The 222,426-nt window shown below is 39.4% G+C and overlaps 3 protein-coding genes across 4 annotated transcripts; 1 reads left to right on the top strand and 2 right to left on the bottom strand.

The window, feature by feature from the left end:
* The first annotated feature begins 12,778 nt into the window (after positions 1 to 12,778).
* Positions 12,779 to 37,450, top strand: RELL1 (RELT like 1). Its single transcript, XM_064449277.1, has 7 exons — positions 12,779 to 12,980; positions 24,816 to 25,049; positions 26,831 to 26,902; positions 28,190 to 28,247; positions 30,845 to 31,084; positions 31,914 to 32,101; positions 34,898 to 37,450. Exons 1-6 carry the CDS (start codon positions 12,893 to 12,895, stop codon positions 32,092 to 32,094), a joined length of 873 nt encoding a protein of 290 aa, XP_064305347.1. The 5' UTR covers positions 12,779 to 12,892; the 3' UTR covers positions 32,095 to 32,101; positions 34,898 to 37,450.
* Positions 37,451 to 47,130: 9,680 nt separating this feature from the next.
* On the bottom strand, positions 47,131 to 90,457 carry C4H4orf19 (chromosome 4 C4orf19 homolog). Of its 2 annotated transcripts, XM_064449276.1 has the most exons (6): positions 90,264 to 90,457; positions 71,786 to 71,835; positions 69,212 to 69,302; positions 66,367 to 66,421; positions 50,419 to 50,466; positions 47,131 to 49,326 (listed from the first exon to the last, which is right to left on the bottom strand). In XM_064449276.1, exons 5-6 carry the CDS (start codon positions 50,448 to 50,450, stop codon positions 48,375 to 48,377), a joined length of 984 nt encoding a protein of 327 aa, XP_064305346.1. In that variant the 5' UTR covers positions 50,451 to 50,466; positions 66,367 to 66,421; positions 69,212 to 69,302; positions 71,786 to 71,835; positions 90,264 to 90,457; the 3' UTR covers positions 47,131 to 48,374. The 2 variants fall into 2 exon arrangements, with proteins under 2 accessions (XP_064305346.1, XP_009507246.1); XM_009508951.2 differs by lacking the exons at positions 69,212 to 69,302; positions 71,786 to 71,835; positions 90,264 to 90,457 and having other exon boundaries at positions 66,367 to 66,912.
* A 5,596-nt stretch (positions 90,458 to 96,053) lies between these two features.
* Positions 96,054 to 154,820, bottom strand: NWD2 (NACHT and WD repeat domain containing 2). Its single transcript, XM_064449275.1, has 7 exons — positions 153,663 to 154,820; positions 131,395 to 131,483; positions 126,438 to 126,554; positions 106,053 to 106,256; positions 104,222 to 104,366; positions 103,331 to 103,920; positions 96,054 to 101,715 (listed from the first exon to the last, which is right to left on the bottom strand). The coding sequence occupies exons 1-7, from the start codon at positions 153,811 to 153,813 to the stop codon at positions 97,780 to 97,782; spliced, it is 5,232 nt and encodes a 1,743-aa protein (XP_064305345.1). The 5' UTR covers positions 153,814 to 154,820; the 3' UTR covers positions 96,054 to 97,779.
* Between the last annotated feature and the right edge of the window lie 67,606 nt (positions 154,821 to 222,426).

The raw sequence follows: 222,426 nt of genomic DNA, 5'->3' as shown, positions 1-222,426 counted from the left end.
CTTATGAGCTATTTAGGATCTCTCTGGGTTGCTGTGATGGCTTAAATGTTCCCAGCAGGTCAGCCAGTACTGAGGAACCAAATACAATGTCAACATCGCTGTTAAACACATGGAGAAGTTTTAACTGTCAAAGAAAGGAAGATGCATTGACCATAGCACAAACAAGCAAACTAAAAAACCGTCTCCATCATTATTTGGAATATTTACAGGTTATCTGACCAGACAGACTAATATAAACATACAAAAGTCAGAAAACAGAAAAAGAGGAAAGACAAAAGGACTGAATGAGACAAAATACCAGGTCTCAGTAGGGCAGTTCTCCACAGAATTATTTACTATATATGGGTTTTCTGGTAATCATCCACTGGAAGTATTACAGCCCTTTTAACACAGAAACAGTCAGCAATATTGCTTTTACTTATCTGTACAATGGGGGGGGAAAACCCAAGAATGCACAAAGGAGCAAAGGTAATCCCTCTCCCCACCATACTCACCACCCTAAATTAACCTGAAACACTACTATCTCCCCTTGAATAGGCTTGCAACCAGCTATCTGCATGACACCAAAGGATCACATGCCAATGTTTCCTCAGCTGATTAAACCACAAGCTCTTGGCGTGGCTATATTGGAGCTGGTAACCTTTTCGGCTGTTAAAATAGATCTGTGTTCCTATTTTAAGGTGCAGAGCTCCTTGCTCTGCAATGCTCAGCTGAACTGATCTTGACACCTAGCCTTATTTATGTGCTGCCTGCTTTAGGAAGCAGCTGCGGACTTTGTGACTAGAAAGTGCATCAGAGTCAGATGTCCTCTGCAAGAGTCAGAGCTTTGTCAGGCTCCTTCAAAAGTCACAACCTAAACCAGTTAGTGGTTTTATGAAGAGACAAACATGCAGTTGGCATCTCCCCTCCTTTGCTGAAGCAGAATGTCCTATTTCAGAAAACCCTTGATTTCACTCAGTCTCTCCCAACTTTTGTTCTCATCCATTCTCATGGGCTCCCTCAAACACTGTAATGTTGCTTCCACATCAGCTTTAGCAATGATGACCACTGACAGTGTGCCAATTAATCAGCTTATGCTCCCCTTCCTGTTACTCTGATCACATCTCTATTCTTTTTCCAGCTCTGATACTATCAGCAGCCCCATAAGAACCAGCAAAAATTATCTGTATAATTTGTCTCCTAACAGCAAAATATAATTCAAACTATTGTTTACTCTTCTGCTAGACTTCTGCTGCTTTTCGGTTATAAATCGCATGAAAGGCAGAGTAAAAAGCTGTGTTACTTTTAACCACAAATGTGAATCTACGGCAAACACCACTTCACTAGCATCTTAGACTCTAACTGATGCTCCAGTTGCTCTGAGCTGCCCAAGGGGCCAGTTCTCCTCCTACATCCAAGCCCTCCTGCAACCCATGGCAACCAGTCTGGCAGAAAGACAGGAGGAAGAGCTGAGAGGGAAGCAGCATAAAGTACTAACACTAAATTGACAGGCTGTTACTATGTGATGGCATTTTCTCTCACCAGATCTTACACCACTATTTGAGTTAGACTTTTGTTTTGAAAAGGGGTATTTAGTATTTCAAAGGTGAAAAAAATCCTCTTGTCAGAGTTCCTTACAGTGGGGAGTTAAGGAAAGGATCTGACCTTACACAGCAGCACTGTTTTGATTTGGCTCACACACTAGTGGGGTATATGGACAAACACCACTGGAAAAAATGCCTTTGATTTTTTTCAGTCAAAATATTTTGAACTGAACGAATGTGAAAATATTCAACAGGACATTATTACCTTCACCATAGGATGTCAGTAGCTGAGACAAGATTACATTTTATAAACATCAGGTGGAAATCCTGATTATGGCTACTATTTGTAGTGTGCTATCACCAGAAGGAAATATTTGGAGATACGAGGCCTTTTGTTGACTTAACACTCTTGAGGGATGGTATGGAATAATTTAGGTGTTTACTTCAGGAGGCTGAAAAAAGGTCAAATGAATCCTTAGAAAAAAACTCCCTAGCACCGTCTACTACTTACATGTTCCCTGTGAAGTGATTTAAGAATCTATGATTTTTACCTAACATAATTCTAGGCAATAATATTTCTCTATAATATATTATACTTTATACATGTGATAGAGATATATATATTATATATCATACAGATATTATAGAGAGATATAAAATATTATATCTGCCTAGGCACTAATATAACTCCAGGCAATTACTTTCCTGAGGAAGGCTGGGTTAAATATCGTTCCTGCAACAATGACCAGACAAGTGTTTGGTGTATGTAGTGATTCACACAAAAAATATCCTTTATAAGTCTGTCCTCATCTTAACGTATTAATATTATTTGCATATTCTGAGATAATGCTTTGCAAGTCTAGGCTGGTTATAAAGCAATTTTGCCTCTATGCTTTCATTCCCGCCTGCCCCTTTCCATTAGAAAATACTGTCAGGAAGAAACTGGTTTGCTTTATACCAAAGCTGGGATTTTCCTGAAAATAAAAAGTAAAACCACTTTATAAAAAAAAAATTGACTTAACATAAAGTTGAATATTTCATTGAAACTCTTAGTAAGGAAAAATGAATTATAAACTATGGAGAGGTTTCTTTTCTTCTTTCCCAGTAGTCCTGCATTTGCTATATACTCCCAGAATACTGAAAGTACATATCGTGGCAGGGTGTTAATTAATCAAACTACGCAATGTTTTGAGACTTAAGACACTGTTTTAAGCATAAAAAATGTCTTCAAATAATCATTGAGGTAGCAGGAAAAAAAGACAACTACTCTATATCCTTGTGATTAGGACACAAGATACTGCTGTCTAGTTTCTGCTGCTCTGGACATTTGGCTGGTTGTACGAAGCAGAACAGCATCCACAATTGAGAAAAAGAGCAGCCAACCTCAGCTTCCACAACCCTTTGATTGTGGAACCAAGCAGGACCTATGGATTTAAGTCATTTCAGATCCAGAAGGAAATCAAACAACTTGTCCAAATCCAGAAGGAAGGCTAACACACTGGGCTTTTTGATTAGAAAGTGTCTCCTACCTCTGCAAACATGTGGACCTGATCCCACCTCTTGTAGTATTTTTTATCTGTCATCATACTTCAACAAGTTTGACTGCATTTAATAAACAGTTTGGGAATATCTGAAATCATATATTTTAAAGAACTTAGTATTCACTCCTGCCCTCCCCAACATCACCCTAACCAAAAAAACCTAATGTGCTAAGATTTGATATGTACGGGCATGTCCTAACCAAAAACCCTATTCAACAACAAGATGATTTTAATATTAATATAATTATCACACACCTATTAAAATCCTGTAAAAGATATTTATCTCAACTCCTGTGGCAAGGATAGGTGATACAGCAGAGTAACCAGGACAATTAACAAGACCATGTGCTCTGCACAAAACATGGAAGATTATCTACTACTGTTCAAGAGCACAGCCTACTTGTTTCTTTATAAAAAAACCCACACGACCTTCTGGTAACAAAATTCTTGTTTAAGCAGAATTTGTGTTGAAGTTAATAAGTACAGTTTTTCAAAGTATGTCACTCAAGAAAAGGAGAGCTCTACAATGGTCTTAATTTAACCAGGGCAGGCCCAGGTTTGTGACATTCAGTGAAAGCCACCAGGATCATTCTTCACACTACAAGATCCTCTTCAACAAACATAGCACCAGAGTCCATTTTGCTTACTGAGCCTTCTCCTTTTTCCCAGAGTGACTCTCAGCGCTCCTGCTGGCCTTTGGCACTAGTTGTTTTCTGATCACACCTTTTTCTATCCCCAGTGAAAATTCTAATTAATTTAAAGCAAGCAGAACAGAAGATTAGTCTATAGATAATACATTTTTTGAGGGGAAAAAAAATTGGACTTCTCAGAATTACAGATTTTACCTTTTTAAAGCTGTCACAAACACTGACTGTTCATGAGCTGGTAAACCAAAAAATATTCTGACTTAGCCACACTTCAGATCTCAGCTTTGTCCTGATATAAACAAGAAAAATCTGTTAAATCCTCGTAAGTCCTCATAGACAGAGAACATTATTTTCTGACCAGCTCTAGGAAGCTGCTCCTTCCATTGAGAAGTTTTCCCCAGACTCTCAGACACCTACCTCTCCTACCCCATCCATCCCTTGATTCCCTCTCGCTCTTCAAAACTGAATCAACTCCTGAATCAACTGTGCTTCAGATCCGGATTCCCAGGTAGTTGATGCAACAAGGACTTCTCAGTACAATGAAAACTTTGTGCGTCAGAAATCAGCTAGGATTTCACTCACCCTTCTCATCTCAGTCCCTGACAATAAACTATTCTGCCTCTACCTGAGAAACAGTTACTGCAAGATGGTATCTTGGTCTGAAGATTACGGCGCAGCTGGGCTTACAGAAGACAAGCTAAGGAGCTGCAGAGATCCCCAATACTCATACTTAGGAAATCACAAACATTTTCTGCCAGAAAAGAACAAAAATAATACCTAGCAAGTTACATTTAATAAGCTTCCACACTACCGTATCTATCGTATATCTTGCTGTATTCCAGCTTTTATATTTTTCTAACTTTATTTGTGTACAACTGCTTTTAAGTGTTCTCTGGCTCTAAATGATTGGTGACCTACCAGGGGTTTTACATATAAATAGAAACAGTGTTGTGAATACAATGGACTGGAATTCAAATCAAACCTCTTCCTTCTCCATACAGTTTTTCAGTCTGTGGGTGCCTTCTTATCTGAAGAGTTGAACTTAAAAAGCAATGGAAATAAACAGGTCTAACAAGATTTGAAGTTTGTCTCGACAGATCTGTTCTTGACTGAGTTTTAAACCAAACTCTTTGCATGTGAACTTGGTGAGTCATATCTGCACGAAGCAGAGTGTGCTTCTGAAATCTTGGAGGAAATAAAGGCTGTCCTCCACACACTAAGACTTTAAATTGGAATTTAGCAATTACTTACTTGGCTCTGGACTTTTACCCATATTATCTATTCATGTTTAAGGAGATTAAAGGTGGTAGCTAATAGTTCAGTCAACCAACATAAGAAGTCTAACCATATCAGGCTAACACATCACTTTCCAGATTTTCATCCTATGAAAATGTATGAGGAACAGTTACTGCAGTAATGTGATTTATATTTTTCTTTAGTAATTCCAGTTGCAGTATTATTTTGAAGGAATGTTCTATTCCACCTGCACAGCCAGCATGCTAAAATTAAAGCAGGGATTTTTATGAGGTCAGCCTCTAAGCTAATAATTAAAGCATTTAAGTCCTTTGCTAGAGGTCTCTTGGAGGCCTACATAATTTTTTTCTTCCAGGAAATTAAATTCATAATTCCTAGAATTAAATTCTAAATTTTCTGGAAAATACTATTTATGATTGACTAAGAACTGAGAAAGCAGCTTCTGAGCTGAGGATTAAGAAACCCTCAAAAGTAGCTAGGCAGCATACAGTGAAGCATATATGTTGCTGACAGGCCAGGACCATAAATCTTGAGGTGTGAATGCCAAACAGATATATTTATATTGTATCTCCTTACTAGTTTACTGGCATTGCATTCTCATAGCCTGGTTTTTGTTATTAATACAATCTTCAGCAGGTTATTTTTCTGAGCGTTCTACAATAAAGCTGCATGTGGCATAATCTATACAAATTACTGCTTTTTAGCTACTTTTTTTACTGCTATGTCAGATCGGTATGGAAAAAAATATTCAAAATGTACATTAGCTCTTTATACATTTTATAAAAATGCAGTTACAAAGCTACTTTTTGAAGAGTCCATGGTAGCATGTTTGCCATTACTAGTCACTTCTTATTGGGATTTAACTGCTGTCTCTCATTGGAACAGCTCTGAAGACAGAGGGCTGCTTTGGAAGGATTGGTCTATAAAAAAAGCCAGAAAAGGGGGAGAGCCACACAGTCCATTTCTACTGAAGAACAAATCTCGTTGTCGCATTTGGGCAAACTTTTACTTTGGAAACGATTAATATTTATCCAAAATACTTTGTTACTCTCCTTTTCAAATAAATTTAGTACTGTCATATTACAGAACAGGTAGTTTGTTACTGATGATCAAATCTCAGAAGCTAGGGAGACTTGCTTCAATTCTTATCCGAAATTTTGAAAGTTAAAAATCCATCAACTTGAAAGAAATCCAGCTTTCAGTTATTCTGTTTTCCTAACGGGAACACAGAGAATAGAGAAGATGGATAACAAATATCCTTGAGCTGGCTGGATAAAATAAATCAAAAGAATTTGGTTAATTAGAAGATCCAAGCTTTTCCGTTTGCACTGATCTTCTTACTAGCTCTGGGAATTGGGAAACATCTGCGATGCAACACACTGCAAGCCTGCCCTAGGCAGAAGATGGGGAGGGACTCTGCTCAGAAGTACTTTCTGCCCTGCTTTACACAGCCAGAAAAAAAAGTGGTTCCAGATTCCCATGTACATGTCTCCATGCATCCTTCCTGCTTCCCTCATTGCTGAAATGCAAAAGCGACCTTTCTCAGTTACTTTGCTACTTTCATTTATGGATGCTGCCCAGATGGTTAGAGATGAATCAGAATAGTAACTGAATATTTATACTTCTAACTGCTTTTCTATGTACATGTATAGCTTTAGGCATGCAGAGTTGGTACATGCTATTTGTAGTGAGGCCACTAGAAAACAATTCTTCCATGCTTAGTGACTTCACACAATACTACTGGGCTTTCTTAGTTTTTCACCCACCAGTGGAATTCCCCAATAAGTACTTGCCCAGCTGTGACAAATAAAACTCCATCAGATTAATTAATAATAATGTAAGAATGGGGAATGGGAACCAGTAGATTTTGGTTTCATTGCTGTAGACCTTTGCCTCGCTTTTAATTTACTTAAAATAAGCATTGCAATATAAAACTTTAATATAGTATTTACATGCTGATTTTTACTCACTGCTATGTGAAAATTACTTAACAACTGTGCCAGCATAAAAACCAGGAAAAAGCTGCCATCTGCAGAGATGTGGTCTACTTAGTGCTACTTCAGTTTCTGCCTCTACCACAAACCAAGCAAGCCACCCTGTACATTGTATATTCATAATATGGTTCTCCACAACTTTCAAAACCACTAGTCTTCTTTCACAACTCCTTTCAGCGTAGGATGGGCTTTGATGTTTCCCTGTAGTCCTCTTGTCCAGCTTAGAAGCTGCTTTGGTACTTGCTCAAGATCCTCTCTTTTCCCTATGTTCCAAGAAGCTGATCTAATGACATGCAAGTCCTTATATTCCACCTAAGCCCAAAGCTGTCAATTAACTTAGGAGGCACCTGAGCTTCCTAAGAGCCGTAGCATAGCCTTTAAAGTTTCCTAGGTGTTGAAGGCACATGTGTTTTGATGTTTAGGACCTAGCTAATACCAACTCATGCCTAAACCCAATCAGAATCCAGAACATCAACATTCCTCTCCTTCAGTCCCCTGAGGAGAGCTCTATCTACCAAGCATTCTCTTCATTCCCTACCATGATTGCTATAATGCTAAGGGCTGGCATCCTGGAGGGATGTGCTAGGCTCCAATTCTTGCTTTCAATATTTTTTTTGCAATCCACATGCAGATGATTGTAATGTATTGGCTCTGTCCGTGGGACAGCATCTATAACCTTACTCTCTTCTTCTCAGGCAAGTGGCGTAACTACTTGGCTCCAGAATCAAGTCCAGGTTTTTTGTGTTCTCTCTGGCCCACAGAAATGGATTTTAACCCCATCAGTGGGATCCATCACAAACAAAGGGGAGACAGTCCTGACCAAACCAAAAATCTGGTGCTTAAACTATTTCCTTGAAAGGGGCAGCCACAAACCTGACTACACAGGTACAAATAAAACTGAAACTGAATTCCTGCTTACAAAGAAAGTCCTGTAACTTAGCTGATTATTGCATTAGAGGGAGAGTATCATGAAAAAGACAGGGACAGAAAGAGAGAGAGCAGGAGATTGCTTCTAGAAAAACACTACCCTTATAGCTTAGTTTCTTTACTGATATTTTCTCAACCTGATAGGCTGAAATATTGTAAAAATGGGCAATTTTTCAGGTATAAAGTTTAGAATTTTAGAGCAGAACTGTGTTTTCTTTATAGCTCTGTTAAGCTTTAGAGATTTATTTTTCTGTGTAAGGCAATAACTTTCAGAAATACATTTCTTTTCATCACCAGAAACAGCTGCATACTAGGCAAAGTGAAAAGTAGTAATTAGGAGTTTAGCTTTTAAATAGTTTTCTGGGAGTGTTGCTTACAACTTTTTCTTGACTAAAGGTTTGACGAATATAGCTGCTTTGAGTTAGAGGTATCGTTTCCAAGTGTTGTGGTTTGGCTCCAGAAGACAACTAACTACCACTCAGCCAAAACCAGTACGCCAAGGTAGGTTATACTGTCTGGGCCATGTATTTGATTTTATTTTTAATATATAATTTGCCATAAACAAATACACAAGGTTTCCTAGTCTTCTAATTGTAGACACACATACTAAAAAGTGGTCTCAGTCCTACAAAGTTTTGTAATAGCTGTTTTATGAATGAGGAATTGAGGTTATTAATACATAAAAAGAAGCCTGTCAGAAAACCAATAATTAAACTTGAGTTTTATAAGTACTTAATATCTTACTCATTAAATTGTTTTGCTTCTTCCTCATCATCCCAGCTCCTGAAGTTAGTATTTTTTGACACATCTAATTATTATTTTCCTCATTTTGATCTGTAAAGTTAACCACTGTCAGGTGAGTTCCTGCTACCAAAGAGTGCTTCTTTGATGTATATGAGTGTTTTCAATACTGCTGGTATTTGGATGCAGCTTTAAAATGTTTTGGAAGTATTCCTGCCTTGAATGTATAGATAATACATACCAAGAATGCTTTTAGAAAGAACCCTTAGAAAACAAAGAACCTCATGTCTTAATTGTGATTCCAGTAATAAATAAAACTGAGCAATTAAATGATGTGGGAATATGCACCATTTAAATTTCAAAGGGAATGTCATGTGTTCAAGCTTTACTAGCACTAGCATTGGTGAGCTTTACACCGAGGTATTTGTGCATACATGTAATAACGGGGGTTTTATACATATATACATATATTAAAAAATTGTGGAATTAGCATCCTGCTCAATGATTTTAAAGTTCAGTATAAAGTATCTCATTAAGTTATACAAAAGGGCTTGATGATGTGACATTTCCAATGTGGCTTGCTTTCTTTTGAAGTTTAAGACCATGTCATTTAATGGGTTTCTGTCTCCTACTTACTGCTGCCAACATTTTTCCTTTCTGTAACTTTTACAAATGAGGATGGCTCATTGTCTGGCCTGTTCAGGCATTCCTACCAACAAAAATGAAATCCAGAAAAAATCTTCCAATAAAGCAAGCCAACAATGAAAGAACAAAGGTGATTTAGGTAATTTAATTAATTACTAGGACATCCTCCGAATAATATGTAAGTTAATGTGTGATTCAAGATAAAATAAAAGAGAAAAATCCAAGAAAAAGCTACCTGCCTCTTATTTATAAAGGTCAAGAAAAGGCATAATATTTTCCAGATTTGCAGTAACAACAGTGAGGACTTCCAAGGGAAACGCAGAAATACATAGTAATACATATGAAAAGAGGCAGAACTTAAACTCTCCAAAGTGCATGCAAAAACTAAGTACAATAAGATAATTACATTTGGTCTTGAGATGAAAGATCAAGAATTAGTAGTGGGTAAAGCCAAAGACTACTTGAAGAAGAAAATTCCTTGGCTGGTTTGCATTAGAGAAATTGCTTACATGTTTCCGAACTCGCTGCATTCTCTAGTAATAAGAACAAACTGAAGATACATTTTAGAAATCTTGAGGAAACAACTGACATAGCTTGGGTCAATTAAACCTTACTGTAACTTTGTTTTGAGTCTGTTAAGGAAACTTTACAATTTATAGTGCTTTGAGTGAGGTTTATTATTCTGCATAAAAGCTGGCAGGTGGTTTCCCAGATCTTCTAGTGGTAAAGCTGACTTAACAGTTCCCCTGTGCCCAGGGGTGTTTGTTCAGTGGGTGAAGAGGGGCAGGAAGTTACTGGCCTCAGAAATTGTGCCAATTCACTGCTTGTGGGCTGTGTTGTAAACCCTGATTAGTTCTCTGATAGTTTTGGGTTTTTTTTAAAGACAAAGCACAATCTTTCTGAAGTCAGAGGGAGTCACTGAGACAAAGCTTGTCTCTGGAGAGCTTGTTTCAGAGTCAGATTTGGTTCAGAAATCCTGCTGAATTTTGCAGTTACCTGTGCGTTGGGAACCACAGTGCTACACTTAACCAAAGACAAAAGGAGGATTCCGCCTCTCCCTGAGCCTGTCTCCTTTATGACACTGAGTGCAGTTGACACAGAACCGCACCCTCAAAAAAAGAATAAGTAAAAATTTAAGAGACAGAGGCAACTGAGGCGAGCAGCAGTACCTTCTGTAGGAAACTTGAGAGGAAGAAAGACTTGTTTTTGTAAGTGCAGAGAACTGTCTCCTGCTGCTTGACTTCCTCTTCTGTTGAAAAGGACAGCTCTGCTTATTCCTTGTTAGCTTTCTTTGCTAATGAATACATAAGTCTCCCAACAATTCTTCCAATAAGAAGAAATCTGAGATTTTATGCTCTTGGTTATCTACTTGACTGAGAAGAGGTATCTCCAATTATAAACATTATATTCATTAAATTCCTGAACTCCTTCTGGCTGAGCGTTTGATGATACACAAGTTACACTTGCAAAAAAAAAAAAAAATAAATCAGCAATCCCTACTTATTCTGCTTATGTACTCTATTCTGTAACTTCAGTTTTCCCTTTCTTTTTAATCGGGCTTTAACATTTAATTTTATTATCTACATCATAAGTGCTTCTGATGACTTACATCATCTGTTCTCAGGACTGCCGTATGGCCTTTCCTCTTTGGATGCTGCTAATGAGCAAATAGCAGTCAAACTCAGCTAAAGGATTTCAGAATTTGCTTCTATCAGGACTCAACTTTGAATTGTGAAAGGAATTGTAAAATCAGGGTACTAACAGATGCTAAAAATGGAAATGTAAACAAGTATCTGAATAATCAATAGTGCTCCGTCACTAGACTCAGAAAATGCTTATTCTCTGGAAAGGCCTTTGTTCCTCGTGCCCAAAAGGATTAAAAGACAGCTTTTTTACTTTTTGCTTGTCAACACATTTATCTCAGATACTAAATAATCCTGATCTTTTCGTATGTATATCTCTGAAAATAATTTTATAAAAAATAGTGGCTACAGTTTGTACCATGAATACAGCTGTCAGTCAAGCCCAGAGGAAAAGGGTTAAAACTTTTGTTATTTCCAGAGCGCTTTATCTTTTCGAAGTACACAAATGGTACTGATGCACTATTTTTGAAGGACATAATTTTCTGCATATTTTCTTTAACAGAAAATAAGACTGGGGGCATGGGGCAGGGGGAAGAGATGTCAGATGGGCTGATTGTCCCAAACAAGAATCTAGCTGCGGATAGCTCTGATCAGTGGCTGATAAGGATATTTCTGAACACATTATTGGTACTAGATAAAAGAATCATTCAAGAATTTCATAGTTATTATTTCATATTTCATATTCTTTCATAGCCTTCATAGTTATTGCACTAGTGTTTCTTAAATTAATGGGATTTTTTGCTTAGGTGATTAAAATTAGTAAAAGCAAGTAAAACTATTTAGAATAATTTAGAGTAATATATTTGGAACTAAAGGGAAGCTGTAATTGTCTCTGGCTTGATATGAGAATATGACTTAGTTTTGTTTCATGTCAGTAGAAAAGTCCCGTTGAGGATGCCTAAATACATAGCGGGCCAAGGTCTAAGCACAAGAGTTAGTTTACCAGAGTGCAAATGTAATCTGGAGTTTAACTGTGAAGAATTAAGGCCACTGTGATACATCTGAGGCCTCATGGATGCGAAGAGGTAGTAGGGTGAGTGCGAGCAATGTCCTCATGTGGCAAAGGACAGCTAACGCAGGGTCATACTTACTTTCTGAACACTTGCGAGTCCCGGTGCGAATGCTGCAGTGTGGTAGCGACTTCCACAAGGCCCTGCAGCCCCTTGGGGGAAGGACACTGCCCTGCCCTTACGCTAAGCAGCTTCAATGCAGCTCTGATAACACACGGGCTCCTCTCAGGTGCAGGGGGGAGCCTCTGGTACCATACCTCCTTGGCCCTCGTGCCACGTTATGGGCCGGCAGCAAGGAAGCTCCCGGCACGGTGAGCACGGCCACCGGGGAGGCAGTGACAGACGGGCCTTCTCAGGCCACAGCTGAAACCCGCTGGTCTCAAGGGAAACACACCTGAACCTGCCAAGACGAGAGGCCCCGGGCAAACCCAGGAGGGTGGCACGGCACCCCCGCTGCTCGGGCGCCATTCTGGTGCTCGGGCTCCATTCCGGCACACGACAAGCAAGCGCGGTGAGGAGTCAGCTCACCCTGCCCGGTGCCCCGCCTCCGCCTGGCCTCCCGGCTGCACCCCAGCGTTGTGCTGCCCGGGCTGAGGGGCCTGCTGAGGCTCGGACACCCACGCCTGGGAGCTGCAATGTTAAACTGCTTCTGAGGGTAGGGGACAACCTCGGACACGTCCTCACAGGCGCGCGTAAGAAAGGCCTTCCCCCTTTTTCAAAGCCAGGCCAGAGCGCCCTGCGTGTCGCCATCCCGCGGCACGGCCCCGGATCCCCCACGCAGCCTCGAGCACGGCCCGCCGCCCCCGCTTCGGGAGGGCGGGACACCGAGGCAGCGCCCCGGCCTGGCAGCTCCGCGCAGGCGCCGTGCGGGCAGGGCGCGCCCCGCCGCCGGTGGGCCGGGCCGGGCCAGGCCGGGCGGCGGCAGCGCGGCCGCCAACGCGGAGGCAGGGCGGGTGAGGCGCCGGGTATGGCTCCGGCAGTGACGGGCGGGATGCCGCCGGGCGCTCCCTCGCTGGGCCCGACGGTGGCATGGCTGAGCAACCGCTCCGCTCTCGGTGGGTCGCCGCGGCCTCGGTTCTTGGTTGCGGGCAGTGGCTCCCTCGGAGGGAAAGCTTCAAGCCGGGACCCCTCGCTCCCCGCACCGCGGTGGGGCCGAAGCGGGTAACTGGGGGGTCCCTGGCTTTCGGGGCCCTCCGCCGCGGCCCCTGGCGGGGAGCGGGAGGGGGCACATCCCCCCCCTCCGCCCTGCCCCCTGGGCAGCCCGGGGCCGGCGGGGGAGCGGGCTGGGGGAGGGGGAGGCCCCGCGGCCGAGGTTCCCCCGCCTGTCAGCCGGGCAGTCCCCGGCGGCGCTGAGGGGGCGCCGGGGCGGGAGCGGGGGGTCCCGGGCGCCGCTCGGGCGGGCTGGGAGGGGGAAACGGTGCTCTCCGTGATACCCGTGCCGCTGCTTGTAGCCGTGAAACGGTTCTTCGTGTCGCGACAGCCCCCGCCCCGCGCTGTTCGGTCTTGCGGAAAAAAAGAAAACACCCTAACGAGCTGTACAAACTCGAGCGTGGCAACTCCTCCCTAGCTGATTTCATTTTGGCTGGAATCGGGTGGCTCGCAAGGTAGAAATGCACCGAAGGATTGCTTCTGCTTTGCTGTCTGGCTGTCGTGAGCTGAAACTTGGCTTAGCGTTCAGGCTCTGGAAATGGAGTTGACCGCAACCCCTGACATCTCTGAGGATCGCTCGCACACGCACGAGCACCAGAGGAAGTTAGTTTTAAATGACATTGTCTTTGTTTATATCTAACCCCAAATGTTACGGTACTAGTAATCTCAAATTGAAACTGATATTGTTGTCTGTGTAGACTGAAGTGCCTTTTTTTTGGCTGTTGTCGGTGCTTCTCACACATCTGTGCTTTAAGCCGATGCTCGTTTTTACCTGGCGTGACTTTCAACTTGATCAGCTTTCTTACCTTTGGGTGGTACGTCATTCGTAAGGGTGTTCCGGCTTGTTTGAGAGTAAGCTCCAAACTTCGTGGAAACAGTTAATGTGGGCGTACTTATTAGCATAAAAATATGCAATAAGTGTTTCTAGTCTTTCTATACTTTTGTACATCTGTAATATTTACTTGGTGCAGGCCAGCTTGCTCAGAAAGGAGTGAGGTGTATCTACTGTGCACTCCTTGTTTTCTGAAAGCAAGAGGAAAGCTTGTCATCTAGCCCATCCCTCTCTTCAGGAGAGTGGAAAGAAATACTAGCCACAACTGGGGCCTGTGAAAAGGTGCTCAAATTCTAGCATTATCAGACTTTTTTTTTTCTTCCCCCAGCTAAGTGATTTCACTGAAAGAGTTTAAGCATTTTGAATTTGAAATTTATGTTGACTAGTAGAAAGTGCTCTCTGCGACCCTAATTATTTTTTTTCCTGGTTTTGTAGGCTGAGGTAAGAGGATGAGAGGAATTGTGGATTTTTCTTGATCATTGCCATCTTTTTTTCCCCCTCTTTTCTCAGTTTTTAGTGTAAAATATTTTTTAACAGATAAATTAATTTGCTCTTTGGTGGTTGTTAGTTTGACATATTACTGCATGTCTGTACATGTTGAGATTATTATACAGTTTACCCACTGCTGGCATCTGGGAGGGAGTATAAACAGATGTTTTAGTAAACCAAAGGATGTGTATACATAGGCTTGTACTTGCTTTTTACAAATGTTTATATTCAGGATTGCTTTACTGAGCTTGAAGGCAGTTATGCTGAAGGACTGTTAGTCTGCCATATGCACTGGTAGGATTTAATGATAGCATTAGTCTGGTATATCTAGATTAATAGGCTTGTACTTAACGAAAGCTAAAAGTTGGCAAGTCTAGCAGGAAATGTGAAAGCTGTGAAAGAATCTTCTCCTTTCTCTGAGTTTGCCAGGTGCTTTCTGTTGGCTTATCTGCTATATCTTTGAACAGGAGATATACTGGTTTTGCTTAAAATTGATTTTTGACTCATCTAAACTAGCGTGGATGTTAGTTTGCGTGAATACATTGATACAGTGTGTTTGGCAGTGTTGATTTAATGCTGCTTGCTAGATGCTGCTTGCACTTGTAAATTTACCTGTGATACGGAACACTTTTAAATATCTAGTGTGTCCAGGAAGGACTTTATTTTATTTTTAAACAGCCAGACTGGTGAAGTGTGCTTTATTAAGTGTGTGTGATAGCTGCATGCAGTGAATATTTTACTTGAAAACTAGATTTTTGAGGAAAAAATTTCCAACAAAAATGCAAGGCATCAGTTCTATGTATTTTCAGTAGGATCTGTGTGCTGCTCAAGTAGTGACCAAAGCAATTACACCATAAGCACTGCAATTTTAACGCTGCTAAACAGTGAAACATTAGCTTTTTGTTTCTATATGTTTCCACAGCATTATCAACAGCATGTTGTGTCACAGACGAGGAATGGACTGAGACTTTTTCACTGCCCTTCATATTGCATTTTTTCCCTTTCTCAACAGGACAAAACTGCTCTGGATATACTCTTCATTGTTTTTCTTATTGAATTCTTAATAACGTGAGAAGCCTTCATGGTATAATTGTTTGGACTGACTGGGTGACCGACAAGATAGATTATTAGGTTGGTCTACCTTTTTGGTTCCTAGCAAGCTCTGTCTGGGAGTGTAGAAGTTCCAATGGTTTAAAATTGTTGAGGGTTACATGCATTATACAGTAAAGCTTTTAGCAGTAGTTTGCTGTTAATAGGACCTATCCTTACATAGGAGATAGCTCCTCTCTAAATACCGCCCCCCTTCCCCCCAGGCTTACAGCGAATCCCACCTCAAACTTTATGTAGTCACCTTGCTGAGAGTGTTGATAGGGTGTGAAATTCAGAAATAAATAGGGATTAGGAAAGAAATCAGGGCAGAGACTTCTCTCTCAGTTCAGAGTAGAAAGCTCTCTTTCCAGGCCTACTGCAAAATTTGCCCACAGTCAGTTTTTGTGGTGACTTCCGTGGGCCAAAGGCTCGGTGTCTAATTTAAGGGCTCTTAGCAGGCTCCAGCTTGAGGTACTAAGACTTGCACTTTCATGGTTTTGAATACAATGTTGGGTAGTAAGGATGCTGTTAGGTATGATGTTCAGGTAGGTCATCCCTGAGACTTGCTGCATGCATCTTAATGTTAGTGTTCTCAAAGTAGGTGCAGTTAGAATGAGCTTTAAAGAAACATGGCTGATTCTTCTGCTCACTTTTTTGAGATACTGCTTTTGACGAATGTTATGAAGGCTTTGAGGTCTGTTCTTACCAGCAAACCTTAAACAACCTTGCTTAACCTCTAAGGCAGTTGGCAGTACTGTTACTAGTTGTCAGTATGTTCTTTCATCATGTGGCTTCCTTTTTCTCATCAGACTTCCTGCTTATTTCACTTCTGGTTGTAGGTTCTGATTACTCCAAGGAAGCCAGAAGTTAAGCAGAATTCACAAACTTGTTAAATGTTCCGCTTTGATGATAGGTGTTTTTCCTTTGTTACTTAGTTTATGAATATTCCCTAAAGTACAATTCCCTGGAACAATAGATGAAGCAAATGGTAGGCAATGGGGGTTTTTTTCACTTAAGAGGTTTTTTTTCCTTCTAGAAAATGAACTTTTTTTTTTAACCTGTTCTTTGCTGCCTTTTCTAGTTTGCCTGGACCCTTCTGCAGCTACCACCTTGCCAGTAAGGCAGAGAAACCCAAACGTTTCCTAAATATCTTTGTGTGCATCTGTTTTGGGCAGTGATATAGTTTGAATTGTGATTGAAATAAGTTATTTCATCTGCTTAGTTATGTAAAGGCAATTTGACTGTAGTGTCCAGAATAGATAAATACTATTTAAATCTGATAACTCTTAAAAAGTACACTTAATGTGAAGTCGTAGCAAACTGTTCTGGCTAAACTTACTAATATGAAAATAACTTAAAAGCCTGTATTAAATCAGTACATAATTACCCTCAGAGTTCTAACCAAATTCACTGCTAAGCACGTGAATTAAGAATCTTACAAATGAAACTAAACTTTGATAACAGAAACCTCTACTGCAGCTCTAGTAGAATGCTTTATTTTATGTCTACATAAGTAGAATGTACTGAATGAGAATAAACAGCTGATTTAGAGCTTTCTTTTAAGAAAACACCACTTCTGAAATGCCAAGGGACATAAGCTGGCCATTTTTGGCATTTAATTAATTTCACTAAAACTCCATTATCTTAGTAAGTTTTTAAAAATAAAGTTACGTTTTCTTAGGTTCTTGAGAGTGAGGCATTTAGTGTGTATTTAGGAAACTGATCTAGTGAACAAGTTTTGGGTTTTATTTTTATGCCTGAATTTAATAGTGTGTAATTTAAAATTAAAAAGTTTTACTTTAAGTGATACTGAAAATGAATGCTTTAAATGAAAATGTACGTCTGTCCGTCCATCCATCCATCCGTCCATCCAACCATCTTAGTTGTCCGGCCTGGAGGTAGGAAGTGTCCTTGTGGTTTAATGCAGTTCAAAGTGTACTTGCCTTAGAGCCAGGAGAGGATGAAGCACTAGGTATGATCATCAGGTGCCTTTCCTTGCAGGGTGAACTGAGGTTGCAGCTGCCTGACCATTTCTTCTTGTGGTGCTGCCAGCTTGAGCAGTCGTTTGCTTATGCACTGTAAGCAGTGAGTAGATCCATGAGGTGAATTGAACTAGAAGTGATCCAGGTATGAAAGAAGGAAAAAGAAGAAGAAAAAAAACCAAAAAAGAGACAAAAAACCTCACCCAAATAAACCATATTCTGTCTAAATTGTTTTGAACATTAAGTGATCGCTTTTTCCACAGATGAGTGAGCTGGCACATTAATGGATGGGGTGGGGGGGAGGGAAATCAGAATCATGGAATGGTAGGTGTTGGAAGGGACCTCTGGAGATCATCTTGTCCAACCCCCCTGCTTGAGCAGGGACATCTAGAGCAGGGGGCACAGGAACACATCCAGGTGGGTTTTGAATGTCTCCAGGGAAGGAGACTCCACAACCTCCCTGGGCAGCCTGTTCCACTGCTCTGTCACCCTCACAGGAAAGAAATTTCTTCTCATCTGAGTTCCAACTTGTGCCCAATGCCCCTTGTACTGTCATTGGGCACCACTGGAAAGAGTCCAGTCCCATCGTCCTGACACCCACCCTTTAGATATTTATAGGTATTTATGAAATCCCCCCTCAGTCTTCTCTTTTCCAGGCTGAACAAACCCAGGTTGCTCAGCCTTTCCTCATAAGGGAGCTGCTCCAGTCCCCTGAACGTTTTGGTAGCTCTCCGCTGGACTTGCTTGAGCAGTTCCCTGTCCTCCTTAAACTGGGGGGCCCAAAACTGGACATAGTACTCAAATGCATAAGCTGATGTTGCTACTGAGGCATGTTTTCCAGCTATGGTTAGCTGAGGTGCTTGAGCATATCATATGCTATATGAAAGGAGGTTGTAGCGAGGCGGGGCTTGGTCTCTTCTCCCTAGTAACGAGCAATAGGACAAGAGGAAATGGCCTCAGGCTGTGCCAGGGGAAGTTTAGGTTGGACATTAGGAAAAACTTCTTCACCGAAAGGGTTGTCAGGCATTGGAACAGGCTGCCCAGGGAGGTGGTAGAGTCTCCATCCCTGGAGGTATTTAAAAGAAGGGTAGATGTGGTGCTTGAGGATATGGTTTAGTGGTGGACTTCGCAGTGATAGGTTAGCGTTTGGACTCAATGATCTTAAGGGTCTTTTCCAACCTTAACGATTTTATGATTCTATCTGAATATTTAATTTGTCCTGTACTTAAAATAGGTCATACATTGATCATATTTAATTTCTTTAAATACTAATTAACATTAAGGCTAACAATAGTTTGTTTTTATATACTGTGAAATTGATAGCTACTTTTCATGCCTGAAAGCAGGAAATACAGTCATGTAACTCCTTGAACTTTATGAAAAAGGTAGTGAAAATGGGCATACTTAGTTTTAGCAGGTAGACTGCTAGAACAATCAAATTAATAGAATGTAAACAAAGTTATTTAAAAAGCATGCCACAAGAAATAAATGGCATGGGTGTAATGGGCAGAATCCAGAGTAACCAAATAGGGCTCATCATTAGTAGAGAAGATTACATCATTGTTTATGGGCTACTTTTTGTAAATTAAAGAGTACAAAACCAACTGGAATGTGCTTGAAGTAATCAGCTAGATGTAGATTATGCTTAAGTTTAGTATAGGAGATATAGAAAAACAAATATAATGCATTATTTTAACCATGAGTTTTATATTGCTTATAAAATAGCTAAACAGGTTTGATCTTTGTTACAAAAGGGATTTATTTTTCAAGATTCTCAGTTGTTCTTTGAGCAATATTAAATACTTCTAGAGTTCTCTTATCTGCTTTATGAAAAGTTTGAGAATTGTCTACTTAGATCAATATTAAAGGCAAAGCTTTGAGATAACTGAGGCTCATATTGGGGAGGTCTTAGTGATCATGTCAAGTATGAAATCTTTTCAAGTACACACAGCTGAAACCAAGGAAAGAGTAATTTGGTAACTCAGTGCATGCAGGATCTGATATTGTGGTAGTAGATATTAAAGGAGGAGTTGTTCGGACTCTCCATTTGCAGTGAGAAGGAAGACAGGTGTGGAGGGCAAGCTGTTACCTTTGTAGGATCTTTAGCTGTGCTTGGCAGATAGTTGTCCAGGTACAGTTAACCCTGCTTTTTGACATTGGGATGAAGGGGGATGACCTCTCTAAGGTGCTCCCATCTCTTTTTTCTGTGAATTTACAAAACTTTAAAGGGAAAGAAAGTTTGTTACAGAGCAATACCTTTGCTTACATGGTCTGCTCCAGCTTCCTTCTTATCATGGCCTTCAAGACATTGTAGTCTTGGAATACTTTTGTGGTCAAACGTTATTTTACTGATATGGAGGGAATACAGTGTTTAAATATAATATTAATGAATATATCTAGGCATGTAAAAATCGAAATTTAGTGAAGGATGAAATATTTTTTCATTAACTTGCTAACTTTTTTCCTCCTATATTTTGTTTCCTAAAGGTGCTGTAAAACTTTAAGTCATTGCTGAGATGTAAGAACAGTATCTGTATGTTAGAGAAGTAATGATTAGAACCAGTGTAAAAGACTTGTCTGTGGTTGACTGTACTTATATTTTACTTTTTAGGTAAGGATTAAGTAAGGGCAGACAATATTCAAGTTCAATACCAAAGATATATTCCTTTTTAAGCAAACAAGAGTACATGGGATCTGCATTAGTGGTGTGAATACAATCTGTGACCTGCAGCTTAAGCTTCACTGTAAGCATGCTGAATATTGCTCCTAAATCTTTTTATTTAGGTCATATCTTCAAGTAATTTTGATATGTAGGCTGATATACAATGACAGGTATATAAAAATGCCAGGACAGCAAAACACTGAAGCAAATGAATTTCTGTATGAATAGAGTTGAGTCAAGGAAGATTGCTGTGGCCTGAACTTGTCCTTAAAAACTGTTGTGAAGCAACATCATACATCAGGAGAATGAGGTAGACTATCAGTAGTCTGTTAATAAGCATAGTATGCCTCTCTGGAAGAGGAGTAGGGAACATAGAATGAATTATGTAGCTATGACTTGGGACATAAAACATATTCCTCATTAGCTAGGCAACCCTTGTTTTTGCATTATGTCATAACTGCTGAGATTTTTGGGGGCAGACTTGATATCTGTAGGGTGTTTGACTATAAGTAGAGCAAAGTATTCAGCTTTCATTAGGTTATACAGCACCAAGTATTTGACCCAGCTAATCAATTTCTTCTGGTATATTTTTCATTTGCTTTTGGTGAATTTTTACATCTTTGAATAAAAAATGAATGGCATCAAGCAGTTTATGGACTTTGTGTAAATGATGTATTTATATAGGTATATTATTGATTTAATGTTTTACTAGTAATAAGCAAAAGACAAGCAACTTTGCACAGTATCTTGTTGAATTTTAATGGGAGAATTAGATTTTTGGGTATCTAAGGACAACTGAAGAAAATCACATTGGCTTATCTGTATAGGCTGGTATGTCAGAGTATCTATGTTTGTTAATGCACTTTTAAATGGAAAAAAATACTTTATGCTTTCCTGCCTAGTTCAGAAGCTCTTTAAATCTCAGTCCAATTAGTGGACTAATCTATGCTATGGAGTATTTGGTTGATAAATTATGAGGTTTTTCAACATCCTTCTGTCCTGAAAAAGGGTGCCAGTATAGGCACAGTTCTGGCATTTTTTTCCTTAATTTTAACTTGTATAGATTGCATCTATCCAGTTTGTCTGGATTGTCGTTACCTTTTGACTGCTGATTAGATTGTAGCTGATGAGATTTTCTCATTGGTGTTTCAGGTGTCAGTCTACAAGTAGATGATGTAGGTAGAAAAAGAATCAGAAAACAAAGAAACTCAAGCCATGGTTCTTACCATGCAAGCATTTACAGGTGATATATATTAGGGGATATATGGGAATATCAACCTCAGTAGTTTGATGGTTTGCTTTTTTGGATGGTGGGGATGGTATTTAGTGATTGCTTAGCAACCTGAAAATGCGATGTAACTCTGTTGCTGGAATTGACTGTAAACTTGAGATTGGCCGAGGTTTATACAGAATTCTTTTCTTATTTGCTGTGAACATTTTATGATATTTGGGATCTGTTTTTCCCAATTCCTTTGTATAATTATTTTCTTCTGTTGATTGCATGCAGCTTTGTGAATCAGCTTTGTATTTTAAACTGTATTTATTTTCAGTGGCTGTGTCAAGCTGATGGGGGTTTCAAGTTGATGATTTAAAAATAATTATGTAGGACATCAGACTTTTTTTTTACATGTAATTAATCTTCCTGCCCTTCTTTTTGGAGCATACTCTGAGACTATGGCTCCATGTTACTACAATTACTTTAGGAAAGCTTGTTCTAGATGTATTAATCTATCCTTGCTCTTAGCTGCTTATTCCTCTGCTTCAGCTTACTCAGTCTCTTGATTGTCTTGACAGGGCAGTTTGCCAAACCACAGGCTGTACCAACTGAAGACTTTCTGAGGCATTTGTTCTTAAACACTGGTCATCTTGGTAATCCAGTTTAAAACTGTTTTCAGGGCTACAGTCTGTCAGGAGCACAGCCAGTAGGCTGGCAGAGGGCTGAAGGAACCTCTTAAAGGCACTTTGCATCTGGAGAAATTGTAATGCAACACAGCTTGGAGAGTCTGAAGCATGAGACTTTAGCCATGCAATAAGGCCCACTTGCTCTCTCAGTTTGAAGTAGGAATTACCTACTACAGTTATGGAGAAAATACTAAGGGATGTTATTTGTTTGGGCAATGCATGCCTCTCTTGCCACACAGAGGTAGAAACCCTAAAAAGTTGAGTGGGATTCATTTCATGGCACTTAGACCCGTTGACTTGTGAGTGGCTAATGTCTTAAAAACAGTGCAGTAGGTCTTTCCCATTCATTCTTAAAACAGATTATGTGCAGCAAATCCAAAGGGTCTGCCTATTTTTGTCTTGTTTGTGAACACGAAGGGTGCTTGTTAATACCCTTCTGAGCTCATGCTGTATACTGTTTAAGTTGAATTTCTTAGGTTCTGAGATGTAGTAGTCATCCGAATAATAATTCTCTGGTGTGATGGCTTTTCTGATGCATGGGAAGTAAAATAAGCTACTTGGTAATTAAGTGGGGGACTTTGTAGCTGTTGCTATGCAATGAGTTAGCAAACATCAAAAAAACACCCCACTTTTATTTTGGTATGTTAAAACATGAATTATAAATTCTTCAAAAGCAAATAAACTGTATGTAAGATCAACTTTCTCAGTTACATTGTTGTGTCCATTACCCTTTCCTGCCTTTTGTTTCCTTGTAGTGTAAAAAATTGCAGTCTTAAATTGTATATATTGTTCAGTTGTCCTATCAAGCATAAGTTAAAGCTTCTAGAGGTTACTTATCTAGTAAATTCTGCATACAATTATCTGTAGGATTGCTGGCCTCTCTTAAACGTAAATAGCTTTCTCTTTTAGTTTTGGGAGTAAGCTAGACCATCTGGCTTTGTCCAAAGCAAACATCCTGAGATTTTGTTTTAACATTTAGCATTGTGATCTGTTTAGTTGTTTGCATTTCTTTCCATTTTCTGCATTTCTACTATTGTCTAGAAAATTAGAGAAATGCTTAACACGTATTTTTTCTTTTTGCTAATTGGGGTTTTATCAATTGTTATTTTAAAGAAGTTCCAGTGTTTTTTCACTTTGAGCAGGTCTTGTGTGTTACTACTGAACTGGCAATTCAAGACTGTTCCAAAAAATTCAGAAATACTTCAAAAATAAAAGGTTTAGTGTTTTGATATAAAGAAAACTAAGGTAAACACCTAACTGCAGTTCTGAAATTTTTTTCTTAGCTGAAATCTTACTGGTATTTTTCAAATACAACTTAGTTATACAGCCAGTGGAGTAGAGGTGTTTGTGGAACGATGTCTTTCAGCAAATTTCTGGAGGCTTCCGTATTTTTTTTAAAGCAAGTGATTTGATTGTTCTAGACATTTCTGTTGTGTAAGTGTCACTGTCATGTAAATGTTTTTCTGATGTGTCTTCACTCCTTCAACCAGTTTGATTATTGGAACCATTCTGAATTGCCTTGTCCATTTCAGTACCAGTAGATGGAAGATATCTTGAAATAGTGTTAGTGGTTTTTTTTTAATTGGTGGTCTCTGTTGTTCTTTCCTACTCCAAAAAACTGTTTTCAGCTGAAGTGGAGGAGAAGAATAGAGGGTAGAAATGCAGGACTACTCTTGCATGTTGGAAGAATAATATTAAAATCTTAATTATATGACATGGGGAGTGTGTATGAACTCTAGGGGCTCAGAGGAATTTTGAGTATGCAGCATGTATTTTTGGGTTTAGCTGAACAGTTGAACTTCTATAATTTTATTTTTGATATATGAGAAGGTACTGAAATTTTAATTTTAATGTGTATATTGGCCACAAAAGTGGGCAAATATTAAAACAGGTTGCCTAGAATGGAGCTTACCTGAGCAACCTTATCTAATCAGAGATGCTTTTAGCAGTCTTTGGACTAATAAACTTTAGAGGTAGATTCTAAGGTAAATTTTCTATACTTTTGGTAGTTCAAAAGCCTGATCTATAACATGAAATACGCATCTGTTAAATTCAGAGCTTAACTGAAACAAAAATGCTTAATTGTGAGTATAGAGTTAATGTGTGTCTATGCTGCATCTTAAATCCTTTGCAAATAAAGAGAAAAGCCTCTTTCCCATCCTATTTCAAGTTTAAATACAAAATGGTTTGCAAATCTTAAAGAAGCAAACAATGACCCCACCTTACGCTGATGAGTACAGCATAAATGTTAGTTCTTTCGTGCTGTGAAATCCTGCTATTAAGAAAAAAATCAAGGCTATTTTTCTCACCCCCAATACTTTTTGTTTGCAAGGATCAACACTAAATCCTGTACCTACTCTCATATTAGGGAAGAATCCACATTTTTTTAGCAAGTTTGCATGAACTTAGGACTGGAGGAATGGTATGGCATTTTCCTCACTGATGGGAACAAGGAGCAATGGTGGTGGTGTTCTGTGAAATATGTGAGCCCTCTTGTTGAGATTACAAGCCTACTAGGCTAGAGTACTGTTTGTTTTTTACTGTTACATTGAAGAAATATGTGGGGATTATGTATGTTAGATATTTTGTAATTGTTTTATGAAGAGGGAATATCTACTGTTATGGGTGTGAGTTCTCAGCCAGTAGAGTATGTGTCGCCTGTTCCAGTCATCGTAGATGGTACGTCACATTGATGCTATGGAGATTTGGTCATGCTTGTTCTTTTCTAAATGCTTTGAGGTGGTTTACAGTGTATAGTAATAACTGCATTTATTCATTTACATAGATAATGGGGAGTTTCACCAGGTTTTGGCAAGCTATGGCTTACAGACAACTACTTCGACAACTAAAACTGATGGCAAGGCTGATCACCTGGAGTATACTGCCTTTGCATTGGTTCCTGTTTTCTTCATCATGGGTCTCTTGGGGATTCTCATCTGTCATGTCCTTAAGAAAAAAGGATATCGTTGTACAACAGAGGCTGAAGAAGTAGAAGAAGAAAAACTTGATGAGAAAATAGGTAATAAACAAGTCTAATAAGCAACATCCTATTTCTGTACATTGCTACTACTATGGAATAATTTCTTGTGATACTTCTGTCATTTCTTTGTCTATATTTGGCATCAAAACAATATTAAGAAATATTTTTATTACCATTATGTTGGTTGGGTTTCGATTCTTGCCAGTCAGAATAGGAGTGTTCCAATTTCCCATGCAAGTCTTCTAACATCAATTAAGAGCTTACAGAAGGATCCGAGTATCCAGTATGTTTGCCGCTGTACACTGCAATTGGAGTCACAAGATTGCTTTTTGCATTCCACATGCTGTTAGCAACAAAGTAGTATTATCCATAATTCTGTGTAAGGAGTGACAAAAAGCTGCTGTTCAAAGCAGTGTTATAGTTTTATGTTTAGCAATCTTAATTTGTTCCTGTTGTGCTGTCATTCTCATCTCCTCTCTCATAAAACTGAGCCTTTGGTCTGACTATCTACGTTCTGTTTTATCTAATGTGTGCTGCTTATTTTTTCTTAAAGATACTTTTGTTTCTGTTCTAATGTTTGTTCGTTTGTGCTCTGTTTTTATGGGTCCTTATTCCCATCTACTCTTACTTGAGGGCGAAAAAACCAAAACATGAAAAGAGTGTTATCACTTGGGAAGGGCTATAGTAACTCAGCATAACATATGTCTAAGCAAATACTAGGGCCAAGTCACCTGTAAATACTTTGGGCCTCCTCCTTTCTCCCAAATAATTACTGTCAGAAGGTTCATAGTAAGTGCAAATTACGGTGGCTCTGTGGTAAGGGTTGAGCCGTGTGGTGCAGCAATGATGTGTCAGTATGTTCTTAAGCAGTTACTGCCTGGGGCATGTACGGAGTGGGATCTGATCTGTTAGTTCACGTGAGTGGTAATGAAAGGGTGACAGCTTTTAGGTCTTAGTTTGGGAAAGTAGCTGTGTCTACGTTGCATTGCGAAGTTGCAGGTATTAGGATGAAAATGAAGCGCGGGTACAGAGATGGGGAAGCCCTTAATTTACTACTTAAAGACAAATTTAGGGTCTCACCTATCAAACTTGTCTCAGTCCTGTGATTATTTACTTATTTTTTAAAATAAAGCTAGTTATAACAATTTTTAGGAAAGGGCAGAGCTGTGCCTCTTCATTGTTCTGTTTCTTTCCCTGATCTTTCTAGGCCTCCTGAGGTTATTCTGGGGAGGCTTCCAGTATTGTTAATGGGTGCAATCAATTCAAGAAGTATTAAGTATAGCCTTGAGGTTTCTTTCTTAAATCCCTTGCTCCTGTAATCATATGAGAATATTTTAAAATTTAAAAAATCAAATGTTATGTCCTTGTAGATGTGGTGAAAAGCTTAAATTGAATCCCTCTCACACTAGAAGCTGATAATACCTATTTTAAAATAGTGACCTGAGACAGTTTAATGATTTTGGTTTTTTTCCTCCCTATTGCTTAGAAATACTGCTGTCTTGTCTCCTCCTTACTAGCTAGAGAAGGAATTTTGATGTATGCTTGTGAAAACATTGAGATTATTCAAGTCTTAGATTAAAACATTAAAGCAAATGTGTAGATTCCTTCGACTTGTGTATTTTTTCCTGAATAAGGACTAAAAAGTCTTACCTAGGCTTTTCCTCCGAAGTGACAATAGATCTTGTGCGTTTTTTTATGTAACCTCTTCTGCTGTTTGTTTGGGTTTTGTTTTGGCTTGGTTTTTTTTGTATTTACTTTGTTTTAAAATAATAATTCATTCAGAAGGCCAAGATATTGACAACATTTATTTCCTTGTACAGAAATGAATGAAACATTACATGAGAATAGCGACACTGTGGGACAAATTGTTAACTACATTATGAAAAATGAAGGTATAGTATTGTGATACTGAAGTTATGAGCTTTGAAAAAATGTATTTGTTCTAGAACACCATCACAGATACTCTGAAGTATGGAATGTTTATGTATTTTCATCTAATAACCTTTTTGTACATGCTTAACTCTTTGAGATTGCCTACAGAAGACAATAACTTCAAACACAGTAGGGAAGTTTTTCACTTACCTATAAATTATTTTGTATGGTAAACCTGGTTCATACATTTCTTTATATTTTAACTATTTGGGTGTTTGATTTTTTTTTTTGTTCATCCTTTTGGTTAGTTTGTGAACTAAAAACTCAAGGTTGATTTCTTAATGGTAATGTTTAAAGCATGTGAAATTTTTGTTTTGACCAGATTAAACTTTTTGTCTTGAAATGATTCTTGCAGCTGTTGTGTGATGAAAGGCTTGTGCATAACTGAGACAGTAGGGTAGATTAGCACTAATGTTGAATTTTGGACATGGTATCTTTGCATGCTCTATGTGCAAAGTAAAGGATAAGAAGAAATGACTGAAAAAATAAAACCACCGTTAAGCAGCCTGTTGAATGCTTGATTAGTTCGGAGCTTATTCACCCAGTAGAAGAAACATTTATGAGACCACTTATTTTTGTAGTAGAAGAACCTTTAGCCTTTTAATTTTACGCTTGTATAAATTGACGTTCTCCTAAGCATTGAACTGTCTTTGAGTTACTTGTGAATGAAGACTAGTTCTCTGGAAAAGTTGTATTTTTGGGTTTGAGTGTGGAGTTTTTTGGTTGGTTGGTCTTCTTCCGTAATAACAGGGCTTTGAGCTTGTGTATTTTCCCTCGAGGTTGGGTTTAGGTACTCCTTGTGTTTTTTAGAATATGTGAACAATCAGTAGTTCTTGGCTGAAAATTAATTTGCATTTTGTCAGGCTCACTTAAACCAGCGTTTTTAATCTGAAAATGCTTCATACATGTGAGGTGATGATAATGCTGTGGTGAAATGGATGTTTTAAAATTTTCAGAGATCTTGTTTGGGAGTGTTGCGCAGGCCGCTACCTTATAGAACTTGTACAGGGGCAGAGCTTTAAGTGCAACATGAACTGTAATTTTAGTAGTTCATGTTAAGAAAGTCCCATAGAATTATATTAACCTTTTTCTGCATAACTTTCTCTCATGCCTTTTTGGAGATATCCGTAATGCGGTCATCTTTTTCTTAAATGAAGTTTCTCTGAGGACCTTTAATTTTGCTGTTTGTTTTTTTTCTAAAGTTAGAGCTGTGCACTTTTGAAGAGTTCTATTTATTCTCATTGCAGCAAATGCTGATGTGTTAAAGGCCATGGTAGCAGATAGCGGTGTCTTTGAACCTGAAAGGTAATTACTCATCTTGTTAATGCATGTTTGCTGAGGCAACTAAAAATGTGCCCTTCCAAATGATTTTATTTCCTGAGCACTTTTAAGACTACGTTACTTCCTTGAGTTATCAGCTAAAAAGGTGATACTTTGATTTCCTTGTGGTGTCTCTGAGTCACTAAATTTTAATGTATGTCCTGGGTTAGTAACTGGCTCTTCTGGTTATGTGTTCTAGGCCTGTGATATGTATTTATTGCTTTTTGGGCTAAGATTGACAAAGGTTCCACATACCCATTTACTTTAGGCAGAAGTTACAAGTTGGCTGAGTCCAAAGCTACTCTAAGTTGAAAGGACAGAAGCAGCCCTCGTTTCATTTGTATGGATGCTAACTTAAAATAGACATCTACTTCTATGTCTCGTTCTGGTTTACTTTTTTCTTTATAATTGTGAAAAAGTATATTAGCTGACCTACCTGTTATTTTTTAACTACACACCTATTTAGAGAATTATGTGAGAAAGTAGTTCAGCCCTTGAGTTGCCGATGCATCATTTATGTACACATGTAAGTACTTTTACACAAGTACCTTTAAACTCTATCTGTACTACTCTGCATTCTTTCCATATGTAACCCTGTGTTCATATTCAAGGCAGAGCAGACAGAGCTTCAAGTAGTAGTGTCACTAATAAAAGAAGTGGGAGTGTGTAGTTTTAGCAAAAGATTCGAGTATGCAACCATTTATCACCCGTTTTAAGTGAGAGGCTTAGTTATTGAAGGAAAAAATTGAACTTATAAAAGGAGTTCTCAAGTATAGGAATTATTTTTAAACTTTTATGGTGCAGCAGAAATATTTGAATTTCAATTCAGTCTTGTTGCGTAGGTGTGTGGTGTTATTTTGGGAGTTTTAGACTATTGTTTCAGCAGTAAATTAAAATACAAAAAGTCAGTGGAAGGGAAAAATGATAGTTTGCTCTTGCATTGTTTCTGACAGATACTCCCTAAAGCTTCAGTAATTCAAGTGCAAATCCACTGTTTCTAAGTTTGGTGCACTATGAAATGCTTCCTAAGGATAGGAATAGTAATGGCTAAGTAATATCTGCACTTCTGCTACTTAAAGCCATTAGTTTCCTGTCTTTGCTTCAGATGTTGAATGGATTTCATTTCCCTTAATAGCATTCTCCTTATTTGTTTGAAGACCATTAAATGTCTCCTGTCAATATTTTTGATATGAAAATAAGCATCCCAGTAACTTCAGTCTTTTACGTCATGTTTTATTTCTTTAATTTGTTCTTTCTGTTCTCCTTTGGAGTCTCTTCAGTGTGTTAGTATTTTTCTTGAAATAACATTTCTAAAACTGGATGGAATGATCAGCTGAGGCATGATTAATGCTGAGTAATGTAACTTTAGGTTCACAAGTTATACTCCTGTTATTTTCACTCTGAAATTTGTCCATTTTAAGCAACAACATCGTAATGATTCATGTTCAGCTTGTGATCTTCACCACCTTTTCTGAAGAATGATAATCTGGCTAGCTGCTTTTTAATCTGCGTTTGTAAAGTATTTCTGCTTAAGCACAGAAATTTGTGTTGTCCTTATTGCAGTACATGCAGTATTTTTAATAAGATTTATGTATGTGTGAATGAGTCTTTCACACACATACTCTCCTCTGATCACCTTCATTTCTCATCTTGTCCTCTGCAGTTGCTACGGGTGACCCAAAGTTTATGGGTACTTTAGCTATTCTTCTATTCTATTACCCAAGAACTATTTAAAACAGTGAATATCCTCTAGGACCAGAATAACCACATTTAATATGTCTTTCCAGTTTCGTAGTAAGCTACTGATATATACCTTTCTGGTATGGTGTGTCTATTTTTTTCTTAAAACAAGGTGTGGTACCTTATGCTACAGCGTAATTTCACCTTTAATGTACTGAGCTCTATCTTGCTTTAGGAGAATGTGTTGCACAACTGTCAAAATTGATGCTGAAGTACAAAAAAGTACGTCTTCTGCTATCTAGCTTTCTGCTTTTCTGCTTTAGAAGAAAATTAGATTGATTTGAATAGATGTTCTCAATAAATGTTTTTTGATGGTTGTACTGCTTTGTCTTTCTAGGTATTTTTTTAAAAAAATATTTTTCTGAAGTTTAAGCTAATCGATTCTTTTTCTCTTCATGGTAGACATTTTAATTTTGCCTCTTTGCAATATTGTGGGACTATGCTCTTCTGTGAATTCTTAGAGATACTGTAACAATTCTGAAGTACTTTTGATAGTTCTCCAAGTGTGAATTTAATCAGCTAATTAGATATCTTCATCAGTATAAGTTCATGTAGCCTGTTCTCTTATCTTCTTTTAGCCTGATTTCTTTTTCATTTCCTTGCCCTTTGTGTTAGCTACCTTAACCACATGACTGCAGCTGAATTCACTTATTGAAGTGATTTTAACTGCAAAAATATGGTATCAGAAGGAACCTTAAACCAGACATCCTCACAAATAAATGGTCCCTGAAAAAACTAGCTAGTCACGAAACATAACTGAAGGTTTTATTTTATCCTTCTTTTTTGTTAACAGATAGGATTTTATAGTAAACATTACATTTCCTTTATATGTTCTCCTACAGCCCTTTATCTCCTACCTCTTCTGGGAGTCCAACGAGTCCAGGGTCTCCTTTGTCACCTGGTGCTGTTCCATTTAAACACAGCTGCAAAGGCCATCACTTTCATACTGTTGGAGGAGTAGTAGAAAAGGATGTTTGTACTCGTTGTAGCCACAAACGATGGCACCTTATAAAGCCAGCTCACAAGCCTAAAGAGCACAGAAGAAGTCGTCTTGGAGAAGTTACAGTCCTTTCTGTGGGAAGGTAAGACTTAGGTCATTTTATTGGATAGTTGTCTTGAGGATGCTACAGTGGCCCTTGTTGGATCAGATATCCATTGATTCTAGCGTCAGTGATTGTTTTTTTTGTAACCCTGGTACTATTAGACTGAAGTTTTTTCTGGAAGAAGTGAATGTGCTTGCTTGGTTGTTTTTTTAGAACTATGTAAATAGATGGGGATTTACTGTGGGTATAAATCCAAAGCTATTTCTCTGTTGATACTGGCGAAAAAGAAACACTAATAAATTCCTGTTTCTGAATTAGAAATTTCTCAAGTGTGAGCTGTAGAAACCACTTCATTATGTCTTGTTATGTTTAACTCGTAGCTAATCTTGTAGTTGTCTTAGAAAATTACTGCTCTAAGTAGTAGTATACAATCTGTGGATTCTGCTTTAAAACATAATTTCCTAAGAAAGTGTGATTCAGCAGTAGTGAGTATTAAAAGTACATGTAGGTAACAGGAAGGAAGATGGCTCTGAAGTTTATGCACCCCAGGATACCATTGGCCGCCTTGGCCACAAGGGCACATTGCTGGCTCATGGTCAACTTATTGCCCACCAGCACTCCTAGGTCCTTCTCAACAGAGCTGCTTTCCAGCAGGTCAGCCCCCAGCGTGTACTGGTGCATGGGGTTGTTCCTCCCCAGGTGCAGGACCTTGCACTTGCTTTTGTTGAATTTCATCAACCTACTGGGTGAGTGTCTGCTCTGATGTCTGGGTCTTGGAACCTGAAAACCTGTCTGTACACTGGGTGCTGAGAATGATCTAACTAATCTCTGGGGAAATAAAACTGAACCTTTCTTTTGTCTACCTCAGATTTAGAGTCACAAAAGTGGAGCACAAATCGAATTCTAAAGAACGGAAAAGCTTGATGTCTGTTACTGGTGTGGAGAGTGTCAATGGTGATATGCCTGCCACGCCTGTGAAACAGGAAGCCAGAGAAGCACCTGCCACGCCTGTGAAACAGGAGATGCAAGAGAGGAGAAGCTCAGAGTAAACTGCAGGTATCAAACATTGGGAACTCATGTTGAAAGTGGTATGTTTTGAAGTAAGTGAAGGTAAATCAGTAAAGAGAAATGAAGTTGAAATTGTATTAGTTCTGCGTGAAGACTCATCTTTCACATTCAAAAGTTCCTAGAGAAGTCTGCAAAAATTATATTTGATCACTCGGTTAATGATAAATTGGTGAAGGCTAAATTATCCACCAAATTATTACCTAATTTTTTTATTTAGACTTTGTAATTAAAGTAGATGTTGAAATAACTACTTTGTGGAGGTGGCATCAGTGGTCCAAGAAATAAAACATCTGCATATTAATTTTTGGCAATAAATGATGGTTCAGACTTAGCGGCAATGTGATTACCCGAAAGAAACAAATGCTGCTGACAGCTGCATCACTGGAATAACTACAGTGCTTCTTCCATTGTTTATTCATTAAGAAAGCATTCTGTAATTTTATCAATTTAGTAAGGAAGACACAGAGAGTTGGTATGCAATGGGATACTTCCAGCCTTTACTGGCAGCACAGGTATGACTGTTGAATTAAGCAGAGTGTATTTGTCTGGACTCTGCCTCGTCACTAAATCATACCCAATTTTTTGGAAGAAAGACTTAGAGGTGTGGTATGCTTCCAAATGTTTAAAAAGCTACGGAGGGTAGTGGAGTAAATTGTTCTTTTTGTTCAGTGGGTAAGAAGGTAAATAGTAGGCTAATTGGCAAGGAGGTGGAGTTCATGTTTCAAAAATTAAGAATCTGGAATAAGCTGTCGAGTCTCTATTGCTGGACATTTTAAAGACCAGACTGCACAAATTCTTGTCAAAGCCAGTGTAAATACAGCTGGCCCTGCCTTGGAGGTAGGCGATAGACTGTAAGGACGATTGGGTTTTTTGTTTTGCTTCTTGTTCTGTGGCAAATTTTGGCAAATCACAGCTTTCTAATGGCTGCTGTCTCATTGCTGCTCTGTAATCTGTGAAGGAGCTACAGAGGTGCGTGAAAGACAAGCTTTACTCTAATTCTCTGATTCTGATGTATGTCCTGGTGCTCAGGGGCTTTTTTGTTGGTGTGGGTTTTTTCCTTTCTTCCCTTTTTAAAAATTAGCTAAACACGATAGGAGATAACATCTACCTTCACTGGCTGCATTGGCATTTTCATGCCCAGCTAATTGTTTTGTTACTCCTGTGACTATTTTTTTTTTTCTTTTCTTATCCCTAATGGTAGCATGATCAGACTGTTCATAATACAATTTTTGACTTAAAGGAAGACTAGTTATCATCTCTTAGAAACAGAAAGAAAAGGGCATAAATGAAAATGAAGTTAATTCCAGTGCACTTTGACTAAAAAAAAAAAGAAGAAAAAATAACTTCTGAAATAACTCTAAAAATGTTTTGTGGTCCAGCTTTCTAATTCGTTCTTCCTTCTCCTAAACAAGAAGGCTGTTTTCTGCAAATACCTGAAAGTTATTCTCTAAATCTTAACCACTACTATAATCTAAAAATATGCTGTTCTCTAGAGAGATATGATAGTACAGCTATAAAAAAATGAAATGTCCGTCTATGGCAGCTTTTTATTGTAGAACCTCCCTTAGGATTAAAGTATTGCCCTTTCTGAAAACACATGTTCTAATAGTAGAGAAATGGCTCAGTGGAATCTCTTACAAAGGTCTCTCCAGTCCAACAGAACAATTTTGTAAATCATCTGGGAAACTAGCCAGGCCAGTTTGTGTGCTACAAAAAATAAACAGATCTTGCTTGAAGATAATGGTATTGTTCCCTAGCATGGTTCTAGATCAGTTTTTGTCCACTGCTATCAAAAGTTGTTCACCTATAAACAGGTAGTAGTTAGAACTTTACTTCAATTACTTATTTCAGACTTGTAATAAATGATTACAGCTTAATTTACTGAAACTGAACAGATAAGCAGCATTTGACTTTTGTGCCTCTAGTCAATAAATCATGATGAAAAGCATATAGTTTTGGAGAATTTGGCTCAGATCTTCAGATGCAGAAGAAGAAAGCAGACACAAATGTATGTTTAACTGCTTCCAGAAAACGTTCTGGCATTTGGAGGCAGTAGATCTGTGCTTTGTGGGCTGACCCTAACTGCTGTTACTGAGAGTTCCTGACTGAAATGGGATTTCTGAGTTGGGCAGTACCTGAATGATGTAATATTGCTGATTGCTTGTGTTCTCTGCTACTTTTGAGTTCAGGATTTTTTTGCCCTAAACGGAGACATTCTTAGTATTTTCTTGATGTGACCTCTACAGTGTTTCAGCTTATCCTAGTGTCTTGCTGGCTGTGTCATTTGAAGTTGTAGCATGTCTTCTCCATGTCTCCAAGGTCCATGTTCTCAGCAGACTCCATTTCATCAGTTACGTTTATCTAAAATATGCTTAGTGGCACATAAAAAAGTAGTTAATATACAGCTGATAGCTGAAGGCAAAATTTTGAGTTGAGCTCTTGCACATCCATTGTAAGCTACTGAGTAAACAAGAACTTGAGGTACTGGTGCCCTGAAGCTATGTAACATTTTCCATTCCTGGTATCCTTTTCAAAGTTGTGCATGCTTTGCACTGTGATGTAATTTGTCAGTTTGTCCATCCTTTTCATAAGTACCAGCTGAATTTTTAGTTCCTCTCCTTTAGGATTTCACATGCTAAACTTGCAATGCACAGCAACCACTTAATGCAATTGTGGCATTTTTTTCCATTTCAGAACATCTGCTAACTTTTTAATTGCCATGTTCATCCTAAAACGAATTTTGCTACTTAGGCTTATTTTTAGAATTGTTTTCTTCTCTTGCAGGTGGAACTTTTAGAAGTTTGTCTGCTAGCACTTTGGAGAAAACTGAAAACTCCCAAGAGATGCATACTATTTAAGGAAATGTATTTATGGCACTGTAGCATTTTACAAGTTCTGTGATGGCATCCATGCAAGGTTGAACACTTAATGGTTCTTTCACTAGTAAAATCAGTAAGATTTAGACACTCAAATACTGTTGAGCTGTGTGGACCTCATACCAAATGTTAGGCTTCGTCTTGGAAAGAAAAAATACAAGTTTTTCAACAGGAAAGGAAAAGGCCTTATCAACTAATGTTACTCTTTTTGCACTTAGGCAAGACTTTTTAATGACCTCAATAGCACAAGTAATATGATTACCCAATGGATAAACTGTGTTCACCCCTCTGGTCTGTCTGGATTTTTCTCCTCTGTTCTTCCCCTCCAGAATTGACAAGTGTTTGCTGAAGATAAAAACCATCCTCTGGAAGGTGAAAATATTCTTGTAATCAAACTACTAGTAGCCAAGCAAAACATACAAGGAAATAATTGTCAGCCAAAATCTACATGTGTGCCTTTAGTACATAAGCCCTCAGACTCTGTGAAGGGTACTTCATAGTACAGAATGGTTCAGCTATATGTAGACGTTAATTTAAATTTTTGTCCTCCCCCTCCTTACCTCCCTCTTACTACTTAACATAGGCTGAAGAGCGTCTTTTTCTATGCAGTTGGGTGAGGTCTTGGGAAGGTTACTTTCCTTAAGGGTGCTTGTTCTCCTGTTTTCTTGTAACTACACACTCGTATTTGAAGAACACCTAATAGTTTTGCCTTTCTTTTTGTTTTACCCATAGGTTCCTTATTAAGTTAAGGCAACTTATTTCAGCCATTAGATAAGGAACGGAATATTTGGCATTAAAAATTTGTAGACTATTTACTAAAGTACTTCAGAGTGGCTTTATTGGACTGAGGGTAGCTGTTTTAATTGGCACCAAAATCTTAAGCCAATGTGAGTTAAGCGAGTATTTTAAGTGTGACTTGCTGCCAAAAATGCCAGCTTTGGTTTTGTGATGTTAATTCTTTTTGTCTACTTACAATCTCTGTTTTGTCCTGTTACTTGTTTTTGGGAGGGAATACTTCGCAATACTTCAGCAAAATTTGCTGCATAATAGAAACTGAAAAATAACATTTTTTTCTGAGTGCCTGAGTATATAAGCTCTAACGTAATGCATTTTAGTAGAGATTGCAGTATATTCTGAGAACTATAAAGTAACTTATTCTGCTTGATGAACTCAGTGAAAATCAGTGTTTGTTTTGAAATTGATTTTTTTTTTACATTAATACTTTCAATCCTTTTAGTCCAAGTGCTCTAAAGTGTTTCTCCTTCAGGTCTGAGAATCAGGTTTTTTCATCAGTTTATGTAGTGTTAACAATCAATGTGTACAAAGATGGAAATTATTCTTCTTGCTTATTTATTAAATACTCCCACCTTTTGTCAGGAAACATCAAGTTTATTTCACTCTTGCTGAAAGGATGTTCTGTTGATGGTCTTCCTTTTACTTGTATCCATGAGATACTGACTGGACCTATAAATAAGTACTTTTCACTGATGCTATGTTTGCCAAAAAGAAAACCCCAAACCCACCACCCACCAAATCTCTGAAAAGCATAAATGGTTTATCATTCCTTTAATAATGGATATTTTTAGAGATTATTGGCCATCCTTGAGAACCAAAAGTAACTGTTTGGCCAGGACTGGAACTTCAGTGTTTATCATCCCTGCTTCCATTAATTTAAACCTGGCTTAAGAAATCTCTTCCATATATAACATAAACACCAAGATTATCTTACAGGCATAAATTTAATATTCTTGAATTTTTTTCTTCTTCAATCTCCACTTGATTATTTGTATGAAGTGCTAATATTTCTAGAAGAATTTAATTAGTATTGGTTAGAGTAGTTAGCTTTCAGTTTCCAAGAAATTGAGAGCTATGAGTATAAAATGTTACTGGAAAAAGGGAGTATTGGGCAAAACAAGCAGCTTCAAATAATCTTCAGAAAAGAGATACAGTTATAGACTGTCCCAAAAGCTTAAAAAAAAAAAGGGGGGTGGAATGGATTTTGATAGTACTGTGTTTTTATACATGATGATAGGTTAGAACTGCAAGTAAATTTGCCAAAAAGATGGAAGAAAATTTAAACAGAATAAACAGAAATATGTATTTTTTTACTTAATTTAAAAGTAGTTTTTATTTTGATTCAATTGGAAATATGTAGAATAAAAGAAATGAAAATGTGTTGAATATGTAAAATATTGTTTACCTGTATAAAATACTTCTAAGGTATTACAAGACCTGGTATATGCAAGGATTTAATTTGTGCATTGTTACTTCAATAAGAGGCTTTAGAAACTGTTGCCTGTTTCATTGCATTTAGCACTACACTCTGCTGTTTTGTATGGATATGGATATTGCCATATTAGTCTGCCTTTCTTAAATTTGCATATCAGATGTAATTTTAACAAAGTAGTTTATATACAACTTTTGTACTACCAAGCAGTAAATAAAAAATACTGATTCTTAAGCTTGCTTGTGACTTCTTAAGCCTGCATCCATTGCGTGAAATTTAATCTTTGCACAGTCTTAATGTATAATGCAGTCTATTTGCGTCTTAAGTTTGTGTTTATGGAGGTAGCGAGAAGGTTAGGCTGTTGTGTGGTGTGCTTCAGTGCAGTTTTGTTTTATTGAGAAAGGTCAATGGCAAATACTACTTTACTTCCATATTTTATATGGGAAAGAAGAAAAATCTGTACTTTAATCCAAGCTGGTATACGATTAAAGAGTTTTTACCTTTAAAGTATCAAGACTTCTAACTTCCTATTATATTTGACATTGAGATTTAAAAAAATAGTTATCTTTATTCTCAATTGTTTTCATAAGGTATGGAATGAAAAATTACAAATGACAGGAAGCTCTTTGCAGTTGCTTCCTCTCAGCCTGTGTCCCCTTGCGATACTACAATGCTTAATTTGTTACGTTATGTTCTCACATATGACTATGGTCTGTAAATGGCATTAAAAATGAGTTTTCCTGTATGAATTGTGTGAAGGAGTCTCAAAGCATGTTGTTGTGGCTAGCTGAGATGGAATTATCAGTGTGCCAGCCTGTTTGCAGGTTTTTTTGTTCTTTATTTCAGTGTTCCTAGCTGTATCATACACGGTCTGTTTTGAGGTCTATAATTTTAAAGGTTTGTATACAGCTGTGGTTTATATTCAGAATTAAAAAAAAAATCCCTCCAAGGCCAACATTTTTGAAGATAATTGAGACAGTGCTGGTCACGAAGCTTCTGGAAATTGAACACACTTCCTGATTCTCATTTTCAGTGATTTTTTTTTTTATTCCTTTCTTCTTCTACATAACAAAATAATCTGAGACTAATATATTACACTACTTTTTGTTCCCTTAGCATGTTTTCCCTTGTCTCCTTTTCCTTGACTTTCTAATGCTTTGAGATTATACTGAAGTTAAAACTCAATGCATATATAACCATATCAACAAGCTTTGATGCCAAAAAGCTAAGGATAGAAGATTGTAAATTTGCGTATACAGTTTTTATTAGATAGTGTGTGCATATATTGAAATACAAGAGGATTGCTATATTAAAGTTCGAGAAATTCTATTATAACTGGCCTGACAGAGTACTCAAAAGAAATGTGAAGATTCTTTTCCAGGTGGAATTTTTTTTTTACATGGATAATACTTCTGTTATTTTTTTCTCAATACAGACACTTTATTTTTTTAGTAGAGCATTATGCCAAAATTCAGGATCCTACCTCATGCTGCTGTAGCAACACAGATGAGGGAGCTACTTCTACCTTTAATAAAATCTGATTTTACTTGTAAAGAGCACAGAGCACATGTGCAGCATATTTTTGAAAGATGGTAAGGATTAAAGCATTTCTTTTCTGAATCCCTTTATGAACAACCTCAGTTGAAAGGCATGCCCTGGTGTACTTGGTAGCTCATTGCCAATTTCTTTGTGAACTGTCTCCCTATTTTTCACAGGTACAGAAACCTTGCCAAAATTGGTACCTTATATGATCCCTGTACTCAGAAGTGTTTTGTGTATTAGTTGTGTAAAGTCAGTGTTATTTCAGCCAGCTGGTTTCGTTTAAAAAGATGATGTGAAAGCACAAGTGGTTTTGTAGGTACTTCAAGTCTATGGGTAGATGTTGCACCTATGCACTTTCTCTAGAAATGAACCCAGGGTTCCATATTCCTGAAGTGTGTGTGTGTGCACAGCTCGGAGTGGGGAGCTCTCCTGAGCCTGCTGGAGAGATGTGGTGGCCTATGGTGCTGGGTAGCAGGGCCAAACTGGAAGACATGGGAGGAGAGATATGGGTACTAAAAGCATGATAGGAAAAGACAGAGAAAAGGGTGTCAGATAAGTTTATTTGGGTTTGGGTTATGGGGCTTGTTGTTTGGTGCTGGTTCCCCCCCCCCCCCAAAGGAATTGAGCTTGTACTTACTGCATACTAACACAAAATGATGTGGGTTAAAAAGTGCCTTTTTCTGAGATTATTCATTTCTTTGAGACATATAGTCTGTTCTGGGTTGGTAATGCTGAAATCATCTACTGAGTTGGAACATGAGACTGTTTGTCTTAAGGAATTAAGTTTCCTTAATATATGTTGAGTACTCCCACCTGTGCCCTGGACGTAGTTTGCCGTGCAAATCAATTTGTGTCTATTAAACTAGGGTTTCTGTGCACTTTGGGCCTGTTTTTTCCTTTTTCCTGCTGAGTGTGTAATACTACTGCTAATGAATAAACAGGAAGACAGAGTGCTCAAGCCTTGATCTAATATTAATGAACAACATGTAAGACTTGGCTAGATAATGATGGATTTAGATTCAGTTTTTGTCTCAGTGTTTTTGAAGTCCTGTATGTGGGAATTTTGTTTGAGGGAATTTGCACTTAGGCTCAAAGTACTGGCAGATGCTGGATGCAATTTCCATTTCTCTTCTTGTTTTCTGTATTCTTGTTGATTTTTTTTTTTTCCCCTTTCCAGTTGTAGGGGTGTGTGATAAGGGGCTGCTGGTCTGTTTACTCTTGCTGTAATTTGATTGTGTCTCTTGTTCTGGATATACCATTTCTTCTCTCTGCACCACCTGTGGCAGGGCTGGCTGGTTTTTTAACTGCTGCTGCACAGAGCTGCAAGGCACCCAGCCAGCCCCGCGGCTGCGTTCGTGGCAGGTTAAGACCGTCTGGTGAGGCAAAACCAGTAAAAGGCTATGTAAGGCTGGGGCAAGATGATGAAAAGGAAGTTGAGCAGTTTGAGAAAGTAGGAGTCTGTTCCTGTAACTCTCAGAGAAAAGAAGGCAGGAGAGACGCCAGGCCCGTAACACTGGAAGCGCGAAGATGGCGGAAGCCTGTGAAGAGACATACCAACAAGGTCTGAAAGCTGCCTGTGTTGTTGAAGTAAGTAACCTCTGAATTATCTGTGACTGGGGGGGATAAGTGGGTTGGTAGTATATTTTGCTAGTAAGTTTAGATGAGATACCAAGTACCTGTGATATGGATGGGCATTAGTCCAGATCTTGCTATGTGGGTACTGCTTGGCCGTCTTTCTAGACATGGAGCCAGGCTTGTTTTGTCTTGGTCTGTGTAAAGTCTTCGCAGAGTAGGCCTATTACATCTTAATTGAAATGGCTCCTCTTAAATTTTATCTGTGCAACCCCTAGTGTTGTAGAGATGTGATGGCATTAAGTGTAGCTGTAACATATCTGTCTCCACAGAAGAGGATGTATTGGCAAATGTATTTTTCTATCAGTACAACTGCTCGCTTTTATATATCTATAAACCCTCTGATTTCTCCCTACCCTCCCCACTTTCCTTGTTAGCTGTCATTTCCTCATCTATGTTCAGTTAGTCATCCCAGTCCTGTTTCTTCTGGACTGCAGAGTTGTTCAGTGTGCAGTGGTGATAGACCAGAGGCACCTGTGCTTGTACTGCGAGGTTGTGTTGATGGTCTTGAAATGGTCTTGGGGAGTAGGCAGCATTTGATTCAGTAAACTTCTCGTGGCTGTCAGCATGCAGCAAGGCAGCCATTTTGCTGTTGCAAAACAGCAACACGCCAAATTAACTAAAAAACCTAGCTAATGCTTGCTGGCAGTGATGGCAGAGGGGCAGGTATGGAGAGGAGGCAGCAACAGGAGTATGAAGGACTTAGAAGATGGGAGGAAGACTGAAAAATAGTAGTGATAGTAAGGGCAGCAGCAGTGTGGGACAAACTCCTGTCTCTTCTTGTCCTAAAAAATTGGCTGTTGCTCCATGGGTGTCAGTATGTATCCGGCTAGATACCCAGGTAATACAGTGTGATTTTTGCATTGAAAAAGATAGTGTTTTTAAATTAGTGTAGGAAAATAGTATTTAACTGCTGGTCTTCAGTATCTTGATTTACAGTCAAAATAATTATCCTTTAAAAGCAGCAATCTTAGGAGACTGTTAAATTCAAATACCCATAATATTTCCCCAATCTTATTTTTCGAGGATTCCTCATACCTGCATGTGTTTACCCATATATACACGTGCAAAGACAGAGACAGGAATGTGATGTTTTCTGTCAGCTGCGAGCAGGTTTTGCGTAGAGCAGCTGAAATATGTATTTACTGACAGCAGAGGGAGCTATTGAAGCTTTTATTGATAATTCAAAAACCTTTTGGAATGTATCAGTTTTTAAAAAACTAAAAAAAAAAAAAAATTAAAAAGCCCTAGTTTAATCGGAGATCTGAAGTGCCTCAGTGTTTCTCAGCAATAGCATTTTGCTGCCTTGGGAGTGAGTGTCCCGGTCTGTTGTGCCCCGGGAAAGGAAAGGGCGAGGTGGGCACAAAGAGGGTGACCTGGAAGTAGCTGCTGCAGTTATTAGAAGGAATGCCGTATGTTTGTCCCTAAGCTGAACTTTTAATCAAAGCAGTGAGGAAGGACAGGATCTGTGTGGCGTATGTCAAAACAATAGCGGTGTGTATCAGCTGCTGATTAATGCTTATGCATGACTCTGGAAAAGTAATTGCCGGGCAGGGTGGAATATGTGTATTACTTTGTAGGGCTTTTGATAATTTGTCTTGATTTTGATTAATGTTGGATCTTTAGTACAGTTCTTTGCAGATGCTAACTGAATGAGTTTTGTATGCAAGTCTGCATAAACAGGAGATTAATCATTAAAAATTAACAATAACCAAAATCAGACAATGACATTGTTCTGGCAAAGTATGCCGTATGTTTGTTAGATTAACCCCTGTGTCACTTTTATCTACCAAACTGAAATTTGTGATGTTAAAAATCTGTAATATTTCCTCAGTTCTGGAGATGGATTGTGGAGAAACTCATACCACTTTTGGCCACAGCAAAGTCTCTTCATATAATAATCTTGTATTGGAAATATGGAAATTTGCATGGATTTTTTGTTTCCTGAAGATTTTGTGAAAGAAGTAGCCTGAGGAAAATCCCGAAGTTCATTTGGTATCATCTTGCTTCTGGAAGAGGTTCTCAAATGAGAAATAAAGGAAAGTAAAACTTTATTTAGGTATCAACCTTTAGACATGAGATGAAAACAACTTAGCTTATTCATTCTTGGCCGGATGCCTACAGTTTGTCCTCAAATACTTAAACAGTTCATTCATACATTCATTTTGCTCTGTAGTCATCTTGTCTTTGTCACTTACCATCCTTTCCTTTTGGGTAAGTCTAGCTAGGTTATTAGCTATAACTTGGTACACCTCCACATGTTAAGAGCAAGGCATAGCATGTGTGATCAGGTTATTGAAAACCTGGCTGTGCCTGAGGTTCAGGTGAGTAGCAGAGGGTGTCGGCTTGCTCCTTTCTGCTTCTGTACCCTTATAAAAATCAGGCTACTCTCTGGCTCAGAACATAGAAGGGAGCTCAATGAGCAAATTAAACTGCGGTCTCCATGTGACATGGTTGTATTGTGGAGTCGGTTCAGTATTTAAGTCATCTGCAACCTGACATAGTGTTGGGATGCTGTATTTCCTGAAAGACTTATTTTATTCTGAAACAAAACATAAAAAACGTTTTTCAGTTGGTAGTATACAGTAATTGAATTATGAAGTACAGCAAAAACCTGTTAAGTCCTGTTTAATCTATAATATTTTCGAACAAGATTCAGAGCGGGGAATGGTGTAACCTCCATAGTTTTGTTCATGATGGTTGTGAGATGACTGCTTGGGATCTGTACTTTAGCAATCAGATTAAAAACAAAATCAAGACAGCCATTATCCTTCCTGCTTCACTGAGAGAAGCCAATTCTCTGAATTAAATTGAACAAGGGAGTAGTACTGCTTTCCTCTGACTAAAGGAGGAAGAGGTGGGGAGTGGGGGAGTAAGTCTGTTTAATAAAGTTGTATTGTGAAGTTGGATTAAACAATGTTATCAAAATTAAAATTGTATTTAACAGTAAAAATTTTAAAAAGTTGTGACTGCTTATGTTAAGCCATAATATTTCTATAATGTATTTCAGTCTCTCATAGAATCCAGGATGCACATTTAGCTTCTTCCAAAATTTCAACAGCTCATTGTTTGAAGTGGAAAAAGTTCCAAAGCAGGTGGGATAGGGTTTGCAGAAATGGTCAGTCTGTACTAGTATTGTTTGTAGGTGCAGGCTATGTTTCCTGTTCTCTGTTTATCCAACTGGTTCAGTTCAAGGATGGCCTGATCTGAAGTTTAGAAAATGATTGTGAGCATTCAAAATGAAGGTAAGGTTAAAAACAAGCTTCCCTGAGATGCCAAGTGAAATTGTTAATGGAGAAGGTAGTCCTGAGGCTGAGGTCTCTAGCTCTGTATTTGAAGGCATGAAACTTGGAAAGCCTGGCCTGGACAGTAGTTGAGGAATTTCTGTTTTGATTTCATGATGGTAAGAACAACTGTCTCTGCTACGGGCAGTACATGTTGGAAAGACCAGTGAAAAGGTCTTAATCCGATTCTAATGATTACTCATAAACATTGTATGGCTGGAAGGACACAGTGTCTGAAATAATTATGTTGATTTAACTTCCTTTTAAAAGTAAATTAGTTCTTAATGTGGAAAGACTGATAAACATGCTGAATACATGAGAAAGTAAATTTAAGTGATGCTTGCACAACTTAGATTCCAGTTTCCATCTACATGCAAGGAGAGAGATGGCAAGTCAAGATAAATAATTTACTAATCTTCATTGTTTCGGTGTAATTAAAATGTACTAATACAGGCATTGGAATAAATGTGTGAAATACCATATATACGGGCCTTAATAAAATTTGAGATATTCTGTCCTCATTTAGCAAAATGTGTTACATCGGCAAGAATTAATCTTTTGGAAAATCAAGTCACGTTTAGGAAATTGAAATTACAAATGCAACATAAGGTCAAGATTCATTTTTTTTAAAGTCTGTTACTTGTTTCATGATTTAAATGATGATAAAAATGGTATTTTTAGATTACTTTAAAGCAATCAAGTCTGAAGTATCTTTTAGGAAATAATAGACTTTCTATTTCTGGATTTTATTTTTTAAATGGGAGGTCTCCATAGCAACACTTGCCCAGCCAATTGCCTTTGTTCTTTAAAAGAAGAAAAGAAGTCTGAGTGGAATTTATCTATTTCCAGGTTCCTGCTTTCTTGTTAGGGCTTTGTTTGCTGAATTAAAGGCTTCTGTAGGATCAGATTTCAGGTTCTTCTGTTGCTCTGTAAACAAACTTCTCCCATAGTGTTTTCTCTAGGAAATAATTAACTTCTGTGAGTTGGGTGGACTGGGCTGTCTTCCACTGCTGTTGTCATATCTGGAACCTCTACGGTGATCTGAATTTTTTCATAATCTAGTGGTGACCCACTGCTAAATGATAAGGTACTAAGCTTGCTCTTCCTCAGTGTCTCTTGCATATATACAGAAGGATTACAGTTTCCCTTTAAGCTTTGTTAATAGCTTTAAAGAATAACAAGTTAAACATGAGCTTCCAAGATGCAAAATCGCTCCTAGAAATACAAGCTGTTACAATAGTTTCCCATCCTGATGCTGTTCTTTATTGCTACACATGTCTTCACACTCACTTATATAGAATTACATCAAATGTAGAAACATTAAGAATAGATACTGGCCAACCAGCTACTCCATTAATTCCTTTAGTATCAAAGGAAAACTGAACCATTTAAGCTCTACTTCATTAACTGAGTTGTGTGAATATAGGAAACTTAATTGATTGGTATCTGAAATTTATGGTGTTTGGGGTAAAGAGGAAGAGGTGTCTTAAAAGATGTGTAGTATTTGAGAGAAGCCTTAAAATACACAGTTTCTCTTGACTCCAGTAACTTTTTTTTTTTTCCTGTGACTTTGTTTCCCAAGATGTTAAATTTTACTCTCACAATTGTCTGGGCAAAATGGATTGTTCAAACTGGCATTGTTTGTGTTTCTTTGCATCAACATCTGAGCGAACTGAATAAGATTTGGTTCTCACATAATTATTTAAAAGTTGATCTTTATGGAGAAAATTGTGATATTTAAAAATTATATATGAAAATTTATTATCTTGTACATTCATTGTGAAAAGTGTATTGCAGTCTAAGAAATGGTTAAGAATTCTTGACATTCTGGTGACATGGTAGAGCTGAAGGGAAATAAACACATATATAAGTATAAAAACCATCTATATATTTAAAAAACCCAAAACCCGAAAAATCCTGCACAGAGCACATAGCAGAGAAGAGAAGTCTGAATGCTGGCGATACCTCATAGGTTTATTTTATGGAAGCTTTCCATATCATGCAGATTTGAGGTATGCATGTGCCTGACTTCTTTTTGTTTTGTATGTGTTTGTTTTTCGTGGTTTTTTTTTTTGGTTGGTTTTTGTTTTGTTTTTAAGAAAAGTATTGACCAGTTATTTCTGATGCAGTGAATGTGCTTGCTTTACACTGGCTTTGCCTTTCTTATATTTAAGATAATGAAAACTTGGGCTACAAGAAATGCCATGTTTGTGGCCGAGCTGATCTCTTGCAGAGGGTTTAAGGCCGGTGGCCCACGATTGCAGGCAGTTGCCTGTAGAAGGGATGCCTGGTTTAGAGTGTGCAGGGCACTGGTTGGGGTTGAGCAGCTGCTTTCCTCTAGTGCATTTTAATTCTTGGGGAGCAGACGAAAACTTGCTGTGATTTGCACTTAAAGTTCAGGTTGGAGTTCAGGTTAGAAAAATCTGATCGAGTGAATATTGAAAAATCGGATAGATTTCCTGGGGTATTTGTTGCATTTCTTTCTTTAACTTTTTTTATTTAAATCCTTTTTCATGGTCAGTGTCATGGTGCAGCAGGGGCTGGCGGCTCCCTGGGTCTGGGACTTGGGAAAGGGTGGAGGCTCCCCTGGGGCCAGCAGGCCTGGGCCTGGCAGGCAGGGCCTGTCCCACCACCCCAGCCAGGGAGCGGGGCTGGGTGGGGGGCACCAGGGCTGCCCCAGATCAGGGCATCGGGTACCTCCCAGGGCCGGGCTGAGGCTCAGCCAGGTGGTCGGCCTGCAGGTAAGCCCAGCTCAGTGAGGCCTGTGGCCAGGCAGGGATGTGGGGAGCTTGGGAAGGGTCTGATGGCCCTGAGGGGAGCCCCAGGGTGTGGGCAGGGCCCATCAGGCCTGGTGATGCCCTCAGGACCCTCAGAATATAAAAGCAGACATATGCTATGTCCTGTCATAACCATAACTAGTTATATGCAATGTGCAAGTAGTCTTGCACAAATATGCACATAAAACTTGTACGCACTTACGAAAATGCTTAGAAGGGTCTATTAAAGTACAAAAGTTGTAGAGAAATCAAGAGTTCATGATACTTTAAAAATATAAAAAGCTTTTTTATTTTACATATACAATGTGGTGACTTTCATCTGTAGCTGAATATAGTTCTCTTGAAGCTGGGACTTCAGGTTTGGGGTTTTTTTTTAATTGCTCCTAGGGATATCATTAATGTTTTGAGAAATTGAAATCTTGATTTGGGCTTACAGTATTTGGGGGAAAAGAGGGAATCTGCATTTGAACAGAAATAACTTAAATATCTACCCGTTACATAAACCCCACCTCCTAATATTCTGATCCTTTTGTGTGTTAATGGTTAGACTAGGGTTCAGCGTATACTGTTGGCAAATACACAGTTGGTGGTTTTCATACCTCTAACGAAGGATATATCTTGTAGTACTTGTTATACAATCAGAATATGCATAAAGCACAAAAGCCACCAGATGATCTTTCATAGGATTAAAAAATTTATTAAGAGTTTATAACAGACTCAGAAACCACAAAATGTCAATATAAATGTCAAGCACTTTCTGTTTCAACCATTAAGATTCTACTTTTGATGAAATGGCAGCACCAAGTTGGTCCATCTCCTTTGCTTCCTGCAAGAACAGTTAACATACTAGTCTGAAGATGAGAGAAAGGGTAAACACTCCAGGAATACAGCTCTGATATTTTCAGATCTTATGCTTAATTCAACTTGGAAGCTCAATCCCTTTCCTGCTGTAAGTTTAAGGACTGCAGCAGAGGCAGGGATGGGTCTGCACTGGCTCTTGCTGTTTTTTATATAAACAAAACACATCCTGCTGGGGAAGTTTGAGACAAAACCTGTTTGCAAACTGTATTGTTAAGGCAAGTGATGTGTGCCTGGAAAATTCAGCAGAGTTGAGAGGTCTCAGACTGTAGTTTTACAACAGTTTTAATCCATCCTAACTGGTAGGACTGAGTTTTGATCCCTTTCCAGCACCTCTGATAATGTGTGTGCAGTTCTCCTATGAGCTACTTCAGCTGATTAAACCAACAGAAAGTTACCCACTCTTAGATTTGGCTAGGCTTCTGCTGTTTAAATGAACTGAAGTAGGTCACTTGGGGTATCAAACAAAGTCCAGGGGAGGGGTAAGGGAAGAGGTGAGGTCAGCTGCACATGCACATACTTAAGTTTAAGCAGCAATTGAACCATAACTGCAGTGAAGTGCAAGCCAAGCTGTCTTCCCTATTTCATACTTCATTAGATCATAGAACTTTGGGTTGGTTTTATTTTTTTGTCCTAACATGATGAAAATCTGTGGTTTTAAACTCTATGGCTTCTATAGTTCTGTTTTAAATAATGGAAGTGATCTGAACCTGGAACATGCAGTGTGTGCAGACCCTCTTGAGGGTCAAAACCAAAGGAAATGTTTGCATGAGCCCAGGTGAGGTGGGTATACAGCAGAATATCCTGTGTGGCAGAAATGATGCTTTGTCTTTCTGGTTGGCCCAGAGAAGAGTGTTAGTATTACCATTAACCAAGGGGCACTTCTGTACATTGGGCAGTAGAAACTAAAAGGCTGTATAAAACACCTGAAGGGACATAGTTTTAGTCCCAGCTCCTTTTATATATGCTGTTTATAACAGCTGTCCACATGTGCTGTGCATGTGTTCATATAGATCCAGAAATAAAATCTGGATCTTACCCAGTGTATTAAAAAGAAACCTTCATCTAGTACTCGTCTTCATCTTCCAGGTCTTCCCCTGCAGTTGCAGCATCCAGTGCAGCCAGAGCTGCTGCTACTTCTGCATCTTCCTCCTCAATTTCTCCCTTGATGCCTGTGTGGTCAGGGCGTGTGGGTGCCTGTGCTACTTTGGTAACAGCCACGGCAGCAATAACACCAGGAGTGCTCTCACTCAAACTTGCAGAGTCAGGTTTAAAAGGTTCAATACTGCTCTCCTTGATAGATGAAGGTGGGGTTACACAAAAGTCCTGGTCCTGTGTTGCTGAAGGCCGGGTGTTTTGGTCTGGATGTGCACAGTTGACTGAAAAGCTATCTTTTTCCACATAATTCCTGGTCTCATCGCCATTTTGAGGATAATCAATATCTGGTAGTTGTATGGCATTGTTTTGTGTCTCCAGTATTGCACCTCCTTTGAGAAAGATGCTATCATCTTCAGACTGGGAAGTCTCATCTTGAATATTGTTTGGCTTTTTGCAGGCTGCCTTCCTCTGCCTGCCTGCCTCCAGGTCAAGGTCCTGTCCAGACCCATATAATTTGGTATAAAAGTCTCTGTTGCTGGCTGAAGGAGACTCCACTGACTGGCTGGAGGGTCCCTGTTCACTGGCTTCTTTCCCTGGGTTTGTGTTGGGACTGAGCATGGGGTGCACTCCAGTGCAGGAGTTACCACCATTGACTGCAACATCAAGCTTTGCAACACGCTTCACAAGGCTATCATCTTGAAAATCATGGCCTCTGTGGTTCCAGAGAGTTTCTTTTGTACTATTTACCTGGGGTTTATTTTCTGTTCTGTTTAGCTCATCCTTCTGGAGTTCATTTATGTGTTCTTGAATTTCACTATTCTCTTTGAATTTGGATTTATAGCTTCCTTGCTCATTGTGTTGGTAGCTGTTCACTTCATGAATGCATCCAGATTGTACTTCTTCTGAATCAAAAATATAGCTGGAGAAAGGAAAATTTGTAGAGGAAATGTTAATTATGCTGTTAATCAATATAACTAGAAAAAGGGTTAAGTTTAATTTTTAAGCTGGAGATCTTGAGGAACTAGTGTGACTAAGCTTTACCTGGGGTCCTGAGAATGAGCTCAACTGAAAGGAATGCTGAACTGTGCTGTAGGCTGCTGTCCCTTGGGACTGACCGTAACTAACCCCTGTAGTGAGATTCACCAGGAGCATAAGGAGGATGTCAGAGAACCTTGTGCTGGTTGTTGCATGTTCCCAGCCTTTTTTTTTTTTTTTCCTTCTGGGGAGTAGGTTAGCCAATGAGTAGTCACCACATTAATTAATATCCTTATGTAGTTGCTAAAATGTCTCCTTTTTTTTTTTCCCTGGTGTTCTTCCTTTCAAGTCTTTTTTGTTTCTCTTTATTTTTGTCCCCTTTTTCCTTTCTTAATTTCTTTTCTCTTGCTCCCAACTTTTCCTTGACTTATTTCTTTCAGAGCCTCTCTTCTCATTACCTCCCTTCTTTCTCTCATAGCACCACTTTTCCCACTTCCTTACCTGTTCTGGAGATGTGGCTAAGGGAAGGAGTAACCATCAAGTGGGGCTGAAGTGCTGTCTTTCTAAAACCAGCTAGTCTCCCTCTCCAGGGAGACTTTTAATGTGGAAATTGTTCCCACAACTAACTACATTTAAAAGTGATGATGGAGGCAAGGACCTGTAGTTCATTTTCATTGCTTAGGGGAGAGAGAGAGAGAGGATTTGACAGAAGTCTGTGCTCCTCATTCTACTGAATGGAGAGAAAGTCATGCCACCTAAATGAGAAGAAGCTTTGCTAAAGATGGTTTTTCAGTGCCACGCAACTTTTCTGTGGGTTAGGAATTATAGAAATGGGCTTCAATTACAGTAAATCAAAAGGACTTTCACAGGAAATCAGTATGCCTGTGCTCTGGCGTGACTTTAAAGACATTGTAAACTTTGGGAAAACTCCAACCTTGTAAACAGGCTTAATTTAAGCAACAGGTGTCGGGGAGCACAGTCACGTGTTTTAATGCATTTCTTTTATTCAGTCTAAGCAACTCTTGTTCTGATGTACCTTTGTATCATTTTGCAGCACCTGCACCCCATCTGGATTTTCTTTAATCTGAAAAGAGAGAAGGAAGGCAAGGGAGAGGGGAAAGTGAGTAAAGCATTATGAAATTAATATATGGGCAATTACATTGAAAATGATGCTCATGTTTAGAAGGGTTTTATTAGCTAAAAAGATGCCTATGCAAGAACAGATGCAGTACAGTTCAAGATCTTTCTAGGTTGCTGTCTTCCATTGGCAGTGGCCTTTAGTTGGGGAAAAATCTGGGGAAGAATTTAACAGTTCTTGAACAGATAGTGGTGTTCTCCCAGACTATTTTCCTAAGCAGTTTTCTGATTTGGAGACTGTGAAGTCAGAGAGTAGTGGTTTTTTTTTTTTTTGTTGGGTTGGGGGTTTGTGTTTGGTGGTTGGGGTTTTTTTTGAGTGGTTTCTTTTGTTTGGTTTGTGGGGTTTTTTGGCAGCTATTGATGGACTTCTCTTCCATGAATTTATCCAATTGTTTTCTGAACTCCAGTAAGCTGTTAGGATCTACAGCATCCTTTACTTGGGAGTTTTACAGGCCAGCCCTGCCTGTGTGAATAAGCACCTGCTTTTGTTTTACTTGAATCTGGTTCTTACTAGCAGTATTTGATTATTTGATGCCTTCTAGTTCTTCTATTAGAGCAGTGAGCATCATGTCCTATTGTCACTATAGTATGGGTCCTGTATTGTCCTTTCAGTTCTGATATGCACTCTGAAGAATCCTCATCTTTCTAAATGTTACCCATACTGACATTGTTTTGTGCCTATAGGTTGTCCTTGTGGTGGTTCTCTATGCCTTTTGCATTTCAACATCCTTCTTATGTGAGGTGTGGGAACCACAAATGCAGAGTTCTTTAAGGGGCGGGGAACCACAGATTTATTCTTTCTTAATAATTCCTGTCCCCACTCAATTGCCTCTGTGACAGCTACTGAGCACTGAGGTGACATTTTTGTGGACTATCTCTTAGACAAAAACATATTGCTGGGATTGGCACTTTATTATATGCAGTGTGTTGCACTGGCTTTTTACTATGATAAATTCTTCAGAATTTGTCTAGAGCTAGCAGAGTGTTTGCATTTTGGTACATCTCCATATTGCAAGCTTTCTGTGTATGTGTGTCATTGCCTGACCCAGGATGATGCTAAATCTATCTATTACATGGTTCATATGCCAAAGTCTTTTATTATGGGAAGAAATAGTTTGCTAGTTTGGACCCTTGAGAACCTTTATGTTCTGAACCTGAAGTGAAGACAGAGATCTGAACATTCTAAAATCCTAGAAAAAAACCATTATTCTCTATGGGTTGGGGCTTTCTTATTTCAAGTTAATCAAGTCAGGACAGGTTGTTAATATGTTTTGTCCATCATATTCAGGCTCTTTCTTCTTCTCTTGAGATGTTCTACAACCTTACATACTTTTGCCACTGCCTAAGGACAGCAGCCCATAAAACAGAAATTGATGACGCAAGGACAGGGTATTTTCTAGAGTGATTTATTCACAAAACACCAAGGGAGAGTAGTATTGATTTGTTCTTACCAGGCATGGCCTGAACTGTACACCAGTAATTATGCTAGCAGAAATTACAAACAAAACTCAGTATGGATTTATCATCTCACTTTTTCCCCTTGAAAATCTGACTTCCTCTGGTGTTAGCACTGAACAAAATGCCTGATGTCAACTCCCTTATTCCTAGACCCACGAAGGGCCTACAGCCATTCAGCAGCTGGTTTTAGCTAGGGTGTAGCTGCTCCTACCTATGCTTTTTGTCTTTGTCTGCATGTGGAGCAGAAATTTCTATCAGGCTTCTAACAGCCAGCTTGTTGTAGCTCAGTGCCTGTTGGGATGGCTTGTGAGCCAGCTGCTTTGCTTCCTTTGTCTTGGTGCTGCTTCTGTATCTTCCTTAAATGCATTTTTCCTTCTGCATTTCTGCTGATCTTGTGCTACGTGTCGTTGTCCTGCACCCCTCAACATCACAGCAGGAATTCTGACAGGGTTTTTCATCTGAAGAGGATGCAATAACTGGTGAGGCGGTCATGTGTACAGACCCTCCTTATATGCAATTGCTCTGCAGTACAAAGGCATTTGGACAGTTTTGACTTGATATGGGGCTTACTCGAGCTGGCTGGTGTAGTCATCCTTTCCAGCCAAACAGGAATTCTTAATACAATTTGCTTTGATCATGTTAAAAGCTGAATGAGCTATAGCCCTTCTTTAGGTTAAGACTGATTTGAAGCTAATTCAGTTGAGCTAAGCCCTGTGTGGATGCTTTTTTTTGGTTTGACTGACATCTCTAGTTTTAGCTTAAACCTGCATCTAAACTGAAGGAACAAAAGCTGCATAAAGTTGACCAGCTGTTGATAGATCCAACCTTCAAGTCTCAATGGTTGGCAGGTTACCATATGTTAGATAAGTCACTGTGTGGTCTCTGTTCATGGGAAAGGCAATGTAACTTGGCTTATGTTAAGCCTCTTTCTCTACAAACTCTTACCATGCCTCATGTTTGCTATGGGTAAGAGTATGCAAATATTATTTCAGCTCTGCTAAATCATGATAACTTCAATTGCTGTCAGTTGCCATGTGAGCCTACTGAAATGCCCGCGCAGCCTTTGGCTTGGCTTTAAAATTTGTAGGTTTGGTGAAACCAGTCCTGGTTGTATGCAGACCAGTTCTGAGAACAGATATTGCTTCTAGTTGGGTGTGGACACTTCAGGTCAGGCTGCTTCTGTTTAAACTTTTATCTGACAAATTTCCTACTCACTGCTTGTACTTTTAACTTTTTGTGATTTTTAAATCTCAAAATCTTGCATAAAGGTTTTAGCCATTGGAAAGTGCTAATTGCTGTCCTTTATTCTGTTGTAAAGATGCTTGTAATCATCATAGAAGACAATTATAAATGGAAATTACTGTTGTTGTTTTCATAGGAAGCACTTTCCTGGTTGGTTTTTTTTTTTAATTACAGTTACTGTTTGAATTATCTCTGCAGCTACTGTGTTAAGCTTTTCTGCTGATTAGTTACAACTGGATCAGTCCTCTGGCATTAATGAACTTACATATGGAAAACACTTTGTATTATCTTATAAATTATTTCACATCCCTGAAATAGGAACATGGTTTTACAATGTCACTGTCTGAACACTATTGTGTGTTTTTTTTCCCCTTGCTGTTGTCTTCTGTATTCATAATAAGCTTTCAAGTCAAGTTGGCAAATAAGTGGGGGGAAAAAATTGCTTTGTAGCATGAAAAGGCATGCTTTAATCCTACTTATCTTGTTTTAGGTACCTTGGTCTAAAGACTTGTGTATGGTGTGATGTTCGTAGTTCCATTAACGGATAAGTAGTTAAATAAGCCCCTGTCTGGAGCAGTTTAAATCAAGTACAAGTCACAGACTTGCAACAAAAAAGGGTTAGAGAGCTCAAGCAATAGATAACAATATGTTCTCTGATACTGAGTTTAGAAACATTGCCTCTTTTTATGGTCAAACTTTTTTGCCTTTTCAGAAGTTTCTTCTGTTAAATATTCTGTGCTGCTAAATTGTTTGGATAATTTCAGATGCACATGATGTGGTGTGGAATGTTCCCTTGCAGAACACTTTCAAGGCTAGTTCTCCCCGCCCCCACAAAAATACTACCTCTCTAAAGCAGCAGTAAGATGCTTGGCCTTAACATTTAGATCCTCAGAATTCAGATCAAATTGCCATTAATCCTAGACATCACTGTTTCTCAACCATGAAATTCCTGAAGGCCTGTAAATTTCTGTCTCTGGTTATTAATTATGCAGTCCCTTAATCCTGAACAATAACACAACATCTGCCATTAAAACTCTACTAAAATGTTAAGTACAGACTTTTTTTAAACATGCACTGGAACACTTGGAGCATTTACAGGAGGGAGGTAGAGCTGTTCAGGTGAGAGGAATGAGGGAGGCCTAGAATTAAATTTTTTACTCTGCTTAATTTTGAACTTTCAATATTCCAGCTTTGAGTAGCTGATGAATCATGTGGCCAGCAAGATTAGAGAAGTGATCGTGCCCTGGTACTTGGCACTGGTGAGGCCGCACCTTGAATACTGTGTTCAGTTGTGGGCCCCTCACTATAAGAAAGACATTGAGGTTCTGGAGTGTGTCCAGATCAGGGCAATGAAGCTGGTGAAGGCTCTGGAGAACAAGTCTGATGAGGAGCAGCTGAGGGAACTGGGGTGGTTTAGCCTGGAGAAGAGGAGGCTGAGGGGAGACCTTATCTCTCTCTACAATTACCTGAAAGGAGGTTGTAGCGATGTGGGGGTCGGTCTCTTCTCCCTAGTAACTAGTGATAGGACAAGAGGAAATGGCCTCAAGTTGTGCCAGGGGTGGTTTAGATTGGATATTTGGAAAATTTCTTTCCGAAAGGGTTGTTAAGTGTTGGAACAGGCTGCCTGGGGAAGTGTCTGAGTCACCATCCCTGGAGGTATTTAAACAGGTGTAGATGTGTTGCTCAGGGACATGGTTTAGTGGTGGACTTGGCAGAGTTATGCTTAAAGTTGGACTCGGTGATTGTAAAGGTCTCTTCCAACCTAAATGATTCTATGATTCCACTCTGTGCATCTTCTAAAGTGTCTCTGAGGTTGAGCTTGCAGCAGTTTCTACAAAATAATTAGATTCTTGCAGAATGCGAGAGTAGGATAGTCTTGTGGTTTGCATATTCAGTGCCAGTGCTTGCTTCAGTTAGTTATGATACTTTTCAGTGAAGAAGTTGGAAGAGGCCCAGCTCTGTGTGTGTTTCCTCCAGCCACCCCAGCAGACATTTAGTTGACCATGCAAAATAGAGTCTAGATATGATGTCCTTGCAATGTATTAAATGAATGTCACAGAGAGACCAGGAAGACCTGATGTCATGAAAGAGTGACTTTCTTCCTTTAAAGGAAAGGAAGAGCGACTATTTTAAAACCAGTTGGGGAAAAATCCTACTATGGTTATTAAGGAAGTAGTAATTAGACTTAATTTGAGGAGAGCAATAGACCAATCCTATGGTAAAACAAATGCTGAAAAAGTGGAGACTAGTGGCACCTGCTAAGAGAATGAAATGGGGCTTTCCTTAAAGCGTGAGACCTTGCTGAGGATAACAAAATAGTGTCTGATTCCAAAAATGTATTACAAGCCAGTGTGCTTTAAGAGAACTCTGCTTTATCAGATTTGAGAAACACTACATATCTGATTGTAAATTATGTAATAACATAGCTTCTATTGTCTGTTTAAACTGTAGCTGTATTATGAATAAACAAATGGCAAACGAAAGGTAATGTCATGAAAAGGGAAGGACAAACATTTTGGAGAAATTAAAATGGTTTGACAACTTTTCTTGATATTTTTGGAAGCTTACATAGAAACAGAAAAAGGCCAATCTCATTTTTATTCATAGTGTGATTTTTCTTCTGTCTTGATTGTTTGTTTTGGTTTTTTTTAACCTTTCCAGAAGCAGAGACAGAAAGGTGAGGGGAGAGCATACTAAAATAGCTTTCCTAGTAGGTCTCAAATTGATAAGCTCTGACTTGGTGGCTTTTGATCTGGGTCGTTATTTTTATAAGCCAGTTGGGTTTTTTGTTTGTTTGGGTTTTCCACATGCATACCCCCTGGTGCTTTAAGCTTTTGTTATTTCTTTGGCTTTCATCTCTCCTCCATCCTTTCCCACTCTACATTAGAAAATGAGGAGTTTTCTTCCTCTGTGTGTGTGTTATCTGGGCTGCTGAGCCTGCATGATGCATCTTCCAGGGCCTGGGACACCTCTCTCTGCTCACTTTTTCCAGTAGAGGCACCTTTCAGACTAGACCCTGCCAGTATCTTCACCATCTTCCCTTCTGTCCTTTGCATTCCTCAGTGAAACCTGCCCATTCTCAGGGTACTGGCCTGAGCCTACCAGTCTCTTTGCAAAGGTCACAAACCCTCAGTCATCAAAAATAAACCTGGCTGCCTCACTACTAATACACAGTTTACTTAGTGGGGTCTTTTTACTAGTGAGGTCTCGTATAGATGCCAAATGCTAACCAGCTAGGAGATACAGTCACAGAAGCTAATGTGGAAAGAGAAGGCATCTGCAGAGAAATATGTACAGAGGGAATATAAAGAATGTGGAGTGGGAATAACCTTAGAGAGCTCTGGCACTTGGCAAGCTTCTCCTAGTGGGAGGTGCAGTTTGCCGTCTGTGCTGAGTAGGCATTCACACCTTGGAAGATTTCAGAGGCTGCCCTCAGCATGTGCCAAGGTCTGAGAATGGGTCAGGTGTGTCTAGGTTGGAGGAAGAAAGTACAATGTGTTACTGAGGGGTAGAAGCAGAGGAACAATTTATCTGGATGACAGATAATATAAAAGAAGCACAACAACTATGTTTAGAAATTCAGAGAACTAGTAAACATACAGTAGAAAAAACATCAGCCTGTGGTAGAGGGAGAGAGGATAACGGGGAAAAGGTGGTAAAGGAGGAAAGAGCAGGGATATAATATCACTAGCCATGCACTGTGCAGGCTCATCACTACTTCTGGGTGAGTATAATCTGTAAGAACTTTTTCACTTTGCTTAAAATACAGAGAACTTTTCAAATCCTGGTTTTGTTTTTTTTTCTGACCTTAGTCACTATTCTGAGGCCAGAGGACCTTCAAAGGGGGGGTGGGTGGGTGTGTGGAAACAAAACAAAACAGAAAAACACAAACAAACCACCTGTTCTGGGCCCAGGATCCTTTCCTGCTAATGCTCCGTGGAGACTACCACCACTGATGAAACCTTTGGAGCTGACAGATAAATGTCTTCTGAAAACAAATTATTTTACCACAAAACTCCAGATCAGCTCTACTCTTGTACCTGAAAGTTACAGTCCAATTTGGCTGGAACAGTCATATTTAGCGTATAGGTGACAGTGAAAAAATTGTGAAAAATAAAACCATATAGAATGTCTGACCTTTTCCAGTGAGTGTCTAGAGCCTTTGGCAACTCCCGTTTTAGCATAGTTGTCACAGAGGCAACAATTTGATAACTAGTCTATGCTTAACTCTGCATTAAGACCAATAGTTAAAGCTGGACTGAAATCTGTCTACGTTTCTTTTTTCTGACTGATTCTTAGCTTGGAAATTTGTTTTATAAGTGCTTCAGGGAACAACTGAATTGTCATATATAATCTAAAATAAATGAACTAACCTTAACAAATACCGTAATATGCTCCCTTATAGGAAGTGGGTCCTATCCCATGGGTTCTTTCTGTCTGTTTTTCTGTACCTGAATTGACTTCAGTCTTTGTTCACACTTTCTTAAAGTGCAGCACTGAAGTGTCGTTTCTATGCTTCAGCTGTCATGCAGTCCAGCCTTAGAATACCTGGCTGTGTCACCCCACTGATGGAGTATGACCTGTGGACTGGCTCTGACTTGCCCTGCTGTCTGCATTGCTCTGCAAGAGAAGGGAACTATGCAAATGTTTTTCCTGATGCAGCTTGGTTTACCCTCCTATATTGAGAGAGTCAGGCTCTATATTTGGCAACAAGGAGTGTCAGAGTATCCGCCAGAAAGAGCCGTATGCCATCCTGCTAGCACAAAGCTATTGCCAAGGTTATCATTGCCTGTCCTTCCCCTCATTACTCTTCCCCCTCAAATGTGGTCCTTTCATTTATTTTACAAAGCTAGGGAGTTGCACAGGTTTAGCAGCCACTTTTATTCTCCACTGAGGCTTTATTTCCCCACTGAATGGTTTGCATGCATCTCTACTACAGCTAACTGTGAAGATAAAAGAAGCTGACACAGAGGGACCCATCAAAGACTCATAAAACTCCTTTAGCCACAGCACAACTACAGTGGTGACCTATGGCAGTCAGCTTTAGCTGTTTGACTCCCATTGCCACTCTCTGCTTGTTCATTTTCAAACTGGATCCCCTGTTTTTCACAGACAAGTGTCATCATTGCATGAATGCAAATAATCCTTACACTATCTTCACTTGTTGAGAATATTTATGTATTTTTTTTAAAGATGTTCTTCCCCTTTTTTCTTCCCGGCCAGGCTGAATTGAGCCCATGGTTTGTACATTGTTTGAGGTAATGGCCTGATTCTTTGTGCTTCTGTGTCTGAAGTGTCAAACTTTTGGGTGATATTACAGACTGGCACTGTGTACAGAAAATGGCTGTTTGTTTCAGTGAGGGAAGAATTTGATGTATTCTGCATGCTATTCAAGGCATGAAGCTTGGGGTTGGTTTTTTTGTGTAGGGACTTAGGGGTATAATTTAGGTTTCTTCCCAGTGAAGTGATGAAACTGATTTACACTCATAGTTTTTTCAGGGGAGAAAAGTGGCTTTAACTAGGACAGGTATCAAAACCTAGAGATTCTCATGCCTCAGAAGCATGTGTTTCTTGTTATCTGGAAATTTATAGGACTCGCTCAGTTCTAGCTTCATAAAGTTTGATGCTTTGTATTCTGACATGGAGTAGTTCTTTTGCTACCAAGGAATTAGCTCTGATATCACATGGTTTTGCTTCAGCAATACATGGTAGGATAACAGAATCCTTAAATGAGAAAGGTAGGTGAGTGGTCATAGCAACGGGAAAGGCAAACCAAGTGACACAAACAGAATTGTTTCTAATTAGCTTACTCCCATGCTTTTCAGATTACAGAGCAAATTGATTTATTATCAAACACCTAAATAACAAACACTGTGCTTGACCAATGAACCATCAATACAGCATCAGCTAATCACCAAACTATGGCCTACTCTTCAAATAACCAGTGGGAGTAATGTTATCATGATTTGAACCCCTATCTGCATGGCGTCATGTGAAAATGTATGCATGTGCTAAGTGTTTATCCAGGAAGTTTGCAATAATAATAATTTGACAAAGATTTACACTTACTCTGCTCTTTGTCCCAGGATCACAATATTAGCAGTCAATGGTAATTACTGTGTACATGAAATAGTACAAACTGCATGTAATAACTTCGGATTATTCACAACAGCATCCAAGGGAGCATGCAGTCTCCTAGCTGAGGTGTGTCTACTGTGCAGGAGTCAGTCATGTCCTCTAATTGTGGGTGTGTGCTGTGGCATTTCTCAATGCTGGGGAAGAGCACCCTTCCAGGGTGATATCCGGCTACAACCTGATGAGAAGTGACTCTGGCAGTCAGGATGCTCAGAGTAATGGAAATGTCTGCTTACATTCATATTCTCACTCAAAAAGCTGAGGTCAGGTTTAGCCTGATTTTGCTGATACTAGAAAAATATGTGCTAATTATCTTGCATATGTGTAGTTGTAATACCAAGTGACTCTACTGATGTAGTTGGCAATGGCAATACCTGCTGGTTGTTACATGCCAGTGTCAATACTTTACCCGGAGTGGGGAGCATCTGAGTTAATGCAAATGCAACATCAGAAACTTCTCCCCTTCTTTACAGCTGCTGTCTCCCCAGGCATCTAGCTATGTTTTTATCAGATCCTGATGGTACTTCTAGTCCCACCTTGCCCCTTCACCCTCTTGCTTTTTCATGCAGCTGTTTTGCATCAAACTAAGATGCAGTGGCAGGCAGATCTCAAGGCAGGGAAGCTTGAGTGTTGCCATTCTGCTTTAGCACACCTGCGCTTGTTTGCAGGTGTGCTGGTGGAAGGGGAAGGTAATGAAAAGTAGATGCTATCAGTTTTACAGAAGGTGTTTTGAGTTGTAACTGTTAGTTATTGCCTAAGCTGATCTTAAAAAATAAAAGTAATAATATGCATAGCTATGTTAAGTCCTACTAGCTCCTCCTCTTCCAAAACAGTAAGGTCAGCCAGACCTTCCACTGACCTGAAGTGGTTTCCTGACAGTATTAGTCAGTATATGAGGTCCCAGGTTTTTTATTCTCATCATAACTTCCTATTTCCACTCTGCCAATGTTTTTTATTTTAAAGTCATTCCTATATTATTTCATTCAGTGACTTATCCGTCTGGTAGCTGTAGGCTTTTTTATAAACACCTCTGAGAAAGTAAGGCCAGCTCACAGGAAAGGTGGACCTTTTTGTGAGGCCCTTATAACTGCAGTAGAGTGCCCTAGCGGGCACATGGGCTACAACTTAGAGGTGATCTGAACATGTCCTTTTCTCCTGTTACGCTCTTTGCAATTGATTTTAAATATTTATAAGATACTTAAGAGGAAATGCATTTCCTCTGACAAGTTCCTCATCGCTCACAGCACTAGGTTGCAGAACATTTCCCTGCCCCCATTATTTACCGTACAAAATGTTTGTTTTATTTTTGATGATTAAAAGGAAGAGTGGGCAAAGGGTAAAACTCTCACAATCATTAGCCGGTTTGCACAAAGGAAAAACAAATATCGCTTGTAGCATAAAACCACTCATTTCCTCTTCAGCCAAGCTTATTCCCTGCATCTGGTCTTCCCAAACTTACATCACTGTCTGGTGTTTAAGTTACTAAAGTGTACATTTCCTGTCTTTTAAAATTGTTAATCCTATAGAATATAATAGTTTGTATTCTAGTGGGGCCTGAAACCCCAAATCAGGTTTAGGTCCATATTGTGCAGAGGCAAACATAGAAATGTGCTCCTTCCCAAGGGATGCATGGTCTAAATGTGTGGCAAGGCAAAAAATGGGTATGATAAGCAGATGGTCATGTACGTGTGAAAGATGCAATCATCAGAGAAACTATATTTGATTCAGTAATTGTGTTAGGCTGGGCCCAAGTGGGTATCTGTGTTTGGGAACACAGCTGGAGCCTCAAAATAGCTATAGCCAAATTTTATGTAACAAAGAGGGACTGTGTCTGAGATCTCATTTCTCTTGGTAGGTTAAAGCGTCTCTTTGCAACCTTGTGTGACTTTGCACTTTGGAGAATGGATTCTTGGGTTCCAACCCTTGGTCTGAAAAACCTTGGTTGCATCAAATGTCTCTTTAAAACACTTCAATAGAAAGAGCCCAGTGGCAGGCTTTAGCGGCCTTCCTCACAGCATGCCATCAAGGATGTGACTTCGGCAGCTGTGAGACATGGCTTTGAGGCTGAGGGTCAACCTGAACCAGGGCTTTTAATTTATGAGGGAATTTTCTAACCCTTTGAATACTAGGTAAAATAATCACCATTTTCCCTGTGGTTTTGACTGGGATTTGCTGTGGCTACTGCGTTTTAGGGTGAACATTGTGCTCTGAGTCTGTGAAATGTGGCCTTAATGCACCTGCCAGGCTTTGGAGCCTCAGCAATGCCGTGTGGTTTCAGGCCACAGGAAATCTGGTATAGTCACACTCTAGGGCAAGGGGTTCATAAGGTCCCAGTAGACTTGGCTGGGTATCCATCTGAAGTGCCTTGTTCCTCCTGGCTTAGACGCATGTAGATATTTGATTATAAATCCTTGCTCTTAACTTGGACTCCATGTTCTATCATGTATTTGCCTGGACAGCCTTTCCTGATTCTAAATACAAATAGTCTGTTTATTTTACAATTCCCAGAGGAGCTTGGCAGGAGATACTTTGTTGAGACCTGTTAAGATGGTTGGAGCTCTGGTATTGTCTATCAAAACAGCTTTAATCAGCTAGACACCTGGGTGGAAATGCAGTCTCTGTGAATTTCCAGAGAGTGCTATGGATTTCAGTTTTGGGCTTGAGCACTTAAAATTCATCAAAGTGTGACCAGGATGCTAGAAGTATTAGAGTGAGCCCAAATAATAGAGGAGTTGGAATAAGAAATCCAGTCAAATTCCCTATTTTCCTGATTCTATGTAAAAGGCTGTATCCTCACCAGCTGATATGCATCTATGGGGTATACAATAGACTGACGTGGGCTTAGGGAAATGGAAGCTTGAATAGGGTCTGAGGACATGTCATACACATGGATAACTTTAATTTTTTCTGCTAGCTAGGCATTACACTGCAGAGAGTCTGGGTCTCACTGGCATAGCAGTGGTATGGGTAGAAACGGAGCATTGGCAGCTGATTTGTGACTTTCCTCCCTGAGTCCAGCAGAGACTTCATGTGTGTCATGTATATGATGAAGTGAATCTTTTCAAGAGAAAAACGTAATTTGCCTCATTTGTCCAGTCTCGCAGGACAGCTTCATTTCAGTTAGAGGAAGCAGCTTATTATTTTTATGCCATAATCTTTGTGATAAATGATGTGGCAGGTTAGGTTATAAGGTTGTATTTCTATGTTCATGTACCTCTCCTTGGGTATCCGTACACATATATGTACAGATAAATAAAAAGGTCTTAAAGAGGGAATAGGTCCATGGTAGTCCGAGCAGTTTTCTCTTCTTGTTGGTAAAATTGTCTCATTATTTGCTCCCTAGCTTTGGAAACACAACTACTGAAGTCATGGTTATGGATTTCAAAGGGTCATTGCTCTTGTGACTCAGGGACTTCCCAAGGGAGTAGCAGGAAGACAACATGCAGAAAACTTTTTTGACTTGGTTACATGAGGCTGCAGAAAGAACAGTGCATGGCGATGAATGTATGCCATACATGTCCGAGTTAGTTTTTTATGTTTATTTCAGAATATGAGGTGGCTTATAAAGGTGTTGCAGTAAAAATAAAAACTAATTTGGAAATTCTGTTCCATGTTCACATCATTTTAGTGTAGCTATTAAAAGCTGTTATTTGCTGCTAATAATTTCAGAAATATTTGAATACTCCAAAATACTCCTCTGTTCTCTGTCATCTCATATGGTTCCTATTCTTTACCCTCACACAAGGCTGCTTCCTGGTTCTTGCTAGAAATAACTGTACTGTGAGGTGCTACCTAATGCCTGTCCTAGGTATTTCCCCGTGTCCTATTAGCTGGAGGATCAAACCTGTGTGAACTGCTCTATCCTGCTTCAGTGATATTCTATAATTTCAGCCCTGTTCAATGGCCTGGTCTGAGCATCCTGAAGACCATGAGCCTTTTACACTGGGTGCATCCATATCCTTTGTGCCTACTTGAGAAACAATTATACACTGAAAACAGTGGAGACATTTTGGTTTACTTGGAAGAAAAAAAACCCAACCAAACAAAAAAAAAAAACAACACAAAAAACCTGAAACCAACCAAACAAAAAACCCCAACAAAACCCAACCCAAACCAAAACCAAAACTTGATGTGTCCCTCCATTGACTAATTTCTCAGCAGTTGTCTATTTCACTGGAAACAGAGGTTTTCATATGTATGTTATTGTTCTTTACACTTTCTTTTTTCCTAATGGTTGAACTGTTTCTCCTGGCATAAAAACTACATACAATTCCAAATCTGGTGGTTTGTTTGGGTTTTTTCTCCATTAGGTGTCTCAGACCTAGTTTTAAAATATTAAGGAAGTGAGAAAAACCTAAATGTCTTGTGGTAACTTTCTTACAGATGCTTCTAGTTCTGTCTGTAGGGCTAGCTAAAGAAGTGAGATTTCAACCTTTGGATGAAAGATGAGGTAACAAAGAAGGACTTCATAACTTCACAGGACTTGATAAATTTAGGTCTCAAAAAGTAGAGGGAGGGGATACAAGCATGCTGCTTCATCCGTCAATACATTAAAAGCTTTGGTAAATTTTCAGGACTGAGAAAACTCAAGAGTTGCTGAGAGGTCAAAGTCATCTGTTAAAGATAGCAGTAGTTGAAAGACGTTGCTGTCCCTGGTGAAAGATCAGATTGAAATTTTAGCTGAATTTGAGGAAGGGCAGATGCTGAGGTCAGAAAGGTACATTTGCAGAAAACAACAGTATGTCAGGGTCTGCGGTTGCATCTAGCCCTTGACAGATTTACTTTTGGCTTTGTCCCTTTTTGGCTGTGTGTGAGATGCTGCTGAGCAATCTGATGAATTAGAGTGCCTAATAAGGCATGGCTGCAGGAACTCAATACCTATGTGTGACTTAAACTCAGGTACTGACCTGAAAATTGGGGTATTGCTAGTCACTGAGGTCACTGGTTTGGTAGTCACTAAGATACTGTAGCAAAGCAAGATCCACATGGCAACGTGAATACAAAGCAGATTCTCTTCTGGCCATGATGTGGCCTTAGCTTCTTGCATCCTCACCAGAGGGGACTGGGAGAATGCAAATAAGGACAGAATCTGCCTTTCAGAATATTTATTACTCTGGGGCTGAATGAGCCAGAAACTGCACAGTTTGATATTTCTTTGCAGTTCTGACAGGAAAGCAAACAAATCTTTTGACTTGAATTTTGTGTGCCAGCACAACTGGCTATGGAGCTGCTTGTTTTCTGTCTTCTGGCTCAGGATTCACTCTTCCTTAGACTTCCATTTGCAGAATCAGCTGAAGACTACGAGCCTCCTTAAACATAGAAGTATTTTCTAGATGTGGATTGTTTCTCAACTGAGTATACTTATATATAATATGAATATATTTTTGTAGGCTCCTGGAATAATTTTATTTTTATTTTATCAGTTCTATGGATGGTATCGGTAAGAAATTCTACTTAAGACATTAGGAAAATGGAAATTATCAGACAATGAGCACGAAGGCTATAGCCTACTGCCACAGGATGAAGTCTGTGAGAAAAGCTTGGCAAGCCAGACTGGTTCCACCTATGTTATGTGATTATGCCTTGTACACTGTCACATAGCTGCCACTAGCTCGCAACTCAGCAGCACACTGTACACTGCTGTGAAATTAAGCTCTTCGTTGATCCTTCATCTTCTGGATCTGTTGCCTCTTGTATTTGCCTGTGGGTTCTGTGCAGCAGCAAAAACAATTTATTGGCCTTCTGCAGCAATTTGGGGGCTATAGATAGCAGAACCTTTTAAAAAATGCTGTTGAAAGACTGAATCTTTAGGTGATCTGGGAAACACTTTGAACAGAGGAAAATGGGAAAGGAGAGAAGGTGGAGACCTCATATAATTTAGATGTTGTAAAATTCTTGTAAGTTAAAATAAGAAAATAATAAAATCTATGAAAACAACAATTAAGTGTAAGTAATTTAACTCATGGAACTGTGGCATTCTAGTTTATTGAAAACTTCCTTAGTTTGCACATCAGTTTTGTGGATAGGCTCAGTGATCCTTTGCTTCTTTTTCTTCCCCCCACTTGAATTTTTTGAAGTGGGCATGAAGAGATGCTGCTGGAGGTTAACAGGCCTTTATCCTTTAAGTATGCCATACCTTTTTACTTAGATGTGCAGTAGTCTGAAAGATGTCTGTGGAGATTGTTTCGAATAGGTATTGGAATTTTTTGTGTATATGCCTTTAGGCAGGATTGAGGGCAGGGGTGGATATGTGGTCTCAGCTGTGGTATTCAACTGTAGCTTTGTGTCCCCAAAAATCATCTTGCCCTGAATATTTCAAATGCTTCTGATTTGTGTATTTCGTCTGAAATATTGCTTGTGGCAGGTACTGTGGTGGCAGTGTACTGCTTAGAACATCAGCCTCTCTTAATAAAAAGAAAAAACCAACCAAACAACAAATGGATCAAGGAGCTTTCTCAAAATTGTCAGGATATTGCATTGACCATTTAATGGAATAGCCTGAAGCTCTTTGTAAGGGAACTATTAGAAGACAGCATGCTTTTCCTCTCCGCCAAATCAATCCTTATGTTTTCCAATTTGTTCTCCTTCCCCAAATACCCCTCTTTCTTTCCCCCATTGCCTTAGCTTGTTTTTCCTGTACCATTTGCCTGCAATTCCCACATTTTCTCTTTCCATTTTCACCTGTGTTAATTGACTTAGGATGAGTCAACTTTGTATTCCTGTATTTCTTCTTTACAGTGTCATTTTCTAAACTTCAGAGTGGAGACTGGCAAGCTTTTATTTGTTACAACCAAAATATTAGGGGTTGGAAAGAAACAAATTTCAGAACCTGTTCTGTAACGAGTTCTCATAGCAGCAAAGCATTTTCATTAGAAAATATGGTGGAGTACCACAGAGAGAAAACCAATCCAGTAATGTTCTCTGTTGTGGAGCGCTGAGGTTACAATAGTGAATGGCCAGTAAGTTTTAAACCTATACAAGGAGAATTTAAAAAAAAAAAAAAAAATCCTACCTTTCAGATTGTACTCCATCGACTGCTTGAAAGGTTTGGTTTAAATGTCTTGATCCTACAATAGTAAAACAACACTTTGCAAGTGGTTTCTTCGTGTGCCCACACAAGTAAGAAGGATACTCTGACGTGTAGGCTGTCTGCTGCAAACAATGTGGAAATATAGCAACATTCTCTTCAGGCCATTGTGAATTTTTAATTTAGACAATGCTCAAACAAATCACTTGAGTAATATGCTCATCCCCTTGAGCTGAACTGGAATGCTAACCTGCTTAAAGTGAGCATGAGCTTGCCTGCTACAGTGGATTAGGACTCATGTGAAGTGTTTATACTTTAAACAACAATAAAATGAGAAAATTTTCAAATATGCAGTATTACGGGATTTTTTCTTTTGCTTTGCTGGGAACCAGGATATTTATAGTATCAGCTAAAACTTTACCTTTACTGTATGCCTGTCAGAACTTTCTCCTTCAGGTTTCCACAAACTTTGAAACTTAAGAAATGCTTCTGGCATTGCAATAATATTCTAGGTATCAGTTAAGCTCTTGTTCTTTCAGATATGTATGCTCCAGGCTACATGGAAAATTCAGCAAAATGTTTTCTGTTAAGAATTTACAGAGACAGATAAATTAATGAGATACTGATAGAATTAGAATGAAACAATGTGGATACTTTTCTCCTTTAAAAATATTACTATTTTCTGTATTTCTTGTAGTGAATGGAATGTGGGCCTATGCCCATGTGGATCTGTGTGTGCACACAAACCTGTATGGAATATTAATCACCAAGTCAAGCTCATTTGTGTGAAATGGGTCATGTGTTTTGCTGTGGATTTTAGAATTTGGGCCATGTGCTTCCTTTCGTTCTTGGCATCTGTCTGCTTGAGTGACAGTAACTTGAAAAATATCAGTGCAGCTTACATTATAAGCCACAAATCCAGATAGAGTTGTGCTTGTACCATTTTTGAAACTTCTAAGGCTTTCCTTGTAAGAGAGTGAGGTTTTTACTGGCCTTGAGATCCCTTTCAGCAAAACTGTCCTAGGATCTAAGCCAAGACAGTTAATTCCTGAATTCAGCATCTGTAGGTAATGGGGCTGGGGACGGGACAGTACTAGGCAATTTCGTGGTCATTGCTGTTGCTGCTGGTTTTGCTATGCTGTCTTTGCATACATATTCCTTGCGATTATACATTTCAGAATTTGAGTAAAGTTCTCACAAAATTTCACTGCTAGCTTTCAGGTTTGAAAGTACCCTTGGCTGTATAGGTGGTTTCATGGTTGCTGTTGGCTTACAAAGTCAAAAACACAAGTGCATATTGTCTGACCCATAGGTGATATTTAGAAGATTTTTCTATTAAAAGCTTGAAATATGACTGAAAACTAAATGCAAATTGAGGTAGGTCAGGTATCTGATGTGACTCATGGCTAAGGAGAGCCAGGGAACTCTTGATTCATTGTGTTGCTACGTTGCCCTAGAGCAAATCACTTAACTTGCATGCTGCCATTTTGTATCCTTCTTGGAGCTTAATGTTTGTGCACCGCTTTGGAGATTTAGAGCCCTATTCAAACTTATTACGCTGTTGCAAAGGGTTGAGAATGTTTCTGTGCATCTGTTAAAGGTGCTATCAGTACTTTAGGTGGAGTAAATAATAAAGCTTATGAAGAATGAGTCATTGTGTGTTCCTATTTTTATGCAACCTTTTGCTGGCGTCATCATGTGTCTCTTTTTTGCCTTAATTCTAATCTTTATGATATAGCTGCCATTACTAATCACCAAGTAGATTCTTCCATTTAATTTTTGTTCCAATCTCTAGTTACTCTTAGTGTAATGCTGTCTTGATGCCCTTATTTGTTTTGTGTAAGCCATGGCCTAAACATTTATGCATACGATGAAAGTAAAATGAAAAACAAAATCCGTGGTCTCTTGCCACATGTTGAAAGAATGCAGATTTTAGTTAACAAATGCAAGCCTTACAGTGCATTCTTATCTCCTGTGAATTGCTGTTGTCTGTTAAACAAATTTTGAAGTAGTAGGTAGCTATAGGGTTTTCCTTTAATTTCTAATTGGGTTTTGTTTGTTTATTTTAAATCCTCTACAAAATATGTTTCTATAATTCCCCAGAAATTTAAGATGAAAATGCCAAAAAGGAGATTTGATGGGAGTCATAGCTGTTGGTAAGTTATGAGCTTACCAATTATATCATGTCAAGTGATAACTGATTTCACTGTGAACTTCTGTCTGATGCATGTGTCTGGCTTTTGACCCAAAAGTAGGGTGTATTTTTTCTTTAAGGAAAAAGAAAAGCAATGAATTAGTGAAACTGTTTGCCTATAATGTTAAAATGAGTGCCAAAAACTCAGTCTCAAATGCTGGATATTTAACAGAAGAACATTTGCAGAAGCTGGCTTGCAATTGAACCAATAGTTCATTTTTCTCTGTGTCAGACAGGATCAGGCATAAACCATTCTATATTTATACTTAAACTTGAGTTAAAAATATCCTCTTTTCATTGTACTTGGAACTTTTTCCTCTTCTGCTTGGAGATAGTTTGCAACATAACTGTAAGTCCTGCAAATTACACTCAGACATCTTAAATACTCTTTTTACCATCATCTTTGCTTAGCAGCATCCCTTTGTAGATATTCTAGGAAACTTAATACTTGTCTGGTGTGTAAAACAGTGTTCATAAAACAAGGAATGTTGCCACATCCTGTTCGCTTATGTTGTTTAATACTTTTTATATTACTCTTTGAGACAGAAAATGGAGCCTTACATACCCAGTCACTTCAACTCATTGCACAACACAACTCCATTAGACCTGAGACCCGATCCTTGGAATATGGCTTACCATGTTGGTGTAGATCGTTAAAGCAAGTGTATAGTATCTACATGCTTGTCATGGATCCAAGTAGCAAGCAGTTTCCACATTCTAAAATAGCCTGGAATTTAAACAAAATCATTAGGCTCTCAGAAGCTTCTATTTGCATTTTCTATTTCATTTAGTTGCTGAAAAACATCCTATCTCAAAGTCATATAGTCAAAATCTAAATGCCATACCCTAAGCGTGCTTTGGCACAGACCCTGGATATGCTTCACATCCTGGGTGTGTTTAGTGCTGGACAAAATTAACCTCTTGAACACTGAGCAGTTATTTCCGTATTTACCTTCTAGTGCTGCTCTTGAATCCCTTTCTAGGTTTTTGCTTTCTAAAGTTGTATCCGTCCTCTGCTCGGAGCATGCATGGGGTATGGCATTCTCTGGACAGTTGTCCCTCCGATCCGCCTATTGCTCTGCTCCATTAGGAGCTCCCACCCTGAAGATTTCAAGCACCATACACGGTTTTTCTGTTGTATAATGTTGTGTGAAGTCAGCCAGCACTTTCTGTAAGAAAAGAGCCTCCCTCACCCTAAGGATCAAAGAGAACTAATGTGTGTTTTACTCAAACAATACAGGGCTTAACTCTTTCTTTCCCGAATTCATAACTTGGTCTTCCAAGCTGATCTGAAGATCAGTTGCTTGTAGACATTACTTGTTGATCAAAGTATTAGGACTCTGTGCTGTCCCCAGCAGTTTCAGAAAATGTTCAGCTATCAACAGTGGTTTTAATTTATGCCCTGAGGTTTGTGTTTCCCTCACAGTTTCCTTCCCTTCTCTGATAGCCTTGGCCCTGCCCAATGTGTGCTTTTGTGTTACTGTTGAAATACTTTCTCTGCTGCAAACTCTGTTGTCCAATAGCTTTTCTGGGGTCTTTTTGATTGGTTCAACTCTTCATCTCAATTCAAATTTCAGTGGAACAAACCTCTGATTTCCATGCATTCTTTGTGTTTCTGACCATGTGTTTCACTATAATTGTTTACATATGGTTGTATTGATGTGTTCTTTGCGCAAGACAAGCTAAGATGTGTTTTGTATGTGGGATACTGTATAAAATGTAGGCCCATTGTATGTTGATGGTAAAACTGTGATTGACCTTGCTAGGAGTGGAATCAAAGCCATTAAGATTTTGTTGCAAGGTCATGGAAGGGAGAAGTTTTGTGAACTCAAAGCTGAATTTGAAAATCCTAAATTGGTTCTATGAATGCTTGGAGTGACGAAAGAATCTTTCAACTGTAGAACTGCACGCTTCTCCCCTAGGCTTTGTAGGGATGAGGAGAAGTAAAAACGTAGGTAACTGTAGCAGTGTTGGTTTATTGGGGGAATTGAGGAGGAAGAGAAATGGATAGTCACTTTTTGTTATGAAAAGCACCCAGGAGATATAATCCTGTTGATGATAGTTATTCTTTAATCTTTCTTGACTTCAAAAAGGTTTTCAAGAATTCTTACGTATTTATCAGTATGCTAGTTCTTGAACTCTGTCATTATCCTCCTTCTCAATATCAAACTTGTCACTAACAGCATGAAGAACATAAGCAGGTAACTGAGATACCATGCACCAGTTAACACTTGAATGAACACTGTTTAACAATTCTTTGAGATCTGACCACTCTCCCTGATTTATGGAGAGCCTGATCAGTAACACAGGCACAGGTTGTTTTCTGAGTGGTAAAAACAAGCTGACAAAAGGAGAGATCTTGATCCACAGCTGAAAATAGGCAGTTCCTAGATGCATGGTCTGAACTTCCAGTTCCCACCTGTGTGAGTTGGGTTTTGCTCATTTTGTCATAAATTGAAAATATCATAAACTGCTTATTTGTTGGACTGTAAGAAGTGGTATATTCAAATATGTACAAGAGATTTCTGGAGAATTACCAACTTTTCATTAGCTGAGGCAGTTTAGGATAGTGCTATTTGTTTAGTTGATCTTGCAGTCTATTATCATGTGCCCATTTGTGTACAGGTTCTTAGCTGTACTTGTCTTTTAGTGAGGCCCCTTTGGGTCACCAGCAGAAAGAGATATTTTTATGTTCTGTTTGTTTCACTGCTTTTGTAGACCATGCTGGTTACTATTTCTTTCTGGCAACTGGTGACTGTGAGGTGTTTCAGGTGGTAGTATCCTTATTCCTAGCAGGTTTTTTGCTGCCTGCGCTATGAATCACAACAAAATAAATTTGTCTTATGTTTTATGAAGTGTCGTGCAGAATCATAAAATAATCAATTGAAAGGAACCTCCAGAGTTCATCTGGCCCAACCTTCCACTCTGTAGAGGTCAATATAGGTCTACAGTATGGTATGAAACATATAACCCTCAGCTTTAGCTCATTAATGCATGGGAAGCTTTGATCTTTATTGGCAGTGTCTGCAACAGCAGAGTATGGTTCTGCTGGGCAGGTGATGCAGTGACAATATACTCTATGTTTGTATAGTTCTTCATTAGTAAATATCTCCCAGAAGCCTAGGGTGAAGGTTCAGCATCCAAAATCTTCCACTTCTATAAGAGTTTCCTGTTCTTAGCTTGGGTGTTAAATGTGTTCTGATTGCTTACCTCCAGATTTCAGCCCAAAATGTTAGCAATCTGTCTCCTGTTTAAAGAACCTAGAAGAAGAAAAGAACATACTGGTGCATTGCTGTATATTGCTATTTGCATATATCGTTATGTGCTGTGGCAATACAGAGACATTTATCTTCCCTCTAGAAGGTGGTATTGCTGGCAATTCCCCTGGGTCTGTTAGAGTTGCAGTAGATGACATTGTTCCTCAGGTACCACTTTCTCATTTTAAAGTTTTAATTGTCAGTACAAGTAAAATGACTAGGTAAGAAATGTCTTATGAGTGGGACATTTTACAGCTTCATCGTGCAAGCTGCTTGGGCACCAAGATGTTCAGATACCCAATTGCTGTAGATGCTATTCAGCCAGCATGGAGAAACCATGACAGTCTGACAGAAAGTACTCTGCATGGAGCAGCTTCCTTTTCTTTCTTTGAAGATGAGGACATACAGCCTTTTGTATGATCAGGGTCTGAGAAATCAACCTACCCAGATGCTTAAAAATTAGTTAAAGGGAGGGAGTGAGCAAAACCAGCTCCTGGTTCCTGCAGCTGTCAGTGCTCATAAATCAGCTCTGTTTTGACTTTTGCAGCAGGACAAGAGCATGAATTTAATTAATGGGTTTGACTTGCTCTGGAAACGCACAGTTAGAGAAATCACCCTACGTACACCTTTCGCAAATGTTGTAAACATACAAATGTTATTGTGTATTTACTCATTAATGTTTTCCAGCATCATTGTGCGAGATATAGTTGAATGCCTCAGGCAGGTGGCAAACCAATGACTGCAATAAATCCTTGTTCTTTGGACACCCAGGTCAGAGCTACAAAGGAGCAGCAGGTTAGCTCCTGGTTTCTTGGTTCCACCTGAGTTCTGCTCAACAAAGGCATTAATAATGGCTGCAACAGACAACTTTAGGGAGAAGTTATAATATGAAAAAAAAATCAAGTAGATTTATCCTGCCACTCTGTTTTAAAAAAAAGACAAAAAGCTTATTCTTTTTAAAACTCTTCCTGCAATGGATCGTCAGGAATATCTCTGCATTGTTTGGTTTTTCTTGTAGTTTTAATTCTGCCTTAATATGTGTAAAGAGACACAGAAACTGTCAGGCTGGATCAGACCCCAGTGCAGTGCTGTAGTCAGCGTCAGATACCTCAGAAGAAATTTTACACACACCCTGCAGGGAGCAGCTTTTACATCACATCAAACATGGCTTAAGTCTCCAAGTTTGAAGACTTACATTCTCCAAAAACTTTTAACTTTTTAAAACTTACATTTGATTTTGTCGTGTTCACTGTTGTGAGGCTGGATAGTGTTCGTTGTTTTCCGTAGAAACCTCATTACACTTCCCCTTGCTAACAAATTCATGGATAGCAGTTGCCCAGACTAGTTATGCTGGAGGAATAATTTTGTTTGCTCCATTCTGAACTAGTCCCTATTTTGATCTGATTGAATCTTCTCTGGTATTTATATAACAAGATGGTTACACTTTCCCTCTAGTCTACAATGCAGTGTAGGATTTTGCTGTCTAGACAGATAAAGGAACTTTGAAAAATGTATACTGAGAAATGCAGTTGTTTTGGTTTTTTAGCAGAAAGTTATTCAGAGCATCATTTGGGCTCTTCTACATGGACGGGTCTCTTTGGTTAGCATGGATGTCTGAGATGTGGACTTAATCTTTATGTAAAGAAAATTGGAAAACAGTGGTTCTTTTTTTTTTCAAACACTGAAAACCAAGCTTGAAAATACTGAAAAAAAATGGTTGAATGTTGCTTTATATCCCCTGTGTTGCCTACAGGTGTGAGAGCATCCTGGAAACTTTAGGTGCAGAATGGCATCCAGCCTCCTTTGATTGCTTGAACCCTGTGATGTTGTACTAAAAGTGTCAGTTCTAGGGTTTCTGTTGGGTTTTTTGTCTGTTGTTGCTTAGGTCCTGCCCCAAAACTCTATCTATCTGGGGATTCGAGGAGAATTGGGCCTCTAAATTTCAGAAGAACATTACCAGACCTGTGGTGAGTGCATTTATGAATATTTATCTGGAACTTAAGATTCAGAGTTAAAAGTGCAAGCTGCTGCACATTTTAATCAGGCAAAATCCTCAGACCTCTCTTTCTTTCCCTGTCATACTCATATCCTGACAAGATCCATGATCCTTGGTTTTTAAAAACTTATGTCAAAACAAGAACATCCGTAACAAATTTCAGTCAAAAAATGCTTGTTTTTTTCCAAGTTTAAATATTTAAACAGACTTATAATTGTACTGGCCAGACACTGACATCGGTAATTCTGGGAACTGTTCTCAAAGAATGCCAGATGCTGGGCAACTGGTGCGCTAGGTCTTTGTGCTTGTTATAAGAGAATATTTTTTTTATTATTTAACTGTAGAATAAATATTTTAGCTTTCTCATCTATATATAACAGCTTTAATCAAAAGACCTTAATAATTTCTTAAATTATTATTAAAGCTATATCTGGCAGCATTTTATGATGTAAAAAATCTTCATCAGCCTAATTTCATCCGCACAACTTCCTGTAAAGGTTGTGTTGCACACTGTGGGGTCTGAAGTAGGGATGGCTGAAAAAGTAAGTCATTGTCCCCAGCTACTTGCTTAGGACCTGGCTCTGTAAGCAGTATTCTCAGACACCCAGTCATCTCCCAGTCTCTGACCACTTTCAGGCAGTTGTGACAAAGAAACATAACTTAGCTACAAAAATTATGAAGGTTTCTGATGGGTGTAATGCACTGTCACAAGCTCATAAGATCTTCCGTCAGCAAAGAGCCATGGGGAGCCTCCTATAGAGATGGGATTTCCTTCCATTCACGTTTTCGAGGATGTGAGAATGGATGGCATTAAATCATGGGCTGTAATTTAGACAGTGAGAAGGTTGCAGACTGATTCAGTAAGTGGAAAAATCCCTTGGGGAAACACATTATGTCTATAATCCTGTCAGATTAGAGAGTCAGTCAAAAAACTTATATAAATGGCTAAATAGTAAAGATTGTGCTAATAGAAGTAAGAAATGTATTTTGCTGAAGGCTACAGAAGTTGGAACTTTGAGGAATGGTATTTCTTTTTTTTTTCAAGTAGATGTAGTAGCACAATGTTCTGAGCTATAATTAGTTGACCATGACTCTTCTATTGCAACATTTGAAATAATTGTTATTACGTAGATTTGTGGTTGAAAGAATCCCAATATGCTTAGTATTCACTTATATATTTGGATAACATATGCGGCCTTTAAGGCCCTCCCTTCAGAGCAGGACTTGTTCATAATTCCGTGAATATTACACAGACACAGTTAAAGAATGAACCGATGTGGAATAGAGGTGCTTCAGATGACATTTTGAATATTCAGTGCCAGTAAACACAGGCTTGGGAGCAGGTTTTCCCCGTCACTTTTGTTATGTGCATATATATTATTTATATATATATATATTTCTGCTTGCTGTGGTTAGTGTGTAGAAAGCCCTACGTTATCCAAGTTAGTTTTTACCAGTGTATATTCTTCTAGTTAGAAAGATAAATGAGTCATGGTGGCTGCTGCTGCTTTTCTCCTGCCTTTGGTAGAAATGGATGGACCCTCATTTTGTAGTTGGCATACATTTATGTAGCTCATCTTACATCAGTAATCAATGTAACCAATATATGCTGAAAATGACACATATATTTGTTTTGTAATTTGTCATTAAATACTTGCACCCACAGCATGAACACCCCTGCCACATCTAGGGGATGGGGACTGCAGTCCAGAGAGTTTGGCTGACAGCTTCTGGGCATCTCTCCCAGAGCACCTAGTGCTAAAGAGCCAAGGCTGGAGCTGGCATCAGAGATGAGTGCTTTTCAGTGAAAAAAAAGTGAAAAGCTTTACTGCTTTTCCTGAAGTTGCTCAGCTTGTGTGGGGGAGGTGTAAAGCTGTCCCCAAAGGCCAGAAATCCCCATTGCCAAAGTAGTCAACACCTCTACCCTTTTCTCCTTTTGCTTTCTCTGCAGACAGCGTGCTGCGTAAAACAGGCCAAGCCCAGACTGCAGTAGGGTAGCTCCTGTGGGTGAGAAACTTAGGCATTTTTGATAAGCCTCAGTTTGCACACATAAGGCCCTAAAAGGCACATAAAATCCTGCTGAAGTTAGCCTCTCCTGGTCCATTTGAAAGTTCTAGCTTTAATGCTAGCAATATTTTCATCCTCCAGCTAAACAAAAGGTCAGGAGGATGTGTCAGCAGTGAGTCCTCTGAATAAAGCAGGCAGTAGCAAAGACGAAGATTTTGAAAGTCCTCTGAGCAAAGCAGGCAGTAATGGAGATGATTTTGAAAATGAAAACATTTCCCTAATGTGGTCTCTAACGCCCTTCCAAAGTGGGTAGCAAAGGTGTTTTTCAGACAAGCTACTGCAATTCAATTATCCTGACCTAATTTTTATTTCTTCTCTGTCTGCTACAGATTTCCACACTGATAAAATTTAACTTTCTTAAGATTATGTTATGGCCTGGGTGGGACTTGGGTTATAGCACCATTAACTGACGGAGTTTAAATACAGAAAATATTCCCTGAATGGCTGTCTTGTCTGTGTATGCTTGTCTGAGCTAAGAAAACTGAAAAACAACTTTATTGATTTGGGCAGATATAACTTTTTAGAAGGAAAGTAAACGCTGTTGCAGCCCAAGCAAATGCTACTGGCTATGACTTATGCAGTTTATATACTTTTTTAATTAGAAGAAGTGGAGGTTATAGACCCAATCTTCTACATTTATATCATTATCTTTGTGCTGACTGCTCACAGTGACATATTAAATGGCACAGAACTCACTAAACACCTATAAACTCAGTCGTGTGCATCACATCTCTCAGTTAGCAGAACTGGTTATGCATTTAGAGCAGTTTTATCTAGAAATAGAAATTCTTACTGGGCATTTCTTCAGCAGCATCCATTTTCTTTATTTAACTTAATTAAAAGCTGCTTTAAAATGCATTGACGACATCAACATTTGGATGAGATTAGGGAGTGATTGTTCTAGGTTCCAAGCCTTTGAAATAAATAAAAGTTCTTTTTGAAGCATGAAGTAACTTTTTCCTTGCAACCTACTCCTTAATTTAAAATTGCTAATCCTATAAGACTGACAGTCCAGGCATCTACTTGAGACTGAAGCCTTGTTTGCACACAGAAATGGCACTGTTGTGAAGCAAGAGTAAATTAATCAAGATAAACCAGTTTTAAATCAGCACATCATTCTTACGTACAAAATTGCATCAGTTTAAGTATGCCAGCACAACACTTTTTTTTAAGAACTGCATGTGTAGTACACAATGGTCTTTCCTTGAGCTTCTCTGAGCAATGATTTTGCAGCTGAAGCAGTGCCACTGCAGCATTTAATACAGGCTAGATTCTCACATCTCCTGTGCCAAGGGACCCCTGCAGTGCCTTGGTGTGAGACTGGCTTCCTTGGGGTCTGTCAGGTGTTGGTATTTACTTGCAATCTGCATATGCAGGATTGAAACCAAAGGGATAGTTTTAAATAGTGGGAGACATCCTCACTGTTCAGTCTTTGACTTCATCTGTAAAGCAGGTCTCAGATTCAGGTATTCATTTTTCTGTTGTAGGTTGAATTTAACGAACTGGCATGATCTCTATGTATTCCTGGGATTTTAAGCAGACAATGCAAAGGTTACTGTTAATCAGTATTCATTTTGATTTTACACTAACAAACGCTGTGTATCACATATTGAATGAGATTTATTTCAATTTTGGAGTTGCTGAGAATGGTTAAATCTGTAGCCAAGACTTCCTTTTTCTGCAGTGTAATCAGATATGACTGATATCAGTCCTTCAGTCATGTGACTTGATTCTTAAAATGGATGGTGCCCCAGCTTTGTCAAAACATAGTTTTTAATGTTAAAAGAAGTTAAAATCTTGGACTGCCATTATGCATCCCAAAGCCAATATTGACTCGGTGCTTTCCTTCTACAAATCACCTTTAATTGAGGGCCTAAGTGATCTATGGGAACTAAAAATTAGTATTATCCCCAATAATAAGGACTTTTTTCCCCCTCAGCTGTTTAAGTTGTTTCTCAGGTCCTAGTGCCAGGAATGCCTGTGTGGACTGGGGACACCGGAGCCCATAAGGGTCTGTGCTGTCCCTTGCACTGCAGTGTTCTAGGTCTTTTGCTGTGGTAATTCACCATACACGCTTCCCAACATTTTGACATCTAGAGATATTCATGTTTATTGTATATATTTTTTTCAAACAGCATGTGGTAATAAGGATGAATAAGGAATGGTAAATCTGGTTTACGGAAGCCACAAAAAATGTAGCTTTGTTCTGGTTGAGAAAACACACATTTTTGTTTGTGGTTTCTTTTTAAAATTTTCTGTGAAAAGACCATTTCCCCCTTAACCTTACAGTATGATCTTTGTGGTGGTCCTTCCCTATTTGAGAGAGCTCTGGGGTTCTTGTACCCCTGGAAAAACAGGCGGGCTTAGTTTTTGTGCTCCTTGTCAGGCTACCAGTTTGATTTCCAAAGAACTGAGCTTCTTTCCCGTTTGGATCACAGTGCTGGTAAGATGAGGTGGTGAAGTGACAGGAAAGTGGTTGAGCTGCTGATGGAGACCCAGATAGCTGCTAGGTTCTATCAAATCCTGCCTTGTTCATGTCAGAAAGACACAAGAATTTGTTTCAGCTGGGATGGACTGGCAAATATGCATAAAAATGTAGTTGGTGCTTTCCTAACCCTTCTACTATCTGATCAAGTTTCAGTCTACACAGGTCATTGTGATGAGGTGAGGAAGGAGTCTGAAGGAATAAGATATTTTGGTCCTTTACATAAAAGAAGGCTTTTTCACACTGTGGTATCTGGCATATTACCTCTTGAAATCCTTTAAATGTATCAAGCTCATATTTTTATTTTCCCTGTAGCAAAACTTTCTCCCAGCAAACATGACATATGAATGACTTGTGGTGTAGTTTCCTGTCACAACTAAATTTCTGTGATGCTGAACTGCTGCCAAGAGACAGCCCTTTTCTCTCCTATTCCTTGTCCTGTGCTGTATGTATTTGAAGGAAAAAAGTGAATTTGAAGATTCACAATGAAAAAGTCCTGGAAAAAAACCCAGTCTGCTGTGGCTAGAGCTTAATCTGAGTCCCTAAGGTGAGAGCCTGTGAACCAGAGACCTTGACACCTGCTGAAGCCATTGCATTGTCCTAAGACAGCTGGAGTTGAGGGTGCCTCCAAGGTGTTCCTTTCAGCACTAGCTCTGAGCACAGCATCTGGTGGCCCCCAGCAATGGGGTGGGAGAAGTTTTCCCCAGAGGTGAGAGGACGCAAAGGCAGCTCTCTGCTGATTTCCTCCTTTCTTTCTCTAACAAAGCAGTCTCCTTAATCAGGTAGTATTTAATAGCCAGAAACCAACAAGGGAGTTTGCAAAACAAGCCTGCTGTTCAATTTGCAATGCCTGTACTGTTGTGACATTGTCTTAAAATGCCAGCCCTGCTGCAGCCTGTGCAGCGAGAGGGGAGTGGAAACGCATCACTATTGTTGCCTCTGGAAAGATATACATTGTGCATAATGTTGTATAACAGAAACAAAGCTTGGCTAGCTCAAGCTATTTTGAAGGATCTCCTGATATTTTATATTTTTTTCATTTATTACTTATTATTACTTTTTCAGATAGCAGAAAGTTTTGCAGACATGAAAGTGTGGAACCTTGGGAACTCAGGCTTAGGGAAAGGATGTCTCTATTGGCAAAGCCTGAAAAGAAGGAAACAGGTGGCAAACATTAATATTAGGGCAATTAGCTTTGTAGTTTGGGTGCAGCAATGACTGGGGAGGACAGCTTTGTGACTGAGGCCTGACTAACACCCAGCAACCTGTTTGTGGCTTTCCTGCTGGTGCTGCCTGCCTGTGCTCTTCATTGCCACAGCGGCGGGTGGGCTGCAGGAGTGGTCTGTGGGACACAGCTCCAGCCCAGCTCCAGCAGCAGTCAAGTGCCACACCATGGCAGAACAACTCACAATGGCCTTACCTAGCTGTGTGGGATATTAGTGCCTATTATATATAAGATTTTGCCCCACAAAATCTGTGTAGCTGTCTCAAGTCCTGTTACTGGCCTGATGGAGCATGCTTGTGGCAGGTACCCTTCTGTCTGAGCAAGGCAGCTTGACAGACGTTGTCCAAAGCAACTCAAGGTTCACAAAACTGGTGTTTCCTTGATCTTGAAGAGTACCTGCTGCTGTGAGCAAGCTCTGAGCCCATCTCATGCACATGGCAGACACCAGAACCCACTGCTGTCAAAGCCATGTGAGGCTGTGGCCACCACATGTTGTGTAATAACCTACTGATGTCACCTATCACTTGGGATTTCAGGTACCTGGGGTTAAGCGCCTCCTAAATCCAAAAGGATTAAAACCCAGAGCATTTATTTCTCAAGGATGGTGTATTCTTTACTAATAAGCAAGATGGGATTGGGTTATGCTTCCTTATTCTTCTTAAAGTAGGCAGGTACCCAAAGTCTGGATCTAGTCTGGAACTGTCTAGTTAATCTGTACTTGTTTACATAGGGTATGTCTTACTAGATGTCTCTGTGACAGCTGCAGCAATGATGGCTTTATTGCTTCTGGTGCCTGTAGATGCTGCTGTAACACAAACAAGGAAATACTGCAAAAACCTGAAGGTAACTCAGAGGCAAAGCACCTACAGCCTCTTTATATAGGGAAATCCTGCAGGAAGGGAGGGGGCAAAAGCCCTGAAGCATAATGGGAGCTAGGTAACTGAAGGCTGTGAATAACAAACACCTCAGATTCTTCCAGGCATCTCACCTGAATACTTCAAAAAGGCCATTCATGGAAAGCTTTGTGGCAATCAATTGCAATCTTTGTTTCCATAGAGAGATCTTCAGACCTCCTGAAAAGCAAAAGAAATGCCAGGAGAAAGAAGAAAGGTGAAGCCCAGGCTCTGTTTCAGGCATACCTTTGTTACCAAGTCTTTCAAAAGGGCTCGTTGACACAGTGCTAAGTCTTGTTTGTGTTGCTTTTTGCTGGCCTAGAAATAGTGCTTCTTAGCGGGAGAAAAGTGTATTGGCTCAGTGGGGAGAAGATTTTCTCATATCAGGCTTTTCCAGGCTTTATGGTGCTCTAGTCTTCATTTTCTACATAAGTGTGTTATTTTTTCCATGGGAGGAAAGTAGCAAAAGATCTCTCTGTGTGGGAAGGTGGCATGGGAGGAGGGTGAAACAAGTTCTCCAAACTGGCTTGTTTCAAATACCACCCTAGAGAGAGACTCTGCAGACTTTTTGGAGACTGGGCTCCATGTGGTAGGTGGGAGGGGATTTCTGTGCTATTGATTAATTCCAAATCGCGTGGGATTTCCTTGGCATAAATGAATGGGATCTTTGACAATCTAAGCTTAATTTTCCTTCTGTCAAATGAGCTGCGAGAGTTGTGTGATGAGGAAGTTTCAGAGTTGAAGGACCCCTGAATCTGCAGGGCTTGATGGAGTTATCCTTTCCATTTGCTTGGGAGAGGGAGCATGGCTTTTTCTGGGCAGTAGTATATTTACTCACATAATTTCTTTTGCAAAGTTTCCAGCAGCCTCATTCAAGAAACCCTGTATATCTCCTGGAGCACAAAGGGCTTTTAATCATATCTTTGGATATTATGCTCCTTTTTGGGTATGACATGGAGATGAGGAAAACCAAAACAACCTGAATAAAGTTCAAATCCTGCAGACTAACACTAGAGACTTGCACAGATTGGGAAACAGGAGGCCGAACCCAGAAAACAGGTGGCTCTTGATGGACTCGGTTCTTGGGTTAGGGGATTTGTGCCAGTATCTAGGTGAGCTGTTCAAGTGCGTTAGCAATGCACTGTGCAGTGAGCTCTGTACAGAATAATATTGCAGGCTGTAGGAATGTGAGATAAAGTAGAATTGAAAAAAAATCTGTTTTACTGAACAAAGAAATCACAGTCTATGATTAACTTTTTCATGTCAAGTGTAGAACATACAAATCTAGGCTCTTTCATGGCATGTTACTGAAAAAAAAAAAAAAGGCCCCGTAGCACAGAGAGCATACCACTACTGGATTACCTGCCTTAAATGTACTTTAGAGTTTAGAGAAATTCAGTCAGGTTCACTTTATCCTAACAAATACTCATTTAATGCAGCTGTTACAGCAGTGCAAACCACAGATTTGCAACAAGCCATGCTTCTGGGGCTCATCTCAGATACTGGCCTTATGAACCAATTTTTTGCAGATTTGTCTTTTTGCATCAAGCTGGAATGATACAGAGAATGGAAAATAATTTCATAAGGTTAGAAGAATCAATGGTTTACAGACTCAATAATGGTGTGACAAAGGTGATTTTTACATGTTTGGCAGCTTAACAGGTTAAGGCAACCCAACAGGTTTGTGGGGAAAACATGAAACTTTAGCTCCTCGAAAGGAAAATGGAACCCACAGGGAAAGGTGTCAATGTCGATTTCATTGTTTCAAATGAAATTCATGGTTTCAGGAAAAAAAATGTATTTTGTGTGGCTGGCAGACTGGAAAATCTTTTGGGAAGATTTCAAGTTACAACTGGATCTTCAAAATGGAATGTAAACAGAAAGAAAAAAAATACTGAAACCTGTTTATAAATAGCTTGTGTTTGCAAGAGTTACATCCTTGGTTTGTTACTGCTAGCCCAAAGTGAATCCTACACAGAGAGGTTGATGTGACCCACAAAGTACATGCTATAAATTAATCATTCAGCCAAAACATATATTTTCCTGGGAAGACTGAAAGAGAACACCATGAATTTAACTCACCCTCCTGCCCAAATTAATGGCTGCTAGCAGGTCTGAAAATCAGAAGGCTGTGCATGGGGCATAGTGTTTGGGCTAAGGCATATATAGAAGAATGGTGTGGAAGAAGTAAATGTAAAGCCTGGAGAACAATACACTTAATGCAAATGGGTCAGTGGGTTTGAAAGAAAAATTTGACTTTGCCCATCATAAAAACCAACCAACTAAACCTCAAACTTTTCTTACCCAGTTGTCCTGTATGGGAACAGCGGTAAAAACAATTTTAACATTTTCATCATGATTTCTTATCCTTGTTGCTTTTTAATGGGATCATAAGATGAAATCCAGATAAGTAATGTAGCTTGTGTTGGGAGACCTGAAGATCTTTTCTCCAGCAGAAGAATTTGACATGTTGTGGGAGCAAGGTTGGTTTATTTTGTGAGCAAAATGGTGATATTGTTAGTTATGTCAGATATTGGTGGTCCAAAGTTTGGATGAATGCCTAGCATGTAGGGGCAGCAAATATTTAGAATCTGGTATTTCAGTGAATGGTAAGGCTATGGTGTGCCTGGCTCAAGCAGTGATTTCTCAGATGATCTTGTAGCCTGTAAGTAGAACTGCTTAGACCCAGTCAGCTATGGGGATGTTTGAGAAGGATCAAATACACACACTAAAAAAAGGAACCCTTCTAAAACAGTATAAGCAATATAAATCAGTTTCTTTCTCAGGTTATATCTGTAATAGCTTTCAGATCAGACATAGCCCGAAAGAGATTAATATACCTGATGCATTTCTTTTTCCTTCACCCTTATTTTGGGGTGGTGTCTTTTCTCCCAGTTTCATTGCTCAAGGTGCTCCCCCTACATGGTACTGCTTCTACATAACAAGTGTGGGAAACATACTAGGATGCATTTTTTACTTCATTGTTCCTGAACATTTCACATAAAGAATGGTCAGCAAAGAGTAGAAAAGCAGAGGGCCATAGTTACAAGGTACTGTGAAAATGGATAACAAACCTTTTAAAACGGAAAAATACAGAAAACAGTAAGTCACACACAAAAATCTTCAAGAAAAGACCCTGATACAATAGCTTAATAAAGACCCCTTTATGTGATGTGACTTTTTCCTCTTACATGAGTTCTTTTTGACTCAAAGGGTTTTTCTTTTCTTTTAAATACAGCACTTAGATTAATGTGTAAAGCATAGAGATAATTTAATCTAGAGCTGTTCAGAATGCCTGTGAACTTTTCCATTTGGTTATTTTAAACCAATTTCCTTCACAGACATTGCACGATGGTGGGTGGCTAAGGGAATGATTAAACACAATGATTTTGTGAACAAGAGTAAAGAGTTTTTATGTTATAATTACAATAATTATTTCTCAGCACAGGGCAGATCCAAAGTATTGACCACTGCATTAAAAAGGTCTAAATGTGGCTAAGATATGGTAATGGTGAGATAGCAGTGAAATATAGCTGCATTTCTGTCATATTATTGAATTGCTTATCTTGATTGTATTTGCAACCTTTTTCAGCCTCTCAGTAGAAGAATACTTGAAAGCTATAGAAAAGTATTCATTGCCTTAAAAGACATAGTGTTGTGTGGCATCGAGCCAGATTAATAATCCTTTTTTTCTTTCTCATTTTTTCTTTTTCTTTTAATCCTGTGCAAAAAGAATGGGCTGTATTCACCAAAATTATCAATGAAATTTGCATGATTAAGTCTGACTTGTGGGACAGTGTTTCAGCAGTGGAGTAGCTCATTATGCTGTACACTAACAACAGGCTGACATTTCCAGCAGAATTCTTTGTCCAAAGAGTTTGTGCCATGGCTATAAACAGTGTGTCTCAGGTAGCTCTATTGTAAAGCAAATACCTGCTGCTTGTATGTTAGAACTTTATTTATTGCCAGTCTAACATATTTCCCCATGACAAGACATTTATTGACACCTGGTTGGATTTTTAAAGAGTGTTAGTCTCTAGAAGCAGATTTGGCATTTAATGCATTTGGGAGACTTGGATTCAAATTCTGCCTCCTGCAGGACTGATTTAGCTCCTTGCTTCTCAAACCTGGCCTTCCCCCACGTGCAAAATGTGGGTAACAATATGTGCTTTGAGCTAAATAGGTGCTTTCTCACTCTCTCCAGGAGGAAAGTCCAGCTGCATTGATTTCAGTGGTGCCACTGTAAAGCTTTATCATGGAAGGATGGCAGAGAAATGAAACAAAGCTAAGGCTGTAGTTTTCATGAAAACTTGGTACTGGTATTGGTCGTGAAAGCAGCAAGCTGGCCTTCCTCTAGCATCTAGCTCTTTGCCCTTGGCTTTGCTCTGTTTTGTTAAACCGCCTTTGGGGTTTTTTGATCATCTGTGCATTAGCAAATCCATATGTTTGTACTTTATATAAACATAAAGTGAATAGAAGTGCTTTTATAGAAGGTAACTAATTGGATAATTGCACTGGGATAATTGCACTGAGCATTAGTTTTTAGTGTATCTTGGTAAATACAGACTAGCCTTTTACCAATCTGTGTGCATTCATCCAAAGCAATGGAAAATATTAAAGAGAGAAGTTAAGGACAGAAATTGGATGCTGCACAAGGCTGTAGCTTCTCAGGCCCCTGGAGGCCTTCAGTTTAGGGCTGATGACCGTAGCTTTTATTTCATTTACATTGCAAATGAAATCTTGTGGCATTTTTGGTCTTTATCCACGTTTGTCTCTGAAACAGTGCCTGGCAGTTGAATCTGTATCTTTGCTGCACAGACATTGCCTATTCATTACTAATGTTCAGTGGAGTCTTACATGTACTCTGACAACAGAAATGCAGGGCTGATATCAAGACGTGCAACATCTGCTGAATTCACATGGGGAAGGGGAATATAAAAACAAACACACAAAGGGCACAGCTACTGAGATGGTAAATATTGTTTTTTCCATGCCACACCCAAACCAAAAATAGAGACAGAGGGGCCCTTAACAAAGCTTTATTCAGGTTCCTGACAGTTGACAGTAACTGCTTGTTTTCCACTGAGCTGTAAGTGAACAAGACTGCCAGCTTACTTCAAAAGCATGGATTTGCCTGAGACTTATGCTTCTTTTACTATAAGTAGATCAGTAGTGGATGAGAAGAATAGCTCCATGGAAATTAGTAGTGTTAAAATCATGCAAATGCTATCGCTATCAAGTTTGCACACTATAAGAGGAGTAAGAGCTGATAAATTTTTTGGAGGGAAAGAAACTGCCCTTAGCATGGAGCGGTGTGGATTTGCTAGCTGGGCAAGAGGAGCAGCAGGCAAGGGAGCCCAGAGACTGGCTCCAGGCAGCAGCCCCGGAGCTGGGAGGAGCCCTGGCATGGCAAGCCTTGGGGAGGGCCCCCCTGCACCAGCGCACTGTAGGAGGGAGCACACAGTCCAGAAGGGAGAGGAGGAAATTGTTGGGCAGCTGTGTCAGGGCATAGGTGGTGCTTTCTGCATCATAGGCTGTTGCACAAAGCTCAAGTGCTTAATAAGGTAGATAAAGCTGGACACTCCCAAATCTACCGTTGATAAAACAGTGTTGCAAAGTGTCTGTAGGATGAAGGGGCAAGTGAGTGTAATAAGTAACAGGTCAGTGAATAAATAGATTCCTTGCAATAAATACAATGAGGAGGATAGGTGGTCAGGGAGAAACAGACCCACAGCCTGAGAAGTCCTGAGGACTGTGGGAATGTGGCTCTTTACGCCTCCCTGTCTCTCCTGCCTTAAGCTGCCTTTGGAGACTCTGCACTGGAGTCTGTCCTAAGAGGACATTAATGGCAGCCTGCCTGGGCAAAGTGCACAGTTAAAGTCAGCTGCACCTGTCCTGAGCCCAGGAGGCTGGCCAGAAGCGAAATAATCTGTTTTGATGCAGTGTGGAGAGCTTCTGTCCAGCACAGGCAAACCTGTGCTGCTGCCACACTGTCATTTCTTCTGGCAGCAGTGTGCTGGGCACAGCTTGCATTGAGCTATTCCTTTTTGTCCTGGCCTTTGTTGACAGCGTGGGGATTTTATGCTATTCCCACTGGAGCCAGTATGGAAAGTTCCCAGGATGGACTTCAGTTTGAAAGGGTTGTCCATCATTGGGTGTGTGCTCTTCTTGACATGGGATACTCTTGTCCTTCTTACTCAGCTCTTTCAGAAAAGCATTGGACTTTGTTTACATGAAATGAGACAATTAGCTGTTCCTTAATAGAAATGCATTACTATATTAAATAGTTGGGAAATGATGCAAAAAGCTGAGCCAGGCCCAGTTGGTAACACCAAAAAAAGTAAGCCCCAAGAAGATGGCTTACTCCTTGCTGTCCCAAATGGAAAAGTAACTTACGTGAATTAATAATAGAATATTCAACCAGAAATATTCTTCTAACCAGAAAGCATGTGTGGCTTTGCAGCAAACATGTGGTTAAAGTGAAAAAAAAAGGAAGTTAAAACAACTTGTATAAAAACTGCAGACAGAAAAACATCACACAAAAAAGAAAACTTGGGCCTTTTTTCCCTGCTTCCTGCTGCAAGTGATTAAAAGTTTAGTTTCCAAACAATGTACTCAGCTCTTAATATAATTTTAAAGTTCCCCCATATGTCTAAGTGAAAGTGACTCAGAGGAGAGCTCACAGGAAAATTGCTGCCTTCCCCCCAATAATCCCTTTTGACCTTTCTACCAGAACTAATTTTTTTTGCCCATTTGGATATCAAACTTTCAATAAGTAAAACTACATCCAGTTTTATGCCGATTCTCCTTAGCAACACATCCTGCTTGCCCGCGCTCTTCTTCTGTAGCTCAGCAAAAATAAACGATTTCCATGCATCATTGCTTGGACATGAAGTGTTGATGTTACTTCTCTAGCACAAGCAGATGCTAAATGAGGTGCTTCTGGTTAAGGAGTGGAGATTTGGCCTCCTGCTCAGCGTTAGCCATGCCCTTCCCGTGACAACTTTGTTGTGTGGGAATCATGGACATGCTCTGCTGACAGGTGACCACATATATTTGTCAGATAAACAGGGTCTGAAGGCAGAATTATAAGTTCCAAACAAATGTTTGTTACCTGACTACATTTCATCATGTTTCAATGGGTTGTGTGTTATGTCCGCCTGACCCCAAGTCTTTTGTGAAACCGTATCAGTGGAAGATGTAGAAAATGCTGAGGCTGTGTTTAGCTGGATACTGTGCAAACATAGTAAAAGACGGTCTCTTCCTGAAAGATGTAAAGAAAGGCTTTCTTTGGCTTTCATTCGGTAAAGCCTGAGAGCAAATACTTTAAGTTTGTTTCCTTGAGATCAGATACTAACAACCGTGTAGTTAGAGAAGGGCCTCAGCACTTAAATGTTTACCTTGCTCAGTAATCACTTTCAAGCGGGCTTTCCAAGGTAGCCACAGTTCCCTTCAATTGCAGGGTTTGCTCTGTCTTCCCACTGACCTAGAGCTGCACAAAACTCATCAGGTTGATGATTTTCTGTATTAGCCTTAACTCTGGCACAAATGTCCTAAGATTTGCAAGCCTTTTGGAAGATCTGGACTGGCTTTTGACCAATACTTGGCTTAGCTCTGATTTTGGGGTGAAAACTATTTCAAACTTCTGGTGGTGTTTTGATTTTTATTTGCTTGATTTACCTCAAGATCTGAGTGAAAAAACCTTTCTTGGGTTTCCAGTAACCTCAGTTTCCAAGAAGCTCTTTCTTGCCCTTGTTTATGAGCAGGAAGTATTTGATTTGTGTGTCCTCCTCATGGGGCAACACTGCTTTAGACTCCATATTGATATGACAAAGCAAGAGAATACGTTGGATTATTTAATCAGGAAAAAAATAATAATTAAACCAGTGTAAATTCCTGTCATGAATATAAAATTGTGGGTATAAAGGACAACTGAACTGCTGGAGTGCTAGACGGCAAATGCCTCATTTGTATCCTTTTCTTTAGGAAAGGAGTTACTGCTCCCTCTAATTCAAGGGCTCCTCTGTCTTTCTGGGCACAGAGTAACTTTAGTGTTTGTCCTACCTTCCACCCAGAAAAAATACTTTGCCTAATTAACTTTCAACAGATCTAACTACAGAGCTACTAAGTGCTGGTTTACCATAACACACCCAATTTGTACAAACATTTCTTAAAAGGGAGTGGCCATGGCAGGCTGTTCCGAGCGTGTCCGGTGCGACGCTCTTCCTCAGTGAAAGCCTGTGTAATGGGATGGTGGTTTATCTGGGAGCTGCTGTGTTCCCCTCACTCCCCTGAGTTTTAAATTTAGCTTAGCAAATAAGCACTTTATCTACAAGAGTTTCTACATAGATTTTTGTAAATAATTTAAGTTCAGAGGTCAGTTATAGTAAATTTAGAACAGTTCTTTTAAAGTGTTAAAAAGATGTTTTGGTGTCTCAGACTGACCATACTAGGCCATACTAGGATCTTGGTTCTCCTCAACATTAGATCTACAAAGTTTCGAGATGGTCACCCAGAAAGTGAATGACAATATTAAATTTTTGAAGCACTACAGGTAAACTTGATTGGGATCAAATTTTCTCAAATTTATTTTAAGTACTGGTAATGATAAAGCACTTTGAAAAAAAAAAAAAAAAAAGTTGAGAGTTTATCTGAAGCAAGGTGCTCTAGGTATTATTTTCCGCTTTTTAGTGTCCCCTAGTGTTATATGCGAAGAAGAAAAAGAGATCGATTTTATAGAATAAACTGAGGAAAAAAAATCATTGCTTGCAATCACTGCCCAACCGTCGCAGCAGTAAAACAATAAACACCGCTTGCTGCTTTTGTGCAGCTGAGAGTCCCCAGGGGGTGGAAATCTTGTGATGCACTAGAGATCTTCTAGTAAATACAGGTTCTGTAGTTTTATAGAATGTCGCTCTAACTAAATTCCTATAAAGGGATTAAAATGCTGAGTATTTAGAATGCTGTCTGAAAACAATTACAGTTTAAAGAAAAACTGTGATGAGAACAAGATCTTAGTGATAAAAATGCTAATACTGTACCCTGGAAAAATCCTTCAGCACAAGTAAAAAAATGAACTGTAGTATTGCCAGTAATTGTCAGTGAAACTTTATCTCTCCATGTGAAAATGGATATGCTTTAACATCATTTAAGTTCTCAGTTAACTGGATTTTAACTGACTTTCCTCCTACTCCCTATTTTGTAAATTTTTCTCCTTTTATGGAGCAGTGAAATACCCTCCTCATCTGCCTTTCATTTGCTTTTGTAAGATTTTTTTTTTTTTTGAATGCACCAAAATCTAGGAGGGGAAATCAGAAAGTGAGTAAGTTCAGTAAGGAAGCCACATCTGTTAAAATACTCTGACTGAAGTGACTGAAACAATGTGCAATTCATAGTATAAGTAAAGTCAGAAGAGTTCTAAATCCTTCCGTGTCAGACATCAAAGACACATTAACTCCCTCTTTGACCCCCATACTCTAACATAAATATTTCAATAACTAAGAAATCCTTGAAAAATTATTTTTTTAATGATTTGGTTTAAAAAGATTGTCTTGCTTGGATTTCTGCTGAGCCAACTGTGTTTCTGAGAATAAAAACAATACTGACTCTGCAACAGGTGGAACAAGTGAGATCAGGTATTTTCAGGATGAAACTATTAGACTATTTTGAAAGCTAAAAAAGGAAGAGAGTGCAAAATATGCCCTGTAAACAGTTTCTCTTGAAAGCACAACATTACAAGTTTAAAGGAAGAAGAAATTTTCCTACCTGTAGCTTTGGTGCGGATCAGGAAGTGTAGCTTTTTTCTGATTACAATCTTCCATGGCTTAGCTTGGCTTCTGCATTTGAATGTTAAATATATAAGAATGCCTTGTTTAGCTTGGGAGTTTGCATGACCTCTTAATGAGACACTGTAGTTAGTGTCATTGGGTATTAAGGCATCATGTGACTGTAGATGAAAATAAAATCCTTTAAAGTTTGCATTTAATACTTCCTAGAATCTGTAACCCTTTACCTGCAAGCTGGATAAAGAACTCATAGAGCTCACTGTTTTCTGGTCAGGGTTAGAAAAAAGAGAAGAGGAAGAACACGTGCCAAGTAATTCCTTTTCCTCTGGGACACTTGCTTACAACGACCACAACAAAGTCTGAGCCCGTCAGTGTATGAATGATGTCATTTGCATATTCTTAAAATTAAATCTCCCCATGTTACAAACAGCGCTGGAAGGATTTGGCAGCAAGTTCATCTGTTAAATCAGGTAGTTTTGCCTAGCAATGATATTTAATCCCTGCTGTTTTGGGTGATGCTCTATGGAGAAACCCTGCTCTAAGGTGTATTTGCAGGCATTGAATCACGTTTACCTGTGAAAGTTGCCAGCTTTCCTGGAATCATTTTGGTTTGGGTGTGGTGTTTCCAAAAGTGCTATGAAAGGTGGTCTGCTGCCATGATCCGGTTAGGAGAGTGTTCCCTGTACAGGAGGAAAGATTTAACTTAGGCAATACCTGCAAGCAGCTGGGTCAGGTGTTTCCCAGCTGTAATCTTTAATGTATATTGCTGTACCTGGAAACTCTAAAAAATAAACCCCAAACCCTCATGAAAAGAACTGGCACAAGCACTGCATCACCTAACTACGTGTGTCACAGCCAAGGGTGTCCAAAGCAGCGCTAACAGACCCTACTCGATAGTTCTTTGGAAATGTTCTACTAAATCCTTTGTTTGTGGTGTTAAGCCTCACGGAAGCAGTTATATGAGGTTCAGCTGCCGTACGAGTAGGTGTGCCCTTCTCACCCTGAGTAATGGTGGATTTAGGGTTGCCTCCCTGCCTGGCAGGGGTTGTATCCTTGCCTTCCCCGTGTAAGGGGTGTGCTGGCGTCCTGCTTGCCTTTCTCATGCCAGGTATCCTCCTAAAATCTCACTTCAGCAGCGGGCTGGGTTTGCCCTGTCGTGCTCCCCCTCGTATGTGCTGCAGTGGGCTAAAGATGAGACTGTCAAACTCATTTCAGCGGTGGGCTAGGAGCAGGTGGGTCCCTGCTCCGGGGAGCAGAGGCTCGGCTGCGCCACCTAGCCCCAGCCTCCCTCCACCCAGCCATGCACCCGAGCCCCAGACGGATGCCAGCAACAAATTAATAAAAGCTGCTTTGGATATGCTTATTTTAAGCAGAGAGCTATGTCATAACGTAAAGGCCAAATATCATTTATAGTCTGTGAGCTAGGGAACTGCAAAGCTCTACAACAGCTCTTTGGCACGTTTTTCTTTCTTTTTTTTTTTTTTTTTTAATTCCTGCAAGCTTTTAGTGTTAGCTGAAAATGAACTTTGAAAGCCAGGAAATGTCTTATTACAAAACCTTTGCTAAACTCTCCCAAAGGCTCTTTGGTGAGTAAGTAAAGAATTGTCAGCCTAACATCTAACATATCCCCAAGTTGTTGGAGAAGGTGAGGAAGGCAGAAGGTGCAAACTGCTAGGGGCCATCTCTGCAGCATGGAGTGTGATGCTGTGCACAGCATGTGCTGCGTACCCAGCCTACAGCCCTGGCAGGCTGCAGCCAGCCCCTGTGGGGTAAAATACCCCTGGTGGTATTTTACCATTACCCTCATGGCGGTTGGGCTAATGAGCTGAGCTAACAGGCTGAGAAATACCCCAGTTGAAAAGCTGTGTTGTAGGCCAGGAGGCCACTGGAAGCAACTTGGGAAGGCTGCCTCCCCCTTTCTCCTGATACTTAGTCTCCGCATCAGCCTCATGAGACCCTTTTCATACCTATTTCTACCATATTTCTGGCATTCCAGAGACTATTCATTCTTGTGGTTCTTGAACCCACACCCAGTGTTTCTGCAGTAGTAGAGAAGTTCTGCCCCAGCCCCTGCAGTCCCGATCGTGCTGTGCTCTTGTAGCACTGCTCCTGAAACCTGATGTTTTCTATGAGTATGTGCAAACTGCTGGGATCTTTTCAGGCTGATAGTTTGTCAGGTTTTCACAGACATGTCCTGCGTGAAATGATCACTTGTCTCACCAATCCATAGCCCTTGTTCAAAAACATAGGTGTGACAATAGTTTTTTCAAAGGAAAAGTAGTTGAGACATTCAGCCTGCAGAAATCCTCTTTTTCCTCTAATCTCATTCTTGTACCTTAGCCGACTATTTTGGCTGAGGTTTTCTGGGGAATATTCCTGCTGAGATAGAAGTCTGCCTTGAAAAATTATAGTCCAAAAGGTTAACTTTGTAACTTCAGATATTATCGTCAACATGATCTTAGTGAGAAGTGCCAGGCAATTTATTTAACAGGCAATAGAGTAATGGAGAAAAACGGCAGCAAACCATCCTGTTGCTTTTGGGATGTTCTGTTTTCATCTGTGCGACAGCTTGTCTGGATTTTTGCTTCATCCCTCACCTTGCAAGTATGTGTATTTCACTTTAAATATGCAGAGCAGACCTATCTTAGTCTAGAAGCTTTCTCACATGGACTGAAATGCACGTGGAATCAGAGCTCTCATATGAAAACAGGGAGATGATTTTATTTCTCTGTTATATGCTACATAAAAGTAAGATCCATGCTGGTGTGGCAGCATTGTGTCATGAAATCTGTGACAGCAGAAACATGTGAACATGCCTTAAATCTGATTTTGTATGTTCCCTGCTGAGGCTGGAGAGGGGACCCATGTGCTGCCAAAAGGGCAGGCGCTGCAGGTGAAGAGTGTACCATGGCTGGGAAGACATCAGGGGCTTTGCTGGGTTGGGATGGGAGCATCACCTACCCTGGCGAGCAGCAGCAACGTGGGCCTGGGATGCAGTGGAGGCAGGGAGAAGAGCTTGCTAGGGGCCAATTTTAAGTCACTTTGGGAATGACTTGTGGTTTTAAGGGCACATTCTGCTGGACTAGACATCTTGGGGAAATGTTCCCTCATATTCTTCTGGTTATTTGCCTATGTTTTCAAGTGAATTTAGCACTGTGTAGGTGGTCCTTGACAGTGAAAGTCCCTTTTTCACAAAAGGGTGGTGGTGCAAACTGTCCCTTCTGGAGAAGCACATTATAAAATGCCTCATCTGGTCCTGGGAAGGATCATGATGACTATTCCTTCAGCCTTTGGCCCCCCTGTTGAAACTGAGAACTGAGACTGTGATTACAACCCACACTGAGAGCATCACTTCACGTCACGTAAGTCAGAAGACTACCTCCTAAATGCAAGGAAGGGCGGTTAGTGACCAGGCTGGAAAGGTAAACCACGGGGAAAAAAACGTAGCTCATTACTCTCCCTTCAGTGATGTGGCGTTCCAGGAAGAGATACTTCAACAGGGTACAAGAACTTTGAAGTAGATCATATTTGTAGCATAAATGCTTGATGATTCTTAATAACAAATCCTTGATAAGCAAAACTATCGAAAGGCCCTAGTCCACATTTGGATGATTACATAATTAATTTTATGGTTACATTAAAAAAATAATGTATGAAAAAGTAAGATGTCTTTGGTTCTGTAAGAAATAAAAATAGATTTCAGAATTGTGTCCTTTTGCAGTCTTAGTATTTATGTTAAAACAGGTATTTTTTAATCCTTAATCAACAAAAAACAATGCAGATTGTTGCTAATAGCCTAATGGTAATGACCCAAAGGGCCCATTTTATGATTTATTTATACAGATACACCTAAGAAGTTTTTGACAAAGGACAAAATCTCAGGATTTTAGGCTGGTTTGGACTGAAATAGTCCCCTCTGCATATGAAAGCCATTTTAGTGATGGACTTTTGCTTTAAATTCCCATTGCTAGATGGCTAGAACTTCTGTTTCCACAGGTTTATGAACAGGGCTTGAGTATGCAGCATGGAGAACCACTGAAACCTGAATGCCTTTTCTAGGCTACATGTTAACTCACATTTTGATGTTATCTGATATTAATGTGAAAAAAGTCGAATGGCCACAGGCTGTATGAAATGAAGTCATGGGCTGTGCATTCCCCAGCTGTGGTGCAAAGGAAATGACTGATAAAAATATTTTTTCTAGCTGACCTCTGGCTTACCTTTGTCTGCCAAAGAATTTCCGGCTAATTCCCCTCTAAAGCTTTCTTGCAGCTACAGCCTGTTCCTAGAATCTTCTGTGTCAGAAAATATGGACCCCATCTGAGCCTGCTTATTGATGCACTTTAGATAAAGAATAAATGGAAGCTTTGTTCTAGATATGCAAATAGTGCTCCTTAAAAGAAGGTAAATTGCTCTCTTCCTATGTAGGGGTAGAAGAGCACTTGGCATTTGCATGGCTCATTATTAGAGAAACTCCTTTGTCACTGTACCACTGCATAGACATACTTGGGGACAGATTTCTGAGGGGTTACGGAGCGCTCACTCTTGCAGTAGCAGCCTAATGCCATTCAGAAACCTGTGTCTGCTGTTTAGGCTCAGTGTGAGGAGTCTGACCCCTGAGAAATATGTTCAGAAAGCTGAATGAGATAGTTTACCTTTTAAGACATAAACTATGAGGAGGGACAAGACTTAATCAGCATCCTTCAGTGAGATTAGGAACCCAATGCTTGGCTGAAGTGCTTAAGTGGATCAGAACTCATGTTCATGTGCGTCTTTCTCGTTGTTTTAGAGTTAAGAAAAATAGTAGTGCTGCCCCACTCTTGCAGTCCTTGGTTAGAACATAACAGACTAATACTCAAAGCAGGACAAGAACACCCATGCCTTTTTATATAAAGCATCACTGCTTTCATGTGTCAGTCTGTTCCTTTGACCAACTAGACGAGGCCTAAAATCAACTCCCTCTTTGACCCAAGATGAAGGGAAAACTGCTCTCACTTTTGGGCCGATCCTGTTTCATGGGGGACTACCTCCTGCCCCAGGAAGCCGTGCCACTGTGCAGAAGACCACAAAGTTCATTGAGCCAGAAAACAAGAGGAGCAAGTCTGGGTACTCTTATCAATAAGCCACTCAGCTGAGCTGGGACCAGCTGAGCTCTGGTAGTGCTTCCCAAAAAGGAAGAACATTTCTCTGCTTCTGTTTTGCTTTGTTTCTGTTATACTCCTTCACTGCTCAAAGTCAGTCACTCTCCTGGCAGAGAGGAGATGTATTTTTACTCTTCCAATATAATGAAGGAACTAACTTTCCAAAATCATGCAGGTTATGCACAAGGAATTTAAAGCTGAAATGTGTGTGTCATGCCCAGTGTTTCAAAGAAGGTGGAAGTTGCTTACCTTCAGGACAGGATCCTGGGAGATGTGGATCCCACAGTACCTTCCTGTAGCTTCAAAGGTCTGAAGGGGAGTGGGATTTCAGGTGCCCACCTCTTCTCTGAGCTTTCTACTGGGTAGATTACACAAGCCTTTGTGTCTGCTGACTTGCACGCTGGCAGTATGCAATCTAGTTATAAGTGGCATCTAAGCATGGATTTTTTGTGTGTGTGTGAATTTCATTGGGGTTTGAATGCCTGATTTAGTTAACTGAAGTGTGAAAAAACTGGAATTTTTCCTTACAAATATATCCCTTAAAATTGTTTAAATACAGGCTAATGGGAGCTGCAAATGCCTTGTGCCCCTTGGCCAGAATTTCCCTAAAATTAAGGGACACACACAAATCTGTTTCCTTAGTTTATTAGTACAAACAATGCATACACAAGACTGTATATTGTTTGAAGACTGCAATAGATTTCTAATTTAACAACTCGGTAACAAAATTTAACTAAATTTGACATTTATGAAAATATAAATCTCTGATTGGGTAGATTTTCCCAACAATACAAAGTTTACATAAAAACATTCAATATGATCTATTAGTTGCAAACAAGTTAGGAAAAATCATTCAAGTCACTTAATATACTATACTGGCTTGTACATTGAACATTCACACACTACATTAAGTTCTAGCTTAGCATTCATTTCTGGGAAATTTGTGGCATGGAGTTCTGATTTTAAAAATAAAATTGTTTTGTTTAAATGATTTGAAAAAAATTCAGGTGTGCCAACTTTAAGATATCTAAGGAGGGAAAAATCTTCTTATTCTTTCAAATGTTGTCCAGTGTTTTTTTTTAATTGGGCAAAATGTGATTTTTTTTTTTTAAAGCATTTGTCATTATTTCACAATTTCTGCCTTGAAACTGGTAAAACTGTACAAAAGGCTCAGAACAGTTCTAAAGCAGAAAGTAAAGCTTGTAAGTATGTGGAAGTAAGAAAAATCCATTACAAATTGGACCAGTAAAGAACCTTTGGACAGCCTTTACATTTAGTGGAGTATTTCAGCACATATACAAGCAGTCCCAGAGTGTTTGGTCATCTGATCTGTATTTACCATGGGAAAGAACAGAAATCATAGTAAGGCAAATGTTATCAGGATAAATACATGGCATGTCTGAAAACTTTGTGTTGAGATTACTTTGGAGACATAGGAGATACTTTAGACTTGCTTACAACAAAATGGATAGCAACCTTTTAACATAAAGAAATTAATGTGTTTAACTGTTCATCTGTAACACCCTTTCTCTTTAAAAAAGTTTTCATTATGACCTGTACTAATACACACTGTGAAGACGAAAAAATTCCCCAAACTAAAAAATAAACCCCCAAACCCTATACTCCTTTTATGACCTAGGTTTTTATCATTTTTATCACAATACAGAAACCTGAAATCCCTGCATGCAATTAAAAAAAAAATAATCTTTCAGTCCATTCATTGAGGTGAACAAATACTTATCAGCCCACACATTGACATGTTTGCAGCTGATGGCACCTACTCCTTTCAACCCAAAGATTAATCCCAATTAAAAAAAAGTAGGTATTTTTTAAATGATGATGGAATGTATCAAGTGTTCCAGGTTGGCAGGTGACATCTTGTCATTGCACCATCAAGCAGAAAAACACATTTTTGCAAGTGGGTATAAAGTTGGCTGTTAGCTATAGACCCATCTAGGTGACTCGGTATATAAAATAGTGGTCTGGCTCTTCTCACCAATCATGTGGACCTTTAGTTCTAGTTAAAAGAGTTTGTCAATCCCAGATAAGATCACCTAACTTCTGTAATAGCATAACAATTTTTATAGTATTGCTAGAAATTTTTAATCAAGGCCCTGGTGAAATCCTGGACTGAACCTTGTATTCCGAAATTTAAAAAACCCTGCAGGCCATTTGTTTTATGTTTGCTTTTTTTTGTTTACATAAATGTAAGAATATTTGTTGAGGAAAAACCAGCTGGTCTGCCCTCTGCTGTTTCTGTCTGTCTTCCAAGAAATGCACTGATTTTTACGTGAATTCAGAATATAGATCTATGCATGTATACTATTATTCAGATAAGCTAGTCCAGACGGTTACTCAGTTGTCAGCAGCAAAACTGTGTCCTCTGCAATCTATGGCTGAGCACACTTTCTCATAACAGTAGTTGTGTTTTTTGGTTGGTGTTGCTTCACTCACCTCAGGCTCTGTAACTGTAATGGGGCTGTCCCTTGCAAACACTTCCGTTGATTCCCTCCAAATGCAGTCTGCAGTTACTTTGAAGCTATAATTGTGACATTTTGGCCTAATCACTTGTGTTGTGTTGTTGAAAATCTGACGGCTGTTTGAAGTAGCAATTTTGATTTTCAGTGCAGCGTCGACTCGATCCACTACAGTGTAAGTACCTATACTTCCATCATCAAATCCAATAATAATATTTAAATGTCTCTGTGAGAGTGCAAGAAAAGTGGGAGTTTTATAAAGAGAACAGGCACCGATGTTTTTGCCATCCGCTAGCCTCATTACTATTAAACTAGAGACCGCACCATTGTCATCATCTTCTTCACTGCGAAAACAGATGTACACAAGATAGCGGCCATCCCGAGACAGCCTCTGCCGCCAGATGACACCTGGAGCGTGAACCACGCGAAGTTTTCCACTGTATAAATCAAGCACATTAATGTTCTCATCACCACGGGTTATAATTCCTAGCTTCCCATTTGGGGATGTTTCAAAGTCTTCCAAATTTTTTAAGAAATTGGTAGGCAACTGTACACGTCTGCAGATTACTTCCTCTGTTAGGCTCCAGATGTTCACAGTTTCAGTAGATGTTATGAATACTATAATATCCGGGCAGTCTGGTATCAGCTTAATATCCACAATGCTTGCACCATCATCGCAGCAAAACTTCTTGGTTATACTGCCTGTCCAGAGACTCACTGCCAACACTTTATTCTTTGCCATTCCGACTACGAATGTATTTGCAGTTGTTATAAATGCATTCTGTAAGGCAACTAAAATATTGCAAACCCTATGTCCTGTAGCCAGTCGCCAAACTCTGGATGCATTTTGTTCGCAGAGAGAGACTACAAATTGATCGTTATGAGTAATCATTAGCTCTGAGATTTTTTGTCCATTAATGCGAAAGACATTTTCACCACTAACAGTGTGCCATACATACTGGCTGCATTTATCATCTGATGTAACCATTATCTCTCCAGAAGAGGTCAGCACACAGTTTTCAACAATGCCTTCATGCTTGAACACAGCTTCAATAAATCCAGTGCTGAAGTTCCACTTATGGACAGAATCTGATCCATCCAATGTGTATATTAATTCACCTCTGGCTGGCAACACCAGTCTTTGGATCGGCTTGCCAGATTTGTCAATATTGGACATAGCAGTTATGATGTCTATATCCCAAATAGAAAGGACACCACTGGTAGATAAGGATAGCAGCACGTTATGATGATTTGATTTAATTAGCCTGACTATAGTTCCTGAGATTTCCTGTAAGCTTGCCATACACTGTCCCGTATCTCTTCTCCACACAAAAATGGCTGAGGTATTTTCCATTGAAGCAATTATACAGTTGCCATTTTTGGACAACACGGCAGATATAAAGCGCTCATTGTGTTTAGCTCTAAACTTTTCAGCCACCTTCCACACATGAGTGTCAAGAAGTTCAATGCTGAGAGCCTTACAAATTAAAATTGCACTTTGGTCTTCAGAAAGCTCTATGCTGACAACTTCACTGTCTTCTCTCCTGCAGTCAAAGTCATCTGTAAGCTGGGGATTCGCGATTTCCTCGGTATTCCAAACAGAGAGGCTACCCTCATTGTCCACCATCACCATTTCTTGGGCTGTGTCCAGAATGAGAAGGAATTTCACAAATCCACCAGAAAATTCAGAGGTCACGGTGGCCAGCTTCTCTCCGCTGCCCAAGTGAAAAATGGTCGCAGTGTTCAAGTACTGTCCGCAGAACGCATAAACCCCATCTGGAGAACACTGCACACAGGTCACTTCATACCAGCAGTGAAAGTGATAGAGAGGCCAACCGTAAAGCAGATCTATTACAGTAACGTCTTTGCTGGCCTCCAGCCAAGCAAGCGCATGGTTGACTGATAATGTAAACCCATTTATAAAACTGGGCCCCCCCCCAATTCCACAATGTTTTGACCCCTTAATTTCCACCTCAGACAGAAGACAGGAATTTATGTTATCGTATATCAAAAGAGTGTTTTTTGTTGTAGCCACTACAAGATACTTTTCATCACTAGTAAGCTTCATCCCTAAGATAACAGATGGAGCTGTCGTAATCTGCCTTAGTAACTGGCGGGTCTCTACATCCCAAGTGCTGATGGAGCCATTTTCTAAAGCAGCAATAACTGTGCTGGGATTAAAAGTAGGCAAAATCTCAGTGACATGCATGCAGCTGGATGACAGCGGCAGGCGCTCGGGGCTGTAAGTTACATCCATGGAGGAATGCAAAGGGACGATAGAGCAGTACTTGGGTCCATCTTTGTCACATTCTAAGAGGAGATGTCTGAGTTTGGGCAATGAACTTACTACTGGGAGAAGCCTCTGCTGCAATTCAGCAGAGAGAGAACCTGGGTATTTTACTACTTTGAACTTTATACTGCGGAGGGTACTAGCCAGAAATTTCAGCTCCTTTTCTTGCGAATAGGTGTAAGCTAGTTCTATGTCAGAAAGTGCTTTATCGAACTGCCCTATTCTAATCATGGTATACAGCCAGCTGAAGTTCATAATAACTCCATACAGAAGATCATCTGTTCTTCCACATCTTGTCAAGTGATGAATAAGCTCTGTCATTTTTCTGTGATTGATAAAAAAGATATCAGGCTCTAATGGATTGCACTGAAAGACCCATGGCTGATCAGGTGCCTGCCTGTCAAAAGCAGTCTGATCCATGTAGTGCTTTTCATCCTCGTTCAGGCCTCTACTGTCATGGTCAGGACAACCATTCAGATATTGGTCATTGCTGTAAAAAGGTTTTCTTCGTCCACCTGACCAAACACCAAGAAAATACTCTGCCATGACTGTGTGCATTTCATGTAAATCATCTTCATTGTGCAGGTACAATTTCTGGGCAATTAGTTGCAAGTGCCTATTTGCCCAAAGAAGCAGCGTTACATTTTTCACCTGTCGCTCTATCAAGTACCCCTGTAAGCCCTCCTTAAGCCTCGCAATGTATATATATGGAATTCTCAGTGGGTTACTTTCTCTGACGCTCTCACTCAGCTCGTACATAACGGTGTTGTCAAGGGCTAAAATATCTTCCAGTTCCATTTCACTCAGGCCAGATTTGGACATAGTGATGTAGCCAAGTGCTCTTGACAATAGTCTTGACCCACACTTGTTTTCCAGTGACCAAAACAACTGCTCTATGCTTTCATGGACAGTGACACGGAGGGAGGACTCATCCACATCTTTGTGAGATCTCCAGTTCCTGACCTCTCCGAAGGTTAAGTTCACAAACATAGGCAGTGTGCACTTGGAGAATGCTTCATTGACATAGATTTGTTGCCCTGATGTTACTTTTCTTTTAACTCGCAGCAGCTGATGTTTCAGTACTTGGCTACACATCTTTCTGTCCCTTGCAGTCAATTCAATGTAGTTGTCTTCTTCATGAATAAGGCACCTCAGTTTTTGCAGGATCCCATGCTTGTTTGGCAGTGTTGACAAAATTATCCGTACTGAACGAGGAAGGTGAATGGGAAGCCACCAGAGCTTCCTACCATCATCACTATCTGTTAGCTGTTCTAGGGCATCGAATATTATCACCAGAGGCCTGTGAAATGAAGACTCATTCAAGAGGTTGATGAACAAGTCCCGAAGGTCATGAATCTTTTTTGGGTAACTTTGTACGAGGCAACGATAGTTGACTGCTAATTGTTCACAAATGCTTTGAAGTATATTCTTCAGATCTGTACTTGTTTCAGTGGATCCCAAAAACCTTATAACTACCACAGGGTCAGAATCTGGTCCCATCTCTTCTTGCAACCAGGAATAGGACTAGAATATAGAGCATAATTTAGTTAATATCTAAATGAAACACAGTAACAGAGTTTATAAACAGTGATTGCCTATATATAAACATTTAAAAATGTTAGCGGTTGAATGGAAATGCTTTCACAGGCAGAGTTCAAGCCTGGTTTGATTTATGTGCACTGAATGAAATTCATATCATATGTCATCTTTATTTAGCACAGGTAATATCCCAAAACAAGAAAACTCAGATCCACAAAGAGGCTTACGTCTAAGGGGACATAAGTAGAATGCAGTCTATAAATCCCAGTGTACTCTGCAAAATCTGTGTCTCACTTCCGAAAGTCAGTAGGTAGATTCTCGTATTAATAAACTTCCTTAGACACTAAGCAATGTCATCCTTGGCCAGGCAGACCAGCTTGCCACCTAAACTCGTTTAACATTGATTCCCAGCTGAGTATAACTGCATACCCTGACGGTTTTGGAGGACAGGGATCAGAGTACAGATTACCCTTTACTAGCCCGTTACCTTTATTCCTGGACCACAGAAGCATGCTCTGTCTTGGTGTGCCTGTGACTTTTGCTCTTACACACTGCCACAGGGGGTAAAAAGTATCTCTTGCTGTTCTTTTGGTTAGCATACTCTAAGCAAGTGAGGAATGTGGCTTTAAATCCTCTCAGTCTGTGCAGGCTAACACACTCACTTCTCTTACTTGCTAAGCCTTCTCACCTCGCTTTAAGTTATTGTAGAATATTTTAACAGAAAAGTGTAACCAGAGTCTCTAGGTTTACTTATGTACTCAGATCTGAAATGAGATCTTGAGTTGCAAATCTCAATTTCATATACGCAACTAATGTGAATCTATAGGAAGCCACATTTGGGAAAGATGCAGACTTTTCAACATTATTGTTCCCTTCTCCATTTCCTTCTGGCTGAAATGGCTGTTTCCCAGCCCACTGTGCTAAATTCTCTGAGCACCCTGCAGGGAACTCAAAGTTGTGACTCCCGGCTGGAGAATTAGGCTTAGAGATGCCAGCCTCATCTTTTTCTGCATCTGGTCCTGCCTTGCACAAAGTGTTTCACTCATCTCCCTGTAGTACACAGCTCAATGACTTAAACAGCATATGTCAGATAAATGAGTACAGGTATTTTTGCAGGTTATTACAGATAGATTTGTAGCAAGTGTATTTGTAGCCAGTGTATGAGACTAATTCTGGAATAATTTCTGATGTGAACATAAGATGGCCTGACTTGGAAAGACATGCTGTATTTGTGAATAAGACTAAAAACAGCATCTGATGTTTAGATGGCTCCAGATTCATAGGACCTCAGTGGAAAAAGAGGGAAAGAGATCCTTCTAAAATACGTGTTGTTAATTCAAAAATATAATGATTCCTATTAGGTTTTTAAGAGCTCTGATAAAGTATTTTTGTTTTGGCTAAGCACATGATGCAGAGACATCATTAAAAGATAAGTCTTTTTCTGAATACGTGTACAATAATATGCAGAATATACTTTTAATTTGTTTTATTTTATATATTGAGGGCTGATATCAGATCTGTTGACAAAAGGAAGAATGAAAACTAAGATGGCCCTTACATACCAATGCTCCTAACATCACCATATTATGTATTTATTTACCTTCTTTGCCACTTCGGCTAGTAAGAGAGTCTTCCCTGTGCATGGTCCTCCATATATGATAAGAGGGTTAATGTGTCCTGTTTTGCTAGGTAGAACGTACTTGTGAACTATGTTTAATGCCTCACATCTATATTCATAAAAAGTGGAGTACGTTTTACATAGCGATGAGTGTTGAAGAACTTCATCGTACAGCAAGTCTGTCTCGGTGTCAAAATTCTGCTGCACTGTTGCTTGGATGATATCAATCATGTCTTCATAGAACTGTTTACCAAGTCCTTCAATGTAATGGTTCTCCACTTCTTGGGAGTAGCCCAGTTTCATGTCACAGTGGGTGACGGATGTGTACACTCTCAGATTGGATGATGCAACGATGGTAGGAATGAATTCATCCCTGAGCTTGATCAGTTTCTCATGGGCTTCAGGATCTCGTAGAAACTTCCCAGCTGTATGTACCACATCCATGTATTTTCCCATCTCTGGAATTTTAACGAAACGCTCAATGTTGGCAATTTTCCGAATGTAGCAAACACACTTCTTTAGGAAAGCTGGTGTTTGTTTACCCAAGGCAAAATCAAGTTCATCTTCAATAGCTGAGGATGAAAAGAGAACACAGAGTCTCTGTTATCTTTTCTTTATAAACAGTTCAAGAAGATCCCCCACTTCCAACATGCAGACTCTTAAATGATTGCCTGTTTTCTGTAAAAAACAGAAAAAGCACAGAAAAATTGCTGTGTGCTTTCGTATAGGTTTTGGTCTCAAGCAAGCACAATGAACATTTTTTTCTCTTCAGTTATGTCAGAAATGCCAACAGAAATATATTTTCATGTTTGTGGAAAGGTTGATAGAGAAGGTAATAAATGAATATATAGGAATAGTTAGTCTGAACTTTACCAGAGGAAAGATATCTCTTTGCTTGGCTGTGTTTCATTTTTCCTTTCTCATACAGCAATTTCACAGCAGTCTTAAAAATCTTCTTAATCTCTTCTGATATATCTTGCCACTTGTTCTCATTCATAGAGTTTGAAGAAGATTCCATCTTTTAAAAATATCCATAGTTAAACAGTAGCTGTAATACACACATCTACAACTTCAGAAAGTAAAAGTCTAATATTCAGTAGTCATAAATAACACGGTGACTGAGAAACACATACACTAAAAATAAATGAGTTCAACTTTTTATACTGCAGATAATCATACTGTATTCAATTGTAGAATTATAAAAGTTAGTTACTTTGAGTATTTCCTGACTCCTACTGTAGACAGCTAATAAAATATTTTTTAAGTATAAGACCAATAACACCTTGATAGAAAGTGGGTTTTGAGAACCAAACCTGAAATAATGATAATAACGCAGCAGTAATACTGCTAAAATTATCACTTGTTTAATGAGAAGTATTATTATTATTATTAACAACAACAATAATAATAAACTTGGATCTCAAAACTGAAAATGAGCTTCCTGGTACCTGTAATTAAGCACCTTATATGAGCTACCATATTTGAAAAACATGGGATTATATCTGACATTACTTTTGTTCATTCATTGCTGTAGTAACAGTAATCTTACTGTCATCAGAGGGTCTCTAACGTAAACTTATTAATCCTTTCAGATGGTTTCTCTCAGCTGCCACGATGGAGGTTTTTCTGAGGCAGCTGAGAATCACTGCTGCATCACTTATTGCAGATGAAGTGTTTAAGGGGTCTCCAGTTTTCCTGGAGGGTGTAATAGGAAAAAGAAGATCCTCCAGTATAAGCTTGCTGGCAACTCTTTATTGACATGTTCAGAGCTGTGTATCCTTTATTACTTCCTGTGAGCTTATGAGATGTAAATCTATGTTAGCTTAAAGTTATGAACATCAGCTTACTTACTCCTGTGTATCAGTAGCTTGAGGAAACGTACAAAGTGTTAACAACAAAAAAGCCAAGCTTTATTGAAAGGAATACTGTGGGCATTAGCAAAACAATGCAAAGTTGCAAAACTTGCTTTCTCCCTTGTGATCAATACTTCAGAATTGGCCACATTATAGTGTCTTCAACTTGTTAAAACTCTGTGTCTGTTTTTCATGTTTTCAATGTTTTTTTCATGCAACAGAGAAAACATTCTGCTACACAAAAATTAAATGCAGTATAATGCTTTAATTTCATTTTCTTGTATAATACAGTATGCACTGAAAATTAAGTGAATACTCTGTTAAGGACTTCCCTTTTTGTACACTGAAATCTCTCCTTGGGTATATAGGATGTGTAGGAGGGTAGAACTGAGCCTGGGTAATATACAGTTTTTATTGTCATCAACTAAAGACAAATGCTCGTTTTAAAAATGGTAATCAGCAGTGTTCAAAAAATCTTCTGTTAGTATACAGTTAATAAGTTAAAAGCACGACATCTGTCTCAGGACAGCACTAAGTACTTGTTTGACTGTTAAAGAGCTTTCATGTGTGGTGATAGAAGGAAAACATGTCTTTCCTCTGCTAATCCTGTTCACTGAAATCTAGCAAAAGCATAATATCAGGGCAGGAGAGCCTTAGCTCCCTATTCCAACATCGGGGAAGGGAAATCTGTACAACAGTCCCACTAGCCCCAACAGGTCGTGAATGACTACCAGAGCCACTTGCTCTGGCTGTTATCAGAGAGCGCATCAATACAGGACTCATGACCCTGGGGACTGTCCACCACTGTAATTGATAGAGAAGGATTTTGAATGGAGGTGACTATGATTTACCGTGTTCTGGTAGTTCTTCAGCATTTCAGATTTTGGTCTGAGGTAATACGCTGGTGGCACTGCATTCTCATCCCTGCAGTACCACTCTTCTAAAATCCGTGTCTCTAGCTTGGCCTCTACAGCAGCATCCAGGATCATTTCAAATTCTGCTGACTCAACTTCCCCTGGTATTCGGATGTTCCCATACTTCTCTCCCAATAGGCCCTGTGTATTTGCAGGAAAGTAGGGATTAAATTTTTCTTTTTAATTATGCAAAATCCGTCCTCAGAATCTGAATTTCATAAAAATCAGTGTGGTAATAGTTTAATGACTTTGAAATTACTAAGAAGGGAAACAGATACAGTGTAAGATGAAGTACTGTGGAGGGTACTGTACTGAGCTGCATCCTACTATGATAACTTGGTAAAATTTCAAGTAGATGCATTGTCTTTCTTATTATTAACTGGTAATAAAAATACTAAAGTATTCAAAAGAATAAATTAAAAAATACCCAAATACTTTCTTAGCACAGTATTGACTCATGTATTATTGATTCCCATTAGTCACAGTTTGGCATTAATTTCACATGCAAAAGCAAATGTGGAAATCCTTTTCTCTGGACTTGGGATAACGATGCATCTCTGGATTGTTTACCTCTGCTTTTATTCTTAGTTTCCACAGTAATGGAACAGAAGACTGATGTTATGTACAGCTCATATGGGTATTATTAAAAATGTGGTTTATACCAGCAATACCAAGGATCAATGTGGCAGAACCACAAGCTGCTTTGCTGTCTCATATTCCGTGTTGCAAAAATGTTCAATGTCTTTGCTCCAGTAGCTGTCCCCTCAATGAACAGTGGAGCAAGGAAAGACAGTTTTGATCAAATACCAAAGAGAAACAGAAATTATAGTTCTTAAATACACATATTTTGTATACAGGCAAAGGTTTGTGGAAGTCAGTTCTTAAACTGTGGCATAGGAGATTTTTCACCTTCAAAACTGAGGATTAAAATATTGGTTGAGATGCTCTGAATAAATTTTTATAATTTTATTTCTTTAGTTTGCTGTCAATAAATAATTTATAAAAAAGGATTGGGAAAAACTTTATAGAAGATAGAGTTGCAGGACATTCCTGCATTCTTTTGACAAAATTTTTCAAATTTGTGGTCATCAGCTTAGTTCTGCATTCAAATCTTGGTTCACAGAAATCAGTGAGAACTCTCACTTCCTTTAAAGTAGGATTTTTTATTTCTTTCCTCATTTAAATGTAGTCAGTAAAGATTTTGAGTTAATGAGGAGTACTTAATGTGGAGAGGAACCAACAGTATCAGCATCTTGATTTCAATCAGAGAGATCTCTTAGTAATGTTAATGCAAAACAGTAGTACCCTAAAAATATAAATGACCTCTTTGTAAATAATAAAAGCCTAAATATTCATTATTTTTAAAGCACTCATCATAATGAGCTGTGTTAAACTTTTCCAGCTGTAACTAATCCCTGAAAATCAATAACCGATGATGATGAAGGGTGCTTCACTGATGATAAAAGCTTGAATCTGCAGACCCCTTTTCTGAATCCAGTTGTGTTGGCAAAAGGTACTCAAACAGCTTATCATGCTAGATGCTGTAGCCTCAGAGCAGAGACATCAGAGAAGTGCATGTGAACACCTCCTAACCTTTTTCAGGCAAACCCATCTCAGTTAGCTCAGACCACAGTTCACATTGCGTAAACTATCCTGACTGATTTTTGCCTGGAGCAGGTTAGGAAGAGCTCACATAAACTACAGTGCTGGCTCTGATGGCAAGCGGTTGGCATCCTCCATCAGAGGAGTAGTGACAAAGAGCTGGTGGGCAGGACAAGTCAATGTCTGTCCACTGCTTAGGAGAAATGAAGGAATGTAAGAATTGTGATAGTTCATATAGTCCAGGTTTCAGTCTCTGACAAGTCCCAGCACCCAAGTCCTTCAAGAAGCCACTCCAGTAGAGAGGCACTGAGGGAAAGATGGGTTTGCCTGGCTGCCCATTCACATCCCACACCAGCTTCATTCACGGTGCACATCAAGGAGTCAGGAGAAAGGAACAAATGTGTTCATTAACTAGAATTAAATAATAATTTTATGATCCAGTATTTTTACTATGTGAATTTATTTTTTCTATGTGATCATTCTAACTAGTAGCTCCCTTCATAGAGAGAGCTACATTGCTTCACATAATGAGATAACCAGGGAAAATTTTGAAGTTTTACCCTTCTGTTCTATTCATAGAGCCCTATAATTTTGGAATTCTGAAGCTGCAGAGGTTAAACAAAATATAATATTATTTTCCCTGTTTGTTTGAGTGAGGTTAATAACTCATATCCTGCTGAATTGCAAGCCTTTGCACATTCAGACTGATGGAGAAATGTCATAAATTTCTCTCAGAGGAGCTTTGCTATGCAAATTTTGCAATTACATTGTATAGCAATTATTGCTTGAAATTCATTAGGCTACAGTTTTTCTGAATTTAAGTCCAGTAGATTCAATAGATGGTTGCCCAAGCAAAGATCAATAGCTGGGCCCTTCATTAACAATACTAAAATGTCAACATTAAAATGTCTGGTTTTAATGTACTGCATTTAATCAACTAAATTTGTTTTGGAATTATTCTGTGTACTTTTCTGCTTCTCTGGTACAGTTTGTGCTGTTCTCTCTCCACTGTACTATAGGTAAATAACGAAAGGCAGTACTTTAAAATTAAAAGAGGGATTTTTTTTCTTGTATCTTTTCCCTCATTGCAACAGACATTATGTAAATAATCCTGTATTAGGGATCATCTTCCTGGCTACTACAGCAAAACACAATTAAAAGGAACTTTGCCGCGATCAGAATACTAGAATCACTGTGGATGACTGCATCATGAGCTTTTAAGGAAAATGGAGGCCTATGCAAACACTATTTGAAAGCCTTCAAATTTTTTAAAATCAGATGTTAAACAGTAGGGGACATACATGTATCATGGTATACTTTGGTGCTATAGATGGCATTGCTAGTATTTTGCTAGATGCCTAGCATTACCTGAGGGAAGAACAGACATACATAGAAGAGGAATCACACAGACAAGAGTGACCTCCATCTGGGATGATGGCAGCAAGCATCCATAAAGCTTAATAAACAACAAAATAAGCCTTGTATAATTTTGCTTTGAGGTATTTATTCTCTTCTTGTTTGGTTGTGGTTTATGGAAAAGTTTTAAGGTTAATCTTAAAAGATAACACATGTATAGTACTAGGAAGAAAAGGAATGAGGATGTGTGGAGGAAAGGGAAGTCTGAGCAAGGTGACTGCACTGCAAGGTGAAAACTCAGTCTAGCTTGTTATGGATGACATCTAGTGTTTAGGAGAGCCTGAAGCTAACAGCTATACCAAGAAAAGAGCACATCAGTTGAACACCACGTAAGGATCTAAATGTGCTAAAACATTTCGTTTTAGAACTTAAAAAGTCGACCATGGCAAAAAGGTGGCTGCAGAGATTATACCAGCACCAACTGCCACAGATTTTTCCCCTAAGGACTGCTCAGGGAGCAGCAGGCAGCACAGTGCTGACCAGTCTTCTGTAACTGTGCCCACTGCACTCCAGAAAACTATTGTATGGATTGTAGTAGAAGTCCTTCATATAAGCTGCATGCGTTGGCCAGGCCCAGAGCACACCTCTGAAACTTGGCTGTGTTTAACTCAGGATTACTGCTTCACATGGCCAATGTGAGCAAGGACTCCATGTTTTAGCCAAAACTTAGGCCTTTCTGCAATTAAAGAAAAGTTAAAGAGCCACTGAACAGAGATTCTGAGGACACCTGTGGCACCTACTTGGTGAACATGTGCATTTAGGAAGGCAATTAGATGAGTTAGTTTCTTTGATATTCTAATACAGTAGAATTGACAAGTAAACAAAGAAATAGAAATAGGAACAGAATAGGGAATAAAAAGAACTGGAATGAAGAAGAAAATTGATGACACAAGTAGAACCAGCAAATTGTAAATACCCTGTTTAGCAGGTCTATCATTTAGAGCAGGGCAATCCCAGGCACTGCACTGCAGCTGTGTTCCTCTTAGTCTCCCAACAGAAGTTGGCTGAGGTTCTGGTATTAGTACCTGACTCTTTGTAGCCATTTGAAAAATATTCTGGTAAAAATTTTTATGTGGTAGGAAATTCTTCATGGAGTCATGGTTTCACTGGCCATTTAACTGAGGTATTGAAAGACAACTTATTTTAATTTTTTCTGGGGAGGACAAAAGTAACTGACACTTTTTTTCTAAAGGATTGTGATATCACACCCAGTGCTGGAAGCAGGAGGCACACTGAGTAAATGCAGCTGATCTCTACTGAGACTGATGCTCAAATGCTGGGTTACATCACATAAACATACCAGGTTCCTGGGGAACAGTTCTTCACCTAAACAAGCCTTCCTCTAGATGCACTGCATGTTTCCATTGACAGTGGTCACTAGTGAAAAAAAAAACCCAAAAGGCTAAGGACTATAAACAGACTATATGTGTTTGCTGGAATCTTAATAAACTATTTGTTTGTAAGGCTACAAGACAGCCTTAGGATGGGTGCATTTGCATGCACAGGATGTGAAAATTGCATCTTCCCATGTTTAGACAGGAAAGTGAGGCTTGTATCTCCTAGCTGGTACCAGGGAACAGCCACCTTCCCTCCACTCTTTTGGTGTCACTATGGTTAAATTTATATCTGGCAGCGTAAGTGTAGTCTATCAGGGTACCACAAAAATACTGGAGCCTTTAGAGGCCTAAATGAGAAGCTCTGAATTGCACTTTTCCTCCAGGGGCTTCAGTGTCTGAACTGCATCCATGCCAGAGGCTTGTAGCAGCCTCTGGAAATATCTGCCCCCCCCTCCATATTCCCCATACATTCAAGTAAACGCAAATTTCTTACTAGAAAAATGAAGAAAAATGAAGCAATTGAATTAAAAGAAAATATAATTTCTCACAATCTTCATGTTTCATACTAAGTCTGCAAATAAGAATACTGTTATTTCAGACCTTTATGAAAAATATCACAGTACTCTGCAGTAATAACCTAAAACTTCATTTTGTGGTAACAACATTGCAGCATTTTGATGATTAGTAGAGGAACTTATTTTTAAAAGGAACAGTAATGTTTACACTATGTTCAGAACCAAGAGACAGTTTTATATGCAGACTTGTGAATCAAAATCTCCCACCTGGTGAGTCATTTTCCTTTAATAGTAAAACAACAAATTAAAGATTCATTAGTCTGAAGGTGATTGAAATGTTTGAAGCTACCAGGCTGGCAAACATGTATAAAACCCTCAGCAACCATTTGTATCTAACAAAACTTCATAGAATTAACACAGACCAACCTCAGCAGTAGTCTTGTTAGCTTTGTTGAGCCTGAGGCTGAAGTTACTATTAAATGAAGTTTAAAAAATTACTGTTTAGATCCAGATGGGAAATATTTTTCCCTCTGATCTTCTTGTGTGGAAAGATATTAAAATTATAGGCACAGTCACAACAATAACCGAAAGGAGGAAACTATCCAGATTTGGATTTGATCTTGATACGATGGATTCATAGTTTGTGCCATGTGATAAGTTCAGACATCATCACTAAAATGTTTGTGAACCCTAACACCTTCCTTTTATTAATACAGAATAAGTTGAAAATTTAAATATATTTAATTCCAACTAAATATTTAGTGGTAATTTTAATAAAAACAAGCTGTCGAATAACAGCAAGATATTAATTACTGATTGGTTTCTTTAATCTGTGGTGTTTTTTTTTTAATTATATGTTAATATCTGCAAACCAAGTAATTTGAAAAGTCAGATTTGTAATGTTTTGTGAGGTGATTTCAGGTACTTGTCAACTTAAGAGCAACAATTTTTTTGCCGTTTTGCCAACAAAGAAAGCTTCGGATTAATTGAAAATACAGTTTTGTAGCCAGTGAATGATCTGATCCAATGATCTTTTGCTGGGCTTCATGGGATCAGTCCTACCACTTCTACTTCTTGGTCTTTGTGAAGTTCCACATGTGACACTGAAGCGCATACATATGTCCTCTCTGCCTCTTTTCAGAGCAGTCCTGCATTGCCAACTTTTTGAAGAGTAAGCATACAAGAAATCATCTTTGAGGGAATTAAATCTAACCACAACTGATTTTTTAACCTCAGATACCTCTGTGTGTCCAGAACTAAGCACCTCTTAAACAATTTGTTTTTGCAAGATCCATGGGTGATTATTATTGTTCCCTTTCAACAGAGGAAGTAGGTGCAGGGAATTAAGCCTAGGCAGGGCTTCAGAGCTGTAACAGGTATGCAGTGATTAGCTATAACTGGGTAGTGGAAGTTGTTCCTCATTCTCAACCCTGTCCTTCTTACTGAAACTGATCACCACTAAAGGAGGAAAGCTTTGCCCGCTCATGAATTAGGTCTTGAGTGACTCACATTTCAGCCTGCTAAATTAATGTAAGCTTAAACTGAGCTCATTTATTCGAAGTAGAACAGCTCCATTAGGAGAAAGAGAGTATCTCACATTACTGAAGATACAGTGAATGCTTCATGCTCTGGACTGAAAATTGCCTTGCAGGCACTCACCATCGTACTCAGGTGCCACTGTGATGCACCATGTAGGGACTTAGGTGCTGTTGAAATGCCTTGGGATGTTATGGTGTTCATCTGTTGTCAAGAGGGAAATGCTGCTCCCACCGATGTCCCGGAGGTGTCTTTCTACCATCCTCAAGGGAACTGTGGATTGCAGTCTGGCAGAAACTTGTGCCACACCTCACCAGGAGGCCCCAGGCAGAAAACCGATGAGTAGCAGGCTGTAGCTAGTGGGTCACAATCTAAAGCAAGGCAGGTAATGAGGGAGCTCACCTGTGGAGCAAGAGGCTTGTTTCAAAATCTCTCCTGAATGGGGAGAAGGACAAGTCTGTGGTCGCCAGGTATGTACCCTACTTATCAGGCTTCAGGGCATCAGTGATGCCCAGAACAGTAGTGTGTCAAAGCTCCTGCTAGCACAGCTCCTCTCTGTATATGAAATTGCATAGCTTTGTATAAGTAACTGAACATTAGTTGTAGCAGGAACACAAACCTTATCTTTGCACAGGCTGCATTAGTGCCCTAATCAAGGGCTACAAAGTCAGTCCTCTGGATCCCCATCTGTCCTGTGGTCACTTGCTCTTTACTGCCTTATGTGAATCCTGGGGTTAGAGATCTAACTCCCTGCTTCCTCAGCCTGCTCTTCTAGGCTTTCTTCCTCTTGTAGTTAAATCTTTCTTATGAAATTAAAACTTTTTTTCCTCTTATAGCCATACATTTCAGTCAAATAACCATTTTATTCAGAGAAATGTGGTTTTTGCACTACTGCTTATGGTGATGTTAATATATCTATTAACTGATAAGAAAGTATGTTACTCAGTAATACATCAGACTGCTATAGACAAAAGACATAAAGAAAAACACAAGTGAAAGACTGACATATCCATTTAACTTCAATTTTAGAAGACCTCAAATTTCTTATGTTTTGTCTAAAAAGCATACTTAGCTGCTAATACCCATCAATGTCTTTCAATTTACATATATATATACTCGTTTGAATTGAAGTCAGAATCACTTCAGCATAGCTACAAGAAATGCTCCATTGTTTTCAAACCTTACTTTTTATATGCATACTGGCTACATTCTACATCCGGTCTTTCATATTGAATTTGGATGTGCTAACACAGTACATTTGCATGTGCAAACCTGCCTAGGCGGCAAGTTCAAGTCAGGAAAGGCATGCAGAATTTGTAACACCCAGGTGTGTTTACCCTCCTGGTCTGCAGAAATGTGGGCTTAACTGACATGAGCAATTGACACAAGCAAATATACTGGTAAATCGTGTCTTCAAAATCTGGAACAAATGGTCAAGACACCAATTTTTAAAGACTTTGTATTTAACATCCCATTCAAAGAAATTTAGTACAACAATAGGTCTTTTTGGTTTGTTGACAGTAAATTGTAACTCTATGACAATAGTATCCTATAGGAATTACTTATGTGATATAAGATGTTCAGGTGCAACCAGAGACATTTTGGGGAACACCCCCACCCCCACCCCACCCCCAACAAAATAACAGGATTAGCTGGAACCTTGTTTCTGAAAGATAAATATGATTTGAATTGAAACTGAGAATTTACTACCAGAAACAAACAGAAAGTAACATCCTATATTTTATTTTATTCCTTAAGGCAAAAGTAGCCAATTCTTCTCAAACTCAAAGCAAACATACTAATGGATAAACAACAGTGAATCATCTGAACTGAAACTAGGAAAGTATATTTAATTAAATTTACTTTCAATGCACTAATGATTTCAGTAAGAAGGAAAACAAAGATATTAATTGAAAATCCTGATGGAGTATATATGTTACCTGCTTGTTAGGGTAAACGCCAAGCCACTAAACTGAACTGAAGTAAACAAATGAAACCAAGATGGAGAAAGCTGTAGTAATGCAATTCATCTAAACCAAGTTTTAGGAAGCTGGAGTCCCAGAGTAGCTAGTACCCAAGAGTTGTCTTGAAAATAGCTGCTTCTACTCCCTTTTTTTCCCTTCTAGCTGCAATGTGGTACAGTGTGAGGACCTCCTGATACATGCACAGAGAATATTCTTCAATTAAGTACATCTGACTGCTTTTCTTGCCTATTCATGGTAGTGATCAAAGGACAAAAGTTATGTTGCATTGGAATGAAGTCTCCCAAAAATACTTACATTAGAAATCAAAAATAGGAAAAAAAGGCCAAAAAGGTGGTGACCTGTGATTTCTAGGATTTACAGGTCAAAGTACCTTCAGAACAGCATTTTCCTTCTACTGCCAACAGCTGTAAGGCAGTGCAATTTAGCAGACAGAACATCAGTGCTGGTGCAGAATTCCACTTTTGCTTCATCTCAGTATGGAAACTGGTAACTTCCTGATGCTTTTGCCACTGCCTCAGATTGCCTATCTATAAAATGAGGCTAATGACAGCTTGCAAAATAAGCATTTCTATTCTGAGTGTTGATATGCAAAGGATTTTGTGTATTTGTGTTGATTTACACTGTTTATCCTGTTTAGTTTTTAAAGGAAAAATGATACTATAGAGCAGTATCAAACATTTTCATTTGATTTTTTCTCCATACCTAGGTGGTAATAATAGTGCCCATATCTCAGCCCTTCAGCTGAAGCTTATGGGTAAATAGACTTAGTTTTAGAATTTCAGCTGACTATACAGAACATAAGAAATATAATTTTTAATTGAAATATTGAAGTGTTTAGAAAACTAAAGCACAATAAAGACATTTCTGTGCTGAGAAATAGATTTTTTCCACCTGCCTGGATATGCATTTATGTTCCTTGGCTTGAGAAACGTTGCTGTGCATTGTTTCAGACAGCCATGCCCTAATTCCTCTCTTCCTTTTTGTCTGGAGGCACTACAGAAGCACACCGTGGGGCTACAGGTATTTCAGAAACTTGAGGCAGGTATTGGTTTCAGCTCCATGAAAAACAAAAAAGGGAAAGAAAACTGACTGGAAGTGGGGCTGGAAGGATGAGATGCAAGCACTGAAGTCTTTTCCTGTGAATAATGTCCCTGACATAAGCTGTAAGAAGAAAATGGTGGTGGAGTTACTTGATGCTGAACCTGTCTTTCAGAAGATTAAAGAGAGCAACCAAATGCTGCTGTAAATGAACGAATTTGCTCAACTCTGAACTTCACCCACAGTGCAATATTTTTAAATCTCAAAGCCTTTTCCCTAGTGGTAGGGAGATACCAAACAATGATGAGTAATTTCTCACGACACAGTGGGTAGGAGCTACCAGTCCATCGTACTGAGTGAATGTGCTTCCTCGGAAGAAATTAATGACCTACTTCCCTGATACACTCTGCTTTGTCAGAACTCTCCCTTCTCCTGGCTGTGAAAGTATCAATGGTCTTCATCCTCCATGCTTTTTCTCCTGTCTTCTACATGAACATGAACCACTGGCTTAATTCATTTTGTTGCCTTTTCCTTCACCGTTTGTCATAGCTGCGTCTCTGATCTCCCTGCGCATGGGTGTGGGTGAGAAAATCAGTCAAAAACAATGAAATTAGTGAAGAGGTCTGAGAATAAAGGCAGGGTAGAAGAAGGGCTGGAGAAGACTTTGCCTACCTCTGGCTACAGATTTGAGCTGCTCACTCACTCTGATTCCCCTCCAAACAATTGTATCATTCTCACTTTTCTCTGTTTTTGAAATTGGCTGGGAGATTTCCTGACAGGCATGTATATTTTTCCTTTCACATAAAGCTCAGGACCTTGCAGGTAACTCCTATTGCAGTCCCAATTCCTGTCAAGTCTCTGACAGGTCCTGTAACATTTTATAACAGTGGAGCTGGGTAGAAAAACAAACTACAAGGGCTAGGTTTAATAAAAGACCTTAGCACCCAGCCCAGACTGGAGTCAATAACCTTGTCAGTGGAAATCACTACCCTTCCTACAGGGAGTGGGAAACATACCTTTCCTGGAAACAGCAAGGAGATCAATCTTGTCTTTTAAAGGAGGGCATGATGGTATAACCTCCCCTGCTTTGTAAAATAATCACAACACTCAGCCAAGCAGGGAGGAACTGTGAAAGGGTTCAAAATCCTGTCTTGCATCTCATAGGTGAAGGCTGTCTAATAGAGAAAAGCTTCTCCTACTGTTGCTGTTTAATGTGCCTTACAGGCACCACGGAGCCAGAATGCAAGAAGATACTCTGAGCCTAACAAACAGTATAGTCAGCTGGGAGGAGAGGGCACTGGTTTCTGGACACCAACCCCAGGAGTTAAAAACTAGGACTCCTGCATCCTTACTGACCTCCTTGATATGCTTCATCTGCAAGAAAGGGTGCTGCCTCAAGCTGCACCCAGGCACCCTTTAAAAAGAAGGGGCCATATCTTTGTTTTCTGGGAAATACGGTCTTGCTAGTGTTTATCAGAAGGGCTGTTTCATTTCTAAATTCCTATTTTGGGATGGTACTTAAGTGATAAATGATAAGCCAAAGAGTTTAGATTAAGGTAATGTTGAGCATAGCAAGAAGAGATGAATTACGCACCTAAGGGATTAACAGAGAGGCATCCAGTCTGTAGTCACCACCAAAGTTGCAGCAACTGAGGAGGGGTTTTTAGGACAGCAAAACCTATCCAAGTCCTACTGTAAGCACATACACACCCTGGAAATTGGAAATAGACCTATATATTTATACTTTTCTGTAACATCATTAAGCTTTCTCAGTAATAAAAATGCCACTATGAAGGTATTAGAAAGAGTTACTTAATGAGGATTATCAGAGGCAAAAATCACTGGTGGTAAAGGGAGTTTTTAACACCCCTCCCAACTTTAGGAAAACTGAAGCTAGTTGTAATGTCATATGAGATTTCGCTTCAAATTTCTTTTGCTGTTCTATTTCCCCTTCTTATTAGAGCTAAACATATTGGTATTCACTGAGTCTACAAATTAAAATCTAATTTTACAATTAAATGTCAAGAAAATGATTTTACAACTTGCATAGAACAATACAGTCCCCATGAGCCTGATATGACCCATGACTGTGTAGTGTGTAGTGAAGCACCTAAAACACAATTAATAAACATCTTTTGCAGGGATATAAAATAAATGAAGGCCCAAAGGCAAATTTTTAGTATAAGGGACATTAGCTCTAGCAGATTATAATGCCACCTCTCTAAAGTACCCAGAATTTAGTGTTTAGCACAAAACACAAACGAGTAGCATAATGTAACATCAAATCTACTTTGCAAGTACATGTAGAATGGCCTATTTAATTATTTTGACTAGTTCCTGGATTTGGATGACTTTTATTTGATTTTTCTATCCTTATGTACCAATTGTAATGAAACATTATTTTCTCCAAGCCAGCTGGCATAGGTTTCAGGGCTTGTTATTTGGGACAGTTCATGGATGGTACTCCCTGAACAGATACTTTATCAATCTAGTTCTTCAAAGATGAAAAGAAATTATTAGATAATTCCTTGCATGAGAAGAGACACATATAGGAAGAGTATAATTTTCCTTCCCCAACAATGCTGCTGTATGATGGCCCAGTAAACTTAAGACTGATGTGGAACTATCAGTCCTTTCTGTATATTCTTAGATTTATTTGCATGTGTTTCCTACTTTTCACATGCTTGGAGGGGAAGAACCGTTTCTTCTGGTTTATTAAAATACTGTAAATTTGTAGGATTTGTCCTTCCTAGCTAGAAAGGACAGTAGCATGGTTGCAGGATGAAAGGGATCTAATTCCTGTGAAAGGAACTAATAATCTAAACTGTAATAACAGCTAAGGAGAGAAAGAAAAATGTGAAAGGGATCTTCAGAAAAGCTGAGCTGAGGAAAAAAGACTAAAGCAAGCACCATGATAATAGCGATTAAAGCTTTCCTTGGTTTCATAAACCGCACCCCTTACACACTTGACAAAGATTGCAGCTGATGAAGAATAGCAATACTTAAAGTATTCAGAGTGTCAACAATGTTTACAGTTAATTCACAACACCAAACATTACAGTGAGAATGCTAACCCTAATAATTTATATGAAATATAAATCCATCTTTTCATAAAGCCACCTTCAGAACTGCCACATTTCGAAAACTATTGTTCTTCAATACTACTCAGTATTAGTTTTCCAATTAAAATATAGATTAAAAAATCACCTTTATAAATCCCCTTAGTCTTCACTTGCCATACCTTTTTCAAGAATGGAACAGATTAAAGTAAAACCTTACCTATAGTAGCTTTCTACTGGGATATCTTCAGGCCTTTTCTAACACTAATTTTTAACTAAAAGGTAATCAATCAGACCTAAAATTAAGGGTAAGTATACAAGCACTAAATACTAAATACTGCCTGAAGGCAACAGGTCAAGTCCTTAGCTAAATGTTTAAAAATTCTGCAGCATATCCTGATGGGAAATTAATGAAATATAGCAAAGAACATCAGGACATGACATTTCTCTCAATAAAAACACTATCTTGCCTATGCCATGCAATGGCATGGCTGAAAGGCAGAGTATATACTCTGCAAAAGCGTGTGGCCAGGCAATGCGCTGTTTTTCCAGCCATGAGTAGCACTACTATTCTGAACTCTTTTTAAACAGTTTCAAGCATTAATGTGATTTCTATACCATGCAAAATAGTTAACAAGAAAAGAACATGTGGTTTACTCATAATAATTGCAGTCTCCATAGCATTCTAAGAAAGCATTCTCCATTTTTTCAAGGTGGAATGGAATAAAGTTACTCTGTGAGGTTTTTCAGTATGAAAGAAAGCAACATATGATAATTAGCTGGTACATGCTAACAGAACAGTAACTCCAAAAATAGCACCTTGAACTAAAAGCAAATATCTTAAGAGAAAAGAGGCAATACCTTATTGATGCATACCAGTATTGCTATGATGAACACTGATACTGTCTCTTACTTTTGTATATTAGTATCTTTCATTGAACAAAAAAGGATCTTGTGGAATTATACATTCTGATCATCTTAAAAAATCAGACCCAGCTACTGCTAGCTGGATTTAGCAATAATTAGACTGAAAATTGAACCAGTTACTTTGTAGGTAGGTGTTTGTTTCTGTCTCTGTTATTGGAGAACCAAGGGATCCCTGAAGTGAATCTCTGTATTTGAGAAAAGGGAAGGTGTATACCACAGGTAGAAGCAATAGCATTAAGAGTTCTCTTTGAACTTACCAACTGCCTGAATACTGTAAAGTATGCTCTGTCTTCACACAGAAATAGAATTTCAAGGTTTAGGGTTCCTCCCCTCCCTTCCCCCATTTCTGCAGAATATCCAATGTTGGCCTTCCGATCTACAATTTCATTTGTAGAACAGACCATTACATCTAGCCGATTACAATATCACCTCAGGAGATGGTTTGGTAAAGCTCTTGAGGGTCAAGAGAAAATAAATCTCATAAATCTCATGCAGCCTATTTCTTCCTCTACACATTATACATAGGATGATGGAAATTTGAGTTCATGTTAATCTTTTTCTCACTAATATGGTCATTTATATAAATATAATACTTAACTTTCCTGGAAGGCAGCACCAAAAATTCTATAATGTCAAGAAAAAGAAATACAGTGACATAGCAGAAAATATGTACAGTCTTCTGACTGGAGGCTGAAAATGCAAGCTATTTTAAGACTACATCAAAATCCATGCAGTTTCTATGATCCATGGAAAAGCTGCCTGATGAATCTTGTAGCTATTTTCAATTGAATATGTTTAAAAAATGGGTAAGCATTTTTAGACCCTAGATTTTAGATTTAGAGATTCAGAGATGATTCACAGGAAAATACACTCCCAGCCCTAAAGCAGATCAAGGAACTCACAATAGCTTAATCATATAATATCACCCCATGCTTGAATCCACTCTGTATGCGTGTTGTTCAGAGACAACATGGAAAGGGATATATACCCTTTGCCTCTTAGTCTGGAGGCTGTGAAAGAAGACCAAGGCTTGCTGAGGCGAAAGCTGCATACTATGCCTTTAAAATGTAATCACTTTTACTGTTTTGAAGGATTTAAGAAAATATACAAAGCTCTACTTTGACATTCACAGAAAATCCTTCCTGTTGGCCAAGTCCATCTAAAACAGGATTAGTGTCCACAGATGTATACTTCACTTCAGATTAATGCCAACAAGTCCTATGGAGCCATTTCTGATATGCTGTATGACCCCACACCCCCTGAAGTTAGAGGGAGTTCTTACTTGGATGGGTTTTGAATCAGATGCAGAGAAGAAAATTCATAGTTTGATATTTGTTTCTTGAAATATACTTTATTGGGAGAGGTAGGCTGTTGTGCTACAGCTGGTTCCAGCTATTTCTCCTCATTCACTTAAAAACTATATGTAGAACTGCTTCCTTGAAGAAAATTAAATTCTGAAATGTACAAAGCACATGTAACTTCTGCTGAATCTCCAAAGAGCACTTGGTGCTTAGCATTCCCCCTAAACTGGCTGTTTTGCTGTAGACCCATTTCACTGACTTTAGCCTCCCTAACTTAAAATGTGTGGCAATTTTCCCAGGAGAGCAAAAGAAAAATGTAACTAACTCAGGTGTTCCAGAACCTGTATATATCCGGTTTTCACATTAGGAATAAAACCTAAAGTAACACCAGAACTGAAATGGGAGTTGAGGAGATTGAGCAGACCTGCAGTAATATAATTTGGAATTTTCTCTGAGCTGGAATGCACTCAGAATTAATTATCAACCATTTGTACTAAGCAAAAAGAACCAAGTAGCAGTGTACTTCATGGAATGATTAAAGCAAGCATTGTACTGCAGGAACAAAAAGATCCAGAGACGTAAAAACCATTTCCCTCTCAATTTACCATATTTCGTCTTTAATTTCAGGGTGATTTAAGGACATGCCAAATATTGTAAATTGTTAATATTCTTTTAATATCCTGCTGGAATTCCAATTTTATAATGCTAGGGGTTTTTTAATAGTTCATTAATGCTGAAATGAACAACAAGCTGTCAATAATTTGAGAGGGGTAATGTAAATTACAATGTCTGTTCAGAGTAGGTAGAAAATGTTTTTACGATTGTTTGGGCCAGACAATTTGAATGATGGGTGGGGAGAATCTCTTAGGTATGTACAAATCCAAACATATTTAGTTGAACAAACCATTTCAGGCGACAAACTAACATTTCATTTCCATTTCTTCCTTTCATTTTACAATTTTTCAGAATGTAGTCATGCAAGAACAGCAGTTCAGGCAGGACTCTGTGGTACTGCACTGACGGAAGAGAGCACCCACATGTTATAACTTGCAGCGTGTGTTTGAAGAGGAGTGCAGAGCAGCCTGCCAGTTCTGTCATCTGTACTAGGCCATCATCAACAGCAGGTTAGTACTGGAGTATTAGTTAGGGACCCCCGACAGAAGGGCAGTAAACTTATTCTGCAAATAATCACTATAGATTAATGATACCCTAAATAGCTCAAGGACTTAACTGATATCAAGTACTGTTAATGGAGAAACAGTCATGCAGAAGATGACTCACATATTACTGGAGGTACCTATATCTTTCTATTAGTTGTTAAAGGTGTTGAGACTAGAACCGTAACAGATGAATCCTGTTCATGATCAGTACTAGTCGGTTTTGACTCTAACAGTCTAACAGTAAACTGACTTTTATTGTCCCTCTACCATCCTGTCTGTATTGTCATCTCTTATGAATTTACCAGGAAACATAACCCAACAAAAATGTAAAGGTGCCAGTGATGCACTGAATATATTTTGTCTTTGGTATCGTTATGCAATGCAGAGTTCAAGCAGTTCACAATTTAATAAGTATACTGCATTTCAATGTCCCCATGTAGATTCCAGAGACAACCAGTATGATTTCTGCACAAAATTTGTACGAGAAGGATTTTTCCCACAAAAATAGTTATTTTCCCCTCATAAATATATGTTGATAAATTATTCTATAGATCAAAAATAGCATGGTATGTATTTATCTACAGTAAAGGCTATGAGTTTTTAAATGATCATGTATAATAGGCACTGATTTTACACAGCAAAAAAACAACCAAACAAAAAAAACCCAACGTAACCAAAAACCAAACAGCTCCCCTCTCCCTTAATTGGACCAAGTGTTGATAGTGCTCAGGCACTAGGTACATTCCCAAAGACAGTGTCACAGGAAATGAATTACCCATTTTTTTTCAGAACTGTTTCCTCCTTTGTGTTTATGAATATGTGTTTGTTTGGATTTTGTTGCTTTGTATCTGAAGAAAAGCTCAGGACTTCCAACTTAGGCACTGCACTAATTTAAGAACTGATTTCATTTTCTCTCCATCTGATACCACAATGCAGGCACAAAGTGCCATAAAGAAACACTTTCTAAAATCAGCCCGTACCTGCTAGTTAATTCTGGATAGAATCACAAAATCACAGAATGGCAGGGGTTGGAAGGGACCTCTGGAGATCATCTCGTCCAACCCCCCTGCTTCAGCAGGGACACCTGGGGCAGGGGGCACAGGAAAGTGTCCAGCTGGGTTTTCAATATTTCCAGAGAAGGAGACTCAGAATAGTCCAATTTAACCCCAGATCTGTGTCTGAATTAAAAAAGCGGTAACTGAAAAGTACAAAAAATACTCAGCTGATTGCAAGTGGCACAATTTATAGAACTTTCTCAAGAAATGGGAAGTTGCCCGAAGCCTGCAGTGCCAAAGTCAGTTTTTAATTATGTTACTATAAATTAAAACTAATTATGCTTGTTGGTGTAGAATCGTCTTCAATTTGTGTTGTAAATGAAATAAATCCCATCTCACTAAGGTACAACAGAACAAAAAACAAATGAGCATCAAGAGATTTCTGTAGTTTTGCCAGTCTAATCATTGGGAGAGCTATTACTTTGGCCTGTACTTGGAAAACCTGGAATAAATATTGAAGTTGTTGGCTCACTGCAACTTCTTTGCTAACTGTTCTGTTCTGTTTAAAATTTCTGATTTGGCTTGATTTCTTTCCTTAGTAGCAATATCAGGCAGGCAGTTCTTAACAGCTTCAAAATTCTGAGCTGCTAAAATATGCAGCAGTAGTACATGATGAAATTTCCTTCACTGTCAGAGATTTTAGAACATCCATGTTTAAGGACACTGGGTGTTGCTACGGGGAAAACGCTATGCTTTTCTGTTCCAACTCTGTTCTTTCATCAAAGGCAAGATAAAAAGTAGAAAAATAAACCCAGAAAACTAAATTTAGTCTTGTAAGATGGAAGCTACCCAAACTCTCCAGAGATCTGGGCCAGTGTTTGCTTGTAAAAAACAGTGTCATGACAGCATCAAACCCAGCCCAGACTCAGTACTCCAGGCACTGAGCTCTTTACAGTCAAGCTCTGAGGATAGCCTTTGTTTCCCAAGGCTCTGAAGCTAAATAACAGTAAGGCAAGCAGGTGAATCAAACGGAGCCAGCGAGGTGGTTGTAAGTGCGTGATAAAAGTACAGAACAACACATGCTACAGCTTGCTCTTTGTCTAATCTTTGGCATGAAGTGATTTCTGGCCTTCACGGCAGGCAGTGTTTTGTATCCCTTCCATCCCCATGGGATTCTGTGGTTTCAGTTTGCTAAATCTTTAAAATTCTTCCCTTAAAAAAGAAAAATCAAGGACTTACAGGTTTTTTTCAGAACTCTTCTCTGCCTTATTTTGACAAGTCTAAGGATTATTCACTTAGCTACGTTTAGGTATAGAGGAGAAACCTACCTTTTCTAAATTTTTGTTTTATCAAATAGATTATAGAGAAGAAAATTTGGAATAGCAAGGGCATGGTCTTAAAATTGTTTTCCATTGAAGTCTAACATCAAAACACAGGTTAGTAAATTGGAACTTAAGCTGTCAAAGGAGCGTGGCAGGTGTCTAATGTCTGAGTGACAAGCACTTCCACCACCCTTCCAGGTGCAATGAATAAGAGACTATGGAGAGGGCAGTCACTAGTATATCAGTAGTAAGCAGAAGCAATGGTTTTTTCACTTTCAGACCAGTCCTTGAAAACTTGTAATAAAGAGGAGGATTAGGCATGTTTACTTGAAAACATTCAGGCTGATGGATAGATACTGGAATGAGTCTGTATTTTGCCCTGCATGCTCTGGTACTTCTACAGCACTAGAATGAAACCGGTACTGAATTTATCTAATGTAGGCAGGATATCTGTTTCTTTCTCTGCAAGCACTTTGTCTTAAAATGTTGGTTGTCTTCTTAAACACAACTGGAGAATTTCATAGAGGTTAATTTAACTTGAGACTTATCCTCTGCGGTCCTACAACTTGCATAGAAAAGTGATTGTCATACATCCCCCATTTATTTCTCACAAAGATGGAGCCTCAAGACAGCTGATAATTAAATATGTTTTTTTCTCATTAAAACGAGAATTAAGTATGTTTTGGAATGACATCAATATTTATCTTTCAGAGAAGTATCCTTGACCATAGCAAATCCTACTCATAGTAGCTGGTTTTGTACTTACACTGAAGTTGCCCTTGCACATAGTACTTCTCATATGCAAAATAAACACCCATTCTTCCCAAATCATCTTATCTTTTGTTTTGATGCTTTAATAGATGCTGTTAAGTATGCAGTATAGACCACTGAATAGCCAATCTCGTTAGAGAGATTCTCTATCTAGATCTACCCAGGAAGTTAAAGAACAGCCTTACACTTCACAGATAAAGAGGATAGGCTACCCGCTAAGCAGCTGGGAAAAGGCATTTATCAAACATCACGTATTTTTTGTCTGTGCATTGAAAACTAATAGAATCAGCATACCATGCACTAAACTGGTCTTTAAATATTTTTAAAGTTAACTGTGTTAATTTTAAAACATGGTAAAAATCTTTCTAAGCACAGAAGAAACAGAAAAAAAAATCACTACTCTTAATTGTATATTTAATATAAGATCAGTGACAGCAAAATCAATGGTATATGATTCATTGGAAGGGGGAAAAGCATACCTGGCAGGACTTTATATATACAGTGTACTCCCAATGCCTTTCAGCTATCAGAACCCTACACAATGTTTGGCATGACTTCATAAATTCATACTGCTTCAGCTGTAAAAGCTGCGAGGAGCAGCTGAAGACTGTTGAGCTTGATGTCAAACAACAGGTTCATCTACAGAAAAAGACCTTTCTGACATGAAAATAAGTATGTAAAGCTTTATAAACCACTCCGGTAAAAGTGGATCAGTCTCTCCTTTAGGCCTAATAGGAAAAGCCAGTGAAGAGCTATCTTTTTTGCCAGCTTTATTGACTCTTGAAGAATCCTAAAAGCAACACTTGTCTGGCAGCAGTAAAGAGAAGGCAGAGGGTAGGAAAAATAGAAAGATGCAGAGCCTCCTCAGGCTGTCACCGAGCTCCAGTCTTTTCACACTCTAATACCTGGCACCCTACCTTGTCCTGGGTTTACGACACAAAACAGCAAAATGCAGAAGATAGCTCTTCACTGCTGCTGTGCTCTTGTAAGTCAGTCCTTCTAGGCCAGCTAGTAATGCATTGTGTGAGAAGTGCCAAGAATTAATTAATGGTGGCCTCCTTAAACAAGTAGTCCATCCTTCTGCTGTGATAGTAGTATAGTCATACCTTGTAGTTTCTAAACCCATCTTGCTATAGGGACTAATCATGAAAGATCCTTCTTTCCTCTTCACTAATACTGTGTAATCACTGTTAATCTACAGTGCTGTATAGGGAAACATTTGGATGCAGCATAGCAAATGTACAGTGAGGAGTATCAAATATTTTAGAAAGAAGAAAAGATTTGTTACTGAATCATGCATGTTAGGATAGGTAACATTATATTTTTGTTGTAAAGTAAAACATTATTTTTATACCCACAACAAAACATGGACCTGCAGAACTTTTCAAGCAATCTTCTAACAGCTTCATACGAGTCTTCTGCAGCTCAGGACTGTCCCATTCATCTGCTTCAACTCCCCAGTATAAGTCTATTACCTGGAAAATAGTACGCAACATTGCTACTTTATCATACGCCCTTTCTAACTGTCAAATTAAAAATTAGCTTTGTCACATTTTGTGTACTGTTAAGCATTGCTCTGCAGTGCAGGAAAAGGCAGTGAGGTCTATATCCAGTCCTTACACAGACTGGCAGGGTTTCCTTAGGTAAATGACAGTTCAAGCCTCTTATTTTCCCTCCCAGATAGTCCCTCCTGGGACAGTCTCTCATTTCATATTCGTTTTTTTTTTTCAGAGATTAGCATGACAAGATCTTGATTTGATGTAGTCTTTATTTGCTACTAGATTGCATATAATGGATAGGTAAGAATAATTCAAAAGCATTGATAAAATCTTGGCTCCATGGAAATTAATGGGAGTTTTGCTGTGGATCAGTCAAGACCACGGCTTGACACCCTGTGTCAATTGTATCCACAGGACATAAACTCATCCTGTGCCTGTGGGTAAAAAAAAAAAGAATATGTGCTGTTCTGTAATATCGCACTTCCTTTGTTAGCTGGTCTTTGTTACTTTTGGAGCAGAGATGGTATAGATAGGCAATGGCAGACAGCTTGCTGTCCAGGCTTTCACGTGTAGTGACAGACTCAGTTTTGTGGTGGTAATCAGTTGCGAACAAACTCCTGGAAGAAACTGGAATATGGATGTTAAATTTATTTGAAGAAATTAAGTGATGAAGTGTGATTTCACCACACATTTTAACTAACAGGCTGAATTCTTACTGTTTTTATAAGAATTTAAAAGAATAGGGGTCATATGTATGCATTTCTTTTGGAATAAAACTTACGGTACATGCTACTACTCTCTCATTTAAGCTACTATTGCTTGTTAATATAATGTATGTAACTTGAATAAAAAAGTCCAAATGGGCAGGTAAAAAAAAAGAATCAAAATTGTATTAAGGCATCAATATATTACAATATTGTTTATTGTAGTATTATTTGTACTGTGGAAGCACTCTGCTGTTTCCGTAAGAAACAGAATCACAAAAGTAGCTGTTGTCTAAACAGATTATAAAAACAATCTGAAGACCTAATACAAGAACTAATAATGGGTTGATGTATTCTCCAGTTTACAGCTGGTTAATCTCCTTGGAAAATTTCTCATAACAGTAAATGCTAAGATTTAAGACCTAATCCTAGAAGTATTTTTGCCCATGTTTAATTTCACTACCAACAGTCTCGTTGGTTATTTCTGCTAGAGAAGTTTGGGATGTGTGTCAGTGTTTGCTGGAGTAGGCACACTGTTGCCAAACACAAGAGGTAATCTACAGTCTGACTGATGATGAGTGAAATAGCCCAATGTATAGAATGCATTGTAGCTTACACTGCCAAGAAAATACACTTAATGTCTTTATTTTTTACATAAACTCTGTTCCAAAATTTTGCTGGAACAAGCAGCCCGTGTTTTACAAAACTACATCTCAAACAGCCCTCCTATTTCCCTCATTTGTACTGATTCCTTCCCTGTCCTTTTTTTCTTTTAGTCTCATTAGGAAAAAGCATTCCCTTCTTCCTCTCTCCCTTCTGTTATTTATCTATACAACTTCATTATTGAACTTCACATTGTATTCAGCTGATTACTTGAAGGATGTATGACAGAGCTTAAGTATTCTGGTCATAGAATTAGAGCATCTTAGCATACAGTCAAAAATATTTGAATTACCAGCTGAATGAATTTACTGTGCTGCTCAAGTTCATCTGAAACATAAAAGCCATTTCTATTTTAATTAACTCTTCAGAAATCACGTTAATTCTGTAAACGTGAAGAGGAAGCTCTCTGGAATAGCAGATATTGTAGACGCTCAGTGGCTGCCTTCTGTGTGTTGTGTTACGTTACAGATTATTTTTATGGGGAAACACAATTTTGGCACATAGTATCTTAATGTGTTATAATTTTGTCCTGCAAGAGGAAATATTTTAGCCATCAAACCTCTGAAGACACCGAGAATTTAAAAATGAGGGGCTTATTGGTTTTTCTTTATGCTAACTAAAATAAATGGGATTTACAAAATTAAAGAAATGGTACAACAAGACAACTCTATCTGTAACAAGTTTTTACTTACACTTGGAAAAACTGGGTGACAAACACCCACTCTAACTTTCAGTAAGGCTGCCAAGGTGAGATGACAACCAGCTCCGTGCGAGAGCTACTTACACGCACTGGACTGACAGTGGTCTACTTCAGTCCCACACTAGCCACTTAATGGGGACTTTTCATTCACAATTTAGTGTTTCCTTTTGCTTATTTTAGCTTTTGTCCCGCCAATCTTACAGTTTCACAGATTTTTCTATGGAAATGAAATAATTTTATCTTTATCTCTTCCAAGTGCTTGAAAAAAAACTAAAAAATTTAATGCAAAATTCCACTTTTCTTCTAGCATATATCACACAGTGAAAATGATTTGAAACAGTTAATTGTTCCCTAGAAGAAAAGACTATGCTGCTAATTAACTATGGTTAATTATCCTCCAAAAATCTTCTATTACAACTACTTTCTTTAACATCTCTGTCCTCCTCTAAAAAAAATATTGTATTTCAGGTACCATGCGCTCTGGAAGTCTTTTTCTCAGCTTACTTGCTTTCTGTCTTGACCAGTACCTGTTTTTTCAGAAATATTTTCTGATTCAATGGAAAAGGAAGTCCATTGAGCAAACAAATTCATAGAGTGATTGAATATATTCAGTTCTGCTTCCACACACATGGTGGTTATGTTCCCGAACAGCTCCCACCAATGCGACGACGCCTGACAGAACTCATGCTTTGCAACAACTGAAACACTTATCAGTGCAGCCAGATGACTCAGCGGAAGCTGGAGCAAGGAATGCACTCAAATGCATTGCATTTGGGTCGTGACTTACCAGGAGGAGGTCACCTTCAGGACACCCTATATTAGAGTGCATTTGTGGAAGCCACATGCAAGGTAGTTCTTGTTTGGTCAGTAGAATATTACATATCAGGATGAAAGTTATGTGTTCTGCTCTGTACAGGGAAATATAAGTTTATCCCTGTATCTGAAAAGTAGAGAATACTTTCCTGACACCACTGCACTGAAAACTGCAGCCTTGATTTTGGATGCTAACCTAAGAAACTGAGCGTATCAAGAATGGAAGGGCAAAAAAAAAAAAAGTTTTGATAAAGTCTACCTCAGAGCCTCCTCCAAAATGCTTTACTACCTTCCCTGGGTAATTTTTTGTACAAGTTTTCCTACCTTGCTTCCACAGAAATGTGACAGCTTTCTAGCTGTTTTCAGAAATGTGTCAGTGGAGCTGTCTCTCAGACCTCATATCACATAAGGATGCTCCTGGTGTTGAAACTATATAATAAAATAATTTGCTTCCATGAATATCAATTAGGGTAAACTTAATTATTCCTCCCCTAGAGACTATATTACAATCCATTTGAAGAAAGACATGTTTCCTCTCACAAAGAATTCAGTGGATTCTGATCTACTTGGAAGAGACATTTCCCTCCTGCCACTGAGATGTCTCCTCAAAGATGTCTGAGAAATAAGGAGTTTATATTTTCCATTAATATCACATGGTAATAACAGGAGAAAAATGCTCTATTATTTAAATATCTTTTGCTATTCCTTGCATGTACCACTGCAGCTGGGACTTCCCAATCAGCTGATGAGCTAGGACCTTCAGATAAAATTCTTTTATAGCCATAATCAAAAATCACTCCGGAATTTACCACCATGCAGATTCAGCAACTCCACTGTGACTCAGGGAATTAAAACCAAATATCCTAATTTAAGAACTTGTTATTTTGATTAAAAACCAGCTGCATCAAGAATAATACACTGGGAGGAACAGGATGTTGCATAAAAGGCATTAGCTGTTTCCAAGTAAGCTACGCTCTGGAGAGCTGAGTTTTTGGGGTCACTAAGATGGGAGGTTAATACTAGTATGCGAGGAAGGCTTGAGGATGTAGAACTAGAATTTTTTTAAAATTGAACAACTTTTTTACAACATCACAAGCTGTATTTGTTTCTCTCAGAAGAGAGCCAGTTCCAGGCCTGATGGGACTTTATTGGATGGCTTTACTGGACTGTGAATTAGGATATATCTCATTTAAAAGTACCAGTGACTTTAACTGTGATGCCAAACTCGTGGGTTTTAAGACAAATGCAACTGTATTTATTACCAGTTGGCTCTTACCAAAGATGTGGATGGGTCTATGTCTTCCATAATGCAAAGGAAAACATGAACTGACTGAAGCAATGGGAATTTTACAATTGACATTAAAGGAAGTAAATTCCATAGTATATAATCACAATAGAAATGTTCCACATCCAATTCATTGTGGTAATCAGTTTCAATATTCACCTGGTTAAATTATTTTCCACATTACAGTGGAAGACAAACCTGTAGTTAGAGTACATACAACTATTATGTGAATATACAGATGGTGCTACTTCAATGATTACATGAAATTAAAAATAGGTTGCATTAACTTAAGTACGGCTTCTAGAAGTACAACATGCTAATTCAGATGTAACATTATTTCTTCTTAAATACTCTGAATATCTAAAATAGAGGTGGTTTCACTAAGTTTCTAATGTGAGTCATCAGTTTATTGCCATACTGCTTGTACCACCAGTGCAATGTTGCATTGTAAAACTGTGATTTTCATCTATTCAGAATTTACCTCAATTCTGCCTGTAAATTAATTTAGGTACATCAGTTCAGTACAATTAACATATGAAATAATTTTTTTGCAATTTTCTCTTTTAACAATGATATTTTAAAATGTTATCTGTTTTAAATAGAGTTAATTTCAAGAAAAAGGAACACAAGATTCAACACAACAAAACCTACCTGAAATTCCAGCCCATAGTTTTCCCTGCAGAATTCTCTCAGCTTAGGATATACGTGTTCTCTTAGGGCGCTCCTTTCTGCTATTGTATCTGTGTTGGGGAAAAAGATGTTACTAACAATATTTATATGTACTCTGCTCTTCTACTCAGAGATATAGATTTATCACATAAAAAAGAGCCCTTAACACCCTCCCGCCACATCCGTAATGAAAATCGAGCGCTAGGATTTAATCTCCAAACTGTGTTGTATAAACACATAAATGTGTTTGTATATGCAACATTAGGCTTCATACACATCTTAATATTACGACATATTTCAATACAGCACAGCTGAATTAATTTTGTAATTCAGCAGTCAGAATTTCTTTATCAGTTTGCCTCCTATTTAATTTTCAGGAAGCTGAATTTTATGAATTAGAAACACCATTGAACAAAGAGATATACCAAAGTTGAAATAGATCTCTATACTTAGAAATAACTCAATAACATTAATTAGTGACATTGTGTCAAACACTATAACTTTCTTCACCATCTTTAATCTGATAGTCTCTTAAAAGGAAGAAAGCTGTTAATAGCATTATTTATGGTATCTTTTGGTCCAGGTGACTCCTGCTATCATACTAAATGCGCAGTTCTGACATCATGCTTTTCTCACCATGCAAAATGACATGTGTTTTGATAACAAAGTACAATATGGCAATGATGCCAAAATTATTATTAAGTTCTGTCTGTCCAAGTTAGCCTGAACACATTTATATAAACCATATGACTCAAGAAACACACTGTCAAATTTGAAGTAAATTTGGTTAGTAATGAATCTTGCACAGATTTATTGTCTCTCCCAGTAAGACTAAGATATGTGATGGATTTTGCTAGGTCTAGATTGTGATCAGTGTCAACTGAGTTAAGACACAGAGGGATGATGCTGTTGCTGAGTTACTTTCAAAAATAACACAACTGTTGTAAACTACTAGATCTGAGCACCACATGATGAAAAATAAAAAATAGGAGTGATGGAAAACCTCTACTGCAGTTACAGCAATATTTGTATAACTGCACTGAAACAAAACAATATGTTAAAACTGATTTAATAATCCCCATATTACTGTAAACCAGATATGTGTGCAAATCTAACAATGTTTTGTTTATCAGTCCCAGCTGATATATCTAAGTCAGAGGCCTGTTCATACAATCATGGTCACAGATCTATATTCTTTCTTATTTTGACAATTCGAGTATGAAATATGTAATTTAATTCATTACATCAAAATCTTAATATCCTTCTTAATATTTAAATATACTTTTGAAATACTGAATAAATGTGTGCTATAATTACCATTTATCTTTATAAACAGAAAACAATCCAGAACACCTCCAAAGAAACTATTTCATATGAAATCTGCATCAAGGCTCACTTAGTCCACTTAATCTAAATTACCACAGTCCTTGCCTCACAAACTTTTGATGGGGAAAAAAGTCAAAGGTGTAGTAGTTTTCATAAAATGTCCTCTCTAAGTGCAACAATATTATGTATTTATGATTTCATGTTTTAAAATATGCTAACTATGCTAATGTTGTCTGAAGACAAAGAACGGTCCAGAAGCATTAGTCAAGTCCTTGCTCCATTGCAAACTTTCTATTTGACTGTGGGCAAGCAACTCAAGGCAAGATCCTAAATCTGCAGTGCACAGTTTTTACATATCTGATTTGAACACTGCAAATAAGACAGACCGTGCTCTGGGTTATGTTCAGAGGACTGTGGTCTCACTCCCTCTCTCAGGCACTGAAGAGGCTGTACCAGGAGTGCTGTGTCCAGCTCTGGGTGCCCCAAATCAGGAGGATGGGGAGGAATCTGGAGAGGCTACTGAGATGATCAGGGGCCAAGAGCACCTGGCCTACAAGGGGAGACTGAGGGATCTGGGCTTCTTTAGTCTGGCAAAGAGTGTAAGGGGAACCTGACTGCAGCTTACAACTTCTTCTAAGGCACTTACAGAGATAATGGAGCCAGCCTCTTTGCGGCAGTGTCAGACAGTACAACAAAATGACAACATACTAGAGCTTGGGAAGTTCAGGCTGGACACTAGGAGAAGCTCCTCCGTCCTTGGAGCTCTTTAAGACTCAACTAGACAAGCTCGTGGTTGACCAAGTTACTACTGGTAGCATTTCAAGAGGGAGGTTAGCCCAGATGACCTCCTGAGTTCCCCTTGCAACTGACAGCGATCCTCCTGTCTTTTCAAAGAACCTGCAGGTTTGCCTTAGTCATCCAAGCCGCTCATAGAGTGCCTAGGAAGACTTTTGCATGGGCCAGGGGGAGCAGAACTAGAGTAAAATAGCTGGTGCCAAGGACCCATGCCATATGTATCTCAGGGGATTTTCCTTTGGATTGGGCTCAACCCCCGCAAACATTTGGAGTGCATTAGGTGAGATCTTGTTTTTCACCCAAAAGGAACACAGCTCACGCACATGAAGACTGCTCTGTTATGATGTGAGTCAAAGTATATTAGATAGTGATGATAAAGAGATCCCCCTCAGAAACGTTCTTCAGATACGGATGAATACAGACGCATCCTACAAATACTTAGGAATGGCGTACAAAAAACAACACACACAGCCCAGAGCTGCCTCGGTACCTAAGGAACAGAGAGACAGATGAGCTGCTCCCACCTTAGGATCCACCAGCATTAATTTTCTCTCATACTTCAATGCCTAAGTCAATCTTTTCTTGCAGAACGTAGCACACAGCTAATATGACTAATTAGCCGGAGAGCTGCACTGTGCCAATGCAGCAGTATTATTTTGGCTCCAAAACAACTTTTCTCAGTGCCAGCTTGGAGTCACTGTACTGCACAGTGTTGCTGTACCTTGTGATAAAAGCTACCTGCATACTTCACTTCATTTGAAATAATTCAATTTTTGGTTGTTTTTTTTTTTAACATTCACAGTATCTGAGGCCCTTAGGTCAGTTAGTGATAGAAGACTGAGCTAAAACAAACTGATTCTTGCCTCTCTGAACTGAAATTAATAATGACTACAGCTTTGATATTAAGGAAACAACAATTCACAGTTACTTAAATGATCAATGTGACAGAGGACAGAACAGTCTTACTAGGGAACTAAAACAGGTGAAGTTGCAGGAACAAAAAAAATGTTGGAAAAGGCCAGAAGTTAAATGATAGAAGGGAAATATATTTTCTGAGGTGTACAACAGATAAACCCATCTTCTGCTGCTTTCCATTTATGCCCACAGGACTTACCCTGCAGAACACCACTGGCTCTACTTTTAGAACATGGTGCTGTTCCCTGCAGCGTAACTTGCAAGTCTTGCTCAGAAAATGAAACAACACACTGCAAAAGTAGTGCTATATTTCTAATACATTATAAATGAAATAGGAAGAGCTAAAACACTCCTTCAACTAGAACGGTGTTCTGGATAAGACGCTCGGCACCCCCATCCTGTATTTTTATTCTCACCTCCAAATACAATGGAATGTTCTTATCTAATTGGAATTTGAGCCTGGTGCTTATATTAATGAATTTTTAAAATTCCTGTAGTTGTAATAAGTTGCGAAACTTTAAGGAAACAGAAGTGCATACAGTTAAGATGAACTACAGAAATTAGTATGGATGGCAGGTAAGCTGGTTTAATTAAATAAAATCTAACCTGATTTACAGTGACAGCAAATCTGTGAAGCTGGCAGATCCTAACAACAAAAATGTCACACAGGCAAAATCCACCTTCCAGACTGCTGCTACAGATGAATGGATTAACTAAATAACATTCTTCTAGCAGCCAAAATGAGACAGTAGCTGTTAGGTGAGCTTTATACACCTCCTAATGTTAATTCTGATACTCTGAAATCCAAATCATAGTCCACAATAAAATGTGGGAATGAAACTACATCTGCAAAAACATTAAGACAAGACTTTAAAAAGCCCCAACCCGAAATTAATCTCCAATATTTAAATCAAACCAAAAAGTAACCCTGTCTTGGGAGAGACAGTGACTTGCTGAACGCTTATATTTCTTGCAAGTGCTAACTTGTGCAGATGGTTGCCTCCTGAGCCAGCCCATAACCACACCATCCTGCCTACCCCTACACTTTGAACTTGCTGAGAATGCCATCGCAGCCCTCCCTCTCTCCGTGCATCCCCAGAGTAAGGATGAGGACAAAACTGAATTAGCCAGGCATGCGTTCATGGTCTTTCTGCCAAATAATAGGGAATTGCTATTTAAACACGACTGTTTGTGTGAGGTGTGATTTCAGACCGCGTGTAGCTCAGTCAAATCACTGCCAATTTTCATTAGAGTACTCCAAGGTGCCGCTTCTCAGCGTGAACTATTTCCATGCCAAAGCCTGACCTTCAAACGCAAGCTGTTCTACTATTAAAGTCACTTATTTTATTTTTAATAGGGAAAGTATATTTTACCTTCTTGTGTTAGTAAACAGACGATGTGTATTTACAAACAGTTGCCAAACATTAATCTCTAGGATAAAATAGGTCATGGAAAATAGCCTAGTTGAAGAAAATTTCAAAACGTAGATGCAGGCGAACAGAACGAGTTAACATGGAAGCCCAATGGAAATTGCCCATTTTAAAGCACCAGTTATTCTGCCCTAAGACCAAACAGTTTTTCTTCTTGCTGTGGTCGTACTGGTCTGAATTCAACCACAGTGATAGGAATGGCTGTTTCGCATGCATGGACTGCAGTCACATGATGACCCTTATTCAACCAAGGCTCAACACAGCTGAACAGGGAGGCTGCTCAGCCCCATCCTGTTATTGTGTCTTGCACAGAGGGTGCCAATGTGGGGAGAGTGGGTCCCACTCGACCGCCCTCAAAGGTGCAGTGCATTCAAGCTGAAAGTCTGTCCAGAGAAACAGAACCCATGAGTAATCCTACCCAAGCATGACGCAACAGGTTGAGGCCCTCAAGCAGGGGAAAGTCCTAAGTAGGGAGGGCGTTTCAACTGCTACAGTTTGACTGACAAGAGGAACACAGCATTACGCAGTGTGAGGGAGCTGGTAGGAAAATTGTTGACTGACGCGACAGGTTGAGGCAGGCAGCTGAACCTGGAAGGACCAAGGCAGAAAAAGAAAAAGAAGAAAAAAGCTGCCCTTGCAGCTGTTCAAGGTACCACAGAAATGAACGTCATACGGGGCCACAGAGCTGCCTGCAGGTTTCATCTCCAGCCCATCACCCAGGAAAGAGCAGGTCCTTGTATGCACAGAAGAAACAATTTGTGTATCACCTCCCTGTCCTTGGTGTTCCCATGCTTTGCAGTGGGTCAGGACAGAAGCTTGCTGGGGACCTTGACCTCACCTCTTTCACAGACTGCTTCTCTCCTAGCTTAGTCTCCTGCACAAATGCACAAAGATATGTTTATTATCACGTAATGTTACAAGTCGTCCGTACAACTGTGGAGGTCTGGGGCCCAGGATGAGCAGAGAACATCATCTAATCTAGCCCTGAATGGATATCCACTAAGATACCCAGCTATTTGCTCCTCTAAGTATTCTAAATCCTTAGATTTGCTGGATGGATAGGACAGATTCTTGCCATAGGATTTTTTTAATGCATTGTAATATTAAAAAATGTGGGTATTTTATAGCCATTGTCTACTAACTGCAGTGAGAATTTCTGTACTTGAATCATCTATGGATATGATGCAGATAAGGTTAAAAATTACTTATCAGCAATACCAAGTAAGGAAGTGGCTGCCAAACCTCTTAATGCTAGTACATTCCCATCATGTAGGACTATTCAACTGAATTATTCCTTTTAAACTGTCTTTTTACTAATAATGCACAATAGCATTGTATATTACCCCTGATACTAAAAGCTTTGAATACCAGTAGGTAACAAATGTCCCTAAATATTATGGAAAGCTTGTCTCTGAAAATAATACCATAATAATAAGTCATTTGCATTTCTACTGTGCCTTTTATCTGAGAATCTCAGAGCACTTTGCAAGCAATGAATTTGAATCATATAGCTTGTAAGAGAGGGAAAAATTACTTGAGCTACCTAGTACCCTTGCCTTCCTAGAAAATGAACTCCATAGACTCTGTTGTCATTTCCTTCCCTTGGGAATTCTGTGTGTAGAGACACCCAAGACTCTTTTTAGGGCCTGGGTCACTTCTTCTGGTGTGCCCTCCCCAGACAACACTGCTGACCTTCAGGTCTCTACTGGCTCTCTAAGAAGGCAGCTGAAAAACTGGACAGCCTGAAGGCCATTCATTAATGAAACTAAAACTGAGAACTGACTGCAAACCTCCAAATAAATTCTGACTAGCCAAATACTGCAACATTACTGTGATGTACACATCTGCTTGTCCCCGCCCCCTGCGTGACAGTGGGAGCTCTCTTGTGGGATGTGCAGAAAGTGTGCGCGACTCCGCTGGCCTAAGGAGGACCTAGACTGCAGTCCTTCAGCTCAGAGGTTAGCGCTCCAGCCACCAGGATATTGCACAATAACACTGGTGCCATGTCCCTCTCCTCCACCATCTCAGTTCTTAAAAAAATAAATACAGCAACAGCGGGCTGAGCATTTGAGCCCAAAGGAATGGCGGCTTGGCATGAAAATCAGAAGAAGTAACAGAAAATAACATTAAAATAGTAAGTAATCCTGAAACGTGTCTCTCAATTGTGAAAAATGACAGTATGTGACTACAAATTTGTGGTCTACACCAGGACATTTAAACAAACACATTTTCAGAACAAAAGACCTAAATATCCGAGGCAGGATTAAAAATGTAGGGCATAATTATAAGCCTGAAACTTCTAGATGCAGCAATTAAGCTTCATTTTCAGCCCAAAATCAAACAATATCCGATTTAAAATGAGGTGTAGTTTTAAAACTTATTTTGCCGAAATTTTCCCTACTGTCAGTCGGTAAGATGACAAATTTAAAACAACACATATAGAATATGTATTTATTGTTTTCTTGATTATATATAATGCTTAATAGCTGGCCACATTTCCCATTGATATCTTACTTATAAAATACCCTGTATCTTGATGGTTAATATGATTAAGCAGTGCCACCTATTGGCTTAACAATAACACCCAGCTGTCAATTTATATACGTAAAAAAATGAGAGAACTAGTAAAATCAAAGGGGTCAAGACCTGTGTTAAAATACAGAATTTTGGGGAAATATCAGTGTGGAACTAACATGACTGAAGGGAAACGCAGCTCCTATATCTAAATATCAAAAGATTTTTGAGTATTCACATGACTGTGTTCCCAACTTAAAACAAATGTTGGTTTCTGAGAATTATTATGCATACAACATGCTTACATGAAACAAATTTGAATTCTGATCTGAAGGTGGGTGAAGTTAATGGAAAGATCTGTTAATCTCAGTGGATCTTAAATGAAGTTTTACATTTGTGGCATGTACTGAAACCCAGTATCTTTTGATGCCTTACTGACTTCCACCGGTTTGGATGAAATCCTCTAATCCTCAAATAAATTAATAAATAAAAACCTACTGCATACTCATTAAATCTAGTGGGTATGGTATGAGTGAGGACTCTGAAGCAGAATTTTCTCTCATAATATATCTTAATAACTAACCTCACATTACCCCTTGGGAACACAGCACCCTCATAGGTAGATGTTCTTAAAGAAAAATGAAGAGTTAAGTTGATCTGGAATCCTTTCCCCATCCTGCAGATGGTCTCTAGATAGCAGCCTGGGTGCCTAGGGGTCCTTGCATCCCTCAGCTACCATTTGTGGCAAACACCAATGCATCTGCATGCAAATGCCAAGGCACAGTGGGAGCTTCAGCAGCCCCATGGGTTGAAGGCAGAATCTCTGCAGGGGGAGAATTTTGCCTTCTGCAAACTGCACAAGCGGGAGAATTCAACAAAATCGGATTCTTTCATTTAGTAAAGCAAACTAGGAAAAGCTTGTTGTGGTTTAACCCAGCAGGCAGCTAAACACCACACAGCCATTTGCTCACTCCCCACTGCAGTGCCATGGGGGAGAGAATTGGAGAAAAAAAGTAAAATTTGTGGGGTGAGATAAAGACAGGTTAATAGGACAGAAAAGGAAGGGAAAATAGTAATAATGGTAGAAGAATATGCAAAACTAGTGATGCACAATGCAATTGCTCACACCCTCCGACCAATGCCCAGCCCATTCCTGAGCAGTGGTCCCCATCCCCTAGCTAACTCCCCCAGTTTATATACTGAGCATGATGTTACATGGTATGGAATATCCCTTTGGCCAGTTTGGATCAGCTGTCCAGGCTGTGTTCCCTTCCAGCTTCTCACTGGCAGGGCATGAGAAGCTGAGAAGTCCTTGACTAGTGTAAGCACTGCTTATCAATAACTAAAACATCAGTGTGTTATCAACATTATTCTCATCCTAAATCCAAAACACAGCACTATACCAGCTACTAGGAAGCAAATTAACTCTATCCCAGTTGAAACCAGGACAAGGTCTTGAAAACATGACAATTTACAAACAATTATTGTCATACAGTTGAATGATGTGACATGAGAAACTGAAGACACAGGACATTTAGAGATACCAAAATTAAGTCTGAAAATTATCTCTGCAGAACACCAAAGCTTATTACAACTAAGTACTGGAAAACAGCAAAGCCTGCAAGGACAAGAATTTGCAACTATAATAAAAATTAACGTGAAAGAAAAACTTCTTATGAAATCTAAAAGAGGACTTCAGAGCGAGCTCTGCAAAAACGCCTGCCAGTGCAGTAACAAAGATACATGCAAAAATCCTACTAATTCATCTAGAGGTGTCAACTCACACTTCAAAAAAACATGGAATTACCTAGAAAGCAGAAAAGAAGCTGTACAACACTGGAAAATGTTTTTAACAATTAAGTTGAGCGTACTGCAGTAGCTTTACTATTTTTTTTCTGACATTACTAGACCAAAGAGAAACAATCAGGGTACGTTACTAAAGCACTTGAGGTAATGGGGCAGTGGCAATCAATACAGCAACAGGATGTCACAGACATTTTGTCTCCTGACTGGATTGCAGATTCAAGTGCTGGAAGTAAACAAAGTAGTATGTTTTAGGCTTTGAGAAGGCATAAAGTGGAGGTGAGCCATGAAAAAACCATGAGAAAGCAAGGCTCATAAAAGCACACACGTATTTCACAGTACAGCCACTGCAGGCCTATTAAATACAACTCATTCTGAAGCAATTCAAGCAAACACTTCTATGTGACTTTACATCTGGCAGCACTGCAAAGCTATGGAAGAGCTCTGCAAGCACTGTTAGCTCTCCGTTAAAGTTGTCCCTCCCTTCTCTAAACTTTCTATTTCAGTTCACAAGTCACAAAGTTCTAATCCAGGCCATATTCTCCCTTAAGTTTGGTGGAGCATGGCCATGGTTTGGGTCACTACAAAACTGCTGAAGTCAGTCGGGCCAGCTGGGAAAGTATGACTGATAAACGTAGCCTACTGTATGGGCTTCAAGTGGAACATGTTATGACTCTTACACCAGAAGATGAGAAAGTCTTGAACCTGAGACTTGTGGCTGTGCAAAGACACCCACAGAAGAAGGGAGAGGCGCTGCTTGCTATCAGTGCAGTAAATCTGCATCAATAAAGTAGGAGTTTGCTTTGCAACAGACTTTTTTTCTTGATGCTAAATGGAGAGGACGATTAAGTAACATCACTGCACAGTCAGAATAGTACTTGGCTGCTGTAGAAACAGTTACCAAAGATGAAGAAACTAAATGACAATCCTGGCAAAGGAGAGCGGCTGCATGAGGGCATTAAGCCCAGAACAACAGGACTGCGTGAGGGAGGGATGCCAGAAACTCAACCACGCCTTGCCTAAATACGAGAATCTCAACTGATTTCGTACCGGACTATTTCATAATCCAACAGACAGCTTTTACCTACCTATAACCACCCACTTACAGGCACTGCGGTACAACAGTTTTTAAAACTGAGAATTCCAGGTGGGGTCTGCACTAGAAGTCATTGAGCATGACCAAATAATTCACAAAACTGGCTTGTTTTGATGGGTTACGTAATGTCTGAGAGGAAAACAGTGATTGACATGCGAAGGAAGAGTGATTTATCTTACCTCCATTCTCCCTTACCCTTTCCAATTCTAATGATTCACCTAAGCATTATTTTCAGTGAAGATAATATAATCTGGTTGAAAAGGCTATTTTAAAATAAAATTTCAAATGTATCTGTTTTTATGAGAAAAATATTTTTGTGATGACTTGATTTTACTATATTTTGTTTTCCTGTTCCAGATTTTATTAATTTCTTCTGCTTGCTAACCATATTTAGTTAATGATAGATATTAAGGTAATAGTAAATTTGTAGTGTAACAATCTTGAGTTAGTAATTGAAAAAGGACAATACATACTCTAATCACTTTCTCCATTTGAGAAGCAGATGTATTTGAAACAACTACGTGCAATTTTCCACTAATACATTTCACAAGTGTGATACAGGACATAATATTTGAAGAACTTCCAGACTGGCATACCAATTCAGTCAATCGGAGCCTGAACTACAGACTGTCTTCCAAATTAGTACTTTCAAATTACGTTAGCCATCTTCCCCAACTCTTTGCTCTTATTTTCACAATAATGATACCCAAATAGCTACAATGACCTTTAAAGGAGGGTAAAGGTCTTCTGCGATGCTGTATTCTCAACGGCAGTGTAGAAGATGGCTGAAAGTGTGGACTTGACTTCATATCCACTTCTTGTACTGCCAGACACTAGCAGTCCTTCTCAATGCCTGCGAAGATATTTGTCCCTTGGTCACAGAATATCTAAAAACATCGGCAAGACATCTTCTACACCTACATACTGCTAAACACAACTGAATCCACAACTGGGGATCTAATTTCTTTTATTTGAAATAATTTTGAATCTACATAATCACTATGAGGAGATGACCGTGGTATTAACACTGGAACAATATAGCAGAAATGGAATTGCTTGGTAGCATTATGTAGTTGATTATATGGTTGATTATAGAAAGTATAAAACAGAAAATTGATAATTAGAACAGGTGGAGTGTAAGGAGAGCATTTGCATTTTTAGCTCTTTTCTAAAGAAAGGAGGAATATATGATGATCTGTGTGTCTTCCACATCTTCTGTTCTCTTTTGAAAAATATTAACTCATGATTGACATTAAAGAAATCTGACAGAATTATATTAATCTCAAATATAGTGACTATCCTATATGAGAATAAGTCCGCAGGTAAATAAGAGAAATCCTGTAAATGAGCCTCCTCCTGCCATTCATAAATAAACCATCAAAGTAAAAGCTGTAACACGAGCTATTAGACGCTTCAGAAATGCCTTATTTGCAGGAAAGCTTCACCTGAAACAAGCACTGCTCTGCAGGACATGCATACATGGTAAAATAATCTGTATGGGAGTTTAGTGCTTTATATTATACATCTTTTCTTGGGTGCATAGATCGGCTTCCTGGCATGCTAAAAGGATGAAGAGGCAGAAACTAGATTTGAGACATTTATGAATAATGACATAGACCAGTTACTGAAACTCATTCTACACAAGGAAATTTTCAGGGAATTTTTTTGCCTTTGGTAGTTTCTCTTGACTAATGAGTTTATTTTGTGTCCGTACAGTAGTGGTACAGAAGACAGTGCAGCAGTATGCTGTACAGTCTATTTTCCTATGTATTTTCCTAACTGGTCTGGAGACAGCTCATGAAGAGCTAGACTACCTTCTGTCAGGAATGGCACAGGTATGTTTGACCCTGCTTCAGGCAGGAGGACAGACCCAAAGGCCTCAGGAGGTCCCTTCCAGCGCCCTGGTCTGTGATTTGCACAACACTAAATAGCTGCCTAATGAAATAACTGCCTGCGGTCCCTTGGACATCTGTTATGGCCACATATTTCTGGTTTAAATGAAGTGTCATTGAACTCAATGGCACTCATTTTGCTCACAGCAAATTGCTTAATTCTTGATAATCCCATGTTGTAAATTACTTGCATTTCGAAGTAAATCATCATACAAACTTTGCTAGTGTCTTGATATACCAAATTATGGACCACATACACAAGAATGCTTCAATAACTTGCTTCAAGAGCATTGCATAATTCTTCATCACATTTAAATTTAATTATTGGATTCCACAATAAATATATAAGTAAATCAAGACCATTATCAAACCATAATATAATTTCACCATTTTCCTAACATTTACCAGTAACAATTCCTAAAAAGAGGATCAACACCTACTGCTCACTGGTCTCAGTATCTGAGCTATCAGAAATATTATAGGGTGGAAAATGAAGAAGAAATATAGGCATTTTCTTCAGAACAAATTACTCTCTTGCCAGAACAGTACAGGCTATGAATCTAGCCAGCAGGATTATTATTAAGTAAGAAAATATTTTTCCTCTGATCTCCTTTTCTAGAAATTGCGGGGCCATTATTAAACAACAGTAAGTACAAAAAACCAAAGATTAAGTCCTTTTTAAGAAAATCACTTATAAAGCAGTCATACATGATTTATGTTATGTTTGATTATGACAGTAAAGCAAGATCCTCTAGATGTGTCATGATGGCATAGGCAGATGTGGAAAATCCTTGGTAATAAAATAACCCTTAGAGTCCTGCATGACACACTGGACTCCTTTAGATTAAACTCCGTACTTTAGGCTCCTTAGATTATTGTACACTGTCATTTCCTTATTTATTTATTATTATGGCTCCATTTTAATAAACTCATGGAAATAAAGACATTCAGATAACTAGGACTTCAGTTAACCTCTCTTTCTATATACTGATAGACAAAAATGAATCGTTACAATGATGGTTTTGGATAGTTACTCTTTTAGGGACATCTGCTTTTAGGTACCCTTGTTCCACAGGTATTTCCACTTTTGGTTTCTGAGATCTCTTCTTTGATGAATACGCATGGTCTTGTTCATACAAAATTCCCACTGAAGTTAGTAGGATTTTTCACCTCACTGGGCAATAATCTATCTCGAGACTTGGAAAGGCTGTTACAAGTACCAAAACTACTGACTAAATAGCAAAGCAACTAGACAAATTAATGGAAGCAAAGGACCTCACAGATTATTAAACACAAAGATACAGTCCTTATCATTTTGTCCCTGTTGTGATCTCTTGTTCTTCCATCATGCATCTGAAACCGCCAGGATCACAGGAAGAGTCCTGGGCTCCTTTGATCTAACTCACTATGTCCGATCTTACTGCATTTGCTTCTCGTTTATCTTCTACAGAATAGCCGATGTGCCTAACTCTACAAATATGGATAACTCTTCTAATCTAAAACTATTAAACCCACATAGTTATTCAGTGGTTCTCAATCATTTAAAAGTAATCTTAATCTAATAAAAACCAGTCAGTGAGATCGCTTGTGAATAAACATTGAGTGTAAACTCAGGCAGCGTCAGGGATTCTGTTACAAATATTCTGAAGTGCCAGTCATTTCTTCCTACATCGCATGGTCAAGTATCAATCTTGTACAACACAAATAAACAATACTAACAGACAATATATATTGAAACCACTATGCTAAAAACAGGTTTTCGGAGGGTTTGCACAAGCCATTTATTTTGCCAATGATTTTTAACTTTGAACTTTTATATATGCTTCTGAACGTCTCTTTTGTACTTTTATCGAGTCTGTAGCTTGTAAGAAATGCAAATGCTCTTTAGTAATACGAACACATCAAAGGTCCTAGCCTTCAGAAAAGCCCGCAAATAGCAAACACTTCAGTTGGGGAGCTCTCCGAAACTAAGGCTGTCCAGATAGAGCTCTTAGTCATTAATTCTCACTTCATCTTAATGTTTTGTAAAACATTACTAATTAGAGACTCTAAATAACAATTTTACAAATAATGTTGCTATGTATCACACATACACTATAATAGCTACATGTCGCACTACCTGATTCAGATAACAGAGTTGGAGGATAAAGCTGGTGATTTATAAAGCGTACGTGAGACTGTGAAGGTTCTCAATTGCTAGTAGAGTGATATGGACACTATTAATAAACATTTTTGAATGTTTAATCATTATCAGACACGTTACTGTACTGCAGCTGTGCCACCCCAAGCAAACGCTAGGAGCAGGTTGTACAAGACTGTTTTTCAGGCTCTGACAATTTGAAATCTGATCTGTTCAGCTATTTGATCAGTCCCAACAACTGATACTTAACAACAGCATGACTCTGGATTAAGCCCAGTGTGGAAGTCCTGCCATTTGCTAGTCTTTCCAGCTTCTGGCACCAAGTGTACTTTGAACAGCCAGATAAATCTAGTCTGTCAAGATGACCTTTTTTACTTGGCATCCAGATTCTGTACAATAATGACTGTGGTTGGCCAGGCATAAGGTCTGTCCAGCACAGCATCTTGTCTCCAACAATGGGCATTAGCAGATGCTTACAGAGCGAGTTTAAGACCAGGTCAAAGGCAGAGGCAGGCATGTAATTATGGTGGTGATGGGGTGGCTTACTAGAGCTGCATGTGGTACACCTCCTCCTTGCCTGACACAGCAGCGTGGACATGGTGCTCTGCACTGACTTGGGGCTCCCTCCTTGTTACCTTGCTACACTCCCTGCTTTCAGATACCTGTGATTTAGCCTTACTCCCCTTTTCGCTAGAGATTTTGGAAGTAAAACCCTCTCTCTCATACAAAACCTAAATTAATAAGAGTAGCATCAGGCCAGTGGAGTTATTTTAGAGTTGCACTGGCACAACCATGATTAGATTGGGTTCTCTCTCTGTTATATCCTTCTTTAATTGAAATTCCCGTAAGGGGATAAAGCAGTTGTCTTGAACAGCACTGCCTGTATTAAAACCTGCCAGATTTCTCTGTATTCCATACACACGACTATCTATGACTACATCATATTTATATCTACTGCCTTCAATATATTAAAACATTAACTTACTGGTAGCTAAATATTACTGATGTATTATTATTGCGGCCTGAAAGGATATCACAAAATGCTCTTTCAGCAGATGAAAATTCAAAGAAATTTCATTTGTTTGAGATGAAAAAACTTGCTGCTCAGGCACTGACCTCAAATCTTGTATTAGAAGTTCAGTAACTCCTTGATCTAAAGTTTTCTTTCCATAATAAATATTTTAAAATTCTCCAAACAAAACTTAAGTCTAATGTAGGATTTTCTCGTGTGTTTACACATCTGTTAACACATGCATATGACTACATAGTCATGTAAGTTTCTTAAAAGGAGTTCTTTCACTGCATAAGCTTGGAGATAGGATGCCAAATTATGTACCCTCTGCATTACACTGTTCTTACGCAATTAGAGAAATCCCACCACAGAATACATGTGGTCTCCTTGAAACACAGCCTCTAAAATCCTCATTAGTTTGCTGCACAGCAGACTGTTGCTCAGCTGAGAGGCCAACCCACTGCCCTTGATCAGGCAGGAAAGAAGCTCCCCTGTGTTGTCAGGGCACTGTAACGCTCCCTGCACGGCGCTGCCTCTCTTCAAGCTGGGTCTCATACCTTGGTCAGGGAACAATTCACAATAAGGACTTGATTCAATGCTGCTGCTGTCCATCATCTAACATATTACCTGAGAAATTAATATTACATGGAATTTGCACAAGTGTTTCATGGTCCCTCACTGTACTTAGAAACTGTCAAATGTACACGGTCCACAAGCTCCTCTTTGTCACTGAAAGGATGACCACGCTGCACAAGAATGAGGCATGCTCGTGTCCTACGCACATCTTGACTGATCTGTATTTCTAGTTTAGTAAAAAGATGCATGCATATATATGTTTGTATATACACACCTACTAGACTACCAGTTAAGCATGCAAATACATCTGAAGAAATAAAGCAATATTTGCAAAGTTAGAAAGGAAGCAAAGAAATTGTAGGTTCTGCTCTGTTTCAATATTATTTCTTCAATGCTAAGAAAAACAGTCATAAAACCTAAGATGCAGGTGCATACAACCCTGAATGTTTACAAGTTTACTTGTGGATAAAATCTAAACTGCTCTGTAAAGCTTTTACAATAGCATTTAACAGGACGTAGGCTGTTCTTCAGTAATGCTACAATTACAACCTTGAGTGATGCCCTTTGAACATAACCAGTTCTTACACAGGGTATTAACAGCACGTTTGAAAATCATCTATGATAGTGTAGCTTCGGTTTTATACATCCACTTATACAATGTAATAGTTTATACTATTTTCTGTAATTTGTGTATATGTGTGCATGTGTGTATATGCATTATAGACACATATACAAAAATATAGAAAAATTCAATTTTAATAATTTTTATTAAATTAAAAAAGAACCGTCATGCAGTTAAAAATTTTAAGTGCCATTTTTTAAGTAATGCGGTAAATACCTAATCCAAACTTTTGGAGATGATAATTCCAGATGCTGCTTAGTAGGAAGGTGACTGGCTTTCAGGCGATTTTGCTTATTTCTGAATATCAAGAAGAAAGAACAAAACCAACAAACTAAGTAGCTGCTGTTTACTGAAAAAAACCCCACACCTCTTGATCTTAGTCTTGCTCCCCAAGTGCACATCCTACCTTCTGAGTACACGAATGAAAAATTTTGTGAATATTAAACAAAACTCAATGTTTCCACTTCCATATTTGGTACATTCTGAGCAAATCCTTAGCCCAGTCCCCAAGCAAGGAACCCACAGAAAGAACAGGGGGACATGAAGAGCAGTTATTTTCATACAGTTCATCAACAGTTTCTCAAGTTTGTCTGTCCGGCAGAATAAACTTCAACCCAATTCAGTCTCCACCCTAGCTTAAAATGATAATTTCCTCTAACAGGAACAAAGACTGGAAGATCTGCTCAGCAAAAAATCATCTCGTACTGGTTCTGCTTGAGATCTACCAGCCCGGCCTTGCCAGCAGTTAAAAGTTATAACCTACAAGAGACTTCGTCATACGGTCTCACGGAGAGTCAGATCTTGCTTTCTGCTCAACCACACCAGTAACATTTGTTCTGTGGCACAAGAGGAAAGACAGAAAACTTCACATAGCAGCAGAAATACTGAAAATGGCAGGCTTCTTTGCAGCCTAATAAACTGTAGGTATCTCTGACCTCTGGGCCTCCTGAAATAAGACATATTTCAAATTAAGGCCCACACCAAACCCAGGTACTTGAACCATGTTGCTCTCCCAAACTGAGATACTCAATTTTATCTCTAAAAATATTGAACTTTTTTTTTTCCCCCAAGTGTAGCTTGGTTTGTAGCTCTTAAACACTACAGTGATGTGCGTCACATACAACCATAAATAGGCACAAAGTTAGGTAACCAGAAGTAACACTTAGCATAAAAAAAGTCCTGGAGTTATTTGTCTCCACATCTCCGCAACACCTCCCTTGCAATTTCATACAGTTGAACATCTGTGTTTTCCTTCAGCTAAGGAATAAATTCCACCCAGATTATATAAAATTGTCTTTAGAAAAAGATCCTCAGGCACCGTATCCAAGTAGGGACACCATATGGGATTTTGGGGCTGGCCAAAATGGACTATTGTTAACTAAGCATTATTCTGACTTCTGAGTATTTTTCCACCTTAACATTTCCTCAATTATATCTTTCTTAAGAGAAACAATGTTTCAGGTATTTCAGGCAAAAATAGTGTAATACACCTGGAATATGCTAAGAATCAAAAGTTATACCTTTGTCTTATCACATATCGCAACACCTTTGTAGTTAAAGCAATCATAATTCTTCATCTGCTATGAGTTATTCACCCTCATATTCAGTAGCACTAAACTACAAATGCACATAACATTTTTTTCTTTCAGATGTACATCAACATGCATAAAAAGACACATAATCCCTCCCAAGCAGCCTACAACAATAGGTCCAAACAAAAACATTAGTAAGACCCATTTCTGCAATCATTATTTATAGGAATAATCCTTACCTAGTCAACAAACTAACTGCAGGTGAGGATTTTGGTTTCAGTATCATGGGAAAACATGTAAATTGGGCACCTAACATTTATGCTTTATTAGAAGCAAGTCTTTTTTCACATTAATACAATGTTCTGGATGATGCGTGTCAATGGAAACTAAGCTGAACAATTGTATAATGACTCAAGAAAACTCAAACTCATTCAATAGGGTAAGACAAGGAAACCTCACTCGGGCAGTCTATGGGGAAGCTGGTGAAGCTCTAAATTTACAGGTTAGTTTTATTCCGTGCTTGCACAATGGAGGCACTTAAGTGGTGGTAGAATCAGTAGTATCTTCTGTTAGGATTAAGATCTTCATTTTACATTTCTACATGTACACATAGGACTGCATATTTAAGCTCGCCAATCATGTCAAAACTAGTACCGGTTAGGTTTTTTTATAAGTAGTTGGTTTTCTAGTTTTAAAAAATGGGTACTTGAGGCACAGAAACCATGAGGAACATAACTCTTCAGTCTTAAAAAGGGCTGTTAAAACAATGCTTGTTCATGATCTCATCATAATTGTTTCTGTTTGTAAAACAGAAATGTTTTGAATGGCTATGAAATGGCTAAAAAATATTAACTGTCAAGGCCCAGTGAAAAGCAATGCTGTGTTGGAACTTAGGAGGTACGCAGAGGCACTGCACATAGGAGAGCGGGTGGCGTGCAGCTGATCCAATGGGTGGAAAAGGGAGCATCCTTACCATGCGAAGTGTTAAAAGCAACCCTGTTTACACTTTGAGATAAGAGTGGCTAACACCACCTATGTCAGGACACACTCAGATGCTATATAAAGGTATTATCATCCTGTCTTCAATGGAACCACCTCTGTGTAGCATTTGGCTTTATACATATCTCTCTTTGATGCATTCAGTTTTCTCTGCTAAATTACAGGCATGAAAGGCACCTTCACAACCAAAACTTAAAGAGCTCAGAGTAAGAAATTCTCCATGTCTTAACTAACTGAAGCAATAACAAGACCTTAATTCACACTAGCAAAGGGCTAACTTCCCCACTTTCAGAAGAGCCAAGAGAATTTAAAATTATCAGAGTTTTGACCGTATTTTCCAATTCACAGGATTTCATTTCAAGACAAATTCCTAACTCCGGTTAAGGCATCAGTTTCAACCAGGGCTTGTAACACTGCCTTGTATCACCACATAATTTCTTGAAATAGTGGACTTTGCAACTCAAATAATTTTCTGCCTGAAGTAGTGATGAGAATCACTGGAATGTTCTGAACCTATATAGGGCTGATGTCACAGCTCCATATAAGGGCACCATATGGAAGTTTATACTTGTTGTATTTAATAAGAACTGTATGTTAATGGAAGGCATCTCTACAGGCACTATTGAGTAGCAGAGAAACTGTCATTAACTGATTGCTGTTACAGTCCACAAATTTCTACATCTCACAGTAAAAGCACTTATTACAATCAGGCAAATATAACACACCACTTTGGAGCAATAAAAATATCTTGAGAAAACCAATAACTTATTTAAAGCAAAATCTTCAACCTCTCTTAGCCAAAACACGTTTAAAATACGTCTGACTGCTTATATCTGCTGAAATGAGAGAAGAGACTTATTTCTCTTCAAATAATAAAGCAACTTCAGTGTTTCTGAAGATCCAATAATCTTCAGTGATATGAACATTGATTAATTGATACCAACAATCTGAACAAGCCAATACTGTTGACTACTAGGGGAACATACAGTTTCACTAAGCTACAAAATCTCCTCTGGAACACCAGAGACTGGAAAATGAAGCAATTTTGTTCCTGTTACCCATGCTCATCGTCGCCACTTATTTTTCTTTTCAGGGACTTCTGTTTCAGAAATTTTACCAACAATCATTTTCTTAGTTGCATAATAAAACCATAATATATTTCAGTCATACTAAAGTATGTTTGTAAAGAACAGACCCAACACTGATTCACCGGAGTTCTCCAATATCTATTTACTAAACTGATAAATTTAAAGAAAAATACTTTTAAGATTGTACACTGTAAGTTGTCGAAAAAGTTTTCTTGTGACTGCTAGGAGGATTAAGCCCTAAACTTCTCTGGCACCACAGTTCTGATATGCAGAGCGCAGCTGGGGCACATTCACTTCCACTGGGGCTTTGGGGACTCCGAACCCCCTTCAGGGACGCTCAGCACCAAGAACGGGTACGAAGTGTAATGATATGCTGAAAATTAACAAGAAAGGCCTTAGTCATGCAAATACACGCTGTGGCTTGGGGCTTAAATATGCTACATAGTGTACCAAGTTGGAAGAGTTTAACCTTTTTTTTTCCAGAACTCTTGCATTGTGAACTCTTCTAGCTATTTTGCAAACAGCTTTTTTATTTCTAAGTACTTTACTAGCTGATATCTAAATCCCATTGTGAGCTACTTTTTCTTGTTTATTGATATGTTCTTTTTGTAAGGTCACATGCAGTTAGTAATACTTCCATGTCAGTGATACCACTTGTAAGTAGTCACGGTTGTTTCTCATCATTTAGAGTCCCTAAGCATCCACATAAGTGGCTTTTGTTGGTAATCAAAATCTGTAACCACTCTGACATTTGTGTCCCATACTATCATTTCTGAAAGCAGGAGCAATGCTGCAGATGACATTTTGGACATGAGAAGCGTTCATCATAGTGAACATATGAGGCTACAACGAAGCTCATATAAATAATCCTAAACCGACTGAATTATTTTCTTCCTCTTCGCATTTATTTAAGGCTGAAATTTTGAAATGACAATGCAAGGGTAAAATCCTGCTAATGGATATATATGGCTTCAAAGCCCAACTTTTAGATTGAGTTTGGTGGTTTGGGTTTGGGTTTTTGGGGAATTTTTTTAAATTTTATTTTAGTAAATATCTAGCTAACATACTGAGCTATCCTGATGATAAATGCCATTCACATCAAATACGGAGGTGTCAGTAGCTCCACAGTTAAAGCAGTGCTGGCAGAAATCCATTTCTAACGAATAACTTACCTTCTAAAAACCCTCACCAATTTTCTTTCAGAGCCAAATAAACATTATTTCGATTATTGTTATTTACGTCTTTGCTTAGATTGCAGCAACAAACTGCAAGCATTTTCATGCCCTCCTTAACGAACGGCATCTTTTCCAACAAACAGGGATGTTGGATGCAAGAGCTGAGAGCTTCCTCGTGTCGAGAGCAACTCGGAAGACCTGGAGGTGTGGGAATTCTTCAAGGCAGCACTATGCCCACTTTTTCTGCTTGCGAGCGCTATTTCTCATACTCATGTAAGTATTGGTGCCAAGACAATTTTCAGTTCAAAATTCAAACTCTTTAGTCATTTCAGGCATGATTTTCAGATCTCTGATGTTTGCATAAAAGGTGACAGTATTGTTGAATTAGAAGTGTTGGGGGGGAGGTGGTGGGTGGTGGTGTGAAAGAGAATTGTGAATACAGTGGGCTCATTTTGACAGAAAAGAAATGTCAGAGGTGCGAACGCTTAATTTATTATTTCCGTGCTTCAAGTGGGAATATGCTTCAGCAACTTAAATCTTACGAGTGGGAATGCCACCTCCTGAATGTATGCAAATTCCTCGTATCAAAGGGTAATTTTAAAAATAGGCTTTACGTAGCAGGATGCCTAATTAGTTCAGACACCGACTATGTGATCCCGGCGTTATTAAGATAAAATCGCAGGTTTCAGTGCACGCTTCCTTGGAAGCACGGTGTGACCGGGATCAAAGGGACACATTTGCCGTAGCCTCAGCCGGCGGAAACCTGCTTTCACCGTGCTACGAATCAATCGGAAACTCTATTAACGAGCCTCCCCAGGGGAGCTCCACACCGCATCCCCCCGGAAAAGCTTCCGCCTCGCTAGAAGGCAACCCGTTTCCACGCCCGAGACCCCCGCGTACCCTGTGCCCGCAAAAAAGAGAGACACCCCGCCACCACCACCCCAGTGCCTTTCAGCGTGTCATTTACACGCATAAAACTTCACGAGCGGAGTACATCGCCGCCTCCGAACCCCCGCCACCCGGCACGGCGAGCCGCCCAATGCGCTGCCACACGCCTCGCCCCGCCACCCCACGCCACCCCATCCCACGGCCGCCTCGCCCCGCGCCCCACGCCGCCCGCCACGCCACGCCACGCCAGGCTGCCCTGCGGGGCCCTGAGGCCCCGGAGCCCCCCGCCCTGGCGGCCCCGGGGCCGGTGTCGGCCGCCCCGCGGACCCCAGAGCGAGGCCTCCCGCGTGCGGCGGGGAGCGGCGGGGCCGGGGAGCGGCGCGGGCGCTGCGGGCGGCAGGGGGAGCTGCGGGGCGGGCGGCGGGGAGCGGCGGGGCCGCGGGTTACCTTCGGGGTTGGCGCTGATGAAGACGCGGACGCTCCTGCCGCTCGGCACCAGGTGGGACGGCAGCGCCGAGAGGTTGCCGGAGAACGCCGCCCGCCGCAGCGCCGCGTCCCGCGGGCAGGGCAGCCTGCCGCCCGCCCCGGCCGGCCACATCCCGCCGCGCTGCAGGGCGGTCCCGGCGGGCCCCCGCCGGGCCCCGGCTCAGGGCAGACCCCGCACCGCCGCGGCGGCAGCGGCAGCGGCGCTCGCCACCGGCTCGCCGGCAGCGGCCATGCGGACCCTCCGGCTGCCCGGGGCCGCCGCCCGCCTCCTCGGCGGCTGGGGCTGGGGCCGGGGCCGCCGCCCGGCGCCGGAGCGCGGGGGGAGGTGAGGAGGCGAGGCGGCGGCCGGCCCCCGCGGCGGGGGGGGCGCGGGAACAAAGTTTGCGGCGGAGCGGTGCCGGGCGCGGCGGCAGGACGGCGGCAGCCTGCCCCCCCCACAGCCCAGCGCCGCCCGCCCGGGGCCCCCGGCCGCCGCCGAGAGCAGCGGGAGGCCGGGCGCCGGGACGAGCCGCTGCGCGGCCGGGCCGGCGGGTCTCTCGTGTTCCCCCTCCGCCCACGAGGGTTCGCGGCGTCCAAGGCAGGGTCGTCTCCGGCAAAGGCTGACGGCGCCTTCCCTCCTCCTTCCTCCGAGCGTGTCACGGCCCCGGCGTCGGATTTTTATAGGAAGACTGCTGCCGGCTCATCCTTTGGGCTCTGGAGAGTTCAGAGCCCTTCTTGGGTTTTGTTCTGTAATCGCCTGCACAGGAGTCCCACCTGCTCAGATACAAGAGATGCTCTTGCTGCTTTTTTCTTTTTTCCTTTTTTTTTAATCAGTTATTTATTTATCGGAATAAATGAAAAGCCCCGGTTTGAAGAATGAAAGAGGCAGGAAGCAGCGAGACGAGCAGCCGGCGGGATGCGGTCCCTTTGCAGCAGTCAGTGGCGGGGCATCCCGTCGGGCAGCGCCCATGAAATATTCAGGAGGGCGGCGGGGTCGGGCGGGGGCGGCCGGTCGGTGCCCGTCGGAGGGCGGCGGCGCGGCGCGGCGCGGAGCGGTGCGGTGCGGTGCGGTGCGGAGCGGAGCGACGGCCCCAGCCCCAGCGGGCGGCGGGCCTTGGGCGAGCCGCAGAGTTTAGAAACCTCCCCGGGAGGGGCGGGCAGGCGGGCAGGGACCTGGCAGCAAAGCGGAGGGGAGGGGCTGGGGGGCAGGGGAGGGGGAAGGGGGGAGCTCCGGGGCCTCGGTTAGCCCGGTGCGGCTGTTGGCCGTGGGAGCGCCTTCCTGCGCGGGGGCTTCGGCAGAGGGGCTTGCAGGTGCTTCTGCATGCCTGAACGGCTGGAGAGAAGAGTCTTCGATGCGGGTGGTGTCTATATAGGCAATTTCATCCGCTCTATCTGACACAAAGCCGGCTTGTGTATTTACACATATTAAATATATAATATGTATACTGTCTATAAAGCAACCTTACTGTGTATTTACACAGAGCGTTTAGGAGCCGGGCTTCCCGGCCCGCCGCCCTCTCGGTGCCCGCTCGCTTCCCGCTGCGGCCCGGCCGGACGAGCCGCCCGCGGGGGCCGGCGCTGGCAGCAGCGGCGGGGGGCGGCTGAGGTGGCTTCCCGGGAGGTAACGCCACTGAAGTAGGCAGAAGCAAGCTGCTCAGCGCTCTTTCAGAAGCAAAGGGGACAGCCAGATGGGTTCCTTAAGTGTCGCTGAGCTGGTGTTTGGTTTTTTATCCTGTTTTCTTAAAGAAATAAGGCATATGCAAAATTGCATCCTATGTGTATTTGCATCTGAGTATACGGGAGTAATTTTGCTGCTGTTTGCTTGCTGTTGCTTTATTAGTTCTGTACACCATAAATTTTGGGTCTATTTCAACCAAATGAAATAGAGGGGCAACTTTTAAGATATTAATTCTCAAAAAGATAACATTCCTGTAGGTTCTGTGAACGTAGCTGGGCAGGGGAGTGTGCTTACCTGAAAGAGGAAAAATATGCAGCTTACATTACAACTATTAATATTGGAATGTCAACACTGGACAAAGAGGTTGTGTCACTGTGTTGGGAACTGAATGCCTAGGAATTGGAAAATCCTCCTTTCAATCAAAATGTATATTCCTTTAGGATTCTGTAGTGTCCAATAAGGAGCAAATCTCACTTGAAGCCTTTCATGGTAGACATGCATATTCCTCTTCTTTGTGGATTCTCTGATACTCCATTTAAGACAAGCCTGAAGCTTTGTAATAATTTGGTTAAAAAGATCTGACAGTCACGAGATGCAATTCCATAGGAAATGAGGCTTCATATATGTCACTGCTTACAAAACTATTGGTTTTATCTGCACTTCACATACCCTTTGTATGGCCAACGTGCTTAGAGGTGCCTTTTTCTGGCTTGTGTCATGAACAGGTAATTTATGTTACAGAGAGCTGAAAAGCAGCTCCTTGTGGCTGCAGACAGTTAATGAATGCACAAAGGAAATGATTTATAGCATAGGCTGAATTACGTCTTACGCACTTTGCTGGGACTGACTCTCAGCAGGGCGATCTCCTTTGCTTCTCCAGGATAAAGTACTAGGCAGTCCTTAAATATGAATGTGCTTGTGGAAGCAGCTCCTGGGAAGCATGCAGAGACTCTTACTTCATGTTGCTGCTGCCTTAATATTATCATCAACAAATTTCTCAGACAGCTTCGTTGGATGATGAGGCTCATTGACCTACCCCTTTTCCATGCCAGTCATAATGCAGTGGTTTTTTTAAGACTCTTTTTGGCAGTCATATTTACTAAGTTGAAAACTTGAGTTTGCCTCATTTGCATTATTTTGGAATTTTGTCTTTGACAGCATTGACAACAACATCAGCTTTTAACTGAATATAGCGTCTCTACAAACCCAGGCTGAATGAAACGGGACCAGTTTTATCATCTCCAACTGTTCACCCTGTCTGTTTGCTGTCTGGGTGTTACTGCTCTTTCGGCAGGGATAGTTGCATTGCATATGAAGCAGGTAGTCCGTGCAGCTTGCAGACTCCCAGTATTTCTATTTTGATCTGTAAACTGGATTGCCTTTATGCATGACTCAGCTTCCTGTCGCGGTAGCTGCCATGTCTGCGAAAGCCGAAGTGGACAGATGCCTCAGAGTGGTAATCTCTTCAGCTGTCCAGCTTCAATCTGTCTGCATTTGGGGCTCAACATCCTCAGATTCAGCGCCTGTGAATATGTAATGCTGGGAACGAAGTACAACGAGGCTGAAATGGAGACTGTAAAGACATGATTACAGAGAAACTAATTGATTGCTTTACCTAAGACTTTATCAGTATGAAAGCAGTCTGGGTTAACTTAGTTGGAGATTAGTTGGTCGCTTTTCTTAAATAAAAAAAAAAAAGTTTTGTTAATTCAACAAAAAGAAAAAGAATATAAAATAACGTTATGTAAACTGGATACAAATCATGAAGAGGGTACTGCTGTGTTCATTCCAAAAAATACATCAAAATTATCCTGTTTCATATTGAATAACAGATTTTGTAAATTTAAATTTCGCAGAATGTACTACTTCAGAAGTGATATTTTAGAATCAGTCTCCATATTTGAGTCCCAAACTAGTTACGTGGAAGTTGCCTGAGCAGAGATTCTCCTCCTGTAGAAAGGATTGCAGAGCATTGCCTGAAGGCATGATCCCCAAACTTTCACACTGACTTCACTGTACTTGGAACAGATCTTTACTGTCTGTCATTAAAGTTAATGCAAGAAGTATCCTTGTGCTGAACAGGAATAAAAACATCTACCATTCGATCTGTAATTCTGCAAGTGACTTCATACAAACATGGCTAGTAGCTTGATGCTGAAAAACTATCAATCAGCAAAGTAGCAGTGAATCTTTACTCATATGTATTCACTATATATTTTTCCCCTTTTATCTGAATGTTTCTTGGTTATTCTGGCCTCATTTGCTCCAAGTTCAGATGTATTTAAATAAAGCTACAGAATACATCCCTTGGTAAAACACATGAGTTAACCCAAGTTATTCCTGATGACCTGATCCTGATGTACTTCAGAGAGAGTAGTGCTTTACTTCTTGAGCAGTCCCACCACAGGAAATGGTAAGACACTGGAAGTATGAAGTACAGCTCAGTGGTCCTGATCCAAACCCATGGAGACCAATAAAAAAAATGCAGCAAGTTATTTGGCTTAAACCCAGTGTGAGTAAGGGTTTGCAGTTTACACACAGCTTTCTGAGACATGTAATTCTGAGTTTGGTTTTGTAGAAAAGTGAGCATTACAGGTGAATTAATATATAGAGAGATCAGCTCTAATAATCTGAAGAGCTTGGGAAGTAACTTGAGTGATATGCAATAGGCAGTGTTGTGGTACAAACCTAACTAGGAGAAACAAATTTATTCTGTCTGCAAGCTAAATATCTGTCCTTGTTCATATGTGCTTTAATACTTTAATACATGTTGTGAGGTGTGCAAAAGTGCTCAGTACTGGTTTGATTTCAGTCTCTCTTCAATCAGTGGAGACATGCTCAGTAACTTTGTTGAAGCAAAGGCATACCTATAGTTAGCACTTTTGGAAATCCTATACCAAGTATGTGATGGGGTCATAATAGCTGAAGGGGCTTTTTTATATCTTTCAAGTGAAGTGTTTTGCCCTGCACTAAAATACAGCCACTGAGGTGTGACCTGGGTACTTAAAATACCCATCAGTTCTCATTAGATGTTTAGAGCCTGGTTTTGCCAAGGGCTGCACGTTCAGCTTTCCTATTGTCTTCTTTCTAAAAGGGTAACTATTTGCAGCAGTTGGGAAGGTGGAGCTTAAGATCAGGTCAAAAATCAAAATTTAAGGGTCAGCAAAATGACCAGTATCTCCCCTTTCACATAGAAGCTAAAAAACTCCGGTGTGGAGTTACACCTTCTGATTGAACCACTTAAAGCTGAGTGGTTTTTTTGCAGCTCCCTAGCAAGCTGGCCCAGTTTTAGGAGCAGGCGAAGCAGGCAGTTGCCTAGAGCGACAGACGAAAGGAGGCAATAAAATCACATTTCAAGCAAGAAGGAGACCCTGTGACTCTGTGCCTGTTTCTGCCTGTTTAATGAGGACTCGGTGCATCCCCCAGGCATCATTCTCCCCAAGCTGCTGAGGTGCTGAGACTGAGCAAGCTTCTTACCACAGGAACTGTGGCCACGGTCGTGTTGTTTGAAAAACCCATCTATTTGTTCTTGTCTCTGCTTCAGCTTGCTGCTTCTGAAACTGAAGGGAGAAACTTTCTGTGCTCCTTCTCTGCTCCTTTTTCTTCACAGTACTGTATTGCTTTTGCTGGGGTGGTTGGATTGGCAGGAGAGCAGGGGCAGATGTGCTGAGACTAGAGATCTCACAGAATTCATGCTTCACTAAAAAAAACCCTGTTATTATTATCCTTGCAAATTAGGAATGACAGGCTTCCTAGACTTACTGAGTTTATGTCAAGAAACTGATTGCAAGAAGTAAGAGATATCTTAGGAAATCTTACACTAGATTCCTGTAAGGACCTTTTACAGCCTTTTCAGGGTTCAGTTAACTCTACTTTATGTAGACTTCCACTTTCCATCCAGTTTTGAGTGCTAAAAATATTTGTTTCCTTCCTTTTTTTCCCCCAACTCACTGCTTGTGCTCTGACACCTCTAGGCTTTTGGGATGAGTCTCTTCCATGCTGTGAATAGGTTGCTGTATCAGGCTTTGCCAATAGATAGACTCAACAGTAGCCTTCGGGCTCACTGATGACGTGGCTACAGCCTGTAACAGAGAACCTGTCCAGCGTGACGGTCATTTTCCTCTACTGCTCTTCAGTAGAGCAAAAAAGTACTGCCACTTGGAGCAGCAGAGTTTGTGAGCTGACTGCAAGGTCTGAGAGGTGATGCTGTAGTGGTTCGCATAAGGTTCACAGGTCTATTGTGTCATCCAAAGGCATTCACTGAAAGCATTGGTAGGTCAGCCTTCACCACACATCAATATCCTTAACAGTAAGGTAGGAAATGTATATGGATTACAAAAAAAGACAATCCAGTCTCATCATAAGTAATAAGAAATTAGAAGTATATTACATTTCATTAGTCTTGGCAACTTGAGTAAATCACTGCGTCACATCAAGAGGAGATTTATGGGAGGCAGGTTATCCCACATTGGCCCACTGGCATATTCCTACACTTTTTCTGAAACACCTGTGTTACTACGTCCAAAAGGGGATGCTAAATTTTGGTTGCATAAAACAAGGACAAGTTTGAGTTTCTGTGTTTTTTAGTCCAGGAATACAGTTTCCCTGTGGGTGAGCCTGTAATGAAATTCTGGTAACTTCTCCATGTTCTCTGCGCAGTTTAATAATAAAGTTTTCTGTTTTGCTATTTTGCTTTTGAGTATGAAGTAATGGAATATGTGGTAAGTTTTCAGACCACATCACTTTCACAAGTGCTAAGGAAGGGACTCCAACCTGGAATAAGATTTCCAAATACAGAGACATAAGAACAACCCTGTTTTTCAGTAGCTGCCAAGCGATGTAATTATGCACCTGTACAATATACAGATTAATTTATATTTCAAGGAAAACAGGGAAGATAATACCTCCAAGCTTGTTAGATTTATACCTTAGTAAGCACAGCGGTACTTCATTCTCACCTCCAAGTCCCAGCCTTATTTGACAGCTGGAGTTGGCACAAGGAATTCTACTTTATCCTAAAAACAGTGCACCACCAGGAATCTGCCTTAGCCTCTGGAATGACAATGGTCTGGAAATGGAAGAGGTCTGCATGTTCATTTTATTTTTTCTTTCTTTTCTTCTTTTTGAGCTTCTTTAGAAATTTTCTGTTTTCTTTGAAACCTAGCAAGGCAAACAGACTTTTCTCTTAAAATGTTTTAAGTGGCTACACCATATCTTTATTTTTATCTCATGTCACACTTGATTGAAAGGTTCTTCGCAGCTAGAATAACATGATGAAGGCATGGAAATTATTTTTGCCTTAGTTTCTACTAGAAGTTTGAAAGAAACCTGTTTATTCATACAGAATTAATGTTCTCTTGCACACATACACAGATGTACGCTCTCCAAGGATAGGTGCATACACACATGTACACACACACTCAAAAGACAAACAAGGATGTATGGGTTGCTAAATACAGGGAGTATGCAATAGTAAGGTTTCAAAATTAGTAATTCAAATTTGCCTATACAGCTTTACATTTCACTCTGCTGCACATATACATCATACTGATCTTTAATTAACTGACCCAGTACTCTATTTCACCATTCCTTGACATAACTCAGTGCAGAAAAGAGGGATGTGGTGTTCACCTAATGAACAGTATTCAGCTGTTGGTCAGGGTGCATTTGGTGGAATACTTGCAGCTCACTGTTCAGACCCTGTTAGAGGACAGAAGCAGTCGTCTTCTCTTGAGGTCTTCCACATAATTTCCCAAGCCAGTAAGTATATAAGCACTTCCAAAATCTGAGTAACACCTGAGCCAGAGAAGGTTTCATTACTGGAGCATACTTATTCCACTAAAGCACAGGAAAATTAACTCCTAAAGGATCTGTTAATTTTGAATGCCTTCTCTGAGATACCAAGGACTGTGTTTTTTTCAGAGTAACTGGTATTAGACACTAAGTACCAGACACAATTTTTATCAGCTTCAGCTGTAGCTGTGTTCAGCATTTTTGTGTTTTAACCTTCAGACTTCCAAGTCAAATGCCCAGAAAATTAAGAACCTACAACCTGAAAAATTTAAATTACTTAATTAGCATCCTAGGGAATCTGTGGTGGAAGCCAGGGTAGAATGCAATTCCCTCCCTCTCTGGAGCAACATGCATAATTTTCCTAGCCATGAAATGAACTTGTTTGTTTGTTTGTTTTGGTTTGTGTTCCCCCCCCCAGTAATTCCTTGCCTCATTCCTGCCCCTCCTAACCTCAGCTGAAAATAAATCAACAGTCTGCTTTGTTTTACAGGCCCGCATCATCCTTAAAGGTTACCCATAGTTACAACAACATAGGCAAAATATGCTCCCATATGTTTTTAACTTATTCAGTAAGCTGTAATTTCCCTCCTCAGCCTACCATCACAGTCTTCCCACATGCATAGTCTGCTTCTCTAGGGACCTTATCCTACTTCACCCTCCACTTCTTTACTCCATTCAGCTTGTCTTACCCAGTCCTTTTACCCTTTTCCCAGATTCTTGTCCAATGTGTCTGTCTCTCCATTGCGCACCATCTTTTCCCTCTTCTAGCTACTGGTCCTAGCCTCCCATTACACTCTTTTTTGTGCAATCTCAGTCTCTCTCTTTTTTTTCCATCTTGTCCTCATCTGTTTGGCCAACCACTCACTCTTGGCTCTTCTGTCCCTGTGCTTTCTAGGGATCATGAATTTGCATAGCTGTTTTGAGCTCCCCATCTGACTTCAGTCCTCCCTTTCCCCTCTGCCTGCGCTGCTCCCTCCCATCCCCAGGGGTCTGGGGTGGCCCCTGCCCATGCTGCCCCCTGACAGACACTTCTCCTAGGACAGTGAAATGGAGCTGTAGTCTTTAAAAATGTACGCTGGTAGTGGTGACAAGCATGGTGAAGTTCCATATGGTAAGAACATTTGAGATGGACCTAAAGGCTTTTGGGTCTAGAAGGTGCGTGCTTATGGCAGCAAAGATGATACACGTTGCACTCCCTCTGAGGAAATGCAATCCAAATACAAACCAGAAAGTAAAGGAGGAGGGACAGAAGGCTGAGACGTTTCTCTGTGAGCGTGTCCAAGTTTCTGTGCTGCTACTTTTGCATAGATTGTTATGGCAAGTAGTCTTGGAATCGTGTTTGAAACAGCAATTATGGAGAGGCTGAGCCTAGTGAGTATGTACATGGCTGCAGCAGAGTTAAGAGAGGGCCATCTGCTGTGCAGGATTTTATGAGTGTTTTCTTCTTCTAAGTGAACTGCACCTGCTGCACATGTGGCAAGTGGATTTTAAATAGACAAGTCAAAATATTCATGCTGCAAGGTAGCTGATGAATAAAGCTTAACAATCTGATTATATGTGTGTGTGTGTGTGTATTCATTTATTTGTGCACATCACATGGAAAATAAAATCGCTACTCTCTGATGTGTTTGTACTAACAGAAAATGAAGCCATTTACACTCCACTGTTAATGTGATTTTATGGGATTTATTGACATGGCAAGTTTATTTTAGACACATGAAGACCCAGAGGAGTGGGATTATGATAGCAGCATTAATTTGCCTTCTTAGCGCTAAGAAAGAAAAAAACCCAAACAACTTGCTAAGCTTTGTTTTACCTGCAGGGGTTCTGAAAAAGCAGCTGTCACTTTTTTTAGTCGTATTTAGTATATGCCATCATTTTTCATCTTGCTCGTGAATTGATACTGCAGCTATGCTGGGGGAAAAGGAAGCTCTCCACCTGCTCCAAGTCTAGAACAAAGTACTTAATCTTGGAGACAAGCACTGAGAGCAAAAGGGAGTTGCTCTGCATGAATCTGGTTGTTCTGCCACAGAAAGGATGACAGTGGATTTCTGTCTCTAGTCTACTGTTGCTAATACTGATTTCTGTAAGTTGATGGAGCATGGAGTACCTTATTACCAAATGCCATCACAGACATGTTTTGCAACCGTTGCTGTGCCACAGTTGTACAGTGCTGTGCTGTGAAGTGTTATGAAGGCCCTTAGGCAGCCTCAGTGTAAAAAAATTCGCTGAAGAACCATGAAGACAGCTATCATCATCCAAGGATGAATTTTAATTTGAAATAATCTTTCTCCCCAAATAAAAGCTGTCATTTGGGTCATTGCTTCTGTAAAATGTTTTGTGGTTTGTTTTTTTTTTTTTAACCAGAAGCAAGAATAGTTTAGCTCTACTCTTTGCAGTTAATTATATTTGGTAAGCCATTCAAATAATTCAGTAAGTCTGCTTTATGACTTGTGCATTTTTTATTGTAAAGAATGGCATCAGAGTCTGCCCTTTCATCAGTGTAGGTATGTATAAGCCAGCAGATCTAAAAATGTTTCAAAGCTCCCGGCTATGGAGTCGTATTGAAGGTCCCTGTTAGGGTGAGACCATGTACAAGCCCCTCTGGTGCACTGTTTTTCTCCTGAAGAAAATCTGCATCTCTGGGCTAGATGGGAGCAGCAGTAGGCGCCATACAGAGAGACAAGTGCCCTGACACTGCTGCTTACTCCAGGCACCAGCCTCTGACTCTCTTTGCCGAGTATTCTGCAAGCAGGTAAGCGGGCTGAACGTCTGAGTGAGTATTTCCTATTGGCTGAGCTGCCTGATGGGTGCAGTCACTCCTTTTTTAGTTTTCCTGTGTAAGAGAGTTGGCGGCTGGTCTTCCAAGAGACACGGTTTTCTTTTGTTTGTCTGGATGCCAACGGAGACCAGTTGGATGGCTTTAAATCTTTTATAAAAACAACTTTGCTTTAAGGTGTCCAACTACCCACAAAACCCCCTAAAAATAATAAATTCCCTCTTGTTCAGAAATAGAGCAGTTCTCCCACTAGGAGTGCATGAACTTGCTTTATTGGCTTCTTTGTGGCCCTCTTCTATTGAGAGAAGTGAGGCCTGGCAATGCTAAGTGAGAGTTCAGGCACATTTGGGGAACCGAACCCCAAATTCTTGAGTCTCAATTGAAGGAACTGAAACTCAAGGTTAGTTCTTAGTCTTTTTCTGTTAAAAAAAAAAGAGTGAAAGCAACTGAGAGCATTTTATCACTCCCCCCCAAATTAATTTGCTCATGAAAGCACATAAAAAGCATGCAGGCTGAGGAAAAGTGCCTTCCTTCGAGGACGTGAGTACTGTTGATTTCAGTAGGAGACAAGAGCACAGCTGGAGATGGGATGAAGCCCTCTGCTTCCTGCCAGGTTATAACTTGCTTGTGCACACACAGTTAAACAAATTGCTAAATCTGAGTCAGGAACATGATTCCCTACAGGACAAGTGGGTTAGGACTGTTGCCTTTTTTTGCTACCCACTGTTATGGGTGGCCTGATCAAGCAGTCATTGAGCATATTCGCCCCACAAATTCTCATGCCTACAGTAATTTTGTGTCTTTGTAGCACTGTACAAAGTATGCAGGCTTCAGTTTGTTGCTGGGTGTTGAAGAATCTGTTATGGAGTGTAATAGTATGTAATTAAGTAAAATGGATTTCCTTTTAGGTTTTCTTTGGCCCAAAATAAATGTTATTTATTCTGTTCAACTCACTGAGAGAATTGTCTACTGAATGAGACATGGTCAGAGTGTCAGGAGACTTGGAATTAACTCCCAGGCCTGTCAAAGTTTCATGTGCAATAACTAAGCAAGTCAATTAGGACTAGCTCTGCGGAGAAATTTAAGGATATAACTCCAGGTGATCACAATCCTTCTTTGGCTGCTGCGGAATCCTTAGTTCTATAATTGCTAATTTAGGTCACTCAGCCTTATGGCTTCTGAGAACCCCTTTCCTCAGAAAATGATTTTTCCCACAGATGTTCAGGGCCAGGGAGTCAAAGCTGGGGCTGAGGACTGAATAGCTTTAGCAGTAAGCTTTTATACATCATTTCCTCATTTGTAAGCTGTGAGGGAGCCAAGGTACAAGCTGTAATATCTCCTTGTCTCACAGGGATGCTGGAAACATTAGAGATCATGAGGAAAACGTAAGCATGAGAGACTCCAGGTACTATTGGATGTCCTTATAGGTTTCAGTGGTTGTGATCCTTAAAAAGGAAGAATTTAATTTAGAAAACTGAAATAATGTAATTTACTAAGTCAGAGTTTGGCCAGGACAGTGGACTTAAATCTACTGCTCTTGACAGGATTGCTTTTGGTACTCTTGTAATGCAAGTGCTTAAGACGTCATTTAGCTTTTCACCTGGAAAATAGCATTTCGATCCACATCCTGTGCTAAATTCATCCCATGGTATTGAATCAGTGAGAACAGATAGGCATTACAAGTTACCATGGCACCTCCTTGGCTATTTCCACTTCATGGTTCCCTTGAGGAGCAATGTCTCTTATGCAAGTACTGATTTTTTCATGACACTGCTTCCTGGGACAGTGTGACTGTATTAAGTGTTCCTTTTTCTATTTTTGTTTTCAGATATAACACCAAAAGTGAGCTTCTTCAGACTGAGCATTTTTCTTTGAAGACACAAACTTCATGTGTGAAACATTATGAGCTCAAACCAGGTGCTGAGGCTATTTGCATTGCTGGGTCTGTTCGCCTCTGTAGAGCTGCTTGGCAAGTCATGTGGCCACAGCCTGGTGGTATTTCAGGGAGCCAGCAGCACAGAGGCTCCTTGGCATAGGGGTGGCCTGTATTTAGGAATGAATTAAAGTTTCATTCTTCATACTAAGGGTGTCACAGAGGTTGCTTGCTGCTCTCCAGAGGAGATGGGCAGCTGAGCTGTTCAGAAGATAAAAGCTCGCTGCCAAATAATCTGTTGAACAAGTAACTGGCTGTGCCTTCAGAGTGCAACGATACCGTGACTGTTCAGAGAAAACAGCACTGAAAGTGTCTGACAAAGGTAAAGTCTTACAGACTTTAATCTCACAAGCTTATTACTCGCAAACTTAATAAGGTATCACAGTGAAATGCATAAAGCTCTTTACTTCTGTACTCTTAAGGGCTTTTGTGACATTTTGCAACAATATAGAAATAGGTGGCACCTTACAGCTATTACGTTTCACAGTCTTCCTGTGCTTTCAGGAGGCGCTAAGGTGGTCAATGGAGATATTTTTTCTCTTAGTTGTAAAACACTCATTTTATGCATATTCCAGGTAAACAGGAGTAGGTTTAATTAACTGTAATTTTCTTAACTGTGAATTAATTGGCTGTCATACCTATGCTATAATTTAATTAATGTCTTAATGGATACTTACATTAATATTTTTTGGTCCTATCTGCCCTGCTTTCCCTTGCAAATAAACATCCATGTTATAGTTAAGAAGTTAGTGGATGCCGAGGAACAGAATTGCCTTTTCTTCTGCGGTGCAGATTGATTTTGAAACCCAGAAGTGACAGCAGTGGAAGGGCAGGCACCACTAATTTACAGGGAAGTGCACCCATATTCAGTTTGGGTTGAAGTGCACTTTTAAGATGTCTCTCCCAGTTGTCCCCACTTATTGGGTTTTGGCTAGCATCATACAGTAGCCTTGGAGTGCATGAACTGGATTCTTTTCAGGTGATACTAAACTGAAAGACAAGCTGTGGCATTCAGCCCATGGGGCCAGACTGGAGATAATCTGAAGTAAAATATCGAAACCTAAAATGTGTGTGCTGTTGGTGTCAAAACCTCTGCATCAACAGTTTTACTCTGCAGAGTGGTCGACACTACTTGCTAATGTAGACCTAGCTAAAAGGTAGCACAAGCTAGAGTCTTTTTCTGTTGGTAATTTCCAGAAAACAGGGAACAGAAAATATCCCTCATCTATGTAAAGACAGACCTCAGGATTTGTATTTTTTCAGTAGTCAGAAAAGGAATAGCATTCTTGTGCGTTATTACTGATTATTTAAATAGCATCATTTGAACTCCTGCGCAATTGAAAGATCAGAAATAAGGATGCCAGGAAATAGTTTAACCAGCTGCTCCAGTTTCTCTCTACTGCTAGATAATCAGTTTTTGATGGAAAATGTGGCCAATGTATTGTCTCCTTTATAGTCAGAACCTTTCACTTCTTTAATTTTAGTTTCTCCTGTTTCATTGTTCTGAAAAAATGAAATCACTTGTCATGAAACTTAAGTAAAGATGCTTCAAATCAGCCCAGCCATGTGAATTGGCTGCTTACAGCTGTGATAAACATACTATGTAAGGAGGACTACACTACATGCTACACCAGCACATAAACACACCTGTATACACACACAGGGCTGGTCCAAACTGATTAGCAACATCCATTTCAATGTAGCTAGTACATTTAAAGCCACAAGTAACAGACATTTCTCAGGCCATTTCTTATAAGACAATAATTAACTATTATGGCAAGTATTTAATAACATTTGATAACATTTAATAACATATTGTTATAATACTGTGACAATTATAAAATGTAATACTCTATATATATTAATATATTGCAGTGAATAAAGTCAGTGTTTATCCTTATAAATGGCAAATGTTTTTCCCTGGAAAGTTTTTCACAAAACTTTCAGTTCTTACATTCTGTAACAGGGTGTCCATAATAGAATGAACTGGAGAAAGCATATACATATACAGCATAGTCTGTTTATTTAATTTCTAATGAGACAAGGGAGAGCATGTTCCTTTGTTCTAAACCAACCAACTTTTCATTGGCTTCAAAGCATTTTGGCGACATAGATTCAGCTCTTTTGATTCCTTCCATCTGGCTCACTTCCACCAGCCGGGGCTGATGTCTGTCTCTGGCGGGATGTACTGCAACTCAAGGAGGATTTTACTCAAATGGCCATTTCTTCACAGAACATGTTCTTTTCTCCAAAATCCTCTATTTTTGGACCCTGCAAGAAAGGATCGGAGTGAGACATACTATGAATTATTTATTGGAGTGACTGGGTCAGGCATGTGGCAATAGTTTATTCTAAGTGCAAAGCAGCGTGCAGTGAATAGAAGCAGTTTTATGTGATTTTCTGCTTACAGTGGCTTTTCAGTCTCTAAGAACCAAAATTGAGAGTATATACTGAAGTGGAAGCTGGAGTGTTTTCCTATTTTCTGAGCTGGTATGAGCTTTATGTGTCTTTAAAGCACAAGGCTTGGGAAATGCTCTTGGTCTGTGGTATCGTGGCTCGGGACAGCCAAGCATTCAGCTGTGCTTGCCGTTTCCAGAGGGGCACACAGCTGAGGAACAGAAAGACCTCCTAGGAAAACAAGTGGGAAGTCCAAGCGTTCAGGGAAGAGGGCCTGGACTGGGAACCTCCTTGTGGACTTGCAGAGCAAGATCCTGGCTGTGGTCTGTAAGAGGGCTGTCTGGGCAAAGACAACAGAGGCCTAAGGGTATGTACTGCTGGGAGGGTTCCTGGGAAATAGTGAAGCAGGTCAGGTTTGCCACTGGAAGAGATGGCTTGCCATTGATTTAATAGGCTGTCTCCAGTACTACATGAATAACATAATACTGTTCTCCTGATATCCATCTGGAGGTGGTGGCAGAGAAGGACTCCTAAGTTTTAACAGAGGCGATAAAGCTTGACATGACAGGAAAAAGGGACCCCTGGAATACGGACTTCCTGGGAACAGCCGCTTTGCTCTGCTTGTCTAGAATGTTAATTATTCCTTGGAAAAAAGGGAAAACATATTTGAAGACAGTGTAAATCAAAGTAGCACGTAGCTGTCATTTATTTGTCAGGAAAAAAAAGAAAGGTCTATTTTTGTTCTTGAGCGATCTTTTCACTTCCCTTCTTTTAAAGCACAATGACAGTTAATGATTAATAGACACAGTCTGCAGTGCTGCCAGCAGGAAGTCAGCCTAAATGTGGAGGAAGTCTAAATAATTGAAGGGAAAAAGTGACAGAGGCAGCCATTAGTTCTTCCGGAAAAGAAAGTCTCATTGCCTGGCTCTTTGCCTGAATAAAAGGGAAAATTTACCATCTGAGTAGTGCAGTCTGTAGACTTCATGATGCACTTCCCTTCAGGGCAAAAGAAACAAAAGGGCTCTGTTTCTAAATTGGTAAAAATTGATGTAAACCCCCCTCATTTTTAATTGCATTACAACACATTAGCAGGCTTGCAACATAACCAGCTTGTCAGAAATAACTGGGCAGCATTCCAGAAAAAAAGCCTGAATACCCTATAGCAGCAGGAATGACGTTGCACTGGGCAGTCACCGTCACGGAGTGACTCTCCTCCACGAACATCCCAGCGGTCACGGGAGACCCTGTATACTTGCAATGTAGGTCAGTAATTTTTAGGGCTGAGCAAATCAGAGTGGCAAATGTTGATGAGAAAACTAGCTCCAGTCTTGCCAAACTGGGTGTTTAAAAAACAGAAGTATCCAAAATAAACAAACGTTTTTCAAAGAGCAAGCTTTAACTTGCTTGCTGAACTGTCTGTTCTGGAGCTCTGAGTCATGGAGATAAGTAGAGAATATTATTTCCGATTCTTATCAGAATAAGAGGATGCTTTCCAGCATTTTTTGAACAAACTGTGGACTACTGTCTCATCTGAAACTTTGCATAATGTAGTTTCCTTTAATATCTAGGCATAATTTGACAAATGTAATATCACAGGCCCTCCTGTCTTCTACAGAAAGTTTTCTAGAGCCTGATTAGTCCTTTTTGCGCAAGCAATAACAATAAGGCAATTGTTAAATGTGTTCATTTAACTGGTGATGTAAAATGAGAGGGTGGTACCAGTAGCTACATTCAGCCCTTGACAGCATTGCATCCTGGACAATGCGATCCGTACCTTTGAGGTGACTACAGTAGCAGCCATACTCTGTGCAATGAGAGAGAGGTATGTCATGCCTCTCCCGCAGTGTGACAGCTGAGCTTTCTGTCAGCTGTGGCATTCTGGGAAAAAGCTGTGGGAGTATGTGTAAGGAGAATCATTCAGCAAAGTAAACTTGAAATCCTTGACCGTGGTAGGATTTCTTGAAGAATTTGTGTCTGCTACTATCCTGCCCTCTTGATAAGGTCTTGGGGCTAGTTCTAGGGTGCTGCTTGCATTAACTGATTGTCCCACTTCTGTGTGACTTTTCTAAGAAGAGGAGGGTACTGTACTGCTCACAGCTTTCTGCTTTTGAAGGAATGTGTAGAATCTATCTAAATTAGATAGACTCAGTGCAGTTGTGCTAGCCAGGTAGGTGACTGCATAACACCTTGGTCGTGGGGAGGACTCTGCTAAACACTGCAGAGATTTCAGAAGTAGTTTGTTGCACACGTAAAGTCTACCATAATTCAAGCTGCCTAAAAAGAAATCTTTTTTCCTCTAGCATTTTTCATGGTGTCTGTCGTTTGCAGGTGGCAATGAGGTAACACCTTTTCACCTTGAGATTCTCACTCTTGAACCATTTAATTAGGATCTTGATGCATGTGCTGTGTGGAGAATAAGAAATGGAATTAATTTTTAACACTTTTTCATGCAGTAACTCCTGAAAGTTTTTTTAAAAAATCTGTAAAAGTACAAGGAGATCTGCCAAACATAAGCTTATACTTAATATCCTGGTGAAGAGGATTTTGCTGTTGCACAACTTATTTCTACACTAGCATTTGACTGTTTACACACGCTCACTATGCTTTCATCAAACAGAACGTTTATGACTTGGTGTAACATTAAGCGGCTGTCCACAACCGAAGCTGTGTGTCTGTTTGAAGTAGAATCATGGAATCTGTTTGAAGTATTACAGAAAGGTACTGAAACAACATAAAGGAGGGTAGTAGGGGCTAGTGCCCTTTTCAAGGCATTTTTAAATGAAGGGGAACAACAAATGTATTTTTGATTTGTTTCCTAGAGGAAACACACAGAGTCCAAATGGTAGTAATACTAGGAACAACGAAGAGAGAAGCTGGAGTTAAGGGACTTTATTGAGAGCAGAAAATAGTAATGGTTCCTTGGGTGTCAATGATAAGGAAAGGTACCAAAAGAGAGAAAAAGTAGAAGTAAGGTAACAAGCAAAGTCAAGCAAGAGAATGCTTTGGAGGAGGAATGAGGCTGTGGCTGTGGCAGCAGAAAGACGGCTGAATGCACAGGAATAGGAGGAGCTCCAGACTCGGAAGCATTTAGCCGCATTACAGGCAACTCTTATGTATGAATGAAAGTCAATGATATATTCTGTTGCTTATTTAAATGTGAAACAGTTATAATAGTATTTCCTGGGGGCATTTGGCCTGCAGAGACTCAGGATGTAGCAGCTACCTTCCCACAGTGACAGTCAGCGTAAAAAACTGCAGAGAGGCTGTGTCCTGATTCCACCACTATTTCCCATCTGGTAAAGCTGAGATGATTTTCCCTTCCCTGTTTAACAACCTTGCAGCAAAAGGCGGCTGCAGTCAGGTACCAGAGTGATGTGTTAGGGAAGGGTCTCAGAGAGTTCTTACAGGAGGATGTAACACAGCTCAAAGGATGGAAAGACAAGAGCCTGAAGGCTTATTCTGAGACCATCCAGGTATTAAAGATGGGGCACATCTAGTCCTGATGGGGGGTGAGCTGGAGACTTCCATTTCATTGGGTTTTCTGAAGCAAAACTTGTGTTTACGGTGATCTTAGAGGAAGTGGAAGATAATTATTTCTTTGGAGCAACAATTTTTATGTGGACAGTTTGTATATTTAAGCTGTTGACAGCAGTTCTAATGCTGTTCCTAATATAGCTAAATTACAGAATAGAGACTTCATTTTTATTCATCAAATAGCACATTGTAAGTCTGCAGTGATTCTGAGTGAGACTGGGGAAAAAAAAATCAACATTTTATGTGTATGACCTGTTTTGATTGCTACATCTGTCATGTTTCTCCTCTAATCCTGATTTTTCTTTCCACTATTTTAATATCTTTGAGTTTGATAAATTATTTCTAAACATAGAAATGATGAAAGCTACAAGAACTGGCTGTAAGACTGCTTAGATATTGCACTTTGTGAGGATGGTTTTCATTAAAACTGCACCATGTTTACAAAATACTCAGAAGCTGATTTATTATGTCTCCTGGGCACTCTGCGCTTCTCAGTGGATAATTTCCTGAGCTCCTGTGACTTCTGGAATTCTGCTCTCATTTTGGCACATGAGAAATTGGTGTACCAATCAGCTTGCTTAAGCTGATGAGAAAGTCTGTGTTAGAGGAAGGTACTACCAGATTTCAAATCCCAGACTAATATTTTATACCCACATTTTAAACAGGTCAGTGCTCAGCTGGATCATCATAGTAATTTTAATTTGACTTCCTCACATGAAGCTGACTAAAGTAATATTTTCAGTGCATTGATATCCTTAGTGTTCTGTTCTCTTGTGCTTTACTGAGGTAGGAAAGGTGCTGCAGGTGCCTTCTACATTCATTTTTCAGTTGGCTTGCAAAGGAGTTTAATCAGTTTTTATTCACTGAAGAGTATCTCCATCTAAAGAGTTCACTTTCTGACAGAAAGGTCAATGAAATCATAAGGGAACCATCAAAGTTTCCATTCCACATCCATGCTGTAAAGTGTAAAGGCACTCCTGTCTTCTAGCAAGAATATCCTCAACATTTCTCAGAAGAAAAGGACAGTCTTTTTCTCTGTTCAAGGGAAACACCTAACTTTCAAGCTTTCCTCTGTAGATTCAGAAAAGTAGGCATAACTGTAGGCTTTTCTGAAGGTCAGGTGCTCATAAACAGGTATGCAGGTGTGGATTAGTTGTTAATAAGCAAACACACTGGTGAAGGCTGGGTCCTTACCCTCTGTAAGTATATGATGATGGGAATATTTTTCAGTTAAGAACTGGACCAGAACCATTTTGGGTTTGAAATATTTCAAGTAATTTTTTTAAACATTCATATATTTTCAAAATTAAATATGCTTGCTATCCACCCTGAAATTGTGGACCTTGAAAGAGCTGTGCTCCTGGCTTTGGGAAGGTCCTGGAGACAGGCACACCTGGACCATCAAGAGCTCTTCGTTCCACTAGGTTCCATGTCCTAGAGCTCTCAGTCAGCATTTGGCAAAAGCTTGCAAACCTGAGATATTTTTAATAAAACAGTTTGTGTTCCGCACATTGACATGTTCTGACAAGCATTCATCAGAACATTTCCAGCGAGTTTAATTCCTGAGGAACAGGAGCCGCAAGATTTCACCAAGCAATCCTACAATAGGATATATTTGGGTCAAACTGCAGCATGCATATTCAGTGCTAAATTAATATCCTCTCTGCTATTGTTAGTCCAGTTGAAGCTTGAGAGAAGCTGATATTAAAAATTACAGAGCAGTGGCTAAAACGACCAGAGAAGTGGTAGTATGTCATGTAATTATCTTGATACTTGAGGAGGCACTGTTACTACCGACCCATGTTATATATGTTAAGTATATATAGAAAGCCATTGTACTATGACTTTGGACTGATGTAGGTGCTTTTGTCTAGTCAGAATTAAATGCAAGTTTTATGAGGAAAATAACCTTGAAATGTCTAACAAAAAATATTCAGAATGTTCAAATAATCAGAATACAGCCTATGAACAAGGATGATTCTCTCTTGAATTAATTACAAATGATGTGGGCAATAACTGAAACATGTTTTCTTGAGGTACCTAAAATCAGATTTTTTAAAAATACTTTTATAGTAGATAGCTGTAGGTTTTCTAAAGAATTAAGCTTAAGTTCCATATTGTGTTATCACTGCCATATGGATTATCTTTGCCTCACCCACCTAGACACCACAAATTGTTGGTGACAACATCCGTAGCTCCTGCTCTGATTCTGTGCTAGATTATTTTAAAATAGAGATAGCGGTGTTTCAGAATTGCTGTCTGTAGATGTGATTCTGATGTGGGAGCACAGCCTGACATAATAGCATAGCTACTTTACTACATTGCTAGAAGGATAAGATTTTAAACACCTGTTCAGATATGAGTGATACATTTACTTCTCAGATCTCTACACTGAAAACTCATTTTGCTCTGAAGATAAAAGTAGTTCCTCCTGCCAAATCCCTGAAAACCCTCATTTCCACCCAGGAACCTGCTGACCCCTCAGAAGCAATCTTTTCCTCCCAAACTCAAATCAGCTGGTTCCAGAAGGAACAGGTCCAAGCACCAGAGCAAGTTTTTGAAGAAGGTGGTTGGACTAAAACTACATACATGGTCTAGTTGCCACTCTTTAAAATTGCCCCTAATATATCAATCTGTTTAGAAAAGATACTTACAGAGTAGTTGTAACCTGCCTGTGTGGGGAAAAAAGTTTTCAAGCTTTTTATGAGATGCCAGCCCTGTTAGGCGGTTATAGAACAGGATGGAAAAGGTTTATTTAGTACCCAAAGAGCAAGGCACAAATACGATGGAGGCCAACTGCTAGGTGAAAAACAGTCTCAACTTGATCTCAACTTAGATTTTATACTATGCAACATATTTTTCATTGTGGGCTTGGATGACTCCAAGTCTAGTACGTGGTAACGCTGTGTGCTCTGATAAGTGCATATGAATATGGAGCTGTGATATAGATAATGCTCAGAAGCCAGTTATGGGTAAGAGCACATAATGTGTAGACGAATGAAAGCATGTTTCTTGAACTTACACCGGAATAAGCTCTGCATGTAGTAGGCCAGACCAAGTCATGTATAAATAATATGAGAATTCCTGCTAGGGAGGTATTCAGTTTGTAGAAGTAACTCATTGTCCTGGTTTCAGCTGGGATAGAGTTAAATTTCTTCGTAGTAGCTAGTATGGGGCTATGTTTTGGAGTTTTGCTGGAAACAGCGGTGATAATGTGGAGATGTTTTAGTTGTTGCTAAGTAGCGCTTACACTGGTCAAGGACTTTTTCAGCTCCCCATGCTCTGCCGGGTGCACAAGAAGTTGGGAGGGGACACAGCCGGGACAGCTGGCCCAAACTGGCCAATGGGATATTCCATACCATATGATGTCATGCTCAGTATATAAAGCTGGGGGAAGAAGAAGGGGGGGGGGGTAGTTGGAAGTTGGAGTAATGGTGTTTGTTTTCCTAGGTAACTGTTATGTGTGATGGAGCCCTGCTTTCCTGGAGATGGCTGAGCACCTGCCTGCCCATGGGAAGTAGTGAGTGAATTCCTTGTTTTGCTTTGCTTCTGCATGCAGTTTCTGCTTTACCTATTAAACTGTCTTTATCTCAACCCATGAGTTACCTCACTTTTACTCTTCTGATTCTCTCCCCTGTCCCACCAGGGGGGAGTGAGCGAGCAGCTGTGTGGTGCTTGGTTGCTGACTGGGGCTAAACCATGACACTCATACAAGTCCAGAAAGCAGAATTTAAGAGGCTACAAGAATGTTTCATTCTCTCCTAGGAATATCTTTGCTGTTATAAAATCAAACTCTTCATGCTGACACTTGAGCTTCTCTCTGATTCTGTACTCTAAATGCAATTTGACTGAGGATTTTGTTTAGAAGTCAGAAAGCTCTGCAGAAGATGAAAAAAAAAAACATTTGCAAGTTAGATATTGTTAAGCCAGATCGTGCTGTGCAGACCTTCTGTGAAAAATTAGCTCCAGAACTTACTGTGCTGCTTACATAGAGCCTGTAGTAAAAAGCAAAATTATTTGCACTATGAGCAGATTAATTCATTTCCTATTCGGCAGGACATGCCTATAGTGGGGGTAATTCCTCAATGTCAGTTTAACAACAGTATTTATATCTGTCTGTACACCTCTTCTGAGATAGAGCTGATAACCCATCCCATTAAAGGCTTAAATACTTCTTTGACACCAAAACATTTTTCTTTATTCCATAAATATCTGGTGGCACTTATTCTAAACTGAAGAGAAGTGGGATGTACTGCCTAGCATGACAGCAAGCTCTGAACTAGAAGCCAATGAGCAATGTCAAAGCGTGCCTTTTTCAAAGCAATTATTTTGATAAAACTTTCTTTAATACATTCTGTAGGCCTATAAAAAGACCTGTCAACATTGCAGGTGCCTGGTGTACGTTTTTCATTACTATGGCTGGCTTTAACAGATATAATGGGTAATTTTACAAATTTTATTTCAGAAACTTTCAGCAGTGCTGGTCCCAGGAGAACAATGAATATAATGCCATGTAGTACAAGCACTTCTCTGAGCATTTATCCACCCACCATTTCTGTATTGACCCAAATCCCCAGCTGCACTGACCTCTGCAGGAACTGGGCCTTTAGGATTACCTGAAAGGGAATTAAAGACAAACCAGGAACTGAGTGTCCACTTAGCTATGGCTCTTCTGAAGAGAACCTGTGGGACTCAGCTGACCTTCTTTTGAGAGGCTCTCATTAATTTCAGTGGATGTTCGTTCAAAGTTTTAAAGTACCTCATCTCTTTCTCCTCCCAAAATTGGACCAAGCCTTGTTCCTCTCCTCTGCCCCAGTATCCCAAAACCCGGAGAAGTAGTGCAGATGGGCAAACTGGCCTCCTCGGTGTTTCTTGGGATGGGTTTTGTCCAGTCAGGAAAAGGCACTTGTGTCTCAGGCTTCTTAAGATAAAATATGAAGTGTCAGTAAAAGTAGCATCATTGTGGTAATTGTGTTTACATGCTAATAAAGGTGTTGTGCACTTGCTTCATATTAAAATAGAGTTTAATTTTATTTGGTCTTCTCATTTTAATTTGATAGTATTAGAGGAATAAATGTGTCAGTTCTTCATCAAGCAGAAATGCAAGAGAAACAAAGTTAAATGACATTTGCATGCACTGACTTTGTAGTTATCTCATAGGATTTTACCCACAGAAAAAATATGTGGATTATATCACTGTCGGATTGCTGTCCTATGTAAGGCGTGAGGACAAACTGGATCAAGGTAATGTATGTAAAATACAAGACAAACGTTATTTCAAATGCATGATGATATTTATTGAGACCTTGCAGAGTCATCATTAGATTTAATTCAATATAAAGGTCTTCGAAAGGAACAGCAACAGCAGCAACTCTTGCAATGCTGCTATTGCTGCTTTGGGCATTTTATCAATATTAAAAAACTTCTGTGAGAGCAGCAGAACTATTGCCAAGGAAGAGAAAAAGCTGGAGTACTCAAATTGTGGCATTGAAACAGAATAAAATAAATTGAAATGGGCATTTTTTACAAAGCAATCTTACATTTCAGCTGGGGGGGAGGAAAGTGTTAACATGTTATCAGTATACGCTAAGCATGCTATATAAAAGTAATTTTAACTTGTCATCTATTAAAGGTTAGTAGTAGAGCAGAGTGAAGGGGGATTTACCAGACTTCACATTAGAGATTGCTTAAGTCTGAAATACTTCCTTTATCTGATCTATTTGACACACTATGTAAACAAAATGTATGGGTGGTGTTTTAATGTTATTCACTGTGTATCATCTCTTTAGAATATAAGATATCACCTCAGCTGGTGTTACTGTTTGACAGTCTAGATATATTTCTGAACGGAAACTCATGAAGCTCATTTCTCTTGGAAATTCTGTAATCTTGGCCTTAGTGGCAGACTCTATATAATTTTAGGTGTGTTTTTTATAACACCAACGTACATTAACACATACACTAGTATGACATTAAGGATCTGTTACTGACTGCATACTTTCAAATGGATGAATGTGAACTCAGTACATATGGCGTGTCATTTTCCAGCAGACAAGCCAATTTTTGTGCTACTTAATTCACCAAGAGGTGGCAGGCTTCACTCAGTTCCCTCCAGACTTGTCCTCTTACGTAGGTTGGCCAGTTGTGTATCTGGCATTGACAAGCACATACAACGGTTGGATGTCTAGAGAGGTATCCTCAGGCTGTCTCAACACTGTTGGTATTTTTTATTATTGATTTGATAATAAAATAACTGGAAAAAGACAAAATGCGTACAAAATTAAGTTAGTTTTGAAGAAGACTGAGCACTACTTCGCCTCTGCTGCCATTCCCAGTCCCTTCTGAAATCAGGATTGGAAGGTTTGCTCTGTTCTCCATTGGTTTCCAGGAGAAATGTTCGTCTGCTTCTCACTGGAAGTTCTGGACAGTGATAGGTACTTGATGCATTTGTAACAACATGCACACGAAATATTATTAAAAACAGATTAATGTGCTCTTGTGTTCTTACATATTCATTATTTTTAATGCAGTTAAAGTTATCAGAAAACACATCGTATAATGCTTTCCTCCTCTCTGGAGGAGGAATTGTGATGGCCACTCTGTGCAGTTGTAATGGATGTGTCAGGGTGGCATCTACATGCTGGACAGTTATCAAAACTGTCCAAATATGCCCTTGTGTGGTGACATACTGCCAATATATTGGTGATAATGATTGTTTGTTAATTATTTATTCTCTCTGGGTAGGTAGTATGGAAAATCTAACATAAAGAGTTTAGGTAGGATTTTTGTTGGTTAGTTTTCTAAGAGTCAGATATCTGACTTAAACCAATCATTTGGTCTGTCACCATTCATGATGAGAGAAAATATCTCCACAGGCTGTACTTTGCAACCTGAGAGGCTTTAGGATGTATGAACTGAATAGCTGGTTAAACATGCCCCTCTCTCCCTGCAGACTGTGGAGGAAACCTAGGTTGCTAGTTTAGTTTAGAACTGAATTTGAAGAATTAAAGTGAGAGGTCCTGAGTCTTTGTGTCTTTAAATTCTATTTGAAGGCAGGCGTTGATTTTCATAATTCTTCTGAAATCTTGTGGACATGTGTGTGAATGAAAAACACACAAACAAGATATTCTTGCTGATCTTTGTTGCCTCCTATTTATATTAGGAAGAGATGATGCGGAAAAAGCACATCCCAAATTTTTTTAGACATTTTGCACCTTTAAGATGATGATATTTATTTACTTCATGAAGATTCTGTAAAATTTATAGCTAACTGACGTTTCTAAAACATGATTAAGGCCAAAGAGTATCTGAAGTAGGGCTGTATCTTGTGAGATTTTGATTCCTTATATTTTGCCTAGTGAAGCATGTAATAGCTCTGATTTTAGATTTTCTGACCTATGAGGAAGAATACTGATAGAAACCAGATTGAGATATGATGCTCTGTTTGTGATTTCATCTCCCATATGCCTTTTGAAAGCAGAACAGTAATTTCCATCATCATTTGCATTAATAAAATTCTGGAAAAAACATGTTAGAGTGATTTCTCTCTTGGTTATAACAGTTCTTGACATTTGAAGAATTCCTTCGGTAACTGTAACAGACGCCTCACAGATGAAACAATGGAAGGGCAGAGGAGTCGGCACAGATAAACCAGATGCAGTGACTGTAAGAATAATGCAGCTGTGTGAGTATGCTGCCAGTGTCTCATTAGATCACAACACTCCTCCTCGGTTTCTGTGACCTACACTGGCACCATGCATTAGCACATTGCTAGCTTTCATGTCACTGTGGAAGTCCTTAGGAAGGTGATTTAAAACACAGGGTGCAGTCTCCAGTTTTTAAACTGTTCTCCTGTTCCCCGGTTTTAGCACTAGCAATTTTAAGGAAAGTAGATATATCTTATCTGTGATGGGGATGTTCCTCATAGTTTCCTTATTTCTAGGAATAAGATCTGCAGTATATGTTTGTACTAAGAAACCCTGAAGAATGATTATAATGTTCTTAGTCTTATTTGTGCACTTCAGAGGCTTCTTGTTCTGACTGGAGACAACATATGCATGTCTTAGGCTATTTAAATAAATGAATGTCTGGGCTGGAATAATCTGTGCAGGGATGAAAAAGAGAGGAAGGTTAAAAGCTAAATGAGATCATTCAGAAGATTTACAATCAGCTGTGAAGGATGTTTCCCTGCACTAAGGCTAATCAAGACAATGAATTTTCATGTTTGTCTTGTACTACCGAGGAAATTGAATCAGACATCTCCTGGGGATTCCTTTATTATTTGGTATTCACACACTGGCACCCACACTTTTTCAGCTGCTGGCAATGAGCTAACTTTGATGCACATATGGTAACTAGGCTTCTTGCAAGAAAGTGAAGAAGCAACATTTCCCAACAAACCCAAACGTATGTTATCTAATGAAAAGAGATCTGGCACTTAGATAGGAAACGAACACGTTCCTTATCTGTAGGGTGGTCCAATTTTGACAGCTGCATGGGATGGATTTGGGTTTTAGGATCCTTCGTGGGCTGTGTTTTGTTCTCACTGCTGGGAGTAGGAGAATGGCTGTTGCCTGACACAAAGAGCTGGTTTGCGCTGCTGGGTTGTGGATGGGGCAGTGCTTGTGGGTAGTGGCGAGAGACAAAGGCTTCCCACGTGCAGCAGCAGCTGCAATGGTCCCTGTGGCAAACCACAGCTGGTGTGAAAACAGGAGGAGGCACTGTTCGGGCTGAGTTCACCGAACAGCTGGTTCCCTTCTCCTTTGGGTAAGAGTAAGAAAGTCAGGGATGCCAGTTAGACCAGGCTGCATAAGGATTGTGTATTTGTAAATCAAAGAGGACTAAAAAAACATACTCAACAGCATTATGCCTTTTTTTTTTTAGACATAAGCCTGTTAGTCTTTTTCTGTTTCAGGCTTTTTTTTTTTTTTAGCACAAAAAGAGAAGTGACCCTTTAAGTGCCTTGCTTTGGGTAAAGTGAGACTACAAAGTCATAATTCAGCTGAAACTGTAATGTACAGGTCCAACTAGAGTTTAGTCTGGCTCAGATAATCTATTTTAGAAGATTAGTCTTGGTTGGGATTAATTTGCCCTGGTGCTAGCACATCATGTTTTGGTGGTGAATTCTTATTCAGTCAGTTGCTTTCTGGTATCTCAAAAGTCATAACCTATAAGCCAACCTTTGACTTTTCAGGATCTATGAAAAGTCTAAATCAGTAAAAGAAGACTGTTCAGCAATTCCTGGCACATGGAAATGTTACAGACTATCTGTCCTCTTTTTATTAGGTCCAGAAGAGATAATTAGGATGTTTATTTTTCTGCAAAAAGAATATGAGAATATTTGATTAAAGAAAATGTTCCAGATTGCACAGAACTACAGTTTTTGTAGATCACTTAAGAACAGCTAAACCCCTCCCCAACCCAAGCTGCTACTTCATGAAAAATAGTTACCCAATAGCATTGTTTTTTTAAAAACTGCTTGTATTAGCTTTCTTTAAGTGAAATACCTATGGAAACCTGGCAGGGTTTCATTAGAATTAGCAAAGTTACTGATATTCCAGCTCCTTCTAAGCTATGAAAACCAAATGAAGCTGCTATCAATTCACTACATATAAAGAAAAATAGTCAGCCCTCCCTGCTACCCCATGGATCAGGTGTTTCCCATCTGGCTCTGACAAGGTGGGCAGACCAGGTGGCACCTGCACCTAGAAATGAGGAGAAGAAAGGCACACTAATATTTGTATGTCTTCTTGAAGATTGCCTTGTACTCTTTGACTCTCCTGCAGTAACAAAGGTAAATGGAGGATTGGTTTCTTGGCTCTGTTTTTTTTTAGGGCTCACACACTTGGACATAAGTTTCTGTCTGTTTGTTATCTGCCTGTTGAAGGAGAAAAGGGTAAGTAGGAGCTCGCTCATGCAGGTTTTAGGGAAGAAAAAGAGGCAGACAAATGTTCCTAGGAAGGGACTGTAGGTTTCTTATTGAAAAAAAGCCTGAGGAGGTAGGATTAGAAAAAGTAACTAAAAGGATAGGGGGATCCTGAAGGTGTGGATGTATTTGTGTGGTTGTAGTACACCTCAGCATAATCTGATTTTTAGTCCTGAGCATAGGCGAAGGTACTTCATTAATGTCCCTGCCATTTTATATAAATTGAGGGTGAGCACGTGACTCTATTAAGAGAAGTAATGGAGAAGTGTAATTAAGGGTGCAGCTACATGAGAAAAGAAGCTGTAGGTGTGATCTACTGGCTTGTGATAAGGTGTTTTCCATGGAAATAAAAGAGGAAGGAGGACAGAGGGGAGGCTGATTAAAGGGGTTACTGGATAAAGTTTTCATTATTTCCCCCTTGAATGAGCTCACTCCATAATGCCCATCTTCTACATGAATACTGCAAGGCTGTCCTAAAAAGTAACTATGCAAGGGCTGAGGAAGTGCTTTCCTGTGCTGTAGGTTTTGTAAAATGGCTATCGTTAGTAGAAAGGGTCATGTAACTGTGTATCTAATACCTTTGTCAAGTGCTCTGATTCAGAAAGTGTGCAATTCAGTCTGAGAAATACCTGTGTTTTGGTCTTTCTTTTTTTTCCTCCTTATAACAGCTGGAGCCCTAATACTGTAGTCATGTTTGAATAGGCTCTCCTGTGGAGGTGTTTTTTGCTAGTGCACATAATACTTTAATGATTGGAAATACCTGTAAATTGGGGGGTATTAAACAATGTCCTCCTCCTCTATATGCACGCCCTGTGCACATTGGTTTGCTGCTAGCATGGTGAGATGACCTTGGATATCACTGTCACTAGCCCTTTCTGCAAGAAGGGTTAGTGTGTGAGGTTGGCTCTGCGGTATGCTCACAGCCTCTTTGCATGTGGCAGCAGAGAAAAACAATCCTTTGGCAGGAGGAGAGGGGAAAGACAGACTTGCTTGGTTTTTAAGCCAGTCAATTGCCACTGAGTTGTGCTGACCAGCTACTTATCCCCACCTGACGGTAGAAATGAAATGTTGTCTACTTCTCTCTGTCTGTTCTCTCAATTCAGCATGTTTATTTTGTATTGAAGTCTAGTTTTCCTCCGAAGCAGGCAGAGTAAACCCCGTTCTAGTACGAGTGCTGTTCTTGTCCTGTTTGCTCAGCTATACAGCTGACTGAAGCTTATACCCGGGCTCTGGATGAGTGAGCAGAGCTAGTGATTTAAATTTTGCAACAGGCAATTGCAGCAACTTCTTGAAGAATGGCCTCTGTTTTTGTAGAAGATACTTCTCTGTGAGGTAACTGTGAGCCTGGATGAAACAGTTGTGTAAAATATGTGCTGAGAAATCTCTTTAAACCTCTCCTTGATGGATGGAGAGTTGGGGGTTTAGCAAAGCCTGAAAGTTGTCCATACAAGTATAATGGAAACGCTAGCATGCATGGTAACAATTATAGATTTCAGGAGCTGGAACCAGCAAACCAACCCTTAGTTACTTATGCTGTCTCTAAACGCCCATCCCTTGGCTTTCTTGCTGTAATGGCTTTCAGGTGTCTGACATATGCTCTTGCTGTAAGAGGATGTTTGATGCGATGAAGTGCATTGAAACCGGCCAGGTGCAGATGCAAAGAGGTGCTGTCCCCAAATGCTCTGGATGTATCATGAGGGGGGGATAGATGTAATTGTTTAGATGCCACCCTGTCTATAAGGATTAGATTATACTAAAGCTGCCTTGAATTAAATTGCATTTTGCTAAATTACCAGTTAAAATAATATTTATCTCAGCCTTGGTGCATTTCTTTTCCTGAAGTTGCAAAGCACTGAAATGCCACTTATGAAAGTTTCTTATGGTAGAAATAGTATGAACAGTCCTTTTAAAATAAGGGGTGGACCATACTCAGCATGGTGATCGTGACTTTTAGTTTTTTATGTTAAGGTATCTAATTGTGGTGTGTATTCATATTAATGGTGAAAAACTTTGTGAATTTTCAGGGAAACTGTAGTTTTGGAAAACAATTAATACAAAATACAAAAAAAAAATAATACAAAAAGATAATGGTACACTGTGATACCCCCTGCACCCTAATTTTTAAAATAAATTTTTATTTCTGATTTTTAAACTTCAGAATGAAATAGGAACTGTTAGGCCTGTCTGGAGACATGTGCAATAAAAGTATTCTTGTTGGTTTTTTTTAAATTGGGGTAGACAAATATGGATAGCTATCTTATTTAGATTTATTTATTAAGGTAGGTGAAGTGAAAGCTCTCTAACTTGTATCTTGCTGTAGCTACCTCTGAGACTTACTGTACTTCTAAGATATTGTAAGGGACTAGAAACTGTCTCAATGCTGTCGGCAGAAGGGCTTGACTACCAAGGCTTCACCATGACAGAAACTGAGGAAGCTCTACCTAGCCGGAACATATATATCTTGTTGTCTCGGAGCACATAGGCCCAGTCCTCTGCACATGCGCCTGGCCCCAGGGTCACCTTAGAACATGGGGGGGGGGGGGGGCTTGGACCCCCTGGAACCCTCTGGAACCGTCGAGCACCCTCTAGTGACGATACTGCGCATGCGCCCCACTGCCGAGTGGGAGGCGTGGCCATGCAAACCGACTCATGGACTATGCAACGCCACAATGCTATAAATGGCGGAACCAGCGGAGACCAGTGGGAACGTTCCCCCGCCGGACTGACGGGACGTCGGACTGACGGGACGCCGCAGATCCCTGGTGGTAGCTATTGTAACTCTCTTTTTCTTTTTTTTCTTTTTTTTTTTTTCTTCCTTCTCTCCTGTTCTCTTGCGTACTTGTTGGCGGCCAAATAAAGTGACTTGGCACTTGACTCTGTTTTGAGTCTTAATTCTGTTCCCGAGAATACATCAAACCTGGTCACGATAACACGTCCAATTGAGCATCACTCAGAAGTGAAGCCCAGCCGCCCCTAGCCACCCAGAATTGTCTGAGGTTGGTTAGAAAGCAAGGGGGCTCAACTTCTGCCAAATTGTGCAACCCAGCAGTGGATCGTGACGGATCTGTAACTGGATAAGAACGCTACCTGGTCTAGATCCCTTCCTCAATAGGATTGTGCAAGTGGAAGTTGTTAGACCGACTTCTGCTTAATCTATTTCTGGGAAAAGATTTAGTATCTTCATGCATGCCCACTGTATCTTTACACCTCTTCTTCTCTTTACTGCAAAGTATTTCAAGGGAATCAATGTCTTTGGAGTGCTTTTAATGCAATGTGGATAAACTTGAAATAAAAATGGTTTGAAGACTCAACTTTAATCAGGCAAGATCCTGAGATCTAAATTGAACACCACAGTTACCTACAATATGAAAGACAAATGAACTTCATACTCTGTGCAGTCCTTCCTAAACTGACACAAATTTGAGTAAAACTAAAAAAGTCTTCCATACTTACATATCTTGTTTTTCTTAGGAAATGCCTCATTTAGTACCTTTAGTTGATAATTATGGATCTTATCTGTGAGGCCAGTTGATGTAGTAGTCATATTAGACCTGAACAGACAGGATGTGTCATCTTTACCGGATGCTTGAGGAAGCCTCCTGGGCAAAAAGTCGCAAATGAGTATCATCTTGATTTCTGTCATGCGAGTTCTCTAATGACCATTGACTGTTATGCACTAGAAGTACAAAAATAATTTGCTTATCCCAAAACAAAAAATTGTGTTACTTGGAATGCTATGTGAAAATTCACATTACATTTGGGGGAATATTTGTTAGACTGAGCATATTGATAGAGTGCTTTTTTTGAACACTCAGACTGAAACCGTTTCTAGATTTTGATGCAAAGACATATGATAGAGAGAAGCCTCTGTAATCATAGGAGCTGACATGCAACGGAGACACTGTTGTGCTGGTCATGCAGTGATGAATTTCCATCAGTTTTAAGGCTTCCTCAAATGCTTAGAGCAATAAAATTTCAAAGCATTCCTGAGGCCTACTAATGAAGAAAATTGAAATAGGTCACAGTGACATTGACCTTTGAAGAAAACTCAGACTTGATTTAAAGAGGAGCCTTAAGGCTTTTTTCCAGCCCATCAAACCTGACCTTTCATCATAGTCTGTCTTGTTTTGAGCACAGATTTTCACATATCTACATATTCACATCAAACAAATGCTCCTGATGTCAGTTACTGAGTCAGGTATTTGGAACAGAATAGGAAACGCTTTTTTGTAGCTAGCAAGCTTTTTGCACAAGATGCAGTTGCCTAATACAGAGCAAAATCTCATTTTATCGTAATACCTGTTGAGTATCAAATAAATGATAAGTAACATGCATGTTGGGATAAGTAGTTTTAAAAATGGCTTCATGAGTAGAATAAGCACTTTTAACTTTTATTCTTGCTATGGGCCTAAGCTATGACAGTTTGCTTTATATCTGTCTCTGTAAGGCTGCTTTTACAGGGCCAGATGGTAGCCTATGAAATGTGGTGTAGCTAGGGAGAAAATAGGCCCTCATCACAAGCAGCTAGTCATGAAAATTTAAGGCCTGTATTAATCTTGATATAAATGTGCAAATAAATCTGGAGTAATGATAGTGCTGATGGGTGTAATTGTGCTGGCTCCATATATTACCTTGTTTGCTGAACAGTGAATTAGCTCAGGGTGAAGTTATTCCTGTCTTCAAGATGATTTTGTAGTAGCTGGACTAATGCAGGTGTGCTCACACTTTTAGCAGTTAAAATCTTGACTTTATGCAACTGGTGTTGTGCCAAGTTCAGTGGTGGAAATGTAATGATTGTGAATAGTTTTGCATGTGTTCTTAGAGTTTTAGCTGGTAACAGCACTTCTAAGTGGATAAATGGATTTTTTTTTTTCCTAAAGTGAGCACATTGAGATTTAAATTGAGTGAAATTAACATGTTACATACTGTGGACTTCAATAGCAATTATCTGTAGCATATATTCAATTTCTACTCAGATTTTCATGGTAAACTGTTGAGAGAAGTTTGCAAGAATGTGACATGTATTTCGGGTTATCCTCACCCTTCTGTGTTCTTTTGTGCATCCATGTGAATTCTGTGCTCTATGTTTGAATGCATTGGCAAAATCTCAAGAAATAAACCTCTTTGCCCTTTCTGTGAGTTAGTGTGCTGTGTCCTGTGCTGCAAATCCAGAGGTTGTATTACAAGAGATGTGTTTTCTGTCATTGGTAAGGGAAAATGGAATTGTGAATTCTTTATACAGGTTCATTGGGGTGTGCTCTTTCCTGATGACTCCAGCTGAATTGCCTTCCACATAGTTAAATGTTCTTTCTATGTTCTTGTAAAGAGAGAGTCTATGGAATTCCTCTGAGGAGCAGAACTGCCTAAGCCTCAAGTTGTCTGCCAGCCTGATAGCTGGGGGAGAAGGGTGAGCAGAGAATTTTTTTTTTTTGCCTTGCTTGTGTCTTTTCTGAAACCTGAAGGGACTCGAGTTTTCTGAGGCAGCTTTCCTTTGTCAAACTGAAATTGGTTGGGGTTCTAAGGCTTACGTTTTCTATCTTCTAGGCACTTGGAACAGATGCTGAGGGTAAAATTCTAAGCATACTGGTTTAATCTTTCTTCCTCTTGGGAGATACGCTGGTTTTAGTTGAGGATGTGTTATGAATGAAATAACCAGCTTCATGCTATACACAGTAGCCCACTAACTTTAGGGAGAGCAGATCCTGAGTCTTAAAGCCATGTACCTAAAACTGCTTGTATCAGTGCCAGGCAACCGCAATCTCAGCAGCTGATGCTGCTGTCTGACAGGTATGCAGGTGGGTTACTGGAAGATTAAGAGAGGATACCTGTGGTCGTAGGGAAACCTATAATCTTAAATGAGACAGGTTTTGAGCTGAAGAGTTACTGTATTTTATTTGCTTTTAGGATTAAGACTGAAGACAGGGGAGTACCAAAGCAGGTACGGTTTGTCAGTTGTGAACTGACACCTCTGTGAGATAAACGAATTGGAAACAAGAACAGACTTGACAGAATGGGTCTTGTATGCACAATCCTACCAGGGCCTCCAAATAAATTGAGGAAGATCCGTGTAAGTAGGATTTGAGAGGTCTGAGAGCCTTATAAATTTACTTCGTTAATCTAAACTGGAGCTGAAGCAGTAGTCCCCTCTGACCTTGCATGGATTAGTTTGTAAGTACCTGGACTTACAGTCCTGGCTGGTTGGAACCACAACGGGGATGCATCATTCAGCACATGGGAGGTGGGAGACCAATAACAGCCCAGTTCTGTCACACCACAACTTTGGCAAGCTAAATTGCACTACCTGAGCAAGCTCTGGAAGCCATGTTGAGCTCTGTGGTGCTAAGAGCTAGTTCAGAGCTATCTACCATGCTGATTGCAGATTATTAATTCAGGATGTACCTTTAATTTTTTCTGTCTGCATCTGTCTGAAAAGTGGTGTGTGTCTTGCACAAGGCTTATGTGCATGTCAAATGCAGGGTTAATAATTGTGACCTACAGAGCTGAGGAAGAGGAAGGAAACAAATAGAAATGAGAAACTGGTGCTTTGCTTCCTTTGGGAAGGAGCACATTTGGACAGGGATATTGTATTTTGAACAGGGTATTGATCAAGTGGTTGGTCATGTGGAATTTTTTCTGGATAAGTCCGTCCATGAACGAGGTGTAAGGAAGCAAGCTGTGGTTGTAGTCAAAGAACTTCATAGCTGTGGAAATAAATGCAGATTCTGTGAAAATGATTGTCCTTGATATAAAAAAGCTTGTGCTTATTTAACTGATATGAAAATAAATCAGACAAGAAAGCATATCAAACTGGAATTCTTAACTCTGGAGAGCAGTAGGAACAAAAGTATTTAAGCTCTATTGCATGAGTCGTCATTTCACTGACTTATTTTGTTCAAGAGTCAAAAAGCTAGAAAAATTATTGATGTATGCACCACCACTCTGGCTTTCCAAGAAGAAACAAGCTCTGGATGAGGACAATATAATGACAAATTTAAATGCAACTTGACAAAAGGAGAGCTATATTAATCCTTTTTTGTTGGCAGTAAACACTTGTATAAGCTGAAACACTTGTTAAAAAAGTGCTAATTAACATTTCAGTTCCTCTTCATGAAAAGCAATCACTTACTGCTTCCAGTATATTAAAATAAAACTTGTGAGAAGTACTTATACTATTTTTTACAGTGAAATTCATATTTATGATTTGTATTTGTCCAGCTGGCGGTTGCTGTATCACTGCATTCCAGCATAGTCAGAAACTCATCTTTTTAAAATGACAGTAAAACCCAATAGGATGGGCGGAAAGAGATGCAGCTTAAGAGCAAATGATAATAAAAAATAGTCTGAGAGCTAATTAATATCACAGCTAAATTTGCAATATTCTTATAAGCAGATGATGAATCAGTTGGCAGGCTAGTCTCCTGTCCCTGCCAATGTGCAACTAACGTTACAGTGAAACTTCCATTAGTCTTTCATCTTGCAATAAAAAATAACCTTGTAGACATTAAACAAATTGTGGAAAAACGCAGTATTTCTTCTGCTAGTACCTTTTTTTGTAGTAACATTTGAATAACATACAAGTTACGTTGTATGAGGCACCACTTGAATTCTATATTTAAAATGGCTTCTAAGTGACTTAATATCTTTCTGGTATTTCCTGCAGTTGTTGAAAGGATATAGGAATTAACAATTTAAAACAGTGACACCCTTATTCTAGGGAATGAAGCCATTCGTGGACTCACTTCAGTGGCTACTGAATCGGTCCCCAGGAAAGCCATTTAAAGAGCGGTGTGATTGTTTTCCCTGTTTTTCTGTTCATTAAATCCTTCTCTTAGACCTGTGAAGAACTATATTCACACTAGGCATATTATACTCATTTCATCTCTTAAACTGGATCAAGGAATCAATTATTTTCCTTTAACCACAGAAACCTTTTTTCAGACACCATGTTACCTGCTGATGTGAGCATCTTCAAAACTGAATCTTCAGCTGGCTGAAGATTTATCCCTACAGAAGAAAGGAAGAACTACAATTCTGTAGTACTGCTGAATAAGGAATGTATGACTAAAGATTGTGAGCCTGGTTCTTCATTTGTTTACAGCTGATAGTTGTTTAGTTAGAAGTTAAAGTGGGTATTTGCCACTGTTGCCTTGATTTGGTAAGGTTGCAGTCTGTCTGCACAGGTGGTAGTGGTACATGGGTTCATGTAAAGTGATTTACATCCCACGTGGGTAAATCTAAACCAAATTTTATCATGACAATTCTGGAGGTTCTGTAGTCAAAACTGAATGACAGCGTACCCCCACAGTTACTACCAAATTTCTGTTAATAGCTAGAATCTCCCTTCACTGTAGGTTTCCTGCTGTGGTGAATTTATTTAATTTTGTGTCTGTACAGTACCTAACATGGTTATGTCCTGAATTATGGCAAGGACTGATAAAATTAAGTAGCAATGACTAGCTGCTTTACAATGAGGCATTAGTTCTTTTTGCCTGTACTGTACCCATGGCATTATACACTATTTTTCTAAGAACTTATTTCTGACTTGTCTGTGATGAGCTTATGACCTAATTTTAGATATGGTTAGCTCTTGTGACTATATTATTAGTATAACTGCAGCTGCTATTGTTACTTGTGTAAATGACAGTTTTTGAAGACGCTTCCTTGCCACTGGGTACACAGCAGTCTTGGCAGGTCCTGGTCTTCACAAGAGCTAGAAGACCATACAAGTGTGTGTTTGCATTGAAAAGCAACGGAATTCTTAAAGGTGCACCCAGCTGGCCTAACTGCATTTGCTTTTTGAGTAAATTAAGTAGTGTAAAAAAAAAAAATAATCCAGTTAATTCAATGACAGCAGACTTGGAGGCTTTTTTTTTTTTTAATATTCAGTAGGTCAACAGGAGAGTGATGTAAAGGCCCCAGAGGAAATAAGAGCAGAAGAAGGATCAATAGTTTGAAAAGTATAGTCAAGGAAATGATCAAATATTGGTCATTGCATGTCCCATTTGTAGTATTCCTGAGATCTCAAAATGGGAGTATTTTTTTACATAAGTGTAATTGGTGCCTACAAGCAAGCTGAGTTTGCAGAAAATGTAAATAGCAAAGTTCCCATTTGAATGCCTGTTTTCATGCACCTGTGATAAATAACAAATGGTGATGTGATGGAAACTCCCCATGAGTATCAAGCAACAAGAACAACACTCTCTTTCTCAGAAATGCGTGAGCAAAATTCCAGTGTCAGCGTTTAACCTAATGACATCACGGCTGGGTTGTCTGAAAGGTAGTCACAAATGCAGCTTGACATGGAGGCAGATGAAGGCACAAGCCTTAGCTGTGTGAAAGTCAAGTAAGAGGCAAATGGATGAACAGATTTTTTTTTAGAAGCAATAAACGTTGAATTACCCAAAAGCAGAAGGCTTGCTTCTTCCTATTAGTTTTTTTTTTTTAACTACAGAAAATACATTGCTGCTCTGCTTGAGTCAGGAGTGTGAGTCGCTTATAGGTTCAACTTTTAGTCTAGTGAGGGTGTATTGTAAGAGTTTAAGCAGGAGGAAATGTGCCTATTTTCAGTGGTCTTTCAGATCTACTACTTTAAGTCTACATGAATGCATGAGTAAAAGTGGGTGTGATAAAATCTTCCCTTTCTCCTGACTTTGTCTGCTGTATCTGTAGAAGTCTCGGGCTTTTCACTTTTCTAAATGTTGTTTTTTTTTTTTTACCCCCCCCCCAAAAAAAAAAAAAACAAAAACTCAACAAAAAAAAAAAACAAAACAAACCCCCAACATCCACCAAAAAAAATCTCCAACAAAACTGACCAACCGAAAAACCCAACAGAACAGCAATGCCCCCCCCCCCCCCCCCCCCAACCAAAACAACAAAACAAAAATTCACAAAAGCTTTTGTACCCAAAATGCTTTTACCTTCTGTGAGTAGTTCCCTCCCTGGAATGACTGGAGCTGTCATTCTGTGGAAGAGATGTGCCATAGCAAAGTCATCTGTGTCCCATTTCTTTTTTTTTGATCTTCAGAGTTGCTCCTTTTTAAAGGTGCAAAAATCCTTGAAATTCTGTGGAAGTTATTTTGCCTTGCATTCTAGCAAAAAAGCAAAATAGGTGTGAGGGGCCGCACGTGAGGTAGCAGCTACTGCCCAGCTGTGTCTCCTAGTTGGTGTGAAGGTACTCTGGTGGTGTGTGCACAGGGTATGGTAACTATAGTCCCTGCTATCTCCTCCTTCTACCTGCCTCCCTTTCCTATAGGGTCAGTAAAATTAGAGGCCCTCCAAAGGGGTTGTGATTACTGCTATAAGACTGGGAGGAAAGACAGCAAATCCATTTGCTCCTGCTGAACTGGGGAGGGGAGACCTAAGGTTCACTCTTTGGACCTGCAGCTATCTTCTGTTGCTTCTAAATTTCTTTCTTGTTATGTATGTTCATAAGCTTTTTTCTTCATCTGTATTGAATTAATTTTACAGGGAACTTCATGCTTTGATTGTGTAATTTCTTGATTTACTGTGTTCAAACAGAATAAAAGAATTGAAACAAATTGGAAGAAGACCTAAGTGTTTGGGGCTTCAGGAATAAAACCTCCTTGATAGGCTGTAGGAAGCCCTGAAGTCTGTGGGTCCTCTTAAAACCCTTACAACTGTCCTCTCCTGAAGGTAAAAGGACATTATTTTGAAATGTTAGCAATATGACATCAGCTTAACTGAAATATCAAACAAGGCATCAATGGAGCATTTAAAAATACTTGAATTGTAACCTGTCATTGACTGTATTGCGATAGGCTTGCTGTGAGGTGACAAAGGCACAGATAATTATAGCGGAGTTGATATCAGAACAAATATTGCAGACTCATCATGAGGCACAGATGGAGAACCAGTTTTGACTAATGGGAGGCACCTGTATTTGAGAAGCTAATTGGTATCAGAGCCCTTAAACTGTGACTGGATTACAACTCTCAATCTCAAGATTACAATTTGTACTCATTACAGCTCTCAAATCTCAAAAGCTAATAGCCTGATATTATTTTAAAAAAATCTTACTGCTTTTTCAGTTGGTTTTGTCTGGGCATGTATCACACACGATCACATTTTTAACACAGTTTCATTTTGTAATGTAACTGTCGTGTGCTACTTATTGACACATCTGGGACTTTCTTATCACAGATTTTCTAGCTGTTCAGTTTCATCTATATGCGGGCATATATGTGTATATCTAGTAGCATTTTTACAACCTGAATAATCCTTATTTTGTGTTTATTTCTGACTTCTCCTTGGGCCTTCTTCTAATAGTGTAATTATTGCCTTTAAAGATAGTATTCATTCTTAATACTGTTTTTCAAGGAAGTCAAAATCAGGCACTGAGAACTATGGTTTTTTTCTGCACTGGTTATTTTTCAAAGGCATTAATACAAGTATGCTAATTTAATAAAATCTGTCAAATCTGAAATTTAACTGACAGTTTATTACTGTCTTGATACTGAGAAAGTGACATGCATGTCCTTTCACAAATCCGTTTCCAGCCAGGGAAGGAATTGTAAAATAGGTCACAAAGTTTTAGCACAGAAGCTTTGTAATGGCTGTAGGATGGAGTTTAGTGTTTTCACCTCAAGAGATACTATGTAGTCCTGAAGCACCTTTTATGGGTGCTCAGATTCTGGTTTGGAAAATTGTATCGGAAGAAATATGGTGAGCAGTTTGTATTAAAGAACGGAGATTTAACTGAGAAGTAACTTAATCCACAATTTCAACTTAAACCCACAGCCTGTTTGATTTGCTTGTTTCCTGTTCTCTGCAGAATTTTATCCTTACGGTCATTGGGGGAAAAAAACTAACAAAACAGAAAACCCACAACATGTGTAGGTCAGATGAGTAACCTTTTTCTTTTGTTAATTACCTTTCTTAGTTTGCCACTGCCCTCAAAGAGTAGGTTTATTTAAAGTAATCTTTTCAAAAGCAAACACAGAACAAGATGCTAGTACTGGTTGCATTGCAAAGCAAGGAGACATCTCAGCAAAGTAGATGCTCTGTTAATGAGGGAAAGAGACAGTGTTTACTGCAAGGGAAAAGTTGACGTTTTGTTGCATGAATTCACTCTAGGGTTTCTCATGATGTGCTACTGTCCTGCCTGTCTCAGTCAATGAGTAACAGTGCTGTATTTATCAACCTTATTTAGACTGCTAAACAACAAATCACCTGAAGTTGAGGGAAATCCTTCAAGTTGATCAAAAGTAATGCAAATCCAGTTCAAATGAAAGCATATGTAGGTCCTAACTGTGAGAGTATCTGGGTTGATAGGCTAAGCTTCAAATTCCTTTCAATCTGCAGTGATGGCAAGAATTTGCTGGGTAAGTGGCTGTTACTTCCTTGAGACCTAGTCTGAAGTCATTGCCTTTCATTTTGTTAGGTGACTTTTTTTGGGGGTGGGGTTGTTTGTATTGAATCTATAAATTTCTAAATGTTCCATGTCTTGCTTCCCTGGTAACAAAGAGGGAGACCCTTGTTCAAAGAGAGACAGGGTAACAGTTGAGGTAATTGTGTAACTAACTGCAAATGCTGGAATTCATTCTAGCCTGGTGAAAATTTGCATTTTTTGAAAGCTGATGTGTGAATTCCTCTTTCCAGGATTGCAAGCTGGGACTGGAAGGCTCTCCTAGTATTCTTCACGTCACCTAAGATATCTAAACTGTTGAAAATTAGAAGACCTGAAAGAAAAAGTTAAACTGTCACTCTGGCCTCTCTGAGCATGTTGCAGACTGACTTTATACTTTTGTCTTCACATCAGCAGGCTGTCTTATGAGAGAAAATAGGTACACAAGTAATACTGCAGTATCACTCTCATTCTCAGAGTCTTATACCTTCATGTCACTCTTCTTCATACTATTAGTAAGGTTTGAATTCCTAAAAATTAACTTTGCCACTGGCAGAAAGGGTAATCTAGCCTTAAGAACGCTTGTGGGCAGAGGCTTTCAAGTTTCTGGCGGCTATAATTGCATCATTTCTCCGCTTATTTCTTCTAATGCTCTGACATGTCAGGCACTCCCTGTGTTGGAGCTACTCTGTAGTAGTAGAAGCTGACTTGAGAAAGAAAAGGGGGGAGTGGATTTCTTCTATATAATTAACCCAGAATTGTTGACTTCTGTTTCATTTCATTTATGATTTCCTTCATGAAGGCATCGGTCCAAAATTTTTCTGGATTGAATTAATCCTGTTTTCAGTAGAATTAAGTCTTAAATGTAGGCCAAGTAACGCTTAATTTAGAGATTCAAAAACATTAAATGATTTGAGATGTGCTGGTACTTCACTGCAATCATTGAGATTCAGGATTTCATCATGTTCAGGAACTGAGTGCATGTATATTTTAGAACCTTTTTTGGGGGTTAAAATGTTTTCTACATCATACTGTGGTCACAGCAGGTCAGAGTGATCAAAGCTGAGGTTTGAAAGGAATTAATGATGACCTCTCTTTCAAAGAGGCAAAAGAGTTTTTGAAGATGGCTTGTTGGAAAGCTACTTACAAGCTCTTTGCTACTCCAAGTGGCATTTGAAAGTTAACTGCCCATACAAAAGTGCCAGACAGGCTTCTTAGAGGCAAAATAGCATGCACTTGACTAATTTTCCCCTCAGATATGTACATTATGTTCAGTTCACTTGAGACTACTGAGACTCGCACCATAAATAATGTAGTGACCAATGTCTTGGAGCTTGATGATTACTGCTAGGAGATTGTTGCAATAGTCAAAGATAATCTTAATGATTTGTGTGGTCTCAGGAGGCTCAGAAACTGATGGTGTAGGGTAGGGGAATCTTGTACTTACGGTTTTTACCAAGCCAGAAATTAAAAGCTAGAGTGTATCTTGTTGGAATATTTAATGTATATTAATAATAAGGTTTCTGTATCAAATCCTTGTTTGTTGTGAGTTTGTGGGTCACCTAGTCAAAGCTTGTGCTCAGTGCGGGACTGTTGTCAATGTTAGGTCAGCTCAGCTGTGGTTTTGTCTGGCCAAATCTTGAGAGCCTTCAGGGCTGCATATTCCATAACATTCCTGGGTAACCCTTTCCAGTGCCACAGAAATGTTAATCAAGAAGCTGTGTCTAGTGTTCAGACTGAACCTTCAGAAGTCCCCTGATTCAGGTGATTTATGGGAGTTGCATCCAGTGAGCGGTTTGCTCACAAAATGTGTTGTTTGGTTTAATTTTCTCAGCCAGGCTTGTAAAGATGTACACTAGAATGGAGAGGTGCTTCCAATTGCATGTTTCAGATGCTCACAGCAGTGTGAATACGTAGTTATGGAACAGCTTCTTACCCAAGATACAAAACATGTTTTCTGTTTAGTAAATATGGTTTCAGAAGGTATGCATTAAACCTGCTGCTATTTGAAGTTACAGTAATAAAAGATAAAGTGAGTTTTTCCCTGTCACAGGAGGCTCGCATCATGTAAACGTTGCTAAATTCCTTAATTTTTGGATCCTGTATTATCAATCTCAGTTTAATGGATTTGAGCTAATTTACAGAAGATTACAGAGATGTTAGGTAAGTTGCCACATAAGCTTGACCAGAATGGCCTATAAGGAAACATAATATAGCGTGACTATCTGTCACAATAACATCTTAAATACACTGTTTGTTGACAGTATGAAAGTAATTGTAGATTTGATTCTACTTTCAGAATACCAGATATTATATTTTAATATACTCCTTGTTCTCTTGCCACTTATGGAATGCTTTATATGGTATCTTAAAGCTCCTGGAGTTTGGTCACTATTCTACTTTTGACTGGCTTATCTCTGAGGACCTTACAGTGTTTCTACCACTTTATGGCTAGGAAAAATCATTACAACTTCACATTTGCGGTATCACGCGTAATAAAACCCCCCTGCTAATTACTGTGGCTATTGCTAAGAACAGAGGCGACAGCCACATTTAGTCCTTGCAACTTTCCTAAAAAGAAGCAGGTTCCAGCCTAAACCTAGTGCAAGACACTCGTGTTGGTTTAACAGATGAAACACTGTGGATGAAGCTGTTGCTCTGCCTCTTTACAAATACCTGTAATGTGTTATCTTTTTTCCAGATGCTAACATTCAGGCTATATCTACATAATATGATGCATGGCCCCTGTAGAGCTTTGAATGAGGGTGCTTAGATTATCAAACAGTTACAGATGCATCACAGCAGCATAACATTTGGGATAAAGAGCCCTGCTGAGAAGCAGGAAGTGTTATTCAGAGGAGGGCCGTGCTAACTTTGGTTTCTTGTTCTGCAGATATGCCCTAAACTTTCTTCTGAATAATATTTAAACTATTTTTTTCCCCTTATGAACCATGAAGCTATGCACTTTTCTAGCAGTTTCCCCAGATCTTCCAATGAAAATCTGATCCAACATAAAATGGTTGAGTCCAACTTAGCGCAGGAGATCACCAACTTTAAGAGCTGCTTTGGTGTTACTTTTTTAAATAAGAAAATTTGGCAAATGTCTGTGTGTGTGTGTATATATTTTATTTTTTTTTCCTGCCCTCTTGTGCTTTTTCAGAGCAGAGTGCTGTTCTGTTCTTCTTGAGAAAGGCAGTGTGAGTGTATGGACAAGGGAAGCTCTTTCTATTGATGAGCAAATCCTCATGTGGCTTTATTTATTTTACTTTTATTTCATTAATTGATATTATGAGATGAAATAGTAAATTAGTAAATCTTTGCTTGTTCTTGCACTAAATACAGTAAATGGATCAGTCTTATGTGCAAATGGGGCTTACAAAGGTTGATCGTCTCTTCCATCCCCAGACGTATATGCATTTAAAATACTTTTTTACAATTCTGCTAGGATTTGTTTGATTAAAAATAAGTTTATTACCTTCAAGATATTATGTCATTGTTAGTAGTGTTCTGGAAATGGTGTTGGTAGCAGTATGAGAATAACAAAATAGACCATTCTGATGGCTGCAAATGATTTCTTGTAATAAGATTTAATTTTTAATGCGTAAATGGATTCCTATAACTGAAGCTTCGGTGGCTTTATTCGAGCTAGAGTATATTAACATACATGTTCTGTATTCATGCGAAACTCCTTAATGCAGTGTTAAGACTGAAAATGAACTTTGAATAATCTAGTGTCAGTGAAATACATCTACTCTTCACAGTATGCTTCCTCATAGCTTTAGAAATTCACAAACAATAACACGCACTAACAATTCTAAACAATTCAATATTATTTTTTAACTTGATTTGATTTCAGGTGTAATAAAAATCACAAAATGAATGTTCATCTCTTTCAAGGGAAAGAGCCTTCATCTTGAGTCTTGTGTAGGAAAATATCAACTCTCAAAACAATTTCTGTTGTTCTTAGTAATGAAGTAGACTCTCTAAAATCTTCATCACGTGAGCATGGATATTTTGATCTATTTGGTTTTATTGGTAACCAAAGAGCAAAGTTAATTAAGCTTTTTTTTGTTTTGTTTTGTTTGCAAAACCTTTTGGGCAGTGTACATCCAAGGCTTGTCTTTATTCTGTGAGTCTCGGACTTCAATACTTTGACACACTTTTAACATCCTGAATGTTCCTGTCTGGAGTCTGGCAGTTGTGGTTGAACCCATGTGAGTCTGAGACTGCTAGGACAGTTTTTTTCTGACACAAAGCTGAAGGAGTATAATATACTGTGGGTGGCTGTACAGATTTCTTTTGACTTTACAATCTGAATCTAGGTGTCTTGTCTAGGCAGCTTAATATTTACTAACCAGCAGACTACTGATTCTCAATACAAGCAAATGTTTTGGGTGGGTAAATGACAATGTGTTTAAGTGTAAAACCACTGACCCTGAAAACTCCATGGAAGAGCTCTGCACAGATAGCTACATACAAATAATTTTGTATGGGTTTTAAGTCAAAGACTTCAAAGTCTCTTTTATTTTTTAGGTACATATTGAAGTGCAGTCTCTAGCATAATGACATTGGGAGTAACACTGGGTAGAATTAACTCATTGCTTAATGTGCTCACTTGATAGGAAATCATGACCTAATGAAATTGATTTGGAGCATTTGATTCTGGCTTATGCCTTCAACTTAAATATCTGTAAAAATACAGATCCATGTTTGGTTTTCTTTGTAAAAAGACGTACATTTTCCCCCTTACAACATGTTTTTAGGCTTGCTTGCCTAGATGATTTGATGATTAAAAATAGTAAATTGATGAAACCAGACAAAGACTGTCATTAGATGCAGGTTGCTTTAGGACTTTATCTTGTGGAAGTAGTAGAAAGTGAGGGAACAGTTTCAAAATCTGAGCCTGAATATAGACTGAAATTAGTTGTTCCTTTTTATGGTCTAAAGATTTGAATGTACTGAAATTTGAAGATGCTCAAAATAAACCCCCTAAGATTAGGTTCTGTATCGTCAGGATTATACTTACGTAATTATTATTTCATAAGCAAAAAGCATGTATTTCAAAATGAGAGACGAACTAATGTATTACTGAAGCTTCCTGAAGTGCATGCCTGCATCAGTTACAGTAAATTCATCTTATGTTTGAACATTTAATCCATCTAAACTTTTCCTGTTAACGTTCCAGAAGTTAGTAATACAAAATAGCTTACTGGCTTTGGCTGATTTGCAATTAGTGTTATTAAAAATAAAGGGAAGAAATGTATGCTTGTGTAATTTTTGCCGATTACCATCATAAGTTTCATAGGTGACTTAAGATCATTACAGTAACCTGCTTCCATGTATTGGAACGAAATGCACATCACAAGAATTCCGTTACATGGAATAAAGAGCATTTCCCAAAGGACCTTTTGCCTTTTGGTGGCCTTAACAGGGGCTGAATATTGTCAAAATATTGTCTGCTTGGAGCTACAAAGTATAAATGCCGAAACCCAGAGCACAGATAGCTCTGTGGAAGGGCTAGGCACAAGTGGCAACCAGGATGCAAAAGGAGGACAGATATCCCGTGCCTTCTGCTGCTTACTGAGGCTGACAGCAGGCAATGGTTGTCACATTTCCCTTCTCCCGCTTACTTTTACAGTGGTATGGTCTCTCCTTGTTCAGTTGCTTTGGGGAGACTACAGGAAGGACAGGTTCCAACTTGTTGTTGCTATCTAATCATGAGGGTTTACCATCAAATTTACCAAGTTATAGTTGCTATGTCATCTGGGATCTAGCTCATCCAAGGTCTGATTTTGGAGAACTGGGAGTTAGGCCACCCTCTGTAAAGTCAGAGGATGAGACAGTTAACTTCCCTTAAATTTTTCTTAGGAGTGACAAAAAGGACAATTCCTGTTATTTCACCTCATTGTCTATGGGGCATGGAGTATGCGTATATCTGCCAACTAACACAGTGAGGAGCAGAATTTTGGCATATGTTCAGCCTGCATGTGTTCTGGCCCAAAGTGACACCATGTCTTTCTGACAGCCTGTGAAACTCCTCCTCAAAAAGAACCAACCAACCAACCTCCTCCCCCCAAAAACAACCAAACAAACCAGACCTCCAAAACAACTGGAATATTCCCGGGGGGGCTGGGGGAGGGACATGTAGCGGTCCAGGAAGAAAGACTGAAAAGACGATCTGAAGTGAGTCTAAAGAAGTTGCTCTTTGAGCATAAGGCCTGAGGAGAAGTAGTTGTGTATGTGTTTGTTGCCTTACAAAATTTTAATTCATCATCTCTGTAGAGATTTTTTGTTGTTGTTGTTCGAAGAAACACTGCTTTAGGAAGTTTGATATACTGGGTGTCACTTTGCTTTAGGAAGTTGTAGTGACTGGATGCAGTTGTCCACCCTCCCAGAGGGGACAGAAGATATGCAAATCTGGAAGATAAGTGGGTCTGTTGTTGGGCTGTGGCTCTGTTCAGCCAGCTGTGCAGGACAGCAGGACTACCGTGCTCAGAAAAAGAAGGTGAAGACTGAGATTTGAGGTCAACAGGCTCAAACGCTGCACTTGGCTTGTTCTCTTAGCCTTGAGTTCACTGTTAACCCATCACACCAATCTTGTATTGCCTGCACGTTGACCTTTGGTTTGGCTTTAACTTGGCGCCAACTGGCTGCCTTAGTGATATTGTGCAGCAAGAGCAAGTGGTGGGGAGTGGTGTGCTTTCAAGCTCCATTCCTATGGCAATATGAAATAAACTAGCTGAAAACGGTGGCTATGCACAGGTATTGTTGCAGTTCAGACGAAAACATTAGAAGGGACTTGGAAGTATATGTGTGTGTGGACTAACTCAATAACAGTGTTTTTCTTCTAGTGTCTTAAATTCATTCAACTTCCAGCATAATTCCTCACAGAACTTTGAGAAAAATGTTTCTGTATCTTTCTTCTTTTTATGTGTTCATTTTTAAGGATTTTATCATCCAATATTGGACAATGGTGAAACCTTTTTTTAAATGAAATAAGGAAAAAAAAAACCCAACCAAAAAACCCCAAAGCAAAACACAGCAAACCAGAAAAACCTGTTAAATATTCCCGAGTTTTCGATTAACTGAAACAAACCCAGGTAACTTCTTGGAGTTACCTGTTGCTAACAGCAATCATACATTTGTGTTGTGCTCTGACAATTGAATTTTCATTCTCAGCATGAACAGAAGGTAGTAATAAAATGTTCTTCCTCTTTTCTTTGCTTTCAGAGATTAGAAAATGTGGATTAAATCTCTTCATGCTTTGGAACTCCTTATGGCCTTGTAATTGTGTCTCTGTTTTAGTAAAATATATAATCACAGCCTTGAGGAAAAAGCAATAAATATGTTGCTGAGAAAGGCACAGAATAGCCATAGGGTGCTGAGTTTGAATGCTAATTAAGACACTCATGCAGATCTGGAAACAGCTGAAGATAAGGTTGGGCCTTTCCATCACTGCCACTAAATAGAGAAAATTTTCTGCTTTGTAATCCAGTCGTCAAATCTATTTATCTAGAAAAGGACTGAATTTTTTGTTCTAAAAGAACAAATTCTTAAGAATTGTGGTTCTCTGAAGATGCAGTGCTACTTACCGTTAGGAGGATCTTTCTGGGCTTTAGAGAACATTGTGATTCCAAACATCCACATCATTCTTTTCCTTTAACTTTAGTTAAGCAGAAATCCTAGTTATCTTAGGCATGGCTGCTTGTTTTTTCACTCTTGTCTACCTGTGGAGAATATCTTAGAGGTGTACCTTAGCGAGGCATCTGCTCAGAGGACTAAACTGGCAAGATTTTTTAGTACCTTCTATGTGGATAGAATATCAGCTAAGGACCAGTATAGCACAGATGGCTTGATTCATTGTATAAAGGAGCAAAGTGAGCATTCTTAAAATATTTGCTTGTTTAACACGGATTTAGTTATGACAGCTGCTCAAAGACTCCTTTGAAAAAAGCAGGTCAATGAATCACCCTGAAATTCCAAATTTAAATATGCTACTTTTTTTAATGATTGGCTCATGCTGCTTTTCTGGCCATACATGGGCTATTCTCTTCAGTGTGAGAAGTGATTCGTGTTTTAAACTACAACAGCAACATCTAATTAAAATCACTAGATATCTTTGAATCTACTAGCAATATCTGAACAAATTCTGTCTTGCCAATTGTGACTTAATATCCATTATACTACAGAAAGTTTTGGGCTGGCCAGTTTTTGTTCCTTGTTCAACTCAAGTGAACAGAGTTGTTATATGATTGCAGGAAAAGTGCTGTAAGATGTCTGAGACTAAGCTAGTGAGATAATACTTTCAGCATCTGCATTTCCCTCAACTATTTTATGAGGTGCAGCTGCAGGTTGGGGTGCATGGAGTACCAGCTTCTTGACTTCCGGAGTGCAGGTGCTCACCCACTCCTCCCAGCTCTGTGCTCAAGGACCAGTTTCCACTCCCACCTCTCCTGGGGATCATACTTAGGCAGCTCTGTTCAGCTATGGAGAAAATTCTAGTATAACTGACTTTTTTTTTTTTTTTTTCCCCTGGCTGCCAAAACGCTTTGTTGTATAAACAACCTCAACATTTGTGTAATAACCTCACCATTTGGTATCAGGAAATGAGTATGTACGTGTTATGCACTTAGGATCTTATATCTTTAATGGAGATCATCATTGCAAAATGCTGAGGAGTTACCAGCATCTCTCTTGTGGAGAGCAAACCTGAGTTAAAATAACCAACACCATCTGCAAGGCACTTTTAACTTCTGTTACTTGAAAGCTGTAGAATGCTTAAATATATCGACATCAATTAGAATATAATGAAAGATTAAATGAAAGCTAACTTGTAAAGAAAGCAAGCCCTGTGGTTTGATTTCAGTGTGATGATGCCTCACATGTGCTGCTCTTTGAAGGATTATGATAAAGGTGCTCTATGTTTTCAGGCGTATCCAACTTAAAAAGAAGAATTTGACAAGCTGTAGTGTGTTCTTTGCTTAGATTGCAGTAATTTGATTTCTTTATGGGCCAAAATGGTCTCTGACTTAGCTGTCAGTTACAGAATTATAGAACAATTTAACTTGGAAAGCAGCTGTGGAGGTTGCTTTGAACCTCATTCAAACAGGAGGCTGGAAATGTTCAAAACTCACCTGGACAATCTGGGGTTTTTCCAGGTGAATTCTGAGTGTTTTCAGGAATAGAGTTTCCTCAGCCTCTCTGGGCAAGCCTGTCTCAGTACCTGACCACTGCCATTGTGAAGTTTCTATCCCTAAACAGAATTTCCTTTATTGTAACTTGCCTGTTCCTGTACATTCTGCAGAAGAGTCTGGATCCATCTTTATAACTTCCTTTTAGGTAACTGTTATCTAATTGCATCTTACAAATAAATCGACTTCTATAAAGCAGCATAACTGGAAAAAACAAACCATACAAAACAGAATATGCGCACTTAGCACAAGATAGCGCTTAAGCAAATGACATCTTAATTTTTGGAATAGCCATACTTGAGCATGACAAAACTGATTTTGCAACTAAAGGTATGTGTTAGTTCTATTGCTACGTTTATCTGCGAGTAGGGGAAAAAGAATGAAAATATCTGGTATCACTAAATCTGGACAGAACTAAATAAACATTAAAGTTTACATACAATAGAAGAGTGTCTAAGTTTTACATATGGAAGAATGTACAAGTATTTCTTAATGTTTGGTAAGGGCCTCAGCAGACTTAATTTTAGAATGTGTTTAACCATTTTTCACCAGCAGAGAGGTTCATCTGCTATATGCTGCAGTACTGTGGTGTTGCATCAGAATTGGAGCTCAAAGTAGAGATTTTGCCTATTATCAGCTCTAAACACTTAGAAAATTGCCTGTAATTTTCAAAACAGGAAAATATAGGCTTTTAGTTTTCTTTGAAAATACAAGGTTCTGTTGCTTCTTGGACTATGTAAGAGATACAAAGAAGGAAGTATAGGTTGTTTGAACTGTCTTGAAGCCCTAAGTGTAATGAATGTGTACTGTATAACTCTATTCTAATACTCTTCCAGTTTGCACTTTGAATAACCTCATCTCACAGGACAGATACTGTATGTCAAGAAAAATTTTATCATAACATGGAGCCCTCAGGAATTCTGTGACTTCAGCTCCTGTAACCTTCTTTCTGTTCTTTTTTCTGTACTCGAATTTGTGATTCATGTTATGATCATTCCTATATTTATTTTAAGTTGAATAATTTGATAAGGTTATGTTCAATAATGTACAGTATTCCTATTACACAATTTTCTTAAGCAAAACTCACTTTGAGATTTATTGTGTTTATAAGTAAATGTTTTTTCTTTCATATTGTTTTTAGTCTCACTTATTAAAATGTGTTCATTGTTTTATAACAAATGCAGAGAACACTATGGGTTGTTATGTTGTATAAAACATTTTACATCGACTTTTCTGACAGATTCCTCTGTCTACTCCCTGAATTGAGACTTTTTTCACAATTACTCTGTAAAGTGCAAACAAAAATGTTGCTGACAGCTGAGACATCTTTAGGAGTTATCTGGATCACCAGTTTTGCCTTGCATGTGTTTCTCTGATTTTGAACAGTGACAGTCTTTGCTATGATAGACTGCCTCTTTAAACAATGTCATATTTAAAATATAAATAAATAAGCATCCAAAATACATGAACCTATTCTAGGCAAAACTTTCTGAACAAGTCTGCTGTTTGCATCAGCACTGGAACTTGCAACACTAAACTATGAACCTCTTGGGCTAGTAGATCTTGGACCTCACTGTGCGTCAGCACGTGGCTGTTTTTCCCACCCTTGTCCCCACGTACCTGAGACTTTGTGCTGACACTGGTATGAAACATGAGCTGATACATAATATGAGGATTCTATAAAGATTCTTTTGCAGTAAAAAAAAAACAAACGCCTTTTGTGTCTGAAAAAATACAAACTATACACCTTGTAGATAGAACATAAAAATAAGGTGAAGAATGGGAGGGTAAGTACTGCAAATGAAAGAAAGCAAAACAGTTTCTTCTGAACCTAGAATTTTCTGATGGAGCTACCATAGATTGGAAAGGAAAAAGGAATAGTAGCTTGCAGGAATGGAACAGTAAAATAGAAATTCACAGAACATTCATACCTCTGACCATGAATAAATAGCAATTAATAAGGATACTGTGAAACATCTGACATAAAGGTCAGGCTGACATATGCTATAATTAGTATATCAGTAACTGTATTGCTTTTTCCAATTTCTGTAGTAAGATGACTGGATTGTGAAAATAAGGGCTTTTTAAAGATTGCTGGAATATGTTAATATTGCTGAAAGTAAAAAATGCTATGGAAAAGAGTCAGAGACCAAGTAATGTATATGGAATATGGGGGAGATGGGGAGAAAGTCATGGATCCGTTCATTGAGGTTGAAAACTTCGTAAAGGCGTGTATAGAAATACAATAGTTCAGGAGATCAGTGCAATCTAGTTACTAAAATATACTAGCAGGCTAGAGACACTGTTCCCCATGAAGTCAGCTCACATTCTGCCATGCGTACACTTCTGCAGCTCATAATGTCTCTCCTGCATAGGATATGAACCTCCCATAGGTTTACAACAGCTGAGGAGCAAGTCTCCATATACTCTTCACCAAACTCATGCAACATAAAGTGAATTGCTAGGATGGGGAGAGCTGTGAAATTGGAGCTGAGAAGAAAAGTTCTCTGGTAGGAAAAATTGTATCATTAGTGCTCTGCACTTTTCAAAATGATGCACAAGATAATAGAGAAGCTGTGTTGGTAAGTTGATGCCAGGTACTCTTGCTGCAATGGGTAAAAGGCCAATAAAAAGGTTTATGAAGCCTGGGTTGTAACTCATTTACACATAACAAAGCTGAAGGGAGGACATTTTTTCCTTTTGAATTTTAGCCCAATACGTTGCTTTAAGATCAAAGCCATTTGAGTTTACACTATATGGATAATCCTTCTGATACAGGAGATCCACTGTGACATCAGGCAGTGTTTGTTTGTATGATGTGAGCTATGGCAGTAGTTATCTGACAACTTCTTGTTTTTTTCCTTTTTCTCATATTCTAATGGTTACAGGATGTGACTGTAGGAATGTGACATAGATTTTGCTGTCTCTGTTGCCAAGAGCAATGTTATACAATGCCTCTGTATAAACATGCAATCTGTAACATCAGCAATGTTGCCATGGCATGTCACTGCTGAGTGCTGTCCTCCAGTGTGTGCATAGCTAATGGCCTAAAGCATTGTAGAGAAGAATAAACAAAATATGAATAATTTTGTTAATACATGTGAATATTTCAAGTGTCAGCTTCTGTGGAAGCTTGGTCCCTCTTTATTAATGAACTTGCCTCAAGAGATCAAATTACCTTGGTTAGAGGGGTGTTCAGTTAATAGTTACGGGGTATGCTTCTAGGTCTCCACACCATGGCCAAGGGTAATCAAATCATGTTGCTTGGCTCAGGCAATGCACAGTAATTCCTTAGCCCATGGTAAAAGGTCACAAATCCTATCCCCCAACAAAAGACGCTGATATTCAGTGTTCTGCTTAGTTAATGCTGGTTTTCCTGCTACCCTGCATATAACCATAAGCTCCAAGGAATGATGGCGGATAAGTAGCTGTAGCTCTACCTTCCTTGCTTTCTTTCCCAACAGCACTGAAGTCAAAATAGCTGAGGATCTGTAGAGCCTTTCTTGCTTGGGTGTAAGTTGTCTGCCTTTGATCACAATAATAGATTTGTTGTTGTAATGCTGTAGGTTCAAAATTACAATGGTTTTTCATTTAATATTACTGCATGCTGGGAGGAGGAGGAAGATCAGGTCATTTTGACTTCACTGCCTGCTGCTTTCAGGTCCTGTTAAGAACCAGTCACCTCACAGAAAACTCCATGCTGAGTCTTTAAAATAAATAGCAACCATCTGCTTGTACTTGTTTGATTAGGAAAAGTATAATAAATGCCTGTTCACTGTAAATGGATGTGAGCAGGAATGTGCAATATTTTTAAATGAACTGTTGAGGTTCCTGCTCTCTTATTTATACCAGTATGGTGATCCCAGTCATGGAGCTGTACTGTCTCCCTCTGAAGATAATTTATTCTACTAGAAAATCTCATTAGGATTATGGCCATTTCCTGTGACTTCCAGAGGTGTCTCGGACCTGGTCAGGAAGAGAGTTAATATGTAAATGAATAATTATGACAGTTCTCTTGTTGCTTATTTTTTGTAAACCTCCTGTAGTCTCACCACACTACTGAGGGGGTTATGAGCTTACACATAGCAGACATGTTAATTTTGAAGATAAAAGACCAGCCTGGAAAACAGTGTGTCTTACTCAAATGCTTGGATGTACCTGAACGGACTATATAGCTATGAAATGAAGCCAAATCCTATCTTGTATAAATTTTAATTTAGAATAGCTCTGTTACTTCTGAGGTTTTCTGTGACAGTGAAGTTAGATGTGTGCATTGAATCCATGTGTGTTCTTCATGAAGACCTCTTAAAGTGGTCCAGTGGCTGCAGAAAACTGAAATGCTTTCCTCTGTATTGACTCTGCCCACAGGTAGTAGCAATTTAATAGCTGCTGTGAGATATCACTGATTTCTGAGCATGAACAGATTTTTTTTGTGTGTTGTGAGACCCTGTTCGAATGACAGTTTTAAAAGTGAAGGAAAATATTCAGAACCTATTTCTGTAAGGAAAGGTGATCTGTAATGGTGTTGATTTTCAGTCCTGTTATGCTGGTTTTCATTGTGAAATTTTTGTGATACATGAGAACAAATCCTGCTGAGACTTTAAATGAGGTCTCAGCAGCCTTTCTGAGCTAAAAGCCAGGAGTACTGAACTAATAGCATTTATTTTTATTCAGGATCAAACAGAAATACAGACAAAATAACTTTTTTGAAATCAGTATGTGATTAAAAAATTTGTGAAATCCCTTCTTTGGAGCACACTTTTTGGTTTGTATCTCTTTGGTCTATATCCAATTCTAATGGGCCATCTATCCAGGAAGAAGTAGCATGTGCTCATAGGGCAGCCCCTTCTGTACCTCTCTAGAGAGCCTGTGGAAGACTGAGGTAATTCACACTAACTCTTCTTGCTGAGGTTGAACAAGGAAGTAGTTTCTAGTTAATTAAGAAATTAATAGAGAAGTGATAGATCTTCCAGAAACAGTGGACTTCACTTAACTATGGACTTCAGTTGTAATATATAATAAGGCTCCCTATTTTAAAATGGGTTCCAAGTTGTCACTTGAGTAACACTTCTGACTTACTCCCCTGAAGTGCTGCAGTGTCGGCAGGCGCTGAATTTGTTGCAGCAAGGAAATCAGTTCTGAATTGCTATATCAGGTTTGTTCTTGGTGTTGGTTGTGGGAATAGTCTGTGTGCATTTACAATGCAAATAAGAAAGGACTTCTTTCACTTTGCTTTTAGTAGATGTAAGGAACTTTCACATCAGAAAACCGAAAAGCCGTAATGGTCTATACGTTGTAGTCCACTGGTGTATCTTCTCATTGATCAGCTTGTTGTTTACTCAAGTATGTTATTTCTACTGAAAATTAACATATAGTTACTGATTCTAAACTTGATGTCTACCTTTTATTGCAGGAACATTTGCTTGTTTCTTTTAATCTTTTTGGAACATTAATGGGTCTGATTTTTAAAAAGAATCTACCTCTGCAGCTGGGAATCTCATTTAATTTATATTATTATTGATTATGTAATAAATCTTTGGCTCTTAAAGAAGTTTAATAACTATGTAGTGCAAAAATGGAGGAACAAATCTAGACATGATTGACTTGAAATGCAAACAGTATCTCCCCTGAACCCCACAGAAGTGGAGAATTGTCTCTGGTTCTGAGAACTTTCAGTAGCAGTGGTGGGAGTGAGCTCTCTAACAATTTAGCCAATTCACAAATCAGTTTTGAGACAGAATAAGCAGCATGACAGAAGTATGTCTTTTAAAGAGATTTATGTATTGGCAAAGTAGTGGCTACATAGAAAAGGTGAGAACTGTATCATTTGCAGAGGGCATGAGGATGGAGCAGTGATTTTTATGAGATGCTGACTATAGGGAAGACCTCTGGCAGAATGGAAATAGGGGCATATTTGTAGCTAAACTTTCCCTTTAGATCTTCAGCACCCTCTCAGCTAAATATTGGGGTTGAAGAAATGTGACTTTTATTTAAGATTCACCAAAAATAGGTTTCAGGGGGAATTTGAATGAGAATGTGTGTGTGTGGGAGGGGGATGGCATATTGGAGTGAGAAGGCTTTTTCTTTGCAGAGTGGGCAGCATGGAGGAAGTGTGAAAAAGTAGCAGGAGAAGGAGACAAATAGGCATTTCTGACTAAGTTGTTGTGACAGGAGGCAAGGTCCAAGAAATAATTTAGGATGGTAAGTAAGCCTTTAAGAGCAGACCTGATCTTATATGGGCTTGTGGAGGAAAGTACTTGTAGAGGTTTGAAGGAAGGACATGATTTGAACAGTTGTTAGAGTTACCAGAAAGCAATGCTGTGAGTACTGAGATGAAGTTATAATGTTGAGCATGGATGAGTGCTAAAAGCCATTGGACAAAGAAACATGTTAAATATCCACTATGCCGGTGAAAGCTCAACAAATTAGACATGATCGAATGTGCAGGGTTTTGTTGTGCTGCAAGAGTGAATAATGGGGAAAATAGAGGGTTTGCCAAAAGGAATGAAAAAATGCAGAAGGGGCTGATATAAGAAGAACAAGAGGTCTATTTTGTCCATACTAAGCTTGTCATCGCTCATTCAAGATATGTGCTAGCTGACAAAGGCGAGAGCAGATGAACTAATAGGTGTGAGAGCATCAAAAATCTGAGGAGTAAAGCAGATGGGCGACTGTCAAATGAGAACACAATAGGTGAGAAACAGCAGACTTGCAAGTTCTTAGGACAGAGATCTAGCAAACGCTGAATCTCAAATATTTTGCTTCCAAGCAACCATTGTCACCTACCTCACTCTTTTAATATCTCAGTTCTTTCTGTTCTGTCCTTGTCTTATGTTGTAAGTGGTATTGTGAGTCCCTCATTCTCACGTACAGGAGAGATGAATCTATCTCATGTTGTATTAAGATAAATACTGTACTTTAAATGTAGTTTAATTAGAATTATTCAAAGCTAAACTTCTATAGCTGTTGAAACACTGAAGACCTGAAAAATGTACTTTGGTATATTATAGAATGTGTAGGTAACTTCAGACCTCAAAAGACTCATGTTTCCCTACGGTAATGGAAAATTCTCCTCCAACTTAATTTCTCAAAGGTTAGTACTTTCTTTCCATGGAGAGGTATATAGATACCTTTGATCCACTGGAGTTGCACAGAGGTCCTATTTAGAGGTCTAGTTCTTCCTATGGTATCTGCACCAGAACTGTGCTGTCTTGGCTTCTGGTGGTGCTTGTGACGTGGCACATGTGAATATGCACAAGCTGCCAGTGGCCCTACTTCAGACTTGCTGGTATATAACTCTGGATTCTTCTTTCTAAGGGGGATCAGCTCAAGCTAGTGGCAAGAAAATGAGTACCATTGATACCTGGACCTTCCTTTTTGCACTTGAAGGATGCTATCTATCAGGAGAGGGCTTTGTACCAGAAATACCAGCCAAGTGGTATTTCTGAGGCAATTCTTAATTTAGATAACTCTGTTATTGTTTCCTTTTTTCTTATGCTTAATTATCTGTGTTTCACAATTCAGGTTTTACACATTATCTACCCTTTCTCTTTTGTTTTTGAAGATCTTGAAAATTAAGAACAGCCTGCCTTTCTAACTGTTCTCTTGAGTCAGGAATTTCTGCCATTTAGTTTGAACACACAAAGCTGTATGTTTATCTCATTCCATTTCTAGACATAAAGCTGATGCAATTTTAAATAGAGTTTAAATAAAAAAAGGACTGAAGGCAATCAGATAAACTTGGAAAACATATCTGTCTCCATTTTCTGCGAAAACAACAAGCCTACTGAAGGCTTTTAGCAAACCTTAAGAGGTGCCTGTTATAAGATTTTGTACTGTAATATTTTATTAAAGAAACATTTTAAAATAGTGTTAGGAAACCATTAAATCTTATTAGGTGGTTTCATTTGGACTTCTGTGTATATGGGTTTTTAAAGCGACCTTAAAAACTGACAAAGTTTGCAAGGCAGTGCAAAGATTTGATTCTACCCTGATAGTCCTGTACCATGAGGACACTTGAAATTAGATGAGGGCCAGGAAAGGCCTGCTGTTGTGTACCACGTGAATGCATGAATGATGGCTGTAACAATCCCTATGGCTGCTGAATTCTTGGACGCTTCAAGGGTGACAGTAAAGAACCTGCCTTGTGCTTTATAGTCCTCTGAAACCAATGAAAACTGGACATCCTCAGTAACAGCTTTGTTCACATACTTCGTTCATACATACCCTATCTGATTTGTAAGAGTTGCTGATGAAAGAGAAATACAAAATATCTGTTCTACCTGAGTCTGGCAACAAGATGCTTTGTTAAATGGCATCTGAGAGAGTGCTGTGGTACAGACACATCAGCTTTGAATTTAATAGACATCACTGGTGTCCTTCAGAAAAGCCACTCAACAGATGGTAAATTAAAGCAACTTCTGTCCCCTAACAAGGTGGGATGGCTTTAAATCACTGACCTGAAGGTTAAAAAAAAAAAATAATTGTCAGTTATCTAGTCCGAATTAATATTTCATAATAGCACAGTTTGCATTTCTGGGCAGAACCTGTATTAGCTCCGAGGTGACCAACACACAAAACAGCGTCTGGAGTTTTCATGGGCTGTAATCAGAATAAACTAATGAGTTGCAATATTTCTTCTGTATCTTAATTTTTTTTTGGTGCTTTCTTTTTGTGCTGGTTACCATGGTTTTGGTACTCTGCTTAGAAGACAGTTAAACAATATTTTTTTTTCCAAACAATAGAAACAGATAAATCTTCTTGGAGATTTGAAGTACCTATTGTAAATGCCTAGCATCACACAGGAGGGAGACTATCCTCCTTCTGTCTGCTTGATGGAAGTCCTTCCTCTTACGACTGATTTGAATTTGTTTTTTTGCATGGTTACTGCTTACCATAATCAATGGGTTATTTATATAATTACCGCTGTGACTCTAGAGGGTTAATATTTTTATTGGTGTTTAAGTGCTTGTGTGAAAAGCAAAGGTTTGGGAAGTTAAGTACGTGTTTCCTACTCTTAATCCACTGTGTTGTGGAAAGGCAGTGAGAAATCTGAGTATTAAGCCAATTGTGGGAGATGACGTCTGGATGCTGTAGGACAGCTAGGAACAGGAGACATGACTTTTTATTACAGATCCTGTGTACTTTCTTCTCTTTGCACTTGACCCTATATAACCCTGTTACAAAAATATGTGGTTAAAAGCCAGAAGCTGTCAATCAGTTCTGTTTAACACTGCTACATAGCTACTGATTCATGCCAGAACACTGTGTATACATTTATATGTTTTGTCCCTTCTTCAGCTGCAGTCCAAATTTTATAATCTTGGATTAAAGACTGAATGTCTCTTTCAGGATGATACCTGTAAGTAGTCCTAGTTTTAAGTTGCCTTTTTTTCCCCCTCCGATATTTTGCATATAACTTTTATTCAACTGGATGTTTATTATTGTAGAATAAAATTTATATTTGGCACCCCTGAAAGTTTAAATTGGGACCTGTACTTTTAGACTAAGGGGTCCCAACTTTTTCCTTATGCAGAAAATAGTTCCAAATAGTACTTAAATTTCCTTAGACCTACATATTTTTTTTTCTAAAATATTGAATCATGAATGTCTGGGCAGAAAACCAAGCACCTGGCAGTGATAGATAATTAATCTATCTGCATTTCTTAAAAATGATATCCTGGAATGAAGGAAAAACTCAGAAAAGTGGAAGTGTTTCCTGCCTGGAACACCAGGTCTCTCAGGCACGGCAGAACAGCTGTTGTGAGACACCGCTGGAGGTGCTGAGTGGGCTGCGGAGCCATGCAGTGACCTATAAGAATGGAAACATGTTGTGAATAAAAATAAACATAAATGTCAGTGCTGATGAATAGAATTAAGGTTTATTTGCAGACCACATGGGAATGTTTGTTTATATATATTTCAATATAGGTATAAAAACCATACACTTGCACATGGAGAGGCATAATCATTGCAGAAGGGAATGTGAAGAGTTGTATGATGAAGCGTTGTACAAAGAATTGTACAAAAACCTTGATGTTTAAGTTAATGAAAAGGATACGTAGCTAAGTATTATAAAGTGTTTAGATTATTGAATTAAAGGAAGAGGTCTTAGAATTATAGGATGGTTTGGTTGGAAGGGTCCTTCAAAGATCATCTAGTCCAACCTCCCTGACATGGACAGGCAAGCCCCATCCAACCTGATCTCAAATACCTTCCAGGGATGGGGAACCTACAGCTGGGCAACCTGTTCCAGTGTCTCACCACCCTTATAGTAAGAAATTTCTTGCTTATGTCTAATCTCTAAATCTACCCTTTTTCAGTTTAAAACCATTATCCCATGTCCTGTCGCTACAGGCCCTTGTTAAAAGCCTCTGTCCAACTTTCCTGTAAGCCCTCAATTATTCAAGGGTTGCAATACGGTCTCGCCAGAGCCTTCTCTTCTTCAGGCTCTAACCAACTCTCAGCCATTCTTCACAGGAGAGGTGTTCCAGCCCTCTGACCATTTTTGTGGCCCTCCTCTGGACCCACTGTAACAGGTCCATGTCTTTCTTGTACTGCAGACCCCAGAGCTGGATGCAGTACTCCAGGTGGGGGTCTCACAAGAGTGGTGAGGAGGGGGAAAACAATCTCCCTCAACCTTCTGGCCATGCTTCTTTTTATGCAGCCCAGGATATGACTGGCTTTCTGGGCTTTAAGTGCATATTGCTCACTCATGTCCGATTTTTCATCCACCAGTATCCCCAAGCCCTTCTCCACAGCCGTATATTGGGGGTTGCCCCAACCCAGGTACAGGATCTTGCACTTGGCCTTGTTGAATTCATAAGGTTCACACTGGCCTACTTCTCAAGCCTGTCAAGGTCTCTCTGGATGGCATCCCTTCTCTCAAGTGTATTAACCGCATCAGTCAGCTTGGTGTCACCCACAAACCTGCTGAGGGTGGACTCAATCCCACGATGTCACTTATGAAGATAAATAGTATTGGTCCTGATACAACGCCCTGAGGGACACCGCTTGTTACTGATCTCCATTTGGATATTGTGCTGATGACTGCAATGCTTTCGACATGCCATCCAGCCAATTCCTTATCCATCAAATACTCCATCCATCAAAACAACAGATCTCCAATTTAGAGACAAGAATGCTGTGTGGAACAGCGTCAAAGGCTTTACAGAAGTCAAAATAGATGACATATGATATCAGTTGCTCTTCCCTTTTCCACCAATGCAGTCAGTCCAGTAGCTGGGGTTCTTTGTTGCTAACCAGCAACTCATTAGTTGGAAATAATAAACTGATGCAGTAGTCAGGACTGTAGGTATTAATATAATACAATACAAGTAAATCCAGAAGTAGTTCTACATTTTAGCAGGCCATCTTTGAAATAAATAAAATAAGAGAAGGAATTTTGTAAATTGATATTGCAACTAAAAATTATGCTTTACAGAGTTTTACAGTGGCTACTCTTTGTTATTCAGGAACTAGCAAAAGCTATCTGCCTTGCAGATTCCATATCTTATAAGCACAGATCTTAACAGAGTAATTTCAAAACCCAAATACATTGAGCATATTTTCAACTGCTGGAAACTGGCATGGCTCTGCCTCCAGTGAAGTGATGTTCATTTAAAACAGTAAAAAATTTTAGTCTTTAATCTGTGATAACCTTTAGTATATCTGCTTCATTGTGCTTTTGGGACAAAGGTCTTTACTTACAGTTACAGGCTATAACCAAGAGAATGAATGGAATAATAGTGCTTTATTTATTCTTAGCTATTTTTCCTAGTCCTTTGCTGTGTAATAGCTCATCTATGGAGACATAGAAAGCAGTGCAAAGTATTGAAATTTGTTTTTTTACTGTTGAAAGAAATAAGTGAGACATGCAATGCTTTGGCAGCAGGTTAAATCAGTTTTCAGAGGTGGTGAGGAATGATCGCTTGAGTCTGTTGCTCTGTGTATTAAAACTTAAGTTACTAATTACTCTGAATATATATTAATGCATATTAATTCTCTGATACATGATCTAAATCCTGATCTCTGCTGGAGAGACTCTACTAAATGGGGGAAGGATAACTGATGAAAAAAAGAGACCATACAAAAATGGGAAAGTCTATTCTAAAAAGTAAACAGATGTCTGGATCATTTTATCATGGTTTCTAGGATGTGCTGGTATTCATCTGAATAATTGGATTTTTAAAATTAAAAATATCAATGCTGTAGCCTGATATGCAGACAGCTTAATTGAAGCAATGTGGGTATATTAACAATTCATTACATACGTTTGATCTGAATAAAAACAATGTTATATAGGAGAAGTTGAATGTGGAAATGTACCAGCTATCCTGACAATGTGCATTTCAGTAACAGAACTTCTTTAAACTTATTAGTTTTTACAGTTCAAATATTTATTATTACCTAAATTTTTGGGTGGGAAAAAGTATTAAAATAAAATTCATAATATATTCAGTTCTTTTTAACACGTTGACTCTTATTTCCTGTGTTGCTGTAAATTGCATTTCAGATTTGTGGCCATACAAACTCTTGTAGCTTGTTTTTGAACATCACATCAGGAATTTGGTTCATATTAGAGAATTATCTTTTGCTGCCACATGGAAAACATGGTGCTACTGACACATAAATTTTGTCTCTTGGAAACATTTTTACCCTTTTATTGCAGAACACTTGTAATTTACTGGGAGCATAATTAGAAAAGTGGTTACCTGTAACCTTACATCACCGCAGAAACAACTGAAAATTGAAGTATCTGTACAACGCTTTAAAAAAGGTGTCAAGAAGAAAAATAAGTCTTAAATCAGTTTACAAAAAACATGTAAAAACAAATTTCTTTAGTTTTTCTTCAGAAAGATTAATTTATGGTGGAAACTGTGAGGCTTATGAGGTCACCAGAGCATTTTGCTTTTACAACATCAGGCAGGGAAGAAAAGTGGCTCTCACACAAAGGAACAACAGGAAATGAAAAGAAGAAATAGAAAATTAAATCTATAGGGATTAGAACTCAGTAATTTCCACTTTTATTACCAGCTGCAGTCATCTTGAAAATTTTTAGTCTCATAGGCATGGTAGTTCCTCATTTATAAAAATCTACTATTCTTAAAAGTACTTAGTTCCTTTCCAGTACAATATAATGCTTGCTTTTATACATGTGTATATATATGTAAAAAATCACATACATATAGCACCTTTTGTATGACTCTGAAAACAAACTGCTAGGGTGGCTCTTATTTTGGGGAGGGAGCCAGTCTACCACCAACGGAACTTTTGAAACTTTGCTAAAATTCTTTTTTTTTTTTTCTGCCTAATATTGGCATGATGTGAAAATAACTTGTAACAAGAAGGGACATAATAGAGACAATATGTAACAAACGATAACTCATAAAGAGTTGGTAAAACCTGAAACAAAGCTCCATGTAAGTACATGCAGATGTGTGTATATGAACAAAGTTACTATTAATTGTTTTAGAGTTCTCATGCACTGATGTGCCATTACACTAATGAGGATTTTGCTGGCTATCTCCAAGCTCACAGAAATAGGTATATAACAGCTTGGTTTGAATGTGAAAAGAGGTGCATGAAAAAATTAAAGCTCTCTGCAATGTAATGGACAATTTTCTGGTTTTTTTTCAATGTGTAACAACTAAATAATCTTGTCCTGTTAGTATTATCTTAATAATGAATAATGTATATTGTTCTTGTTTTGTACAGTAATGTTTGCTTAAATTTCCTGTATATGCATGCAAAATCTTGTCTGGAAAACACCACTAGCTTAAAAAGTCAAAGCTGCTACTGACTCAGTTCTTGGATATTGTGGAGTTGCTCATTCATGGCAAAGCCTCTGGTTGAGGTTGAGGGAGTAATCCCGGAGCTACAAGTGCAGTGGAGATTGGAAAGGGACTGCTGAATCAAGCTGATGGCTGTGGGATAAAAATCCATCCCTGAGGAACTTTTTGGGTTGAGAAGGGTTGGGTTTCCTTGTCCAGCCTAACTGTGAGAAAGGAAACCCAGAGCAGCAGTTGTAGGGGAGCTGGAAAGCAGTTCCTCAAGTGAACTTGAGGGCTGGTGCTGGAAGTGTCCTTTGGCCGTGAATAGTGGGGACCTGGGATTATTGCTCAGGCAGCGGTTGGGGCTGAGAGGGGAAAAACAAGTAGGATTTGAAGCTGGGCTGGAAAACGGCCTGTCATGGGTTAGGCGGAGTAAACTCACAGTGCATCTTGATACTGGGGTTTATCTAAGAGTGGATGAGATGAGAGCTTTTATCCTGTTTGACTAGCTCTCATGTGAACTCACTTGGCGCAGTACTACAGTCCCGAGGTTGCACCTCCCTTTCCTGGCAAAGATATTGCTGCTGGCTGAGGGAGGTTGGGCAGAAAGTTGTTGTGGTTCCTGCTGTGCAGCTGCTCACAGTTACGCAGTTACAGTCTCTGGTATTACCATCCGAGGTCTCTGGGTATCCCTGGCATTCTTCTCCATGCATCCTTTGTCTCTAGGTTTTTCCCCAGCACGGATCATTTTCTTTGTCTCTGCTAGCTCTCCTTTTGCTTTCTAGACAATCTTTTTTTGGGAACCCTTCCTTTTTGCATCAGCTCTTTGCAGAACCTCAGGTCCCTGGTTTTCCCTATCTAGACATTCTGTATGCAGAAGCACAATGCGTGATCAGCTTTCTAATCTGTGGTTGTGTCTCATCTCTTTTTTATTTTTTTTTAATCAGTTGGAGAGTTCAGGATGTGCTGCTTTTGTTTAGATCTTACCAAAGTACGCAATCAGCCTGTACTTGTTGCAACTAGTAAATAGGCTTCTGCTTGAAAATTTAGGTGTGTTTTGGATGTTCACCTCTGCCTTACACACCCTCCCACTTACCTTCCCCTGTGTTTGCATTCACAGGTTAAGCTATGTGTTGCTTAAGACAGGCAGGTAGAGTTCTTACCTGGAGAAAATTGAGTCCATGATGGAGTAAGAGTTCAAAAATGCCTCTTCCCTTTAGACTTGGGCTGAAGGTCCAGTATTCTGGCTAAAATGGAGGCAGTATATGATGCCCTTATTTTGCGTATGCAGATATCCACTGCAGTTTAGTCAAGGGAATGAGACTTGTGGCAGGACACTACTCATTCACGTTGTAATTATCAGGACCTTGTTGTAGGGCTAGCGTTTCCTTGCTTGTTTAATTTCTCTTTCTGGGTATTGTGTGCAGAGCCTGGAGTGCCACATTCTCCAGGCATAGTGTCTTCCTGAAATTTATTGTGCATATGGTTTCAGAAGTATCCTTTCATAGCACGTACAGTATATTCAGTGCCAATGAAAGGTGTTAAGGAAATAAATAATTCTTTTCTCTGCAAATGAACTGAGTATGACTTGACATCTTGACCACTTGTACAGAAAGCGCAGAGCTTCCTGCTGTCCTGTGATGGATTCAGATTGACAGTCCTAAAGGCTAGACGTTACTTGTATCCTGAGCCGGCACAGCCGGTGTAACAGTATTGAGTTTCCAATGTGAATTGGTCTGGGAAGATGATGATCAAATTTCCATGACCTCCTTGCAGGTCTCTAATTGATATCAATTAGAACGAATTAATGTGAGGATAAGTTTGGTGATGAGCACCTAAAGAAATGCACTTGGTCCACTAGACTGTTAGAAGATGATGATTTTAATTAAAACCAGTTAAGAAGAGATCTAAATGTGAAAGGTCCTATGTCCTCCAGAAGTTATTTCTGCCTCCAGGTGCAGGTGGAAGAGAGCAACAGAAGTTTCTAAGGACTTCACAATTTTGAGAGGTAAAATTAAGACGCTAAATTGATAGAAGGTATCAGTCGACTACATTAGAGAAGGTTAAAAATTCCATGATACTGAAATAATTTCCATTTCACTTCCATTACAATTGGCAAAGTCTATTTCAATAATGTTTTTTTAATTTTTCTGTTTTGTTTTAAAAATAACCTAAATCTCTATGTAAGGCTTTCAACTGCAATTGTGAACCACTTGAGTAATTAGACAATTAGAGAAGGAAAGCTTTGTGACCGAACCAAGAAATCTGAAGTGCTTTGTGAAGATGGACTAGCTTCTTAGGTACATATATAATCAGGGAGATTCATTTTTTTAAATGCTTAAGTAAAATACTAAGCATTGACAGTAGTTATTTTGATCATTCTAGTCAGTTCTCCAGTTATTTTTTTCAAGGATGCAATCTATATCGTTTAACTGTGCCCTCCCTGCTCCCCCCACACCCACGCCCCCCCCAACAACAAAACCCCAAGTCCCAGAGACAAAATGTACTCTATGTACTCTGAAGGCAAGATTTACAACAAATAATTTTGGGTATTTTTCTCCTAACAATAAGACTGTTATTTCCTAGGACATACAGCAGTTTAAAATGCAGCTATTCAGCATGCTTCATTCTTTCTAATGCCAGTATCTGGCTGCCTAATTCAGGTATCCAAATGAGAGGTGAGAATTGAATTTTACCTTCTAATCTTAATGTACTGGGTCATTAGTCCATCTTGGTCTTAAGTATGTAAACTGTACCCTGGATTACTTTTGTCCTTTTTGAGTGGATTTCTTTGGGAACAGGCCTTACTGTCTTCATTTCTCTTTGGATGATGCTGCCTGGTGTAACACTTGTGGCTGGAGATGTGTAGCAGTTCTCCCTTTCCCAGCTGTGATAAGTCTCTTGGTTGGTTGGGCCTTCTGCTGTTTCCTGCTGTGAATCTGACCAAAATCAGTGTTTCTGAAGAAAAACGAGTTAAGTCTTTCTCATGCTTACACTGTGAAAGTGTTACAGAATCACAGTCACAGAATGGTTGAGGTTTGAAGAGACCTCTGGAGGTCATCTAGCCCAACGCCCCTGCTCCAGCGGAGCCTACTAGAGCCTGTTGCTCAGGACCATGCCCAGACAGCTTTTGAATATCTGCAAGGAGGGACACTCAGCCACCTCTGCCAGCGCTCACTCAGCCTCACAGTGAAAAAGGGTTTCCTGATGTTTACAGAGAACCTCCTATGTTTCCATTTGTGTCCATTGCCTCTGGTCCTGTCACAGGACACCACTGAGAAGAGCCTGGCTCTGTCGTCTACATACCTTCCCTTCAGGTATATCTGTACATTAATAAGATGCCCCCAAGCCTCCTCTAGGCTAAACAGTGCAGGTCTCTGACTTTCCTCACATGATGCTCCAGCCCCTTCATCACCTTTGTGGCCCTTCACTGGACATTCTCCAGTCTCTCTTGTACTGGGGTTTGTATCTGTTTTGTACTGGGGAACGCAGAATTGGACACAGAACTCCAGGTGTGGCCTTACCAGTGCTGAGTAGAGGGGCAGGATCACCTCCCTTGACCTGCTGGCAAAACTTCTGATGCAGCCCAGGATACTGTTAGCCTTTTCTGCCACAAGGGCGCACGTTGCTGGCTCATGTTTAACTTGGTTAGTTTTCCTTTACATGCATGCTATGACTTGTATGACTGTTTTCTCTGTCCCTTCCTTCTGTCTTGGTTGGGAAAGTAGGTTATTGGCAGAGTTATTTCAGCCTTGTTGGCATGGCAGTTTTCACTGGCAGGTCTTGGGCAGCTGTGTCCTTTTTTTCCTTCAGGAGGCTACCAGCTGAGGTGCAAAATCCCTCTTAATCCAGTTCTAGGCTTGAGAGGACTAAACTATTGCTTTAGTTCAACTCAGAAACAATACTCCCTTGTGAACAAGACTTGTGTAAGGCAAGAGAGTGGTATTTTTTTGTCTTTACTGTTGTGGCTCCTGTGAAAACCTTTTTGGTTTTTTTGGCTCTAGAGGTTCAGGCTGGAGGTGTTCTCTTCTGCCTCATCTGTTTTGCCAGTTGAGAAAATAAAACCCAATGGAAGATTCAGATCCTTCTGGTTCCTTTTCTTGGTTTTGTGTATAATTGTATTAATCAACTCAGATTACTGCGAAAAGTACTGTTCAAATCTGTATTTATTGTTCTGCAAGGAGAACTGTTAAAGAGCCCACAGCTATTTCCAGGATGTCATTATTAGCAGCAGAGGTTATTTATTGTCATTAACACTAACTGTAGGTAGATGAACTACACAAAGTTGGCAGTTTTACAAACCTCCCCTTAGGAGGTTTGCAGGAATATTGAAAATCAATATATCCTCCTTTTTATTGTATTTTTAAAATCTGCAATTTTTCTTCTTCCTTCGGGGTAATTCATACTTGTTTTCCAACTCAGAGAAAATCTTTGCGTAGTGAAGATGTCTCGTACAAGTGAGCACTGTAACTACCTCATCCACTGTGTCTGTACTGGATGCCTAATATGAACTCTTGCATGTGTGCTTCAGAATTGCTGTGAGTTTAATTCCTGTAGTGTAAAGAAGTTCTTAAACAGTTACAGATTCACAGTCTAAATTTTACTTGTATCTCTAACTCAGGGAGAATGAATGAAACATGCCAGACAAAGGAAATGGCGCAGTGGCTGGCAAAATAGCTGGCCAGCCATAAATGGGAACGCCTGGGATCTCTCACTCATCACAATGGACAGTACAAACAGCGAGTGCTATATTTAAATCTTAGAGATTTTGCTCATTCCTTTCACTTTCACTACACTGTGCTGAAGATGTTAGAATTAATTCAGTAAAATGATTTGCCCAAGTCTAGATTTTCAGATGACATCACATTATTAATCTACTCATCTATGTCCTTAGGGAAGAGCTGAATGGGAAGGACTGAGAATAACATGCTTTTGAATTTTGAAGAGTGGTTCTGATTTATATTTAATTAAACTTTCCAGCTACTTGCAGGTGCTTGGACAGATATTTGCCGATGTCTAAATTTCCTAGTAAGCATAACTATGAAGTCTAAAGAACAAAAATCAGTTAATAGAAATGTACTCTTCCTATCAAGATGACAGAAAAGAACACTTCCAAAATTATTGCTGTATGACTTAACTCAAAGATAATAAACTTTGAATCATATGTAACTATAATTTTTTTTTGGTATGACATCTTGATTGTACTTCTAATCACAGAATTGTTGAGGATGCAAGAGACCTCTGAAGGTCATCTGATCTAGCCCCTGGCTTAAGAGGGCTACATAGATCCAGTTGCCCATGACCATGTCCAGATGGCTTTTGAATATCTTCAAGGAAGGAGACTCCACAACCTCCCTGGGAAACCTGTGCCAGTGCTTAG

This window comes from Phalacrocorax carbo, chromosome 4, assembly GCF_963921805.1.
Source record: "Phalacrocorax carbo chromosome 4, bPhaCar2.1, whole genome shotgun sequence".
Lineage (NCBI taxonomy): Eukaryota > Metazoa > Chordata > Aves > Suliformes > Phalacrocoracidae > Phalacrocorax > Phalacrocorax carbo.
The sequence above is the reverse complement of the archived record's forward strand: the minus strand, read 5'-3'. Positions and strand labels throughout refer to the sequence as shown.

What these genes read in the sequence shown, in the direction of transcription:
- C4H4orf19 (XM_064449276.1), bottom strand. Translation starts at nt 50,450, where the DNA reads ATGGGGTGCAGGTGCTGCAAAATGATACAAAG. An exon ending in TGCTGCAAAATGATACAAAG is followed by an intron (nt 49,327 to 50,418) that starts GTACATCAGAAC and finishes TCCTTTCTCCAG; the next exon opens with CTATATTTTTGATTCAGAAG.
- NWD2 (XM_064449275.1), bottom strand. Translation starts at nt 153,813, where the DNA reads ATGTGGCCGGCCGGGGCGGGCGGCAGGCTGCCCTGCCCGCGGGACGCG. An exon ending in CTGCAGGTCCATGTTTTGTT is followed by an intron (nt 106,257 to 126,437) that starts GTGGGTATAAAA and finishes GCAAATACACAG; the next exon opens with GGCCTATTGGGAGAGAAGTA. An exon ending in AAAGAGATATCTTTCCTCTG is followed by an intron (nt 103,921 to 104,221) that starts GTAAAGTTCAGA and finishes TTTCATCCTCAG; the next exon opens with CTATTGAAGATGAACTTGAT.
- RELL1 (XM_064449277.1), top strand. Translation starts at nt 12,893, where the DNA reads ATGGCTCCGGCAGTGACGGGCGGGATGCCGCCGGGCGCTCCCTCGCTG. An exon ending in GAGCAACCGCTCCGCTCTCG is followed by an intron (nt 12,981 to 24,815) that starts GTGGGTCGCCGC and finishes TCATTTACATAG; the next exon opens with ATAATGGGGAGTTTCACCAG. An exon ending in AAAACTTGATGAGAAAATAG is followed by an intron (nt 25,050 to 26,830) that starts GTAATAAACAAG and finishes TTCCTTGTACAG; the next exon opens with AAATGAATGAAACATTACAT.